This window comes from Canis aureus, chromosome 8 (genome assembly GCF_053574225.1).
Source record: "Canis aureus isolate CA01 chromosome 8, VMU_Caureus_v.1.0, whole genome shotgun sequence".
Taxonomy (NCBI): domain Eukaryota; kingdom Metazoa; phylum Chordata; class Mammalia; order Carnivora; family Canidae; genus Canis; species Canis aureus.
In genome coordinates this window covers 18,738,397-19,026,754 of record NC_135618.1, presented here as the reverse complement: position 1 = coordinate 19,026,754, position 288,358 = coordinate 18,738,397, and the positions used below count along the sequence as shown (strand labels likewise).

The following is a 288,358-nucleotide window of genomic DNA, read 5'->3' as shown; positions in this document are numbered from 1 at the left end:
TAAATTTGAGCCCATTCTCCCCATCAACTCTAGCCGATCCCTCCTTATTCTCCCATTCCATCCATCCCACCTTGTCTGGGACTTCATGGCCTCCATTACCTTCCTTCTCCTAACCTCTTCACTAACCTTGCCCTTTCCACTAGATCTTTTGCCTTGGCCTATGCAGATGTTCTCGATCCTGTTACTCCCTTTACCTATCACTCCTTTCCTTTAACTCCCAGAGAAATAGTCTACATAGCTGTTTTCATGTCCTCAACTGGATTCGCTTATCAGTTCATCACAGTTGAACTTTTGCCTCCACCTGCAGCCCCAATACAGCACCTCTCCAAGACCGCTACTGTAATGGAGCCAGATCTAGTGTCTCCTTTGCAGTCTCCATCTCGTCTGACCTTTCTTTAACATCTGACTCATAGAAGATTCCTTTTATCTCAGAATTTCTGAACCTTATTTTTGTGCCCCTCTCACAGTCTGCTGAAGCCTGTGGGCTACTCGGAATATTGTCCTCAAAGACATAAAATGAAATCACTGGAATAACAAAGGAAACCAATTTATTGAAATACAGCTATAAAGATGTTTTCATTTGTGACATAGTACTGTGTACTGCTTTTTTAAAGCATTACATGAGAAGTCACTGGATCTAGTAACAACCATAATTTCAAAGTAGTGATGTAATATTCGCAACACCTTAATGTAGCACAAAAGCATCTGTAATTCCTATCAATGAAATTCATAGGTACTATAAATACTACTATATTTACAAATTTAAAAATATTTATAGTAAGTTCTATTTGATTTAAAGCTCTACATTTCATATTTAGGTCTTTTTTTTTTTTTACTTTTTTTTTTTTTTTTAAGATTTTATTTCTTCATTCATGAGAGACACAGAGAGAGAGAGGCAGAGAGAGAAGGCTCCATGCAGGGAGCCCGATGTGGGACTCGATCCCGGGACTCCAGGATCACACCCTGGGCCAAAGGCAGGTGCCAAACCACTGAGCCACTCAGGGATCCCCAATATATTTAGGTCTTTAATTCATCTTGAGTTCAATTTTGTATTTGATGTGAAATAGAGATCCAAGTGTTTTAGAGATAAAGTTGGTGAGACAGGGACGCCTGGGTGGCTCAGTGGTTGAGTGCCTGCCTTTGGCCCAGGGAGTGATCCTGGAGACCTGGGATCCAGTCCTGCGTCGGGCTCCCTGCATGGAGCCTGCTTCTCTCTCTGCTTCTCTCTCTCTCTCTCTCTCTCTCTTTCTGTGTCTCTCATGAATAAATAAATAAAATCTTTTTTAAAAAATTTTTAATTAAAAAAAAATGTTAAAAAGTTGGTGAGACAGTGAGCCAGTGCTTCAATGTTGCTAACCACACTGTAGTCAACAATCTATCACCTCCCACCCAGTTTGTGATACTGTCATGTATCTGTGGATCTCCTGCCCTGTTTTTTGTTGTTGATCCTTTTTTCCATTGGTCTGTTCTTATGTGTGAACCACATGATTTATCATAAAATAGCTTTGTATATGTCTCTTTGTCATTCTTTTTCAAAAAATTTTTGTCATTCTTTTTCAAAAAAATTTTTTATCAGAATTCCATATATTTATAAATTAATAGATGGGGCGTTTGGTAGCTTTATAACGTCATCCCATCCATTAGCATGTATAATCGCTCCATACATTGTGATCTTCTTTTTTGTTCCTTAACAGAGTTTAATTTTTTCTCTCTAAAGGACCTATGTATTAATTCCTAGATACTTTATCGTTTTACTTGCAATTGTGAATAATATCTTCTTTTCCATCACATTTTCTAGTCAGTTATTATTGGTACAGAGGAGCACTTTTGATTTTTTTAAATTGATATTATATCCAATAACATTGCTGAACTCTCTTGTCAGTTCTTACATTTGACTACTAAAATGCTGCTAGATTTTCTCTGTTGACAATTATATAATCCACAAGTGGTGACTGGTAGGTCTTTTACCTTTCCATTTTTTTGCCTCATTTCTTTTCCTTATCTTATTCTATTGGTTAGAATCCCCAGTACAGTGTTAAATATTATAGTAATAAGAGACTTCTTGTATTGTCCTGAATTTTTAAAAAAATCATCTTTGTTAAGTATATTTGTTGAAGATTTCTGAAATGTGGTCTTTATTGTATCATATACACTTCTGTTGTCAGTTTTCTGGGACTTTAAGACTTTATTTATTTGAGATAGAGAGAAAGAGAGCAGGAACTGTGGGGAGAGGTGGGGCAGAGGGAGAAGCAGATGCCCTAGTGAGCAGGGAGCCTGACCCAGGGCTCAATCTCAGGACCCTGGGATCAGAACCTGAGCCAAAGGCAGATGCTTAACCAACTGAGCTACCCAGGTGCCTCTAAACATCTATTCTTTAAAACAGTCTCAGAAAACTGCAGGGGCCTGGGACTTTTTTTCTGGGGGAAAGATCTTTGACTATCATTTCCAATTCCTTAGTCGTCTTTGGCTTATTCAAATTTTCTATTTGACATTCTATATTCTGGAAAAGTTTGTTTAGTTTTTTCCTTGGTTTTTAACTTTTTGGTGAATATGGGTCATAATATTCTTTAACAGTTTTCTAGTATCTTTAGTTTCTGTAACAGCTTCACCTTTACACTCCGTATTTTGCAAACTTTATCCTTTTCTCTTTTATCACCTCATCTATAAAATGGAGATAATGGTACCTACCTCATAGAGTTCTTAAGAGGATAAAATGCATTAATAGGTATAAAAAGTTTATAACAACATGCAAGCATTAACAAGTTTAATAATACACTAAGCACTGTTAGCATTAGCTATTATTGTCTAGTTTATTGATATTTTCAGAGAACAAATTATTGGATTTATCGTCTCCAATTGGTGAAATTCTATTGTTTATTAAATTTGACCCTCAGTTTTGTGTTTTTTAAATTTTCTGTCCTTTTGATTATTTTTTCTTAGTGTATTTGACTTCTCTTTTTCCAACTTCCTGAGTTGAGTAGTTCATCTAATTGTATTTTCTCTTCCGTTCTATTATGGCTATACAGTTCTTTCAAATCCTGTCTTGGTTATGTCTGGTAAATTACACTATGTAGTCTTTTCATTGCCTTTCACTTCTATGTATTTTCTGAATTCCTTTGTGATTATCTCCTTCTCAATGGTTTTCTATTTTAAAAAAATGATTCCTTATTTTAGTGCATCTGACCAAAGAAGATGGTTTGAATGGTATTGATGATTTGAACTTTACTGAGACTTGTGTTTGGTATATAGTAAAGTTTTTAAATATCCTATCCTTGCTAAAAAATAATTCGTACTCTCTTGAGAGTTTACATGTGTATGTACATATTGTTTATATGTGTATGTACATATATTAGTTAAAGACTATCAATTATATTATTTATACCAGCTATTTGTTTTATTTTTTCACTGCTCAGACTATCAGTTCTTGAAAGGAATACATCAATATCTCCAATTATACTCCTTTTTTTTCTTTCTTCTTAAGATTTTATTTAAATTCAACTTAAGTAACAGTGTATTATTAGTTTCAGGAGTGGAATTTAGTGATTCATCACTTGCTTATAACTCCTAGTGCTCAATACATCAAATGCCCATCACCCAGTTACCCCATCCTCCCACCCCCCCAACAACCCTGTTTGTTCCTTATAGTTAAGAGTTTCTAATGTTTTGCCTCCCTCTCTATTTTTATATTTTATTTTTCCTTCCCTTCCCCATGTTCATCTGTTTTGTTTCTTAAATTGTCCAATTGTGATTTTTAATTAATCCATTTTTTCCCTCCATTGTTTGTCAATTCTTATCATTTCAATTTATTGTTCTTTTTACCAGTATACAATGCCCCTCTCTGACTCTAATGACATTTTTCACCTTAAATTCTATTCTTTAAATAGTGCTTTCGGGAGGCCTGGGTGGCTCAGGGGTTGAGCGTCTGCCTTTGGCGGGGGGAGTGATCCTGGAGTCCTGGGATGGAGTCCCGCATCCGGCTCCCTGCATGGAGCCTGCTACTCCTGCTGCCCGTGTCTCTGCCTCTCTCTCTCTGTGTGTGTCTCTCATGAATAAATAATAAATAAATAAATAAATAAATAAATAAATAAATAAATAAAGCTTTCACGGAGGTCTTTTAAAAATTCCAGCTTGTTGTATCTTGTTCCCTGTGAAGACCCTGACACACTAATCTAGAAATTTTATGTCAATCTTCCTTCTTTCTTAAAATTTACTTTATACTTTCTTTTTTTTAATATTTTATTTATTTTAGAGAGAGAAACAGCATGAGTGGGGGAGGGGTAGTGGGAGAAGGAGAAGCAGACTCCCCGCTGAGCAGGGAGCCTAGCTGACAGGGAGCTTGACATATGACTTGATCCCAGGACCCCAAGATCATGCATGACCTGAGCCAAATGCAGACGCTTAACCGGCTGAACCATTCAGGTGCCTACTCCTTCAATATTTTCTTATAGTAGTTCATGTTCCCCTACGGAGCCAACTTACTGGTCAGCACTGTGCACTTTAAAGAGAGGAGCTAAATAAAGCCCAAAACCCAACTCATTCCCTTCTGTGAGAATGGGAATGGGGAAACTCTTCCACTGCACAGTGTCTGGCATTAAAATGTAGGTTTGGCCACTTCCCACTGCTGTTTGTTGTATCAAAGAACCATGTTTCACAAGAACCTCCACCCTGGTCTTTCTTATTACCTAGACCCTGTGGTTTGGGTGGGTATAGAGCAATATAGAGATTTCTGGCTTTTGTTATCTGCTCTCATGCCTTGCCTGGCTCAAGTACAACTCTGATATTACTTCCCTACTCCTATCAGTAGCTGATCTAGTGATGCAATTTTCTTTTGATGATAAGGATGGTCATGACCTACTCAAGGCAATAAGGAGGAGGTAAAAAACTGGCACAACTGAAAAATTTTCCTCTGCCTCTTCCCTGTCAGTGGTTTACAATCTTCTTCTGCTCTGGGCCACCATTGCTTTCCTATTAAGGGGCTCAACTGCATTCTCTCTCCACAGAGATTCTCACAATTTTTATGTCATTCTCTCAGATCCAACAATCCTCTTCATGCTCTGTCACAGCTTCTATATTGAGTTCAGGAGAGGGAGAAATAGCTCATGTTACCTCACCACTACTTTCTCTTAATTATAAAGTATAACTCCCTTTTAAAAAGAGGAAGAGAACACATAACCATAGGATCCATATACCACATTATCCAGAGCCTCTGGCCTTACAGGGCAGTGTAATGGCTTCTCCTTTGAGAAGGAGATTTGCAGCTGAAGAGATTCCACTTCCACTTTATATAGAAAGCTGGAAAAAGCATCACTACTACCTGAAAAGAAAAATCCAGTAAAAGACAAAATCTTAACTTTTTTTAAACCTACTAAAGCTAAAAAAAAAAAAAAAAAAACCTACTAAAGCTAAAAATTACATGGCAACCAAGTAGTCTGAAATACAAGGAAAGACAGACCTTCCTAAGGAGATAAAAACACAAATGCTAGCTCACTTGTGGCAAAGCATAGGAGAAGAGAATCAAGGCACCATACCAGAATGTAAGTAGAATTCAACTAAAATTGTTAACAAATTGTTAAGCTGAGCATGCACTAGCATGAGTGTGTAGAATTACTTTTCTCTGCAGAAACAAAGAGTTCACACCATTCTTCTCCTCTGACATTAATCATGTGCATAAGACAGGTTAAGGGCAGGGCAGAAGGCCAGGAAAAGCTTCCTTCAGCGATGCAGGCTAGGAACACACACACACACACATACACACACCGGTACACAATTCTAAGCATATCATATTCCAATTGCTAAAGAGAGAGAGAGAGAGAGAAAATGTAAAAGGCTAGAGAAATATGCAGAAAAAAGACAAAATACACACTAAGGAAAAAAGATATGAGTTATAGCAGGCTGTTTGTTGTAAACTATATAATTAAGAAGACAAAATGGTGACATCTTTAAAATACTGAAAAGGAAAAAAGAAAAAAAGAACACAAAAAACAAAATGCCCTATATCCAGTGGAAAGATGTTTCTAACAAAAACTGAGACAATTCATTGGCAGCAGACATCCACTCTAAGAAATATTTTTTAAAGTTTTTCAGTAATAAGGAACGGGACATCAGAAACTTGAATCTATACAATGAAATTACATCTCCAGAGATTATTAAAATAAAGATAGGGCAGCCCGGGTGGCTCAGCAGTTTAGTGCCGCCTTCAGCTCAGGGCATGACCCTGGGGACCCAGGATTGAGTCCCACATCAGGCTCGCTGCGAGGAGCCTCCTTCTCCCTCTGCCTGTTTCTCTGCCTCTCTTTCTCTCTGTGTACACACGCTCATGAGTAAATAAATAAAATCTTTAAAAAAATAAAATAAAATAAAGATAAATGTAAAATATATTTTTCTCATTTTAATAGCACTAAAGATAACTGCCTAAATTTAAAATACTAATAATGAATTGAGGGTTCATAGCAAAGTATACATAAAAATAAACTATAGGACAATGCAGAAAAGACTGGAAGGAAAGAGGGACAGATTAGGAGTATGTTGTAAGGTTCTCATGCAATAGGTGAAACAGGATGAAACTATTTGAAGGTAGACTAATTAACTATGTACATTGTAAACACTTCGATGGCAAAAAAGAGATCTTTTAAAGAAGTATAAATAGTCTAACAATGAAGTCAAAGCGGAATTTTTTAAAAAATAATGCAAAAGCAGACAAAAAAAAAGAAGCAAAAATAATGGGACAAAAAAATCCACTAGCAAAATGATATGTATAATTTCAACCATATACATCGTTACATTAAATGTAAACTACATAAATACATCATTTTAAAAACAGAGATGACCAAACAGTATAAAAAAGCTGTCTACAGGAAACTCACTTTAAACCTAAAAATGCAAACAGGTTAGGGGCACCTGGATGGCTCAGTCAGTTGAGCATCCAGATCTTGATTTATACTCAGGTCATGATCTTGGGGTCCTGAGATTGAGGCCCAGTTGGTCTCCAAGCTCAAGAAGTCTGTTTGAAGATTCTCTTTCTCCCTTTTCCCCTCCCCCTGCTCATGGACACACCTGGGCTTCTCTCTCTAAAATAAATAAATAAGTATATTTATATATATAATATGTATTTATATATATCTATATATTTTAAATGCAAACAGATTAAAGGTATAGGATGAAACTATATATATATATCTTGCAAAACAATTATTAAAAGAAGGCTGGAGTAGCTATACTAAGACCAGACAGACTGCAAAACAAGAAATATTACAAGGAACAATGACATTACATGGTAATTCTAAATGTTGACATACCTAACAGCCAAGCTTTAAAACACATAAGGAAAAACTTATAGAGGTGAAAAGACAGATATATTCACAATTATAGATGGTGACTTCAATGCTACAGACTTTAATAATAATTTTAAAAAACAAAAAACAGAAACTCAGTAAGTATACAGGAGATCTGAACAATACTATTAACTAACATTACATAACTGACACCCAATACCAACAGAATACACATTCTTCTAAATGTACATAGATATTTATCAAGAAATATTCCAGGTTATAAGTTAAACCCCCTAAACTTAAAATAATTGGAATGACATGAAGTATGTTCACTGGCAGTGACAGAATTAAAGTAGAACTCCCAGCCAGAGATGTATCTAAAAAATTTCCCTAAATATTTAGAAATTAAATAATACACTTCCAAATAACCCACTGGTCAAAGCAAAAGTCAGAAGAGTAATTAGAAAATATTCTTAATGAAAATAAAAACACAACATAAGCAAAAGTTGTAAGATGTAGCTAACACAGTACATAAAGAGAAAGGTATGGCATTAAATGTTTTTTTTTACAAAAAAAAAAAAAATAGGTCTCAAGTCAATGATCTAAGTTTCCATCTAAGAAACAAGAAAAAGAAATGAAAATTAAACCCAAAGCAGGGCAGCCCCATGGCTCAGCGGTTTAGCGCCACCTTACAGCCCAGGGTGTGATCCTGGGGACATGGGATGGAGTCCGCATCGGGTTCCCTGCGTGGAGCCTACTTCTCCCTCTGCCTGTGTCTCTGCCTCTCTCTCTCTCTCCCTCTGTCTCTCATGAATAAATAAAATCTTAAAAAAAAAAAAAAAAAAAAACAAAGCAAACAGGAGAAAATAAATAATAAGGATAAGAGCAAGATCAATAAATGTGAAAAGAAGAAAAAGGGGCAAAAGCTAGTTATTTGAAAAGATCAGCAAAACTGGTAACACTCCAGCCAGGCCGATTCAGAAAAAATGAGAGAAGATGCATATTACGTGTATGAGAAATGAAAGTGGGGCTATCACTACAGATCATACAGTCAAAGGATAATAAGTGAGTATTATAGACAATCGTACAGCCATTTATTGGACAAAAAAAAAAAAAAAGATGAAATAGACAAGAGTCCTTAAAAGACACAAGCTACCAAAGCATACCCAAAAAGAAATAATTCAAATTTTCCTACATTTTTCAAAGAATAAGTTTGTAGTTTAAAACTTCCTACAAAGAAAATCACAGGCCCAGATGGGTTTATTGGCAAAAATTTCTAAAACTTACAACAAATCATTATCTTCCATAGACACAGAAGGATCTTCACTAAATATTTGCATATTAAATCCTGCGGTACAGGGACGCGGGGGCGGCTGAGTGGTTGAGCGTCTGCCCTCAGCTCAGGGCTTGATCCCAGGTCTCGGGATCAAATCCCGTGTCGGGCTCCCCGCATGGAGCCTGCTTCCCCTTCTGCCTGTGTCTCTGCCTCTTCTCTCTCTCTCTCTCTCTCTCTCCCATGAATAAATAAATCTTAAAAAAAAAAAATCCTGCAGCACATTTGTAAAATAAATATACCATCATGCCCAGTTTGTCCCAGGAAGGCAAGACTAGCTAAACATTGAAAAATCAATGCAATTCATCATTTCTAAAGACCAAAGAAGCAATTGTCGTCGTCATCTCCGTCGCAGCAGGAAAAAGTCCCATAAGACTCAGCCCCCAGTCGCCATAAGCGCCCGCAAACCAGAAGCCCGGGAGGAGCCCCTCCCCCCCTAAGGCGCCCGCAGAGCCCCGGGGCCCACGTGGTCGCAGGGTCCAAGGCTGTGTGGTCAGCAGGGCCCCGCCGTCGGGGATCCGGGGATCCGTGTCCTGCTCCCACGGCGCCGGACAGACCGACAGACCGTCCGGGGCCCCTGCTACCCCCACCCCCCACCCCAGGCCGGACCTCGGGAACCACCTCCTGGGCCCCCTCCGCCTCCGGGACCAGCCCCCGCCTGCCTGGCGCTGGGCTCCGAGGGGTGACCCCCCCCCGCCCCCAGACCGGCCAGCGGGACCCCCCGGGGGAGGCCGCCCCGCGCCCCCGCCCGCCCCAATCGCGGGGGTCCAGCCCCGGACGCTGCACCAGCCGCGGGGGACCTGGGGCCGAGCTGCCCCACCCCTCCGTCTGCCCCCCGGGGTCCCCCCCCCCCCACGCAGGGTCCCCCCTCCGCGGCTTCCTGCACAAGCTGGGTCCTCAGGGGACCCCCTGGCTCACCTGGCGGGCGGCCCGGGCTGGGCGGGGGGGGGGGGGGGGGTAGGCATCCCTTCCAAACGCCCATCCTCCAGCACCCTCAGGAGCCTCGGAGCCCACAGGCTTTGAGGGGCCCCTCTGGCACCCCCCTGACGGCAGGGCCTCGGGCTGAGGCTCTCCCTGCAGCCACCAGGCAGCTTTCTGACCACCCGGGAGCCTCTCCCAGGCCTGGACCAAGTGGAAACAATAAAGCTTTCACCAGCAAAAAAAAAAAAAAAAAATTATATACATATATTTTTTTTAAAGAATTAAACTAAGCCAGTATCATACACCAAATACAAAAATTAACCCAAAATGGATTAAAGACTGAACATAAAACCTGAATAAATAGAATCTTAAAAAAAAAAAAGTGATACACCAGGAATCATACAGTTGGAAAGGACGTAGGGAAATTGTAGTTTAACAATCTTAGGGAGATGGCTATTGAATTGTGTGCGTTTTGAAATATATTTTGGATATTGACCATTTGTGAGGTATATGATTAGCAAATATTTTCTCCCTTTCAGTAGGTTGCCTTTTCATTCTGTTGATGGTTTCCTTTGCTGCGCAGAAGCTTTTTAGTTTGATGTAGTCTCACTTGTTTATTTTTGCTTTCGGTGTCAAATCCACAAACTCACGGCCAAGCCTAACGTCAAAGAGCTTACTACCCAATTTTCTTCTAAGAGTTTTATGGGTTCACATCTACCATGATCTACCTCCACCTCTGCTAATTCAGAGGAAAAAAAAAAATTTGGAATTTTTTCCAAACTGGAATTTTTTCCCCCTTCGGGGGCCAGTTCCTTGCATTTGGAAACTTCTTTGCTTTGGGTGTTTAAAGATGAGGCTTCCTAACAACCTGATGGATTGCTCAAAGCCTCCCGCAAAAGCATTTTTTTTTAGTAATATTTGACTACTTTTCCTTTGTCAAAGGTATTTTTCTCTGGCTGGTCCCCGCCTTTCTCTCCAGCTGTCCTGGAGGGGAACCTCCAGGCGGCAATCATGGGGAGGATTGCAAATGATCCTGGACTAGTTCAGTCTCTCCCGTCTCCCCCAAGCTTGTTCCTGCCATCAGGGCAGCTGGCTGACCTGCCTCTGCCTTTTACCATTTCCAGGCCAGACTCGAGAAGGAGTCGTGTCTCCCTAACTGCCAGAGACACACCGTCTCCATGTGGTCCTTGTGAAGCCCTTCCTGGACTCAAGTTGAAGGCAGAAGGACCCTCCTTGCTCCTGGGGGGTGGAGGACTCACAGCAGGGCTCTTTCAAAAGATAGGGCGCTGTTGGCTCAGACATGTAAGTGTCTGCCTTCCACTTGGGTCATGATCCCAGGGTCTGGGGATTGAGCCCCAAGTAGGACTCCCTGCTCAGTGGGGAGCCTGTTTCTCCCCCTGCTTGTGCTCACTCTCTCTCTCTCTCTTTCTAAATTAAATTTATTTGACAGAGAGAGCGCACAAGCAGGGGGAGCAGGCTTCCTGCCAAGCAAGGAGCCTGATACGGGGCTTGATCCCAGGACCCCAGGATCATGACCCAAGCTAAAGGCAGATGCTCAACTGACTTTGATTACACTGTGTCCTTTAAAACTCCAGACCTTTTTCTTACTGCTTTCTCCCTTGGAATGTCCTTCCTCTTTCCTGTCTCATAAACTTCTTTATCCTGTCCTACTTCCCCCTCCCCCCCCTCCGCCACCCCTTCATGGAATTTCTCTCTATCCAGCTAGTTTATTGATTAGTTTATCAGAGCAGGGATCTGATCCCGAACCACCCAGGGGCCCCATTAAGAAATCTTTAAGACAAAAGAAATCCTCTTCACCAAATCTCTCCTCATTTCCACTCTCCTTCAACATCTACAGTGTGAGTGGGTTGTGTTGTTTCTTTTTTTTTTTTCAGAGTCAAGAAACTTATGAAAATTTGCATCTTTGGATGACACCTCAGTTTGAAATTTTGTATTTATTGCATCTTTGTGCCTTGATCAAAACTCCCAAGGTAATATTCTGTTACATTACTTTTGTTATCATTTTTATCGAAATAGAAAGCAACTATCATACAGTGGGGTAAGTGCTATAATACAAATATAAACAAAGTGCTACAGTAAAATAGAGGACAGATACAGTGAATTTTATTAGGATTGAAAGAAGTCAAACATGAAAAGCTTCACGGAAGCGATGACATAGAAGTTGAGCCTTCAAGGATCCACTTGTTCATTTAACAAATATTTATTGAGTTCCTATTATGTTCTAAACAGTACTCTGGGGTGGCTGGGATCTATCAGTGAACCAGACAAAGATCCCTGCTGCTCTCAATGTGTGTCTCTCATGGATAAATAAAATCTTAAAAAAAAAATTCCATATATGGCATCGGGGTAACAAGGCTCTGGTGCCTATTCTAGTAGCAACCTAAAGTGACCCAGTACCTATTCCAGGGCTGGCAGAGCGCTGGCCTCCACACGGGCCATCCAACGTACACAGGGCCCTCGGACGTGTAGCAGCGGAGCGCAGAGAGGCGAGCCCGGGGCTCTGCACGGTGCCCGGCAGACTGGCACCTGCAGGTCAGCAGCAGGACCCAGGGGTCAGGGAGCAGCGGTGACATCACCTGGTGGAAGACAGGGCAGCCAAGCACTAGAACAGAAACGAGAAGCTTCTGCGCTCCTGCTTCACAGTCGGGCCAGGTAAAATGACAGAGGTTGGAAAGTGCTAAGAGGGACAGCAGTAGTGAGATAGGTCAAGAACCTATGAGTCATATTTGTAAATGTGGCTTCCTCTCCCACCCTTATCCCAGGTCAACCTGACTTGAGGAAACCAGCTAACGGCAGCATCCGGGAGGTGGACGATGCTCACCACGGCTCTAACTGCAACGGTAACTATCTTAAAGAACGCTGCTGGGTTGGGCCTAATTTCTTTTCCTTAAATACAAACCGCGGTCTCCAGGATAGAGTTGGCCCTCAGGCTAAAAATTCCCCATTGCAAGCCCAACACCAAGCCTTCCGCGGAAATAGCATCAGACCATCAGCAGTGAAGAAGTTCTTAGCTCCTTTCTTTAAAAGAAGTTGATCTAGGGACACCTGGGTGGCTCAGCGGTTGAGCATCTGCCTTCGGTCCTGGGATCAAGTCCCGCATCGGGCTCCCTGTGAGGCCTGCTTCTCCTCCCTCTGCCTGTGTCTCTGGGTATCTCATAAATAAATAAAAAATCTTAAAAAAAAATAAAAGGAGTTGATATAATCAGCTTGGAGGCATGCTCCCCCAAAGTCAGGCTTCAGATCCACATGCTGCACCCAAAGACAGCAATTTTGGAATCAAATTACGTTCTCCAACTTTTAAAAAGGGGATATGGTTTCATTAACAAAAAATGATAGGAGTTTGAGGGTGGAAACAAGCTGGCTTCTGAAGTTACAGCCAGACGCCCCTTTGAAAAGTGGGACTCTGCTGCCCCCTGCCTTCTACTATAAAAGTTGCTTAGGATAAAATCGGAAATCCCTAAATCCTGGAAGGACGTCTTTGTGTCACACACACATACACAGGGGCACATGCACGTACACTGCACACACACTCCAAAACTTAAAGGCTCCAAAAGCATTCTCTGTCATCTCAGGCCCACTATTATCTAAACACTGGTCACCTAGGCACAGTGACAAACACAGTGAGGCCCTGCATGAATCTGCCCGACCGTGCTCATCCTAGAATTCTCTGACTCTAGCCAGCAATCACATCCATGCTAAAGGGGAATCACCAACTCTTACTACCCAAGCTTTACTCATTCCTGGATATCCCTCGATGGCTCCCAACTCAAAATGACCAAAACCAGACAGCATTTTCCGTCACAAACCAGCCAATACGAGGATTTCCTTCAGGGGGCACTACTATTTTTAATGGCCCTACTATTCTCCAGTCACTCAAGTCCAAAAAATCTTATTCCATCTTTGATTTCCCCCCTCAGAGGCCCCCCACATCAAATGAACTGCAGGTACTGCCCTCCCCTATTAACAGCTTTCAAACCCACGGCTCCTCTCCATTGTCACCCTGGGCTGGTGCTCATTGGGCCACGGCTATTTCTATCTGGAATGTCACACTAACCTAACTGCATACTCCAACTCATCCAGCTTTTCTTCACTCCGATGCATGTTAAAATTGCTGGCAGATTTGCCTTCCTGAAGTCCAGCTCTGCTCGTGTCGCTCTACCATTTCCCACTTGCCTCAGAATAAAAGCCAAACCCTTTACTCTGGCACCATCTGTACCACCTGCCACCAACTGCTTTTGCTACCATGTTCAAGTGCCTTACACTGGAGCCACATGGAAGCACTTGCTGTTCGCTCGAGACAACTGTGGTTTTCTTCCACCTTGCTCCTGATACTTCTTCCTTGACTGCTTTTCCTCCACCACCTCCACCATCCCCAGTTCTTTCCATCCACATTGTTAGCATCTCTCAAGTCCTAGATCAAATGCCACTTTTTCCACAAAGCTTTCCCTAATTCTTTCACCTGGAGCAAATCAAATCTTTGTCTGAAGTCCAATCATATTTCATCTGCTTCTCTCTTCAGTTCATAGGAGCAAATATTTATAGAGTTCCTCTTTTGTACAGGAACATACTAGTCTTGGCACCTCAGGGCAAACAGAAACTGATATGACCACACCCCGTGTGTCTTACAGTCTAACATTTACCACTTTACAAGTTGTGTTCTCTTTCTGTTCATCTTTTTTTTTAATTTATTTATTTATTCATGAGACACACACACACACACAGAGAGAGAGAGAGAGAGAGGCAGAGACACAGGCAGAGGGAGAAGCAGGCCCCATGCAGGGAGCCCGATGTGGGACTCGATCCCGGGTCTCCAGGATCACGCCCTGGGCTGAAGGCGGCGCTAAACCGCTGAGCCACCCAGGGATCCCTCTTTCTGTTCATCTTATTTTCCCTCCTATGCTGAAAATTTCCTAAGTACAGCCTCAATGTTTCAATGTTACATTTACTTTTTTTTTGTCTCTCTCACACATAGTATCTAACACAGTGCCTTGTCTGTGTTTGTTATTAACTTATTCAAATACTTAATAAAAGTATTAAATGTTCCTAGATGGCTGAATTTCAAGGTCATTACTTACTTCCCAAGTTCAAGAAATGGATTAACTCAAACTCTGAGAGTCTAACAACTTCTGTAGATTCCCTGATTTAAGAATTATTCATCATTTATACTGTACTCAGATCAGATTTAAGTCACAAGCTTTGGAATGAGAGAGAATTAGATATGGATTACAGCTCTGCTCTTTACGTGTTTAGCAATAAGAACTGGGGTGTGAGGGGCCGGGGGCATTACTTAATCACTCTGAGCCTCAGCTTCCTTATCTGAGGTTGAGTGAAAATTAAGTAATATAATAAAGGCAAGGCAACTAGCACAATTGCTGATATGTCAATGGTTGAAAAATTAAGGTTATTATTATTATTTATCACTAGTGCTTTCCCTTAAATCATAGCATATCAAAACCATTCCCCAGAGTTTGTTGGAGAACTGACTCAGCAGTCAACACTCTTCCTCCTTGCCATCTTCCACCACAGACAACTAGGGATGGCCAAGTGACCCAGTTCTGACCAAAGAGAGATACGCAGAAGCCTGCTGGAGAATTTCCAGGACAATACTCACTTTCCCAGTAACAGAGATAGATATGCCTGGGGACTGCCTGTCCCTCCTTCCTCTTCCTGCTGTAAATGTAGATACACTACTTGGAGCTGCAACAAAATCTTGAGATAAGGGAAAGGCCAAAAGAACCAATATGCTAACTTAGAGGACATTGAGCAGCTGAACGAATATCAGCAGTTATCTGATTCCAGAATCCTTGTTATATGAAAAAACTAAACCTATTTGTTTAAACCAACATAAATTAGTTTTTGCTACTTGCAGCCAAACACAGCTAAAACCTAGTCGACTTCCTAAAGCAATTTAGGATGTATGTAAGAGAATACTATAAAAGGCAAATTAATAATAGTTATATTCTGCAAAGAATCTTCAATGCATAAAATTCAAATAATTTATCAAAACTTTATATAGGAGGGGTTCTATCTTAAAGTCTAAAAGGGATTCAAATTAAGCTAAGTACCATCCTGAGACAAACTAATCTTGAGAGAAGAGCTTCCAAGAACCCATTAAGAAAACCTTTAATTGTCAAGGAAAATTTCTCTGATTATCATTCAGCTATGTCTCCTGCTCTAGTCTCTATTGGTTCTACCTAAATAGAGAACTGTGAGTGAAAATAGTAAGATCTGTATAATCATTTGGATTACCATTCAGCAAATATTCAATCCCCTTCACCTCCACTATAAATGGTAGATTTCCCTACCCTTTGACATTAGTCTTGGCCACATGTCTTGCTTCAGTTAATGATATGTTTGAAGACGTAACAAAACCAGAAGTTTAAAATATGCTAGCAAGATTGAGCTTTTTGAATCAGGTAGCCACTGATCCAAAGGAAATGAGAATATGAAACAGACCTGATCAGATCTGCAGCTTGACATCAAACCTAGCCAAGCCCAGCCAAGATCAGCCCAATCCCAGACAAAGTGCAGGCTCATGAGAAGAAACAAATTAATATATGTATATAGTTATATGCCACTATTTCAGAGTTTCAGACAGTATGTAGCATTAATATAAAAATGACCAAAAATATGTGTTTAATAAAACTCTCTAAGAAACAGGTGCACAAGTTTCCCTGCTTTGGATCTCTCTAAAAAGTAGTTATCAACCGGAAGCAATTTTACTCTTAGACAAACATTTGACAATGTCTAGAGACATTTTTGGTTGTCTTAAACTGGGGAGACTAGCATCTAGTGGGCAGAGGCCAGGGATGCTGCTAAACATCCTACAATTCACAGGATACCCCCACAACCATGACATATCCCATCCAAAATGCCAATGGTCAAAGTTAAGGAAACTTGTCCTAATACAATATGATACAAATAAGAATTAGACGTATTTTCCAAAGTTGTCACATACCTCTGCTTAGCCATATGTGGCTCATTCATTGCTTAACTACGTCAGTAAGTATTTACGAGTGCCCACCACCAACCACTCTTACGGGCCAAGTATCCACTGCTGAATTAAAAGAAAATATTCCTGTTTTCTGGGGGCTTACATTCTAATAAAAGAGACAAGTAAGTGATGAACAGATAAATACAATGATTTTAGATAGTGGTGGGTAGTGAGCAGGTAATGGGATGATTGCATGGGAAGTCAGGTCTGAGAAAGTTGCAGTTTAACATAGCTGAATGATGGAAGAGACTCGGTCATGCAGTGCTTTGGGGAAAAAACATTCTGGGCAGAGAAAGCAACAAACACAAAGCCCATGAGACAGAAGCCAATGTGCTGTATCAGAGGAGCAGAAAAAAGGCCGGTGTACTTGTGGCATAAGTGGCGTAAGTTAGGAGAAGAGGTCGAAAGACATTTGCAGGATCACATACGGTATTGCTGGCATGGTTTCAACTGTAGATTCAAATGAAGGTTTTAGAGATGTCATACACGGGGGGACTTCAGTGTCTGGCAGGGACTGTGCGCAGTGTGAGCAAATATTTGTGAACATATGTGGGACTGTTCTTGGTGCATATGGAAAGCTGGAATGGAGAGGGAGGGAACTTCACAGGGAAACTAAAAAGAATAAGTTAGTGAGCAGAGAGGAGTGAGAGCGGGAGAATCTGAACTATTTTTGTTACTATATCCCATCAGCCCCACAGACAGCTGAGGGACTCTAATCAAACTCAGGGATGCATTGGTAATTAGAGAAAGAAAGCTATTCAACACTTTTTTTGTTTTTTTTTCTATGCAACATCTTGTGCTTTCTTGGAATGCTGCCTCTCTAGGTTCCTGGCAGGCCTTTTGTTAGGAAGAGATCTACTGAAAAACAGCACTGCCTCCTCATTACTTCCGAATGATAATCCCACTACTGTCGACCCCAAATTTCCACCTCTGGTGTTCTAAGCATGGCAAAAGCTGTAAAAAAGCATTAGGCTGTCTGAAGCAGAAGGGAAAGCCTGAAAGTCTACAGGCCATGATTCTACTATGCCACGTTATCTAAAGGAGGTTTCTAGGAGATCCCTGGGTGGCCCAGCGGTTTAGTGCCTGCCTTTGGCCCTGGGGCGCGATCCTGGAGTCCCAGGATCAAGTCCCACATTGGGCTCCCAGCATGGAGCCAGCTTCTCCCTCCTCCTGTGTCTCTGCCTCTCTCTCTCTATGTCTATCATAAATAAATAAATCTTTAAAAAAAAAAAAAAAGGAGGTTTCTAGATCCTACATAATTTTGATTTACTTGGAAACCAGTGATGTCAGACGTGAATAAGTAGGCCATTCCCGGATCATAACTGTCTTTTAATCATCTGTAAGACTCCTAAGGAAAGGATTATGTCTGTTTTTTCATAACTGTGTCCTCAGCTCATAGCATTAGTGTCTGGCACATAGTAAGCACCCAATAAAATTAGGTGAATAATGATTCATGAATAAAGTCTCACAGGCTTATAACAATTAAGGAGATAACACAAAGCAAAATAAAATAGCTGCAAACATCTAACATCTATTTTTTTAAAGGTCTGTCATTTTATAGATATATACTTCCAAGATGAAAATAACTGTAACATCCATTCATCTATCCAGGTCAAAAGAACATCTACCATGTGCCATCCACTGTGCTAGAAGCTAGAGGTAGAAAACAAAAGAAAAAGATACAGACCTTTCTGGGAAGCAGAGACTTACAGCCTCTGGTGAAGAGAGGAAGAAAAGGTCAAGAAAGCTTGGGAATACTTCCTAGAACAGCTGAACCTAAAGTGGTTTTTTTTCTTTTTTTTTTTTTTTTTTTTTTTTTTTAAGTTTGAGTTTAAATAGAACAAACGTTTTTATTTTTTTATTATTATTTTTTTTAATTAATTAATTAATTAATTAATTAATTTATGATAGTCACAGAGAGAGAGAGAGAGGCAGAGACACAGGCAGAGGGAGAAGCAGGCTCCATGCACCGGGAGCCCGACGTGGGATTCGATCCCGGGTCTCCAGGATCGCGCCCTGGGCCAAAGGCAGGTGCCAAACCGCTGCGCCACCCAGGGATCCCCAGTGGTTTTTTTTCAATCCTAATATTATCAAGCAGATCATTTAGAGTTCAATTTCATATCTACCTGCTTTTACTGTATCTAGACCAATGAGGGGTTCTCAACTGGGAGAGATTTTGCCTCCCAGGGACATTTGCCTATGCACAGAAACATCTGAGAGAATTAGGAAGTGTCACGCAAATAAAAACATGAGTTGACCCTGAACAACATGGGGGGGGGGGGGCGGTTAAGGTTGCCAATCCTCTATGCAATTGGAAATCTATGTATAACTTTAGATTCCCCCAAAAGATAAATACAGTGGCCTATGGCTCGCCAGAAGGCTTGATGCTAACAGTCAATTAGCACATAATTTGTGATGTTATATAATCTATTCTCATCATAAGGAAGCCAGGAAAAAGAAAAATGTTAACAAAGTCATAGGAGTTACATTTACCATAGTGTACTGTATTTATACAAAAAAAAAAAAAAAATTTATAAGTAGACCTGCACCATTCAAACCTGTGTTGTTAAAAGGTCAACTGTTTAGCATTTATTTGAAGTTTTTCTAATGCAATTAATATGACAATAGGAATAACTTAATAGCTGATTCAACTGTAAGTCAATACAGTACAAACAGTCAATTAGGGGTGCCTGGGTGGCTCGGCTGGTTAAGCGGCTGCCTTCAGCTCTGACTGTGTTCCTGGGATCCTAGGATCAAGCCCATATCAGGCTCCCTCCTCAGGGGAGAGCCTGCTTCTCTCTCTCCTCCTTGCTCACATTCTATCTCTGTCTCTCTCTCAAGTAAATACTTTTCTGAAAAATCAATTAAATTCTTGTTATGACTATCCATAAAACACTTAAGTCTCGTGTACAAATGTTTATATTACTCAGTCATATTCTTAGCATTAAATATCAAATGCAACGTCTCAGGAACACACTGCCTCATTAGAATTCCAAAACTGAAGATAATGTCACAGTTACATAGAAATTTGGATTCTTTTCTAGTTTTTAGCTCTAGGATAGAAAAGGCTTAGCCCATTCCGTTCGAGTATAAAATTACAATCATGTGTTCAGCATCCTTTAGCTGGATACATTTGTTCCCTGTAGGAAGTTTATAACTTGTAAAAGGAGTTTTATGCAGAATACAAATTGGGAGTATTACATGACAACCTCTTGAGGACACTGAGTTGTGCAAACAACATCACTTTATCTGACGTAGTAGCTTTGGATTGGTCTATGTGTTCACCCTAGGGTTGTCTGGAATTATAGATCAGGGACATCACTGTCATACCCCAGCTGCTGCAGAAAGCTACTGGAAGAAAAGGAGATTTATGAGTATTTTGATTGTACTGAACCAAGAATACAGGAGCTATACAACAGGGAGCTTGGTGGCTCTAAATTGTAGGCATTATGCAAAAAGAAAATGCAGAGTTGGGTGTCAAGGGAGTCCTCCAGGAGCAATAGGACATCTTTGTAAAATCTCTAAAGAATAAATTTAACAGTTATTAAAGAACACCACCCTGTTGTTGCAGGCACTGAACTTTATATTACAAGAAGAGATACAAGGGATTTTCAGGAAAACATCTGTCATTTAACAGTGATAGTGACCTCAGCACTGACAAGCAATCCAAATCCCAGTTGAGGAGAGTTATTTACCTCTTTGTGGTGGCTGAGTTTGAAGCTCTAACATTAGTGGGTTATTTAATATACTGGTCTGTTGAGAACCTCTGACGCAGAAGGAAAAAATTGTTTGGAATAACTATGATTAATAAGTTCTTGTATATGAGACACTCATGAATTATTTCCCTTTCATTATATTAAATTACCAGGTTGTGATTTTGATAATTTTAACCAAAGGCCTGTGCAAACCTTACGGAGTAAATGTAACGTAATCTTTAAAACACATCATGAAAGATCAAGACTATGTTAAAATGAATGTGAAAAAAAAAAAAAAACCAAAAACCTGAATTACTGTATTTTTACCGAGAACTTACCAAGCCAGTACTTCCATTTCTCTTTTATCTTAAAAATAAACAAAAAATTTGCAGTGATTTAATTAACAGTAAAAAAAACACTAAAATTTAAATGTTGAGAGCCAACTAAGCATTCCAGGCGCTGCTACGTATTTAATTTTTGCAAAAATCTCCAAGGAAGGTAACATTACCTTCGTTTCCTAGATGAGAAAACGGAAGCTTTTTTCATTTAAATGTTTTTCCCAAGATGGACAGATGGACGGAAGTAGAAAATGATACAGTGAGGGGAGGGGGTGGGGAACAGCAGGGAAGGAAGATCTGTTGAATCCCAGGGCTAATAAGCCATGTTACACTATGCTGCCACAAGAAATGACGTTTTTATTTGTGTCAGACATATGAATACTAAAATCTATCACTTGAAAGGGAAAGCATTAATACTGTAAGCTGATCATGAGCTCCCCCTATGCTCCATGCCTATATATCCAATTGCTTACTTGATATCACCGTATCATGGCAATGCCAACTTAACATGCCCCCAAATTGATTTATCATCTTCTTCACCTACACCTTTTATTCCCGTATCTCCTACCTCAAGGAAAGGTGTCAACATCTACCCAGTTGCAAAGAAAAGTGGATTAGAAAGAAATACACAAAAACTGTTAATGGTGCTATTATCTAGGTGGTTGTATTCTAGATGTTTTTTTATTCCTTACATGTCTCTGTATTTTCCAGATTCTTTTTAAACATTTACATTATAAACATGACACATGATTATATCCTTATTATGTAAAAAAGAAAAACAGAAATAAGCAGTTTTTTAAAAAAAAAGTTTCACAATGCAATTTCCCTTTTCACATGTAAACACTATCGTTTCCAACTTTTCTTCTATGTAAATATATCACTTTTATTTTTGTGCATTTCTACACAAATATATAGTTTGGAATTTATACATATATAGTTCTTCCCAGTAAAACTCTAATACATACATTTTAACTCCTTTTTTCCTCTAAACAATATGTCTTGGAGATTTTTCCACCTCAAAACACACAGATCTTTCTCATTGTTTCCAATGGCTATAGAATATTGGGAGTATTGTTATGACTTTACATTTTAATCATTCCCTTGTTGCTGAGTATTTAGGTTCCCAGTTTCTCATTATTACAAATAATGCTACAAAGACCATTCTTTTATACTGTTTCAGCATTTCTTAGACACACTTTCCCCTGACATTTTTTCATCTCTCAGGCTGCGTCTTACAATTGATGGCATCTTACCACTATCAGCCAGGTGGTATTTGTCGTGTTTAAAAACCTTGACATCTTCTGGCAAAAGCAAAGCATTAGCCTCAATACATTTTAGATGAAGTGAAATCAATTATCTTTGTATTCATGCACATTTCAGGCATTTGTGATCTCAAGCAAATGAATAGCTATTTATTGGTGGGATGGCTGGATCAAATAGTATGTGCATTTTAAATTTGGCTAGTTCCAAATTGCCCTCCAAATAAGATGAAACAATTTACTCAGCCATCAACCATGCAGAAGGATTTTTTTCACCAAAAGTGGCTGTAAGTCTTTGAATGTTTATTAACATAATGGTTGATACATGGGAGTTCTTTATTGACTTACTCTTTGGTTTCTTGTACATATTGCAAATATTTTCTCCCCCTTTACTACTCCTTTCAACTTTTGTTTAGTCTTTCACCCTGCAGTCATTTCCTTTATGTACCATATTTGTCAATATTCTTCTCTACGTCTGCTGGAGCTCATATCTTACTGAGAAAAACCTGTGCCCCAAAATTGTAAGTTTCTTACATTTTAATACTTGTGTAGGGGTTTTTATCTTTAGCTCTTTAATCCACTTGAAATTTATTTTTGTTGGTAGTATGACATAGGTAGGCCTTTTCCCAGTGTGACTATTCGGTTTCTGAACCATTTATAGGCTACTTTAGCTTTTATCTCTGATTCAAAATTATACCTTTATCATATACTATATATTTACATAATATTGTTTCTTTAATGTTTCACTTACCTATTATCTACTTGTATTTGATATAGTGTTGTTTTGTTATACATTTCTAGTAAAAAACATATGCTAAATTTTCATTTTTTTAAATTTTGTTTTTATTTGCAGATGAACTTTTGAATCAGTTTAAATGGCATACTCTGCTAATAATACACTAATATCCATTTTCCCCTTTCCTCAAATAGAACCTCTGCTTTTTAGGTAGAAGGTTGTCCTATCAAGTACGTACAATTCCCACCCTGTTGGCAGGTGCATTCATACGGCTGTTATAAGCAACGGAAATAATGTACAAACACAGGTGCAATTTCTGGGACCTTTTCCTACTGTGAAGGTGTGTGACTCTCTTCTCTTCTTCCTCTCTGCTGATGAAAACAGAGACAGGATGAATGGAGATTAGGGGTTTTGAAGATGGCAGAACAACACAGAGGGAGCCTCAGTTTACCTAATCCCTGAAAAAGGGCACCAACACCCTTGCTTTGCTTACCTGAACTTTTATATGAAAGACTTCAACCTTAGGCCACTGTTACTTTTAACCTTCTCTTATAGACAACACTAAGTAACAAAATCCTATTCGAATAGTAACTCACTTATGTTCATTTGAGGATAATTAACATCTGGACATTAAATTTTTACAAAATGGAACATGGAAAGTTTACTCCTCATTCAGGCATTTTATACCCTTTATTAAAAGGTGTAGTTTTCTTCATATGGAACTTGCACCTTCTCCATAAAGTTTATACCTAAATAACAGATTTCTACTGCAAGTTAGATTTTTTTAAAATTACATTTCTAATTAGCCATAGTCTATAGAAAGCTATAGATTTTCATGTTAAACTGTTAAACAAAAGTACCTTTTATTATTTCTAATGGTTTCATTTTGTTTTGTTTTTGATAGACTGCACACAAAAGCATGCATGCCCAGGGTCCGGGGCCGGGGGCTGGCGGTAGCGGTGGGCAGCAGGAGAGGGAGAATCTTAAGCAGGCTCCACAACCAGTGCAAACCCTGAAGCAGAGCTCCACTTCACGACCGAGATCTGACCTGAGCTGAAATCAAGAGTCGGAGGCTTAACCAACGGAGTCACGCAGGTGCCCCCATCTCTAATAGTTTTTCAATTAATTATCTTGGATGCATGATCTCCACATCACACTGCCTGAAATAATGACTGTGTTCTCTCTCCTAATAGGTTTCTTCTCGTCATGTGATTGTACGTCCAACAGGCTTGTTCCTGTCTGAAATATGGATGTTTGCTGAAGGTTTCTGATAGACATCCTCAGCCAAGTTAAAAAGCTTTCTATTTCTAGCCTGGCAGGATTTAAATCTGGATGGAGTATTAAATTTTAGCAAATGTTTTTCCAGCATCTGTTGAGATTATGTGATTTTTTTATCTGCCTTTTTAAGTTACAGTAATAGATTTCCTAAAGTATTTGAAGTTACATTAATAGATTGTGCTTTATGCTTTGATAAACCCTACTCTTAGATTTAATTTGCTAATGTTTTTTCAAATACATTTGCTTCTAAGTGAGATGGATCTATAGTTATCTTTGATAGACATTATGAAATAAGGGTTCTGCTAGCCTGAGATCAAATTGAGAGGTATTTCAGATTTCTGTGTAATCTTGAAAGCTTAAATAAAATCGGAATTCTCCCTTAAATTCTCTAAAGTTGTTTCATTTTAAATGCAAGCATTACAAGGACCAGGTTTTCTTTTATAACTGGTTTATTAACTGATTGCAATCTACTTGTTAATTTCTAACTTACTGCATTGTGGTAACAGAACAGAGCCTGTATGTAATTTCTTCGTGGCCTGCTTCATGGTCATTTTTCATAGTATTTGAAAAAAAAATACTCTATTAAACTTTTTGAATTACATGGTTCAAAATCAGCGTCAATTTTGAACTCTTCAGCCAAAAATTTCTTAAGAGAGCTGTATTCAAATATTTAGCTAATTGCAAATTTGTTTTTCGTCAACAGTTTTTCATTATAATTTGATACCATGTTGTTGTAACATTGTTTTGACAATTATTTCTGAATCCTTCCATATTGATTTTCTAAAATATTTTTATTGTGCCCTTTTTCCTAAAACAAGTTTGACTCAAGATAGAATCCTAAATTCAAAATTTTCCCATGCACCTTTAAAAATAACAGCATCTTCTAGCATCCCAACGTACAGATGACAAATCTGAGACCAATGTGATTCTTTCTTAGTTTTTTTTTTTAATTTTTTTTTATTTTATTTATGATAGTTACAGAGAGAGAGAGAGAGAGAGAGAGAGGCAGAGACACAGGCAGAGGGAGAAGCAGGCTCCATGCACCGGGAGCCTGACGTGGGATTCGATCCCGGGTCTCCAGGATCGCGCCCTGGGCCAAAGGCAGGCGCCAAACCGCTGCGCCACCCAGGGATCCCCTAAATTAGTTCTCTTTAGAAATTCTAAAGTTGTTTTCATTACCCTAAGATTACAGAAATTTGTCATGATATATTTTAAGTGTCTCCTTTTTCATTATTTTTCCTCAGTACTTTAAATATGTGGTCAGTCTTTAATTTAAAAAAAAATATTTTCCTGTTACTTCTTTTACTCAATCTTTCTGTTCTCAACTCCTGGATCTCATACACACACACACACACACACATACATTCATTCATTCAAAAATATTTACTGAGCATTTATCCATGCACCTGACACTGTGATAGATGTAGGATATTCTCTATATATGGCTCCTAATCTCATGAAGTTTCATTTTAAAGGGATGGTGTTTGCCTGGATCTTCTGTCTCAACTTTTCTCATAATTTCCTTCTTCTGATCTTTTCTTCTATGATTCTGGTAGTATCCTTCAGCTTAAAATTTTGGCTCAGTAATTTGATTTTCAGACATGTTTATTCAAACTTGGCCTAAAACACATCTTTATTTTAGCAACTACTATTTTTTATTTCCAAGATATTTCCTTCTCATAGGTTTGCATTTTTCTATTTATTTTATAAGTTTTTTTTTATTTATTCATGAGAGACACAGAGAGAGAGACAGAGGCAGAGACACAGGCAGAGGAAGAAGCAGGCTCCATGCAGGGAGCCCGATGCGGGACTTGATCCTGGTACTCCAGGATCACGCCCTGGGCCAAAGGCAGGCATTAAACCACTGAGCCACCCAGGGATCCCCTGCATTTTTTTAAATTAGTGCAATAACCTCTAAAATTCTTTGAAGATTATAATATATAATACTGTATCTAAGGATTACATATAAAAATATTTATAATTATTGCTTATTATTACATATAATATTAAATTTACTTTAGCATTTGCTAAAATATTTTTAAGTTTAAAGTTGTTGTTTTACCTGTACTGTTGCTCTCTTCCTTAAATGTTTGTTGCTTCTATGTTGTCTGTTATTGGTAAATCAGAACATAGGGGTCAGCAAACTTTTTCTGTAAAGGTCCCATTACTATTTTAGGCTTTGGAGGCCACCATTAGGTATCTGTCATGTATCTTTTTGTTTTCTACAACCCTCTAAAAATGTAAAATCCATACAAAAACAGGCAGTGGGAGGCTTGCAGATGGTGGTTTGTAAAACTACTAGATTTTTCAGTATTGTTACCTGGTTTATTTTCTCAATTTGAGTGAAATTCTGTGGCAGATTTTTATTACAAGGAACCTGGATTTTAATTGTGTGAAGGAGGAGGGAGGAATAAGTTGGAAAAATGGACAGCCACTAGGTTTTACTGTTTACCCATTTTCTAACTATAAGGAATCAAAGCCCCTTATGGTATCCACAAACACCTAGGGCATTAGCACACTTTGATGGCTGCTATAAATATGCTCTGGAGTCTACTACTACAGACGTTTCACTCTAATTAGCAAACAGCAAGCTGTGGTATGGCTTCTGACTGGAGGAGTATCATGGACCAAGACTCCTAAACCAGGGACTAGCCTAACTACTCAGTCCTTCAATAACCTGGCTTACCATACTACAGCCACCCACTCTGACAGCTGACTCAAAAAATGGAGGTGTAGGCCACCTGGGTGGCTAAGTCGGTTAAGCATCCGACTCCTGATTTAAGCTCAGGTCATGATCTCAGGTTTGTGAAATCCAGCCCCATGTCAGGCTGCACACTGAGGATGGAACCTGTATCAGATTCCTTCTCTGCCTTCTCCCTTTGCCCACCACCCCTCCCCTCTTAAAAAAACAAAAACAAATAAATAAATAAAAATGGAGGTGCTTCCTTAACTTTCATCTCTATGTGGACTGAGGCTCTCCATTTCACCAAAATCTGGTTCCTTCTTTGGTATCTTCTAGAAATGCTTCACAGAAACTTTGGTGTCTTTCCAGTGTTGTATGAATCACTGCATGGTTTCTGTTATTTTAATAGAACTGTAGAAGGACTTGAATCCAATATGTCATTTTGATCTAGACCTCTCCCCAAATTCATAATTTATATTTATCTAATAACTAAGCTTCTTATACTTGGTCCCTTCTACACTCTTGGTCACCTAGGAGGCCATCTTATCACCAACAACTCTATCTCACCCCTACCTCAAACATAGTCTTTTAAAAAAAATTTTAAACAAAAACTAGTAAAATCAGGAGAAGGGGAAGGGAAATGCGGGAAGAGACTAGCATGACTGCTTCTGAAGAGGCCCAAATTGGTGGCAGCATGGACTGAATTTACCACACCCAAGGCCAGCCTTGCAGGCCCCCCTGATTTTGTCTGCATACCAAATAGAGAACCAGCTATCTGGGTAGGAACTATCAAATAAAGTCACACTGTTAATCTAAAATATAAACTGTAAAATAAATTAATTAATTAATTAAATAAAATATAAACTGTAACTATCACAAGGACTAAAACACTTCTGCCTGCATGACTACTCCATTTTCTGTCCATCAGAACTACCGTGGATTCCAAATTGTAATCAAGTTTGTCATTAATGCCTCTGAAATGTATGCTCAAAAATGGTGAAAGTGATAAATCTTATGCTTAGGTGTATTTTACACATACATAAAGTTTGTATTTACAGCAAGGACAATTTGGTAGGCAAAGTAAACGTCAAATAATGTAAGTCTGATAATAAGATAATCTGATACTATCTATGTCTAGTTAAAAACAACCTTACCAATAAAAACAGAATTATCAAATACATTTTGCCGTGCATTATCAATATTTGCCCTTGTAGTTCTTTTTTCTATATGTCCATGACTTTTGGTATACAAATTGCTGCATATATTTTATTTTCACCTCATTCTTAGAAAGCGTTAATGGCTTTTTAGATATGCTACATAATACTGTACTATTCTAAAATATAATAGTATATTATAAAATATTAAGATTTTAAAATGCAATTAAAATTAAATAATTATAAATACAAAATAAGTATATTTTATAATATGCTATAGCATAGTCATATAAAATATAAGAAATTTGTAACACAGATAGTTAAATCTTGGCAACTCTAAGGAACCATTCTGCCTCCTGAACCAGGGTCATAAATTCAAATGTTTACAGGCACAGGCAGTTAATATAAATATGTTAAGTCTGAGACACAAGGTTGGAGAAGCAGGAAAGGAACAAAACATACAGAACTACAGATGCCATACTAAAAGAATTTGGATGTTCACTGACATGTACAAAAAGCCAGTGAAGAATTTCAAGTAGAGAATGATACAACAGAGAGCTTGTTGTATGGGAAAACAGTTCTATTACTAGAACTTCAACTTGTAAGAATTACATAATCTAATGGGAGAAAAAGAACAAGAACAAAGTCCAATTTCCTGACTCCTCTAAAAATTTGCAACAGATCATTCCAGTGCTTTTGTAAGATATTATGAGAATTCCCGAAACCTGTGCCTGTTGACTAAAGGGCAGAAACTCCTGTTTTGATAGAGGAGTTACAGGCACTAGAAATCTGAGGACACTAGAAATGTTCTTGAAATGCAATCACTGAACACTACCATCAGAATGACTTGGGTATCTATTAAAATACATCACCCCCCAATCAATCAATCAATCAATATAGTAAGAAAATAAAATAAAATAAAGTAAAATAAAATAAAATAAAATAAATCATCCCCCCAAAATATGGTCTAGTAAATCTGGGATACAGGTGGTCCCAAATCCTTACTTTTACAAAAATTTAAGAGCTACTGCCCTTTGTTTCCTTAGAAAAACCTCTTCTGAAGAGTGAATAAAGGGAACAAAACCCATTCTCCTCTTAAAACTGATCTTGCGGGAGGCCTGGGTGGCTCAGTCGTTGAAGAGTCTGCCTTCGGCTCAGGGAATGATCCTGGAGTCCCAGGATTATGTCCCACATTGGACTCCCACAGGAAGCCTACTTCTCCCTCTGCCTATGTCGCTGCCTCTCTCTCGGTCTCTCATGAAAAAATAAATAAAATCCTAAAAAAAAAAAAACCCATAAAACAAAAAAGAGCTTCATTTAAAAACAGAAGGCCGCCATGGCTGGTGAGAAGAACAATAGGATATAAAGCAGGAACACTAAGCCAGTCCTGATTACCATGATAAGGAGTTTGGATTGTACAGATACAAAAAGCAGGAGATTAGTATTATCCAAATTATATTTTTAGAAGATTATACTTCTGTGTGGAAAACTGAATCTAACAGGGCAATACTAGAAACAAGATTAGTTAATGAACTATTTGGATAGTCCAGGAAAGAGATGATGGGGACTTGAAGTGGGATTGGTAGCAGCAGATGTGGAAGAGTGGGCAGATACATTTTAGAAATAGAAAACACAGGCTTTCCAATAGACTGGAGGTGGGACATAATAAAAAGGGAAGACCATATAGGTCAGATGCTGCTAGGCATCCAGCTTAAACAACTGTATGAGTTGTAAATAAATTTCTTTGATTATTATAACTACATGTTTAGCTCTTTAATAAACAAGTAATATTTGGATAACAGAAATTGAAAGATTATTAAAGATATCATAAACTCTTATCACAATAGTACTGAAAATATAAACTCTAAGGGTCACAAAAATTAATCTGTCTGCAAATTAAACTATAAACTATCTAATAGGATACATATAAATCTGAATTTCTGAAGTAAGTACAACAAAATATACTTTATTAATAATAATACCTCACAAGTAAGATAGTCTGAACAAAGGTTTTTACATGTTTCCCACAAAACCTACTACTTAGATGTTATTTATCTTTTATTCTAAAACATTTACAGGGCACCTGGCTGGCTCATTCAGTGAAGCATGTGACTTGATCTCGAGGTTTCGGAATTTGAGCCCCATGCTGGGTATAGATTACTTAAAATCTTTTAAAAATCAAATAAATAAATAAATAAATAAATAAATAAATAAATCATTTTCTTAGAAGTTGTTACACACATTCTTCTTATACAGGATTCTTTCTGAAAATTTTAAATCTTAAGTTACTAGGGCCACCCTTTTTTTTTTTTTTTTTTTAAAAAGACACCCTCCCTACTACAAAAAGAACCCACTAATTATAATCCAAATGGATCTGTTCTCCTTTTATCTTACCCTTACACAAATATTTTTAAGTAAAGGAGAAATTAAATAAAAAGTAAATAAATGAGAAGACCACTGATCAAGTCCTACTATCCTTAAAATTTTAACTCCTGAGCACAAAGGCTTTCTGAAGCCTATTTAAATATCAGACTCTTAGCTGGGATCCAAATTTCTCCAGTCTTCAACTAACCTTCTCTTACTTGGCTATAAATCCCTATAAGTGGATACAAAGGATTTAAAGCGTAAAGATAAACAAATCCAGCTCCCAACAATGAACCCATATTAGCCCCCCAAAATGCAGTTTTAAATGCTTTGTATGCAAAAAGAGAAATTACCTGTGAAATTCTACAAATGCCTATATGTTCATGCACTTAATGCTTTAAAATTACATAATATTCCCATATATTCATCCACTCAATACCTCAAAATTTTGAGAAGCTAACTTATTTCACTGCAAGTCCCCCTCTCAAAAGAAGCCAGAATAAAGATTCAAAGAAACAAGAGCACTACTTTTCAGTGACAGAGATGGTCATGTGAAAATAGACCATCTATCAATCTCATCTTCTTTTGCAGTGTATGTAAGCCTACAAACTACAAAAAGTTTAAAAAAAAAAAAAAAGAGAAATATTCGAGAGAGAAATATTTCTTTTTTAGAAAAGAGATCGTTTGCTTCTTGGTTCTTCAGCTAAAAACAGACACGACAAAAGAACTAACACAACTATAAAAATCATTTGTATCCAAATGTATTTTCAAGAAGATTTCAAGATCTGACACAGGCACAAAGAAAAGGAATTAAAACAAGTATAAACAAGTCAGTTGTAGACTGACCTCAACTTGAAATATGCTAAAAAATATTTTAGTAGTACTTTAAAAAAATGATTGAAGTAATTTTTTTTAATTCAACTCTTCTCATTTATGTGAGCTAAATTCCTACATTAAGGCAAAACCTCATTTTACTCATTTAATTAATGGTTTCATTTAAAATTGCTAATCCAGGGAAGGTTTTTGTAAAAATCGTTTTATTGCTACAAAGGGAAACATGGTCACAAAAAGCCTTTAAGCGTATCTTAACGCAAATTACTATTCAATGTCCAATGCCATAAAAAAATACACAGTCAGAGCACAAAATACTTGCCCAATTTATCTCTTCTAGGGTAAGTATTCAAAACATTAATGCACACTTGAATATATACTCCCAACAGCAGCATTTAAGTTCAAATGATTAAGTAGATATACTAACAATACACATCTGTTATCCTTAACACCAATAAAGTAATAAAAATTAAGCTTAAAAATCATACAAACAATTTATCTAATCTAAGTTTGGTAGCTATAAAAACTAAACTAAAATAGTCTTACCTTCATTTTATTAAACAAAATGGCAAACATTTAGAAATTATATAAAACAAATTTGAATGTGTGGAATGCATGCAACATGGGTGTTAATTCTCATATTTTAAACTATTAAAATTCTTACCCTTTTCCATATTAGGAGAGAAATTTAAAGCTTCTTTTAAATCTAACACCGTATATTTAATTTTCTTCAGGTTGGTCAACAGGGAAGTTAACAGGCTCTTCCTTTGCTTCTCCTTCCCCCACTGCCTCTCCTTCCCCCACTGCCTCTCCTTCCCCCACCGCCTCACCTTCCCCCACTGCCTCTCCTTCCCCCACTCCCTCTATGTCCCCTGCTTCCTCTGTGTCTCCCACTCCTTCTTCTCCTCCTCCTTCTCCCACTTCCTCTGCTTCCTCCACTTCTTCTGCTTCCTCTACTTCCCCCACTTCCTCCTCTTCTTCCTCCTCCTCCTCCTCTTCTTCAATAGGTTCATCAATTTTTTCTTCCTCTTCCTCATCTCCTTCTATTTGTTGATCTTGAGAATGATCTTGAATTTCAAAAGGATTCTCACCCTAAAAAGCATAAGGAAAAACAGCTTTTAAAATCAGGACATTAAAAAATAATAATTAATAAATAAATAAATAAAAGCAGGACATTCATCTTTGTTATCAGTGAACTTATTTGCTATGACATTAAAAATAAATACAGTTTGAAACTTTTTATTTTAACTTATGACAAATCCACTAAATATCTATTCAGTACTTATTTTCATATCACTATGGGTATATAAATTACTAAAAGCATTACTATACATTCCATAAACTGGAACAGTCAAAGGCCACATTTTCCTAACTGAATTTCTAAAATCATATGACAAAAGTAAATTTGTGAGTTTTAGTAGGAACAAAGTAAATAAAGCAAAGATTTCTGTTCTACTAAATTATGCCACGATTCAATCTACTACCTACTGTGGCAGGATCTCTATAAAACACTCAAATGAAAATCAGGTCTTTTTAAAAATTCAAATGAATGAAAATCAGGTACCTATTGGATACACCTTACTTTTTCTTTATGGTAAGTAGATAAATATTTAATTCACTATGGGCACCTGAGTGGCTCAGTCGGTTAAGCATCTGGCTTCAGTTCAGGTCATGATCTCAGGGTCCTGGGATCGAGCCCTGCACTGGGCTCCCTGCTCAGCAGGGAGTCTGCCTATCCCTCTCCAGCTCTGCCCCTACTCCTGTGGTCTCTCTCTCAAATAAATAAATAAAATATTTTTTAAAAATCTGTAATTTACTAACATTCACAGATACAACTTTATTAATTTTTATAAATACTTGAATTATGTGTCTGGATTGTCTCATAGGCCATATCAGAAGGCTATATTAATACAGTAAGAAATGAAGAGGCGATGAAGTTTATTAAACAGTAAAGTATAAGACTGGTATTCTAGGGCAGCCTGGTGGCTCAGCAGTTTAGCACTCCCTTCAGCCCAGGGCGGGATCCTGGAGACCCGGGATCCAGTCCTACATCAGGCTCCCTGCGTGGAGCCTGCCTCTCCCTCTACCTGTCTCTCTAATAAATAAATAAAATGTTTTTAAAAATAATTAAAAAAAAAAAAAGACTGGTACTCTACTTCAAGATCCATCAGGTAGGAAGCATAGGATGAACTGAAGTTGCAAGAGAAGAAATATTAGTGAGGGAGTTACTCTAATAATTCAGGAAAGTGTAAAAGATGTAGCAGCATATTAACAGAATATGTAAATTAAGATGGGGAAAGTGGAAGAAGCAAATATATACTTTATATAATTAGAATTTAAGATGTCTAAATGTCTAAGAGGCAGCTGTAAATTCACAATTCAAGAGAGTTCAAAGTAAGACATTTAAATTTGTGAATTGTTTGCACAGAGTGAATACTGAAGCCAGGGAAATAAGCAGAATAAAAGGGCCAAGGAAGTAAGAATAAAAGCGCTGATGAGAAAACCCACTGAAAATTCAATGCCTATACACAGGGACAAAAGTTAGAGAGAAAAAAAAAGTGCAGGAGGAAATTCAGGATAGTAAAATATTATCCAGCAAAACAAAGTTACAAGAATAAGTGACAGATTAACAGTGTCAAATAAAACAGGTAATACTAGAAAAGAACTGAAAAAGGTCACTAGAGTTGATAATTATTAAGGTTGAATGAGGGTACTTGAGGGATTTATTACACTATCCCTTTTATTTTTGTATGTTTAAAATAGTAAATAACAAAATGTTAAAAAAACGTATTTGAAAATTAAGTCACCAGTTATCTTAGAGCAGATCCAAAAGTAGATGTACATGAAATCGGACAGCAATGACTGCCCAAGAGTAAATCTTCATTATTGTTCTAAGCTCCCCAAAACCACAAGTCCACGTTCCACACTCTGAGACTCTAATTCAGTCAAGAATTAAGAGTTCTCGCTAAAAACCCAAGTTCCTGAATCAATTTCAGACTTTCTGAATGAAAATTTCCAGGAGAGAGATCTGCTGAACTGCATACTTAGGAAGCACTTCACGAGATATTAATCAGAAGTTTGGGAAACTCTTAATTCAGAAGGTCTTAAAGGGGGCCTAGGCAGCTTTTTGTTTGATTTCAGCTTCACAAGGAATTCTAATTACCCATCTCCAACTGACAACTACCAGGTTAAAGAATGGATAATATAGAGAAATTAGAGAGCGCAATGCAAGATAAACTACCTTTTAAAGTACAGTGATAAGAGAAAGGTAAGATGGGAAGGGGCAGAGTATGAAAGGTTAAGTCGTTTTTAGTTTAGGGACCTTATGATTATAAGCATGCCTGTTGCAGACGAATAAAATAAACAGGGAACAAGTAAGATGCCAGTAAGGAGAAAGAAAATTGATAAAACAAGAACATAGGGGAAGGGCAAAAAGGGGGTTATCTTTCTTCACAGATAACAATAAAGGTGAGACTAAGGTACATAAATCTAACGCAAAAAGGAGAAAACTTACAGTTCACATCTAATGGTCTCAATCTCCCTAAAGCAAAAGAAGTGGTAAGATCATGGGAAGTAAAGGGATAAGGATGAAATCTAGAGTGGAAAAGCTTTGAAACAATCACTGAAGGAAGCCCATTACATTGACTGGTAAGAAGCAAAATTACTGGGATCCCTGGGTGGCGCAGCGGTTTGGCGCCTGCCTTTGGCCCAGGGCGTGATCCTGGAGACCCGGGATCGAATCCCACATCGGGCTCCCGGTGCATGGAGCCTGCTTCTCCCTCTGCCTGTGTCTCTGCCTCTCTCTCTCTCTCTCCTGTGTGTGTGTGTGACTATCATGAATAAATAAATAAAATCTTTAAAAAAAAAAAAAAAAAAAGAAGCAAAATTACTGTGAACTGCAATGACCATCTAGAAAACACAGTACAGGCCCAATTCCATGACATTTGTAGCGAGACCGTTAATAAAGGCAACCATAGACACAGGCATAGTGCTGGGAACTGCTAAGTGGTAGAACAAGTACGTGAGGAATTTTAGAACAGCAGCACTGCTTTGTTATAAGGTCTGACCATGAATATCCAGGCAAGGGTGTGAAGGTAGAACAGGTGATACGATTGGAGAATGGGAGAAAGTGACAAACTGGTTATTTTCATAGGACAAAGATTAAAAAGATATTTTGTCAGAGAACTTAATGGTGAAAGAGTTTTAAATGAGGACCAGAGCTAACCATGGGCAGAGGATGTTCTGTGGAATAACAGGGAAGACAGCAGAGAGGAAAGGTGAACAAAGGGATACCAGTGAGTAATGGGACACCAGTGCTTCTTGAATTTTAACATTTAATATGTTTATGATTCAATTAGGATCTTGTTCAAATGAAACTGCATTTCTAATGAACCCCCAGGAGATGGCCAATATTGCTGGTCCGTGGATCACATTCATAGGGAAAAATTCTAGAAGAGTTCTCAGTTCAGGTACTTTCTCAACAATATTCCCATAAGCAGGACACTCTATGAAATGACTCAAGTGTAGCTTGAGAAGTCCCATTTGTATTCTTATCTCATTAAATATTACTTTCATACATCAAAAGAAACCATCATTAACTTCTCAAAAGTTTGTGATATATAGCAAGGATAAAAATTAAATTTTTTTCTAATTTAACAATGACGCTCTTACCTTTTTGATGCCATATCTCCCAAAAAACTGAATTTCAGTTAGGTCTGTAGTCACTATTTTTTTTTTTATTGCATTACTCTGTTATAATTTTTGCATTCACCTTTTAAAAACGGTATCAATAATGTAGTTAAAATGACAAATATGACATATTAGAAAATAGGACCCCTCAGGAATAAGCTGAAAGAACTGAGATTTATTTTAGCTTCTAAGTCACTTGGTTGACGTGTATGTTAATGGTCATTAAATATATATATCAGGCTTTTTCACTGAGCACCTGTTAATCACTACAATAGTCAAAATGAACAAAACTTCACTAATCCATAAAATCAAGATTTAGTTACAAATATAAATATCACATTTACAAATTTTCAACATAATGGCTGTCTTCACTGTAGGATGATTTTAAATGAGGTATTATCTTACAAAGACTCAAAAGCTAACCTCTAAAATAGTATTATTCAGGAACTTGACATATAAGTTCTTATTTGTAAAGTATATATAATATGTAAAGAATTTTATGTGAAGAAGGAATACCACAATAACATATAGTTAAAAATTCTAACAAGCAGTGTACCAGGTGTACCCAATTGTTCACATCTGCATTAACTAACATTTGGGGCAAACCTGCTGGCCTCCTGATTCTATGAGGGAGCTTTTTCTGAAGCAGCATATCTGACCTCCTGCTTCCCCTCCAACTTTTATCCAAGGAAGAAGAATAACTTATCCAATTAGTAACGCTTAGAAGAAGAAACTGGGCATGTACAACTTAGCCTTTCTGGGTCCCCTCTTTTGGGTCTTCCTAGCAACAGAAAAGGTACATTCTAGTCTACTGTAGGCCATGTGGTAAAGTAGAGGAAGCCTATTGCTGTCTACCTGAACCAGTAATAGAGGCTGGGGAGAGGTTAAGTTTATCTAACTTAGAAGTTTAATACAGAAGGTCCACAGTAAGTAACTACACACATAAGACATATCCCCTAAGTCGCCCTTTATTTAAAAATGAAGAATAAAGGTGACATTTTGAACTTCTATCAGACTCCTGCATATCTCTCAAATGATCCACAGTTGAGAGAGAGATAAGGGAGGAATGGCTTATTGTTTCCTCACCCAACAATTAGGAAAAAAGATATTTTATCTACATGCAAGGTATTAAGTAAAATTCTTCTTAATATTGCACTATATCTACACATCATAGTTACTATGTCACCATTTAATTATAAAGATACAAGGATATAACCTAAAAAGGTTTGCCCTAATATCTTACCTTAACAAAACGTTCATATCGCGCCTTCACTATTGGATTATTTAAAATGCTTGTAGCAGTCAAGACACTCTCTCTTTTTATTTGCTCCTTATAAGCCTATGAAAAATAGAATACACTGAGGTACATGAAAACTATTCCATGAAAACATTTCTATAATTAATATTGTATGTTCAAATTATTAGATTTAAATGATTTACTTTCTGGCAAATTAAGCTATAAAGCAACAATGGCTACTGTGACCACAATCTAAATCATCCATGGATTCAAAGAATAAAGATTCAATAAGCCAATCAGACTCATTAAAAAACAGTCACCAAATAAATGTCTAGACCTACTAGACAGTTGCTTTCTCTCTTTCCTACTCTACATGCACATCCCCCTGCCCTAACTATTCCAATTACTAATTTTCATGTTATCAAAAAAGAAAGAATAGGGGTATCTGGGTGGCTTAGTCAGTTAAGTGTCTGCCTTTGGCTCAGGTCCTGGTTTCAGGAGCCCCAGGATCAAGCCTCGCATCAGGCTCTCTGTTTGGTGAGGAGTCTGCTTCTCCCCCTGCCCGTGTCACTTGTGCTCTCTTGCTCTATCAAATAAGTAAATATTTTTTAAAAAGAAAGAAAGAGGGATCCCTGGGTGGCGCAGCGGTTTAGCGCCTGCCTTTGGCCCAGGGCACGATCCTGGAGACCCGGGATCGAATCCCACGTCAGGCTCCCGGTGCATGGAGCCTGCTTCTCCCTCTGCCTGTGTCTCTGCCTCTCTCTCTCTCACTGTGTGCCTATCATAAATAAATAAAAATTTAAAAAAAAAAAAAAAAAAAAAGAAAGAAAGAATAATTTTTCATGTTACTAGAGTAATTAGTCCTCCTTTGGACTGTATTTAGCACAAGACTATATTATACAAAGGAGGAATGGTAATAATATGGAATGCCTAGTTACCAAAAAGGTGTCAAGAGAATATCAAAAGAGAAAGGACAAACATTTATTTTATTTTTTTTAAGTTTTTACTTAAATTTTTTTTAAAGATTTTATTTATTTATTCAAGAGAGACACACAGCGAGAGGCAGAGACACAGGCAGAGGGAAAAGCAGGCTCCATGCAGGGAGCCCAATGTGGGACTTGATCCTGGAACTCTGGGATCACCCACAGAGCCAAAGGCAGATGCTCGACCGCTGAGCCACCCAGGGGTCCCAGGACAAACATTTTCTAAAGGAGATATGTGCTTAAAGTGGCTAACAATGTCTGAGTTAAATGAGGACCACATTCATACAAAACATAAATTTAAGACTCAGGTATGCTCTATTTAAAACTTAAGTCTTGGGATCCCTGGGTGGCGCAGCGGTTTGGCACCTGCCTTTGGCCCAGGGCGTGATCCTGGAGACCCGGGATCGAATCCCACATCCGGCTCCCGGTGCATGGAGCCTGCTTCTCCCTCTGCCTGTGTCTCTGCCTCTCTCTCTCTCTCTCTCTATCATAAATAAATAAAAATTAAAAAAAAAAAAAAAAAAAAAAAACTTAAGTCTTTAGAGGAGCCTGAGTGGCTCAGTCAGTTAGGTGGCTGACTCTTGATTTCGGCTCACGTTATGTTTTCAGGGTCCTGGGACTGAGCCCCAAGTGGGGCTCCACACTCAACTGAGAGTCTGCTTCAGGATTTTTTCGCTCCCTCAGCCCCTCCCCCTGCTCACTCACACATCCTCTCTCTAAAATAAATGAATAAATAAGTAAATCTTAAACATAAAACTTAATTCTTTGATAATTGAATTTTTAAATTTGCTTCTCAAACAAGCTAGTTTCCAACAATATAAACTAGCTTGTTTGAAATTGGACTTTATAAAATCAACCAACATAAAAGCAGAAATACACCAATCAAAAGAAAACAATACATTTTTCCAAGAATTTCTGAGTAAATTCTAATCAGAAACATAATGATTGATAGTAACTGATAATACTAGTTTATTTTTCCCAGCCATCAGGGGGATGGAGGCCACACATTTTTTTTTTAGATCTATAATACACACAGTCTCCCTCTCTCTCTCCTTCCCTCCCTAGAGGCCTCCCTCTTCTCATTTAAAACTGTTTTGTATCAACTTAAAAAAGAGGGTCAGTTCAAGGAGTACGATTTCCTGAAGCCTTACATTATATAAGCTTACACTAGTCAGGAACCACTTTAAGTGTTTTTCATACTTTAACTTAATCTTTAAACAGTCACGTAAGAGTAAAATGATTATCCACCCCGATTTTACAGATGACGAAACTTAGACAAAGAAAGGTTAATTCATTTGTTTACCACATGTTAAATAGTGAACCAGAATTCAAACCCACAAATTCTTGCTTCAGAGCCCAATCTTAACCACCATGCTTAACTACTATGCTATACTGCCTCTCTAGGTATCTTTACAGTTTTTTACACATGAGATTAAGAAAGCTGTATGCAAGCAAGTAACTATGAAACAATGGCCTTTAAAAGACAATAAAAGATTGATGAATAATTCAATGACTTCATTAAAATAGATCAAAACTTACCTGCTTTCCTTTGATATGATCAGGAGATTTTAAGTGCTGCTGCACTGAACCATGTAAAGCAGGGATATACACACTGCATGCACTGCAGTGAACAGTCTCTACTTTCATCATGTGATCATCTGCAGTAACACCTAACCAAAAAAGCCAGTTATTAATAAGAAAAGTAATGATTTACATATATTCTTATTTCTGACAAAACAAGTTGTTATTATTTTGTTTCCATGGTTATTTATAACCCCCTTCATCTAAAAAAAGGATCAAAGTATGTAGGTTATGTTGAGTTTTTCTACCACATCTCATAAATAGGCATATAAATATAGATTAAAAATATGGATAAGAAATAAAATTAAAAAGTATAATTATATTTTCTAATCATATTATCCAATCATGTTTTGAGGCCTAGAAGTCCATCTCCCAAATACATAATATAAAAGAAGATAAATGATGATTTTGTAGTAAAAAAGAGAATTTCCATGATAATAAATGTGGGTGGACAGGGATAGGGAAAAAGATGTCGAAATTGGATTCACAAGAAACAAAATATCACTGGTGATCAATATTTATTACTGGTGAAGGTATAAATATATGCAAGGGAAAGGTGAGAGAGAAAATGGCATTTTATGGGCATTTAATTCAGTATGGCTGGGGCACTGAGAATAAAGAAGAGACAAAAGAGAAAAAGAGCAGGGCCTACACCATGGAGATCTTTGCATACCAAACATAGGAATTTGAAATTTATCCTATAGAGGATGGGGAACCAGCTAAAATTCCTTTTTTTTCCCTTGAAGTAATATAATCATGCAGTAGAATTAGAGGTAAGAAAGACTGGGAGTGAGGAAACTAGTTAAGAAAATAATATAATTGCCAAGAGAACAGATAGAGATTTGAACGAATGCAATATTTAAAGAAGTAAAGAACAGACTTAAATGATATTTAAAGGACGCAACTGGGGATCCCTGGGTGGCTCAGTGGTTTAGCACCTGCCTTTGGCCCAGGGTGTGATCCTGGAGTCCCGGGATCGAGTCCCATATCGGGCTCCCGGCATGGAGCCTGCTTCTCCCTCCTCCTATGTCTCTGCCTCTCTCTTTCTCTCTCTCTCTCTATGTCTATCATAAATAAATAAATAAATCTTTAAAAAAAAATAAAGGACGCAACTGATAAGATACAATACTATAGATGTAGTAAAGTAAAATTACTTAGGACTAACTTTATACTTCTGGCTTTGATCTTGGGGGCCATCCTCCAAGGTTACTAAAAGATAGGTCTGTTGAGTTTTTGTTTTGTTTGCTTTATGGGATGGAGGATGTTCAAAGAGTCTTCAAATTTTTTTGATACACTGTTTCTGTAAGACTGTTAAAGAGAGAAGTCAATAGGCAGTTGGATGTTTGAGACTAGGGTTCAGAGGAGAGACCTGTGCTAAGGATATAAATGTATAGGTAATCAACATAGAGGTGTTAATTTAAGCTCTGCACATGAATCATGATGAATCATGAGGAAAGAATATAAAAGAGAAGATAATGGAAATAAGGACAGAATAGTCCTTAGTTCCAATACCAACTTCTGAAAGCCTTGTAGAGAAAGAGAAGCACAAATAAAACGTCAGAGAAATAAGGAACATTAGGACAGGGAGATACCATGGAACCTGGGGGAGAAAGCAGATTCACAAAGAATAGTGAAAAATGTTGCAGAAGATAATGATTCAGAAGAACCTACAGAAGCTGGTGTTGGGAATCTGATAGATCAGAGCAGTTTTAGTAGACCACTGGTAGCAGAAAGTGGTCTACTGTGGAGAAATAGTAATGGGTAGTAAATAAACAGATTGATGTGGACTATGCTTAAAGCAGCATGGTTGTTCAAGGAGAAAAGCAGGTTTTAGGGGAACTATTGTCTATTTTTCTTTTCTTTTCCTTTGTTCCTTTGGAGATTTTTTTTTAAGATGAAAGCATAGGCTTCAAAGACAAACTAAAAAAAAGGAGAGTTCACTATTAGAGCAAAAGTCCTTAGAGAGATGAAAAGGAATAAAACAGAGGACAGATGGAAGAATTCACTTCCATATAAAGGAAAAGCGGATTTTCCTTGCAAAACTGAAGTGAGAGACGTAACAGTAGACAGTGATAAACCTGCAAACATGGGAAAAGAAAGTCAAAGGAGTTCATCTCTAATAAGCAACTCACAGCTACCACATATGATTATGAACCTGATCACTCTAATGGGCATCATTTACACTGAAATAGGGTATAGTATGTAAAATATACATGTAAAATTCTAAAATAATTTGTTTAAATACTTACCTTCCATAACATCTTTTTCAATTAGTTTAACTACTTCTGTTTGATTATTTGTCTGTTGCTTACGAATAGATGTTTTCTTGAATTTATTCACCATACATTCCTATAAAACAAAATAGGGGGAAAACAGTTTTCAGTGAGCTCTCAGAATATGCTTAGCACCAAAGTCAGCCTATCGAAGATAACATCTGTTACATAAGAACTAATGTCTGTTCTGAAGGAGTGTACAATTCAGTTGAAACAGACTATCATGAAATATAAAGAAATTACTCAGACACTTATAAAAAGTATTTACTTTCAAAATGTATTTTATATCAACAATAGCCAAAGTATGGAAAGAGCCCAAATGTCCACTAACTGATACAATGGATAAAGATGTGTTGTATATGTGCAGTGGAATATTACTCAGCCATCAAAAAGAATGAAACTGTGCCATTTGCCATGATGTGGATGAAGCTAGAATGTATTATGGTAAGTGAAAAAAGCCAGAGAAAGACAAATACCATGGGATTCCTTTCACTCATATGACAAATTTAACTTGGAAACAAAACAGATGAACACAGAAAAAGGGTGAAAAAAGGAGCAAGGGAAACAAACCAAAGGAGACTCAACAACAGAGAACTAAGAATTGAAGGAGGTGGGTGGGGGAAGGGCTAGATGACTGATGGGTATTAAGGAGGGCACTTGTTATGACTGGGTGTTGTATATAAGTGATGAGTCACTGAATTCTACTCCCGAAACCAATACTGTACTGTATGTCAACTAACTAGAATTTAAATAAAAACCTTAAAAGAAAAAAAATGTATTTTAGGCATAAATAACAAGAGAAATCAAAGAGAGCTGGAATAGTTAAGAGGTCTTCTCAGGGCATTTGAGTACTTAAGTCCTAAATGACAAGTAGGAACCAGTTAAGGAATGAAATCACAGAAGAAAATATTCTGAGAGGCACACAATTCTGCAAGGATATGGAGGAATGAATGATCACTCTATTTCTAACCTTGTAACAATTCCATGCTTTTGCCCAAATTAACTGTGTGTACAATTAGCAGTCCAGCTCTAATCCTGTCCTTACACATCCCTGGCCCCAACTATCCTCCCCTTCTCCAAAACCCGTCTATACTCTCACTCCTGGCCCTTCAACTTAACTGTGCCATCTGTGGATATACAAAGTGTGTTCCCTTTTCAATTACTGTTAAGTTCACAGAGGGTGGCCGCTGTGTCTTTGGTCCCTGAACAGCATCTTTTTTCAAGTATTCAAGAAAAACTGTTGAACTGGTGACCACACGCTGATAATATAAAGGATAACAAATAGACACCCACTCTCTGGCTCTGAATTCATATTGCCACTTAACCGAAAGTCACTACACTACTCTGAGCACGATTTTTCAAAATAAAAAGGAGTTGTGATGAAACAATGAACGAAAGTACCCAGAATAGCACAAAGTACACAGTAGACTGTCACTGAATGATACCTGACCTACATCAATAAATAGCTGTTAAAAGAATTCTTTTCCTGACACCTCTGCTAGAAACCACTGTAAAAAATAAAATGTTCTCTCACATTACAAATCTAATATTTATTACAGAGGAATTAACATCTAATTCTGAGTTAATTTTTTTTAAAAAACTCTTTAGGTAAACAATAAACTAAAAAAAAATAATAATAATAAACTAAATCTTTAGAAACTTAAAATGGGAGACAGATGGGAAATTGAAAAAGTAAAAAATAAGATAAAGTGCTTCTCGCCTTAAAAACAGCTACTTAGAGCGTCTGGGTGGCTCAGGTGATTAAGTGTCTGCCTTTGGCTCAGGTCATGATACTGGAGTCCCAGGATCAAGTCCCAAATGAGGCTCCCTGAAGGAAGCCTGCTTTTCCCTCTGCCTCTCTCTGTGTGTCTCTCATGAATAAATAAATTACATCTTTAAAAAATAAATAAAATAAAAATAAAAACAGCTACTTACATGCAAAAACTCCATAACTACTTTATCAAATTTGGTTTGTTTCTGAATATGATCTAGTGTTTCTTGATGTGAAGGACTTTCCAGATGTAGTTCAATATCTTTTTCTTCAAATGTTCGGAATTTACAAAATGAACACGTAAATGCCATTCTACGAAGGAAAAAAAAAGTTTTTCTTTAAATATTGCTTTATTTACTTAGACTTCCTAAGACCATACCAATGAAACTAATTTTACCAGCATAAATGATTTCCTTTATTCCATTTTACGGTTGATCTAAATTTAGCTGAAGTCAGAAAAACCAGTATTTCTCTAAATACCTATTTGAACAACACTGTTACTATACCACTTTGCATTTCTGGCCCAACCTGGAGCTACTGGGTACAAATGATGGAATCAATGGATCTATTTAATCTAGTCCTAAACTATCCACTTCAAACCTAGACTAGTTGGAAAGCCAAACCAAACTTCAAAAAATATCAAGTCCCAAAGTTCCACTACTTACTTTATATTCTGTTCCACTCTCAAGCTTGCAATCCACTAAGGCAGTATCAACCAAGCCAAATGGAATATCAGACAACCATAATTCACTCCCTTAGAGCTGTTGGGTGAAAAAAAGCCTGCCCTCTAAGGACCACTTCAGGATGACTGATAAGCCTGAACTAGACAAATTTAGAAGCTCAGGAGCCACTCCACTATGAATTTCCCATTTCCTCCCATGAAGTGTTCCTGTCTAACATATTCTTGTTACTTCCTTTTCCTTGAATTATGACAACAGTTTCTTAACTGGTTTGTCTCCAGTCTCCATTTTCCAATTAATTAATTCTTTATACCACTATTATATTTATTTTCCTGGTTTAAATTATGGGACCTAGAGCCTACTGCTAGGGTTATATCCTCTTATGTGACATTGGTCAAAATTATTTAACTTCACTGGGTCTTAGCTCTCTTGTCTTATTGATATGAGAACCCTTACAGAAGTATTGTGAGGCTTAAAAAAATTAAAATATAGAAAGCCCTTAGAACAATCTCTGGCACATAGGAATAATTCGATAAATTACTGTCACTTCCTAAAGGAGGCAACAACACTTCACTGCTCAAAAGACTTCTTTGGCTTCACAGACTTCCACCTCAAAAAACAAAGCCAAAACACCTTAAATTGGCATTTAAGAAAGTTTTTAATCTCTCCTGTGTCCTTCTGGCTTTACCCATTAAATACTTTTAACAGTATCTGGCACACCGTATGTTTTCACTTTTTAAATTAGATTACATTTTCAACCCCCACTAGATTCATTTTCAATCTACACAGCTTGCCATTTCCTGAATATCAATGAAATGTCCGTTTCTTTGCTATGACCTCGAGCCATGTCCTCCATCTGGGCTGCCAAACAGCTCCTACGCAATCTTATCCTTCATGAATCAGTTCAAATACTGCCTCCATCCATGTCCCTGATTTTCCTGCACTCCTACACTACACTCCTGCACTCCTAGTGTTCTCTTGTAAGACACTTTGTACTTCTCTTTTGGCACTCTTCCCCACATACTGTTGTCTGTCTGTACTTCTCACACCTCTGTCCCCTTCCCCCCCAGATTCGCTTATTATACTGAAAGCATTCAATTATCCAAAAAGAACACATCATAAGAATAGTTATGTACTGTCAATCTCTTATCCTCCTAAATCAAAGCAAAACTGCTGATAAATTAAAATAATTTTAGACTATTTTACATGATTCTTCTCCTTAAATGACAATTTAATTGAACTGACATTCTTTGGTTTATATCATCAGATTTATATTTAAAGTTATGGAGGAAACAGCTACATGAAAGTTCAGTTCTTCCATTTTCTCCAAGTCCACATTTATTATATTAACATGGGTATATTCTATCCAAAGCTACAATTTTTAAAGGGGGAAGTATTCATAGGGTAAATACAAAAATTAATCTTATAATGTAAAATCATCTTCAGATTCCTACGCGCCTGAAAGAGTTCGTTTTAATTTGTTCCCACCCCTGTCAAAAGAAGGAATTCTACCCACAGTGGCAGAGAAAGATACCACAAAGACCAAAAATAGCTGCTTCTTAAAACTAGAACTTCTTTTCATAGGTTAATTCTTAAAAAGCTTAATCCTATTGTTTCTCAAGTCCCAACAAATTATGAGTAACAAATCAGAAAGAACATGGGAAAAAAGTTATTAAAGTTGGACACAAAGATTATGTAAGTACAACATTATACAAGAGGACCTTTGAACAACAAGAGTTTGCAAAGCACAGGTTCCCTGTATGCAGATTTTTTTACAGCACAGTTCTGTAAATGTATCTTCTCTTCCTTAGGATTTTCTTAATATTTTTTTTCTCTAGTTTACTTTATTGTAATAGAGTGTATAAAACTATAACATACTAAATATGCGTTAAATCTACGGTTTGTGTTATCAGTAAGGCTTCTAGTCAACAGGTGGCCATTAGCAGTTTTTTGGGAACCCAAAATTACACATGGATTCATGAATGTGTGGAGGGTTGGCACCCCTAACCCCCATGTTGTTTATGGGCCCCCTATAATAACGAGCTTGCTAAAATCAAAGACAGTCTAAGCAAACAAAAAAATCTGGGAATTAAGACGCAAGTGAATTTTCTTTTACTATATTTTACATAAATAAAATCAACATAATGTTTTACTACATTAAAACCAAATAGTGAGAATCCCTGGGTGGCTCAGCGGTTAAGCGCCTGCCTTCAGCTCAGGGCATGATCCTGGAGTCCCGGGATTGAGTCCCACATCAGGTTCTCTGCATGGAGCCTGCTTCTCTCTCTGCCTGTGTCTCTGCCTCTCTCTCGCTGTGGGTCTCATGAATAAATAAATAAAATCTTAAAAAAAAAAAAAAAAAAAACCACCACCAAGTAGTAACAAAGAATATCCTGTTTAAGACGAAAGAAAAGGGACAATTTAAAACGTATCTCCACAAAAAGGTCTGTAGATGTTGCTCTTAAAATGTTATCTTCAGAACTAACAAAGTTTTAAACATCTAGAAAATTCACTAATGTGTAATATTTCATTCCCCTCAGGCTACACAAAACAAATTAACTTTTAAAGAGCAAAACTAGGGCAGCCCGGGTAGTTCAGCGGTTTAGCGCTGCCTTCAGCCCAGGGCCTGATCCTGGAGACCCGGGATCGAGTCCGTCAGGCTCCCCGCATGGAGCCTGCTTCTCTCTGCCTGTGTTTCTGCCCCCTTCCCCAACCCCGCCCCGTGTCTCTAATAAATAAATAAAATCTAAAAAAAAAAAAAAAAAAAGCAGAACTACATTCTGAATAGAAAATACACTGAATTTACTTTTAAAATTTTATAATCTAGGGATCCCTGGGTGGCTCAGCAGTTTAGTGCCTGCCTTTGGCCCAGGACGCGATCCTGGAGTCCCGGGATCAAGCCCCGCGTCAGGCTCCCAGCATGGAGCCTGCTTATTCCTCTGCCTGTGTGTCTCTGCCTCTATCATTAATAAATAAAATATTTTTTAAAAAAAAGTAAAATAAAATAAATAAAATAAAATAAAATATAAAATAAAATAAAATAAAATAAAATAAAATAAAATAAAATAAAATAAAATAAAATAAAATAAAATAAAATTTTATAATCTTGGGACACCTGGGTGGCTCAGAGGTTGAGCCTCAGCCTTCAGCTCAGGCCTTGATCCTAGTTCAGGGATGGAGTCCTGCATTGGGCTCCCTGAGAGGAGCCTGTTTTTCCCTCTATGTCTCTGCCTCTGTGTGTCTCTCATAGATAAATAAAATCTTTTAAAAATAAAATAAAAATAAAATTTTATAATCTTTATTTTCCTAACATAAGTAGTAATTTCAGAGAAAGATGTTGAAAAATTTATCAATTTCTGCCCTTTAAAAAAGTTTTCTTTTAGACTTTTTCATGCATATTTTACATGTTGTATATGTAATTTTTTTCTATTTTGCCTGTTTTCTCCATGTTACTACAGGTTTTATAACCTTCATTTTCAAGAATGGCCTATGAACCCATAAAGGCAAGTGTCAAAACTTAAACATACTTGACTACTTATAATCGCTGGTATTTGTTTCATGTTTGGAGCTACTATAAATAATGCTATCATTGGCACCTCTTTAGATTAAACTGAAACACTTTTATATTATTTTCTTAGAACACAGACTATAAAAAAATTCAAGACATTTTAAAAAACTGCTAAATTGGGGGCATCTAGGTGGCTCAATCAGTTAAGCTTCCAACTCTTGATTTCAGCTCAGGTGAGGATCTCAGGGTCGTGACATCAAGCCCTGTGTTGCGCTCACTCCAAGTTGGGCATGGAGCCTGCTTAAGATTCTCTCTCTCTCCTTCTGCCCCTCCCTCTTTCCCTCTTAATAAATAACTAACCTACTAAACTGCTTCCCAGTAATTATAATCATATTATTTGGTTACTAGCAAAATTATAATAGTGCGCTTTGACTGTATCCTTGTTAGTAAATCAATATTGTTTTTCCCCTCACTAATAAAACACCATGCTATTATTTAAATTTCTAGTTTATCTTACAATGAGTTTCAACATTTTCCATAAAATTATTACATAGCTGTTGTTCCTTCAGCCAATCAACACTGGTTGGGGGATGCTGATGGCTCAGCGGTTGAGTGTCTGCCTTCAGCTCAGGTCCTGATCCCAAGATCCAGGATCCAGGATTGAGTCCCGCACCAGACTCCTTGCGGGGAGCCTGCTTCTCCTTCTGCCTGTGTCTCTGCCTCTCTCTCTCATGAATAAATAAAATCTTTAAAAATAAAAATAAAAAACACTAGTTGGGGGCACCTGGGGGGCCCAGACAACTAGGCATCCTGCTCTTGATTTCAGTTCAGCTCATGATCTCAGGGTTGTGAGACTGACTGAGTCCCACATCAGGCTTCTTGCTGAACACAGAGCCTGCTTAAGATTCTCTCTCCCTCTGCCTCTACCCCCACTCTCCCTCACCCTTTCCCTCGGAAAAAAAAAAAAAAAAAAATACTAATTGGATGACATTTATCTTAGACATTAATCATTTCTTATGTTTATGTTTTCCAAGTCCATTTGCTTTCAAGTTTTAAATTTTTATTTAAATTAATGTGGTCATTATTTCCTTTATAATTTACTCTGTAACTTTTAAGCCTAGAAAGAAAAGACTTCTGCAGCAATTATTTATAAATATTCTATTTTAGTTTCCTGTTATTTTCCATTGTATATGTTCTTTAATCCACCTGGATTCATCTTCACTGGTATAAGAAGATCTAAACTATTTTTCTTCTTATTGTTCAGCTGTTCAATTTTTTTTAAGTAGTTTTACTTCTGTTTCCAACCTCTTTTTTATTATATATTCTTACATATAATACATATGTTTACAAGTTAACAATTCTATCATACTAATAACCTTTTCCTAGGACCACATACAGCTTTCTAATGTTTCAATTATCTAGAAAAGTTAGTACACCTCCTCATGTACTCTTCTTTTACCTAACCTTTGGAATCAAGATTGATGACACCTGTTATATTTCTAATATTTAATTTTCCTATCCAAGAATATCACTGTCTCCCTGTACTCAAATCTCAAGAAGACTTTGTGGTTTCCTTCATGTTATGACATGTATTTCTTTTTAAGAATACCGTATTTTCAAGTATTTTTTATTTTTAGAATATCATTGAGTGGAACTCTTTTTTCTTATGTTTTCTAAATGGTGACTGCACATAAATACCAAAAATCTTTTATCAAACCTTTTCATTTGAACCTCATGAATTTTTTCACATTCCAGTTGATGTATCTGCACTTTCTAGGAAAATGTTTTTGTTTGTTTGTTTGTTTTGTTTTTTAGGAAAATGTTTTTTAATGAGACCAATTTTCAGACTCTACTAAATACAAACCTGTATCCATCTCCGTATTTCTCACTGTTTTTTTCTCTTCTGCGCCTTTGTTTCTCTCGTCGAGCCTCAATTCGTCGCTTTTCTTCTTCTTCATTTTTAGGATCAGTTTTTGCTAGAGTATCAGCAAAAGTCAAAACTAAAAATCACTTTTCCATTCTCCCTTTTAAGTTTCCACTTCATAAAGTATAGACATGCAAGGTTTACTTGGTGACTACAATCTAAATTGAACTCACCAGAGATTAACCAGTATTTCTGAAATTTCATTCATTTGAATACCATTATCATGAATTCAGTGCTTTCAGATATTTTCATGTTCATATGACAAACTACATAGTAATCACAATTGTAGAAGTCAGTCTGTGAATCACCTACTATAGTACTAATCAGTCATTAACAATAAAATTACCCAGAAATACTTTTTAAAAATGCACAAGCCCTGGGGCATATGGGTGGCTCAGTTGGTTAAGCCTCTGACTTTTGGTTTCAGCTCAGGTCAGGATCTCAGGGTTGTGAAATCGAGCCTGTGTCAGGCTCTGAGCTCAGGAAAGAGTCTGCTTGAGATTCGCCCCCCTTCCTCCCTGCTCCTCTTCCCACTTTTTTTTTACTTGTGCTCTCTCTCAAATAAATAAATAAATAGATCTTCAAAAAAAATGCACATACCCTTATCCACCTCTTCCCTAAATCCTTATTTAAGGTGGAATCAGAACATCTATCAGTTTTAAAAGGCTTCTCACATGACTCAGATTCAGAGTTTTGTCTTGAGTGTTGTATTTATCATTAGGAGGTATCGTTGAGGATACAGTATTGTCCCAGTACACAGAATCTCCTTTAGAGGACAAAGTTAAGTTATTTTTCATGGTTTCTGGTACCAGGATAAGGTGTGCTTCCTCTGGAAAATTAATCTTTTTGCTTTTGCACTAAATTTAATCTTTTGCTTTTAATTTTGTGGACATGACAACTCCAGAAATAGTCACATTTCCTTCTTTACATTGTTAAAAAAAAATCAAAAGCCAATCTGAAAATACAATTAAGAAACCATTTGTTAGTATCAACAAGACTAAAAGAAGTATAGAACTTATACTTCAAAAACTATAAAACATTGTTGAAAGAAGTTAAAGATCTAAATAAATGGAAAAACTAAATAAATGATGGTTCAGAGATCTGAAAACATTGTTAAGATGGTTATACTCCTCCCAAATTTATCTACAGATTTAGCACAATCCCGGTCAGAATTCTGACTTCTTCACAAAAAAATGACAAGTTGATTCTAAAGTTCACAGCGGGGGCAGTCTGGGTGGTTCAGTGGTTTAGCGCCGCCTTTGGCCTAGAGCATGATCCTGGAGTTCCGGGATCGAGTCCTACATCAAGCTACCTGCATGGAGCCTGCTCCTCTCTCTGCCTGTGTCTCTGCACCTCTCTCTCTCTCTGTCTTCTCATGAATGAATAAAATCTTAAAAAAAAAAAAAAAATCTATTTTAGAAAGAAAGAAAGAAAGAAAGAAAGAAAGAAGAAAGAAAGAAAGAAAGAAAGAAAGAAAGAAAGAAAGAAAGAAAGAAAGAAAGAAAGAAAGAAAAAGAAAGAAAGAAAGAAAGATCATTCACAGGGAATAGCAAGGGATCTAAAATAGTGGAAACAATCCTTTAAGGAGAAACAAAATAGAAAGACTCACACTATGACTTCAAAACTTGCTACAAAGCCATGGTAATCAAGACCTTGTGGTATTGGCACAAGGACAGATATATAGATATATAGATCAGAAGTGAGAAACCAGATATATAGATCAGAAGTGAGAAGCCAAAAATAAATTCGTGTAACTATGGTCAGCTGGTTTTTAGCAGGGATGCCAAAATTACTCTGTTGGCAGAGAACAGTCTTTTCAACAAATGGTACTGGGCAACCAGATAGCCACATGCAAAAGTGACAGTGCAAGACCTAAATGCAAAAACTGTAACTATAAAACTCTTAGAAGAAAATACAGGAGTGTATTTTCATGACTTTGGAATATGGCAAGGAATTCTTTAGAAAACCAAAAGAATTGAGCAACAGGGACACCTGGGTGGTTCAACGGTTGAGCATCTGCCTTTGGCTCAGGGTGTGATCCTGGATTCCCGGGACCAAGTCCCATATTGGGATCCTTGCATAGAGCCTGCTTCTCCTCCCTCTGCCTGTGTCTCTGCTTCTCTTTCTGTGTCTCTCATGAATAAATAAATAAATAATCTTAAAGGAAAAAAAAAAAGAACTGAGCAACAACAAAAAAAATAGACAAATTGAACTTTATCAAATTTAAAAACTTTTGTGCTTCAAAGGATACTATCAGAAGAGTAAAATGGCAACTCCAAGTAGGAGACAAAATTTACAAATATGAATACATCTGAAAAGTGACCTGTCTCTAGAATATATAAAGAACTTTGGCAACTCAATAAAAAGAAAGCCCAACTGAAAAGTGACCAAAGCATCTCAACAGGCATTTTTCCAAGAAAAATACATGAATAGCCAAAAGCAAATGAAAAAAAATGCCCTTCCATTAATCACCAGAGAGAAATGTAAATCAAGACCACAATAAGATGCCACTTTATACTACCTCCATGGCTAGAATCAAAAAGACTGGTTAGTCTTTAGTGAGGATACAGAGAAATTAGAAATCTCATACACTGTTGGTGGGAATGTAAAATGGTGCCAGCTCCTTTGGAACACATGCTGTTCCTCAAATGATTACACAATTACCGTATGACCCAACAATTCATTTCTTAGATATATCTAGGATATATGAAACGAAAACATGTGCTCACACAAAAACTTATACACAGATATTTACAGCAGCATTATTCATGGTAGCCAAAAGGTAGAAGTAACCCAATTACCCATCAATGAATGAATGGATAAAGAAAATGATATATCCATACAATGGAATTATTTCCAGCCATAAAATGGAATGAAGTACTGATACATGCTGTAACTTGGATGAATCTTGGAAGATTATGCTAACTGAAAGAAGCCTATCACAAAAGTCCACATTCTACATGACTTTTTTCATGTGAAAGTCTAGAATACAGAAATCAATAAAGGTAGAAAGTAAATTAGTGGTTGCTCTGGGCTATGGGGTATGAAGGGGATAATGCTTAAAGGGTACCCGGTCTCTGTGAGGTGATGAAAATGTTCTCAAATTGACATGGTGATATTTGCATATATCTGTGAATACACTAAAAACCAGTGAGTTACAGACTTTAAACGGGTGAATTGTAGGGTTTGCAAATCATAGCTCAGTAAAGTCTTTTTATAAAAAAAAGTTCAGAAGCAGATTACTGTTCCTTATCTATGTTGTTCTATTTTATTTTTTAACTTTATAATGTATTTCTATATGAAATCAAGTACATTTGACCAAATTAGATGAAGTCAAGGACCTACCTAAATAAAAGCTCAGGAAACCTCTTTTTCGGCACTCTTTATGAAAACATGTAGCAGTAAAACAACATACACCAAATATTTTGTCTATTTTTACTTGCACACTGAATTACTTATTATTTTTTTATATTTATTTTTGCCTTGATGACTGAAAAGTACTGTCTGTGTCTTTCCAGATAAGGTGAAGTGTGAGTCTTCCTATTTTATTTTTTTCTTTAGGATTGTTTCCACTATTTTGGATCTCTTGCAATTCCCTGTGAACTTTAGAATCAACTGGTCAATTTTTGCAAAGAAGGTAGAATTCTGATCTCTGAACCATTTATTTAGTTTTTCCATTTATTTGGATCATTAACTTCTTTCAACAATATTTTATAGTTTTTGAGGCATAAGTTCTACACTTCTTTTGTTAAATTTATTCCTCAGTATTTAGCCTTAATGCTAACACAAACGAAATGTTTTTAAAGATTTATTTATTTGAGAGAGAGAGAGAGAGAGAGCGCGCGCGCGCATGCGCACCAGCAGGGGAAAACGGAGAGGGAGAGAACCACGCTCCCTGCTGAGCAGGGAGTCCGATGCAGGGCTCAATCCCAGGAACCCTGAGCTAAGATCATGACCTGAGCCAAAGGCAAGACACTTAACTGACTAAGCCACCCAGGTGCCCCTTAATTTCATTTTCAGATTGGCTTTTGATTTTTTAACACTGTAAAGATGGAAACATAACTATCTCTAAGAGTTGTCATGCCCACAAAATTAAAAACAAATTAATTTTCCAGAAGAAATACACCTTTTCCTGGTACCAAAAACCATGAAAATATATGAATAGCCCCTTTGTCCCTTAAGGGGATTCTGTGTAATGGCACAATACTACATCCTCATCGATACCACCCAACAATAAATATAATACTCAAGACAAAACTTTGAATCAAAATCATGTGAAAAGCCTTTTAAAACAGATGTTCTGATTCTATCCTAAATAAGCATTTAGGGAAGAGGGGTGAACAAGGGAATGTACATTTTTAAAAAGGATCTCTGGGTAATTTCAATGTTCGTGATCAATTAGTAACTATACTAGGTGATTCACAGATCTAGTTTCTACAATTGTAATTACTATGCAGTTTGTCAAATGAACATGAGAAAATTATCTAAAAGCACTAAACTTTTTAAAAATTGGAAGTACCTTAAGCCACATCAGTTATGTTTTCTTACTTACTGGGTGATTTGCTGAGGCTCATCTTCTCCACAGGCTTTGTCAGCTTGGGTTTCTTGATAAAGGTTCCACCAGGCTTATTAAATGGTTGCATCATTTTTCTCTTTATTCCTCTTGCAGCAGCAACTGTCACATTGGTGGGTTTGTTTTGATAGTCAACAACAATTCCAGGTCTATGAATGCTTCCAAAATCACTCATATGCTGCAAATTTGTGAAATCAAGAAACATTAGCATAACATCCAAAGATAAAGTATGAATTCACACAAATTTTATGTGTTACCTATCTAATAATTTTCACCTGAAAATTCCCCAGAATGTAACTAAATTTTACATGTCCACTCTGAATAAACACATTGAAAGGCTTTGTAAAATTATTACATGAACCCAAATCCAGTGAATTAGTATTTTTATTTCCAGTAGAACAAATATGGATACTTCCTATTTTTTAAATTTTTACCATTCAAAATTACTTGAGATCATAAACAACATATGTGCCTGTCAGAATATTACCACTTGTACAACTCTCTGACAACTCCTCTTCAGAGTTCCTAATTGATGTTTTCCCATGAAAAGACCTTAAAAGACATCTTTATTTCACTAAAACCTGGCTTAATACTAAGATGCATAAAGAAGACCATATTTGAAGTCTGAAGTAAAAAAGATCCAGAAATCACTTAGGATTTCTCCCTGTTGAAAAAGGGAATGAGAAAGCGAGATGGAACATTAGTATGAAATAGGAGAGTTAAAGCATAACCATGCATCAACTTCCAGGACACACTTCAGATAAAGAATTACATCTGACGTTCCATTCACATTCTTACCTAGAGAAACATATTCTGACCCAGAAGCCCAAGAAGTGAAAGTTTACAGACGAAGAGTCATGCAACCAAACGACTCTTGTGTCCCTTCCTCTTCTCCTGTCATTAACAAAATCCACTACACCAAGAGGCCACATGTCCATAGAAATTTATTCTGCTAATCTTACTTTTAGAAGATAAAGATTGAGGAGTAATCTGAAGAGAAGGATCCAGTGGGAATTGTACAAGTGAAGATTAAAAAAGAAAGTCCTGTTGGTTCATCTACTTCATTAACAGGAGGAAAGAAAGAAAAGTCCATTCACACTTGAATGGTGAACACAAAGTACAGGAATGCCTGTTTTTCTATTGTGAAAACAAAATTAATGTTTGAAGTCTCATTAAGAAAAAAATCATTTGCCTAAAGTAATACAAAGCATGGAAAATGTTATGCATTTTTAAAATTTTCAAACTGGAATTGATTTTCAATTTCAAAAGCCAAAGCCTATTACCCCAACAATTTTCAATTAACCTACAGTCACTAATTATGGTGGAATAGCAACATATCAGTTGCTTACATTTGTGTATTATACTTAGGAATCCCTATCTAACCTAGGAGACTTGAATAGATTAGTGTTACCAGATAATTTATAGAATCACATTAGAAATATCTTCATTAATTATCCATTAAAGGTGCAATGCATTTTACATAAGTAAAGGGTAACTGTTATAAGTGCAAAATTTCTACACAAAAGTAACAAACTACACTCATGTACCAAAGGCTAATAAAAACGTGTGCCCTACTACATATTTTTTATCAGAAGTTCTTTCCTCTGCAAAGAGAGAATATTAAGAGTAACTGACTTAAAAAAAGAAACAAAAACCCCCAAAACCCCAAAAAACAACATTTCTTACATTAAAGCAAGAATACAATATCCTTCATAGACCAAACTACAAAACTCCACAATCTACATACACTTAACTAGGTAAAATTTCATGTCCACCAAGTTACCTAAGAACGTAAGTCATTATCTTTATACTATGTCCTGAAATAAAACACTTGAAGACTAGTATATTTACTCGTGTAAGCAATAATTTATAAACTATTACTTCCTAGGAAGGAGCCAGAGACATGTTTGTACAGGTAGGAACTTACTTCTCAATAGTAAAATCTTATGACACAAGGGAAAACAGAACACCCAGCAACAGGACATATATTAAGAGAGTGAGTTAGTAATTAAACTGACCACAAATCATTCTACAACCTATTAAACATATCAACTTCTTCACCATGTAAACATGGCTAAGCTACCCTCATCTATCCAGCTTTTAGTCCTTTGTGTTTAATGTGAAATATGGAGCTCTGAAGAAATTCTATGTGCTAGAGTTATAGCAGCAAAGTATAAACATTTTTTCATACATTGCACCTTTAACCTACTCAAAAACTCCAAAGGGTTCAGTTACCTTTTACAATAATCCAAGAACTGTCCCACCAGCAAAGTTGCTAGTGTTTACAAGGAAAAATGCAACTCCTTTTAACCCCTTTTAGACCAAAACCTAATATCCTCACCTTTTTAATAAAGGGAGATTTGGCAAAACTTACAATCATCTTACACTGCCACTTATTTTCTGAAGTGCTGGAAAAACTTTTACAGGCAACCTAAGAATTATGCTTATGATTCAGCTTTTGCTTTAAAATACACTGGGATGAACAGTGTTTATTCTAGATGAAAACCATGGTCTTGAAAGGGTTTAAAAGAGTGACTAGTGAAAAGAATCTGAAAAGATTCTGTTGTACTTACTCCTCGGCCTCGGCCTCTGCCTGTTGATGGTCCTCCAAAAGCATCATAGTTTCTGCTTCCAAACGTACTTTCAGGATAAGCAGGCGTTCCTCTCCCCCGAGAGCCTACAGGTGCAGGCTTCATATGGGGTGAAGAAAAACTGCTGTAGGAAGAGTAATTCTCTCTTCCTCTGTCCTCCATAAACCCAGGCCTCAATTTTGAACGGGAGTAAGGTGCTTCCCAGCTAGACCCGCCCTGGTTTCTACCTCCGAAAGAGTCAAGGCTATTCCGGTAGGAGCTCTCAAATCGACCACCATAACTACCTCCGAAGCGGCTTTGTTCGGGTTCATTAAAACCATAGCCAGATCTGTACAGATCTCGCCCACCCAGAGAAGACCTGGAGTCGTAAGACTCATAAGGTCCAAACCTGGAAAAGTTGCACAGTGAGGGAAAAAACAAAAGTAAGCTTACTAATGTTAGACAATTCAAAAGACAAATTATCAGATGACATTTATCAACTAAAATTCATTTATACCATACTGGTTTGCACAGTTCTACTTTTATTCACACCTGATTAGGGCTGGGCAGTTCAACATGAGACCAGATAGAAAGCTATCTGAGTCAGTTTTTAGATATGAATTGAGGTAAGTAAACCTTAGCTTAAAAATCTGCTTTATAGCAGCTTTTCTATTTTATTAAGATTTGTCTGTCAGTATTTAAGCCCAGCCCTAGTCTTGGAAAAAGTCATTTACTAAAGTTCACAAACTACTCAAACTTTCTTCGAATCCATCCCTAGTAATGGAAAATATCAAATATTTACAATATTTTGGCTTTCAATAGGGACACAAATTGAAGACTACACCAATATAAGCTATTTGTGACACAGAAGAGATCCTTTTGCACCCCTAATAATCTATATCACAAAACTGCTTCATTGTGTCTACAGCAGTCAAAATTTGGAGAATTATCTCTGGTTAAGAAAATTTTATATCCTGCCCAACTTTGGGTAAGGACAATAATCAATCCTCAGTTACTTTCCACTTGTAGACTAGCAAATCTAACAAATCTAGAAGAATAAGCACATAAAATAGAACATAAAGTAAAAGACCACCAACATATACCCTCTGCATATAAATTTTCAAGGCAGATGAGAAAGAATACATTTTATGTCTTCAATAATTTAAAAAATTATTTCCTGGCAGGAAATTATCACATAAAACTACTCTAAAAAAGGGGAGCACACAGTCTCCTCAAGGTTTTAATAGAGTCAACAGAAGACACAAATCATCTTACTTCTCACAAATCCAAAGCATGGATTACAAAAGTTGCTTGATATCTTACAACATAGTTTTATAAAGGCCCACAATTACACAGGAGATAAATGATAACATCTACATAGTTTATACACATCACATTTACAATGCAATAGGGCAATAACGGATATATTTAAACATTTAAATGTGTTACATTACTTCAATTATTTACAAACCACTAAATAGAATGTACTATTTACTTCTGAATTCTGGTAACCATATAAAAATTATTTCTCCTCCCAACTCTTTTTTAAAACATCTATCACATAAGCAAAATTGTTGTATCTTTTTATTTTCTTGATTTTCCTCTACTATAAACCATAATGGCACACTTGAAGCAGAAAGAAGGAATGTAAAGCATCTTTTGGTCCATCCTTAAGGAATCCGGTTCCTTCAACTTATGAAGAAGGAGGCTAGTTTCAAGTGTTTCCTAACTAGTTATATTTAGTAAAAATATCTGTGCCTCAAAAGGTACACCCCCTTTGCCTGAAATGTAGTTAAACCTAAGGTCTATACTTAACTAGTGTTGAGCTTTACACAGTATCAACAGTAAAATATAAAAACAATATAAACTCTAGTGCATTAAAATAAGTGAAGCTATAGTATTCAGAGCTTTGATACAATGCTCCTAACTAGAGCACAGTGTTTTTGGCATAAGGAGTATCTGCCAATAAATAACCTAGACATGAATTTAAAGAATGTTTTATTATTACAATAAGCTCTTACTACAACTTACTCTGAAATTAAAAGAATAACTATCTTAAATGTTTCTCAGAAACTGAATGTTGCTAGACTGGTTCATTTAAACCCATTCCAGTCAAAACCTGCTTTGCTGCTTTACAGAACACCCTCAATTAAAATAGATACTTTTAAAGCTCATAAAGAAAAAAACTTGACAAAGAATATTTCCAGTAACATTTTTTATCATTTGTTCAGAACATTCTGAATGATAAGGAATTAAAAATAAGTAAAATAAAGGGTTCACTACTGAAGATGGAAAATCTTACTCTATATTAATATGAAAATAGCTACTTGCAGTTTTCCTAAAATAATGTCTGCCAGTGACCCTGAGATAATTTTTATAACCATTAATTAACACCTTTATACATTTAAGGTGATTATTCAATACCAATATTGAAATTCAAGTATCATAACATGCCTAAGGAATACTTAAATTAAAATATCCAGAATCTTATAGTTATCTAATTATTTGGCCAAGTGATTAAGCAATTTACCTGCTACCCCCACCACCACCACTGTGATTGTCCATGCCATATGACTGGTTTAGGTAGGAGTCCATGGATCTTTGACCCCCATAGGATCCATGGCCATAGTCACGGTCCATCCCTATAAAGAGTTTAAAAAGAAAAAAATTAAATGTCGCTCACCTTTACTGGCACCCAAAAGAAGAATTTTTAGATAAATATCCTTGAATGTCAGACCTCCATATGATCCGGGGCCATAATCACGATCCATTCCTACAACAGAGTCAATAACAAAAGGTCAGTAAGATATACCATTCTTCTTGGGAATTTTGCATAAAACACAAGATACTCACACCAATTGTCTGAGATACTAATTCATCATTAACATTTAAGATAAACTCATACTAGACATGGAAGGAAAAAATTCACAGAGAATAATCTACTGAAAAAACAGATTTGCTAAGAAAATTTAATTGCCCAAAAAAACATTATCAACTTAAAAAAGTTCTATGTCAGAATTATTTTCAATTTAACCAATATTTATTTGACAGAGTACTACTTACAGGTTCTATATTAGAATTACATAGTATGTAATCAATAATAATTCCAATTCTCAAGAAAAGTCAGCATTGACTATTGTCAAAAAGAACAATTTTTGTTTTTAGTTTTTGCATCTAACTGCTCTCAAAATGTCAAAAACCCAGAGGCAGCCACATTTTCAACTCGCCTAATTTCAATTTGTTCATAGATTAACTGAAACAGACATTTTTAAAAAGTAAAATCATGGAGTGGGGGCCAATTTACGGTACTATGCCTTTAAGTAATAATGACAATAAACATTTAAATCCTCAAATACTAAGAATAAAAGGAATGAATGTGAACTCTAGCAATGCAAAATACTCAAAAAATTCTAGTACATTAAGGGTACTGAGTATATTTTATTAAACTGCAATTCCACATACATTCCAACCTCTAACATGAAAAATACAACAGAAGTAATAAAATGAATTTACAATTATAAAAATGAAAAAAATTTCAAATCTTTTAGAATGTGTCCTATAAAACTTTTCAAAATCCTTCATTACCACCCTCCCCAAATTTTATGTACTAATAAATACAATAGTATAGAGAGAGCAAATACCTTTATATTTTTTAAACACTAAATTACAATCACTTAAATATTTTTGGTCCTAACAACAATGACAATAATAATGACAACAGTAACAACTTCACAAAAATATGACTCAGAATCTTGCAACTTTAAAGCTGGAAGCAACCTAAAGGATAAAATTCAATTTAATCTTCTTATTTTATAGATTAGGAGCTAAAATCCAAAGGGATGAAATGATTTTCCCGAAGATCAATAAATATCCACCCCTCTAGCTTTAACGCTGTTGCTTCTATGGGAAACGTTTTCCTCTAATACTTCCAATATCTGCTCCCTGAAATATTCTCATCTTTTAAAAGTACATTTCAAATACTAACCCTTTCAATGATACTGTCTCAGTTGAGTATCATCTCTTTCTTCTAAATATCTACACGTCTGTTGCTCTTATATAGTGCTTATGATACACTGCCAAAAGTAACAGTACTTTTCCTGCCAACGATAAAATTTGAACTTTCAAGTAAAATTTAGAATTTTATAATGCTTGTATGTACCAATATGCATGAGAGCACAAAAAGTTTATCAATATACAAAAAGTATCAACGAGCTCTTTTATCTTGTATTTTTCAACCTAAGACTTCATATGGGGTGTATAATTTACATTTTACAGCACATCTCAGTTCTAATCATCCCCACTGCGAGTGCTCAACAGTCACATGTGGCTAGTGTACCATGTTCACAGTTCTAGACTAATAAAACAGGCAATTATTTCTCTTTAGAGTTGCTAACCTATGTTATCTCAGATAGAGGGCAATTTTGAAATTGAAATAAAATTTTCAAAATAAAAAGCCTTCTTCTAAGCTTAAGATAATCTTAAGGAGTGCCTCAGGTGGCTCAGTCCGTTAAGCATCCAAATTGCTTTCACCTCAAATCATGATCTTGGGTTCAGGATATTGAACCTCACCTTGGGCTCTGCACTCAGCACAGAGTCTGCCTGGGATTCAGTTTTCCTCTCCCTCTGCCTCTCCCCTTCCTTCATGTGTGCTCTCTCTCTCAATAAATAAATAGAATCTTTTTTAAAAATAAAAAATAATAATAATCTTAAGAGTTAGGTTCAGTTAGGTACACAAAGCAAAAAGTCTTGTATTTTGTTATTTCAGCTAGTTTCAACTTTGAGCTCGCAGAGATTGCCTTTGGATACTAAATCCTTTTGTTTTTTAGTCAGTTTATTTTTATTTCACTATGGAGTCATAAATTACTAATATTTATTGAACACTGTGGAGTACACAAAAATTAGGAGAAAGAACTGCCTTTACCTAGCAATGACTTTGGCTTATTGTTCACAGTACTGTTACTATTCAGTTAACTAAAAAGAAAAAAAGGGAAAGTCTTTATACTTTATAAAGTGTGATTAGAGGAATACAGATTCTGTAAGATGACCGCTTATATATAAACAATATTCTTCCAGGTCACCAAAAGAACTTAAAAATCACTTTAAAAAATAAAACTGTAGGGCAACCAGGGTGCTCAGTGGTTTGGCGCCGCCTTCAGCCCAGGGCGTGGTCCTGGAAACCCGGGATGGAAATCCCAAGTCAGGCTCCCTGCATGGAGCCTGCTTCTCCCTCTGCCTGAATCTCTGCCTCTCTCTCTCTCTAATAAATAAATAAAATCTTTAAAAATAAAAATAAAACTGTAAGAATATAACATTGTATCTTTACTATTAAGTGAAAGTAATTCACTCAAAAATAAAACTGACCTAATATTTTAAGACAAATCTATTCTATGTTTTGATCACTCTAATCATACAAATAAGCTCAACAAATGTTAAAACTCAGTTACAACTAAATCTTAAGGAAGGAGGTGAGGACTATAATAAAAACAACTGACTCAGGATCAAAATAATTAACGAGTTATGTGACACCAGGTCTTGAATGGGACTTTTCACCATTCCCACGCTACCAGCATCCTGCTACATGCCACCAGCATCTCTCACCTACATTACAGCAATAGCCTCCTAACTGGCTTTCCTGCTTCCACTTTAACCCCCTGTTTATTCTAAGAAAACAGCCAGAATAATTCTGTTAAAGTTTAAATCACGTTCAACGCTCAGTAACTTCTTACTTGCTTCCATCTTATTCAAAGTAAAAGCCAAAGCATTGTACTGAACAAGGAAAATTTTGCTCTAATTGGGGACATCTGACCACATCTGAAAGCACTTTTGGTTGTCACAACCAAAGGGCAAGTGCTGCTTACATCAAGTGCAAAGGCCAAGGATCCAGCTAAACAGTCTACAATGCGTAAGACATTCCCCACAACAGAGAATTATCTAGTCCAAAATGTCAATACTGCTGAGGTTGAGAAATCCTGCCCTATATAATCCACTTCTTAACTTCATCATCTACTATTCCCCCCCTTATCACTCCACTCCAGGTATACCAGGCCCCTTGCTGTTCCTAGAATACAGTTAAGTATGCAGCCATTTTGGCACCTGCTGCTCCATCTGCCAGGAATGCTCTTCCTCTGTATCTGCACTTCTCAATCCCTCCACTCTTTCAGGTCTTTATTTTCTATCATCTCTCAGATATAAACAAATTACCTTTAATTTTCAATGCCTCAGGCTACAACTCACCACTCTAACCTAGTCTTAAGACTATTCAGCAAAAATCACCTGCTCTAGTCAAAACATTCTTCTTAAGTCTAGGGGCTCCTGGGTGGCTCAGTTTGTTAAGTATCCAGGTCTTGATCTCAGGATCATGAGTTCAAGCCCCATATTGGGCTCCACGCTGGGCATGGAGCCTACGTAAAACAAAACAAAACATTCTTTTTTTTTTTTTTTAAAGATTTATTTATTTATTCATGAGAGACACACAGATAGAGAGGCAGAGACACAGGCAGAGGGAGAAGCAGGCTCCATGCAGGGAGCCCGATGTGGGACTTGATCCCGGGTCTCCAGAATCATGACCTGGGCTGAAGGCGGCGCTAAACCACTGAGCCACCCAGGCTGCCCAAAACAAAACATTCTTAAGTCTCTCTGAGGCACAATGTACTCAGCCCTACCTTTATTTCTGCTTTCCCTCTATCTGGAATACTCTCCCTTTTTTTGTCTGCAATTTACATAAAAAGAGTTACTATGAAGCAGGAAGGAAACATGGAAACACTAGAAACACAACTTTCTTCCCGAGAAATGGTGTGGAGGAAATCTGGAACTTGATATGCTTTCCAGGACCTTTTACTTCATCTTAGTCACGGGAAAATACAATGCTAACAATGAATTATAGTGTGGCTTCATTTGGTAACTACACATCTTTTACTTTCTACATCTTCTTAATAAGTCTTTCCCCAACACACACCTACCACCACCACCACCCCTCTCCTCCATTTTTCCCCTAAGCAATTATTACCATCTAACACACGATATGTTACTTTATTTTGTTTACCTTATATTTCATCCCACTAGACTGTATACTCTCCACAGAGGCAAGAATATTTATTCATTGCTATATTGCCAGCTCCTAGAATAGTATCTGATATATAGCATTCACTCAAGAAATATTTGTTAAATGAAGTCAAATTATATCTCTGAAATTAAAATCCTCATTTATAAAATGTAGATAACCTAGACCTCAAAGTATTGTCAATAATGCTCTTTAACCAACAGTGCATTCCAAAATCATTCAGAGTACTTTTTCATGACATGAACAACCAAAGACCACTTGTCTAAAAATTAAGATTCAAGAGGACCAGAGTATGAGAAACATTCTGAAAAAGCTCTCTAGGGGAATCTAACAATCTCAGTGTTGGAATTTAAATCAAGAGGAAAAAATGAAAGTGGTAACATTAGTAAAACATTAATCCCCAAAGGCGTATGTACCCCATGTTCACTACAATTTTATTTACAATACCTAAGATATGGAAACAACCTAAGTGCCCAGTGAAGGATGAACGGATAAAGAAGATGGGGTATACATATACAATGGAATAGGACTCAGCCATAAAAACAAATGGAATCCTGCCATTTGCAACAACATTGATGGACTTTGAGGGCATCATGCTAAGTAAAGCAGATTACAAAGAAAGACAAATACTGTATGATTTCATGTGCAATCTAAACAAAACAAAACAAAACAAAACCAAGCTCATTGATACAGAGAACAGATTGGTAGTTACTAGAGCGGAGGATAGAGGCGGGCAAAGGGAATCAAGAGATACAAACATCCAGTCATAAAAAAGTAAGTCATGGGGATATAATGTATACCATGATGACTACTGATGGTAATACCTACTGATGGTAATACCATACTGTATATTTGAAACTGCTAAAAGTAAATCTTATGGGGCACCTGGGTGACTCAGTTGGTTAAGTGTCTGCCTTCGGCTCAAGTCATGATTCCAGGGTCCTGGGATCAAGCCCTGCCATCAGGCTCCCTGCTCTGTGGAGAGCCTGCTTCTTCCCTCTCTTTCTGCTCTCCCCTACTTGTGCTTTCTCTATCACTTTCTCTGTCTCTCAAGTTAATAGACAAAATCTTAAAAAAAAAAAAAAAAAAAAAAAGAATTACTGTTTTCATTTCCCAAGTTTAGGGTCTTTAAAATCCTAATACCTAAATTTCTGAAGTGGCTATTTTAGCTAATTTTCCAGTTTTGTGTTGTTTTTTAAATTTTATTTTTAAATAATCTCTATACCAAATGTGGGGCTTGAATTTACAACTCTAAGAAGCAAGAGTCACATGCTCTATCAACTGAGCCAGCCAGGCACTCCTAACTTTCCAGATTTTAATCTACCTAAGTGTGGATACAAATCAAGCTTCCTCTGGTAATTTTATTATGTCACTCTCCTGTTCAAAACTGTATCCTTGGCACCTGAGTGGCTCAGGTGGTTAAGCGTCTGCCTTCAGCTGGTGGTGTGATCTCTGGGTAATGAGACGAAGCCCCGCATCCGGCTCCTGGCTTAGCATCCGGCTCTTGGATTAAGTGGGGAGTCTGCTTCTCCCTCTCCCTTTGCCTCTCCCCCTCCCTTTGCCTCTCCCGCAAAACTTGTGCTATCTCTCAAATGAATAAATACAATCTTTAAAAAAACAAACAAACAAGAAAATGGTTCAGGGAACCTGGCTGGCTCAGCCAGCAGAGCATGCAACTCTTGATCTTGGGGTTGTAGGTTCCAGCCCCAGGTTAGGTGTAGAGATTACTTAAAAATAAATAAAAGCTTAAAAAAAAAAACTATTCTTCAGCATTCAATATATACTGACTGCTTCCTATATTTTGAGCCTTTTTAGCTCGTATCAAGTACAAAGTTTCTCTAAATTCTTAGAGATGATACAAAGAAATTAACTGGATTGTAATCAGTTTTATAATGAAAGCACAGCTAGCTTTATTTAGTAGTATATTTGCTTCAGTTTTATTTTGTAAATATATTCTATACAACAGTTGAATTTTCCATTTCCCTGGCAATTAGGATATCTACTTCCACTCTGGGGTCTTTTTTTAACCTCACTGAATTGTTCCACGTATTTTTTTTATGTTATCATCCTGTCTGGCAGAGCCTTAACTTCAAAAACTGTCAAAATAAACAGCCAATTGTATTCTGCATGCCTCTTACGATTTTATCTACCTCGGTAGTCACAACTCTAAAGTCACGCGTAAATCAATAAATATTCAAGCTTCTTTATGTGCTTCCTCTAGACAGCTCTTTATATACTAACACATTTCAACACATTAAAGCAAATGACCTCAAAAACAAGGTCAAAATGCATTACATTAGAGGGAACATAAAACCAAGCCAATAATCCACTTAATCTACATTATTCAAAGCCTCTCATTCAGCAAAAATAACTCAGCTAGTTTCTTGTAACTCATCACTCAGAAGGTAGTCAAGCCCTAGAATAAATTAAATGAATCATAATTCAAATAAAACAAAGAGTCAAACTAATCTGAATAGCCCTAACCTTTTCTGATTCCAGATGCCTGGTTCAAATACATAATAGGACAATGTGAACATGCAACACAATGATTGAAACAAGGGAGAACTGGCTTTTTACATTATGGGCATGTAGAGAAGAACTGAAATGCATTCCCTTAACATACTTAAGAGCAAACGAAAAAGGATACTCACCATTAAAGCCCTGATAAGTATTTCTGCAAGCAGAGTGTGTGTAATCTATGAAGACACATTTAACAGAAAGAAATTAGTACATTATTAGCAAAAGCCTGAAATTACATACTCATCTATTCAAATCAAACACAATTTTTAAAATGCTATTAACTCAGTTATCTGCAAAAATGGGATATAAATAATTACAAATATTTCACATGGGAAAACATAGATCTCTTTCTCTTCATTATCTCCCCAAGAGGCAGGTTTATTATCCAAATTATGATAATGTAAAAATTAGCTTATAACACCTGATATATAATAACTACCAAGAGGAATCCAGTATTGATTTATTCAGGGTAACAAAGAGAATGTTGATAGATTATGTACCAAAAATTGCAAAACGGGCTGAGAACTGACTCTATGTAGCACATAATTTTTTCAGAGTTAATACAGTTCTTGTGCCTATTTGCTCTCTAAAGTTTTCAAGATCTTATTTGAGACTGCATATGCACATGCGTATATGTGTGCCTGTGCTGTATCTACCCAGGATGTGCCATCACCGAAATCCATATTGGCAATTTCCGTCAAAACTGACTTGGCAATTGTTAAATCCCTTAATTAATGTTACTAATAAATTAATAAAGGGCAGGAAGTGAGTACAGTGCTCACAGAATCCAGGTACACTACGCAGGATCAGACTCCGATATATTTTTAGTCAAATTCCACTCCCAAATATAGCAGTAAAGATGAAGAGGAAGCAAGAGAGAGGGGGAGTATTCTCTCACAGACACTGTTTATAATTTTTATTACTGACATTGTTTGGAATTTTAGGCTCATGGGGACAATAGAAAGCACACAAACCAAGTTTCATTTCTGTTTTTCAATTCTCTACAGAAAATGGATTCCCTGGGGAGGGGCGGGGGGAGGGGGGCCACTCCCATTGTTCCCTCCCCCCACCTCGGGAGCTTGCCCGGTGCCTTGGGTGTTGGTACTGTCAACAGACGTTAGCACGAAAACACAGTAATACATTCTTAAAGTTTCATTCCCCGCTTGGGCAGTTCGAATTCATGGTTTAAAGGTATTTATAGCAAAAGGAGTCAAAGTTCAACCAAAACAAACAAAAAATACCAGAGGGTGCTCCTCCTCGGCGCTGACCTTCCTACTATTCCGAAATGATTTTCAAGGATCCACAGAAGGGCTATCCTCCCAGTACCCCTTCCTACGCTTAGGGCTGGTCTAGCTTTAACTCTTTGTGGCATGAGACCCAATCACAGATCCAAAGATCATGTGGTCAGACTCACAGGCTGACATCACACTAGATAACGAGGGTTAAGTAAAACAGGGTTCGGGTCGGGTTTGGGGCTCACAACCAGCCCGTCAATCTGTTGCATCAGAAACGGCTGGTCGCTCAGGGTGAGGCCGGGCTTCACGGTGCAAACCCTCCCGTGCCCTCTCCCTGATCCTGTCCTTGTGGCCGCGCCTATTCTATCTTGACACCAATTGCCATAAAAGTTAGGCGAGGTAGGAAGGCAAAGGGGAGGCCCAAAATCCACTCTCCGTTGTGAGCCCGAGAACATGGTTTCAAGAACTGGCGTGAGAGACACGCCGAAAGGAACCGCTGAGAAAACCCGTGGGTTTAAACGGCCGGTCCCACGCCGTCACGGAACCTGAAGGGCGCGCGGCGCGGGCCCCGGCCCCGGCCCCTGCCCCGGCCCCGGCTGCCTGGGGCCCTGCCCACGCACAGTCCCGAGGGAAGCCGCCGCGGCTCCCAGGACGGCGCCCGCGCGGGGCCGACCTCCGGGTGGGCCGGGCGACCCCCGGGCCTCCGCTCTCCACAGACGGCGCCCAGCCCTGTCGCTCACCGACGCCCTTTAAACTCGCCGGAAGCGGAGGCGAGAGGACGGGGCTGGGACCGAGCCTCGGCCAATTCCACCCCGGGCGAGGATTTACGGCAACGGACGGGCCGGGTCGCCGCCCTGCGGGGGCGAGACCGCCGGAGGCCGGGCGGCGGAGGCCTCGCTCGGCCCTCGGCGCGACCCCGGCGAGTGCAGGCGCCGCGGCCGGGGCGGGTCCGGAGCGCGAGTCCGGGGCCCGAGGCCGTGGCGCCCCGGGCGCGCCCTTCCCCGCGGCGAGGCCGGCCCGGAGCTCCGGGGTCCTCGGCGGCCGCGGGCGCCGGGCAGGCGCGACAGGGCCCGCGGGTCCCCGCACAGGCCGATTCCGGGCCTGGGCCTGGGCCTGGGCCTGGGCCTGGGCCTGGGCCCGCGGCGGGCGGGCGGGCGGCCTCCGGGCCCGCAGAACAAAGCCCACACGGCCATCTTGAGACCGTAAACAGACCCCCGGGGCGGCCACCCCGCCTCCCTCCCGCCCGCCCGCCCGCCCGCCGCGGCGACCAGCCACAGGCTCCGCTTACCGTCCTCGAAGTCCATGGCGGAGGCTCGGGGCTCACGGGCTCGGCGGCGCTGGGCTGAGCTGTGGCCGGCGGCGAGCACCCGCGACCCGCGGCTCCTCACCACCAGTCCGCGCGACCGAGAGCGGCGCTACCGGCCCGGCAGCCGCAGGCCACAGAGAGGCTGGGGGGCGGGGCCGGCCGGCGCTGCCTCCGCCGCAGCGCGGCCCGCGATTGGCTGGCGCGGGCGGGGGGGCGGGCCGTCGGGGGGCGGGAAGCGGCTCCGCGGTGGCGCTCGCGGGTGCGGACCCGCCCGGAGCCGCCGAGGAGGAGGGAGGGAGGTGGGGACGGGAGCGCCGAGGAGCGCCCGGGGTCACGGGGACCGCGACCTGGCTGTTGCGGAAATTCTGGCCGCGGCCCGCCATGTTTGATCCTGGCAAGAGCGAAAGGATCGGGTCGGAACACCTTCCTCCTGCCCGAACTATTAAACCACGTGCCGACCTTTCGCTCTTTATTGGCTGGTGATGACGGTACCGAAAAGGGTCAAGCAGCCACGGACTTTCGGCCGCGGAGACGCGGGAGTCCCGGACGCTCTTCGCAACTGCGTGAGCCCAGGAGAACAGATTGCCGGATGGGAGATAATCATGGGAACGATCCAACACAAGCTATTAGCAATTTCTGAATTTTAGGGCGCCAAGTAAAACTGTTGTAAGAGTTCAAAGACTGGGAAGATTTGGGGCAGAAGTCAAAGTCATCCGGAACTTGGAGAACGACCATGCGCAGACACCAGCGCCTCCCGGCTTTGCGCTGTTGTCACTTTGGAAATAGTGGTGGGGAAGTGGGAGGAATTATTCACCCTCAGGGCAACGTGGAAAAAGACAACTGTTTGTTCATTGTGACCCTGGAGCAGCTTAACTCTAGGTTAAATTTTTTTTTTATTTTTTTATTTTTTTAGTAGAGCAAATAATGTCAACAATGAGTTGATCACAGGATGGGAAACCATGAATCAAAACCCTCTTCTCTTCTTTGGGGTCCGATCAGCTGCTGGAACCAGGTTCCCAGAAGGCAGCCTGTTGGAAATAGGACTGGAGGAAAAATCCCGGGATACACTCTGTGTATTACTGGAGCCCCAAATCTCGACAGGGCATTGTTTCTTCCTCCTCCTCCTCCACCCTGATTGATTCACCCAGTTCTCCGCCCTTGTTTTCTTCTTTCTTTTTTCCTGCTATACATGTTCTGTATTCACCTGAGCTGAACATGTTGAAAACCGAACTCATAATTCCCCTCCTCAAACCTGCTTATCCTCCTTTATTCTTTCATCTCTGTTAGTGGTGTCATAAGCAACCACCCACTAATCCTAGCCGGAAGCCTGCACAATTCATCTAGTTGAGACACAGGCCTCCCTCGTCCTCCCTCCCCAGTCCAGATGAAGTGCTTCATCTGCTTATTACCTCTTAACATTTCTTCAACTTGTTCCCTTCTCTCCATTCCTACTGCACCACCTGCAGTACCAGTACTACTCTCATTCTCTTTCTCCCAAACTATTGCCGTAGCTTCCTAAATAATTTCCCTGCCCTCTGGCCTTGACCTTCTCAGGGTTCTCAGGGCTGCAGTGCTCTGAACACCAATCTGCACATGTCCTCAAACATCTCTATTATGGATTAGGTCAAGGCCAAGCTCTACAACCTAGAGCACCTGCAGCAGGATCTGGCCACTGCCTGACCAGCCATCTTCCTACATTTCTCCCTCCTCCTCTCTCATACTCTCTTCCTTCTGGGGAGCAATTGTAAGTCACTTCGCAAAACATCCCTAGGCTTTTTCATGCCACTAAACTTTTACTTACACTTTTCTCTCTGCTTATTATACCACCCAGTTAACCCTACTCATTCTCAAAACGTAGTTCTTCCTATAAGAAATGTTCCAACATCCCATCCCTGCACCCTAGGCCAGTACTTCTCAAATATTAATGTGCATATGATTCACCCAGCAATCTCATTAAAACTCAGATTCACATTCAGTCAGTCTGGACTGGAGCCAGAGAGTCTGCATTTCTCACGCGTTTCCAGGAGCTGCTGCTGCTGGTGGTCAAACCATACTTGGAGTAGCAAGGCCCTGAGCTAACCTCTGTTATCGCACCATCTCCCTTGCATGAAATACTCTGGCTTTATGTCTACCCACATTAAAAGTCCTTTGATATTAGGACCAAGCCATCTTAGTACATCCTAAGCGCTGAGCCCATATGTTTATCAAGTCTAACTGAGTTTTCTTGATGTTTTTAACTACTTTTTTTTCTTGGTATCACGGCAAAGGAATGGTTTGTAACCTGTGGTATTTAGGCCTTGTTGTGAGTATAAAGAAATAAATAATTAGGTCACTATTTGTATTTTTGTGTTAGGTGCATGTGTGTGCATGCACATGCACACACACAACCATACACACACACAACCATACACACACACTCACTCTCTCTCCTTTCTCTCCTGAGAGAGAAGACTACCAGTCATAGAACTCCTAACTCCAGAAGAAATCTGGCCTCAGCACAAACTCATGGAGAGCCAGAAGACACAGATACCTACCTTCTCCCCTTCCTTCCTCTTTCCCAATTAGATGTTTCGTACAGAGATGGCAATAACTGAGTACCCCAGAAGACCTGAGACACCTTGCAATACCTGACAGTCTGTCAAATCATTCCTTAATTCCTGTATTGAACAAATACTCTTTGTGCCAAACATCATTTTCTTCCTTCACTGTTATCTCTTTCCTATTCCCCAGAAACTAATCAGACTCCTGGGCCTGTTCCCACTTGCTTAGGCTTAGATTTTTACCCTGAGGGGCCAGTGTTTTGTACAAAGTCTTAGGCCATTCCATCCTCATTTATTTCACAATAGGCAGCAGGTTATTCAATGCCAGACCAGCAAAGCCTATTGGAAAATAAGATAATTTTTTTTTTTTTTTTAAGTGCAGAGGTTAAAAGGCTAGATCGGCTGAGGCCAAGAGAAGCCTACAAGGAGAAGGAGGAAACGGGGTGGGGGTGTTACACCTAAGAGCTCATCCTGAGGGATAAGTCCAAGAAGCCCCACCATCTCCTTCCCCCAGAACCTGAGAAGAGCTGGATGAGAGGACTCTTGATGACCCAGGGGCCTCTGTTCCTCATCTCCTAATCCTCCCACACACATTGTTCTGCTTCAACAACACGGGACCAAGTGCTGTTCCCCAGACCAGCCATGCATTTTTCAGAAGTCCCTGTTCACCTCGTTCTTTCTGCTTCTATTGTGTTCCCTTTCCTCCTCTGCCATTCTTCAAGGTTCAATATTCATATTGCCTCTTTTTAAACCTCTCCCTAAACTCATAGTTAGAATCCTCTTCCCTCACTGAGTGAGGAAAAATTAGAGAGGAAGACAAACCACAAGAGACTCCTAACTCTGGGAAACAAAGGGCTGCAGAAGGGGAGGTGCGTGGGGGGATGGGGTAAGTGGGTGACGGGCACTAAGAAGGGCAGGATAAGCACTGGATATTATACTATATGTTGGCAAATTGAACTTAAAGAAAATATTTTTTTAAAAATTGGTAAGAAATTTTTAAAAAATTGGTAAGAAATTGAGAAAAATAAAAGCATTATGCTTAATTGTACTAAAAAAAAAAAAAAGAAGCCTTTTCCTTCTATGTCACCTTAAATACTGGTTAGCACAGTTAGATTCTTGTTGTAGTGAGTTAGTTATATCCTTGTCTATCTCTTCGTTTACACTCATTGAGTGTGAAGACCCTTCTTTGTACCCTTCTTAGATGGCCTGTAGGTAGCACATTGGCACTGGGTATTGAGGAGGAGGAGCAAAATTGCCACCGAAGAAAAGACCCAATCGACCGAAATTGAACACCCAGAGCTTCATCTGCACAAAACCACGGCATCCCGTGATTATTTTGGAGAGTAAGTGACAGTTAGGTTACAAAGGGGGAGTCCAGGGATCCCCGAGTGGCTCAGCGGTTTAGTGCCTGCCTTTGGATCCTGGGGTCCCAGGATCGAGTCCCATGTTGGGCTCCCGGCATGGAGCCTGCTTCTCCCTCTGCCTGTGTCTCTGCCTCTCTCTCTCTGTGTCTCTCAGGAATGAATAAATAAATAAAATCTAAAAAAAAAAAAAAAAAAAAGGAGGAGAGTCCTAACATCACAATGCTTTCCTAATTGGCTCCAAATAATTCTTCCTCCTCATGTTCTTTAGAGAATTCATAAATTCTTAGGGAGGTCAAGAACTAAAAATGACTATCTTAAAAGCAAAGCAGCCAAACTTAACATAAACAGCATAATTCCTACTGAGGGCTCTGAGCACTTATCAAAGGAGAGCTGGTTGCAGAACCATAGCAATTGAAATCTGCTGAAAACAGCTGGTGTTGACAGCTCCGAATGGATGTGTTTTATACATATGAGAAGATGTCTGTCTTGATTTTAATATACAACTTCAAAATGATGCAGGCGTCTCTACAAGCTAAAAGGCATTGCATTAAAATAATAATTAACTTTTATTAAGAACTATATATTAATAAATGTTCCAAAGCACTTTATATGTGTTGACTCATTTTATCTGCCTAAGAGGCCTATGATGTAGGTAGTACTGTCACCCCTACTTTACCGATAAGGAAACTGAGACCCAGAAAGGTAAAGTTCCTTGCCCAAGGTCACACCACTGAAAAAGAGAGTAGAGCCAAGATTCAGACCCAGGCAGCCTGGCTCCAGAGCCCCCATGTGCATCTCTATTTTTCTGAAGTGCCTACTCTGCTCTGCTGAACAGCTATTGTGGGCCAAGCTTTTCTTTTTTTTTTTTTAAGATTTTATTTATTTATTCATGATAGTCACACAGAGAGAGACAGAGAGGCAGAGACACAGGCAGAAGGAGAAGCAGGCTCCATGCACCGGGAGCCCGAGTGGGATTCGATCCCGGGTCTCCAGGATCGCGCCCTGGGCCAAAGGCAGGCACCAAACCGCTGTGCCACCCAGGGATACCGTGGGCCAAGCTTTTCGATGAACACTTTACATGTCTTATTTCTAATCTTTACAGTAAGATAGGTTATATTCTTTCCAAATGAGGAAAATTAGAGAGAAAATTAGGTTACTTGTCCAAGACTGCACAATGAACAATGACTGGTTCCATATTCACGACAAATATTATACAGTCGTGCATCGGTCTATTGCTGTACGGAGCCCACCTTGTAGGTCCAATATCGTCATCAAGGTCCTCAGGTTAAAAAAAAAATTTTGTCAATCCATAGATCATCTTGCAAAATTGTACATAATGCAGTCAAAGAGACAATGTAGCAAGAAAGTGATCATGAATGCTTTAGTTTCCCCACTTTGTCTTGTACTTTAGGTCTTTCTCAGACTCGAAAAACTCAGTTTCAAATGCATTTCCTTCCCAAAAAAGCAAAGTAAGATTCCAAAAGTGCTTTCAAGATGTAATAGTATGGGGCGCCTGGGTGGCTCAGTTGATTAAGCATCCGACTCTTGGTTTCGGCTCAGGTCATGACCTCAGGTTGTGAGAGGAGGCCCCACTTTGGGTTCTGCCCTGGGCATGGAGCCTGCTTCAGATTCTCTCTCTCCCCCTCTCTCTGGCCCTCCCCTTACCTCCCCTACCTGTCTCTCTTTCCCTCCCTCTATTGAAAAAAAGGCCTGCAAAATGTAATAGTTACCTTCCTTCCTCAGGTATGTATTACATAATGTATACAATTCTAGAAAATGAGGTTTAGGGATCCCTGGGTGGCGCAGCGGTTTAGCGCCTGCCTTTGGCCCAGGGCGCGATCCTGGAGACCTGGGATCGAATCCCACGTCAGGCTCCCGGTGCATGGAGCCTGCTTCTCCCTCTGCCTATGTCTCTGCCTCTCCCTCTCTCTCTATCATAAATAAATGAAAAAAAATTAAAAAAAAAGAAAATGAGGTTTATTCCCTTCTAGGGGCTCAACTAAACCTGTGAATTATTGCTACTCATTTTATCTTAATGTGCTCAGTCCATCATAAATTTTAATTTTCTAAGTAAATTGAGAGCAAGCTGTCTGTGACATCTGTCAACCACACTGATTGCCAGAATTGATTTGATAGATCTGCCCTGTTGGGAAGGTGTCCCGTTTCTTCCTGGCTCTGCTACATGTGTCTCTCTCAAAGCTGCATGCTTCATTGAAGAGGATGATTTTCCCAGAGAAAGGAGGACAATGATCTACATGGAGTCAAGTTCTCTTGTTGGACTATCCTGGACCCAGTAAGCAGGTTATCCCACCGGCTGTGACACTCCCACTAGATAAGGGGCCACTTGAAGGTGAAGCTCTCATCTTTGTGTCTCCAGCCTGCTAGCAGCATACCTGGCACACGGTAGACTCTAAAATGTTTATTGAATGAATAAGAAGGAAACAGACCCACAGTCAGCTCCTGTATTTAAAAAGCTTCACTTCTACCTTAGGGAAACAGATGTCAATAAAAATGCAAACAAAATTAAAACATGTATACATACCATCTAATCCTCTTCTTTGGAGTTCTCAGCCAACACGTATAGTTTACAAACAGAAAAAGGGCACAGTCCTAGGAGACCCAGTAGAGGGCACCACACACCAAATATAGTCAAGGTTTGACTCCAGAAAGGGGGCACGTGTCTTTCTAGTTCCAGCTGGTTTGAAGTGTTCTAAAGGGAAATGGAGTAGAGAATATTCCTGTGGGCCTCTTCTCTAAAAGCACCTGAATTACTATTTGGGGTCAATTGTGGCTATAAATTTCCCTGTTTGCCTCATTTCAGTAGATTTTGTTTCTAGAGATGATCTTTTAAAGCACAAAACAGTGGAAAATGCTTATTATAATGGTAAATTTGAAGAACAAAATACAAAACTGTATACGGAATCTGGTAACAGCAATGCCAATAATTTTTTAAGACAAAGCATAAAGATAAAATTGAAAGAAAAATCGTAAAGCATGAACAGTGATTCTTTTTGTGGTGACTTTTTACATACTCACAGGCATGCATAGTACTTTTTTAAAGACTTATTTATTTATTTGCGGGGGGGGGGGGCTCAGAGGGAGAGGAAGAAAGAGAGAATCCTAAGCAGAATCTGCACTGAGCACAGAGCCCAATGCGGAGCTTGATCTCACAACCCTGAGATCACGACCTGAGCCAAAATCAAGAGTCCAACACTTACCAACTGAGCCACCTGGGCACCCCTTTTCACACTTTTATAACATAAAATATGTATTTGATACAATACAAGATGTAACATGTATCAACAATTACTTCTCCTTAGCCAAGTGTTGTTTTTCATTTTCTTTATAGATATAATTATTGTTGGGGATAGGGAAGGAGCTTCTATTGGCCGTTTAAGTCGGTGGTTCTCAAGCCTGGCTCTACTCTAGAATCACCCAGGGCACTTTTAATAAGTGCCAGTATTTAGGCTTCACTTTGGAGATTCTTACTGAATGATAAACCTAAGACAGTTACCACTTTTGATTTTCCAGACACTTACAAGAGGTGCTATTAGAATACATTCTCTACTGTTTCAGTAACTTGTGTTTATTGAGCAGATGTCAAGTCTAGAAAAAGAACTTCAGAGATTGAATAACCACACATTAAGCGATCGATCCATGTGTGGGAAATGGTGTAACAACTACACCCTGAGTTGGGGCTGGTACACATACTTGTAGTCTCACAGCTCGGAAAGCTGGCGTGGATCCATTATTCCCTATAACTACCCTGCAGCCCTTGGGAGGTAATTAACTAATGACAGTGAAGGGCTTTTCAACTGAAACATGTTGTATAAACGCTAAACACAGGAAACACAGAGGATTTCCACCGACTGCCCATACTTTTCAGCCAGACACAGTTGATGCATCCTCCAGCCAATTCACCTTTGCAACTGAAATCTTCCTAATCCTTATTTCAAGGGAAACAAACATTTTTTTAAAATATATTTCCTACAAATCAAAGACCTAAGCTTACCCCTTTACTTTCTCAGAAGTGAGGTTTCTGCCTCAAAAAAAAAACCACGTGGTAGCACGATTTGTGTGAATGGTTGGTTGGTTTGGATCACCGAAGGTGGATTGTACACAAAATGGGTCATAATAGGTGGTCTAATATGAAGCCTGGCACCATCCACACAGCATCTTTGGTTTGTTTGTTGTTTGTTTTTTAAGGTTTTATTTATTTATTCATGAGAGACACAGAGAGAGAGAGAGGCAGAGACACAGGCAGAGGGAGAAGCAGGCTCCATGCAGGGAGCCTGATGTGGGACTCGATCCTTGGTCTCCAGGATCTCGCCCTGGGCTGAAGGCGGTGCTAAACCGCTGAGCCACCCAGGTGTCCCTCATCTTTGGTTTTAAAGCAAACAATTTTTAAAAAATAAAATAAAGCAAACAATTTGTGCACATGGTAGTAAATGCAATAGTATAAAAGAGCTTCCAATGAAAAACAACAGCCTTTCCTCTTGCTCAGCTCTGGTCCCCTCTGCAAAAACTCTGGTTTCATCTGGGCTGAGATCATTGGCATTTCCTTCCACTGCACTCTTAGTATCTCTCTTCCTAGATTACCAACTTTTTTTTTTTTTTAAGATTTTGTTTATTTATTCATGAAAGACACAGACAGAGAGAGGCAGAGACACAGGCAGAGGGAGAAGCAGGCTTCAGGCAGGGAGCCCGATGCAGGACTTGATCCTGAGACCGCGGATCACGCCCTGAGCCAGGGGCAGGCGCCCAACCGCTGAGCCACCCAGGTATCCCCTAGATTACCAACTTTAGTCAATATCGATTGATTCCACAGTTTGAAAATAAGCATGTATCTCATACTACCCTCCTCTTCCTAATGTTCAATAGCAATAATAGCTTTTTATTTTCTCTATTAGAACTATATGTTTATTTTTCAAATAAGGACTCAAATTTCTATTTTTTTAAATCGTTTTTATTAATATTTTATTTATTCATGAAAGACTAAATCGCTGAGGCACCCGGGGCTGCCCAAATTTCTATTTTTTAAATAGAGTATCCATGCATTTCCTTTTCTAGAAAAGGAAGATATTCCCCCTTCCCATTTTGGGGGGACCAATACCTTCCTCTCTTTTTTGTTCCACTTTTCCTCTGCCTTTCATTTTTGTCAGCACCACTTTACCACCAACAAACTGTTAATGTTTACATTCTGTACTGCAACCACAAAATATTCTTTTCTACTCTGTGTACAGGTTGACTTTAGAAGCTAAAAGCCTATATACTTTCTTCCAAAGTGTACAGTGTGAATGGGGGAGCGGGTAAGTTTACAATGGAGAAGCCTGGCAAACACTACCTCAGCCAGGTTATCAAGGTCAACAAGAGTGGTAAGTTGATAAGTCATGTTGATAGTAGGCTTCCTTGGTTTGATGTGACAAAATGGCATTTTACCTTTGCAATGTTCCCTGCAAAACCCATAACCCCGATCTAATCATAAGAAAAACATTAAACAAATCCCAAATGAGGGACATTCTACAAAATACCTGTCCAATACTCCTCAAACCTATCAAGGTCATCGGAGACAAGGAGAATCTAAAAAAACTCTTACAGCCTAAGGAGACAGGATAACTAAATGCAATTGGAATGGAAGACATTAGGGAAAAACTAAAGAAATCTGATAACATATGATAAAGTATTAACTAAAGTTAATGATAAGATATCAATATTCATTCATTAATTATAACAAATGGATAATACATAAGATGTTAATAATGGAGGAACTCTCTATCTTTACATTTTTCTGTAAATCTTTAACTCTTTTAAAATATAAAGTTTATCGGGACGCCTGGGTGGCTCAGCAGTTGAGCATCTGCCTTTGGCTCAGGGGGTGATCCTGGGGGTCCGGGATCGAGTCCCACATCAGGCTCCCTGCATGGAGCCTGCTGCTCCCTCAGCCTGTGTCTCTGACTCTTTCTGTGAGTCTCTCATGAATAAATAAATAACATCTTTAAATAAATAAAATATAAAGTTTATTAACATATAAAATAATGGAAACAAGCCAATATGCTACATATATTTTATGATCGATACGAACATTGTTCAATATTAATATGCTAGGATGACATTTCCCATGAACTCACTGTTATAATCCCTGGGTCTCTCAAATAAGGCTATTTCTAACATCAAGGTCAAATAGCTTGCCTCTTACACTCTGTTAATTGCTTATATTCATGCCTGACTGTAGTTCGCTTCATGTGTGGCCTCTGACTTTATTGTTCAGGATTTGCTTTTTCCCAAGTTTTCCAATTGCCACTTTATCTTGCATATTCTAGCCCATGGCACTTTCTGCCTCACCCAACCATAACGGTCCCCTTTCACTTTTTATCTTTCAGATATTTTTTTTAGATGTCTACTCTGTGGGCTTCTATCCCTTCTCCTCACACACTTTTTATTTTCATACTTGTTTATGTTTTTTCCAGTGGAGTCTTAGCAGGGAGGTAAGCACACATAGGCTCACTCTCCTGTCTTGAAAGAGAGGCTTTTTTTTTTTTGTTTAAGCTATTTAGAAAGAGACTTAACTGATTTTTTTTTTAAGATTTTATTTATCTATTCATGAGAGAGAGAGAGAGGCCGACTCCCCACAAAGCAGGGAGTCCCTTGCAGGACTCGATCCCAGGACCCTGGGATCATGACCCAAGCGGAAGGCAGATGCCCAACCGACTGAACCACCCAGGAGCCCCATTGAAAGAGAAGCTTACTTCGTCTTTTGTAGTTTCATCTGCAGTCCTGATGAAGAGTGAACTAGCTGAGATCGGGCTTGAAGAAAAGAAAGTAGCTTTTCCTCTGAGAAAACACCAAATGGATGACACTGGTGCTGTGGGAGGGCCCCGGAGGGCCCAGAGCCCCTGGGATGGGAGCAGCACCCTGGCTGGGGTCTCCCCCATGGTGGAGCCCTGGCAGAGGCAGGATGGAGAAGGAGGAGTGTATCCCCGTCACCCAGCTGGGCCGCCTGGTCAAGGAGGCGGGGATCAAGTCCCTGGAAGAGATCTGCCCCTTGCCCGCCATCAGGGAGCCTGAGATCACTGACCCTTCCCAGGGGGCATCCTTCCCGGATGAGGTTTCGAAGATGACGCAGCCCCTTACTGGCCAGCGATCGGGGTTCAAGGCGTCTGTTGCCGTTGGAGCTCACACTGGAGACGTCTGGGGGTAAGTGCTCCCAGGGCGTAGCCACCGCCCCCGGGGGGGCCACGAGCTCTCCATCATCCCCATGGAGCCAGGCGACCAAGGGCACAAGGTGGCCAAGCCCCGCTCTGTCCCAGACGAGGTGCCCCGGCCCTGTCCCCAGAGGGCCGGCCTGGCCCCGTGCCCAGCAGCTGCTGATGCCAGCCAGGCCTGACAACCGCACTCCTCGGCCAGGGGCTGCACTGCCGCCCTGGGCAACTTGGCCCAGGCCCGTTGCCACCATTCCCAAGACCCACAGCTCTCTCACCCCTGACCTCTGGAAAGACACGGTGATCACCAAGGAACTCACTGGCTGTCTTGTAGAAATCCACAGCAGAGTGTCCGTGCAGAGGCCCCGGGCGCCAGCTGTGCCATCACATAGTCTTATACAAGAAAAATAAAGTGGGGGCACCTGGGTGGCTCAGTCGGTTAAGCAGCTGCCTTCAGCTCTGGGCATGATCTCAGAGGCCTGGGATCAAGCCCCTCATCGGGCTCCCTGCTCAGTGGGGCGTCTGCTTTCTCCCTCTCCCCCTGTTTGTGCTCGCTCTCTCTCGCTCTCTCTCTCTCATAAATAAAATCTTAATGAAAAAGAAAGTGAATTAAATCCTGTTAAAAAGAAGGAAGGGAAAAAAAAAAAAAGAAGGAAAGGAAGGGAGGGAGAAAGGAAGGAAGAGAAGCATACAGAGTCATACTCTGGCCAATATGTAGTCCTTAAGGAGAGATAAATAGTGCATTGGCTCAATCACTGGCCTTCTTGCCACCAGATGTTCCCAGAAGCACATTGTTCTGACCAATCAATCCTCATACTTGTTTTTAAAGAAACACATGAGTGTAGAAAAGTGAGTTGTTTTTAAAGGAAGGTGCCCAGAGCTTCTAAAACAGACCCCTACGAAAAGCACATGCCTGTTTGCGTGGTCTTGGACAAAGGGAGTGCAACCTGTAACAAAGAATTACAGCAGAGAGTCCCAGTTGTCAGGCCTAAAGGGCATTGGAAGATCATCTAGCTGTAACCCAAACCTTTGACTTTTCAGATGAGGACAAGGGGGTATTTCTCCAAGGTCACTTAACAAGTGGAAGCCATAAGGCTAGAAAATGGGGAAGGTTAACTAGAGGAGCTTTCTGACACACGCCTCATGCTGAGTCTACTTGCTGTTTTCCACTCGCTTCTCTACAATTTCCACCCCTCCAACCACATCCTTTCAGAAACTCTAAAAAGAGGTATGGAGAGAAGGGCAGGATGGAGTAGGAGGATAAGAGGACGGCTGGAGCCGGGAAGGGGTCTGTACTGGTTTTTTTCCAGGGATCTATTTGCCCTGGCTGGGATCAGTGGACAAAATTACTAACTCCGAAGACTCCCCCTTCTTCCTTCGCTTCTTCTCTTGCTCCAAACCTGCCTGGGAGAGAGAGAATACAAATGGCATAGTTTGGCTCTAGTTGTTCTGACAAAATATGTGCCCTGGCCCTACAGATTCATGATGCTCTTACAGGAGGAAGTAGAGGTCCTATTTACATAGTATACTATTCTCCCCAAAGCTGTCTTATGATCTAAGCCTTTCCACTGATACAAATTGTTAAGGGAAGAAGGGTCATAATTTTGTGATGTTTCGCTCAGGAATTAATATAAGACCAAGGAATTTGTTCCCATGCCGTTTAATTCCTTGTTGTTTTTTTGCTTCAGGAAACTGAAGGGGAGAAAGAAAAATGTTCACTATACTTGGCTTCATTTAATTTTTAAAGCTGAAAGTAATGAAGATGTCCTACTGCATGTCCTGTCATTGTCTTCTGCAGCTCTACTCAGACATTTTCCCAGGATGACCAGTGGAGTACCGTGGAGGGTGTAACTGCAGAGCCTAAGGAAGCTCTATTAAATCAACACTCATGGTGCTAAAACACACACACACACACACACACACACACACACACACACACACACTCATGGTGCTAATGTCCTCCACCATCCTCTGAAGCCCATGGTGAAAATGCACCACTCCTTCCTAGCAGTCAGCTCTGCGATGCACGGAGACCTTACCTCTGCGTGTCTCTGCTAACTCTCATTAATTTTTCTGAAAATGCAGGACAGCTGTGACTCAGCAAAATTTCTTGACAACTTTTGTCTCCCTTAGCAAATTCCCTCTAGCCTTCCAGATTCTTGTCTTTTGAGCTATAAAGTTAGATGGTTCAATACCAGAATCTTGCCAGAAAGTTAGATGGTTCAATACCGAATCTTCTAATTTCTTACTTAAGAATATCAGCAAGTGTGAGCTTGAAAATGAAGTCTCTACATTGAAAAAATTCATTCTGAGGTTAAAATGAAATATTCGAAAATCTCAAAAAGGGTCCCCCTCAAAACCAATAAATGCTTAAATAAACATGATGAGACAGCCATATAAAAGCTATTTAAAAATAAAAATATATGGTTAGGATGAAATAGCTGGTTATTACAGCATGCTTGATGCTATTAATAGGGGTTAATTATTGGTATTAAAATATATTGGGGGATACGTTGGGAAATCATAATACAGATTGGATAGTAAATAACCTTAGAGCACAACAATTTAGTTACATTGCTAAGTTAATTGTATGATGGACATTTAATACATCTCTATTAATGCACCAAAGAAAACTCACAGAATGAGTAAAGGGTGGGTGGTGGTTAAAGCATACAGGCACAGGGGTGCCTCAGTGGCGTAGTCAGGTAAGCATCTTGTTGGTTTCAGCCTAGGTCCTGATCTCAGGGCTGTGAGATCAAGCCCCAAGTCTGGCTCCATGCTCAGCACTGAATCTGCTTAAGATTCTCTCTCCCTCTGCCCCTCCCACCCTTTCTAAAATAAATAAGTCTTAAAAAAAAAAAAAGAAGCATTTAGGCACATATATAGCTGGAGTTTGGATCCTAGCTCTCCATTCAGTTCAGTGAACTTGAAAAGTTTCTCGATCTATAAAGTAGAAATAACAATGATGACCAATTAATAGTGTCATTGTTACAAGAATTAAATGAAAGAATCCATTTAGCACACAGTGCCTGACAGTAGTAAGCACTCGATATATGCCTTCATTATTACTCTTGACAGATTTTTATAGATTATTTGTTTAGGGAAAAATTATTTTGGTATAAATGGTCAGCAGAGATCTGATGCTTTCCTTTCTCTCTACATTTCCCAATTAAATTACTTTAAAAGGGGTAAGGGGCTTACTTAAGATGACTTTCAGAGTCCTTGCATGAGGAAACATAACAAATGCTGTTATCCAGGGCAATAAGAAAAAAAAAGGTGTTTTGATTAATCCAGTACTCTAATTAATGTAAGTTTATAGTTTCTAAGGAATTGAAATATTGTATGCACTTGGTACAAAAACTGCACTAACCACTATTTAGTCTTATTCTTTTTTGTGGGTTTTTTTGACATTTAAGAAAATAATTCATGGACTTTATTAAAATTTAAATATATTGCTCTTTGGAAAACACCACTAAGAAAAGAAAAAGTCAAGCCACAGATTGGGAGAAAATATTTGCAATGCACACATCTGACAAAGAAGTCGTATCTAGAATATAAAGAATTCTTACAATAATAATAAGACAATAATAATAAGACAACCTGATTTTTATTTTTTTTTGTTTTTTTGTTTTTTTTGTTTTTTTTTTTTTGTTTTTTTTTGACAACCTGATTTTTAGAAGATGGGCCACATATTTCAACAAAGAATTCTTAACAATAATAATAAGGCAATAATAAGAAGACAACCTGATTTTTAGAAAATGGGCCACATATTTCAACAAATACCTCCTAAAATAAGATATACAAATGGCCAAAAGCTTATGAAAAGATGCTCCATACCATTTGTCACCAGGAAAATAGAAATTAATGTGATAATCATGTACTATTGTGCACCCCAAACAATGGCTCTAATTAGAAAGGCTAACAAGTTAAGTATTGAGAAAAACATAGAATAGCTGGTGTTTTGCCCCACTGCTGGGAGGAAGGTAAAGTGGTACCAACTGCTTTGGCAAACAGTTCGAAGTTTTCTTATAAAGTTCACACCCAACAGAAATAAAAATATGTCTACACAAAGACTTCTACACAAATGCTAACAGTACCTTTATTCATAATAGCCCCAAATTGGAAACAATCCACATTTTCATCAGTAGTTGAACAGATAAACAAATTGTGGTATACCCAGGCAGCGGGGTAGTACTTGACAGGACACAGAGACGAACTACTGACGCAGGCAACGCTGTGGATGAATTTCAAAAACATAATGTGAAGAGGAAGAAGCCAGACTCAAAAAAGCATATACTATTTAATTCTACTTACATGAAACTATAGAAAACATAAATTATAGTAACAGAAAGCAGGGACACCTGGGTGGCTCAGCAGTTGAGCGTCTGCCTTCGGCCCAGGGCCTGATCCTGGGGTCCCGGGATCGAGTCCCATGTCGGGCTCACTGCATGGAGCCTGCTTCTCCCTCTGCCTGTGTCTCTACCTCTCTGTCTCTCTGTTTCTCATGAATAAATAAATAAAATCTTTAAAAAATAAAAATAAATAAGAAATAATCAGAGGGGTAACTGGGTGGTGCAGTTAGTTAAGCACCTCTTTGTTTCCACTCAGGTCATGATCTCAGCATTGTGAAATTGGGCCCTCATCAGGCTCTATGTTTGGTGTGGAGTCTGCTTGAGATTCTCTCTCCCTCTCCCTCTACGCTTCCCATTCTTTCTCTCTTTCTCTCTCTCTCTCTCTCCAATAAATAAATAAACCTTAAAGAAAATAATAATAAGAGCACTGCTAAAATGTCATTGCAGAATTAGTTATAATAGCAAAGAATAGGAAGCAACCTAAGTATTCATTAACAGATATATAGTAAAATCAATTATGATGAATCTGTACTACTTAACGCTGTGCAACCATTAAAAAGGTTGAAAGAGCACCTAGGTGGCCCGGTGAGTTAAGGGTCGGACTCTTGATTTCAGCTCAGGTCAGATCTCAGGGTTGTGAGATTGAGCCCCACATCAGGCTCCACACTGGACATGAAGACTGCTTGGTATTCCCCTCCCTCCCCACTGTAAAAAAAAAAAAAAAAAAAAAAAATTGAAGTAGTTCTATATGTTTAACATACGTGTTTATGACATATAAAATAAAAAAGGTAGGTTACTCAATAGTATGCATTGTATGATCTCATTGGCATAAATATATCCTATATACATGTGTATGTTTATATGCATGAAAATTTCCAAGTGATTATACTAGTCTATTGAGTGTTTAACTGGGGGATTAACCATGAGGTGAAACATTTATAAGGGGGTTTCCACTTTCCCATTTTTCAATGTTGAATCTTTACAATAAGCCACTTTTAGATGCATAATCAGCAAAAACAATAGTGACATTTCCTTTGTGAAAAGTAAAAAGGCAGCTGGAGGTGGCCTTGAACCTTCCAGGCATCATTATGAACACCAATCATTTTGTCCTCTCCAAGTGAGGAAATGCTGAATAATGGGGATTTCTAACTAGATACCAATAAGCATAGATTTACTGTATGTTGGGAAGGGAAACACTGTTCCATTCTTCTGCCAAGCAGCTGAAGAAAGTGTGCCATTGATTCTATGGAAGGGAAACAATGATTATCAAACTTGGCAAGGTGGGAGGTTTCCATCTGAATTACTTGACCTATCTTTCCAAGAGAATCAGTCAATACCTTCTAGTCTGGGCAACAAACTGAGAGCATCTGCCTCTGCCATCCCTTTTGAAGATACTTTCGGTGGGTAAAACTAATAAAGATCAGGGCACTATACCACAGCTTTCTTTGCATATCCTTGGAATCTTCCTGAAGAAATGAGAATTTTGACAACCCTAACTGCTCAGACGAAATATCCAAGATTCCCCTTACATAACAGGCAACGTCAGGGCAATCCCAAGAAATACAGCTCAGTGCAGCATTGTTCTCGGAAGAGACTTTGAAAATACTCTCATCTACATGTGTCTTCTCAACTCTGCAATTAAATATTCACTTACTGCTTCCCATAGTTCCCCAAGTCTAGACACTATAATTATCATGACAATTTCTCCAATGTCCTAATTAACAGAGAACAGAAAGCCCTGGGAGAAGAAAACAAGGACCCCAGGACTTCGATTCAGCAGTCAGATCTGCCAATGCCAATGAGAGAATTAGCCAGATATAGAGGAGAATGATTCATCTCCTTCCTCACTTCCCTATCTCGCCTTGTTTGCCCTTCCTGAGTGCTTCTCAAAGGAACATATCAGAACTTTGCTTCTACTTTTCCTTCTCTCCTATTTAATCTTCCTGCCCTATGAGGTCCTATAGGCCTATCTCAGCCAGCAGAATTCAGTAGATAGTCTGCTGGACCCAGACATTCCAGCTTGCAGTGTGTTTTGGAGTGCTTTGTTTTCATGAATAAATTGAATTTTTCCTATATGCTTCAGTACATTTTTGTGTGACAACCTGAACGGGAGCAACCTGAGCCTACTCGAACAGAGCCTAGTTTCCAATCCAGGACAGGAGGTCTGCTAAAGAAGGATCTTGGCAGGCAGTCCTCTCTACCTTTCCTCCTGTGCCTGAAGGGATCCAGTGAGCTCAGCAAGTAAGTCACTGTACTTGGCAGGACCACACCCTCATTCAGCTACCTCAGTGGTGAATCAGGGAGTTCCAGGGGTGCCCAGATGCAGCTCTGCCCAAGGTCAGGGCCACTTTTCATACAAAGGGCTTGATACTTACTGGCATCTACAGGATGTTTGGTTATGAGCCAAAACTCCCCAGTTGTGTGGGCTCAACCTCCCAGCCCTTCTGGGGAACTCACACCCAATATCATATGACTTCTGCCTATGTCACCTCTCCCTTTTCAACTCTGATATTTTAATTTCCTGTTTGCTTTTCTCCTGGTATTTAAAGAAATTTGGAAAGTTTAGTGGTAGAGAGAGGACCATCAGGGGGTGCCTGGCTGGCTCAGTTGGTGGAGCGTGCAACTCTTAGTTCTCTGGGTTTTGGGTTAGAGCCCTATGTTGGGTGTAGAGATGACTTAAAAATAAAAAATAAAAAAAATTTTAAAAAAAGGAGGAGGACTGGGATGCCTGGGTGGCTCAGTGATTGGGTGCCTGCCTTCTCGGCTCAGGTCGCCCTCCCAGGATGGGGGATCGAGTCTCGCACCGGGCTCCCTCCATGGAGCCTGCTTCTCCCTCTGCCTGTGTCTCTGCCTCTCTCTCTCTCTCAGTCTGTGTCTCTCATGAGTAAATAAATAAAATCTTAAAAAAAAAAAAGGAGGAGGACCTTCAGTAAAGGAGAAGAGAGGCTCTGAAGAGACAGAAGAGGGTTCTCTATTCTCTGTCAATCATTTTACACACACACACACACACACACAAATGTGTGTGCATGAGCTTCCAAACACCCATACACCAAGCACCCAGAGTCTTGTGAGACCCTGAGGATCATGACTCTGGCCAGCTACCCCTGGAAACCCCTTAACTCAGGGTAGAAGGGCATTCCCGCCCCCTGCTCCCCCTGCCCCCCACACTCCCCACTCCTTACATGTTTCCTGTCACTGTTCTCTTTTTAGATGAACTATTAGTCTTTCTGAAAAGCCAAAATGGGTCACAAAGGCTTGAGGTTATCTCTTTCTGATAATAATATCATGAGCATAGTATTTAACAATTTACCAAGCCCTTTAACCTATGCGCTATCCTGTTCAAGCTTCACCACAATCCTGTGAAATGGGTTTAATTATTATCCCCTCTTTATAGAAAAGGAAATCTGAGTGCCAATCTGATCAAGCAAAGTAGGCACATGATGACACTGGGAGTTGGTCTAAATGCAAGTCCCAGAAGACTGTGTCGTCTGACCCTTACTTCTAGCATAAACTGCCCTGCCCACAGCCCCCCAGATCAGGAAAGTCAGGTGAGGCTGCTGTCTGTGCATCAGTGATCCCTGAGTGCACCAGTGGTGGGCACCTGGCCTGAAGAACCTGTCCATCAGCTGGCTAATGGCTCATGAAGAAACCTTGGGTAGAGAGCTCTACCAAAAGGGACAGTGTGATTAAGCAAAGCCATTTGGACCAGCTCTTTCTGGCCTTTGGATAGAAGAATTGACCCGTTACTACATAGAGAAAAACAGAGCTGACATATCTTAGATGAAAGGCAGAGAGATCACAAGAGGGAGAAGGTACATGCCATGGGAGAGAAAAGGGAACAGCCAGGCCCTCGTGCTGCCTTGACCCCTGATCAGCTTTCTGGTTTACTTTTGTATCTGTGACAAATCCTCTTTCCTGGATGGGCTCAATGTTTCTCTACTCCTTGTAACCAAGGGAGACTTTCCACTTCCCCCTTTGCAGTGTTCCTTGCCTGTGGTCCCAAAGCAGTGGCCCCTGCTAGGTACTCAAAAGGAGGAGCAGGGTGGGGTGGGGTGAATGGGTCTCTCAAACCCCACTGTGGGAGGTGGACAGTCTTGCTTCCAGATTTTCTGCTGCTGTCCTTTCCCTCTGCCCACAAGGCAATGATCTGGCCAAGTCAGTGAACACAGTTCACTGCAGTCTCTCCGGTTGGACTGAGGTTGTTGGTGAGGCAGACGACACACAGAACACATCACTGACTCCAGGTGGCCAGTCTGGTTCTTTGAAGATCAACTTTCCAAAGATCAAAACTTCTGAATCGGAGAAAGTCATCTATGATAAGGCAAACATGTAGTTTTGATTTACAACTCTGAGGCTGTGTTCCAAGGGGGAAAGATTCTTATAAACAAAAGGGCAAATTTTTTTTCAGTGAGAAAATTCTTTCGAAATTATACTGCAGAGCAATGTGATTGCCTTAGAAAATCTGTTTTGTAAATACCTCCCTGTAACCAAAAGATGTAATGTTTGGAGGAAGGGAGATGTCTGGAGGAATTTTCTACCTCAAGGAAAGACTTCCCTCAGGAGGTTATATTTCCACTCATCTTGATCTCACAAAGGGGAAGATAATCTGATAGATGACCCGAAACTCGTCTTTGTACTCTTGCCTTTTCTTTCCTCTTCAATTTTTCCTTTTCTACTTTTTTTCCTCAGCTATAACTCTTTTAAAGGTTCCCATGCATCATTTTTATTGTTTAGACTTTAGGGAGGAGCCACTCCCTGACTATTTTGTACCTGTTTTAACACGAAGCCCTAGACTATAAGTGCCCCAGGTGTTTCAATCAGGGCATTTCAAAAGGCAGCTGGCTCTGTAGTCCGCGGAGTCCAATTGTCTAAATGAATATGATTCAGCTTGAATTTGTGGTAATGCCTAGAACATCCCAACCAGGTATATCCTGACATGAGGCAGACTGTAGAAAATGCCTGCAATCCTTCAAAACTGAGGTAGAAATGTTCAAGCCCTACCTTTCGCTACCAGGGAGATAGGGCAATGGATGGATCCGTTAGGGATGTGTTTGGTAGCAAATAAGAACAACAGGGATGGGGAGAAACACCTAAAACACTCAAGAGGGGAAGATTCAGTAGCCTCTCAAACAGTTGAGTCAGGACATAAGCAGGGCCATGAGAGAACCAGCTCCTTTCTTTACAATTCAACATCCTTAGCCAGTGGCTTTCCTCCCTGTGGTCACAAGATGGCTGCTGCACTTTCAGTTCACACGTTTAGATTCAAGGCAAAGAACAAGAGAACAGGCATGAGTGGGGACAAAACAAGTGCCAGGTGAATCTATCCCTTTAAATAAGTTCTTCTCTGGACTCCTGGGTGGCTCAGTCGGTTAAGCATCTGACTCTTTTTCTTTTCTTTCCTTTTTCTTTTTTTTTTTTTTTTTTTAGCATCTGACTCTTGATCTCAGCTCAGGTCTTGATCTCAGGGCCGTGAGTTCAAGGCCTGCACTTAGCTCCATGCTGGGCCAGGAGCCAACTTTTAAAAGAAAAAAATTCTTCCCTTGGGGCACCTGGTGGGCTCAACCAGTAGAGCATGCGTGTGACTCTTGATTTTTAGGGTTGTAAGTTCAATCTCCCATGTTGGGGAGATTTTAAAAATAAAATCTTTTTTAAAAAGAAAAAATAATTGGGGTGCCTGGGTGGCTCAGCGGTTGAGCGTCTGCTTTCAGCTCAAGGCATGATCGTGGGTCCGAGGATGGAGTCCTGCATCAGGCTCCCTGCGTGAAGCCTGCTTCTCCCTCTATGTCTCTGCCTCTTCCTCTCTCTGTCTCTCATAAAGAAATAAAATAAAAGTCTTTAAAAGAAAAGAGAATTTAAAAGTTCTTCTGGAAAGCATACCCAGTAATTTCTGCTTATTAATCAGAACTGGGCCACATGACCCACCATTTCAGCAAGGGAATCTGGGTAAATAAATCTTTCTGTTTCCTGGCTTGCATAGCAGAGGGCAAAAGGAAAAAGGCTTTTGGTAAGCCAAGCCCCTGTGTCTGCCACGGAAGGAATGGTAGAGGAAAGGAAGTGCCCTAAGGTCACTCACTGAGATGGGAATTTCCTAGGCTTTTGCCCACCAACGTGAATGTCTCTTTCAAGACAAGACTTTGAAAAGATTTTCTGCTTAGTGCCCAGCGTTCTGTCAGAATGACTTGTGCATGGCCAGGCCGAGAAAAGATGCCTTCTCAGGAAGTCTATGGTTCGGCACCTGGGTGGCTCAGTGGTTGAGCATCTGCCTTTGGCTCAGGTCATAATTCTGGGGTCCTGGGATGGAGTCCCACATCAGGTTCCCCACAGAGAGCCTGCTTCTCCCTCTGCCTGTGTCTCTGCCTCTCTCTCTCTCTCTCTCTGTGTGTGTGTGTGTGTGTGTGTGTATGTCTCATGAATAAATAAATAAAAATCTTAAAAAAAAAAAAAGAGAGGGCGAGAAAGAAAGAAAGTCTGTGGGCAAGAAAGGTACTATCTGAAATGGAGATGGTCTGGCTGAAGAAAGTTTTGCACACTTCTGCTTGGCTAACTGCTACCTGATTCTTCAAGTTCTCGCAAGAAGAGCAATTCCTCCAGAAGGCCTATCTCAACTTTTTTTTTCCTATCTTAATTTCTTATGCTGGATGATATGGTGTTGCTAAATGCCCCCCAGATAATTTTAAAGTCATCTCTCGGGCAGCCTGGGTGGCTCAGTGGTTTAGCACCACCTTCAGTCCAAGGCCTGATCCTGGAGAACCGGGATTGAGTCCCACGTCGGGCTCCCTGCATGAAGCCTGCTTCTCCCTCTGCCTGTGTCTCTGCCTCTCTCTCTCTCTCTCTCATTTGTAAGCCTTGTTTGATGCCTTCTTTTCCCACTAGCCACGAAAGTTCTAAGAGGACAGAGTCCATATCTGTCATGTTCACTGATACTTCCCAAGCACTTAGCACATCTGGCATATAATAGATGCTTGGTAAATTTTTATTATATGGAATTAAACTGATCTGGCTCTCCTACTAATATGTTGTGCTCTTCTGTAAGTGGTCACATTTATAACAATATAGTTATTTGTGTGATTATTTTTCTAGGATTTTATTTTTGTCATATATATATAGAGAGAGTGTGTGTGTGCGCGCACAAGCAGGGACAGGGGCAGAAGGAGAGGGAGAAGCAGACTCCCCACTGAGCAAGGAGCCCAATGTAGGGCTCTATTTCAGGACCCTGGGATCATGACCTAAGCTGAAGGCAGACACTTAACTGATTGAGCCACCCAGGTGCCCAATGATTTTTTTTTTAAGTAAACTCTTCCCCTAATGTGGGGCTTGAACTCACGATCCTGAGATCAAGAGTCACATGCTCTACCAATTGGGCTAGCCAGCCACCCTATGTGATTATTTGTTTCAAATCTGTTTGCCCACTAACCTTTTAGTCCTATGAGAACAAGGGACAAGTCAGTTTGATTCATTGATGTATCTCCAGCATCTTTCATATTATCTAGAATACAAGTACAGATATATATGTTCCATGAATACTTGTTAAATGAATGAATGAATGATTACTTCAGCTTCCTAATGTGTAATAATAACTACTCATAAGTTACCACGATGATTAAGTACCTGGCATGTATAGAACCCAAAAATATTACTTCCTTTCCTCTTCACGGTGAACCCGTAGACTGAATTTCCAGGGGTTTGCTGTAAGGGTGTAAAAAGGAGAAGAGGGAATTCCAGAAACTTATATGGGATTTGGCCCCAGAAACCTTAATCTGCAAAAGGTCTGTGACAGGCGGAAGAGGGTATATAAGTCGGCTAGGGCTCTCTACCACAGACTGCATATCTTAAAGAGAGAAATTTATTTCCTTATAGTTCTATAGGCTAGAAGTCCAAGATCAAGGAGTCAGCGGCACTGGCTCCTTTGGAGTCTTCTCTCCTTGGCTTGTAGAGAGCCATCCTGTCCCTGTGTCTTCACATGGTCTTCTCTGTGCGCATGTATATATCCTAACCTCTTCTTATAAGGAAAAAGAACCCATCACATTGCATTAGGATCCATCCCAATGATGTCATTTAACCTCAACTACCACTCCAAGGACCCTATCTATAAATATAATCACATTCTGAGGTGCTAAGGGTTAGGGCTTCAACATATGAATTTAAGGAGGACACAATTCAGCCCATACCAGAGATCAATGGAAAATCTACTACTACTCTTCTCTCAATTCTGGAAACATCTCGTACAAAGTCCTCCAGTGGAGGTAAATATGTTTTGTTTTGTTTTGTTTTGTTTTAAGATTTTATTCATTTTATTCATGAGAGACACAGAGAGAGAGGCAGAGACACAGGCAGAAGCAGGCTCCCCGTGTCAGGAGCCCACTGCGGGACTCGATCCCGGAACCTGGGGACCATGCCCCGAGCCGAAGGCAGACACTCAACCACTGAACCTTCACCCAGGTGTCCTGTAATAAGTTTTAAAATGCAGGAAACCTTAACCTTAATACGAATTGCTTCACGAAGTGCAATGCTTTCTGACTAGCCACGTGCAATCAGTGACACAGGTGAGAGAGGAGGTGCAAGAATGAGAAAGAAGTAATTTCACTCACAAGTTGCTACTGGGAGGGGCAGAGGTCTGTAGGCCAAGGGATAATGATAAATAAAATTTATGAGACATCTACTATGTAATAGAGAGCAAGTATGCTAAGAATGAGCGACATTAGTCAATTTCTTCTATTTATTCCTAATATTAACTCAGTGCAGCAGGTATATTGTCACTATCCTCATTTTACAGTGAAGGAAGCGTAGACACGGAATGATTAGGTCAGAGCAGGAGTCCGAATCAAAGTTCATCTGAGGCCAGAGCCCCCACTGCTACTGTCTGGGGACAGTTGTCAACATAAGGACATAGCTCAAGGATAAGAGGACCAAAAGAGGTAAGAGGGCAGCAAAAACAAACGTCTTCTGCTCTATGATTTTTCCAAGAATAAAAATTATAATTGCGTGCCTGAATTTGGATGCGTGTGCTGGAGGCAGCCGTACTAGGAATATAAATGTCAAATGCCCTGGGATTTCCCCTCCCAGCCCACCACACTAGCTCAGTTTTGGAGGTGCGATTCTTGTCTATGCAGGAAGGGCTGGACCCAGCCCCGGGTATTCCCCTTTCCGGACAGCCTGTGGAAACATATCCTGTTCTTAAACTCCTCCGTGACTCAGGGCTTTCTCTAGGGCATGGTTCTCCACCCCACCAGATCTAATATTCCTTTCTTACAGCGAGTCTTTTCTAACACTTGTTTTGCCATCATGGAATTAAATTATTAGATAATATAACCCAACCACATATAATTTCAGAAAAAAAAATAACACTATAGGGTGACCAACAGTCCTGGTTTACTTAGAACTAGAGAAATTTCTGGGACACTGGATTTTCAGCACTAACTCTTAATTATAATATGTAAGAGAAATAAAGTAGCTGAAAATAAATTAACATGCATTAGAAGCCTTTGCTTGGGCCATGTAGTCAGTTGCTTACACTTACTTAGAATGAGTTAAGAAATTAAATAAGAAAATGTTTTTTATGCATCTCTAACAGAAAAGTTGGATTTTCATTCTGAGAAGGGCTTAATTTTAATTTAATTGCAAGAAGTGTCAGATCTCCTGTGTTACGGATTTGCACATGACAGTACAAATGCAGCCTGATGCAGTTGTATCATTCTGGTGACTCAAATCCCATGAACAGTATTTCCTTAGATATTGCAATTTTCTGAAATACTGAGCATTTCTTGATAAAGTTCCAAATAAAATAAGTAGGATTTTCCCTTCGTTTAGTTGGTGATTGAATTCCTTTTTTTTTTTTTTTTTTTTTTTTTTTTTGGTGATTGAATTCCTAAATGCTTCTCCCACACTAATCAGTTCTCCAACACCACCTGGTTATCCTGCACTTCAATTTCATTTTAAGACTAACTGAAGTTAGCACAGACCTCCCAAGCTAAGGACTCAGTCCCACAATATTGCTCCCCCACATAGAGACAAAGAGAGTAGTAGGTACCCAGATCATCCATACTTCTGCCTGAGTTGGCTACAAATCAAGGGTTCACCAGGAAATCCTCCTTAAGTTAGACCATTTTCCAGAACAGCTCACAGAACTCAGAGAAACATTTACTTATGTCTACTAGTTTATTTTATAATTAAGGATATGATACAGTGCATCGATGAAGAACCAGATGAAGAGATGGGAAGGGGCGTGCTCTCAGGGCATACCCCTCTACACAGCACCTCCATGTGTTCACCAGCCTGGAAGCTCTCTGAACCCTGTACTTGTGGGGTTTTTATGTAGGCTTTATCGCATAGGCATGACCAATCAGCAACTCAATCTTTAGGCCCTCTCCCCTTCCCAGAAGACAGGGAATGTAGCTGAAAGTTCCAAGCTTCTAACATATGTCACCATCCTAAAGCTACCTGGGAACCCACCAAGAGTCCCACCTCATTAGAACAAAACACACTTCTATCATCTAAGAAATCCCAAGCAATTTGGGAGTTCTGTGTGAGAAACCAAGGTCAAAGACCAAATATTAAAGATGTTCCTAGTGTTTTTACCACTTAGAAAATTATAACGGTTTTAGGACCTCTGTGCAAGGAGGGGTTTGAAACATACGTACATACATACATATATTTCTATTATTTCACAGCTTGTATGTGTGTGCACATGGAATTAGATTATAAACAGGTCTTTCACCTACGTGAAACTTGATCTTGTGTTACATTTGAGAATCATGTGTGATGAGGGACATTTCTTTGTTGTGTGGGACATCTTATGCATTGAAACATGTCTCTCCTCCTGGGCCCTGCCAACTAAATACTAGTAGAGCTCAGTCATAAATTTCCAAATAGCCCCAACTGAGATCAACTTCTCTAGGGTGCCATTAGAGGTGAGGGAACCCCAAGTTGTAAGAGAACCAATGATCTACCTGTAGACTGGAGATAACAGCTACCTTGTGGGGATTGTAATTAAAATGAGATACTACATGGAAGTGCACTCCACAAAGCCTGGTCCATAGTAACCAGTCATTGAATGGTAATCATCCCAACTTTATTCTATTTCTTAAACATCCCAAACCTACTCCAGTCTGAGAGCCTTAGAATTTCTACTCCCTCTGCCTGGAATGCTCTTTCCCAGTCTGGCTCCTAATCATTTACATCTTAGCTCAGAAGTTCCCTTATCAGAGAACCTTTCGTAGCTATCTATCTAAAGTAACAAACTTCATGCCTTCTTATACCCTACCACATGACCTTGTTTATTTCATTCGCAGCCATGGTCATGGTCTGAAATGACCAGATTCACTTGTCTACTTGTGTATTGTCTCTTTTTTCCCCAGGGCCTTGTCTGTGTCACTCACTGGTCTGTCACCAGCCTCTAGAGGAGGGCCAGGCCCAGAATAAGGCCCCCCATAAACACTGACTGAGCAACTAGTATGATTCTTAAACCAACACAGATGTGGCTTCAACCTAAAACTCATCTAGTTGAATAGATCTTAGAACTAGAGGGCCGCCCATGAGCTCTCCCAGTCTAGCCTCTGGCCTCTCCCCTTGCTGCAGATAAGGCAGGGGAAGGAGAACCCTTCCTAGCATGGACAAGTTAAGACCCGACCACAACAAATCAGCTGAGCCTAAGAGATGGGGTAAAAGACTGCTCACATACTTAGCCTCAAATATCCAGGAACATTATGTCTTTTCATCCGCCAGAGGGATCAGAACAACTAATTTAGGAAGAAGTGCAATAAAAGTAGAACTGGAGCCAAGGGCGAAGAAGGTGGTTACCTAGTCCTTGGCAGTACAAAGAACTGTAAAGAAGACTGCCAGGGAAATGCAGAGGGCAGAAATGCCCATCTGGAGGACCAATCAAGTACCCAAACTTGTCTTAACGCCAGAAGCTATTGGACAGTTTGTTTGTCTACCATGGACTTTGAGAAGCCCCTAGAGAACTCAAATTTATGAATACATATATACTGGCACTTTCTATATGCAAATCAAAGGATGGAAATTAAATGATGATTTCCGGCTGATCTTGTTCCTGGATTTTTCTCTGAGGAGATTGGAGGGCCCTGTTTTTCAGTGATGTTTGGATCTCTGGATGTTTGCAGACTCTGGGTTACCAAAGGGCTACTACTCAAGAGAAAAGTCCATTTGGAGAAAAGTCCAATCAAACAGGTTGCAGAGTGTCTTAATCCTCCCCAAGTCTACATCCTGCCAAGGATGTAGATGCAGGGAATATCACTGCGGAAAGAGCAAGAGGTCTGGAATCAGGTGGACGCAGGTTTGCAATGCACTCCCCAATGATTATTAACGAAGACCTTAGATAATTTACATAACTTGCCTATGCTTCAGTTTCTCACTTTTATTTATTTTTAAAGATTTTATTTATTTATTCATGACAGAGAGAGAGAGAGAGAGAGAAGAGGCAGAAGGAGAAGCAGGGTCCCTGCAGGGAGCCCGATGCGGGACTCTATCCCAGGACCCCGGGATCATGACCTGAGCCAAAGGCAGATGCTCAACCTCTGAGCCACCCAGGTGCCCTGTTTACCACTTTTAAAATAAAGTTGGTGATACTTCTGCTACAGGGTTCATATACGGACTAAGTAAAACTGCAATGTATATGAAATGTTTTGCACACCTTTTGGGGGCTGCATGCCGCATTTATTTCCTCGCCCTTAAGTGGGAGAGTGACAATTACCTCAAAATGGGGGAACACGATGAAGGTTCCTGTAGAAGATAGCAAAGCAGAGACAAGAAGGAGGACATAACAGTGACTAACACAGGAAGAGGTCACAGCTGAGTTATCAAGTAGGCTAAAATTACCTTGGTTCATAACCAGTAATCGGGGGCCCCCAGTACAGCCCAGTGAGTCTGCTTGGCTTTTACACTCAGGAAACCTTCTTGCCCCAGCTCTGCTGCTGCCTGTGAGCAGGCTCCTTACAGGTAACGTGGTGTTAAGAATACCTGGCTCATTGTGAGATACTATACTGAGATATAGGATGGAAGGCACCTGGCTCCCAGCGAGACTCATACTCTTCCTAGCCCTCCTTAACTGGTGGAGAGCTGCTGAGCCAGCGTCTGAACAGGAAGGGCCAATGAATGTGAATTTCACTTATTTAGTAGCATTTCAGCCAAGATAGGCCAGATTACGCTGTGGTTGCAAGTAACCCTAGAATTTCAGTGACTTAAAATGAAGATTTCTTTCTTTTTTTTTTTTTTAAGCAGGCTCCACACCCAACACGGGGCTTGAACTCATGACCCTGAGATCAAGAGTCACATGTTCTATGGACTGAGCCAGCCCAGGCACCCTGAAGATTTATGTCTTCCTCCCCCTATTTTCTAGCATGGTCAGGGAGTCGCCCTATTCTCCACACCATTGTCATCCTTGCTCCAGGCCCCAGGCTCACAAAGCAGCCACTTTCTGGAACATTGCTGGTTCCCATGACAAGAAAAAGATAAGACGGTGAAGCATCCTGACTTTCAAAGTTTCCACTCACATTTCAGCGGCCAAAGCCAGGCACATGGTGATACCTTCAAGTGGGTGGGAAAGTACAACCCACCATATGTCAGGAAGGAAAGACAACAAGAATATTTGTGAACAGCCTTAATGACTACTGTAGTTAAGGAGCAAAGACTTCAGAACGATTTAATTATCTCTTTTCCCAGAGAAAGACTTGCCATGAATTAGCTTGTTGAGAATTGGCATGGAACCAAGGATATGTTTTTCTTTTCTTGATGAAAATAAATTATTGGCAAATAATCTTGCTGGGTTATTGCACTTTTTGCAATATTTTTGGTTGCTATGCCCACTGCTGGGTCTAACTACACAGAGGTAATTTCTGTAGACTTTTTTATTGTATTGAGAAGATCGCCTTTTCATCACCGATGGGTCTCTGCCTCTCTCCCACGTAATAAAGGTGTACCTCCTTTATATTCTTTCCAATCACATTTTTTAAAACGATTTTATTTATTTATTTATTTGACAGAGCAAGAGAAGGAGAGAGCGCAAGTAGGGGGAGCAGCAGAGTCCCCGCTGAGCAGGGGGTCCAATGCAGGGCTCCATCTCAGTATCCTGAGATCATGACCCGAGCTGAGGGCAGACACTTAACTGACTGAGCCACCCAGGCGGCCCCCCAATCACATTTTGAAACCCCAAATTTCGTACAGCATCAAAAGCACTGAATACTCTCTTAGAAACCATGGATTTGAAATGGCCTATGCTTGTATGTGCATTTCACACTCAGAGTTGGTTCTCTTGTGACCCAGAAGTGTGGGAAAATACTGCTTCCTTCCCACTCTATGACATGCAAGTGTTTCTCAGATCCTTCTTCTCTAGGAAGACTTCCTAAAACACAGGAGGTGTTCTGGTTCCCTATTGCTGCGTAACAAATGACCCCAATACTTAGTGGTGTAAAAGAACAATAAACATTCAAATTTCCCACAATTTTTGTGAGCCATAAATTCTGAAGCAGCATAGCTGGAAGTCTTGAATCGAGGTCCTCCAGGGAGTTGCAGTTAAGATGTTAGCCAGGGTTGCAGCCATCTGAAGACCTGTCCGAGGTTAAAGGACCGCCTCCAAGACACAGCCAAAGATTCACTTCCAAGACTCACTCATACGGATGCAAAATTGGTGTTGCTGTTGACAGGAGGTCTCCATTCTGCCCTATGCGTGGCCTCTCCACAAAGCTGTTTGGGGTCCTTTCCCCTGAGTAAGTGAGCCAAGAGAGGCAAAGACAGAAGCTGCAATATTTATCATGACTGAAACTCAAAGGCACGCACTGTCACTCCACGGTGTCCCAGTACGCATACACGGAGGGCATTATCAGGGTATGATCACCGGGAGGCAAGGATCATTGGAGGCTGTCTCAGAGGCCAGCTATCTCAGGAAGTAACGCAAGAATTCTTTCAGTTCCCTTGAAATCCACTCCAAATATAAAAAGAAAAATTACAAGGTAAGTTCTATGAAGGCAAAGCCTTTTTTTTTGTTTGTTTGTTTTTCTCACTTACCCCCTTGGAACACAACCTAATAGATTCTCAGTAAATGTTAGTGTAATGAATGGATAAGATGAAAAATCAGGAAAATTCTTTTTAAAGTCTCAGTAAAACATCGTAAGTACTATATATATATATATATATATATATATATATATATATATATATACATTTTTAGTTTTGAATGCAGCAGACAAATGCCTGGGGTATGTGATACACAATGCCTTATCACAATGTAGACACCAAATAAACACTGAGAAAATAAGACCCCCTAAGTACATTCCAAGTTGGTCCAAACTCATCAACTTTTAGAAGCATGATTTCATCAGGAAGGCAGTGGAGCACAGGTAATAGACTCGGGGTTATTATCAGAAGTCAGATGAAAACCAGGATCTCAGTCTCCCTACGTACAACAGTAGAGGTTTGGGTAAATGATATCAAAACCACTTCTTGCATGAACATTCTGACATTCTTTGACCTCAATTTGAATTTCACCATACATATAAAACTAGGCCTATGAGAAATTATTTCTGATCAAATTTATTGATTAGATAGCTCTTCCACATGTGCTTGGCTTGCAACTAAAATGTGTACATAGGTCTGGGTTTGATTAAGGTCTATTAATCTTCAGTGGGGTAAATTATTACGTCTCTTTGTATAAAAATTCCAGAAGATTCCTGGGAAAGAATTTAATAGAAGTGAGAGTTTGGTTCAAAAACAATTTCTTAAAAATTGGAAGGAAAAGGTTATTTTAGAATCATGGGGACGCCTGGGTAGCTCAGCGGTTGAGCATCTGCCTTTGGCCCAGGGCATGATCCCAGGATCCCGGGATCGAGTCCCACATCCGGCTCCCTGCATAGAGCCTGCTTCTCTCTGCCTCTGTCTCTGCCTCTCTTGTGTCTCTCATGAATAAATAAATAAAATATTTTTTTAAAAGAATCAGCCCCATGTCTACTAAGCAATTACCTAATTTCATAGCATGTATTCATCCCCGACCGAACCTAAGAGATGGGCTGATATTAAAATAGACACATTAACAACTGCAGCTGGTTTTTCACGTATCACCTAAAGCTGAAAACAGTACTCCAGGAGCGGTCTGACCACAAAGGAACAGAATGCATTCCTCTACCTGGGGCTTTAGAAGGCTGGAATTTTATTTGGGGGGGGTGTGCATTTTGTCACCTCTTGATTCATAGTGAGTTGACAATAATCAAAACTGCACCTAATGTTGTAGTCACCACGTCTTCGCCTGAACCTTGTATTAAACATCCTCTTGTTAGAGTCGTCCCATCGTTCTTAGTCCAGGTGTCCTTAGTTCCTGCTTTGTGCCACTCCTGCTTGGCAGGGTTTGAGTTAACATCCCCAGGCTCCTCCCTTCTCCTGCCTCCTGTGTGGTTGGTCTCCTGCCGGACCCACGATGGCCATGGGAGCCCCATGGCAGAGTTCACACGAGGCAGCCTCCGCAGAGCAGGGTGGACGGCAGAGAGTGGATCTAGAAGAACAAGGGCAAGACATTCAGCACATGTGACCTTTTCTGGGTCCTTAATGAAAAGGTAGACCACCCAGGACCGTGAAGGGAAATCTTTTGCACAGCGCTAGAAATTTTTCATATGATAGTGATCTATTAATCTGAAATACACAGTCTGTATGGGATATATAACCAGGAATATTCTTTTCTTTTGTGTATTTTTTAAAAAGATTTTATTTATTTATTCATAAGAGACAGAGAGAGGCAGAGACACAGGCAGAGGGAGAAGCAGCCTCCATGCAGGGAGCCCGGCGGGGGACTCGATCCCGGTACCCCAGGATGATGCCCCGAGCCAAAGGCAGACGCTCAACCGCTGAGCCATCCAGGCATCCCATTGGTGTATTTTTTTTAATTTTTGTTTTTTAAGTAGGCTCCACACCCAACATGGGGCTTGAACTCACGAGGCCAAGATCGAGTTGCAAGCTCCACCCACTGAGCCGGCAGGTGCCCCTAACAAGGAATATTCTTAACATACTAATGCGGCCTTCTCCTAGTACTAGCGCTTTTTTTTTCAGTTTTATTAAGATATGATTCACACATAGAAGTCACCAATTTAGTGTATAGATCAGTGGATTTTGGTATATTCAGTTATGCGACCATCACAACAATCAGTTTTAGAACATTTTCATCTCCCCATAAGAAACTCCATATTCATCATCATTCATCCTTCATTCCTCCTCAAACAGACCCAACCCCTGGCAACCACTAATCTATTTTCTTTCTCTATAGATCTGCCTATTCTGCACATTTCACATAAATAGAGCTCTACAAAATATGGTCTTTTCGTATTCGGCTTCCTTCACTAAGCATACTGTTTTCAAGGCTCATCCATGTTGCAGTATTTATCAGTGTTTCATTTCTTTTTATTGCAAAATGATAGCTATGAACGTCCACGTGCAGGTGTCTGTGCGGACATACATTTTCATTCCTCTTGGGTATGTGCCTAGATGTAGGAATGCTCTACTCATATGGGTCATATGGTAACTCTATGTTTAACTTTTTCAGAAACTGCCAGAATGCTTTCCAAACTGGCTGCACCATTTTACGTTTCTACAAGCAGCCTGTGGTGTTTCCATTTCTTAATATCCTTGCCAACACTTACTATTTGTCATTTTCATGATAGCCATCCTAGTGTGTGCATAGTATCTCCTTGTAGTTGTAGTTTGCATTTCTCTGGTTGCTAAAGACACCAAGCACCCTTATGTGCTTATCTGTTGTCGGCATATCCTCTTTAAAGAAAGGTCCCTTTGGGGCACCTGGCTGGCTCAATTGGAGGAGCATGACTTTTGATCTTGGGGTCATGAGTTCGAGCCCCGTGTTGGGTGTAGAGATTAGTTAAATACCTAAAACTTTAAAAAAAGAAGAAGAAATGTCCATTCAGTCTGCTGCCCATTCTTAAAAATTAGGCTATATGATTTTTGTCATCAAATTATAAGGGTTGTTTACAGATTTTAGATATATATACCTCTTATGATATGTATGTTTGCAAAACTTTTCTCCCATGATGTGAGGTGTCATTTCAGTTTGTTGATGGTGTCCTTTGAAGCATAAAGTTTTTAACTTTGATGACGTCCAATTTCACTATTTTTTCTTTTGTGGAGTGTGCTTTTGGACTTATATTCTAGTCCTGTTTTGAAAGTACTTTTTCTTAGCTTCCTGTTCAGGTTTAGAAAAATAGTTCTGATTTCCCTTTCCTGCTCTGAGTAACTTAGAATAGTAGAAGCTAATATTTACTAAGCACTTACTATGTGCCAGGTTTTAGCTACGAGTTCAGACAGCTTGGGTAACCAGCCCAGGGCCCCAGGGCTAGTAGGGATTCATCCAGTCTGATTCCGGAGCCCATACATCACTGTCCTACTGGACATATCTTCCTCATCTTGACATTTGTTTCATTTTTGCAGGAGGAAAACAGGGTATCTGCTGTTGGTGTTGGACAAGTTACACTGTCCATGTTCTTTGTTCCCTTCCCTTCCCTGGGGTGAGTCCTCCACCCCACCCTTTCTAGGACTGCCAGAACTTACAAAGTCTCCAACACACACATACACTTGTCCAAAAAGGCAAAACAACACCCTCGTTCATGACACAGGATACCAAGGCCCCAATGCCACAACCAAAGCTGCCTGGACCGACCCTAGTGATACTGAGTCTTCTTTGGTTGTGACAGTGTCTAGGGACTGACATCCAGGTGCAGCTCTGACCCTTCCTGCAAGTGAATTCCGCTCTGGGGTTACCTTGGAACTCACACTGAAATGCCCTCAAATTTAATACAGCTCAACTGTCCATTCAATCAAGTCTAATCACGCAGAGCAATAAATGACAGAAGCAAGGCAGAGGAGCTCTCATTTTTTCCTCTCACTTTGGTGATATTGAGGTTTAGACTTCCACTTTAGGTTTTCTAAATAAATGAGGTGAGAACTATGTAATAGGAGGCCACAGGCTTCTTCCCCTACACCCTGCCCTCTTTCCCCTTGTAATCTATTGCCCATGGGAGCCATTTGAAATTTCTTCAGAATGTCTCTCAGAACTCAGCCTTCCTCTCCTACTTCATCTTTCTTGCCACTGCGTCTGTTCAGGTCCTTCTGGTCTCTTAGGTGAACTAACTGGACGCATTTCACAGTCTCCTCTTCAATCTAATGGAGTTGAAATAAATTCTCTCTTCATGTTGTCTTCCTCCGTAGATTATGAAATCTTTAAGGTCAGAAACCAAAGAGAATTAATTTCCCCAGAACTAAGCTGAGACTCTGCCATCTAAAGGCATTGAATCAGCATTTACAGAAGGAATACTCAGTGCCGAAACGTGCCCAGCACCTGGAGTCACCATGAGATGTGTGAACTAGCTGTTTCAGAAACCCCTTCCTACCCTGCTATGAAGTGCATGGACTTTGCTAACATTGAGGGGGGCGGGCAGATATCAAGCCAAAGTAGGCGTCTTGTCTCACATAATTCTTTGCAGGGGTCATCTGTTGACTTGGAAACTCCCCTTTATCCTAGTTGTGGGGGAAAGCCTGGACTGTGTCCCTCTGAGACCCACCTCTACCCAGGCCCACCAAGTGCTCAGGAAGTCGGTCATGTTTCCTAAACACATCCACACCCAGTATCCTGAGCCTAAACACCCCCTGAACACCGACGAAGGAGCCCCAAAGAAGCCAGGTGAGCGTTTCGAAGTCACTCTAGTAGGAGAACAGTAGTGATACCCGCTGGGTTACCTGCTCGCTCTGACCCCGTGGGAGCCGTGGAGGTGAGCAGACAGGACCAGGGCTCCCCTCAGGCCTCAGGGGCTACACAGCGATGCTGCATCGCTCTCCACTGGTGCCCAAGCCTCCGTGGTCCTCCTCACATCCTCTCTCTAAGCTTCCCAGGTAACACCTCCCACCCCTTTGCCACAGAAAACTGCGCCATTCCTCACAAGACAAAGTGGTCCCAGGGGCTGCTCTCTCTCTCTCTCTCTCTCTCGCTCTCTCTTTGGCTGCTGTCTCTTCAGTGCAAAATTAATGCCTTGGGGTTCAGCTGGATGTTGAGGAGAGACTCCTCTGCCCAGCCTGCCGCTAGCTCCACGCAGGACGGGGCTGGGCCTGGCGCCCAACACAGGGCGAACCTTCCAGGCCTCTCCCTCTCAGGCGGTGAAGGCTGCAGGCCGCAGCAAGTGTCATCCTGATTCACCCAAGGACGACTGTCTCTCCAGGGTCCCTATTACTCATCTTCCAAAGATAATGCAGGCCCGTAACAGAGGAGCCAAATATTTTTCAACCATTAACATGTTTTTCACCTGGCCCTATGATGGAAGCTTTGGCATTAGCGGGCTAAAGTCCTGTTTGTTTCCTTCCTGGATTTATTTCATTACAAAGGCCCCTTGTTAGTTGAGGATGTTTGTTTACTTCCTATTATAGAATTTCTTGATCCCCAAATCTCTCCCCAGATGGAACCGGGGGCGGGGAGGATCTCTGTTTATCCTGCCACAGCCGTAAATAAAAACTTAAAAGTTCGCCTGTAGAAGTAGCAAGATAATCGCAAAGGGAATGTTTGTGGGTTCAGGGCCTGGATCTATAAAGCATCCTTAAGAAACTGACATCTTCAATTTCAAAGGAAATTGTGAGATTCCTAACCAACATGTGTCTTTTTGCCTAGGGGCTAGACTCTCAACTTGTCCCCCTCCATTTCCAGCTCACTATCTGCAAGATGAAAGGAACCAATCTAAGATTTCTAGAAGATTCTTGGAATTCAATGTAATTCAATTAACAGTAACATCTACTGAGTATCTGCTATGTGCGGCATTGGGTGGTAAAAATGCAATTTTGTGCCATTCAGGTAGAAAGTCCCATGGTTTCTATTACCTGCTTTGAGAAATTGTGCTGGAACAAAGGTTGACACAAAAAAGTATTATTTCTTTTGCCTTGTCAACCTAGCAGCAAAGGAAGAAAACATTTTTCCAAAATGATTTATCCTAAAAACCCTGAGCCCTACAGGGGATTCTCATGGGATAGGTCCCTGGGGTTTATGGAAAAGCATTCCAAACTCCTGCTCTTTCCTTCAGTAGCGACTTCACTTAACCTTGACAGTGACAAAGAAACTTCTTCAAGGAAAAATAACTTTAAAAGGAAAAAAAGAAAGATATGAACAATAATTCAATCTTAACCATTCTTCCAGCAGGAAATATGAGTATATTAATGGTATCAGAAAAATATGTTAAAAGAAGCTCAACTGGAAAAAGAAAACATAACTTTTTCTTAAATTCTTTCAAATGACAGAAATTATTCATGGGAATACAAAAGGGAGCAATCTCTGAGGGTAAAACATGCTATTTTACTGGTGGGTCTTTAGAAATACCCTAACTTTCCATCCATCCCAGTTCTAAGAAATCAACTTCCATTTGAAAAGTCCAGGCTTAGGCAAAAGAATCTATTTAACTTACATTATAATACAAAACATTGTTTGCCAGAGAACTTCCATCACTTGTCTGGGTAGCTGCTGCTTCTCTCCCTCTTTTTTTTGATAATACATTACCGAATGATTCTAAATTCTCAGATGCAAGACTATACTCTCAAGCATCATTTCTACAGTTTGTTACTAGAGAAGTGTCCTAAACAGGTAGAGCGCTGGAAACGGTGAGGAAGAGAGGCAGTGTTCTCTCCTGAGAGTGAAACTGGCTCTTCATGTTGCTTCTGCAACTATTTTGTCACTGATGATCTTTCTTTTCTTCCTTTGTGAGAGGGAGGAGAGAGTGGCTTTGTGAGAGAGAGAGCCTCCTGAGGGGCTAAGGAAGGAAAGAAAGAAGAGAGAGAGGAAGGAAAGAAGGAAGGAAAGAGAGAAGGAGGGGGGAAGAAAAAAGAAAGAGGGAGAGAGAAGGAGGGAGGGAGGGAGGGAAGGAGAGAGGAAGGGAGGAAGGAAGGGATAAAGGAAGAAAGGAAGAAAGAAAGAGGATAGAAGGAAGGAAGGAAAAAAGAAAGGAAGAAGGAAAGAGGATAGGAGGAAGGAAGGAAGGAGGAAAGGAGGAAGGAAGGAAAGAGGGAGGGAGGGAGAGAGGAAGGGAGGAAGGAATTCTCAGATGCATTTGCCCTTCCATCTTGATTCCAATGTCCGATGTCAGATTCTAAATGAAATTTGCACCAGTAAACATGCACATGGAGGCTTTAGAAGTAAGAGTCATTCTAGATAATTTTCCCTTTTCTATTTATGAAAATTCAAGTTTTGGTGTTTTTGTTTTTGCTTTGGTTTTACATCTTGGGACACGGTGTCACCTGCTACTTACTGATCAAAACATAAATTCAGTTGTCATCCTTAATTCCCTTTCCCACCTCCCTTATGTCTGAACCACATACTTGTCCTGTTGGCTCTGCCACTGGATCACCATCCGAGCTGTCTGTTGCTCCTGATGTCCGTTGCTGCTGTCCTGGTCCAAGCCACCAACATCTCACACAAGGAGTACCACTCTGGTTTCCTAAAACCTCTTCTCCTTCCACTCTTCCTCCCCTAAAATTCATTACTCCCATAGTTGTCAGGTTGATCTTCAAGAGCTTAAATCTGATCATATTACTTGATGTGGGACACAAAGGCAGAAGAAAAATTAAGCTTCCTTACTACCTACAGCCCATTGACAAGTCCTTGAAACAGGCAGGGTGCCATCCCTCTAAGGATTCAGTTGCCTCAATGTTGAAACTTTGCTAAGGGCAAAAGGTAATCTTAGCCCAACCCCCAGAATCCTACTTTAACAAATAAAAATTCCTTTGGAGGGATGCCTGGGTGGCTCAGTGGTTGAGTGCCTGCCTTTGGCCCAGGGAGTGATCCTGCAGTCAAGTCCCACATTGGGCTCCCTGCTTCGAGCCTGCTTTTCTCTCTGCTTGTGTCTCTGCCTTTCTGTGTCTATCATAAATAAATAAATTTTTAAAAATCTTAAAAAAAAAAACTACTTTGGAAACTTCCTTTATCTCTGCCCTCCAAGATACATGTTGGCAACCATCCACAAGCATATGACCGACCCACTGATACACATCCTAAGGGTTTCATGACTAAGGGTTTATTGGATAGTAATAAATGACCTTTCCCTTACTAGCTAACCTCCTCAAGGTCCTGGAAACCTTGCTTCCAAAATCCCTCAAAAACATGCTATCCCTAACCTCCTCCCAACTTGAAAGTCTATAATGAACCCCTTCTCATTACCTCACTGCAGCTCTTTCTGTCCATAGGTCCCATCCCCAGGCTTTAATAAAACCACCTTTTTGCATCAAAGGTGTCTCAAGAAATCTTTCTTGGCCATCAGCTGCAAACCCTAACGTCTTTCCTATATCATTACTCTTCGCCCCCTTGACATCTTCCATGTCTTCCATCACACTAAAATAAAATGGAACCTTCTGGCCTAGAAGGCCCTGTACTCTTTGACCTACTGCTTTGACCTTCTTGCATATTCCTCACCCCTTACTCATCACTCCCTGCCTCTATTAAACAGTATTTCTCTAACCCAAACATCAAACTTTTTCTCACCTCAGCACCTCTCAATTGTTGTTTCTCTTTCTAGTGTCTCTTTAGATTCTTCCTATTGTCCTTTCTACCCTACGAGGACTCCATGGAATAGCACCATAGGGATCACTGGGAACCTTATAAGAGATGTAGAATCTCAGACACAATCCTCACCTACTAAATTATAATCTGCACTTGTACGAGATCACCACTAGATGCATAGGCAAATTATAGTTTGAGATCTAGTTTAGGTCTCAATGCAATTGTTATCTTCTCTGAAAGGCTTAGCTGACCCTCAAGCCAAATTAGCTTCCTAAATCACTCTCTTTTACATGTATTTGTATTTTTTTTTGGCAGTTAACTCTATTTTATTAAAGATTTATTTATTTATTTTAGAGAGAGAGTGGGGCAGGGAGGAGCAGAGGGACAGGGAGAAAGAACCCCAATCAGACTCCCTGCTGAGCACAGAACCCAATGTGGTCAGATCCCATGACACTGAGATCATTACCTGAGCCAAAGCCGATTCAGACTCTTAACTGACTAAGCCACCCCAGCGCCCTAGCAGTTACCTTTTGATGAAAATATCTTATTTATTAGCTAATATCTTTATTGGTTTTTCCCCCACTAGAGTGTAAGCTCTGTGAAAGCAGGGGCCATGTTAATGTTGTCCACTACTCTTTTCCCACCTAGCCTATCTCATCAATACCTTTCGGATAGATAAATGAATATTCAAATACAATTTTAATCTTAATGATCAAAGAGATGGTGAAACAGAACAAGTTTTTGATTTGTGTTTAGCCGTTTTTTTCTGACATAATTATCAGCTAGAAAAATTTTCAATTGAATCAATTGTTTTGATACAAACCACTTGCAGTACCCTAATGGAATTAAAGGAAGGAAGAAGGAAAGCGGCAGGAAGGAAGGAGAGAAGGATGGCTGGCCTTGGAAGATGACATGGTAGTAAATGAAATGGATTGCAAAGGACTACAGCAGATAGCACCACAAAGGTAAGTAAGAGAAAATCATGGCAGGCTCTCCAACGTGATATAAATTATGCTATTATTACTATTTCTCGACTTCTAGAGCTTGTAGAACATTGAAAATGAAAGCTTTATATTTCCTATTGTGCTGCCAGGACTATATCACCAATTAGTAGCAATAAAGAAGGAAAAAGTATGTTAACAACATGGTATAAAGAAAAAACTCAGTCCCATGTTTCTCCTTTCTTCTCATATCACCACATGACTACCATGCTCATGATGCCTTTGATACCAGATGTGCAGGGGGTTAGGTTTTTTTTTTCCCTCTCACATCATGCAATTCTGTGACACCAGCTGGGTGTCCCACAAATTAACTCAATTCTGACATTTACTTGGAGATGGCATCAGATCAGGTGAAGGGCTCAGTCCCATGAGTCTGAGCTCCCATTTCAATGCCAGTTTTAAGTAGTAGGTCACCAGGTTACCCACAACTTCTGTTTGATGTGGCTAAAATCAGAGGTTCCCATGACCTCCACCCCCATTGATTTGATTATTTGCTAGAACAGCTTACAGAACTCAAGGAAATACATACTTTTACCAGTTTATTAAAAGACCTGATAAAGGATACACATGAACAGCCAGATGAAGATATACATAAGGATAAGGTTGGAGAGGGTACTAAGGCTTCATCCTGCCAATAGGTGAAGTGTTCACCAATGTAAAAGCTTCCCAAAGCCCATACTATTGAGACTTTATGGAGACTTCCTCATGATCAGTTGTTAACTCCATTTCTATTGAGAGTCAAATTGGATAATTAAACATCAGGGATTTGTGCCTTGCAAACAGTAGGCAATCAATACCTATGTACTGAATGAATTAAGAAAAGAATGGTTCCTTTTCCTGATCTCTTTCAGGATGGATAACTCTGTAAACAAACTTAACACTCTCCTGGCCAAAGATGGAGAACAATGGAGAGCACGGTTGGAAGGGTATGCTTACAGCTCCTCAAGGAAACCATCCCTCTCCCTGCTGTGAAGAGCAAGGAGCAAGGAAGGCCTGGTTTAAGAATACAACGAGCATATAATGTTTGTCCTTCTCCGACTGACTTACTTCACTCAGCATAATACCCTCCAGTTCCATCCACGTTGAAGCAAATGGTGGGTGTTTGTCGTTTCTAATGGTTGAGTAATATTCCATTGTATACATAGACCACAGCTTCTTTATCCACTCATCTTTCCTTGGACACCGAGGCTCCTTCCACAGTTTGGCTATTGTGGACATTGCTGCTATAAACATCGGGGTGCAGGTGTCCCGGCGTTTCACTGCATCTGTATCTTTGGGGTAAATCCCCAATAGTGCAATTGCTGGGTCGTAGGGCAGGTCTATTTTTAACTCTTTGAGGAACCTCCATTCATTTGGGGAATATAAATAATAGTGAAAGGGAATATAGGGAAAGGGAGAAGAAATGTGTGGGAAATATCAGAAAGGGAGACAGAACGTAAAGACTGCTAACTCTGGGAAACGAACTAGGGGTGGTAGAAGGGGAGGAGGGCGGGGGGGTGGGAGTGAATGGGTGACGGGCACTGGGGGTTATTCTGTATGTTAGTAAATTGAACACCAATAAAAAATTAAAAAAAAAAAAGATAAAAGATCTAACATAAAGCCAAATCTGATCCCTGCTGATGATGGAAAGCTTACTCTAATGAAGCAAGTATGATTTGGAAATAAATGACCTTGTTGCTTTTTTTTGGAGTGACATAGTTTGGTGATGAACCGCTATTCTGGTTTTTTTTTTTTTTTAATCTGTAAAATGAAGATATTATGATTTACCAAATGTAGTTCTTGGAAGAATAAAGTGTGATTGTAGAGGACTGGCAATGACACCTGGCACATAGTCCCAAAACTAAATAAATAATGACTTTTAATGTTTGGTGACAGATGGTAGTCACACTTGGGATAAGCATAGCATAACGTATAAACTTCTTGAATTTTTATATTGTACACCTGAATGTGATGTAACGTTGTGTGTCAACTGTAGTCAATAAAAAATAGTAACTTCCATAAAAAAAAAAAAAAAAAAAAGAATACAACGAGCAGCCAAGCAGCCCAGGTGGCTCAGTGGTTTAGCGGAGCCTTCAGCCCAGGGTGTGATTCTGGGGTCCTGGGATTGAGTCCCGCATCGGGCTCCCTGCACGGAGCCTGCTTCTCCCTCTGCCTGTGTCTCTGCCTCTCTCTCTCTCTCTCTGTGTCTCTCATGAATGAATAAATAAAATCTTAAAAAAAAAAAAAGAGCATGTACCTCTTCATCTTGTGGTTGTAAGTTCAGGCCCCATATTGAGTATAGAGGTTACTTAAAAACAAAGTCTTAGGGATGCCTGGGTGGCTCAGTGGTTGGGTGGCTGCCTTTGGCTCAGGTTGTGATCCCCGGATCCGGGATTGAGTCCTGCGTCAGGCTACCTGGGGGGAGCCTGCTTCTCCCTCTGCCTGTGTCTCTGCCTCTCCTCTCAATCTGTGTCTCTCATGAATAAATAAATAAATCTTTAAAAAACAAAAACAAAAACAAAAGTCTTAAAAAAAAAAGAATGTAAGAAATGTACAGTCATACCATACCTGGTTTAATGCTCTGCTATTGCCTTCTGAGATTTTTAATAATTTTATCTTTTTTTTTTGAAGATTTTATTTATTTGTTCATAAGAGACACAGAGAGCGGGCGGCGGGGGGGGGGAGGGCAGAGACATAGGCAGAGGGAGAAGCAGGCTCCCCGCAAGGAGCCGGATGTGGGACTCGATCCTGGACCCCAGAATCATGCCCTGAGCCGAAAGCAGATGCTCAACAGCTGAGCCACATAGGCGTCCCAATAATTTTATCTTTGAACTTGGATCTTACACATTGGTGGGACCAGGGAGCATGTGTGTGAGTAGAGGAGATAGGTATGAGTGTGTACTCTTCCTTGCTGTTCCATTTGCATGTGACATTCTTGATGTCCCATGAGCACAGAATTACCACGGATTCCCATGATGCCTGAGAGTTCAGTAATACTCAAGGCAAGGACAAGGTGAGTGAGCTCTGTCTATAACAGAGGGGGCTGTGCACTCAGAGTCCTGAGAAGACTTACTTTCCAGTTAAACCAGAACTTGATTTGAATGCAGAAAGAAAGAAATGGGACTCTAAATGTAAATAATGTTATTTAATAAATGACTAAAGAATCCTATCATATCCTTTCTTATTAATGTTACTTCCCTGTATTAACCAACTACATATGTAAAATATGATAACATAGAAAGGGAAAGATGAAAACCCAAAGTTCCTCCTCTTTTCAAGTCCTTTCTTACTCATCAGTAAACCAAAGGTAGAGTGTTGATAGAATGTATATGTATCATCTGTTGAAATGAAAAGAGACGAGTTAGTTTTGTCTGGCACTTCTACTGTTCTGGTAAGAACCAAAGCTGCGTGCATGTCTGAACTACGAAATACAAATTGTGTAATTTCACTCTTCTGCATATAAGTTTAATAATATTCTTATATTGGTATTTAAAATGTACAGTGAAGGGAGTGGGCTAAATGGGTGAAGGGGAGTGGGAGATGTAGGCTTCAAGTTATGGAATGAATAAGTCACAGGGATGAGAGGTACAGCGTAGGGAAGGCAGTCAGTGGTATTATAGTAGTGTTGTATGGGGCCAGGTGGCAACTACACTAGTGGTGGGCATAGTGTGACATATAGAGTTGTCAAGCCACTATATTGTACATTTGAAACTAAGCTAGACTTCAACTTTAAAAAAAGGACACTGCATAATGTAAAGATGGTAAATTTTATGATAATCCAAAATCGTGATTTTTCCTTAGAATGACATTAAGTAGCAAATTAGAAACAGCATCACAAGGCAAGAGAAAGAAGAAGGCAGAAAGAAGAAAACTTCCTCTTTTAAAAATTACTGTTTTTACTTTAACTTTTAACTTGCTTCCAGCTACAGTAGCAAACTATCTCTCGAAGGACTTTCTTAAAGAAGATGAGCCTTCCTCTGTACCCCCTAAAAGCACCACAAAATATCTTGAACGTACAGAGTTGAGGACTTTCTCCATCTGGTGTGATTTCCCCTTGATGTGAAGATGTACTCATTAACCAACCCTTCTCTGGATGGAATAGCAGCTTACAGCTTGAAAGGTGATTGTTTTCTGTACCCTATAGGCTAAACCAAGGTTTGTCCAGACCAGAACAACCTGGCAACCACTGGTGAGATACGCAGATTTAAAGTTTAACTTTACACAAACAGTGCAGTGCAATCCAGGGCAAGGTCCACAGAGATAGGTCTGGCCACCCTTACCTTTTGGTGTCTTGATGGCTCTGGGTCACTGAGATCTTTAGGTTTTGGCCTCCATAGGGAGATTTCAAAGAGATAATGCTTCTTTTGGCCTGTAGACCTCACAGTCTGTAGCCAACTGGGTAACCAAAACTATTTCCCCTACAGAGCTCCTCAAGTGCAAAGCCTTGGGGAGGGAAAACATGAGGCAGAGGGTTCATTTCTTAATTGCACCCAAAAGGTTGCATGATGGCTGGTGGAAAGCCAGGCATGGGAAGTCAGAAGCTCTCTTCTTATCCACCATGTGACGTTGGGCAAGCCACTCTCCATCGCCTAGGCCTCTCTCCCCCCATCTATAAAGTAGGAACGATGATACTTACACTCCTTCTTCATGAGGCTGTGGTGAAAAGTAAAATTAAATGTTTGTATGGGAAAGTGCTTTTTAACAGTAGAAGTGTGTCCACAGTTCTAAAGCTGTTAAAGATGAAGGGTGTGGAAAACATTTTCAAATTAATGTTTTCAGTGACTTAACAAATGCTTATTAAGCAACCTCCATTAGTCAGTTTCCATTCTAAGGTGATAGGGATACAGCAGTGAATAAAAAGAGGCAAATCTCTCTCTTTGTGTCAGATTTGTCATTTGTTCACCAGGGATAATGACTATGAAAAAAAGTAAGAGTGGAGTGGCAACTTCTCATTGGATCATGCGGCAGGCTGCGACAGTCATGGCACCTAACCAATCACACAGTTACGTGTCTACCTCCTCATGCAATGGGCCATGCTGTCCCTGACTTGTTCATCAGGAACCCAGGCCCTGAGGAGCCCTGAAGCTTCCATTCTTGACCTCAGTCCAACATTCATGCTGAACTAGATTCTAAAACAATGAGATTTCCCTGAAGAGAGAGGCCCTGGAACAGCAGCAGTGAGGTTCCATCAGGCAGGTAAGGCAATGGCACACCCTTGGGTTCAGTCAGATGATTGCAGCTGTTAGAACCCCAGTGAACCCAGATGACCCACAGAATTATGAGAAATAATAAATCTGTGCTTTTAAGCAGAGGCCAGAGAAGGCCTCTCTGATAAGGCGATGTGTAAACGAGAGCAGAAGCAGGAAGTTGCTCTAGATTGAGGTTTGTGTTGTCCCCAAGTCATATAGTGAAGCCGTATCCCCCACTGTAGCTGTGTTTGCAGATGAGGCCTCTCAGGAAGTCACCGAGGCTAAATGAGGTGGTGAGCACGCACCAAGGAAAGGCTATGTGAGGACAGGGCAAGAAGGCGGTTGTCTGCAAGCCAGGAAGAGAGTTCTCACTAGAAACCAAATCGGCTAGAACTTTGATCTTACACTTAAATCCTCCAGAGCGGTGAGAAAATACATTTCTGTTGTTTAAGTCACCCAGGCTATGGTATTTTGTTATGGCAGCCCAAACTGACTAAGACAGAAGCCACGCAGATATCTGGGGCAGAACATTCCAGCAGAAGCGACAGCTGGCATAAAGGTGCTGAAGTGCAGGCAAGCTGAATGCTGTACTGCTGGAACATGGGAAATAGGGCCAGAACTGGGGGCCCTGGGCGTGGAGAAAGAAGGGGTGTGCAAATCAGTAGGCTGTGGAAGGACTTCGTCTTTTACTTGAAGTTAGAAGGAAAGGCTGCAGAGTTTGGAGGGATGGAGTGATATGTTTTCAAAGGACATGCACTTCTGTAATATTTGACTTTTATGTAACAATGAACATGTGCTCCTTTTGTAATCAGAAAAAAATGACACCAGAACATTTAGAGGACTACATAAGAATGAGCTAACAAGTACAAGCTGTGTCCTTTAAGGCCAACATGTGGGTACAGAGGAAAGCAGGGGGAGGCAGAGAGGAATAAAAGGATGGGGGGTGTGCATTGAAGGTGATGAGGAGTGTCAGTCTCACCAGACCACTGGCCAGGGATTCTTGTCCTGTTCTCTGACTGTTCTCTCACTGGGGATTGCACCTCCGTGGAATGGTTTTGGGCAAAAGACAGGGAGCAGAGGGTAGGGCAAGAACAGAGAATAAAGCATAGACTGAACTCGTTCTTGATAGAAATCAAGTACATCTGATTTACCCCAGCACTTACCCGATGCCCAGCTCCTAAAGGGTAAGAGCTCGATTATTTCTTGAAGAAATGAATGCACTGATCCGAGTAGTTATTCTGCGCCCACTCTTCCATTCTTACCTCTCTTCTTTGTTAGTACAAGCGAATTCTAAAGGTGATCTTTAAATCGGAGTGGGTGTGGTGGTGGATGGATCATCAACATAATAAAATTAAGGATTAAGCCCTGCATACCTCATGATCTGTTTATTAGTTTTAAAAATGTAACAGATTGAGGTGAACCTTCAAGTAAGGTTGAGATCTCACAGGTTCTCAGATAACCCTTTACATCTCATCATCGTTTTATCTAAGTGTGGACTGGGACTGCAGAGTTAGAAGTGCAATGGAAAGACTGTAGGAGTTGTGTTATCTTGCAAGACCTCCATTCACTCCCCCTCCCGCTTCTTTGGCTGGCAGAGGGATGAATAGACAAAGATGCTCAATGCAAGCCTGGACACAGAATACTTTCTAAATGAGCATTCTGTTTAAAACGAAAATGTGCTTTGCTATAAGCAACAGATGAATTTCCTAAACATTATGTAAAACCCACTTCTTTTTCTGAGTTCCAGAGGAGCTAACTGCTGAACAGAAGGAAATATTTTTTGTGTTTTATGAATGATCACCCCCTTAGTCATCTGTTCTGTAAATTTGGCATTTCATGGATCAGGTATTTTATTTTATTAAAGATTTTATTTATTTATTTGTGAGAGATACAGAGAGAGAGGCAGAGACATGGGCAGAAAGGGAGAAGCAGGATCCCCGCAAGGAGCCCCATGCAAGACTTGATCCCATGACCTCGGGATCACGACCTGGCAAACACTCCATCACTGAGCCACCCAGGCACCCTCAAGGATCAGGTATTTTAAAAAGTCTTTGAAGGAAGCAACAACCAATTATGTCTGAGTGTAGAGATAATTTTTTATCTTCTTGAATAGATTAGAAAACTTTGAACATGTTCAGCCCCAATGACCAGCCTTAGTGCAAGTTTCAAGTTAATGAAAAAGAAACACAAAATCCTTATCAGCCCAGTGAAGGGTGGGTACCAGAAAATGCCATTCCAAAATATGCCACTTTGGCATAAGGATTATTCTGAGCTGAAGGAAATTGAGAAGACACAGATTTTTAAAAACCCCCAAACTCTGCCCACCCCTATCTAAAAGTAGAATTTATATTTGCAAAGGTGCCCTGTCTCTTCCCTCTACTAGGAAGGACAGAAGTTAATCACTGGAAACACTCTAGACCCTTATCAGTTCAGAGACAGCACCAGAGAAATCTACAAAACAATCTTCCTAAAACTACACCTTATCTACCATTCATTTCCCCAAATATTTGTCTTCCCACAATTTGCCACCCCTAGAAGCTCAAAGTCCTTTTGTTTCCTTGACACTTCACTAAAAATGTATTGTTCTGTTAAAATGCTATACAAACAACAAAATAAAGAGACAACCTACTACATGGGAAATGACGTTTGCAAATGACATATCTGATAAAGGGGTTAATATCCAAAATATATAAAGAACTTATATAACTCAAGAAACCCAAATAATATAATTAAAAAGTGGGCAGAAGACATGAGCAGACATTTCTCCAAAGACAACACACAGATGGCCATTAGACAAATGAAAAGATACTCTATATCACTCATCATCAGGGAAATGCAAATCAAAACCACAATGAGATATTACCTGTCAGAATGGCTAAAATCCAAAACTCAAGAAATAATAAGTACTGGAGAGGATGTGGGGGGCAAAGGAACCCCTGTGCACTGTTGATGGGAATGCAAACTGGTACAGCCACTGTGAAAAACAGTATGGAGTTTTCTCAAAAAATTAGAAATAGAGTTATATGACCCAGTAATTCCACTACTGGGTATTCACCCAAAGAATATGAAAACACAAATTTGAAAAGATATATACACCCCTATTTGTACCGCAGCATTATTTACAATGGCCAAATTATGGAAGCGACTCAAGTGTTCATCAGTGGATGAATGGAAAAGAAGATGTGGTACATATACAATGGAATATTATCCATAAAAAAGAATGAAATCTTGGCATTTGCAACAACATGGTTGGACCTAGAGGGTATAATGCTGAGTGAAATAAGTCAGTCAGAGAAAGATAAGTACCATGTGATTTCAGCCTTATGTGGAATTTGAGACAAAACAAATGAACAAAAGAGATAAACAAAGGGGCAGCTGGCTGGCTTATTTGGTAGAACATGTGACTCTTGATCTCGGGGGCATGAGTTCAAGCCCTACATTGGGTATATATAGCTTACTTAAAAAAAGAGAGATAGGGTGCCTGGGTGGCTCCATTGGTTGAACATCTGACTCTTGGCTTCAGCTCAGGTCGTGAACTCAGGTTCATGGGATTGAGACCAAGTTGGTTCCTTGCTCAGCAGGGAGTGTGCGTGAGATTCTTCCCTTCTCCCTCTGCTCCTTTCCCCTTCTCTCTCTCTCTCTCTCTCTCTCTCTCGCTCTAAAATAAATAAATAAATCTATAAAAGAGAGAGAGAGAGAGACAAATAAACAACAACAAGACCAGACTAAAATACAGAGAACAAACCAGTGGTTACCAGATGGGAGGTATGTGGGGGAATGGGTGAAAGAGATGAAGGGCGTTAAAAGTACACATATCATGATGGGCACTGAGTCATGTATGGAATTGTTGAATCACTATATTGTACACCTGAAACTAATCTAACACTGTATGTTAGTTACATAGGAATTAAAAAAAAATACTATACCAACCTAATTCTATCTATCCTTTTGAGTTACTCATCTCTGGGTGCTCCTGTGTATATGCATGGTGCACTTGTTAATAAACATTTGTTTAATTCCCTCTTGTTAATGTCTTTTGTTTGTCTAATTTATCAAGGCCAGTTCAACAAACCTAAGATGGATAGAGAGAAAACATTTTTTTGTCCTCCCTTTATCAGCAACCCGTTCCTTATTCTTTATGCAACTAAAATAGTCAACATTCCTTATTGAGGACCCAATAAATTAGCCCAAGATACAGTTCCTTGCAGCTATTCTTCAGAAATCTGTCTTCAGGCCTTTGGCCAGATGGGTCATTGGGTCTGACCCAAGTTTAGAGAACTACTTAGAAACATTCATAACCAACCAAAGAGGGTTCCTAATAATACATAGTCTGGTTACTCTGATTTGCTGAGCAAAATAAACAAGTTAATGAACGTATGAAAAGCTGCTTGTGAGACATTAAGTCCCCAATGACTTGCCTTTGCTGACTTTTGAAAAGAGAGAAAGGCACAATCCGTTCCTACTTGGGCAGTGTCCATTTTCTCAGTTCTAGCATAACACTACGTTTGAAAAGCTTTATTTATAATATATAAAATTATTTATATATTTAAAATAAAAAAATGTATTTTTTGCTTATGAACATATCCTCCAAATATTTTAGAAACTTTATTCATGAAAACCATTAAAATGTATTTAGCATTCAGTGTGACAGATATTGTCCTAAGTGCCTCATATGTGTTAACTCACTGAATCCACACAATGACATGAGGTAAATACCACCATTAACCCCATTTCACAGATGAGAAAGCAAAAACACACCCATGTTAAGTAACTTGACTTCAAGACAGTTCCAGTAGCTGGAGCCTTTGCCACCACACTCTGTAGCTTCTCAGTCCCAGTGACAAAGAGCGGGTGGTGAACTGTTGGCAGAAGGCTCTATTTATAAACAGGGAATTAAGTCTGAGGCCAAGAATTAATCTAATTTCATACAATTAGGAAAGCAACTAAGTTCTAGCAACTCAGAACTCAGGATCTGTAGTTAACTGACCACCTCTTGCCATCTTCCCAAAAGCAAACTGCACGGGTCCTGATTCACTGCAAGTGAGCACACGTGTTATTTACCGTGTCTTTAGCTCTGGCTGGTGGAAGAATTGAGGCCATACTTAGCATGTGTCATTGAGCTAATTTTATTCTGTAAATAATAGAATAACTGTTTACAATATTTTAAAACCTCCCCACCTTTTTCCAGGCCTCCTCTGAGCTCCTTCTTACTGCTCCGTCTGCATACTTTCTTGGTCACCACTGACTCTAATTTTAGTCCTGGTGAATGAGAAGTTTCTTCTGCTTATATTGCCTGCACATTAATTGTCCTATCCTTTTGTTTTTGTCTTTGTTTTTTTTTTTAGTTGTCCTATCCTGTAAAAGCTCTACTCACTTTGACAAGGGGTCAAAGATCCAGAACACACATGTGTTTTTCAAATGACAATTCATGTTTTGGGTTAAAATATACTCCAGGCAAACCGAGCTCACTTTAAGATATTCTAAGTTCTAAGATATTAGAACAAATTACAATGGATAAGGAACAATTATAAAGGGTAAGACAGGCCAAGGGGCGGGGGGGGGGGGGGGGGAGGGGGGGTACCCTAACAGTCTGGGGGCTTTGAAATGTAAATCTAAAGGGGGCGGGCTACAGGGCTACCAGCAGGGGTGGGAATGTTAGTTTCCTCAACTTCATACATTCTTTCTTTCTTCTAAGCAGTTTCTTCCAGTAAAACTGGTTCTTTTTCCCCAGGGACCACAAATATCTGATTCTTGTCCTAGCCCAGATGGTGGAGTACAGTGACCGTCAACAGAAGAAGAAAAGAGATCCAGTAAAAATAAAGGTCAGGAGCTGCAGGCGCCGGGTGCCGCCTGGGTTGGTAACAGCTTGCGAATCTGTCTGAAATGCCAGGCTGGAAAGAAAAGTCACATCTGCCCGGAGGCCCCAGCAAATGTTACAGGGTTTTCCAGCACCCACCTTTCTGGACCTGTTGAATGTCACTCTTCACCGCGTTGACTCTGCCTCAAATAGTTAAGGCCGAGCTTTCTCACTTCTGAATAAATGACCGTGAGTAAGGACGGTCGTGCCTTGAACATGAGTGGAGGCGACTAATTACATTACCTGCTGGATGGGCCTCGCAGGACTGGCAGCCCCACAGAGGAAACAAGTCGGAACGCTGAGGACAGATGCTGAGACACATCAAAAACCTCTATTACTAAAGAATGAAGGAAAACCTTAGCTTGGGGGCAGATTTACATAACAGATGTCAACGCAGCTTTCACAACCTCTTTCTGATTTGCTGACGGAGCAGCAGAGCAGCAGACGTGTGCGTGTGGTTGGGTGGGAGAGTGCGGCCCGCGGGCAGGCCAGCCCCAGCCCCAGCCCCAGCCCCAGCCCCAGCCCCAGCCCCAGCCCCAGCCCGTCGCTGCTGTCTGCTGTTTAGACGTGGAACCAGGGACAGGGGAGCTGATCTGAGTCTGTTGTTCACCTCTTCAAGGGGGCTGATGCCTTTCTCTTTGGTGTCTGGTGAGGATCGAATGAGAGGAGGTGTGCATCTTCTCTGATTGAACGGGGCCCTGATCTCCTGCTGCCTGGGCCCGGGGCGGATAGTCTAACCTTACAGTTTCCTCATCTGTCAAATGGGGATGATTCGCATCTCCCCAGGTTTGCTGTGACAAGTCAGAGTAAGTTAAGTGTCCAGTAAGCTAAGGGCCCAAGCGGCGATTGCTACTTAACATTGTCCAACCCACGTCCCAGGGTCTTCTTCCACCTTCAGAAATGGAAACCTGAAACAGGTAATCCCCTAAACAATAGCAGTTACTTAGAACTGAGGGGTGGAAGGTGTCCTCTTCAATAGGCATCGGCCACTTCTCAGGCAGGAATGAAAATACTGACCTCGCCAAAACTTTCTGCCTCGCATGATGATAAATTAATAGCAAACTGTGTTTGCTCACCGTTTATCTCCAGGGAGCTCTGGGCACTGTGTTGACATAATCTTCACAACATCCTGGCGAAGAGATGATGAGTGATTTAATCACCATCTTCAAGAAAATGAAGGATGCAGCATTGTCCTCTGGATGGTGACCAGCTGTTTCCACCACAGCCAAAGCCAGATAAAGAGCCAGCAGGCCTAAGTCGTAGGAAAGATCTGGGTTAAACCCTTGGAGATACACCTCGAAGAGGTTTCCAGCCAGGAAAGTACTGAATTATGTGGCTGCTACTCTGAATTAGTTTCCCAGCGGTAAATTGAAGACACAGATTTCTTTACAGTATACACAAAGCCTGCCTTAACACCTGGGTGATCCCTTTGGGCGGGTCTTCCCCTCAAACGACTCCAGCCAATTTCCATGCCAGGCTGTTTGGCAGTTTCCCAGGGACATTCTGGAAAGGCTCAAATGAGCGGGTTATCCCACGGTTGAGTGAGCTTTGAGCAGCTAACCCAGACCAGGCCTGAAGGTGAAACAACACAATGGGTTGTTTAGACACCTGGGCTTGTGGAAGGGTGTCTATGGCCTGAGTATGTCATGAGAGCAGTTAAAGGACGTGCCAAAGCCTCAGACTCCTGAGGGAATGCTATGTATCCCCACTGCCTCTTCAAGCAGTCCACCAAAGTGGGACTATCCTGCTGCCTTCCTACGGCTGCCGCGGGAGTCAAAGGGAGGCATGGAAGTTGGTAGAAGCCACAAGCACCAGCAAAACCCCAGTTCCTCCCAAATGAGAGCCCAGGGGGAGGCAGCACCCGATGGTGGTAGAAACACCAGTCACCAGCACCGTCCTCTTTCCAGCTCCTGACGAGGACTTGTTCTTGATAGAAGTGCTCTTTAGGACAAGACTTCTCAAGTTGTAGCGTGCCTATACATCCCCTGGATATAATTTTGTTAAAATAGAGATCTTGATTCCATTGGTCTGGGTAAGAGTCTGAGCTTCTGCATTTCTCAGAGGCTCCCTGCACAGCAGTTTGAGCAGCAAAATCTTTAGGACTTGCATGTATAAGAACCCCCTAAGAACCGGGGGCGGGTGTTACACCTCCTTTATGTAACCCGTTCTTTGGAGGTGTCAGGGGCCCAGTCTTCTGTCCTGCTGCAGGGCCATACCTGCTTTGTTGCCCTGGGTCTGCAGTCTACACTGGACTCACTTCTATAACCTGCCATTTCATCATCAGTGGTGAGGAAAGGGCAGGCCTGCCCCTCCCTTTAAGGGCCCAATCCAGAAATTGCACATTCCCCTTCCATTCTGATCCTTCTGGTTAGAATTCAGTCACATGGCCACATCTAGCCCCAAGTAAAGTTGGCACATGTTTTATTTTATGCATATTTTATGCTCTGTTCTCAGGTATGCACTGAAAAATCCATACCAAGGAAGGAGAGAACACATAGTAGGGGACGCTGACAGTCTCTGTCACAATTGGGGATACAAAGTGACACTGGAATGGTATTGAGTACTTACTCTCTGACAGGCACAGTGCCTTAAATGAATTCCCTCATCCAATCTTCACACACACACAAAATCACTGGTAAGTACTATTATTGTTCCCATTTACAGATAAAGAAACTGAGGCTTGGGGAGGTTAAGCAGCTTACTATGGTCAGGATTCAAATTCAGGCACTGTCACTCCAGGACCTGGAATCTTAGGAATAGGGAAAGGACTGATTATAGAAACAGCAGCTGGGGCCAGGCCGTTTCAACCCTCAGAGGTCCCCCAGCAGTGGGAGGAGGGTGGGTCATGAGTCTATGAGATGAAACCCTGCAGGACTGACTACACAAAAAATCTTGTGCATTCCATGAGAAAGACGATGCTTACCTGGGACAATTTATATGTTGTATCTCCAGAGGCGGAAGGTTGAAGATGTTCTCCTTCCGAGTTTTGAGACTTGTGAACCAAGGAGTTTATTATTCCTCTGGTGTTGGAGGTATGGCTGTCATCTCAGGCTATACCAGTCTTGAAAGGCAGTGGTCTGTGGCTCTGCTGTCCATCTCCCCACCCCCACCCCCCAGGGGTAGACAGTACTCTGAATACCTGGTGCATTGGTCGGAGAGCCACAGCTGGCCAGGACCAGATGGGACCACTTCTTGTGTCAGTCACAAGTTAGAGGACATTTGAAAACTGTTTTCCAAAGTTCTCCCCCCTCCTTCTTCTTTTCGTGAAAAGGGCTTTTTGTTAGTACAGCCTTTGTTTGGGGATTCAGTTGATAAAGGGACCATTTTATTGGAATGAATTACTGACGCAAGTGCTGCCAGAAATCCTAGCAAGAGGCCAGCACTCTGGCTTTTATTCAGCAAGGTGAATGGAAACAGCTACTGGGCGTTGGTATCAAGGGCACTTTGGAGTTCAGTGCCATCAGCAACTTGGAGTTTAGAGGAGGCAGTCAGAGAAAGTGCTAGCAATAAAATATAAGACTTTTTTTCCCTTATATATTTTTATATAATGTCAAATGGGCAGGAACTGTTGGCCAGGACTTCTATAGAATGAACTCTTTCTACCTATTATTAACTTGCTAAATCTCCACTACAAAGACTGGGGTCTCTGTAACAATTTCAGCTCATTCTTCTGAATTCCGGAAAAAGTCACTTTTCTCTGTTAAGCCAAATGACAGCTGGGGGAGAGAAAGTCAAACAGCCAAAAGTAAACCTCAGGTTTTGTGGGACTCACATAGACATGGAACATTTAAAGGTTCTTTAAAGTGATTCTCTTCAGATGGTGCTCAAAGGACTTTGCTAAAAGATATGAAAATACTAGCAAGCCGAAACTCATACATTCTAACTTGTTTTTCTCCCATGTCTGGGGTGTGCGGTGCCAACAAAAATTTGTGAAGACACATGGACTGACAGTGTTATTTCTCCATAATCTCATCTGCTGTTTTGTTGAGACTCCAAGACCCAGTATATTTGAAGTTTGCTAGATGAATCAGCATTTCTTGTGAAACCTCTTTTAAAATATTGTTATTTGCAAACAGTGGCAAGGAATGAGGCACTTAAATCAATTGACCATGAACTCTTCAGAGTTCAAGGAAATCATTAAGGGCTGATAAAGTCAATAGAAGTTTGGGTAAGAGAAAAGGTATCCCTTGATGTTGTTTGAAGGCATGTAACACCAATCAGTTCTAAGTGACTGAACCCCAAGTATTGATTAGAAAACAGGTGCCCACGGGCAGGTGCCAGCTGTCAAGCTTGGGAGTGTCACACAGACTGGGTCCTACAGATCTCCCTGAAAAGCAAGATGAACAGCGGGGGGTCCTGCCATTTACACCTTTCAAAGACAACATGCACTTGTTTTAAGAAAGGAAGACACGTTTCCTAGTCTGTAAAGCAAGGATTGTTAAGATCTGGCCTGTTTATCTCACAAGCAAGACAATGAAACACCCTTCTAAAAACGCTGTACCCACATCTGGTGGTGGCATTACTATGCAAGGAGAACAGTGCCCTATGTGGCTGGCGGGAAGGAAACATAGAGGAATGTTTACAGGTGCAAAACTTCTCTGAAGCTCCTCTTTAACTGTGCCCCCTCCCAGCCATCATTCATTCACAGATTCTACACGCCTTCTAGATTACAACTGTAATTCATCATTTGTATAATTTGCATTACTAATATTCTCTCCCCCACTTTGCCAATAGTTCTTGCCCATTTGTCACTTTTTATAAAGGAAAAAGTCTTACTAGCACCTTCCCTGACTGTCTCTCCTAAACTCCAAGTCACCCAGTAACTAAACTCAAAGTTGCTGATGGCAGTGCGCTCTGATAGCAGTAAAGCTCCAGGAGCCAGAGATTTTGGCTCATTCCAACAGCGAATTCCCAGTTCCCTGGACTGGCCAGTCACATAGTAGGTGCATAATCAATACTAGTGAAGACATCAGTGAATGCTGAAGACAAATGGAAGGTGCATACATAGTCAATTTGCTTATATATCCCAAATTTGCCCTTGACCTCTGATTTTCTGAACTTGAGATTTTATAAACTAGTCTTTCAGGAGGGAAGAGAGTGGCTGGGATGCTGTAGCTGGGGTCAGTTTTTAATTCAGCCAGAGAGGTCAAAGCTTTATTAGTGATATCACTTCTCAGAGTATTTATAAACTCTACAGCCAGGGAAGATTCACCACCACTTGCTACAGGCCAGTACCCTGAAACCAGCTTTGAGAGGAAAAGCAAGGATGTGAGTCCATCTTTTCACATTCTCTGCGAAAATCCTACAAGTCATGCTAAGGAGTGACAAGAGAATGTCCAATGTCTTTTTTTTTTTTTAAGTTTATTTATTTTGTTTTTGTAATCTCTACACTCAACATGGGGCTTAAGTTCACAATCGACATCAAGAGCTGCACGCTCTTCTGAGTCAGCCAGGTGCCCCTCCAGCGTCTTATTAGATGAGTCCAGTCTCATACAGAGAGGACAGTACTTTGTCATCCGGAGTGGCGAACAGTCCTCTTCTCTTGAAAAAAACACATCTGCAGAAAGGCTAAGAAACACCTGCTGACCAATACCTAAACAGGTGGCAGGGAACCTCTTTGTTTTCTGAGCTGGATTTGGACATTTTGTAGGTTAGAGAAGGAAAACCATCATCTAAAAAGTATATTCCACCAGAATTTCCCTGGACATGATCCCTCCTAGCCACAGGAAACACAGGAAATATAGCCCATCGCTAAAACGAATAAAGTCAGGTTTCCAATTTGATGAACCACAAGTCCTATTTTTTCCCCACAACACTGAAAAGGGCAAGAAATTAATAATAATTGCTTTGATTTTGGGTTATCTTTTGAATGTTGATATATCAAAAAGCATTAATCACTAAGCCACTGAAAATTTTGTCTTGCGGGGCACCTGGGTTGTTGTAAATTGGTCAAGTGTCTGACTCTTGGTTTCAGCTCAGATCGCGATCTCAGTCATGAGACTGAGCCCCACATCGGGCTCTATGCTCAGCACAGAGTCTGCTTGGGATTCTTTCCCTCTTTCTCTGTCCCTCCTGCTGTGCTTGTGCATGCATGCTCACTCTCTCTCTCAAATGAATAAGTTAATTGAAAAAAAATTTTGCCTTGGTTATAATTTAAAAAAAACATTTATTTACTGGCAATCTTATAGTACTGATAGAAAAATGTGTCTCGGAATAACTCCAGACTATGGAAAAACAGCTATTAGTAAGGGAGGGATGTTTTCTTTTTTTTCAAAAATGAACAAATAACCTCCCCTCCTCTCACCACCTACACAGCTTTACTGTGTTCCAGGCCTTCAAAAGTGTAAAATCGATAAAATAGGGTTCTCAGAAGTAGTAGCCCTAGCCCAATGTCACAAGAAGTGCTTATTAAAACAGGAAGAAAATCAGTATTTCAGCAAACCCAAATTTAACAGGTTGGGACCTGACATGTCTTTATGTGGTCTGAGGTAAAGCGCTATTGCACCATAATCGGCAAAGTAAATCAAGACACCTCCAAAAAGGTGGTATAGTAAGAAAAATGTCAATTTAATCATTTACTTTAGCAAGCAAGCAATTTGTAAACATTCAGTAGCGGCAGCATCCAAGTTACAAACAATTTAAAAAGAAACCGAGATTAGTGATTATGATCGTTCCTTCCCTTTCCCCAAAGGAAAAAAAAAAAAAAAGAAAGAAAAGAAAAGAAAAGAAAAGAAAAGAAAAGAAAAGAAAAGAAAAGAAAAGAAAAGAAAAAAGACTTGGAAATGAACGACTGAAAACACTACAAACATGGAACATTCAGGTACGTCTTCTATCAGCCTTCTATGCGTCCTCTCTGTGTTTTATTTTTAAAGATGTATCTACTCCTAAAATGCATTATCTTGCAATAACTGGTACGTGAGTGTCTGCCATCTAGGAAGTTCGGTCTGCACGCGGATGTGCACGCAATCGTCTCCGTTTAAATCCCATTCGCGAAGGGGATATTGAGGTCTTGATTCAATGCTTCTTTGACTTCTAGTGGCAGGGTGTCAAAAAGGTGATCTTCCACAACAAGCCCGCTTTTCTTGAGCAGGCGACACTGGCCCAGCTGGGCTGGCAGGCGGTCCAAGCAGTTCCCCTTCAGCTCCAGCTGAGTGAGCTGGGACAGCTGACCGATCTTCTCGGACAGGAAGGTGATGCAGTTTTGCCCCAGATTTAAAGTCCTCAACTTCACGCATTTGAACAACTGTTTTGGCAGAAGGTCCACTTTGTTCCCAGTGATATGCAAATGCTGTAGGTTCTGAAGCAACCCTATTTCTATCGGAATCACTGAAATGTTGTTGTAGCTGACATCTAAGCATCTGAGTTTCTGTAAACTGAACACTGCCACCGGTAAGGATTCGAGCTTATTGTTAGAGAAATAAAGCGACTCCAAGTTTTTGACATGGGTAATGGAGGGAGGAATGGTGGCGATTTTATTATGCCATAATTTTAAACACGTCAGTCGTTTTAAATGCTGGAAACTGATGATCTCCTCGATGGTGCGTATGTTATTTGATTTTAAATCCAGTTCCTGCAGATTTGAGAGGCTGAAAATGGCATGGGGGATTCTCTCCAGCTCACAGTTCTGAAGTTCGAGCTCGGCGACATTCATCATTTTCTTAAGGCTGTTCAGTACCAAGAGTTTAGTGCCGTCATTATGAATGACTAACTTTGTAAGATGTGGGGCCACATCTGTAATGTTGGAGGGAACTTTGGTCAAGTTACTCTTCACGTGGAGAATCTTAAGGTGCCGCAACTCTCGGAGAGACTCGAGTCCAATCATCTTATTGTTTTCAGAGTTCAAGTTGCCTATCAAGTACAACTCTCGAAGGTTTTTGAGCAAATACACCCAGGCAGGGATTTCAGCCACGTCGGTGAACTTCACATAAAGGCATCTCAAGTGATCTCGGAGGAAGCTAAAAGCAGTCTGTTCAACTTTTGCAGGGCAGTGGCAGAGGTGGAGCTCTTGGAGGTTGGTCATCTGAGAGATCTTAGCGGGAATTTTAGCTTCTGGAATCAGTTCAAGTTTTAGGACATCCAGGTCTGTGAGGTCGAAGACGGCGTCGGGCACACCCGACAGCATGAACAGATGGAGCTCCTGCTTGTCCTGGGCGTTGCGGGACACGTGCTGCCGAAGTTTTTCAAATGTCCACTCATGGTTCAGACTAATTTCCCTAAGTTTATTTTCACTAACTTCTGACAAGAACACACCGAAGCGCTTCGAATACAGCTGATCATATTGGTCCACCATGTGTAGGAGGAACGCAAAATCGTTCTTGACATCTGGAATGTCACTGAAACTGCTCTCTTCTCTGACTTTTTCGAAAGAATATTCCTTCAAAGGTATCCTGAATAACCAGAAGAGAGTGTAGAGGCAGATAAAACCATAAACGCAAATAATGGATATGTAACTGATAAGCAGCTTTTTCAGCATGTAAGCCATGTTGTGGGTGCACTCAAATACCTCATAACCGGTCAGGTGCTCCACTTTGGGCTTGCAGACGTGTTCAAAGCTGATTGCGTTGACAAAGTTTGCAGTATAGCAGAGGATAAAAATGAATTTGGCTGTTTTGATAAATGTTTGGACCACATAGAGTTTGTAGATCAAGTCACTGTCTTCCACATGAGCACGGAACTTCCTTACTTTCTCAAACAGGGCTTTGGCCTGTTCCCCATCTTTTTTATCTAGGATGGTCATGCTGGGGACTTCGATCACAGGCTTCTCGGCTGAAAATTTGAAGCCCGTTTTGTTGATCATTGGGGTACTGGCACTGGGGCTCCCTTCATCGCTGCTGGTAGACACATGCTTTGGTAGAGTCTGGGCACCTGTTATTCTCTGCTTGTTTTCCTCCGAGTCTTCACATGCTGTCTCGGACAACGCTTTAGTAGTCCAAGGAGATTCAAAGCACTTTCCTAATATTGAAACAAAATGTTCTACTTTTGAGCATGTTTTGGGATATTTGAACCAAAAGTTGCTACTGACCATGAGAATAATAGTATGTATAAGAGCAAGGTATGGAAAGTACTTAGAATACCACGGAAGGGCCAGATGGTAACACATCTGATTAATAAATACATATTGCTGAAAATCCAAGTTTGTCTTTCGGCCTGTTGGATCTTTCTTCTCTTTCTTTGTCTCCTGATTTGGAACTGTCGAATCTGTGTGAGGATATGTGGCTCTGAGAGGTATGTCAGGTGTCACAGCAGATGCGCCGAAGGAAATGTCACTTGTCGTCCGCCCATCTCGGTCTTGGTCAGTGGCTGCTTCCATCTTGGGGATACTGGTGGTAACGTCGGCATTTCCCGGTGGTGTGTGTGCCTTTGAATTTACAGGAGATGGCAATACTGGCAAGCAGACCACCTGATCTTTGGTAAGTTGCATGGTTCCTGCAAAGATGGCTACCATCAACATAACGACAGCCAGGTAATCCATAAACACGTCCCACCATGGTTTCAGGATTCGGTAAGTTGGTTGAATGTCATTAAGTGAAGCAACTTCCGCAAGGGTAAACATTCCTGGAGAACAAGAAAACAAAAGAACATCATTACAAAGATGCAAGCGAAAAACATTAAATGAAAAAAAATTCTTTACTTGCTCCAAACTAAAATGTTCTCCTCCACATCCTAGCTTTTTATCCACGATAGGTGTGGTAAAAAATAAAATAAAAGGAACACATATGAGAAAAATGGTGCTTTGTCATAGGAGCTTTTCTCTCCTTGCCCAAGAAAAGAGAGAAAAAAAAAAAAACAAAAAACGGTGGGAAATAAAAGATGCCTTGCAGGTGAGACATAAGGGCAGTTTGCTGATGGCCTACAAGGGTTAGAGGAGAAAAGTTTGAGAGCTGTTTTATTTATTTTTTATTTTTATTTTTTGAGATCTGTTTTAGAGGTAGAATTGAAAGACTTGTACTTCCTGGACCTTGAACAAGATGGTATTTGCTGTGGACTGGACTTGTTTAAAGTGAAGACTGGAGTTTTAGGGAGAGAAGTGAGATGATTTCTGTTTTGTACAAGCCAAAATGGAAACGTCTGTATATACTAATTAAACTTTCGATAAGCCTTGTGTACCAGACTCTGGTTTACCCCTTACCAATGGTATGATTCTCCAAGCCTTCCTGTTTCCCATCTATATAATGGGGATGATTACTTCTGAGGGTTACTGGAAAGCCTCAATTAAGCACTGATTATAAAGCTCTTAGCACACCTTCTGGCCATAAGTATTTGTTACCTCGTTACATTATCACTCTGGTGGAAATGTGCCATGGACAGCAAAATTAGAGTTTAGAGTTTATTTTTTTAAGGTCTAAAAATTTTATTTATTCATGAGAGACATAGGCACAGGGAGAAGCAAGCTCTATATGGGAAGCTCAATGTGGGACTTGATCCCAGAATCCCAGGATCACGACCTGAGCCGAAGGCAGATGCTCCACCACTGAGCCACCCTGGTGCCCCTAAGGGTCTAGAGTTTAAGAGGACCCTTAGTATACATACTTGGGATTTATCGGTTATATATAGCTGAAAGTCTGGCCTTGGATGTAGTATCTGTGGAACAGCATGTGGTATGAAAAGAGGGCCAGAGACACAGGAGGGACAATCAGTGACACAAGATGAAATAGGTCAGGGCAAGACCTTTGACCTCTACCAAAGCAGGAGACCCCAGCAACGAAGGGAATTCCAGTACCAGGACACCCGAGAATGTTGTCACCATTCACTGACAGTTGGCAGCATTTTAGTCCTGAAACTATTCCTACAAAGAATAAAAGTACCAAGGACAATCATTCTGGAAGAAACCAAGAAAAACACAATGTTTATAGGGCAAGTAATTGGAATGGGCTTCTGTAATCACATATGTGAAATAAATGTTTATCGTCTTGAATTCAGAAGTTTCAACTTCTTGAAAAGTAACATTATCATAGCCTACTTTCTTGGAATGCTCCCAGGTTCCAATATTCATATATAAAATGATGTATTTCTTTGAAAAGCTAGTGAAAATAACAGATAAAAGTCAGGCAAATACCTAATGTTCTGGGAATACATTATTGTTTAAAATAAAGGAAAGAAGATAGATTTTTATCTAATTATGGAATGCTGTGTTGAGAGGGATTCTGAGGCTGACTCCCGTTTCAGCAGGAAAGTGTTACATGACTAGTTACTAGTGTCTCCCTTGGATGACAAAACAGAGTGGTCGTATCAGTATTTTTGACTCTGCTTGCTCTGTTTTACACCACGTCTTATTTCTTCTGAAACTCTCCATATACACCTATAAAATATAATTCTATTCAATTATAATAGCAATTCTCATATCTGTAGTTTGGTTTTTTTTTTTTAATGTGAAATATCTTTTATGTAACTAGGTAAATGTAAGCCCAAGAACTCCAAATGCATCTCACTTATTCCGTTGTACTTATATTTTGTGAAAAATCTCTAGAAATCACATTTCTAGACTTCTGGGCTTAAGTATGAAATGCCTGGCACCCAGTCTTTATTTAAAAATGACCAAGGGAGTGGGAGACAACATTCCCACTGGAATCCCTTTATTCTGAGCTCTTGTATCTCACTGTGTGTTTGGTTTTATGAGTGGTCAGGAATTTAAGCAGGAAGGAAGGCTATTGGAATGCACAGTGGGCCCAACTAAATAAGAAATAGTTCAACCACACGTCATGTGAGCTCTTTGGTCCCTATATAGAATGCACAAGACACAGCACTGAGCCACAGGTTACAGAGTGACTCTTATTTCACATATAGAGATTGCAGAACACACCTCACAGGTTTCTTCCCGGCAAAGAACTCCATATGGTCACACTCAAGGACCATGGTCTTGTCTTAAAGGGCCATCGGTATAAATAATAGAAAAAAACCCAGGATTGTTTGCACATAATACTTCTTTCTAATAAGATTTTTCTTTACTCTTGTCACACTGTGGTGGAACCAACTGATTACTTGTCTGATCCCACATGAGATTTTTTTTTTTTCCCCACACTAGATTTTAAATTCAATGGGGCCAGGGACCATGTCCTTCCTCCTTATTCCCATATGACCAATGCCTGATGCACATAGCAGGTGCTTGATCAAGGAAAGACTATGTGGCTCTTGATCATCATCTTCAGCACGCTCCTCCTCCTCCTCCAAATTCCTCAAGAACACTGAACCACTCTCTACATATGGTATTGGGCAGACGAGCATTTTATTAAGCTTAAATGCCACCACACTACAACTTCAAGGAGTTCAAGAATAAAAACTCTAAGACAGGCTTCTGCATAAAAGTAAACAGCTAAAGGATCACAGAGCAAAGAAACCATGGGATCCTTGTAAAAGGATTCTGTAGCTGTTAAAACTTCATCTGTGGTTTTAAAGCACCTTGGACTCAGGACAGGCTTTGATTCCAGGAGAGAAGAGGAGGTCGATCACTCTTCCAAGGGAGGGGGAAAAAAGTCAAAAGGTGGGGACAGAGAACACAGCGTGAGAGGACTCTAACTTCACAATGACCCTTCACTAGCTCAGCCCCCACATCCCAGCATGGGTGACAACATCTGAGCAACAGAGACCAGCCTGCAAGGTGGGCTATATACTCTGTCGCTGTCTGCCAAGGGTTCTGTGCCCCTGCCATCTCCTCCAGCTCACTTCCCTTGTTCTTTCTGGTGAACTCCTACTTACTCCTCAAGAACCAGCTCAAGTATGACCTCTTTGCCCAAACTCCTATTGTATGGCCTAATAATCTGTAATAATCTCGTATTTGTCTCTTCATCTAGTATAAAGCTCCTTTTGGGCAGAGACTATGCGTTATTGTTCACCTTTGATCCACAGTGACCTACTCTCTCCTTTCTAACGAACAGGGAAGGCATTTAGTGATGATGACGATGATGATGATGGAAGCTATTTTGTGTCGCCTTCCTTCCTCATGGAAAGCACTGCAACAGAACCTTTACATCTTGGGGCACCTGGGTGGCTTAGTAGTTGGGCGTCTGCCTTTGGCTCAGGTCATGATCCCGGGGTCCTGGGATTGAGTCCTATATCAGGCTCCCCACAGGGGGCCTGCTTCTCCCTCTGCCTGTGTCTCTGCCTCTCTCTCTCTGTGTCTCTCATGAATAAATAAAATCTTAAACACAACACCTTTATATCTGGTATAATCTGCTTTTGTGCAAGATGCATTCCTGAAAATGAATATATGAAAGTTTGGAGTTTCAAGTTTTGGGGACTGAGGGAACAGTTCTATTTCCAAATTGCTGCACAATATTATAAAATCCACCAGAATTTTGAAAATTAAAAAGACAGATAATACCAAGTGCTGGTAAGGATGTGGAGCAATCGAAACTCTTAAACATTGCTGGTAGGAGTAAAATGGTAAAACCATATTGGGAAACTTTTGAGTTAATATCTACTAACCTGAACATGTGTATATTCTATGACCCAGCAATTCCATCGGTACCCATGAGAAACATATATTCTTTTTAAAGAAGATTTTATTTATTTATTCATGAAAGACACACAGAGAGAGGCAGAGGGAGAAGCAGGTTCCATGCTGGGAGCCCGATGTGGGACTCGATCCTGGGACTCCAGGATCACACCCTGAGCTGAAGGCATTTGCTTAACCACTGAGCCACCCAGGCGTTCCGAGAAATATATATTCTTATCAAAAGACATGTACAAGGATGTTCACAGTGGCACTATTTGCAATCACCCTAAACTGGAAGCTAGCACCACTAGAATGAAAAAACGCAACGTGGTATATTCACAAAGTGGAGTATCAGGCATCAATGGGAATGAATACTCTGGTTACATGGGTCTGCTCACTTTATAAAATATGATCTGTACTCTTAGGCTGTGTGCCTTTTTGGGTATATGTTTTTAACTTCAATAGATGGTTTCAGAAAGAAATGATAAAAGCACACACACCTGCCCTATGAATGTGCAGCGTCAGCAGACTGAGGTTTCGCCTTCCCACAGCCCAAGGCAATGCACAGTCTGGCTGGGGTCAGAGGCCAGGGAAGCCCATACTTTCTTCTGGCAGCCTCCCCTTGCTGACTCTCTTCCCCGGCCTGAGAGGAGGGCCCCAGTCTCCCAGGAGTACAAAGAGGTATGAATATACCACGCGCAAAAGCTCTGGCTGGGAATAGCTGAGTGTGCACAGATGGAACGCCAGTGAACACTGTCCAAATTCCATCTAACCCTCACAACATTACTCTAATCTGCCACAGTGTTGTTATTTTCCCGTGACAGATAAAGAAAGAGGCTTGCAGGAGTTGTGGAAATCAAATAATTAGTGGTGGAATCTGGATTGAAAAATATCATCAAAGGCCAAACCACATGTTCCTTCTAGCAGACTACACTGCCTCTCTCCTTTACTTCTCATGTTTGCAGTGCTTTGCAGTTTGCAAGCTACTTTTTTTTTTTTTAAAGGATTTTATTTATTTGAGAGTGAGTGAGTGAGGGAGAGAAATGAGTAGGGAAGGGGGCAGGGTGAGAAACAGCACGGGCTGGATCCCAGGGCTCCAGGATCGTGGCCTGAGCCAAAGGCAGACAGACGCTTATCTGACTGAGCCACCTAGACACCCTGCAAGCTACTTTCCTATAAAATACCTCAGCTGATTTTCATAGTGACCCAGTGACTGAGGCACTGCTACTGCCTACCAGTATGCAGAAACCTGAAGCACAAAAAGCGTAAATGACCTCCCTGGGCTAATAAATGACATGGCTAACAGAATCTTTCATCTCCACATCTCATTCTCTATCACGCGGTCTTCCAATGGCGGTGTTGTTGGCCAAGGTTGGCTGCTGAAGGGGGAACTTCTGACCATTGTCCTTGGCTTTGAAGAGACAGAGGAATGAAATTATGTAAGCATCACCTTCCCTCCAGTGATCTTTCATGACATGTGCTCTGAATTCAAGAAAACCGTGAGTCAGGCACCATGGAGGGAATGCGGAAATGGTGTTAACTTAGTCCTTGCCCTCCAGAACTTCCCAGTCTACTGGGGATGACAAGCAGTAAGTGTGCTATTACAACACGGTAAGAAAACTGCCCTGACCAGGTTCATTCAAAATACGGGAGGCACAGGACAGGACAATCGTCTGCATCTGATAACCGGGAGGACTCCACAGAGAGGTGGTTTGTAGGCTGAGATCAGAAGGAGACAGACAGTCATGGGGTGGTGGGGAAGGTAGGAAATACAATTTTGACAGAAGAAATACCAAGTGCAGAGGCATGCAGACATGGGAGAAATTAGATGTTAGAGATACTACAAATAATTCTAATGTTATCCCATTCTTAGTCTAGAATGCTCCTATACAGATAGCACATTTCATAGGTCACAAGATGGAAACAAACCAAGGCATGGATGGTTTAAATGTAGTCTTAAAGAAGTGTCTGGGCCATAAGGCAGGAAACCAGTACTTTCCTGCCATGTCAGCCACTGACTAGCTCTTATCTCAAACACATGATGTCAATAAATGTGCCTATTATCCTATTTTACCCATCAAAAACTGAGTAAAAACTTTCTACCTCCCAGGAAGTGTTTTAACCATTAACTGAGGAAATAGAAGTTGCTTTTCACATATACAAGTACATACAAAGTATATTAAATACATATTCATACTCATGTAAAGTACATGATGATTCTCAAGTAACTTTCTAATGTGAAAGTCAAGGCAATGAGAGAGACCAGTACCTAACTTCCATAGCTTAAGGTTTGATCAGGACTCAGAATAGATACACAAGGTTATCAGTGGATTTCTTTAATCTGAGGAAGGTACATTTAGTCAGTATTAATTTCTTACATTCTTTGGGTTCTCCTTTACAATTTGTCTATTGCAAAGGATTTAAAGAATTACATTATGAGGATGAGGATTTCACATTCCAAGGCTTCTTTGTTTATGGTACATATGAAAATCAGCTTAACATTCTCTATAAGCACACACTTCTCATGGAAATTGAGAAAGTTTTTTGAACTAGAACTGAAAGAGGGAAATTGATAGACTTTGGTGAACAATAATGCATCAGAAAAGAACAGATACATGTAAACACATATATCCATACACCTGGGCATAAATGCACACACATGCCACACCCAAACAGACATGAAAAATTCATATGATTAAAGAAAATAAATGCTTCATATGTAAAATGAGAGAGGAGGAATGTTTCAATTTTTCAATTTTTTCAAACAGAGCTCTGAATTACTGGTATTATAGAAGTATTAACTATTAATTTATTAATTAATTAAAGTTATTAATTAATAAGTATTATGTGTTTTAATTATGCAAGATATTCTAGCTAATATAATTCTATATACAAATACAACTCACTTGGTGTTACTCCTTCTTAAAAGATTATATGTAATTTTCTTCATTTTTTTTAAGATGGGGGAGGGGCAGAGGGAGAGGGGAAGAGGATTTTAAGTAGGCTCCATGGCCAGCCCAGAGCCTGAAGTGCAGCTTGATCTCACCACCCCGAGATCATGACCTTAACTGAAATCAAGAGTTGGATGCTCAACTGATTGAGTTGCCCAGGTTCCCTAAAATTTTCTTTTAAAGATAGTATTCTATTTTTAGTAATAGAATTTTATTTCTGATTTTTCAGTCAGTAGAGCATGGGACTCTTGATCTCATGGTTGAGCCCCGTGTTGGGTGTAAGTTTGAGCCCCATGTTGGGTGTAAGGATTGCTTAAAAATAAAACCTTAAAAAAATAATAATTTTCTTTTAATATTACTTTGGTTTAAATACCTCAAAAATAACTGAAAAAAACCATTTAGGAACTTATCCCTTGATTTTACAAAACATTTGGCCATATAAAACCTACTAAAATCAGATTTCACTGACTGGGCAAAATCCATCCATTTTACTAACCCCCAAAGCTTTTTTTTTTCTTTTCTTTTCTTTTTTTTTTATTTTTTTATTTTTTTTAAGTAGAGAGAGGTGCAGAGAGAATCTTAAGCAGGCTCCATGCCCAACATAGGGCTTGATCTCACAATCCTGAGATTATGGCTGAAATCAAGGGTCGGATGTTTAACTGACTGAGCCACCCAGGCACCCCTCCAAAAGCTTTCAATAAATCCTTTTAACACCTGAAAGAAGAGGACATAAGAAAATTCAGAACTTGTGAGCTGTAAAAACAACTTTACACAAAGCGTATTTTAGTACCTATTTGGAGTTTATCTCTAGAGTACCGCTAATCACAGAGAAAAATCTACCTCAAAGCTAAAAAATAGAACTCTCAATACATTTTAGAAGATCTGAGGCAAAATATCTCAGGAATTAACAAAAATGTTTTTCATACATCATTATGTATTTTCTTGACTTGTCTTTTAGCTCTTAATTCTAAAAGTCAAGGCCCATGTTTGAAAGCTAGAAAATGAGATCTTATCCATAGAACAAAAGGACCTCTAAATCAATGGCTTCCACATTTCATTTCATACTACATCAGAGTTTCTTTTACAAATTATCACTAGCATTGCCTTGGCCAGGAACTCAGGCCAACAGAGTTTCACAGACCCTTGGGTACCTACAGGCCTGGTTTAGGATACCCTCTATGAGAAACTACATTTCCTTCAACAAGTATTTACAGAGTATCTATGTGCTAGATACAGGTGCTGGGGATAAAGAGGAAAATAACAGTAAGATAAATGAGTAGCTGGCCTTATTGAGAAAGCAGCCTAGAGGAAGCACAGATGGAGAAAGAGGTAGGGCGATGGTCTGATTGGCCCCGAAAAAGAGCTGACAGCTAATGGGCCTTAATTAAAGGCTCCAGAGAAAGACATCCCACGCTCCGAAAGGCATGTTTGGTCAAATCCTTCTAATCTTAACTTCACCCAGTTTGCCAGGCAGCCAGTGGGATTTCTAAGGGGAGTTCTGTTTGTGTTTCTAAATTCTTCCCACCTATAAGACAGACGTCTTAGACCAAAACTGACCATTTTCTTTTTAAGTTTACTGACCTCTAATACTGCTTCTCCAGAGGATGAATGGTACATGTCTGAGACTGGAGAAAGGAAATTGAACCAGAATGGAGCTCCCTGACCCCCGGAGCACCTCTCTCCCAGCAAGTGTTGCCTTCGGGGCAGAAAGCCCTCCTCATCACAAACCCATGGGTATCTGCTCTGAAAACAGACAGCTGGGAGCCTACTGGCCCTTATACCTGATTTGGCTCAGATTGCTAGAAAGCCCCTGAGTACCCTGCCGGCTGCTGATTTTACTAGCTGTGAGAAAACTTCTCAAAGTCAGGAAAAGATACTCAGGTATTAATACACTCTACCTTGGACATGTAGTTAATGTTAAAAAGGCTACTTGGCAGTTCGTTAGGACACCCCCCAATCAGGACTAGAAACGAGTGTAGAGTTAGACAATGGTTGCTCAGGACCCTGGCTGAACTGCAAGTTCCGTCTGTCCGCCTCCTTTTCTCCCCCTACCTGGGTTTGAATTCCTAACCTAAAGGAACAGGGTTTCTTTTATCTGCATGCCCTGTGTCCCCAGGGCATGACATAGGGAAAAAAAAAAAAAAAAAAAAAAACCTTAATAAAGGTCTGTACCAGAATGAATCCTGGTGACCAATACCAGCATTCTAGGAGCGGGCGAAGGCACTGAACCTGTGAGCCACTTACTGTCGCTGTTAATTACAGTGACGTCTAAGAGCACCATCGATCATGCCAAAGTCAAAATGATCAGCCCTGACAGGAACTCTTCAATGTCCAGATGGACACTACCATACAACTCTTTTTAACCGGGTATTCTGAAGGTAATTCATCTGGATAGACCACCTGCATGCAGTTAGGCTTTGAAGTAAACATTCTGCAGGAAGACAGAGGTAAGTTGGGCACACCCTCCCCAGGAGATAAGAGCCCAAGGGCTGATTCTTGATGGCGGACAGGTGATAAGTCAAGGGACCTCTGAGACAGAGGTGAAAGAGCACCATTTTAGCACACGGCCGGGTGGTACAAAAAGGCCAAGCAGGAAGGAGCTCCAGAGAGGCAGACTCCCGGAGACGAGGAAGCTGCCAGAAGCTCAGTCTTTCCCTCTCCTTGTCCTCATGGGGTTTTCCGCCCTTCTGCACACGTTCTGGATGCAGATGTTCTGACCGTATCTAACTGTGTGTGCACAGTTTGCTGGAGTCAGTAACCACTATCGAAGTGCTGAGTAAGGACCCAGCACGTGGGAAGGGCTCGTGAAAGCTGCTGTTGTTACTCCCTGTGTTGTATAAGGCATTTTATATAAAGAGCCCCATAAAAATTCTTTACTACTAGGTACTAAGAGAAGTTTGCCTTTCATGACATACGGATATAAGAACAATGGAATCTGTGTGTTCTCCACTTAGCTGTGGCTTCCAGGAAATTCAGCTCAATTTTATAAAGGCATTGTAAGCATTAACCCTTAGCCTGAATCTTTGTTTACTTACTCCCTCATCCTTCCATCCATGAAATAGATCTGGGTACTCAAGTGTTAACGTGATGCAAATTCCTGGAGAAACTCTGGTGAGCAAATTCAGACATACCTCCTTTCTCACAGAGTGCAGTCTAGGAGAGAGAACTATTCATATCTGAAGATATAAAATGGTCAATCGAGAAGAGGACCACGCAGAGGCAGACTGACTTTGCAGGGAGAGAGGAGTAAGCCTTGGGACCCCTCACTTCCACAGGCCCCTTTCAAGGCCCGGTGCCTACTTTTATATTTCTAATTTTGTGCTTTTTTCCTTAAAGAGAGCTCCCCAGTGTCAGGATTCCAGATCTTGATGTTCCTCTGTATGCCATTGTGAAGGCAGATGATGAGGCTTTTCCTCCAGCTGGCAAGATCAGGGAAGTCATGACTGGGGCAAGGTGTAGAGAAAGAGTGAGGAGGGGCTGGGCCAGAAGGTCCAAAGGCTTCATGTTGAGAGGGACAATGAGGACAGAGCATCTGAGGAACTGAAGGTTCTGTAGCCCGGAGCTCAGGGAGAGAAAGTGTGCGGTGTGAGGGGATGAGGTCCTATAAACCATGTAGAAGATTCTGACGTCCTACAGAGACACCATACTTTGGACATGTCTCTGTAGCAGGGAGCCACTGATGTGTTTTGGGCTTGAGAGGGGAGGCGTGTGAAAATCGGGGTTGTATCTCCTTTCCAAGATCTCTGCGGGCCAGGTGGACAGGCTAGTGAGGGAAGAGGTGAGATTAGGAGAGGAGCTACTGGTTACTCAGGGGAAGGTGAAGACTGCTCTAAGTGCAGAAGAGAGGGAGCCAGGAACATGGAGGATTTAGGAGCTAACAGGTCCAAGAACTAACAACAGGACTTCATGGTCCGGATGAGGAAGGCAAAGGAGAGAAAGGTGTCAAGGGATGACCCCTAGACTTCCTTTAATTCTCTACCTCATTGTTCCATACCCTTGTACTTTTACATCCATTTACAGGATTTTACTCTAACTAAATCTTTATTCCTAAGCCCTTCAAATCCTTTTTTCTCCCCCCTCACATATCTTCCAGAATCCTTTATTCCTTTTTTTCCTCTAGATCCTTTTTAAAAGTAAGCAGATTATATATAATAAGGAAAAAGAAATATAAGCCCTCACGTGTTAGGGCATAAAATCTATAATCTTAGATAGTTTGAAAAACATTACTTTAGAGGCACCTGGGTGGTTCAGTCTGTTAAGGGTCTGCCTTTGGCTCAGGTCATGATCTCAGGGTCCTGAGATTGAGTCCTGCATTAGGATGGATCCCTGCTCAGCAGGGAGCCTGCTTCTCCCTCTGCTCCCTAACTCCACCACCCTGCCCCCACTCAAGCGCTCTCTCCCGCCCTCGCTTTCTCTCTCAATTAAATAAATAATATCTTAAAAACCAACACTGTAAGAATCCTACATACAGTCAAAGCTTGTGACTTTTCATGCTAATAAAAACTGGTTTCTTCAATAAACTTAAAATGGACACTAGTAAAAAACCAAATACATACCTTCATTAGCTCTTTCAAGGGAGACATGGAAAGGCAGCATAGTTTTATTCTTTCCTATGTTTTCTTTAGGTCAATACTCAAATGAGTTTGTATTTTATAAGTATACAATAGCTGAGGAGTGGGGTGACAGTGAGATGGGGCAAAGATATCGGGTAACAGTATAAGAACACCATGAAATACTTTAAACTTATACAAAAATAATTTAAAATTGGCCTAATTTATGTATAAATAATCTAGAGTCTCCTTTTACTGAACTAATAATTTAAAACAATTTCAATTCTTACTAGTTGGTAGCATAATGGATAAAAATGTGGCTAAGGAGTTAGCCTGCCTGAGTTTTCATCCCATCTCGACCTCTTACCACTTCATCTATAAAATGAACACACAATTAATGTCTCCTATCACTAGCTGTGTCAACTTGGGCCTTCATTTTCCTTATCAGTGAGGTGGGGATAAAATACCACTGTGACAAGATACACAAGACGTCCAGGATAATGCTGAACACATAGTAGGTATGCTCACTGAATGTTCCCACACCAACCACTCTCCAAAATGGGCTCTAGATGTCCAGAAAAAATTAAGGAAGGTGACAGCCTTTAAAGAAAACCCTGGAGAATGTGAGGGGGAGAAAACAATGAAGAAAAAAGAGAACAGAAACAATAACAATAAGATAAAGAGGGGACTTCTGACAATAAGGCGTAAATCAAATATTGCAAAGATTAAAAACAATCAAAACTCCTAAAAATCATTAATGACATTTGACAAAATAATCTCTATAATTCATCACTGACATTAGAAACCATTATACATTAGAAACCATCTTAGTTAGGTTTAATACAAAATTCTCCCAAAGGGTCAGCCTTCTAAAGTAATATAAAGCCTTATTTTAGAATTAGTGATAAAAAAAAAAGAATTAGTGATAAACAGGTAAACTTGGCTGAATATCACTTTTGTCCTATTTCAAGGGATCTGATAAAAGAAATGTTTTATTCACATTCAATTTACTTAATCTTGTTTCTCGTTCTTAACATCTATTTGTGTAGCTCTTGTGAAAATTACGTATCATCTCGAGAAAAGTAGGTCTGATAGGACCTTTAACTGGAAACCCTTTACTAGCTAAGGTGTGCATGGAATTAATGGTATTTTCCCTTTTACCAAATTATGATGAATTAGTGGAGTTTTAATAGAGAGCTACAATCATGATGATATAATTTATAAAATTTCCCCTAGAATTAGTGGAGCTGTAAAACTGAATCACAATAGAATAGCCTACAGTTTGTAAAAGCTCCTGAACCTTTTTGTATGGGGAAGGCACAATGACTTACCTGTATATACATGGTTACCTCACATATAAATAAGCGTAATTTCTAATTCAGTATGGTGCTTATTTTAAATGAGCTGCTTCTTTGACGATTACGTGAAGATCTTCGACTTAAAAAAATTGGGGGTACTGGGGCACCTGGGTGGCTCAGTCAGTTAAGCATCTGCCTTCGGCTCAGGTCACGATCCTGGAGTCCAGGAATTGAGCCCTACATTTGGCTCTGTGCTCAGCAGGGAGCCTGCTTCTCCTTCTCTCTCAGCCCCTCCCTACTTAATGCTCTTTCCCTCTCTCACTTTTTCTCAAATAAATAAAATCTTTAAAAAAAATTGGGGGTCTTTACTTTCTGATAAAGCATGACATCTATTCAACCCTGAAAAAATGGCTTAAGATAACATTTTTGAAAAAAAAAAGTGTTAACATATGCAAGTGTCAATGTATTTATTTAAGCATCTGCTATTTTAATTGTAGAGATCCTTAGCGGTGTTCCTCAATCCATTTCATGTCATAGTCCACAGAAAAAAAAGGACATTTTTACAAGCCCTAGGGTAAACACAAGAGGGTGAACACAATCAGGCCCTGGGCTTTAGGCTCCACCCAAATGAACTGATAATTCAGCCATCTGGTACCCATTCCTGGCACAGATTGAGAATTCCAGACTAAAGTATAAGATATTGGATGTAAATGAAGGTCTAAAATCTTCTAAGTGATAGAATCTATCCATCTGAAGTGTGATAATTTTTGGGAGTGATTAAATGTTATTTTCCTTTCTTCCTCATGAGACAGCCAAAACCCAGTAAAAACAGATCATTATAACCAAGAAACAATTTGCTCATTTGTGTCCTACATACAACACATTAGAACTATAATAATAATGATGTGTACTGCCTTAATGGACCAGTATCATTAGGTAGATGCTGCTAATGCTAAAATGGAGGGTGGCTGTTCAATCATCCATTGATTCATTGTCAAGTGCCATATACTGTGGTAAAGTATTAAGGATCTGTAGTTGAAGATAACTTACTGGTCCATCATGGACTTCAGGAAACCTTTACTGTCATGAAGCCATCAGGCTCACATCATTATACATTATCAACAATTATTTGGTTTACGTAATATGATAGTGCTGAGAGTATCTATATAATAGAGAAAGATAGAAACAGTTCTTGTCCTCCTACGGCTTAAGGATCTGCCCATGCTTACTTTGTTTACGTACTCTGGAAAAGATGAAGCATGAACCACTACCATCATTCTGCCCAGAATTATTTAAACAGTCCTAACACATCCTAATCTAAAGTGACAACAAAGTAAGTATATGACCATTAAGAAGTCTGTGATAGTCAAGACTAGTATTATGCAATAAAAGTGAAAATACAGTTCACCCTCTGAACTAGGAAGCTTTTTTTTTTTTTTAAAGATTTTATTTATTTATTCATGAGAGACAGAGAGAGAGGGGGTGGGGCAGAAACATAGGCAGAGGGAAACGCAGGCTCCATGCAGTGAGCCCGATATGGGACTCGATCCCAGGACTCCAGGATCATGCCCTGGGCCAAAGGCAGGCACCAAACCGCTGAGCCACCCAGGGAGCCCTGAACTAGAAAGCTTTTGAGAGTGACAAATGGTAAACAAAAGGGGATGCCAGGATAAGGTATAACTGGAACTCTCTCATGGAAACCAGGGGTTGTTGTCACCCTTACAGGCCACATGAGCTAGAAACATTTGAGGCCGTTATGCAAGGCTGATGTATAAACACAAGCCTAGATTTTTTTTTTTTTTAGGCAAATAATCTGTAGACACATCCTATCTTAAATATTTCACTCTATAGCAGTTGATTCAAAGTAGCTGGTATCTCAAGACAGTATTTACTACCTTATGGATGACGACTGACCTCTTATCATGGTAGGATGTTGCACGTTACAATTATTTTCTAGTAAGAAACCTAAAATTTTTAAAAAGATGAAAGAGACATAAACCATTTAAACAGCATTCCCCTACCCACCAAGATATGTGCAGAAAACAATATTTGTACTGCACAAAATGGAACACCACAGAAGCTGCTGGAGTGCCCTGCAACGTGGGCTGAGAGCATCTGTATTTTGGCAAACATGTATGCAATTCTGTTATGTGTGTCACACCATAGCAGCTGAAAAACTGACCCAAATTATGCAACACATCGACGGATGCTGTCTGTTTACACATCTGAGACTAAAGAATACAAAAGGGCAGGATGAGTGATAATTTCCCTTAGAAGGAGAATATATCAACATCACCTTTCAGAAAATGCTCTGAAGATGGAGGTGAAATGCTACCAATAGTGGTAGCAAATGTGAAAATCTAAGTGCTGAGACAAAAAGTCTGGAGGGAGATTATGTGCTCTATATGCTCCTGTGTCTTGTCACCAAACTTTTACCATAAAGCATTAGTTGAGAATGAGAGCTACAAACTGCTCTTTCCATGTATATGCCCTCAACCCTGGATGACACACTTTTTTGGATGGGGAAGGAAATAAAGTCTAGGTGTTGAATCCTATGAACTACATACGGCAATTGCTCAATCTTCCAGGGTAGGTTCAGATGGGTTAAAAAAAAAATCACCAATTTTCTCCCAGTTTGAGATCCTTTTCCTCCCCAGTTTGACTTTTAATCAACATCATTCTCCCTTTCTACTTTTTTGGTAACAGACACCTGCTACTGTCACCGTTCAGTTGAGCTGGATGTACTGTTGCCCAGAGAGAAGTCCTATTTCCTAGCCTTACTTGCAACCAGGTATGGCCATGTAACTGAGCTGGTTGTGAGAGGCTGTGAGAGGTGATTGCTCACTTCCTGGTAAGTTCCATAATGACAAGCCTACCTGCTCTGGCCTCCCTTTTTCCTTTCTCCTGCTAGCTGGCAAACGGGGAAGCGGGCACAGCCTCAGAAGGCACAACAGAGCAGTCCTGCCAAGCGCATGCTGCTCACATCTGGACTGCTGTATGAGAAGGAAATGCCTTTTAAGCCATTCTGTTTGGAGTCTCTGTTACAGCAGTTTAGCTGGTACCCAAATTAATAAAATTTTGAACTATTCAAAAACGCCTCTTAAATACAAGGATCCAGAAATAGATTTGGATTGACTCATTTGTGGGTACTTCTATGTGGTTTCCCAGAACACAAAAGAGTGGAGGCTTTTCCAAGAGTAGGGCTCAGGGAGAGCATGACATTGTCATATCCAAGTTAGCAAAAGGGCAATAAGGAACCCCTGAAGGGTCTGAACGGGGAGGCGGGCAATGGGATCAGCGCTCCAATTTAGAAAGAATCCTCTCCAGAGTGTGGAAGTTGGACTGGAGGCAGGAAAGACTGGAGGAGGGCAAGTTTGCATGAAAGTTGTACTAGTCAAGGTGACTTCCAGGTAAATTTAGTTTTTCAGCTTGAATAGCCTAGGACCTGTGTGTAATACATTTAAGTAGCGATTACCAGGAGTCACTTGACCTAAATCTCAGGGGAAGGATCCAGGACAGAATTACTCATTTGTGACTAATCAGTATATGGAAGATGAGAGTACATAAGGAGAAAAAGGTCAAAGAATCCTGGGGATCTCTACCATTTAGGGAACAAATGGGAGAAAAGGAACAGGGGGTCAGAGAAAGAGGAGAACTGTGCTCTGGAAGCCGAAGGGGGAAAGTCAAGGAGGTTAGGGAGTAAAGAGTGACTGCTCGGTCTGGCAGCTGAGGGTCACTGGAGACCTCAGCCCAAGCACTGTCCATTAAGAAGTCTGGCTCACTGAGGGTGAGGAGTCAGTGGGAAAGAGAATGTTTGCTTCTCGAATGTTGGCTGGGGAGAAAAACAAAAGGCTGAGACAGCAAAAAGGGGAAGGAAGTTAGATGGAAGGGTTTACTTTTTAGGATGGGAAAGGAGCTGGGAGTTAGAAGTTAAAAAGAACAGGGTGAGAAGGTACAGAGGTGTTTTTTATACGGCTGTCTGTTATTTGGAACATCGAGTTAAAACAGATGCAGTAAACACATTTCTACAAGGAACTCAGTTCAAGTATGCAGCACGCTGTTATGACTAAATGCAAGTATCAAGATTAAAGAGTTCATAACTCCACAGAAATACTTAAACAGAGTTTGGACATATATTGTTTGCTTTTCTCTTCAGTTAAGTCGGTAAACATTAACCTTGCTATCTGACATATTACTTATCCAGTTGTAAAACTTTAAAAGAGGCCTTTCTGGGGAAAGTTGAAAAAGAGAAAACAAAAAAAAAAAGGTGACTTGCAAAAAAAAAAAAAAAAATTCCACAAATCCTATAACGTTGAAAAGAAAACCCAGCACATGGACATATGAGGGAGTAGCTCTCTGTAAGTTCAAGTAATCTAAACAGTGTCAGGCACTCTCACCCACTGACACCCCCTGGTAAGGTCAAGCATTAAGAGAACTCAAGTCAGGTTACACTGAAAGGAAGAAGGTGGTTAAAGAAATATTTATTATTCCTAAGGAGAGTGGTAGTGACCTAAAGCAGCTTGATTTACTTCTTGTTTCGTTGGCTGCAGTATGGAGAGGAAGATGGGGTGAGGAGGAGGAGGTGGTGTGTGCAGCTGTGGGGGGCGAGTGACACGCTTGGTTGGGAGCCACCGTCACAGAACGTGGACACCGCTGTGTATACACAAGAGGCGGGAAGAAAACTGCCCCTGATAAGGAATCAACACACACTTGAGCCCAAGAAATTGTCACATCCCCCGCTCTGAGCAGAGGCATTACTGTTCTAGTTTTATGGAGAAAAAAACTGAGGTTTAGAAATTTTGTGATGACCAAGATCACGCCGCTGAATTCCAGTAGACTTGGATTCAAACCCAGATCTGACTGACTCCTACCAAGCCCATACCTGCCCCCATGAGCTTTTATTAAATTGGAAATTAGCTCCAACTCAATTAAAAATTTCCCCCCAGGGGCGCCTGGGTGCCTCAGCGGTTGAGCATCTGCCTCCGGTGCTGGGGTCCTGGGATCAAGTCCCACGTTGGGTTCTCCGCAGGGAGCCTGCTTCTCCCTCTATGTCTCTTCCTCTCTCTGTGTCTCTCATGAATAAATAAAATCTTTAAAAAAAATTTCCCCCCAAATTTATGCATTATTAGAATGGATGCCTAAGTAAAGGAGACACAACCCTGGTGTTCAAAGGCTGCCTCAGGACACAAGGAGCAAAGTCTAAAAAGTGAAATGACAATTTACAACCTGACGGCCATTTAATCACAGGATTACCTCGTGTCTTTATCATCATGTCAGCTTTTAACAGCACCTGCATGGATTTCAACTAATCTGATCCTTACAAACTGCTAGGAGACAAAGAAATAGTGTCAGATTCATTTTCTAGCCAAGAAACTGCTGCAACGAGGCAGTGGCCAGCTGAGATTGGAAGGGGAGAGCTCTGTAACCGTCAGCAGCATACTCACCAGGACAGGCTCCGACAGGTGTGACAGTCTCACAATTTTACAGATCTTCAGAAGGAGTGGTTAACAGACAAAATATTCTCTGGAAACCCTTCTTGAGATGTAGCCTATGAAGCTTTCCCTTTTCTCCTGAATTCATTTACTAAAACTGTAACTGTACTTCTTAAAGAGTACATAACTCCCAATAACTCACTTGGGCCAGCCAGTTCTTGTTGCAAAATACGTACTGATTACCCAGTGTGAACAGAGTACTGCTGTAGCTATGACCGTAGGAATACTACAGGAAGGTTACGGGACTCCATCAGATCTAACCTGCTTACTCAGGGAGAGACTGCATTTACTATATTCTTATAATTCTATTTCGCCAAATAAATTGCCTCTGGTGCTTCTGGAAAGATGCACCATTGGTGCATCCCTATAACATTCTCAGACTCTTAAACTGGACAATGAAAAACACTGGTATTAGAGAAAATATTTCTACCTATTGCTTTTTTAAAAAAAGATTTTGTTTATTTGAGAGAGAGTGTGTGTGTGAGAGTGAGAAAGCACAAGCAGGGGGAGCAGCAGAGGGAAAGGGAGAAGCAGGCTCCCCGCTGAGCAGAGAGCCCTGTGTGGTGCTTGATCCCAGAACCCTGCGATCATGACCTGAGCCAAAGGCAGCCGCTTAACCAACTGAGCCACCCAGGCGCCCCCTACCTATTACTTTTAATTCAAAGATAACACAAACCCAGCAAGTGACATCCGAATAATCTATACCTAAGGGCTACTTTCCATAAACTACGGCACCTGAGGAGGTAGTGTGTTTCTTAAATAACGTGGGTTTTTATTCACCAATAACACAGTCACAGGCAGAAGAAAAACCAGACTTGAGTTGCACAAACATAACTGAGACATGTAATACCACTGATACAAATTACAGACCTCCTCCAAATCAGAGACCATCCTCCATCTCAGCTTCCCGCCCAATAAAATCTGCCTTAATTGATTTTCTTTCTGTTGTTGCTGTTGAAAAATAGAGAGTGAGCCAGCCCAGGCAGCATCACGGGAATTTCACTCACACACACACACACACACACACACACACAGACACCCCTGGCAGCAACATGAGAATTTCACACACTCACAGATACACGCATACACACCAGGCAGCATCATGGGAATTTCACACACACACACACACACACACACACACAGACACCCCTGGCAGCAACATGGGAATTTCATACACTCACAGACACACCCATACACACCAGGCAGCATCATGGGAATTTCACACACACACACATACACACACAGACACCCCTAGCAGCAACATGGGAATTTCACACACTCACAGACACACACACACACACACACCAGGCAGCATCATGGGAATTTCACATACTTACACCCACCCACACACACACCAAGCAGCAACATGGGAATTTCACACACTCACACACATACCAGGCAGCATCATGGGAATTTCACACACACACACACACACACACACACACCAGGCAGCATCATGGGAATTTCACATACTTACACCCACCCACACACACACCAAGCAGCAACATGGGAATTTCACACACTCACACACATACCAGGCAGCATCATGGGAATTTCACACACACACACACACACACACACACACACCAGGCAGCATCATGGGAATTTCACATACACATCAGGCAGCAACATGGGAATTTCACACACACACAGACACACACATACACACACATATACTAGGCAGCATCATGGGAATTTCACATACACACACATACACACACACACCAGGCAGGAACATGGGAATTTCACACCCACACACCCACACACACACCAGGCAGCAACATGGGAATTTCACACACTCACAGACACACACACACACACACACATGAGGCAGCATCATGGGAATTTCACACACACACACACACACACACACACCAGGCAGCATCATGGGAATTTCACACACTCACAGACACACACATACACATACACACACACAAAGCAGCAACATGGGAATTTCACACACACACAGACACACACCAGGCAGCAATATGAGAATTTCAAACACACACACATACATACCCATTAAAGCCCAAGTGACTACATCTAGTTTTTAAGGAAATACTAGTAACAAGGAACAGGTTGAGGGTATTTTCCACTGGTTTAAAAATAAAGCATTCTACCCTTTAAAAAAATAAATCTTAGAATTATAGAAACAGGAAGCAGCAGCTGGATTTATCATCCTTCATTTCCTCTGAGAGTCCTGGTAAGGAACTCCCCATCGAGACAAAAGCCATGGAGGGCCAGCCTCCTCCTGCCGGGACCCACAGCCACATGCTGCTGCCCTATCAGAACTCTGGCTGGTCACTTCAAAATCAAACTGCTCACTTTATCTTTGGAAGCTTTCCATGCCCAGGACCTACATCTTGACAAAATAAAAAATCTGACTAGACCTGGAACACACACAGGTAAGGGCCCCCGTCCTGGGAAAGCCCAGCTCCCACCTCCCCCGCAGGTCTCTCTCCAAGGGCTCCCTCCCTGAAGGACCCCGCAGCCTAGTTCTGGTGGCTGGTGTCGGAAAGAGCAGGAGAGCTGGGCTCCGCTTCCTTCAGCCACTTTAGTGACTGTAGCTGACGTCCTGCACTTCTCTCAGGTTCAGTTCTCTCATCTGTGCAATGGCAACAAGACATCCTTTCGCATGGCTGTAATGGGCAGTCAATGAGATGATGAACGCCAAAGTACCTTGCAAATCACACATTAAGTCATAACACCCAGAGTAATAGCGACATATATCTTTGCAGAAGGGGTTTTACCAGTTCCGAAGCTTTCACAAATATTATCTTTTCGTTTGATCCTCAAAATGATCTAGCAGTTTAGGTGGTGGCGGCGGCGGCAGCATCAACACCAACACTATTATTAGTACTGTTTTATAAATGAGCTCGTCTAGAAGAGCATAATAGGAAAACTGTGTCTTAACTCCTTAGCAGCATCCAAGTCATTTGAAAACATTTCTGGCAGTACATGAGAGATAAGTACCAGGCTGGGAGTTATGAAAGCTGTTCACATTTCAGGTCTGCTACTCTGGGCAAGTCCCTTAACCTCTCCAGGCAACATGATTCATCCATCTGTCACCAGGCTGGTGGGAGACAAAAATAAAATTAGACCTGGTTCCAGCTCTTGAAGAACTCACTTGGAGGCAAGGGTGGGGGATGGAAACAAGTGACATATAAACAGATTAATTGCAAAATGGTATTTACTTAAAATATGGAGTTGAACAAAGTGCCTTTGGGATCACAAAGCAGGAAATGACTAACTTTGGGGGACTCATGGAAGAATTCCTCTCATTTGTAAACTGGGAAAAGAAGGAAATCAGACTCTGCATTTATCAATGTCTCTTTTGGGGCTGAAGCTCTCAGAAAACTAAGGCTTAGCAAGATCATTGGCAATGTCAATTCTCAGCATGAGGTCTCTTATACACCTGTGCAGCCAACACTTATTTATTTATTTATTTATTAAAGATTTTATTTATTTATAAGAGACATACAGAGAGAGAGGCAGAGACATAGGCAGAGGGAGAAGCAGGCTCCACGCAGGGAGCCCGACATGGGACTCAATCCTGGGACCCCAGGATCATACCCTGAGCCAAAGGCAAATGCTCAACCACTGAGCCACCCAGGCATCCCCCAACACATCATTTAAAAAGTAATGTAGGCATCTTATGTGCTAGAAAAGTGTACTTTAGAAATCTCTGAGCAATACGATTCTTCAGAATATTACTCAAATACAAATCATACTTGAAGTCTGTGTAAGTCTGTGGGAACTGGGCCTATAGTTAACCCTATTTGTACTAATTATGAGACTTAGACCCTAGAGCCAGATTATCTGGGTTAAACTCTTGATTAGTTACCAGCTGTGTAACTAGCGAAGTTATTTAGTCTCTTTGTGCTTCAGATTCCTCATCTATGAAACGGCAGTGGTGTGGGGCGGGGTAGTGGCAGTGGTTATAGTAATACTACCACCTACCTCCTAGGGTTGTTGTGAAGATTAAAATTACTATATATTTCTAAAATTCCACTTGAGTGAGATTACATAACTGTCTTTCTCTGATAAACTTATTTCACTTAGCATAATATTCTCTAGTTCCATTCATGTTGTTGCAAATGGCAAGATTTCATTCCTTTTGATAAATAGAATTCGTGTGTGTATATATATGTATATATATACACCACATCTTAACAGAGGATCATAGAGAAAGCAAAGAAAAAAAATTTAAAAAGACAAAATCAGAAAGTGAGAGAAATCTTAAGAAACTCTTAATCATAGGAAACAAACTGGGGGTTGCTGGAGAGGAGAGAAGTAGGGGGACAGGGAAACTGGGTGATGAACATTAAGGAGGGCACGTGATATAATGAGCATGGGATATTACATACAACTGATGAATCACTGACCTTTACACCTCTGAAACATATAACATATAATATATTGTATGTTAACTGAAATTAATTTTTTTTAAAAACTAGAAAAACAGGGGATCCCTGGTAGCTCAGCAGTTTAGCATCTGCCTTCAGCCCAGGGTGTGATCCTGGAGTCCTGGGATCAAGTCCCACATCAAGATCCCTGCATGGAGCCTCCTTCTCCCTCTGCCTGTGTCTCTGCCTCTTTTTCTCTCTGTCTCTCATGAATAAATAAATAAAATCTTTAAAAAAAAATAAAAATAAAAACTAGAAAAACAAAAGTACTATATACACATACTTAGAGCAGTTCTTGCACACGATAAAGGCTGAGTTAGCTACTGTCAGGACATATGCAAAAGTATAATAACTGGCATTTTTGGACTGCTCTTCTACAGATACTCTCTTAAGCCTGAAAGTTTCCAATTTAGTCTCAATCCACAAATTTCATTTTCCAGAAATTTATGGAAAGTTCAATTAATCAATAATGAAATATTGGTTATCTGCTTCAGAAATACATTCCCCTCAAATCCTGCTTAAGCATGATTTTAAAACCCTATTTCCAGTCGCAGATATGAAACTAACAGAGGCAATACAGGTTTATGGTGACAGAAATGATTGCGCTTCAGAAAACTGTACACCTTTAAAGCAACTACGTGGGAGTTTTGAATGATGTTTTGGAATTATGGAAAAGAAGAAAATGAAAGAGGAAGGATGCCTATATTCCCACAAAATTTTTTTTTCTACTTAGTTTTATATTTAAGACATCATTTATAGTACCTTTAAAACATAAACATTCAAAGCAAGATTAAATACGCAAATTTAGCCACCCACTGAAAAATATAAGCATTTAAATAACAACTTTTTTTTCATTTTTCTCTCTGAATTCACACAGAATTTCAAGAAATTACTTGGACTGGTAACAGTATTTTATCATTATTATATAGTAACCATCTGCTGGAACGGATTGTATGCAGATAAAATTAAACCTCTATAAATCAAACTGTCATGTTTTAATTGGCAGCATTAGCAACACTCACCAAACCAGAAGATTCTGCATTTAATATTTAATATATAAAACATCATTATCCCATTGGCTCTCAACCAACATCAATACTTACTGACTCTTGGGACCTGTGGTTTTCATCTTAGTCAATAATGCTTAGGTTCAGGCCTCAAAATTAATCATTAAAACCTGCTGTTACAAAAAAAAGTCACTAGAACCCCAAAAGAATAAAGACAGAGGCAGGATATTTATCATACTGTTATGTTCTGGGAAAGAATAGGATACTTTTTCTCAATACAAAACAGATTTGTTTTGTGACTCTATTTAATGCATTATAATATATCCATAGGAAAAGCAGCAAAATACTTCAAGCTATAATTTACTCAGATTCAAGTATGTGTTAGGCACATTTGAGGAGGGGTTTTATGAAGACTACTTAATTCATACAGCTTCTTGAGGCAAACTGAGGAAAATTATTTCCCTAATTTTATAGGTGGGAAAAAAAAAGCTAAGAAATGTTAGGTAACATTCTGTAAAGTCACAGAACTAAAAACTGATAAACCAGAGGGTGCCTGGGTGCCTCAGTCAGTTGGGCATTTGACTCTTGATTTCAGCTCAGGTCATGATCTTAGGGTCATGAGATGAAGTCCCATGGTGGGCTCAGTGCTCAGCACAGTCTCCTTGAGATTCTCTTCTCTCCCTACCTCTGACCCTCTTCCCTACCACCCCTCATTCTTAAATAAAGAAAGAAAATCTTAAAACAAAAAAGCTGATAGACAAGGAAGCAAAACTAAACCTAAATACACAAGCACACACACTTTTTTGTAGGTTGTCCAGGTAATCATTTTAGAGACATATAAGGAAGGCATTCAAATGTTTCTTAATGAGGGTACTAAGTGAATCTACTTAATTCTACTAATCAAGAATTACAAATGATATAAAATGAATTTAAAAATGCTCTGTGGACATATGGTCAAAAAGTTAGGAATAAACCTTACAGGAACAGAAATTTTATGTACACCAATTAGGTCAAAAGGCTGCTTTCTCAATTAACCAATTTTTATAATCAGAATTAATTGAAAACAAAAAATACAGTGAAATCTTAATAATTTTATAGAAAAGGTTTAAGATAGCATTCAACATTCAAATAATTCAGTGCCCTTTATTCAGTTTCACTTATGTACCAGGAGTATGCTCAGAAAATAGATGAATAAAATTCGTTCATCCTTTCTTTTATCTGCCTAATTAATTATACTGTGTGACATTCTATTATGTTTGGTGCAATGATTTACAATTCCTAGATTACTTCAGGGCCACACACTATTCCAACTAGCAAGTTTCCAGACTGCCCTGCCTTTTACTGTTTTGTAATAAAATATTAAAATAATGTAACTAATTTATGTACCAGGACCTGAGGCTCATACAAAAGAGAGTTTAACAGTTAATCAATCCTTCTAAGATAGCTTCACGATAAAGGTGACTCTAACATACCCAGTTGTTCTAGGAGAAACGATACTCAGAGTTGATCCCATTTTCCCCAAACAGTCAATTCTTTGGGTGCCCCAAGTTCTATTTCTGGAAGCAACAGGAAAGTTCTCGTAGGATTCTAGTTCTGGCACGGAATAGCTTTTGGATCCTAGCCTTAGGTTCTCTATCTGCAAAACAGTAACACTGTATTAGATTGGCTCTTCCTTCTTGACATAAAAATTTAAGACTCAGTTCACATTGGGACATCTGGGTGGATCAGCAGTTTAGTGCCTGCCTTTGGCCCAGGGCATGATCCTGGAGTCCCAGGATCAAGTCCCACATCAGGCTCCCGGCATGGGGCCTGCTTCTCCCTCTGCCTGTGTCTCTGCCCCTGCTCTGTCTCTCATGAATAAAAAAAAAAAGAAAAAAATTCAGTTTACACTTAAAATCCAAAGTCAAATATATCCTTCCACAAAAGCCATCTGCCTCCCATCTTCACCCCAAGGCAGTCAGCTGCTCAGATTAGCTGAGTCCCCACACTACTTGGTTCACTGTTCATTAGGGTAATCATTAAGATATAAGCGTTTGTTTACGCAACAGAGTGTTAGTTATTCCAGAGCAGAAACTATGCCTTATTGATCTTTGTATATTTGTCATATGACAGATTCTAATTGCTTGGTATACAAAAAGTATGCAACAGATATTTTAAAAAATAAATTATTCGAGCCACCCTATCGAGCAAGCATTCATTTGGTACCTCTCTGGGATCTAGACCACATTCTGGAGATGAATCAAAGTTCCCACCCATAAAGTACTTGGAATTTAGAAACAGGGCAATTGGGATCCCTGGGTGGCTCAGCGATTTAGTGCCTGCCTTCGGCCCAGGGCGTGATCCTGGAGTCTGGGGATTGAGTCCCACAACAGGCTTCTGCATGGAGCCTGCTTTTCCCTCTGCCTGTGTCTCTGCCTCTCTTTCTCTGTGTCTCTCATGAATAAATAAATAAAATCTTAAAAAAAAAAAAAAAAAAGGAAACGGCAATCGTGTGATGACGAATAATAATATGAGTTTAGTACACTTTAAGTCATAAGTTTGAGTTCTGTAGAAAAAAACATGCCCCTGGAGTTTAAAATATCTAAGATCCTTTGCTGTTTTAACATTTAATGACCAATCCTGCAGAGCCCTACCATTTCCCCCTCCCCCACACCTCTATATAATGGGCATGAATCTATGTCATGCTCACTTTTAACGATTCAATTGTTCAGGAGAAAAAGTGATCTTAAAAGAGTAGAGACTCATTCAAAGCTGGAAAAGACTTAGACAGTTGAAAATAAGCAGAAGAAAAAAAGTTTAGGAAAGAGTAATAAAAATTTTTAGTGGGATGGTGTAAATTGAAGCAAAGGTTACCTCAGGCCAGGGCACGGAAAAGAAAAGAAGTAAAAATATATGTTTTTTGGCCTCGGAGTGTTTAGCTTTCAAGTTCCAAAACAAAATTTCATGTAGCACTTGTCAGTTCTCTGGTATTTATTTTTCTTGTTCATGCACATCCCTGCCACTTAGCAATAAAATGAAGTGAAGGCCGCTGGCATTGGTGTGTAGAAGCATGGGAGAACACAGGAAGCCCAGCACCTGAAGGATGGCCAAGAAGCCCTTCGGGACCCTTTGCTGGCAACTCACAATAGCCTCTCTGCACGAATAAATGCTGACAGGTTTGCATGGAGGAGACTGAGTGACCCATTCTTTTGCATTTTTTTTTTCTAAAGCAACACCAGAATCAAGATGAATTGGGGTATACATTACAAACCCAGATTCCTGGGCTCCACCAAGACCTATCCCTTTCTACATAAGCTTCCCCTCCTCATCTGTGAAAGAGCCTCTGACAGGCTAAAATACAGTAAGTAAAGCAAAGTAAATGCAGCTTGGGGACTCTTGCCAGCAAGGCTGAGCTGAGATGACTCAGCAGGTTAGAGCTGTGACCCTTTACTTCTGGACTCATTATTCTGGTTCTTATCCAGTGGCTACTACAAATGCACAGGCACGGATTGGTCTTACTCCAGAGCCCATATGAGAACAACATGGAGTGGTAACAAAGCTTGGCACGACACAGGGGGAGGTTTTCCTGAAGAAAGCCAGCCTCGGGTCCTGGTTGATAACCAGCTCTCAAAGTTTGGCTGAGAACACATTAACAAAAAGGTCATGGTCTACCATAAATTCTACAAAATTCTATTCTTTAAAAACACACAGAAGTTGGGGAAAGTAGAAAAGAGAAGGTGGGTGAGAGGTGGGATTATGGGGTTCTATCAGTGAAGTGCTACAAACCAATTTCCAAAGCTATGAAATTAATGGTGCTAATAAAAATAAAAATAGTAGAATTCCTTTCAAGGCCTACTTTTTTTCTACTCTTCAACAGCTGCAATGCACTTGCTTCTATGTGAGCTGAGTGTTGCCAAACAAGGTACTCTGTATCCTGCTTAATCACCTCTGGGCTAAGGTATATGCACCACCAGATGTATGTAAGGCAATACTGTTTGGCTCCTTAGGAAAAGGAATTAGTCCTTTCGTTATTTTTTTCGTCAAATAAGAATTATTTTTTTTAAAGCCTAAAAGTGGTGCTTGAAAGCAGCTTCGGATATAGGAAGGCATCAGAAGTAAAAAGGCGTGGGGGCCAGTTAAAACACCTCCTCAGTAGGCCACATAAAATGTGCTCCTACTCCAAATTTAAAGCTTTAGCTAAAGGGTGAAGAAGCACAAAGAAGAGCAATCTCAAGTTCAATCACACGGACAGATGTCTTATCTCCCTTCCTCATCAAATGTCCCTGGTGAGCAGGGCCAGGTCTGATCTACCCTTGGAGAGGCCACAGCAGGTGTCATAAGAGGACTTTTATTTGCTCTCCTCATGTTATCACCTGGACAAAATTCCCCACAATAACAGATCTAGCCTCTTCTCTTTCTTCTTCTTCTTTCTTCCCTTTGGGATCTGCCTGCCTATAGAGATGATGCATTCTGGACTCCTGCTGGCTGGTAGGAGGCTATACCTCCTGGCTGCCAGCTTCCGCTGTCCTGCTATGCCGGGGAAAGAGTGGGTAGTTTATCTAAATCAAGGATGAAATTTCAGAAGGCCCACTTGGCTGCAGACCCAAAGCCACATTCTCCAAAAAGTATTTTCAGTAATAAAGATGGGATCTTGCTGTCCATCAGCCTGACTCCTTTATCTTTCTCAAGAGCTTTTTAATCTGGGCAAGGGAGGAGGGGTTATTTCTGGGCCCCCCCTCAAACCTCAAGAGTAGGTAGGTCACCTTGCTTTGTCTATTGCATAGTTTCTAGCAACTATTTATTGCAGATATATGTATAAAATTGTGGTGAGAAGGAAATGAAAAGCATCTATCTGGTCTTATTTGTTCATGGGTGGCTCTGTGACCATATCCCTCCCCACCAGTTTCTTGGGGAGGTAGACCCAAACATGGTACCAATTTTTTTGTGAAATCTTAGAGGGAAACAATTCGTCTAAAATATATTCAAAAGAGAAACAGCTCTATCAAAAATATTATTGATGACTTAGCACATGGGAATAGGTTTCTGACCTATGAGGAGCATGAACCACCTGCACACTTTTCTTCCGAGTATTTTGCAAGCCAAATGACAAAGGTGAAAACTTAACCTTTGGCATAATTTCTAGAATCGTAACAAGCAAAGATACTATATAGCTAACAAAGTGATTTAACACATCTCATTTTTCAAATTTATCTCCACAACTACCCTGTAAAATAAGTGTTATTATCAATCTCCAACTAAGGGAGAAAACTGTGCTTGAGTGGTTCACCTCTCTGCCTAAGACTACTCAGCCAATTAATAGTGGTGGCACTGAGACTCAAACCCAAGTCTTCTGATGGTTGTAAAAGCCCAGTGCTTTCTGTGAAGTCATGATGCTGGAACTGGGATGCTAAGGTGTCTATGCCCTCGCCTGCAGTTTTCCAGAGACCTGGGCAGCAGAAGCCAAAAGTAACCTGGAGCCAACAGAAGAGAAGCTAGCTCACTGAGGTCAAATTCCCCTGACCTTCTGTATTCCTTCTCAGTCCTTTTAAGGAAGAAAAGTGAGAGAACTCATTTCATTTTATTTCCTTCCTTCCCTTCCCTAGCCCTGATCCACAAAGACACAGCCCAGGAACCAGATCAGTGGGAAGCTGATATCTCTAAAAACAGTTTCACATCTGTTAAATTATAGGATGCTCCATTAACTCCAAAGAGAAGCCGAGGGTCCAACTTCCTTGAATTCCCCAGTGGTCAGATGGTCATTACAGCTGTGATGAAAACCGCAGCTGAGCCTGGGGACTCTTGGAGGAGCCAAGCTAAGGGTGAGATGCTTTTGGATTCGAAGGAAGCATGGGAGGAAGATAAGAGAGCTCTTCCAGAATGCTCCAAAAGACACTTCTCTCTTCTGTTTTCATCCTGTCCCCTCACTTTAATTCTCAAGACCCCGCCTTCTCTGGTTTGTCCTTAAAAAAACAGCCACAGGCTTGAGTCCTGAGAAGGGGGAAACTGGGTGGTCTCAAGCTAAACTGGAAATTCCAGGATGATCATTACTCTTAGGGTCAGAAATAATGAGTAACTGGAGCCTCCCGAGCCACTAAATAAATGACTAGTGGTTGTTAGATACCAGAGTTCCTAAGATGATCTTAATAGTACACTTATGTTTTGGAAGACATCAGTGCAGAGGCAACTATGAAATTTCTGGGCTCAATCTGAGGCATCAAATTAGTCTTCAGAACTCCATTCAAGGGAAGAAGCAGATTGAAAGGTTCATAAAGTAAGAAACTGCTTTTGATGAGTCATGGTTATCACCACTATTACAAATATCAGCAAACACACCCAAAAGTCAGTAGTGCTAAAGAAGCAGAAGAAACAATGTGTTTAACTTTTAGAAGGAAACCCTCTTTTTTAAAGTAAAAAGTCAACCAACACCACCAGAATGGTGAAAAGACACATTTCAGTGTGTGTGACTATGCTTGCTTGAAGAGGAAGAGGTAAGATACCTAATACCAGCCTTTCTGGCTAATCCTGCCATTTCCCTCAGCGGTGAGAACGGTGTCACCTGAGTGGAAATTACACTTGGTAATGTGATACTGTGGAGCTCATTGAAAAGGCATCCCTATCAGACAATTTTATTTTGATCAAATACCGGGCAAAAAAAAAACAAAAAACAAAAAACACGAGGAGGAGAATGAAGAAAGGTGGCACTACAGAGAAAAGATACTATCTAATATATTTAAGAGGAAGCATTTTCTTGTCAACAATTTAAAACACCTTCAACTTGCCAGAAAGAAAACTCAGAATCAGTTCTTCCTCTCTTCAAACACAAGGCGCTACCACTTACCCCATGCTGTTTCCAGCCCACCAGACCTCCCCAGCCCCTCTTCCTTGGGACGCATGATACAGTGTCATGGTTAAGAGCAGGGATCAGAAAATCCCACCACTGGCTTAAGAATTCTGGCTCTGCCATTCGTTAGCAGTTTGATCTTCAGGCTGCTTACTTCACGTTTCTGTCCCTCCCTTTCCTCATCAGTAAGATGGAAAAAACAGCACTCATCTGAGGTTGGGCTGAGGCTAGGAACCTGTACGTGTGGCACCCAGCACATCATGAGCACTCCATACATCTTACTTTGATGATGATGGTAATGATGGCGACAAGGACAATGAGGACATGCACTTAACTAGACTGTGGTGAAAACAAGGACCGGGGGACCATGTAAGCCCCCCAGGCAACCACATGGAGAGTCTGCTAGAAAAAAAAAAAAGGCCCTCGTAGTCTGTGGTCCCAGGGCACTCCACTGGACTCTTCTTTTCAGTGGCTCCAGTGGCTTATCAGAAGGGGCAGGCTCAAAGGACCAAAGCCAGGGCAGGAGAGATACCGAGGAACAGGGACAGAGTGCGTGAGTCTGGAAGAAACTAGTTTGGGGCAGCTTGGAGAAGGGGTAGCAGCCAACAGTTCACAATCATGGGATTTAGAACTTAGAAAGAAAGTAACAGGCTAGTCAGATATGCACATTTTGTTAATATGACAAAACCCTCCACCACCTTCCCTCAAGGTCCCCGCGGCAGGGAGCATCTCCCAGAAACGGCTCTGCCTCTAAGCTCCTATAGCACTCCTTCACATTTTTATGGCTACTTTTTGCATGTAATCGTTCTGGAGAATAACGACTGTCTCAATCTGACTGTAAATTCTGGAAGGAGGACTGTAAATTCTGGAAGAACTGGCTCATACTCTTGCATCTCTCTTCCTGGCCTAGCTCTGTCCCAAGGCCTAACCCCCACCATGGACATTTTCAACTGGAAAGTACACAGTCCAATGGGAGGCTTTGGTGAGCCAGTGCTATAGAGATACATGTTATGATATTAAAATAAGTGCACACGTGGCTAGTGCAGACAAAAGGGCACGGAGCAAAACAGCACGCTTGCCTTTACGTCTTGGAGGCTTTCGTGAAAAGGCTGAGTCCCAGAAGTTGAGAGGTAGGAGATTAAGTCTTTAGTGACCCTTTTCTTAAAAAAAAATTGTATAAAATTTAGGGGATCCCTGGGTGGCTCAGTGGTTTAGCGTCTGCCTTTGGCCCAGGGCACGATCCTAGAGTCCCGGGATCGAGTACCACGATCTGATAGTCAGACTATCAGACTGCAATTTGAAATAACTTAACTAGGTTTTATCAAAAAGAAAGGAACTTAAGTAGCAGCCGTGATCTCCATGGATCTCAAGGTGGCAAAGGAAGGAAAACAGTGTTAGGACATTTCAGGCTGTCAGTTTATTCCTCCACACATGCTTGTGTCTGATTCAGCAGTAACCAAATGTATCTGGGGCTCAGTTAATTCTGGGGATCCCTGGGTGGCTCAGCGATTTGGCGCCACCTTCGGCCCAGGGCATGATCCTGGAGACCCGGGATGGAGTCCCATGTCAGGCTCCCTGCATGGAGCCTGCTTCTCCCTCTGCCTGTCTTTACCTCTCTCTCTCTCTCTCTCTCTCTATGTCTATCATGAATAAATAAATACAATCTTTAAAAAATAAAAAAATAAAAAATTGTATAAAATTTAAATTTTATGACCATGTTTGCACTTTTTTTACATTAAGCACAATGGAAATTTGCATATTCATTTTTGTCCCCAAAGGAATAATGTCTGAATAATCAAAATACTAAAAAGATTATAGAGTTCCCCCAAATAGAATTTATTTATTTTTTTAAAAAGATTTTATTTATTCATTCATGAGAGACAGAGAGAGAGGCAGAAACACAGGCAGAGGGAGAAGCAGGCTCCTCACAGGGAACCTGATGTGGTTCTGGATCCTGGAACTCCAGGGTCACGCCCTGAGCCAAAGGCAGACACTCAACTGCTGAGCCACCCAGGTGTCATCTCCCCTCCCCCAAATAGAATTTAAATGACAAACCATAAAATAATAAGGAAGTCCAGCAAAAGTCCACTCTTCCCCCATGATGGCCACTTTGATTTTTTTTAAAGCAGTGAATACCAAAATTCTTTTAAAGACATTTTCTAATGGTGTCTTTGCTTTGCAGGTGCCCTAAATGCATGTTTCACCTGCCTACCTGGCAATCTAGCCCTACTTGGGCACCAAAGGATCCCTCCAGACATTGAAAGCCAGGCATGAAAGAACAGAGTAGGGCAAGGGCAAGTAGGTGGAGAAGAACGAGACGACAGCTGGAAATCAGGCAACGATGCAGTTAGAGTGAGGTTTGTGACTTCGATTCCTGCCAGCTTCGATCTAGAGAGAACTGCAGAGAATGTCTTCCTTTTATGGGAAAGAAGTTATAACCCATCGATGACAACTTATTCAAGGCCAAAGCTGCCAGTGTGAGGCAGAGTGAGAGCTGGAATCTGGGTCTCCTGCTGCCTCCTGGGAGCCCTCCTCACTTACACATCCCCTCTTCTGTACACTCATAGGGCACAGAGCATCAGGGCTCAGACAGGCAGCTCAGAACCTGAGGAGCCATGAAAAAGCCCATAGTCTCCCCCTTCCTCAACACCACACATGGTCAGAGTCAACAGAAGAGGCAAGAGAGATTAGGCCCCTGGTTGTCACATTTTTTTGATGAGACCATCTGCCCTTCTGCTAGGATTCGCTGGACTAGAAATGCATAGGCACAATCTGTTTCCTGGCCAGGAGGAAGTCTGGCTGTGTCAGGCCTAGGCTTGACAACTGACGGCATGGAAGCACACAGCACAGGAATTATGCACCATTTACACTCCCAGGGCCCCTGCTGCCTCCGCTGGTCATTGCAGAAGAAATGAAATCACTGCAGGATACACGGCTTTGTGGTTTCCTGATTCCTGGGGGAGTACAACTGGGAAGGGTACAGGATGAGGACAGGACACGTGAACCAAACGAGGCGGCTGCTTTAAGAACAGTCTTGAAAGGGATACTGTTGTGGTTTTGCCGGCTATAAAAACTGAGGCAGACACAGAAAATTGCTGTGAGGCTCAAGTGATGCTCCTGCTAAGTGCTCTGCATGGCTTGTGGACCAGCACTCGGCTTAATTACAATTCAGACCCCCTGAGCTATCAAAGCTTTCTTTATAAAAGTCCGCCTCCTTCCTCTGAGAGAGACTTTCTGTAAGTACCACGATGCTTCAATGACCACCTCAAGCATTCAACAAATATATGACACCTGACCCAGGCAAAGTGGTCTTTTTAATCTTGGGGTTTTGATGATATACATGAATCACGGAGCCTCATTCCCGTACCATCTCCCAAATACCTACACAAAATCGGACAAATGGAGAGGAAAATAGATGACTATGTATTAAGCGTTTTTTCTTCTTTTGAACCCTCTCAAAGCACTCTACTTAATAAAAAGGTCATTTCTCCCAAGGGAAAGCATGTGAGACCTGAAATAAAACACTTATAAGCATTAGCATCACAACATCCCCCTTCATGGTCCCAATGCCTCTGCCACTCTGTTCCCTCTGCTGGGAATATCCAGCTTTCTCGGACTCACCCTGACTTCCCCTTTGTTGCCCATCAGTACCTGTGAGAAGCCTTCCCCGAAATCTCTTTGCCGGTAACCTACTCCTTCTGATCCTTCTTTAAGGCTCTCAAGAGTATCCTGTGCATTTTGGCATCTCCACACCCTTTTACAATTACCTGGCTTTGAATCTATCTTCTTTACTGAGCTGTATGATTCTCCAGGGCAGGGATCATTACTTATTCATGTCTGTTTCCCCAAGGATGAGTAACAGCACCTGGCACACAGTAAGAGTGCAACACATGCACCGTTGTAAGGCATCACACACATCCTCTAACTGGATTCTTAAAGTGACACTTAGGCAGGAATTGTTAGTCTCATTTTACAAAGAAACTGAGGTTCAGAAGGGTTTTATAGGCTCCCCCAGGCCACCAGTTCTGGCACCTTCTGGCTCCAGGCTAGATTTTCACTGGACCACATTACAATCAGTTAACTATACAAGCTCTATATGAAAGATAAAAAGAGAAAGCACTGATCTTCTGATGTAGGCATATATGCAGTGACCCGTACCTCTGGAAAAGAGACACAGAACTTTCAAATGTGGATAAAATCATTGTTCTGAAAGCAGGAACACTGACCAGATCTGGATATGGAATTCACACTTATTCTTTTCTCAAGGTCTTTTCTATCCTTGAACTCTGCAGAAATGTCTGGTGGATGTGAGTTAGAGACAAACAAAAGCTCATCTGATTGAAAGAAAGGTCATGAGACGAGCCATCTCTGGTTAAACCACCAAGGGTGCCTCGGACATCTTGAAAGAGCCGGACTTAGGACCACAGCAGCAGCAGCGGCTGCCAAACTAGAAGTCACTAAGATGGGGCTGAGTCACCAACAGGGCTCAGAGAAACAACTCAGAGAAAAAACAATAGGTAGGAGCTGTGGCTGTTGGCAGGACGGGGCTAGTTTGGGTCTTTGACCCTCCATAACCTTCTTAAGTGCACTTGAACCTCTCCTCAGCTGAAGAAAGCAGTTTTTAGCACAGCTATGTCCTAGAATAATGTGATGGAGCCTCTAAAGTTTGGTCATTGGGGGGGGCCCAATTGCAGAAGTGCTAAGCTGGCCCTGGGTGTGTAGCCCTCATATCATATTTTATTTTATTATTTTATTTTTTTTCTCATATCATATTTCAAACACCAGAAGTGTTTAAAAGCTCCTCTGCAGGGGGGCCTGGGTGTACAGTTGGTTGAGCATCTGACTCTTGGTTTTGGCTCAGGTCACGATCTCAGGGTGGTGAGATCGAGTCCCGTGTTGGGCTCTACATTCAGCACAGAGTCAGCTTAAAGCTCCTCTTCCTCTATCCCTCTCCGCCATGTTCTGTCTCTAAAAACAAATACATAAATCTTTAAAATAAATAAATTTTAAAAAAGCTCCTCTGCAATTCTAGTGCACAGGCAAAGTGAAGATGACAAGCACAACCAATGTCTTCGGGGCCCTTCCTTTTTCATGTATCCATCAAAGTTTAAAACACTGAAGTGAACAGCTAGCTGCTCAGCACACTCTGGGGGTACTGAAACCATTTTTGCATTACTTAAAATCAACTTTCCTAGAGATGGAAGCAGAACATTCTTCTACTATATCCTTGACTGGGAAATTTTCCAGCTTCTTCTACTCAAATATTTTCAATGACAGGCAACTTGCTACCTTAAAAGGTCGTTTGGAATTATATGCTTTACAACAGTTGAATGTTACAGTATATAAATTACAGATCTTCCTCAATTTATGATAGGGTTATGTCCCAATAAGTCCTCTGTGAGTTGAAAATATTGTAAGCTGAAAATGCATTTTAATAGTGGTGCCTGGGTGACTCAGTTAGGTGTCCAGTTCTTGATTTTTGGCTCAGGTCATGATCTTGGGGTCATGAAATTGAGCCCCACATTGGGCTCTGCACTGGGAGTGGAGCCTGCTTGGGATTCTCTCTCCCTCTTTCCCTCCCCTCCTCTAAAAAATAAGTAAATAAATTCAATGTTTTTAAGAATTCATTTAATATACCTAACCTACCAAAAACATCACATCTTAGCCTAGCCTACCTTAATCATGTTCAGAACACTTAAATTAGCCTATATCTGAGCAAAATCATCTAACACAAAGCCTAGCTTATTATAATAAAGCTGAATATCCCATGTAATTTATTCAATACTGTACTGAAAGTGAATGCTGTATGGTTATAGCATGATTGTCAGTGTATCAGAATTCTAGACCTTTGTGATCCTGTGGCTGATGGGGAGCTGGGGCCCCTGCCCAGCATCGTAAGAGACTACTGTACTATTGTTAGCCTTGGAAAAGATGTAAATTCACAATTTGAAACTTGTTTTCTACTGAATGTGTGTCATTTTTGCACCATTGTAAAATCAAAAAATTATAAGTTGAACCATTGTAAGTCGGGGGTTGTCTGTGTATCTCACTAAAACTATGTGTGTGCGTGCATGTGTAAGTGGTCTATAGCAAATGATCTCAATTTCTTGATCCATAGCAAGTGAGAGTATTTCCTTTCTATGATTTATGAGGACTGGAAAGCACCTAATATCTGGAACACTGTAAGATGTTCAATGAATAATGCTTCTCTTTTTCTCCCCTTAAAGGCGGAATGCAAGTTTTCTTCCAAAGCCCTCTTTCAGGGTAAACTTCAATGATTTTTAGAATCCACAGATACTTAATGACGCCTCATCAGACTGTGGTTTTTTCCATTCCTCACCATTTCATTTCTCCTGCGCTGAAATCCTTAGATTTTGTTCTGGTTTTGGTTTCTTTAAGTAAGCCCTATGCCCAAGGTGTTATTTGAACCCATGACCCCAAGATCAAAAGTTGCATGCTCTACTGACTGAGCCAGCCAGGCACCCCTGAAATCCTAAGATCTGACAAATGTTTGTGGTGGCATCACTTCCAGAGTATCAGTGGATTTTGGTACACTGGCATACCATCAGTTAGTTAGTTGCCTATGGGCACTATACCTTATATGCAGGTTCAGCAACATTTAGGAGATAATGGGTTATCTTTATTTACTTCCTCAGGAGATAAGTATAGGGATTAGGTGGGCATTCCTTTCTATAGGTATCCCTAATTCCTCCACTGTTAACTACTGTGCCAGGTGAGGTGGACTCCAATTACACCATGACAATGTTGTCTTCGTGTAAGCCTCCAGGACCAGACACATACCATGCTGCACCTCACCCTATCTGCCCATCTCTGATGCTGTCACATCTGCCCAACCCTTTCTGATCTATGATTCTGGTTTGGTAGCACAACACTACAGACACCAAAGATATATGGCTAAAACAGGTTCAAATCATGGCACTCTCCCTCAAAGCAAGTCATGTGACTTTGGGCAAGCTGTGTAGCTCTGAATTATCAGCAAACTCTTCTGAAAATGGAAACATAGCACCCTCCTATGGGGTTACTATGAAAATTAAGTGATACGTTATAATAAAACACACAGCCCAATGCCTAGTATTTAATAGGTATCCAAAAAGTAGAAGAGTAATTATTATCATCAGCACTATGGTATAGCAATTTCCCATTTTTACACTGGACTCTGTCCTAAATGCTAATTTATTTGGCTAGGGCCTTGACCTCTCTGCTTAGTCCCTGCCATCTCTGTCCTCCAGGAGAGAGAAAACCTGGTCCCCACACAGGAACTTCCCCCACCCTCCACTCTTCTTCATAGCTCCACTCCCCACAAACCCCAGAGTGTGGACTTGGCAGCTTATCAGCACCCGCCAGTGTATAAATTGAGCAGGGAGTCAGGAGACCTGGACCCTAGGTCCTGCTCAGCTACTAGCTATGTGACCTTGGGCCAGCAACACAGACTTCTTGGATCTCTGTTTCCTCTTCTGTAAGATAATGGCACTAGACAACATGGTCTCCAAGGCCTCTTCCTGACCCAAAGTTTTATGATCCCCTCCTCCCCATACCCCTCCCTCTGGGCCTCTTCCTAGCTATCCTTTATCACTCCCAATTCACCCATCTGCCTTCTCACCCACCAAAGGAAAGACTTCAAGTAATGACCCTCTCAACACATTCTGACTTCTGCCCAAACCCCAGAAACACATTATTAGTGGCAAAGAATATATAACAACAAGCCACTTAAGAGATATATTTCTGGAGGCTAGTCTGCAAACTAAAACTCATGTATCATATTATGTTTATTAGAGAATGTATTCATAAACTACACTGATATTTTTTTATTTTTATTTTTTAAAATATTTTATTTATTTATTCATGATAGTCACACAGAGAGAGACAGAGAGGCAGAGACACAGGCAGAGGGAGAAGCAGGCTCCATGCAGGGAGCCCGACGTGGGATTCGATCCCGGGTCTCCAGGATCGCGCCCCGGGCCAAAGGCAGGTGCCAAACCGCTGCGCCACCCAGGGATCCCAAACTACACTGATATTATATTAAGATTATAATCTCTACTAATGATTCCAACAACTGCCTGTTAAAAGAAAATGTAATATATATACTATGTAAAATGTTTCATAAACATTTTCTGGAATAGCTTTCTTTTCCTGGTGTTTCCTATGGAAACATTGCCTGCTCTGCTCCCCAGAGCTGGAGATGATACCGTGCAGTGAGAAACTCAGAGACAAGTTTATCCTGGTCTCAAAAATTATACACAGATGTAAACTGCTTTAAGAAAATATGATCACTAAGATCACAGAAAAATTTAGAAATTATTATTCTTTTCTTTTTAAAGAGCTCTTTTAGGGCTGGGTGACTCGGTCAGTTAAGTGTCCAACTATTTTTTTTTTTAATTTTTATTTATTTATGATAGTCAGAGAGAGAGAGAGAGAGAGAGAGAGGCAGAGACACAGGCAGAGGGAGAAGCAGGCTCCATGCACCGGGAGCCCGACGTGGGATTCGATCCCGGGTCTCCAGGATCGCGCCCTGGGCCAAAGGCAGGCGCCAAACCGCTGCGCCACCCAGGGATCCCAAGTGTCCAACTATTTTTTTTAAAGATCTTATTTATTTATTCATGAGAGACACAGAGAGAGAGAGAGGCAGAGACACAGGCAGAGGGAGAAGCAGGCTCCATGCAGGGAGCCCGAGGTGGGACTCAATCCTAGGTATCCAAGATCATGCCCTGGACCGAAGGCAGTGATAAACCACTGAGCCACTGGGGCTGCCCAGCGTCCAACTCTTTTTTTTAACTTATGATTTTACGTATTTGAATGAGAGAGAACAGTAGCTGGGAGTGATGACAGGGAAGAGGCAGAGGGAGAGGGAGGGGGAGGGAGAAGCAGACTCCCCTCTGATCAGGAAGCCCCCAACACAGAGCTCAATCCCAGGACCCCAAGATCATGACCTGATCCGAAGGCAGATGCTTAACCGACTGAACCACCCAGGCACCCCAAATATCTCACTCTTGGTTTCAGCTCAGGTCATGATCTTAGGGTCTTGAGATGGAGTCCCGGGTCAGGCTCCCCGCTCCGCTCTAATTCTGCTTGAGATCCTCTCTCCCTCTCCCTTTGCCTATCCTGCTTGCTCCAGTGTGCTCTCTCTCTCAAATATATTTAATAAGTAAGTAAGTAAGTAAGTAAGTAAGTAAATAAATAAATAAATAAAATCTTTTTTTAAAAAAGAGCTCTTTTAGGGTCACCTGGGTGGCGGTATAGTCGGTTAAGTGCCCAACTCTTGGTTTCAGCTCAGGTCGTGATCTCAGGCTCATGAGACTGAGCCCCAAGACAGGTTCTGTGCTCAGCATGGAGTCCTCTTAAGACTCTCTCTCCTTCTGCCCCTCCCCTTGTGCACTTTCTTTCTCAAATAAACAAATAAATCTTTACAGATTATTTCTCAAATAAACAAATAAATCTTTACAGAGAAATAAAGAGCTCTCTTAAGACATCTAAAAATAAATTCACTTTCAAAAGTTCAAGGCCTCAACAACTTTTCAGAAGCTCAATTGCTGTATAAAATGGAATAGATCATGTATGAATAGAAATGTGTAGAAACAAAGACATTTTAAGTAATTTTAAAAGTTATAAAAGTTAAACCTGTTCACATATAAAATCAGAAACTAAAAGAAAAAGAAACTAAAGATAAGCCAGAAAAATGAACAGATACATCTTTATATATATATATATATATATATATATATATATATATATATATGAGTTTTTCAAGCCAACATATATATTACCTAGAAGATACATACAAAAAATTCACTACACGCATATTTATATACAGTTTCTGAGCTTGCTAAGGGCTAACTTCTGTTGCCTTTGGAATTTAAGCAGACATTTGGGATAAAATTACCTATCTGAATTTCTATAAGCTGTTTGCTTGTTTACAACAACAGCTTGAAAAAATATTCCAAGTCTGCCAAGTTTGTAAATACACAGAGATTTAAAACTTTTGTCAAATAAGAGAAACAAATGAATTTAAATGCCATCTGACAGATGTTTACAATTTATTCTATGAATACAGAAGGCTTATCTTTATGCAGAATTAATGTAAAAGTCCTGTATATGCTCCTAGTATACTCAGTTACATATTTAGGAATATATAATAATTCTGCTTCTCTCTCTCTTTTTTTTTTTGCTTCTCTCTCCTTTTTAAAGATTTTATTTATTTATTCATGAGAGACACAGAGAGAGGCAGAGACACAGGCAGAGGGAGAAGCAGGCTCCATACAGGGAGCCTGATGTGGGACTCGATATTGGGACTCAAGGATCACGCCCTGTGCCAAAGGCAGGCACTAAACTGCTGAGCCACCCAGACATCCCAATAATTCTGCTTCTCAAAAATGTTCACTGTTACCACATATGTTGTTATTAATTTTTCAGCATACCTATCTGTCCTCAGACAAGCAAGTACAAGATTAGTCAATACTGTTCACTGCAGCTACTGAAACAGCAGCCTGTTTGCTGAGTGATGGGTGGGCAGGGTGGCGGACATATCTGGCTCCCGGGGATAACAATGAAAGCACATAAGTATGTTGCAGGGAATACAGCTTTTTCCTCTTTTAAATGCATGGTGCTTTCTGAACTTGACAGAACTTTCCATAACTTGTAAGCCAAGAGCTTTCTCACTTATACAGGATAGCCTGTATCCTGAAGGAAGGAAGGAGATGACTTTTTAAATGGTTATTTATCTTGCCTTTATGAAAATATACTTAACGTTATTCATATCCAAATAAGGGTAAGTATAAATTATTTTTATATACTTCAGCTTACCTAATATTGTGCTGCTATACATGAATTTTGTTAGCATTATAAATAAAATAAAAATAAGCAAGTAGTGAACAAGAGCCTGAGATGTTCTCCTATGCCAACCTATGAAGAAGCCTTGAATGCACAGGGTGAACAAGGCTCTCTGTCCTGTTCCTATCCAGTTCCACATTTAGATCGGTGATACCCCTGCAGAAAAAGTTTTGATGGCACAAAGCTTAAGAAGACAGCAAAAGAGAATTAGCAATGAAAACACCTCAACAGGTTGAAAGAGGGGCCAAAACAAAACAGGTTATAGTTAGCAGGAATCAAGTCAAATCATTCAATTCAAAAATTTTCAAGAGCACAAATCAGGTTAAAGAACCATCTAGGGGATCCCTGGGCGGCACAGCGGCTTAGCGCCTGCCTTTGGCCCAGGGCGCGATCCTGGAGACCCGAGATCGAATCCCACGTCAGGCTCCCAGTACATGGAGCCTGCTTCTCCCTCTGCCTGGGTCTCTGCCTCTCTCTCTCTTTCTGTGTGACTATCATAAAAAAAAAAAAAAAAAAAAAAAAAAAAAGAACCATCTAAACAGTTACCACATTTATGAGAAAGGCTTTGATGTTTTCATAGATTGGGAGCTTAACAGGAGACAAAGAGGAGACTGGCCACGAAACAAACATTACCAGATGGACAATGACCGGGACAGGGGGGAGGTGGCCCCACTCATCTCTGTGCTTGTCAGATCATGCCCACTGTTCTCTGTTCAGTTCAGTTCTGGGCATCAAAGTCCAAATGTGACACAGCTATGAGATGAACCAGGGTTGTGAAGGGTCAGAAAGATGAACTTGAAAGTACTTCGTGAGTACTACAATTTGTACAAGGTATTATAAAGTGTGCTAGGACCTGAGGGTGATAAAGAATGAAAATGAGAACGAAGAAAATAACTAGCTTATGTTATCCCAAGCGTTGCTCAAAGCACTTTCTAGGTGTTAATTCACTTAACCAGACAACTGACTTTGCTTCTTGGTGATCTTCCAATGGGTTCCCCATTTCTGCCTAAGTGAACAACCCCTATATCAACACATGGTATTTAATCACTTAATCTTCCATATTTGAAACCATGTTTCCTCCCATTTTTCTTTGTTAAAAATAACATTTAAATTAGCACCAAACTGATTTCCCCCCATCATCACCTGACTTTTTAAAAGTGACTTTTTGGTTATAAAGCAAATAACAGAGCAAAGAAGATTTGGGGAACACAGACACAGAGAGAGAAGTAAAAGAAAAACAAATTAGATGATTTTCCGACCATTGTTAGCATTGTGGAGTTCCCCTCCACTTTCTGCTGTGAATACGTTTGTGGTTTTCATTTTACATTGAAGTTATCATACTGCTTATGCATATTTGTATTTGACCTGGCTAACCTGACAAGCATTTTTCCCTTTTACTAAACAGGCTGTTACTGTCAATTTATGGGCTGTGAATATACCATATGTTTGGAGATACAATCCAAAGAAAATGTTTCCTCATTCGCCCCCACTTTAAATTGCTCATTACGAGGGCTTTAAGGTTTCTGAGAAGATGTCCTTGCCCGTGCAAATAAACGCTAATAGAAAAAGAGAAGTAGTCTCTTAATTGCTTTAGAGATTTAATGAAATTTAATGAGTACTTACTGGATAAGGAGAAATTTTACTGAGTGAGCTGGACTACAAGAGTCACTAGATCCTTTTTCTACTACTTAAACCTCTAAGAAAAATCTTGAGTAGAAAAGAAAGTCCTAAATGTAACTGCTATCTCTTAGGCAGTTACAAATCACTAACTCTTGAGGCTCTTGAGAACGAGAGCCTCCCCGTCCGTCCTAAGGCAGTCTCTCCTGCTTCTAAATGAATTCGCAGAAAGAGAAATCAGGCTATTGAAGTTCCTACTAACCTGCCACAGATGAGGTGCTATACACTTTAGAAAACGGAGAGAGAACTTCAAAGACTGATGAAATTCATCATGGATGAGGTATGACAGGGAACAGATTCTCTCATTAATATCCCTCTCTCTTCCCTCACCTCTTCTTACGGAGATAAAGGAACAGAAGGAAAATGCAATCAGTCTATATTCCAAAAAATATCTGGTTACACCTAAAGAAAAATAATGGAAAGGAGTCTGGGGAGTGAACTTAAATGTCTTTTTGAATATTCTGCTTCCCACAGCTTGAGATCTGAAGCCATAATTTGAGGTGCTGAGATTCCTGGCACTCTTCCTATGAAGGGCTCCACACACACGGTCTTCACTAATGCCTAAGTGTGATGTGCTTATTCCATCTAAGTAAAAGGTTAAGAAATGGCAGTAAATCTAGCAATAGTAAAATAAAGGTTCTCTGGGAGGTTTAGAAAAATGTTTCTTCGTGCCATAAACAGGACACTTATTATTGCCTCCTTGCTCTTTCCAAATCCCCTAATTCAAAAACATCTTCCTCTGGGTGGTTTAATACTCTGGTACTACCTTACTAGGATGTACTGATGCCATTACGAAGGTAATATATCCCAACACTGTCGAAAAACTAATTATCAAGGCAGAAATAAAATGGAAAGCAAAGGGCTATGTGTCAAGATATTAAGCTCCTCATCATTTTTTAGAAGAAAGATGTATTTCTGGGTCCTCATGTTTCTTTCGTGACTAATGATACATGCATATTTTAAAATATAAGCAGTGCTGCATGTGCATTTTGGGCCCAAGGAACAGCATAAGCAAAGGCACCGAAGTAGGACTGAGGTCATCATATGCCCAAAGTTAAGATGCCTACGTGACTGGAACTCAAAACTGTACCGAGTCATAGGAAATGAAGTTAAAGGGTTAAGGTTTAGCTAGATTCCAGAGGACACTAAAATCCAGGAGAGTTTGGTTTTAGTTTGTAGGGCAACAGAGAGACCATGCAAATTAATAAAAACATGGAACAGAGCTTTGGAAAGTAGAGTCACACCATGAAACATGAGATAGAAGGTAGCTGTGATGCAGGGGGTATTAGAGACGCAAAAGCCTGGCTGGGGGGTTGCTGCCATTGTGCAGGTGGAGAGAAGGTCCAATCTGGTATCCGTGGGACTGAGAAAGAAAGAGCAGATGTGTGGTCTCAACAGACAAAACCCAGGTGGGAAGTGTGATAGTGCGGCCATGAGGAACAGAGGTGAGGACAGTTCAGTGGTGCCAGGATCTAATAGCAGGCCACCAAGTCAGGCATCCTGGTAAGGCGTCATCAGCCGCTGTGCACTTCTCAGTTCAGGCCACGCCCGACAAGTTCTGTGAACCCTGTTTCTTTCTACTGTCATGCCAACTCTGAGAGGAATTACCACTACACTTTCCAACGAGGAAGTTTGGACTTAAAGACACTGAGTGCCTTGCTGAAAGCTGCTGGCTGGAAGAGCTGGGATTTGGACCCCTAACTCTGTGGGTGTTTTTCACTCCATTGCTTCCCCCTTGTGAAGGTTTTGAGAAACCCAAGTAGCCTGCCCATCACAAGTCCTTACCCAACTGATCATAGTCTCCTATGCACCCAACAGCTAGATTTATTTTGCTTTCACTGGTTTACAGTATAACATCACGTATATGATTTCTGATATTTGGTTATGAATATATATGGCACTTGGGAGCTCTAAATTGACGAACAGATGTTAGGTATTATTTTTATTATTATGTGGGTGTTTTCCTTCAGTGACTAATGTCAGGAAATAGAAAGGGCTCCATTACACACAGAGTCTATCTCGTCCACAGCCCACCCTAAAGATGAACTTATTAAGGCTTACTGTGAGGTCATTTCCCTTTATACCAAGATACACAGAACAAATGAAGAATCTGTATTCACGTGCTTCGGGTTCTTACAGAAAGGCCCATCTGCAATTTTAGGTACAGGCTGTAGCACGACCAGATGCTGTTCAAACAACATGCCCTACTTTCTTTGGTGATGACAAAGAGGAAAAAAGGTGAATGTGAAACACCCTGAACTGGCTGGTTTATTTTCCTATAAACTTTACCTACAAAATATTAGTAATGAGTAAGCAAGATATGGATCAAAGTAGCCACATTGTGCCAGGTTTAGATGCCTCCCCACACCATCCCCCCCGCTGGGTGCTGGCAGAGGGTGGCTGGCTGAGCTTTCAGAAAGCATCCTGCTTTTCTCAAGTCCCTTATGTCTCCACTGACAGATTCATAGGCTGTTAGTGCTGAACAGCATCTGAAGAGTTCTGACAAAGAAGGTCATTAAGGCCCTGAGAGATGAATGTACCACATTCTGCATTTTCTGCCCAATTGTCAATATCCCAATTACACCACCTGAACAACGTGTTAGAGGCTAGGGAACATAGAAGGGATGTGGAATTAGCCTCTTCTGGCTTCCTTTCTTGTCCCCCTGTCCAATAGAAACCCTCTGGTTAGCCATTTTTTGAGTGGCCTCAGAAGCTCAAGAATCTGCAGCCTAGGCCAGCTCCTCTAAAAGCTTCTCTCTCAAAAAAAAATAAATAAATAAAAATAAATAAAAAAAATAAAAGTATCTCTCTCCAGGGAGGGGAGAGGGGTGGTGTCCTGCACTGGGCCCTCCAAAGGCATGCTGCTCATCTCACCCTCTCTTAGCACCTCAGAGTGACCTTGAAACTTAGGAAAAACCCCTTTTTCCACTAGGCCCTTCTCAGCCTCCACTCATGCCTGGGTCTCCCCACCCCCACTCTAAAAAAATACAACCCCATTTTGATCCTGCAACCCCTCCAATTTACCTATCAAACTGCCACCAGTGGCGGTTTCTGAGAGTCCCCTCTGGAGCAACCTTTTCAAAACTCAGTGACCTACTAAATAAAGTCTAAACGCACTTGACTGGCCGTCGGTATCCCACCATTACTGGCCCCTGGCCTTTCTCTTCTCTCCACATTTTCCCATATGCCCTGTGCTCATCACCAAACAGAACCCCTGTTGTTTCCTGGGCTTCATGAGTGGCTCATGCCATTTCTGATATTTGGACTATGCCTTGGGGCACCTCCTCTCTTTTCATGTGGAACTGCCACCTATTTTCTCAGGCCCGGCTCAAATGTCACTCCTTCTGAAAGAATGGCTCTCTATTACAACAACAAGTTAATTTCTGTCTTGCAAAGCATACTTATTGATTCATTAATTCAACCAACACTTATTAAGTACTTGAGCACCAGGTACATTGCTGGGAATAAAAGACACTTAGAATCAGAAATACAAATTATCAAACAGCCGTATGTGCTTCTGGGGGGGTACTATGGCTTCGCTTCTTCCCATGAGACCGTATGCTCCCTGATGATGGGGAATGAATCCTCTTCTTCAGTATCTCCCATAGCACCTAATACCATGTGTGGACTCACACAACTCTCAAGCTCTCTCAATTACGGAATGTAAATGTATCGCAACTTATGTGCTTATCCTTGAGCAGACCGACATTAATTTTTTTACATTCCCAACAGCCACTCCAATGGATGCCATGTAGTAGTCTCTTGGTAATTCAGGAATGAATGAAGAGAAGGAAGGAGGCAAGAAGCAAACCACCATGACAACAGGAATGCCTGCCTTGTTCACATTTGTGTCCCTGGGGCCCTCTACAGGGCTTGGAACATATGAAAAATAACAAACACTTAGCAAATAACCATAGCCTCTGTCCATCAAGAACGTGTCTCTCAACCATCAGGTTTCTAGTCTCCTCTCCCAGCACACAGCCAAAGGAAGCTCCTAGGCAAGCTTCTAACAAGCATCAGAAGTCCTCATCCAATTCCTACGGGAGTGAGGTCTTAGCTTCACTTTCCCTGCAGCTGCTCTGTTGGGCAGAGCTTTAGCACCTGACCCTCCCAAGACATCAACTAGGCAGAGGTGTGGATGAACCACCTCCAGAATAAGGCCCAGGAGAAGCTCAAAGAAAGGCATAAAGTGAGCAGCGCCAACTCCATCTCTTAGTTCAGGGCCAGGGGTACCCCCTCAGCATGGCCTTGCCACTCTGGGCCAATGCTTCTACATTCCGTTATCAATTTGGAAATGAAAAGCAGAAGCTAAAAATAAATTTCAGTGAAACTGTTGAAGGTTAATGGGATGGAAACCACAAAGAATTCCTGCCTGAGGGCAAGGCCCGCGGTTCTGGGAGATAGCACATAATCAGCACCACGCTGGCCAGAGCTCTGTAACCTCTCCTGGGCCTCTTCTCAGAACTGCTCTCGATGTGTGGCCTGGACCACACAACTCAGCACCCGGTTTGCCTCTACCTCATGTGGCTTCAAATTCTTTCTTAAGATGGAAGTATAGGTGCAATTTCATGTATATAAATCTTACTTACTGGACAGAATGTCTGCAAGGGAAAAAATGGTCTGGGGTCTAAATACAACTTGCTGCTGTTTAGCTAAGAAAAAAAAAAAAAACATGTAGTCAGCATTTATAAATTGAGAGATCGTATATTAAAAACCTGACTCTATTTTTAAAACCAGAGGCTCTAGTAGCCTGGGATCCCCATACGACAAGAACAACTACAGCTGAGCCGTCCCCTTTCAGAAGGACCATGTGTCTGCCAGTTTACACAAGCCCCTAACCATTCCTTGTTTTTTTTGACATTCTTAGCTGCCTGACCTGGTGAATACCTGAGCTTGGAAACCACATTTATCAAGTCAACTCAAGTGAAAGCCTGAATACTACTCCTGACTTCACTCTTTTTCTCACTCTTATATTTAATCAACAGAAAGTTCTACTCATATTTTAAACATTTCTGAAACCCTTAATTTTCCAGTTCACTCCCTCTTGCATTCACGCTAATAATCTGTTAATCCCACTGGGACCAAAGTCCATGGATCCTGTAGGTTTTCACGGTCACTCAGCCTCCTGTCTTTCTACATGCCTACTATTATAAATCCTGTCTTCCACCTCAGCTCCCCCTGCCTCTCTCCTTCATCCTAGTGAACTGGCAACCCATAGTGTTCCAAATTCAACTCTCTGCTTGCTCGGCACCTGTACCTGGGTTGCTGAATGTGGCTGTGGGGAAACACATTATCATGCTGACCGACGAGATCTATTTTAAATTCATGACCACTGATCTCCAGAGGGTCCAGTGTAGACTCAGCAACCCAACTGTCTTTCCCTACTCCGTGATTCTTCCTCTCTCCTAAGTGACTATTTCACACATTTCTCCTTTCTTTAGAAATCTCCTCCCTGCCCGCAGCTGCAAACCCCTGTGCTCCGAGTTTCACTGAGAAAACAGAAGCAACGGAAGGAGAATTTCTACACACTCCCATTTCCATCTTTACCAACCTTCCTGCATGTAGACCCATGCTCCACCTTCCTCCTTTCTGTTCCTATGGATGAATGGTCTGCCCAGCTAAAGTAACTCCTGCTCTCGTATTCTAGATGCCAGCTTCTGATTTCCACACCATTCATTATTCCTCCAGCAACTCCCTCTCTCTTAGGTCACCAATTGTCCCTTCACCACTGGGATGGACCTGTGGGCAAAGTGCAGGTTGCAATTATCCCCAATTTAAAAACTGCCCCCTTCACCTCATCTCCTCCTTTGGGTTCTTTTACCTCTCCACTCCCCTTTAAAGGGAAATTCCTCAAGAGATGTCTACAGCTCATTCCCATTCTCTTTATTTTTTGTTGTTTTTTAAAAAGATTTTATTTTTAAGTAATCTTGATACCCAATGTAGGCTCTGAACTTACAACCCTGAGATCAAGAGTCACATGCTCCAGTGACTGAGCCAGTCAGGTGTTCCTTTTGCCATTTACTTGAAAAGTCACGAGACCAGGCTTTCATCCCTTCCACTCCATCAGAACACTCCACACCAGCGACCCAAGCTCCTTGCTGATCCTTGGACATGCCAAGCATTCTTCTGCTTGGAACCTTTGCTCAGGCTGGCATTCTGCTTGACACACTCTCCCCTGATATAGCTCCACGTGGCTCCTGCCATCCCCTTCCCCAGGCTTTCCTGACCACCGTCCTCTCACACACACATCTTGACAGTGCCTAGCCCCCAATCCTGGGTTTTATTTTTCTCCATTGTCCTTATTGCTGTGACCTATTGTAAATTTACATGGTTCTTATCCATCTCTCTCCTCTCCCACTGGCTTTCTCATTATTAAGTTCTGAATAAGATAAGTGTGTGGGGTTTTTGTTCTTCGATCACAGAATACCCCTTGGGTTATTACTTAAAGTATATGATTTGCACTCTCTAGCAGTTTACTTTCTGCGAGAAGACACATCAGATGGGAGACTGGGAAGGCTGCTAGGAAGAACTTTAGGTGTGTCATTCAGACCGAGTCAATACTTGCGATTCAGTGCAAGTCTTCAGGTATCCTGATATGATGGACTACACAAACTTGCTACTTACTAAGTCACATGAAAATATGTACTGAGCATAAAACTACTCAGACTCTTGTCAACAATGTCTTCAATGTTATTTCTTTTGTCCCCCAAGGTTATTTCTTAATCATTCAAATACTGAAGTCCCTTGGTGGACACAGACACAAAACTTCTTTTTACCAAATCGCTCAACGCTGCGATCAATGTAATATATTCAAACTACTGTTTGGTTACAATGGTGCCATCATTTCTTCACCTATCGTGCAGGGAGGCGATAAGTAAAACAAGTCCTGTGTTTTGAAGAAAATGATTCCAACAAATGATTCTGCTGTCATTTTTAACATTAGAAAAAGGAGAATAGCCATTTTGGAAACCTTGCCTAAAGAAATATGCCAAAACTTGGGGAAAAAGTATATCAGCATTACAGGTTATGGTATTTTGCATGACAGTGAAGTACTTGATCTTTCCCTCACAGTAAAATGATGGTATGCCACTAAATGGAATATTATATAGTCATATAAGAGTGATAGCTAAATATTAATATGAAAAAATATAGTCTCTCAATTGTTTTGTATACTACAACTTTAACTACATTTTTAGAGACATGGAATGGAAAGAAGTCGAGATGTTCATAATAATAATTATGTGCAGGCACTTTTTTCTTTTCTCTGTCAAAAGTTATCATATTGCTTTTATAATTTAAATGTGTGACTAAATTTTAAACTTAAGAAAATACAGACAACTCTGACACACACATATTAACATGAAAAGGCTCAACTGCACGTTATTTTGTGAACTGTCAGGTCTTGAGACTTGAGTTCACATCCTGTTCCAAGTCCCCACACACTCCTAACTTCCTCTTTCAATAGTTTCAGTCAATCTTCTCTACATGGTATATGGTTTTAAGTCCCAAGTAGTTTTAATTTCTATAAAAATGTAAAAATATATACAGAAAAAATATATACTGAAGATACAGACACCTTAAAATGTAAACTCTTTCAACAGACTGAATTACATACAAATAACAATCAATATCACTCTGCATGTGAAGAGTCCAAAGAACAACTATTTCTTTTACTGACTCTGTTTTTAACTATAAAACAATGATGTACTCATTTTGTAGGTGCAAAGACTGAGAGACGGAGTATTCATTGTATCACTAAAAATCCCACAGTGTATCTAGAATTTTATACAAAAAATTGGAACAATTTTGTTAAGCTAACTTAAATTCAACCACTTATTTAGCAAAATTTACACATTGCTAATGTAAGATGCCCAGAGCTATATAGAAGTGTAGAAATATGTAGTTTTAATCCTCAAGGAGCTTATGGTCTGGAAGTAGTGGTAAGATGTGTACAGCTGTGACTATCACTAGGTGACTCAAATGGGATGTGACTCAATCTTATTTACCTGTGTGTCTTCACCATTGGGCAGAGTTTGTGACACACATCAGATGCTCAATAAATGTTGGTTGAGTAGATAAGTGAATGAAAAATGTTACAAAATATAAAAAGCAATGAAGAAAAGAGAAATTAGTTTGGATTAAGGGATAAGAAATATAAATGGAGCTGGAAATGAGAAGAGGCCAAAGACAGGCAGGCGAGAAAGAGAGATTAATGTTGGAATAGTTGAAACCAGTAGGTAAGAACCTGTTCTTCATTCTGTGGGAGATGAAATGCCACTGCAGATCTCTGAACAGGGCAATAAAGTGACATATGTTATACTTGAAAAAAATTACTCTGACAGTCCACATTTAGGAGAGCAAGTGTGGAAATTGGTTCAGAGACTCTTGTAACAGTCCGTGTAAGACGAAATAAGGTGCTAAGTCCAAGAGGTTGAAAGGGAATAGAAAGGAAATATATTTAGGGTTTCTGGCTGACTGGTCAAGAGCTGCTGTTTTAAAATCCCATTTTATGATTTCGATTCAATTGATATTTTACTAAGTCCTTCAAAGATATGTATGTATGACACCAAGTCTGGACCTGTCATATACTCATGGAACAGTATTATTGCCCCTCATATTATGGATGGAGAGACAAAGTCTCTGCAGCACTCAGAAAGTGGTAGAGGAAAAAAGAAAAAAAAAATCAGGCCCAGGACTTCTGGGTATTCTTTCTGGTCATGACAAATGTTCAACTTAATGAGATTTCTCTGTATTACAGTCTAGAACTGCAATCTAAAGCTCATCATTCCAATGCCAATATATTTTTTGCAGGAGGCAGTTTGTTTGTGATAGCCCTAGAAGTGACTCTGGAAAGTCAACTTTTTCATTTGGATTACATAATTTGCCTCCAATATACCTTTCCTCTGTCTTATCCAGTTTTCTGTCTCCCCAAACCCTGCACATTCAGCCACACCAGACTCTCAACATTCCTTTCTTCACATATCCTCACCACATTCTCTTTTACACAACCCATTTTCTGATCTGTACAATGAAGGTAACAGTGCCAAACCTCACAGACACACGAAGCACATGTAAAAAAAATTTCACATATAGTAGATACCAAAATAAATGTGAATTATTATACCTGTCCCTCCAACCTTATTTGTGTTTTCAAGTTCAGTCTACATCGACTCTTTGACTTGTTCCAGGAACAATTAAATGGCTCCTTCTTTGCTCTTTCTGCAATTTGATATTAAAATTTTTTTATAGTTTCCTTTAGGTTCTGGCTAAAAAGCACAAGTCTAGTTCTCCAATTAGAACACCAAGGCACTATTGCATTTATAGTTTTATCCTCTGTGAGGCTGGCACAGTGTGAAGGGTACAGTAGGTCCCAAATAAGTAATTGCTGAAATCATCCATGTATACTTTAATTAGTAAATTGCTAATTAATCTTAAAATGAATTTGCAGGCCAAATGATTATACAACACACATCATTAGAACAAATGTATCTACTAGAGCGTCACATTAATAAGTTAGTCTCACAATTCAGCTAAAAAAATAATTCCTTCTACACAACACTTTAAGGTAACATCACAGATATAATTGGAAAATATTTATTTGTGTTATAGTATCTCTGACGGGTACAATATCACAGCAAACAATATCATCTCGTCCAGCTTGCTATCCATTCCCACATCCCTCACAGAATGGTCTGACTCCCCACATCCAAGGTCTATTAATGGCAGATCACTGGCCAGCTCTGATGCTTAACAAATGTTTCCTTATACTGAGCTTAGGTCAGTCTTCTCATAACTTCTACTCATTAATTCTAGCTCTGCAATTTACATTAATAAGGTTTCTCCCCCAAGGAAATTTATAATTGAAGCTACAGTCCTCTAAACAAGCTGCCTCCCCTGTCTACAGTTCAAACAAAAAAGAGAGGGGAAATACTGAATTTATAGCAGGAGAAAATTTTTTATTGCATACTCTCTTTCAACCTGAAGTGATACAAATGGTGTCAATAGGCTGTAGAGAAATGTGTCAGAAGAGCAGTAGATAAAGTCCAACCAGCAAATGTGGTGGGTTGATACGGAGCAAGGAGGTGCAGAGAAGTGCACCTAAAAACAGAGCCTGCAAGTCAAACAGCCCTGCCTGCTTGGGCAGCCTCATCCCTTGTGGGTCACATCACATCAGAGACTCAGATACTTCCATATCCTCCCTCCCTAAGATGACTAAAGTTTCAGGCCACACATGATTCCAAGTGAGAAGATATGAACAGTTGACTATTTTCTCATTTTTATTTTGTGCAAAATGACACCTTGAAAACTTATAGCAGGTTCAACGTATCTTTCATACATTCAAACACAATCTAGAATTTGAAAACCGAAAACAAACAGGACACCATGGCCTAAACAAAGGATGGGATCACCACCTGCACAATGAAACAGTGCAGGTCATCTGGGCCAGGTTTTCTCCTTGTATTATTTGCTTATCGAGGAGTGCTGCAACACAGTCTTACAGATCAAAAAGGTAGCCTTGGAGAGTAACCGTTGAGCACATAATATCTGCTGAACACTGTTGTTCCAGCCTTGGGAACAGATCTAAGGGCTGAAAAGTACTGTTATATCATCATTATCTCAGAAAGCCTAAAAGTAGATTTTCAAGAGGCCACCTTCATTGGCTTTTGGAAAGTCTTCAAAAGTAGTATTGTTTAGCCATGGCAAGTATATACACTGGGTTATTAGTAGGTAATACTGAAGATGAGAAAGTTATCAAATTGTCAATTTTAAAAACCCCATAGTGATTTTATTCTGAATTTTTTTTTCACTTCTGGATTTGTACTACTGCTATCATTTACACAAACAATTGCCAACTATCCCCTCCCTATATGCTCCTTATGGCCCTGCGCATGGTTCTATCATAGGGAAACCATCAAACTTACTTCATGTTAGAAGAGCCTTACATGTTTCCAGATAAAATAGAAACATACTTCCTTTCAAATATTATGAGGATTTCTTCAGCTTAGGAATAAGCACTGATACTAAGAAATGTTCTGTTTCTAGTTAAATATGCCTAGTTTATTTGTGAAGAGTGAGAGTCTCTACAAAATAATCTGGCCAATTATCAGTGTTGATTGACAGTGACCCACCAATAAAACTCAGACAACAACCTTACCACATATGTCACATGCTGGACCCACCCAGGTTAACTGTAACGAACCTACACAGAAGGACAGGAAGTATATCTGGTCTCAAAATCAGAAACACAATACATTAGCCAGATTAGTGTACAAATTACCCTGGAATTCAGAATCCACTTTCCTTTAAGGAAAAAAAAAAAGGAGGGGAGATATAGAAGGATTATATTCCTAAACTAGGCCATAAAAAACTTATGAAATAATGATAAAGGGCAGCAAAAATCTATAAAGTGTTTATAATGTTTAAGCGCTCAAACTTCATAGCAATCTTATTAGGTAGGTACTATTACTATCTCTTTTACAAGATGAGAAAATTGATGCAGAGAGAAGCCAAGTAACTTGACCAAGGTCAAAAAGCTGGTAATGGTAGAGATGGATCCTGATATAACTTGCTTGCTTATTTGAGAGACAGAGAGAGCAAGCACGAGCAGAAGGAGAAGAGGAAAAAGCAGGTTTCCCACAGAACACGGGGCCCGACACGGGGCTCGATTCCAGGATCCTGAGATCACAAGGTGTACTGAAGGCCAATACTTCACCCACTGAGCCATCCAGGTACCTCTAAACTTAAATTAATTTTCAAAGCTGAATTAAAACTAGATAAAACTTTCAGTTACTCGGTCACATTACTCACTCTTCAAGTGTTCAATACCCAAACTGCAAGTATCACTAGCTAGCAGAGTGAGGAGAGCAGAGAGAAATATTTCTACCTTTACAGAAAGTTCTATCGGATAGCTCAGCTGCCTAAATTCTTCTGTAAAGGGCCAAATAGTAAATATTTTCGGTTTTGCAGTCCATATGGTTTTTGGAGCAATTACTCGACTCTGCCATTGTAGCACTGCAGCCACAGACAATACATAAAGAATGAATGTGGCTGTGTTCCAAACACACAGCAGCTGTCCCCACAGGCCACGGTTTCCTATGCCTTATTCTAGATGACTGTGGAGTTTGCCCTTAAGGTTTGAGCTCCCACCATCCTGCAACTTCTCTTAGCTAACAGAGAAAAAAATTACAGTAGGATACAGGATCCCCTGCACTCTGTGGAGAGGAACTTGGGTCATAGACCTCTCTCTTTATTTCATCTTTTTCCCCTCACAAGGGCAAGGGCACATCTTCTGACCCAGTAGCTCTTTTTTTTTTTTTTTTTTCTTTTTAAAGATTTTATTTATTTATTTGAGAGAGAGAGAGAGACAGAGCAGAGCATGAGCTTGGGGTAGGGGGAAGGGCACAGAAAGAGAGAGAGGGAGAAGCAGACTCTCCACTGACCTGGAGTGGGTCAGGTTCCCAGGGAGCCCGATGCAGGACAGGATCCCAGGCTGCCACTTAACCAACTGAGCCACCCAGATGCCCCTGCCCTGGTAGCTCTTAAGCCTAAATTGCAGATGTGGGGACCCCATGTGCAAAGACAGACTTAGTGGGGCTGAGGTGGAGCTCAGGGAGGTGCATGTCAAATGAGGCCCACGGTGGTGTTACTCCTGGTTTTCTGTGCACCACAGCATAAGGCATGCTGCCAGCCTTTTAAACACAAGGTGGGAGAAGAGACGGGAGAGTTAGGTGGAAAGTTCACCTCTAGAAGGTGTAATCCCCAAACTGTGTAGAAAAGCCAGCACTTATCCCTGGCAGTCCCAGCAAAGTCCAAGCGTCGACTGAGGAGAGGAGGCAACAAACGAGGTGCCAAATGGGCTGGCAGGAAAGAGCTTGGGTGGAAGGAAGCCTGCTTAGAGTGGAGTCAGCCTGGCAGGGGTGGTGGGAGACAAAGAATCTTTCCCAAAGTAGTGCTTTAGTGTGGACATGTTCCCCCACATGTGGAGTCCCATGCTGTCTGCTGTTCTTGGAGCCCCGCAGCACAAAGAATCTTCAAGAGTCTCCCTGTCTCTACGTTATTTCTTTTTCTTTATAAATGGATTCATTCATGGGGCACCTGGGTGGATCAGTGGTTGAGCTTCTGCCTTCAGCTCAGGTTGTGACCTTGGGGTTTTGGGATCTAGTCCCGTATCAGGCTCCCCACAGGGAGCCTGCTTTTCCCTCTGCTTATGTCTCTGCCTCTCTCTCTCTCTCTGTCTCTCACGAATAAATAAATAAAAACTTGAAAAAAATAAAATAAATGGGTCCATTCATTATTAGCTGTGACCTTGTACAAGTCCTTCAATAGCTTAGTGCCTCGGTTTCCTCCTAAAATGAAACCAAGAATCTAGAGGGTCTTGTGAAAATCAAATCAATGAGTATGTGCAATGGGCTTAGAACACTGGCTCAGAGTAAGTGCTGTAGAGGCGTTTGTTAAATAAAAAATGCCATTTAACATTTTATAATCACCTCCCACCCGTCAGGTACAGTGTTAGATGCAAAGATACAGAAATAAAGAGAATTTCAAAAGAGATGGAAAGTGAAACACTGTTGGATATGCTATGTGTGTAAATAAGGGAGTGCTGTGAGAACACAAAGGATACAATTCAGGAGATGTGTTGCATTGCAATGTGCATATAAACGCTACTGCACTGTGCACTGAAAAATGGTTAAGAAGCTAGGTTTTATGGTATATATATATTTTTTACCACAATAAAAAAAATCACAAGTGAAAAGGAGAGGCAGGGCGTGAGGAGAAAGGGGAAGAAAAGTTGATGGGGATGATAATTTGGGATTGGACAGAAGCAAGAGGGATGGAATGGAAGAACCAGTTCTAATAGGGAAGCCTAGGTTCCCAGATAGGCTGGGGATGGAGCTCAGAAGTGCCACATGGGAAGGACAGGAGTTAGGCTAGTTGTCGGAGATGGTGGTTAGTTTGTTCATTATCAAATCTCCAGCAATTATAAAAAATCAAAATACAAAAAACTCTAATAGGGATCCCTGGGTGGCTCAGTGGTTTAGCGCCTGCCTTTGGCCCAGGGCGCGATCCTGGAGTCCCAGGATCGAGTCGCGCGTCGGGCTCCCGGCATGGAGCCTGCTTCTCCCTCCTCCTGTGTCTCTGCCTCTCTCTCTCTCTCTATGTCTATCATAAATAAATAAATATTTAAAAAAAAAACTCTAATAAATCCTGGATATTATTTATGGGGACTTAATATTATCAATCAGAAAAATGGGAGGCTTTTTTTTTTTTTAAAGGAAATTCACTATTTGACTCATGTTATAAACTGGTCGTTTTGCTTCCCTGATATGATGTTTCATGAAGACTCTTTAGTAAGGACTTTCATTGTAGATTTATGTGGTTGGTGTTTTGTGATATGTGATATTATCTTCCTAGATAAGGATTTGTCATCTTATTGAAAAAAAATTGTATCGCTACTCTAAAAAACAAATACATAAGAGTGCCCAGGTGGCTCAGTCAGTTAAGTGTCTGCCTCTGGCTCAGTTCATGATCCCAGGGTTCTGGGATAGAGCCTCGGGTCAAGCTCCCTGCTCAGTGGGGAGTCTACTTCTCCCTCTCCCTTTGCCTCCCCCTTACCCTTGTGCTCAGTCTCTCTCTCTCTTAAATAAGTAAATAAAATCTTTTTTAAAAAGTATCAAAAAAACAACAAAAATCCAAATGGAGAGTGTATTATAGCCCAGGAGACCCTGGGTGGGGGATCCATTCATCTCCCTGCATCCTCCTCTGAACTGTCTCCTCTGCTCTGCCTCCACTGTTCACCTTCAGCCACACAGCTGCCAGAAGGCTTCTGTACTTAACGTTTCCTCTGCCTGGAACATTTGTTCTCCTAATACCCTATCTGGCATGTACCTTTACTTCCTTCAGATCTCTCCTCATGTCTACTTCTCCCATTGCTCCGTCTCCTATCCTGCTTGATTTTTCTTATTAGCACTTATTATAGGATAGATAATACTTATCAGCCCCATCCACCTCATGATCTCCTTGAGGATAAGGTCTTTGTTATGTTCACTACTGTATTTCTAACTTCTAAAACAGTGCCTGGTGTATAATAAATGATCAAAAACTATTTCTGACATGAAATTAAGTGTAGATGAAGAACATTTAACAAACCCTTATTATATTATGGTATTTTATAAAGGCCGGGTAGTCAAATATTTTGGAGCCTCTCATTTTTAATCACATGCATATTTTAGATTTTACTTATTTAAGAGAGACAGAGATAGTGAGAGAGAGCACAAACAGGAGAAGAGGGACAAGCAGGCTCCCCACTGAGCAGGGAGCCTGACGCAGGGCTCAATCCCAGGACCCGGAGATCATGACCTGACCTGAAGCCAGATGCTTAACCGACTGAGCCACCTAGGTGCCCCTCATGTGCATTTTTTAAAGCTTATACTTTAGTAAACCCTCCCATGTTAAACAAAAAAACACACACACAAAAAATCAAACAGCGAGATCTAATTATCAAAAGGACATTTGTGTTTTGAGCAAGTCTAAAGATTCTACTTGGCTATTTATCATATAAAGCAACATTGTTTATAGCTTCACTCAGGTCTCTTGTTTATCCTTAAAATGCTCTTGAGGGGTAAGGATGGGATAGGCATTTGTCCCCACTTAATAATGAGAAAATAGTCCAAAGAAGTTTCCTTGTTCACACACACCCAGATCAGCAACAAAAGTGGAAACATGGACACCCTTCTCACAAGTTTACTGAATCATTTGGACCAAGTGATTCCAATTCCACTTTTAAGATATTCCTATTACAGAAACTGCCGAAAAGACAGTCACGACAGTCTTAGAACTGAGAATTAAATGGATATATGAATAAACATTCTCACTAACCAATTCATTCAGCCTCCACTTCCACAAGTCAAATTAAACATCTATAATTCAGATTATTACATACTTTGTCACTACTAGATTCCACTGGTATTCCCATGTCAACATATACTGAGTGGAGAGGAAGGAGGGGTCCACTGAAAAATGGCAACATGTGACCCCAAACCATACTGAATTTTTTTAAGGAGATAAAGTCATTGCAGTATAACAATGATCCTCATTACTCCTGAAATAATGAGAAACATCCAAGTATAATATCTCCCATCAAAAAAATGGTTTCATAGTTGAAGGAACAATGAAGGAAAACAGATTCATCACTTAGGGGTCATGGAGTCCAACTCTATCTTGTTACAGTTGAGAAATCTGAGACCCAAATAAGCTAAAAGATTTGTCAAAAGCCACACAATTAATTTTTACAAGAGCCAAAGCTAAAACCCTGGTCTCCTGCCTCCCAATTCAAAGTTCTACATGTACAAACTTGATAATCCACATAAACTGGGATCTTCTCCTCCTAGTTTTTTCCTTTGTTTTTGGTTTTGTGTAGAGGAAAATTAGTCATTAAACAAAGTACCACAGACTTTTTGATCGTTAAATACCCCATAAATATTTGAGTGAACTGAACCGAATCTGGATATGACGTATCCCCATAAGAAGCAGAATGCTTAATACTTAAGACTATCCCATTTGTGATTTTTGGTTTCCATAGTGATACATAACATTTACTGCTACATGTGGTCTGGCTTACATCTATGAACAAGCATTTCCTGATGAATGGCAACTCCCACAAGATATAATTTCCCAAATATCTTAGACAGCTGATGAAGAAAAAGCATTCCCCATAGAAAAGATTAATATCCTATTAGGTCATTCAGCACTGAAAGGCACTGTTTGCTATGAAATTGCTGATACTCTGCCCTTATAAATCTGCTTTAGGCAAATGATGGTAGATATTTGGGCTTCATTAACCAACTTAACAGACAGGATTAAAAATTTAGGATTATAAGAAACATACCGTATATAATTTTGATTCAATGGTCTAAATCAAGAAAACTTCCAATCCCACACAATGACAAGGTTTTATTTCATATTTTAATTCTTCAATGATTAGTGTTAGCTTTACAGATGGTTCTATTGTATATGATAGTGAGTTTCCTTCTCTACTGTATCTAGTGTATTTGCACCATAACATAATGCAGTCACTTTATTCAGGACATAAGCATGGAGCAATGTCCAACGGAGAAGCCATGGAAAAGAGCCATGAGCTTCAATAACCGCCTAGTCCTTCTCTGCCTCCAGCTGCTTGCTGTGGGGTGGGGGTAGGGTAGTTCAGTGTTTCTGTAACAACTATACTTGTTGAAAATGTTCAAGGTTAGGACACTGAAAATAGAAGAGGAACCTAAGAAGGGTATATATGAAATGATATATTTAGAAATACATATATTATTTTTTTCTCCTAGCATCCTCTTCCCAGAAAGCTGTAACACAGAAACTGGTTTTGATCTCTTTCCTATTTTGCAACTTTGTATTGACAGCTTTGAGGGGTTATTCAGTTAGAGGGAAGGGGTCAAATATTTTTCCTAAAGGACAGGTTGAGTTAGTATCTTGATGTTCCCTGGATCTCTATCTCTCCCCTGTATGATTACAGAAGACCGTACACATTGTTTCTAAGAACATTTCAACAAAATTGCCTCTAGTGAGAACAAGACAACTGTTCACAGTCTGGACAGAATAAGTAAATCATTTGTACTAGAAGCCTGGCTGTAATATGGCTTTAAAAACCCATCTTTATTCATCTTAGGTCACAAAAACTATTCCTACCTAAAACTCCCAAGATTCTATCCCAATTTTGACTCCAACTAATCCTCTTAACTTGTAGAGATTAAGCAAAATACTGTTAAGAGTTAAACATCATTCCTGCAAGTTTTGAACAAATATCACAAGCACTTATTATATACGTGGCACCAGGCAGGAGGTAGAACGGGCCATGCCACATGGTTCCACACATTCACCTAAGAGAGGAAGGGCTAAGCTGAGGAAGGGAACAAAAACACACCAACTCTGACCTCAGGGAAACACAGTTGTATTAAGTAAGCAGATAGAATCCATAGCACAGTTAAAATAGTGAAATACGGATAGTGCTTGGTTTCTCCAAAGGACAGCATAGAGCTACCCTTCAACATCAATAGGATAGATTTTTCACAATTTCTATCCTTAATGGGAATTCTCTTGGAGATGTGGAATGAAGAAAACAGAAGCTGGGGAAAGCAGAACAAGCTGTTAATGTCTTTGTACAGAATATGATTGGGTTGGTTCATGTCTGCTTGCTCTGTTACAAACAGCCAAAGTCCTGGTCACTATAATAGAAGAACTCCCATCAAGAGTGAGGAAAGAAAGCATCAACAACTGACTGACTGCCTCCGCTCTACCCCACCCACCCCTCCACTGGGCAGTGTCAGGCTTCGTGTCTTGGCAATGAGTGGTTTGGCCTGGAATAGATATGCAACATCCCTGAAAGCTGTTAGAACACTCTATGTTCTACTTCCAGATAATAAGGGCTGTCTCTATCACGCAACCTGACAGTTCATTTCAATGAGCGCTTACCATGAAAGCACCATATAGTTAGCTTGAAGCTAGTTTCCATGACTGGATAATTTACATTTAAACTATAATACTTGCCTCAACAAACAAACAAACAAACAAACAAACAAACAAACTATAGTACTTGTCCCAAAAGAACCTGCATTTAAGTTGGAGATAAATATATTCTCAGGAAAGCCATATTCCTAATTCTAAATTTGAAATTCTGTAAAATATTGCCAGGTAGTGAGGAAGAAATAATTAAAGGACTTAGCTATACATATCAGGTTAAGAGAAATATAATGGCTCCAAAGCCAAATGACAATAAAAGCCACAGGTGCCCAAAAGGAAAATTGGAAAATACAAGGTAGCATTTGAGAGCAAACTATCAAAAATAAAGACAATAAAATAAAAGTACACACAGACAAAACCACCTCACAAGATTTTCAATGGAGTTTTACTACGGAAAAGAGTCACTGAAGGTATTGGAATAAATCTGTCTACCATTTGTACCAAACCAAACCAGGTACTATAGGTCACCTACATTCCAACATTCTCCAACTGCAAATCACCAGGATGTTTTATAATGAAGTTGACTGACATAAATCATTAACTCTTGAGATGATACTTAAGGTATCTTGTTAATATTCCTGTAAGCAGCAGAAACAAACAAGTGTTAATATAAAAAAAAAGAATGGAACTCTACTGCTATTAGACACCTAAGGGTAATTATGCCCTATGTAAATTAATGTAAATGCAAAAGTCTAAGAACTCTAAGCTTTGAATTCTGTTCAAATATATTTTAGGTGTAAGAGTAAACATAGTTCTTAGGAGGGGTAAGAGGATATCTCTTGAATATTTGAGCCCTCAGAGACCGTTATGTACAGGTACTTAGAAAAAAGGTACTTCTGTATGTTTTTAATTAATCATTAATGAGGCTTGAAATACCAATTTAACCTCAGGTAATCATCTACTCACTTTCCTTAACAAAGTACAAACCAGAAACTATGTTACACTGTATTACCCATGAGATTATGACATTTAAGCCTAGATATGCATAAGATAACTTGGCCCTGTAAACATAAGACAGCTGCAAGAAAAGGCCAAAGGTACTCATCATGCTAACTGCTAGGGGTCTGTACCTTCTAGCAGTGGCAAATGAACTTTTCTTCACTAGCATTTTATCTGTAAACAACTTACATAACTTTGCAACCTTGAGGCATGAATGAAACAACACAGGAAGTAACTTCATCATCCACCACTTCAATGCTGTATTACTAAGTATCTCATCTCTGAAACAGATTTTGAAGTAGAATTAGTAAAGCTCAATTCCATGTACAAATGGAAGGTGTGGAGTGTCCTATGGAAATGTTTAAATGTAATTCTTCCCAGAAGAAAAAAATGCTGAGAATACTACTTGTTTACTTCTAAATTATCAAACCGGACCAACGTTCACCAAGCTGAACTGGGAGGGGTACCCAGTCCTAGGTGGTCAGGCTGGGCACTGCGGGTCAGAGCGGTCTGCTGCTCTTCAACTAGAGCTCAGTCTTGAGAGAAATCTTTTTTTTTTTTTTTTTTTTTAAAGATTTAACATTTTATTTATTTGACAGAAAGGCAGAGAGCACAAACAGGGAGTGGGAGAGGAGAAGCAGGCTCCCTGCTTGGGGATGCTGCGGGACTCAATCCCAACCTGGGCTGAAGGCAGATACTTAACTGACTGAGCCACCCAGGTGACACAGTCTTGAGGAATCTTACAGCCAAGGATGGGTCAGATGCTGGGAGCTACAACTGTGAAAGTACCTGCACGAGAGATTGGATTCCTTTGGGGAGCAGCAGAATGCAAAATCTCTCTTATCTCCTGACAAAACAGTATTTGTTGAGTTTCTATACTAAATGCTCCTACTTAAGAGAAATTTTTGAAAAAGGTAGGAAAACTGTAAAGTATTAACAGTTCAAACTCTTTTCTTTCCTTATTCAACTACCTGAGGCCAACAGAAACTTCAGTGTTCATCAATTTTCTAGAAAAAACAAAAAAGGCAAGCAAACACAATTTAACTTCTTTTATCTTCTAATTGAGTTGACTAAAGCAGCCAAGCTCAAGAGAGCCACTAAGGTTCTCAGTCCCTCAGGGCAGAGCCTTGAACCTAACTCTACCACTGGCTCTGGTATCCTTCATCCCACCTCTTCCCCAATCCTACAACTCTCCATCAATATAGCACCTTTCCCACGTCCCCTCAGCTAGAATTGTTGAAACTGTCTTCAAGTTAACTCTCTTATCCAGAAAGCTGCTAAGTCCTAATGGTTTCAGTTTAGAAATCATTCACCCTGGCCTTCTCTTCTCCACTGCCTAAGTCTAGGCTTTAACTTCAACTGGACCCTCTGCCCCCCATCTCTACCTACTGCAGCCTATTTTCTCTAGAAGAGAAAAAGGAAATCTAATTACAACTTTCCCCTGCTGGTTCTGGGATCAAGTCCAATCTTCGCAGGTGTGTAGAAAACTGAAATGACTACTTCAGGTGCGCACTGTAGCCACACACCCTGTGAGGTTCCTGCCATGCTCAACTGTACCTGCAGTGAGTAGGCCAAGAGAACAATGACAAAATCTCCATCAAAATAATACTCTGGCAATATTTATTCAAAGTTCTTGTTCTACATCTTTCCCCAACTCCTGTTGCAAAGACTCAGAGGGGTAACGGAGGACTTTTCTTGTACTGAGTAGAGTGACTGAGAGCGTTGGTTGGAAGCCTGAAATCCTCCTGGCCTGCCTCTTGATAGCTGGTGTGATCCTGGGCAAGTTACTTAAGCCTGCTGAGCCTAAACTTCCTTTTCTGTAATATGGGAATAAGAGGACCAACTTTACTTCAAGCGCTGTGTCAATTAAGTGACACAGTAAGTGTGTGCTGCTTAGCAGAGCACCTCGCATACAGTTAGAGTTCCCCAACTAGCTACACAACCATGGGAGTTTTATATGGGGAGGAATAAAGTGAGGTATAGTTACGTACATAAACCTCACTGGCATCACAGAATTCACAAATACTCTTCAAACACGTGGCGTGTGCAGTAGTTGTGGGTGAAATGAGGCACGTATTTTTTAAGCAATCTGTGTGATCTAAGGAGGTCAGTCAGCTTTTAAGAACTTAATCTAGAGATGTTTTATTTTGCAACCTCTTTTTATTTTTTAATTTATTTTACTTTTTAATTTAAATTCAACTAGCTAACATATAATACATCATTAGTTTCAGAGACAGAGTTCAGTAATTCATCAGTTGCATACAGCACCCCAGTGCTCATCACATCACGTGCCATCCTTAATGCCCATCAGTTACCCCATCCCCCCACCTCCTTCTCCAGCAACCCTCAGTTTCCTTTCCCATAGTTTAGAGTCTATCATGGTTTGTCTTCCTCTCTGATTTCTTCCCATTCAGTTATCCCTCCCTTCCCTGTCGTCTTCTGCACTATTTCTTATATTCCTCACAGGAGTGAAACCATATGATAATTGTCTTTCTCTGAATGACTTATTTCACTCAGCATAATATGCTTCAGTTCTATCCACGTTGATGTAACTGGTAAGATTTCATCCTTTCTGATGGCTGAGTAATATTCCACTGTATACATATACCACATCTTCTTTATCCATTCATCTGTCAATGGACATCTGGGCTCTTTCCATAGTTGGGCTATTGTGGACATTATTGCTATAAATATCAGAGTTGCAGCCCCCTTTTAAATGATGTAAAGTTCCCTGCAAGGGGTTGTTTCTAATTCCTACATTTTATGATTCTAAACTCTTTTGATTTGTCTGCTCCATTACATCTTCTTCAAAACCAAGAATAAATACTTTGTGCCAGATACCAAACAAGACTTGGGAGATATAAAGATAGCTTTTATATTTTCTCACCGTTTGAAGGCCATTCTTTGGCTTACTTATGATGGTAGTTTAGTACCTTGAAAAGAAAACTCTTACATTTGTGCCCATCTTCCACCTTCTTTTGCTTCCTTTACTTATCATAGGCAAGGATTCCATTTAACATGTTCCTGAAGAGGAGAAACTGCTCAACTGCTTCCACTTAAATTCTAACCTACCAATAGTCCTTAGAGTGAGGACAGTAATTTTCTCTCAATCTTCCAATCCAAGAAGTCACAGGGTCATAATGTGGGTCATAATTTCTATCTTTTGAGAATTCCCGAAGGGTATATTTGTTAAGTGTATTAGAATTCCTAAGGGCCTAGGAAATCTTCATTTTAAGGAAAAAAAACCCTAAATTAAATACATGAAAAGATGCTCTACATCATTAGTCACTAGAGAAATGTAAAATACAATGGTACACCATTTCAGCCCTACTAAGATGGCTACAATCAGAAAGGCAGGTAATGACAAGTGTTGGTCAGAATGGGGCAAAACTGAAACCATTATACACTGCTGGTGGGAATGCAAAATGATGCAACTGCTTCTTAAAGTCTGGCAGTTCCTTGATATGTTAAACATAGAATAATGTATGGCCTACCAATTCCATTCCTAAGTATATAACCAAGAAAAATTAAAATATATACCCCCACAAAAATGTGTACACGAATGCTCACAGCAACATTATATACAACAGCCCATTAGTGGCAAACAATCCAAATGTCTGACAAGCAATAAAAATGGATAAATAAAATTTGGTACATCTAGTGCAGTTTTATAAGAGTTTTGCAAAAGTTCAGAACTTTTGCAAAAGTTCTGAAAAATCTGCTTACCACAATCTGAACATAATACAACTGAATAGACGCTTAACAATATTTTTTGGCGTATCTATACAACAGAATACTATTGGACAATAAAAAATGAAATACTGACAACATGGATGAACCTTGAAAACATTATGCTCAGGGAAAGAAGCTAGTCACAAAGGTCACATACTGTATGATTCTATTTATATTAAATGTTCAGAACAGGCAAATTTACAGAAAGTAGATTTGTGGTTGCCAGGGGCTAGTGGGGTTAGGGAAAATGGAGGATGCCTTGAAATGCGTACAGAATTTTAGGGTTTTGTTTTTTTTTTAAGTTTTATTTATTTAAAAAAAAAAAAAAAGTTTTATTTATTTAAATAATCTCTACACCCAATGTGGACCTTGAACTCATAACCCTGAGATCAAGAGTCACATGCTTTCCAACTGAGCCAGCCAGGAACTCCCCAGAGTTTCTTTTCAAGCAATGAAATATTATAGAATTGATTGTCATGATAGTTGCCTAATTCTGTGAAAATACTAAATGCCACTGGATTGTATACTTTAAATGGGTCAATTGTACGGTATGTGAACTTTATCTAAAGATGTCAAAAATATGTAAGCAAAAAGAAGAAAAAAAAAACTAAGTGACTTGCTAGGTCCTTAGGCTAAAGCCATGACATTTTGTTTAGAGGTATGCAACAGTAACATTTGTACCAATTTTTTCCTTTCAATGTTAAGTATAAGGATCTGATATAATTGAAGTCTTTGTGGCTTCTCTAGTTGCTCTGCTGCATTCTTACTACACTCCCTCTTCAAGAAGTGTTCCTGAGTGACAGGGCTGCAGGGGGTTCTCTGGGTAACCATATACTACCAAGATACAACAACAGAGAGCCTACAGCCCTTAATAAGACAAGAAAACAAGGCTTTATAAGATGTAGGAAACTCGACAGGTAGAGAACCAAGGGAATGACCCACATGAGCCACAGCACCTTTGGAAACACAATGATATGGCACAATGACATGTCTGTGTAGGGTCTGCATTCAGTCTGCTATGAGTGCTATAAGCAAGTGTTCTCAAATGGGGCTCTAAGGAGCTCTAGAGGACCAGAGACACATTCAAGAGTCTCTGACCTCTCTAAAATAATCTTTCAATTTTGTTTTCATTTCACTGTTAATCTAAAAGAAACTGATATAAATACACATTGGACCATATGAATGATCCCCTTACCAACACAATGCCCACGTTTGCATTCATGACTGCAGTGGCTTCTAGTGATCCTCATCACTAACAGTACTTATAATACGCTGGCAAGCACATAGGGCAATGACAAAGGTCAATATAAGACACTTATTGAATAAGACTTTGATTTCATGACACCATGAAATAAACAGTATTGTACTATATTAATTGCTATAGGCTAATAAGGACAGAAGTAGACCTGATACATAATTGATGTAGTCACACTAAGTGAAGACCAAGTGATTTTAACACATTCATAACACCTTCATAATGGCATGAAAGTACTGTAGAACAAAGGTTTTGTTTCAATAATTCAAAATTTTGCTTTAGTAATTCAAAAATTACTAAGGGGAGGCAATTATCAGAAAAAGAGTTATGTTCAAGTTGTTTTCAAAATAGTGTGAATGAGTCATTTCTATTATCTATTGACTTCCTTTGGCAGTCTGACGCTTGGCCACATGCTAAAACTTAAAAAATTTTCCACATCTACAAGAACTAAAACTGACAAACATATCCATGTTCCTGGTTTTAGTAATAGTTGAATTAGGTATATGTTTGATGTTGATTTCAGTAGTTCTAGGAGGCTAACCTTATCTTTAATGACAGGAATTTATAGCACTAGCCAGAAAATTAGAAATCATTAAAATCATCAAAATTGTAATTCACGGGCTGCTCACTGACATATGTGGCGTGTTAACATCTTATGGTTCTGAGATAGTCAGCAAGGCCTTCAAATCCATAATGTGCTTCTGAATAACATATTTACTACAAACAAGTATTTTCTGCATTAACTATTATCAAAATCAAGAGATTTATGTGCATTAAGTAAATATTAGGACCCAAGACAACAATTTCATTATCTTAAAAAAAATCAGTATAAGGTGTCTAGGTGACTCAATCGGTTAAGCATCCAACTCTTGATTTGACTCAGGCCCACTGATCTCAGGGTTATGAGACTGAACTCTGCATCAGGCTCCATGCTCAGCTGGAAAATGTACTTAAGATTCTCCCCCTTTGCCCCTCTCCCCTAACCCACCTGCACACACGCTCTCTCTCTCAAAAAAAAAAAAAAAAAAATCAATATAAATGATTTAGTTTCAGCAAAAGAACACTCATCATATGAATATTTTTTATTTAAATTTTAATGGTTTTAAAATATTGTTTGTACTTTTTGGTGATTTTTCAAGTGTTTCAATTGTTGCCCAAGAACTATTAGCATAAGGAGCACATATTTTATTTCATGTTTGTACATACAAATAAGCAAAGCTAATTTAAGTCAATAAAAGGAGTTTACTAAAAACTCCCTTAAAGAAAAGAAATTCATGCATGGCTGTGGGACAAGCAATACTGCAAATAGTAACACAGGAGTCATTTGGAACATGTTCATTTCATTCAAAGAACATGTGAGACCCTACTGGGTACAAGGCACTAGGATATGGAGGGAAACAAGATTTGACATATCTATGCCCACACAGAGCCTGGAATCGATTAGAAAAGATAAGTAAATGCAATAAGCAAAATGTTGGGAAGATATGCGTTACTACAGAAACAAACATCGGGGGGGACCTAATTTAGTTTAGGGGGTAAAAAGGGCTTCTCGAAGGCTATAACATTTAAGGTAAGGCAAAAGGAAGAAACAGAAGTTAGACAAAAGTGAAGCAGCAGAGGAGGAAGAGTGTTTCAGGAATCAGATACACCCTGCAGGCTCGTTTTCATGAAAGTGTAGCAGATTTGAAGAACAGAAGTTCTCTGAGGCTGTAAATGGAGTGATCTGGAGTGCAGTTGGGGATGAGGTAAGGCAACAGCTATAGACTGCAGACTTCCTTATGCAAGGTCTTAAAGTCTTCTTAGGGAGTCTGGTTTTTAACTTCTTATGAAGAAGTTCTGAGTTCTCAGTGACTAAGAAGTCACTGGAAGGTTTTATGCAAGTCACTGACATATTGTGTTCAGTTTTGTAAAAGCCTGTAAGACTTCAGTGAGTAGAGAGCACTGGAGGTCAGAGGCAGGAAGAGGAGCTGGAGGTAGCTTCCTGGCAAGACTTGATGGTAGACCCACTGGAGTTGTGTACTGGAGCAGTATATTGGAGTTTCAAGGGATATCAGATAAAGTTTAAGAATTTAAATTAAGATAGAATTGGTACTACTTGGCAAATCATCACAAGTGGAAGTTAAATGAGAGGACATACAAAGAAAAATGGCCAAATGGTAACTGGTGGACAGTGATGTCTTTCCAAGATGGAGGAAGAATTGCAAATCCTTGTGTTGAGGACCACCTGCATTCAAAGACGGCTTTGTACAAGCTGTTTGAAAAAAAAAACATTTTGTTTTTCTTGCAATTTCATACCTCTAAATCTATTATGAATAGTTTTTCTTTTTTTTAAACAAAAATACTACTGACTTGCATAATCACTCACACCCAGGGGCGGCAATATTCAAAACAACTCTGTGTTCTTTTTAGAAAGTCTTGGTTCAAAGACAAAAATCAGAGAACAGACAAATCTTTTGATCCTTACTACTGACATGGTGCTTCAGTGCAAACCCAAGCACTACTTAAGACTTTTCTTTGATGGGACAAAGGGCAACAGCTCAACATAGGCACTTAGGTTTAAGAGGCTCACTCTACACTTCATGTGATAGAAAGGAGGATTTAAATATCAAAAGAACTGGGAACTCAAGTTCAAGTGACCAATGCACCTAGCAGAATTTAACCCAGCGTTAAACCTCTCCATGCAAATTCACAATTTTCTAGGAATAAACAACCCTGGGAAAATTTTCCCATGACCCACCTCCTCATGAACATTTTTAATATTTCAAAAATGTTTAAAAACCGGAACAAAGCAATTTTGAAATCTCAAAGGGTCACAGCAACTGGAATTCGTTTAAGAATGCATTATACATGAAAGACGCCAAGGCTCCATAAACAGGGCATCTTCTTCACACCGAAGCACAAGAAAACAAAGGAAGAACTAAACTAACACAGACCGCAGAAAATATCACATGAAAGGAAATCATGTCTGGCCTAGCCTGCAACAGAAAAATCTCAAATAAACAGGCTTGGGTTTTGTGAGCTTCCTAAAAGCTAAAAGCAACACGTAGAAAAAGGAGAATCACAACCATTTTGAACATCTTGAAAGTGAAAGACAGTAGAATTTCAGTAATATTCCAAGTTATTAGGATTACTAAGGAAACAAACAGAAGCAGAGGATCCAGGGCCACCCACCCTGCCTGGTTGTGCATAGCGCAGCCCATTACCCACTCACTGCACTGCATAATCTACCTTCTGGGTCTCTCTCTACCTCTTCCTCCAGGAGCCAGAGACGGGAAGACTACAGCTGACCCTTGAAAAACAAGGGTTTGAACTTTGCAGAGTCCACTTGCACCCAAATTGTTTTCAATAAATGCAGTACAGTATTGTAAATATACTTTTTCTTCTTTATATTATTAACATTTTCTTTTCTCTAGCTTACTTTATTCTAAGAACATAGTATACAATACATATAACACACATAATACCCTAACCAACTTTATGTTATGGGTAAGGCTTCCAGTCAAGAACAGGCCATTAGCAACTGAATTGTGGGGGAGTCAACAGTGCCCCTAACCTCCATGTTACTCAAAGGTCTAATGTATTTACATGGTTATTTATTTATTTAGGCTCCACACCCAGCATGAATCCCAATGTGGGCCTTGAGCTCATGATTCTGAGATCAAGACCTGAGCTGAAATCAAGTGCTGGATGTTTAACTAGCTTAGCCACTTAGACTAATCGTAGCAATGGGTAATCATTTATTTTATTTAACCAACATTTGTATTGTACTTGCTGTGTGCCAGACACTGTTCTAAATGCTTCACAAATAAGAATCCATACTTAATCCTCATAACAACTGTATGAGAGAGGCAGTATGATGGGATTCCTGTTTTACGTGCAGAGAATCAAGGCACAGAAAGGTGATAAAGCTTGCTAAAAGTCAAACTGCTAGTAATTGGTACAGCTGAGATTTGAACCCACTCTTCATCATCTGACTATGGAGCTACAAAGGTTGTTTTAATGTCTCCTATATTTTCATATTGTCTTTAAATGAGAATTTATTATTTTCATAATAAGGAAAAGCTAAAAGATCACTTCTGCTTTGAAACAGAAAACAAACAAACAAAAAAACCCAAAAACAAGACCTCAAATACCTCTTCTATGAAATCATAGACACAAACACCCCATCTGCTGGAAGTCAGTGGGTTAAGCCAGATGATCTTCTTTGAATTATCTGCCATAGATCTTCAATTCCATGGGGTTCCCCCATTATAAAAACAGCAACAGGAGCAGAAAATGTGGAGAAGGAGATGTTATCTGGAAAACTGACCTGGGATCTAGTTCCACTTACAAGCTGTATAAACCTAGAACAAGTGGCTTAAGACCTAGAAGCCCCAGTTTTCTGATCCCACAAATGGCTACAGCTATACCTGTCTCCTAGAACTAACTCACAAAACAACTTAAAAACACAAAAGTGAAAAAAAAAAAAAAAACACAAAAGTGCCTACTATAGAGTAAGAGGTTAAAAAACTATTCAACAGAGGAGGACCAAACTGTTTAAATATTTAAGATTATTCCTGGGTCAGAGTAATTGAACCCACCAAAGATCTCATAAAATAACCAAACATGGACAAAAGAAAGAATTTAAATAACAACACAGAAAGCTTTTCATCCATGCCTTAGTTAGCAATTAGCAACAGCGCCAACAGGATGGAGATCACCTCTGGGCCACAGAGAAATGACTCCGAGGTCTAAAGCATCATGGTGCTGCACTGGAGTCTAAGAAAATAACTACAATGTTAGTAGCCGTGTCTCCCTGATTTGCCTTTTTATAATATGAAGAGCTATGTTTCGAGGAACAAGTTACTCCACCTGATTCCCCATTTTACTATTTATACAAGAAAATCATTGAATTTAGTGGTCCCAAAGATTCCCTCTAGCTCTAAAAGTCTGTATTTCTTTAATGATATAAACCTGATGTCTCTTAGTCATGAAGTCTGTACTGATGAGATTCTATCACATCTAAGTGATACCATTCTATCAACCAAGTGATACCATTCTATCAACCAAGTAGGTCTTCAAATAGCTTGTACTGAATAAATTTTTTATGTTGCCCATTTAGTATCTACAGAGATTCTCCAAAGTTATGTTGAATGTTCTCTCTTAAAATAATGCTTCTGGCCCTTCTGGACCCAATATTATTCTTCTCTGTCAAATACAACATCTACGATCAGGAGCTTGGCTCAAAAAAAAAAAAATAAGAATAAAAATAAAAACTTAAAGAGAAGAGAAACTAAATGTTACCAACACAGATTTCTACATCCATAAGCCTTTATATAGGGTAAGAGTGTTCCCTCTCCATACCCAAATGTCCTTTAGTGCTTTCGTGACCATCAATGATGACACAGAAAGCAATATAGTAAAAGTTCATGGGAAAGCTAAAGCAGCAATGAATCTTGGCTTTATCAATGGTTTAAGGACCCCTGGGCACCACTGGTAGAGAGGTGGGTAAGAAAAGAAAAAATAATTAAAAGCTCAGAAAGAATGAGTGGGAGGACAGAAAAGGAAGACCAGAGGGAAATGAAAAGGGAAACAGAGTAAAAAGCTACAGAGAATCATGTTCAGTTGGAAGGAATAACTATACCAAGGGCTTTACATACAATTAAATTCACATGATAAGCCTCCCATCATTTTATCCCTATTTTAAAAGGAGCAAACTGAGGTTTAGAAAATAGAACTTAAGAGTGAATGGTACGTATGCACGTTATGACCTCAGAGAGCTCACTCTGTGACAAGGGGAGATGTTGGGCTCTCTGCACCTTTGACTGAAGACAGCCTCTCCAAGGTGCCCTCAGCACTGAGACCCTGGACATCACAGGGCAGTTCGGTCCAGCTCTGCAGAGCTCTGAAGATTTCTTCCTCCTGTGAAGCCAAAGTCTGTCTCTCTGCAACTTCCACCTGCTGCCTTTATTCCAAGAGATTAACACCCTTTTAGCCACAAGGTTTCCTGTCAAAGCCTCCATTAATAACTCAAAGGGGAATGGAAAATGTAAGAAAATTTTCAAGGAAAATCTCCAAAAATCCTACAAATTAAAAAGAAAAAAAAGAAAGACTTGTAAGGTAAGAGTTAAGAACCTTGGAATTTGTACTTACTACAGAAAAGGCTGAAATTGGGTCTGTCTGATTAGGTACTTCAGAGAGGATGATGTACATCTATTTCTATTAAGAAAGGAATCAGAGTTGCCTTAAGTTTTAGTGTAAAAGATTTCATTTAAAATATTACTGACTTGAGATCAGAGAGTGCAGAGATTTTTATTTCTTCTCGAAAAGCTTAAATTGTACATTGCCTTTACCCTGGAATGGTTCAGATAAAAGTCTGCCTTCAGTAAGAGATTTGTAAGCTTTCTTTCCCAGTACTAATGAAAGCTTCCTTAAAAATGAAAAGCTCATCTAATGTGTAACCTTCAACTTAAACTACTTGGCTTTTAAAAGTTCCATCCGTAAAGTGGGAATACTACTTGGTAAATTGGATTTTAGGCCTGTTGTAAAAATGTTGCCTTTTGCTCTCACCGTTATAGCCCTCTAAAATATATGAATTACTCATCTAGAATTAAACACTAAAAAAGCAGGGAAACTTACTTTAACAAATATATACAATACTTCATAAGTTTGGTAACTCATATGTACCTACATAACAGATATTAGTTTGGCAATTATAGAAATATTATTTTAATATTCAGTATTTTTACCAGGTGTTGCCAAAATCATTTTTCAATTTTTGAATTTTCACTTCACTGTTTGTAACCACCTCCTGAAGGCACAAAATGGGAGTCAGCCTCTTTGTCAAAGCACTGCTCTAATATCCAAATCTCATACTGGGCATTTGTGGCAGCGCTGATCACAAGCTCACACTTCTTTCAAAGAGCAAGTGATTAGGAAACACACAGAGGAACCATCATGGAAAAAGTGGGTGATAGGCAGACCAAAATTCATGCCTACTGATTTTTTTTCTAAGAGGACTTATTAAAGCATTATGGTTTACATTTAGAAAAGCAAAGATAACCTATTATACTATCAGTTCTTTTAGGGTGAAAGCTCAGGGTTGCAGATAATCCTCTTTCCCCCTATTTAAAATAATGAGAGGATTATTTCTTTCTTCCATTCACAGTTCTTACCCCCAAACCATTCTACACTTAAGTAATTTTCACAGCTATACCTGAGGAGCAAAAAGGCAGACAGGATATTACAACATGGATGTTGACAAGTTAAAAACCGAAGGGACTAATGGCAGCTCAGGTCAAAGGGACCAAAGCCAATACAGGTAATGCTTAGATAAATGGGTAACACAGTAACAACCCCTAGAATTCTCATCATTGTTTCTCCACTAACATTTCCATGTATCAAGTCTCTCATTCAAAAGTGAGTTTAAAAAAGAACCAATTATTTACCCTTACTCCTGCACCTAGTGAAGAGTTTACTAATATGGTTTATACTGCAAATATAAAAATTCATTTCAAGCCTATCTTAATAAGCATCAGAAATCAGAACTTGATCTCTGATGTCTCTACTTCTTACAAAATATCTAACATCAAAATAATACAGAGAAAATGTATTAAATTCTACCCATAATCCCTTAACTAGCAACATTTGTATGTTTGTATTCCCTTCAAAATTGGTATTTATGTCAACACAGTCGCAATAATTAATGTTGTGAATGAATTCCTTTTTACGCTTATTTCATAATTTTTCTAATTGTTTTTGTATATGTCAAAATGTTTAATTCTATTAGCTTTAAACAGAATATGAAGATTAATTCATTTCTTACCTTAAATGAAATTTCCTAGCTCTAATAATAAGGAATATAAAAATGGAGACCTACAATTTTAACCTGGAAATAGAGATAACACTGGTTTGCTTTCTAAAGATGCTCTTCTTTCAGGAGACACAAAAAAGCTTCATTGGTCTTTGCTTACTTGAATGCAGTGATTAAGCAGCAAAAGATAATGATCCCAGTTTTACAGGCTGACAAACTATGGTATTCATAAAATTTCTGACTTTCTTGAAAACACCTGGCAGGTTAGTTGGTACTAAAACCATTTTTTAAAGAAAATCTACATTTTATCTGTTTGCATTGAGCTATGAAACTTTTTTAAACCTTAACCTGGGTTTGGTTTATATGCAAACTCAAAGTTAGAGGATATAATCAACATTATAATAACAATAATGGTGATTTTCTCTAAAACTGCATGAAGGGGAGGTTTTGGATATAAGGACAGTAATGACCCTGCATCACTTACGAGTTCTTCACCTACTACCAAATGTACCAGCTCTAAAGCTCTTGCCCCCACCCCGCCCAAGATGACAGCAGGTTTCATACCAGCACATCAAAAAACTATTACAAGTTTTATAGGGAAAGCTATACTTTAAACTACTTTTCAAGTGTTCTTACTCTGCTCATTATTTTTTGAGAGACAGTAAAGAGCCATAAGGACCTTCCATGCAGAGGAAAACTTAATTATACAGAAACAGAGGGAGCTGGTTAACTCTGTGTAAGTGAAAACCTTTTTTATGTCAAACCACATAGTGGATGGATCCTAAGTCATTTGGAGGGTTCATTCTCACTGTGTAGGCAGACAAGGTGTAGGACAGGAGCTGACAACCTTCCCAGTGCAAGGTAAGAAACGGCCAACCCCTTTTCCTTTTTTACTCCCAATGCAGTAATGGGAATTGTGGGGCGTGGTAGTTCTCTCAAACTGGAAGACAAGAGAGGTGTAAACTGTAGAACCATAGGAGATTTTCAGCTTGTTTTGCTATGATTTGACCTTTCCTTTCTCTTTGAAATGAAAAGAGCCTTGTTATTTCTGATTATAAAAGCAATACCTGCTTGCCATTAAAAGAATCAGATAATACAGACAACTGGAGAAATGAAAGTAAAGACTGTCTATAATCTTTCCACCCAGAGATTAACTACTCAATGTCTTAATACATATCCTTCCAAAATTATTTCCACTCCATATGCACACAACCATGTTATTGCTTTTTTTTTTCTTCAGAAAGTAAAATCAATTGTAAACTCTAGGGTAACCACTAAAAAAAATTCTGCAAAAAGTTTAAAAGATATGCTTAGAGAGGAGATAGAACAGAATCCTATAAAATGTTCACTTAAAAACCATAGAAGAAGGGGTGCCTGGCTGGCTCAGTCAGTTGAGTGACTTACTCTTGACTTTGGCTCAGGTCATGATCTCAGGGTCCTGAGACTAAGCCCTACATCAGGCTCTGTGCTCAACATGGAGTCTGAGGATTCTCTCCCTTGCTCTCTGCCCCACCTTGCCCTGTGAATGCAAGGGCACACACATGCTCTCTCTCTCCCAGAAAGAAATCTTAAAAAAAAAAAAAAAAAAAAAAAAAAAAACACCACAGAAGGAAGAGAAGAAGGGGCACCTGAGTGACTCAGTTCAACGTCCACCTTCAGCTCAGGTCATGATCCCAGGATTGTGGGATCGAGCCCCATGTTGGGCTCCCTGCTCAGCAGGAGCCTGCTTCTCCCTTTCTTCCATGCTTGTGCTCTCTCTCTCTCTCTTTCTTTCTCTCTCAAATAAATAAATAAAATCTTTTAAAAAGGGGGTGGGGAGAAACAAATAGAAAATAGTTACAAACATAGTAGATACTAAGGTGACTATATCAATAATTACTTCAAATGGGACTCGTGTCAATACACCAATTAAAAGATACAGCTTAACAGATTAGATTTTAAAAAAGAGATCCAAATACACATGGTCATTAAAGATAAAACAAAACAAAACAAATATACATGGTCTATGAGAGACCCACTGTAAACATAGACTTAGGTTAAAAACAAAGTAAGAAAGAAACTGAGATCAAAGCTGTATGGTGCTCTGAGATGTTTTCTACCTTGTTTTGAAGATAAGCACAGAAAAAAAAAACTGATTGGGACACCTGGGTGGCTCAGTAGTTGAGCGTCTGCCTTTGACTCAGGGCATGATCCCAGAATCCTAGGATCGAGTCTTACATCTGGTTCCCCACAGGGAGCCTGCTTCTCCCTCTGCCTATGTCTCTGCCCCTCACTCTGTGTCTCTCACGAATAAATAAGTAAAATCTTAAAACAAAACAAAACAAAACTCAATCTATTGAGAAATTCTGTAAAGTTCTCAATATATATATAATTTCCCTAATACATATAAACGATGCCCAATATTTCAAAATGTTGACTTATTTATACTATTTGAGGAATACAGAATTGCATATTATTTGAACTCACAAATTAATGATCACTGAACACTTAAGGCCCACATTTCTCCCTAATCTTGCTTATATCTCACAAACAAAAATCTGCTGACCATAACACAGCTGATTTCCTTTCTTTAAGATGAGCTCTCACTTCTTGTTTCTAGATGTAGAGAAATATTAATAAATGTTTTTATTCCTATCCAAGGATGTGTGTGTATGATATATAGTGACTGTAGCAGATTCCTTTTTCCATGTAGTTCAATGACCAACATGAGCTGTTAAACTTTTCTTACTAGCAAAGTTATGAAATAATTCACTGATCTGGAATATTTCAGTTGAAATGCTATATGTTGGTCTTCATCTAGTCTTCCTGAATTGAATATCCAAAAAAGGCATCTTGATCCTTGCATGTCTAGCATGCCCATACTAATCAAATACATCTTGGAAGTGGAACCTCCTAGATGTATTAGCGGTTAGACCATGACGATTTCACATATGCTAAATGCGTGTTTGTGGATTTCACATACATACCCCAGCTCCTCATGTTAAAAGTGAAAAAAGCATTCGATTTGATTTTCCGAGGTCGGAAAAAAATGACTGAAACTTTTCCCATTGTGTGATGATCCTGGAATCTTTGATCTCTACTACTCTAAGTTCACAGTCAGGCTACTTAGTTTATTTTGAGAAAGCAAATCCTTCCTGTTGTTTCTCAGGAAATGGAAGAACACATTTATAGACTATGTTTTAACTTCACATTTAAATGGCTTTAATTTTTTTTTAACTATGTTTCACTTTGAAGAATATTTAATTATATGGAGAAGTTTAGGCTTTCGGAGAGAAACTAGAGCAGTGGGGTGGAGAGAGAATACTATTCTCAGACTTAAGCTAAAAGGGTGAATTAAAAAAAAAAAAAAAAAAAGGTCTCACGCAAACTGTTACACCCTGTTTTCTTCCTGTGAAGAATTTTCCAAGCATTAAGTTGTGTAAGAGCTTAATGAGGAAAAAAGGAAATGCCCAAGTTTCTCTCAAATATATAACAGCACAGAGAAAGATGAAGGGTTTACTTTTCTAAAAGGGTGTCCTATTACCTGTTTAGGCTCATTAAATTATTAACAATAATCTCTAGAGCCACTCACCTGATCTGGATTCATTTTTTTAATGCCAGCCACACCTCTGGGGCTTTAAGAGGACATCCACGTTCTCAACAGGAGGCACAGACAGTTTAAATGGCTTTGAAAAGTAAACCTTCCGGAGGAAGAACATACCCTACTGGGCCTTAAATGATGAAATGCTCCAAACTGTTTCTGGCTGCTCGACCAGCAAAGAAATCGAGGTGTAGGGAAGGAGATGGAAAGGAGAAAAGCCTTTTGACGTAAGATGCTAGAAATGATGCTTAGCCTTCCTCCAACTGTTGAATTCTCTTCTACAATGCGACGTATCTGAGGAGGAGGGAGCCGTAAACCCAGTGGAAACAAAACGCAGTCCTACAAGGGAAAGGAATGGCTCGGATGACAGATGCCAAGCGCACCGCCCTCGAGACGGCCTGGGAGTCTCGGGGAGCCTTGGCGCGCCCACGGCGAACCCACCCCGTCAGCGCCCCGCACGCCCCGCACGCCCCGCCACAGCCTGCTCCGGCTCCCCTTTTCCGACGTGCTACCAGGTGCAGTCTGGCAGCGGCCGCTGGCGCGCTCGTGACAGCTGGCCTGGCCTCGTGCTGTCGCCTCCCCAGAGGCGCTGGGTGAGCTGCCATCAGCGCAGCCCATGAACGGTCAGTGGCAGGAAGGCCGCGACTGTCCCTCCCGGGTCCGCTCACTGAGCTCTACTAGTGAGCAAGCCTCGCGGCCGCTCCGAGCACACAGGACACTCGAGGACCGAAAGGGGAGGACCGTGGGGCCCCGTGAGATCAGCTGATCCCCAAGGCCCTCTCCCCTTAATGGAGAACTCGGACCAGGACTGGCCTCCGCTGACGTCCAATCTCGTCCAATCTCTTCACTCCTCCTCCCTTCCCGGCATCTTTAAGTGTCCTGAAATCACCATCCAAACCTGACATTTCAGGCGAGGCCTTTGTGTTTTATTTCAAAAGGCCGTTCAGGATATCCCTTGTTCTCTGTCACCAGGGAAAGCTCCCACCATCAGCACCGACTGGCGGCCGACAAAGCCCCGAATGGGCCCTCGATGATCCCCAACCACGATGCGTCCTGCCTCAATCAGTGAGTCCCTTCTCCAAGTCTGCGGTTACTAACTCTCAACGGTCTCCCCAAGGCCCCTTCACTCCCAGCGGATTCCAAAGGCTCCTTCTTTACTGAGAAAACCCAAGCCTTCAGGAATGAACTTCCTCCCTTCCTTCTCCGCCCGCACACTCCTCTACAGGCACCCACACCTTCTCTTCCTCTCCTGCCCCAAAGGAATCAATGTCCCTGTTCCCTCTCAAGATACCTCCTTTGACCGTGCTTGCACTCCAGATCTTGACCAGAACTGTTTTGGGGTTTTTTTTTGTTTTTGTTTTTTCCTGGAGCCTTCCTGCATCAATTATCCTCTCTCCTACCTTTAGTCACTCCCTCTCCACTATTCTCAAACAAGATACAACTCCGAGACATGCCTGCACACCCAAAAATATTCCTTCGTGGACAGACGTGGACATATACACACTCCAATTGGTGCTCCCGTTCTCAACACCTACTCTTTGCTCACCTGCGACCATGCAGACTTAGATTTAAGAACTCTTCTGACTACTGAATACCAACTACAGGCTCCCACTCCCAATCTCTGCTCTACCTGACCTTCCTGTGGCCTCTGACAGACCCGAGAGCTTTTCCCTATTTACCACCTAGGTGGCTTTGCTTACCGGGGCTTTAGAGAGCTTATCTGTAAAAGCCAAATAACAATAATTGCTTCAGGGGATATTGCCCAAAGGACTGTATGACAATATATTGAAACAAAACAAAAACCCTAGTGATCAACAGTCCCACTAGTTTTGTTTGTATCTTTTCCTGATCCTTCTTTCTCCTCTAGTCTGCTGGGTCTTTGGTCACTGGGGCCATCCGTGGGTGGTCTCAGCTACATTCATGGCAACAACCAGCCATTCCAGTCACTCCTCAAAACACATCTTCGACCCTGACTTCTCCCTGGGGGCAAGGCCTCTCAAGATCAACTCAGTGTCCCAGGGGCACCCCAACTTAAGTTTACACTGATCTCATTGCTCTCTCTCCAAAAGGCTCCTCTCATATTTTCCATTCTGACTAATGTCACCTTCAGACAGTGAATCTTCCAGAAACATCAAGAGTCCTCTTTCCTATGTCTTCTTCTTCCCCTCCCACTTCCCATTCAGTCAGTAACCAATTCTCTCTCCTAAATGAGTCTCAAACCCATTTTCTCTTTTCCTCCCCCACCATTGTCACCATACTTTGAGTCCTCACTTTCTATCTGGATCGTTTTAATAGCCACCAGACTTCTCCCTGCTTCCTTTCCATATACCTTAAGACCATGGTTTAAACATTTATTTCACCTCTGGTGATTTCACAATGCTATCAGGAAAAAAACCCACACTTCCAGAAATAGCAGGTGTGGCCCTAGACATGGCTGGATCAAGAACCTAGACTAAGATGCAGCGCCCCTTCCTCCCTCTGCACCACGACCTCTCTGCACCAGTCACTCACACCCTGTTCCTCATGCACTGAGCTCTTCTGGGCTCTGAACCTGGGCTCTTTTTTCTGTTTTTTTCTCTCCTGCTCAGCCTAGTAAATAATCCCATCTCTCTAATAATCACCAAAATCACCTCCTTCATGAATTCTTTCCTCATGGACAAGAAAGAACAAATCACTGCCTCCTTTACATCTCACTCTCTATTATTATTTATCACAACATGTTGCTGTAGAGTGCCTCACATTCTAAGTCTCAGTTAATGATTTATGTGTCTATCTTCTGAGGTCAGGCACTGTGTCATATTCACAGTGTATCTTCAGAACTTAGCACAATGACTGGTACACAACAGGTAGGAGGAAGAGAGATAAGGGAACTAAGAGTTAGTAGTTTGGAGCCCAGCAAATGTCTGTCGAATGGATGAAGTAGCTTTGCTGTCAATTATATTAGAATAACTGAGTAAGAGAGGAGGCTGGTAAGACAGGTGGATCTGACAGCTGGTGAGGTGAGCATAAAGGAACCTGAATGAGAAATGGAAAATGTCAGCACTGATGAAGACCTCTCCTGAGTATATAAGTTCAATCAGGTCAGTAGCTGGGGTTGTTATAATCGAACTTAGGTGAATACCTAATAAATCCTGTTTAAAGCATACTGGGAGAACAACTCTAACAGCCCAAGGACATGGTCTTAGCTGTCTAAACAGGTTTTAGACTTTAAACATTCTACATTATACTTTTATTGGACTTTGTGGAAGCTTACTAAATTTCAGTAGTTAGACTGCAACCCTCCCCTACATACATAAAACACCTTAAGATCTCCGGATGAAAGAAAATTAAAATATAGCCTATCATCCATACAATGCTACAACTAATGGCCATGGGGAGCATCTTTGGTCCAGACAACCATGTCATGCAATATCTATTTTGAGACCACAGTTTGTCCCCCACAGTAATTTCAAATTTATTTATAATAATAAGCCATGTTATATACAACATGGTTTCCTGCCATTTTATCAACTATGGAAAAAAGACACTATTATTTTGCGTAGGCATACAAATGCCTGTTTATCGAACCAAGTGATCCAGCATTCAGGGTGGAATGAGACCAAGTGAACTGAGAAGAGAGTGGAGAGAAGTGAACTTGGAGAATTGGAGAAAACCAAGCCAAAATTGGCCATGTTTTCCCAATAATAAAGAGACATCTATAATTAACAGGCTTTCAAGGCTGTTCAGCCATGTGTTACAGCATCACAACTCATAAAACATTCATTCAAAAGCCATACCAGGAACGCACATCCTAGCTCTATAAGCACATGCAGAGCACTGAATAGAGAGAAGCCTTTGAAGTGAGATACCCCCCTGCCCTACAGAGATGACCAAGTGTGGAGGGAGCCATATTGCTAAAAATGAAGAAATAAAGAAAACTGAGAAGGAAATGTAATACTAGAGATGTTAAAATTAAAATATGTTATTACATAAATACAGAATGTTCCTAGTGAAGTAAACACATTTCTAGAAAATGTTTGCAGGTGTAAAGAGCTAACGAACATGCAAGTAACAGCAAGAAATCTACCTAACACAATCTATTTTTAAACTTTCAAATTTATATTAATCTTGGCAATAAGATCAAGTTATATAAATGCATATGTATCAAGACATATTTCAAAGCCATAGTACTTTATTTTTCTTAAAGATATTATTTATTTGAGAGAGAGAAAGAGAGCGTGTGAGCAAGGGCAGGATAGAAGGAAAGGGAGAAGCCCACTCCCAGCTGAGCAAGGAGCCTGACATGGGGGCTCCATCTCAGGACCTCGAGATCACAACCTGAGCCAAAGGCAGATGCTTAATTGACTGAGCCATCCAGGCACCCCTAAAGCCACAGTAATTTAAAAAGTGTATTAATGACCCAGGAGCACACAAATAAGCCACCTAAACAAACAAGAGTTCTCAGAAAGAGATCTATATAAATGTATACTTACATACTAGAAGTAGAGAAAGAGGATTATTTCATAAATAGTATTGGTGAAACTGGCCAACAATATGACCAGTTTTTTTTAAATTTTTTTAAAGATTTTATTTATTTATTCATAGAGACACAGAGAGAGAGAGGCAGAGACACAGGCAGAGGGAGAAGCAGGCTCCATGCAGAGAGCCCGATGTGGGACTCGATCCAGGGTCTCCAGGATCATGCCCTGGGCTGCAGGCGGCGCTAAACCGCTGCACCACCAGGGCTGCCCATGAACAGTTTTTTAAAAGTAAAAATGCGTTTCTACCTCATAGCTTCAATTCCAAATAAAACGCAAGAGTAAAGCTATAAAATTAATAAAGTGAGGAAAGACTAAACTCTAAGCCTAGAATAGGGAAGGATTCCTGAAGTAACTCAATGCACAGACCACAATAATATCAAAAACCAATGGGATTCACCTACATTAAAATTAAAAATTATATTGTTGATGAAAGTCACCACAGTTAGTAGGCAAGTGACATATTGGGAGAAAGTGTTCACAATACCTAAAGCTAAGAAGGGTTTAGTTTCTAGAATATACAGAAATGTCAGAAGAACGCTTTCAAGGAACTTCTGGCCAGAAAGAGGGAAGAGACCCGATTCACAGAAAAGGGAAACTGAATTAAGTAAATTGAAGAGATGCTCAACCTCACTTGTCATCATAAAAAGGCAAAATTAAACTATGAAGTACAAGTAACATCCATCAGATTGGCAAAAATCAGGAAATTTGTTAAGAAAAAAAGAAATCATCATGCAGTACTAGTGGAGATACTGTTCACTAAGACAACAACCTGTAGAGCTCCTAGGAAAATCAGTACACTTAGAACCTAAGATCCAGCAATGCTGCTTATGGGCAATATTGCCTCAAGAAACTATCACCAACAGATTCAATATATCTAGGCTCCTTAGGGGGAAAAAAAGCATACATATTACATGAAAGCCAAAAATATTTATAAAATGTTTTTTATAAAATTTCTAAAAATGTTGACTCATACCATGATGTCCCTCTCCCCCCCCCCTTTTTAAGATTTTATTTATTTATTCATGAGAGACACAGAGAGAGGCAGAGACACAGGCAGAGGGAGAAGCAGACTCCATACAGGGGGCCTGACGTGGAATTCGATCCCGAGACTCCAAGATCACGCCCTGGGCTGAAGGCAGGCACTAAACCGCTGGGCCACCCCGGGATCCCCTATGTCCCTCTTTCCTAACACATATTCTCTATGGGTATAACTTAACCCTTACTGAAAAGATAAAGTGAAAGGTAAGACTAAACAGAGTTCTATCATTTCTTTTCCCCAGTGAGGTTAAGGACAGACAAAAAAGCAGATATACAGGAGGGAGTGTTTGAGCATGGGGAATCAAAAACAGTCCAGGCCTTAGCTAGTTTCTGTACACTGGATAAGTTACAATCTCTGCCCACCTCAGTTTCTTCACTTATAAAACAGGGATGTTACTCACCCTGCACAACACTGGGAGGATTAGAGATAATCCAAGTAAAGTGTCTGACTCACATGAGGTGTTCAATAAATAGGAAGTGACTTTTTCTTTCTTTCTTTCTTTTTTTTTTTTTTTTTTTTAAGAGTAACCCTGGAACCCTTGGGTGGCTCAGGGGTTGAGTGTCTGCCTTTGGCTTGGGTCGTGATCCCAGGGTCCTGGGATCGAGTTCCTCATCAGGCTCCCTACAGGGAGCCTGCTTCTACCTCTGCTTAAGTCTCTGCCCCTCTCTCTGTGTGTCTCTCATGAATAAATAAATAAAATCTTAAAAAAAAAAAAAAAAAAAAACCATGCACTAACCCTAAGAGATTTTGGTGCTCAGCCTCCCCTGTCTTAAACAGAATACCAAAACTACCAAAACTATAGCAACAGGCATGGAAACCAAAGAGGCTGATTCAATAAGAATTTATAGGACTTTTTTTCCCACTACAGAATAGAGATAAATAATATATCTTTCTACATACTTATCAAAAATGGTAAAGGTTACGGTTGGGAGGAAGCTTCTTTTAGCTTCTGGGAAATGAATATAAGGCTGCTGCTGGGTGTACTTAAGATAGTGGTGATTATGCAACTGGTGTCAAGAGTCCTGACTCAACAAACATTAAGGAAGGGGCATTCATAGAAGTAATGTAGGCAAAATGTTCTTAGAAGACTTGCAGTTATCTGCAATGGAGTAATTCTAAGACCTCAAAGCAGACAATGGAAAACAATTAACCTTGAAACAAAATCAGATCCAAAGTCAGGACGTTACACATCATCTATTTAATGGACACCAAAGGGGAAAAATCTCTACCTGTGAATCTTGATAATCTGATGGTGAGCGTACTATACATTTAAATTACCACCTCAGCATTTCCAGCCTGGAACAGTTGTTTACTTCAGCCCTGATTTCCAAACCTACGGACTTCAGGGTCCTGGCGGAAGTGAGCATATATACTACTACTTTATAGAAACAGGAAGATGCTGTTATAATAATGTGGTCATTATTTACAATATGTACTCAGTTGAATGATATTAAATAGTACCTGTGTCACAAAATATTAGCAATCATCAGAAACAAGAAGTAAAACTCTAAGCATGTCAAAGTCTTTGAAATCTTTAAGTATTAATAAAAGCTTCCCAATTTTTGTAAGGGTTGAGAAATGCTGCTCTAAAGGTTACAATTTTCAATAAAAGACAATTTTTATTTTATACTAGACATGAAAAAAAAAATGAATGAAAATCCTAACACATTTATCTCCACCCCTAGTCCTCTCTTGGTCATAAACTTTTCCTTGGCATTTAACATCAAAGCATGTTATGCTTTAATTCCTATTCACAAGCCACTGTAACTGTCCCAAACAGAAATGGCTGTGCATGGTGTATTAAGAAAACATACATACTTCATTCCTCACTTATAAAACAAAAATCACTCACTTTATCTCTTTCCTCCCCCATCTTCTCCCCTTCTCCTGATACTCTGACACAATTCTAAGGAGGAGAAGTTATAGATCATGACAGATATTCCAACTGTTGCAGAGAAAATAAATCCTTTATCCAGCATTTCCCAGTGAAAATATATTCCCCATTTTAATTTATATTCTCAATGCAACATAAGATATTAGCTAAAGAGAGGCTTAACTTTAAGCATTGCAAAGATAAGAAAAATAAACTTACTTCCATCAAGGGAATATTACAAAAATACTTAATCTATAAGGTGTATATGGGTTTTCCGATTTCTTTCTATAACATGACCTTTTCTTTCTTTCTTTTTTTAAAGTAATCTCTATGCCCAACATGGAACTCGAATTCACAACCCTGAGATCATGCCCTACCCAATGAGCCAGCCTGGTGCCTCTGTAATATGACCTTGTTAGTGGGTATCCCGAACTGGAATAGGGAAGCTGGAGGGCTATTATGGTGGTGGTATGGTATGTATGGTAGTGGGCTCTACAGAGTCACACACATCATTTTTTAATATATTATTTCTTTCCTGGGACATAAAGTGTTCTAGGGGTGAACCAGAAGTACTACCTTTTTTATTCTAAAAAGATACAATATGCCAATCTGACCCTTCAAAAAGATACTGTTCACTAACACCTGATACAAGGTATCTATAAATTAAAATATGTCATTGGAATTTTGGCAGCGGAAAATAAATCACACTGATGCAAACACAGCTAAATCTAGTCACTAATACAGAGGAAGTGTAAATTACAAATGTGGAGGAGGGGGTGGAAATCACCACAAAGAAACCTCTGACCTCTAGGTGGAGAGAGTGGGAAAAGATGGGAAGATGTAGTAGCCTCAAGTCAGTGTTAGCTCTCTTGGAATGGCAAAAGACCCCTGAATCAGCACTGCCATCTCTTCCTCAGGTTGCAACTTTTCAGATTACAGAAGAGCCAAGGACTGCAAATCAAAAGACTGTTGAAGTCCGAGCATCTTCATTTACCAATATGACCACTGACAAGTCACATTTCATAAGCCTCAGTTTCTTCTCTCCATAAAATGGAATAAATGAGTTCTATTTCACCAGACTATTAAAGGGAATAACAAATTATAAATGAGATCTAGCAAATGTGCTCTGTAAACAGAAAATGCGGATCCTAAGATCAGTTATCATTATTCCTGGGTTATTACTTAATAATTATGAAATTCGGCCAGGGTGGGAATAAATCCTGTTTCTATACAGGGTACACATTTGGAGAGTCACAAAGGCTGCTGAAGCAGAATGACTGATGCTGAAGTAAGTCCTCAAGTAAATTAATGAACCAGGGTGCCAAGGGTATACTCCGGTATAAAAAGGGAGGCAAAGTACTATGGTTATACAGGTCTTTCAAGAGTCTCTCTCACTGACAAATTGTGTTCACTTTTAATCTTGTCATATGTTTGGCAAGAGAAGAGGCATAAACACAGACGTATCACAATGAAATTCAAATTTAAGAAGTCCACGTCCATCTATCTAGAAAAAGAGGAAATTAATTGCTCAGTTCTTATAGTGTATCTTGGCTATTTACTGCTAACACAATTATGGCAATTATCGATATTATCGCAATGCTTAAAGCAGCTGCCTTTTAAAAGAGACTAAGTTCTGAAGGACTATTGGAATAATGGGATCACGGAATTCAAACCACTACTGATGGAGGGGGGCGGGGAAGAGAGGGAGAGGGCAGTACAAATTCATTAGGCTATCTGACTACAAAAGATTTTCCTTTCAAAGCAAAATTAGGTAGGAAATATATTTTATTACAAAAAGCAAAAAAAAAAAAAAAAAAAAAAAAAAAAACCAAAAAAGCACACGTTAGAATCACGTAGCCTGCATCTGACATCATAAATTTAAATCTACAACGGATCCCGCTTCGGGATGAGGCCTGGCCACCCAGTAAGGTGAGGGAGCTAACCGCACAGGGTGGCTGCATTCCGCATATTCCCTCTGCGGAAAGGGACCCTTCCTCGCAGCATCCCGCTTTCCCCCCCCCCCATTTGTTCGCATCCCTTCTTCCAAAATAAAAGAGCAAGAGGAGCTTTCACACTGTTCAAACACTGCATTTGAGGCCAGTCTTCCCCTGGAGCTGATTCTTCTCAACCGTCCAACCTCCCTTGGTGACCCTCCACCAGACGGGAGTTTCACCAGGTGGATAAATATAGGCAGAGAAACAAGGCCAGGCTTTCATTAGGGGAGAAGTCCATCTGACTTGGGCTGCGGAGACCGGAGCTGCCGGGGAAACCAAGCCGCACGGGCCGCGCCTCACACCCGTCGGGTCCCCAGCAGTGTCCTCCCCACCTGGGAGCCGGAGCGGCCCAGATGCCCGCGCACGCGAACGCGAACGCGAACGGTCTACCCGGGGACTCCGGGAAAAGTCACTCTGCGCTTTGCTCTGATGGGAAACGGAATATGATGAATAAAGATGTCTGGCTCCTACCTTTAATACACCTCCTGTCTGAGCACGGCCCGGCTGAGAAGCCGCAACCGGAGCTCCAACAAGCCAGACACCAGACTAAACACCTCGGCACCGGCTGCCCTTTCCAGCGCGCCGCGGCATCACTAATTCCCTTAATTCCCTCCGTTCCTGGAAGTCTGGTTCCCCCCTCATCGCCCCCTCCCTCCAAAAAAAAAAAAAAAAAAAAAAGAATTAGAAGAAGCAGCCAACAGAGTGGGGCTGTGCTGCAGGGGTGCAATTTCCGAGCCCGGGCACCGAGACTGTCGCTCCCCTTCCCCTCTGTCTCCCCCTGGGTCCCCACTTGCAGGCACCACTTTTCCTTCCGCGGAGGAGGAGGAGGGGGAGGGGGGAGGAGGCGGCGGCGGCGGCGGGGAGGGCGGCGAGGGCAGCCGGGAGCTCGGGGAGGGCTCCCCGGCTGCACGAGCGAGGGGGGCAGGTCCCGGCGGCCGCCCCCTCCCCTCCCCTCCCCTGCTCCCCTCCCCTCCCCACCCCTGCGGAGACCCCTGCGCGGGGCTGGACGGCTGGCTGCGCGGCACCCCCGGCCCCCCGGGCACCCCCGGCCCGCATGCTCGCGGGCGGACCCCACGCACCTGGACCCGGCGGCCACCCTGCTCCCTCAGGGCGCTCTCCGGGGACTCGGCTTCAGCAGGGAGGGGCGCTCCGCAGGCAGGACCCGGCGGCGGCGGCGGCGGGGACCTCACTCCTCCATCCCGGGACCGGCGGCACGTTACAGGCGGCCGTGCACTTCCTGTTTGAAGGCACAGGGGAGAGAAAGCGAGAGACCCGAGGTCGGCGGAGTGCAGGGCGCAGCCCCGGCAGCGAGCACGGGGGGCTCCGGGTTGCATAACTCCGGCCGCCCCCGCCCCCGCCCGCCGCCCCAGCAGCCCCCCCCCCCCCCCCCCCCCCCCCCGCGGAGGCCTCGCAGCCCTTCCGTTTCCAGCCCCGCCGCGCCCTCCCCTCCCGACTGTACCGAGTCGAGGGACCGCGCGCTTCCTCCCCGACTCGGCCTCGTGTCGTCCTTTCCTCTCCTCCCCGCCCCCGCCCGGGAACAGAATCGCCGCGGGGAAGGTGTGAAGACGGGGACCGAGCCTTTCCAGGGGAGTGGAGGCTGGATTTATGCAAAATTGTAGAGTGAACAGCCACATCCCAGCACATCCACTCCGCTCGGCAACTGGAGGCGCCCGGGATGGGAGATCACTCGTGTGGTGCCGGCTGCCTCCGAGGAAGGAAGCGCGCACGCAGCCGCCTGCCCTGGGTGCTGGGGGGGGGGGGGGGGGGCCTCTACTACGAGCAACCCCATCCGCACAGTCCCCAACACTGCATATCCCAGCTCCACGCAGATGATAACGGCATAGTGTATTGTCTCAGAAAACAAGTTCTTTCTTTGTGCTTATGAAATCACAGAGCGGTTCGGGAATCCGGAGTTTGGGTTCCCTCATTAGCCTCCCACTTAAGGTGAACTTCAGGGTAGGGTAGCGTTTAAGAGACAGTAGACAGATGGCTTAGGAATCTGCCATATGCAGAGCGCGCCAGCTCCAGGAGTTCCTATGTGTGTGCAGTGCCGGGTTTCTGGGCTTCCAGGTGTGGACGGCTTCACCTGTACCCTGCCTGCCCTTGCACACGAATCTCTCTCTCTCTCTCTCTCTCTCTCTCTCTCTCTCTCTCTCTCTCGGATCACAGGGCACCTACAGGGCGGTCTGAGATAAACAGCTCTTTTTGTCATCAAGCTGATGGCTTAAATAACAGTTATTCGTGTGTCAAAACTCAGCATGCAGAGTAAGATAATTATGCTCCATGAAAAACCGAATTTGGACGAAAGTAGAAATTAATCAACGGACGTTAAGCTCCTACTCTGCGCTAGACGGCATCTCATTCTAATCTGCTCTTAGTTTTAACATTTCCCAATAGATCTACAAATGTCCTATTCTCATATTCCCCACTGAGGAAACAAGGTCAGAGAAGTTAAGTAACTGTCCTGATGTCTCAGCTAGAAAGTGGTCAAATGGAGAGTTGAATAACAGGTCTTTCCTAAGTATAAAATCTGGGCCATTTCCTCTACACTCTGCTAATTCTCAAAACAATAGTGAATCCTGGGAGAAAAATCAAGCCCAGCGACCATCTGTGATCCATTTCTTCATCTCTAAATGATCCTGCAATTTCCATGCTGTAACCGGGTTGAACTAGCCAGGGTCCTTACCCACCTCAGTAATATGTACCTTGATTACCCGAGCAGAGGACACCATGCTCTTTCCTACTATCTACTACTGGCTCTTTCAGCCTTTTCAGAATTACTCAGTGGCAAAAGTTCAAAAGGTTCTAGGATAGCCTCTCTTATGCCAAGGTACAAAGTCTGAGCAAGTTTAGAACCTAATCGGCTGACTAATATTTGTTCCCTGAATTCTTTTTCACTAACTGGGATTTTTTTTTTTTTTTTAAAGAGGGCAAACAAAACAAAACAACACATACACACATGACCTCAACTTTTAGTAAAACTGTCGAAATTCTCTTATTTTCTATTTCCTTCTGCTTCAGCCCTTAGCTCACACTCACCTGTCAGTAGCATGCTATTAGCCTCCTGACAAGCCAAGAAGCAAAGCACATGCAAAAAGATGATTGAGAACCTTGGCAATGCAAGACCCCAGAGGCTTGCTGAAGTGAGTGCTTTCATCCTGTGTCCAGATGAACTGCGTCTCACTTGCCCTTTGCCTACCCACTCACTGAGGAGCACACCGTGGAGCTGTAGATTGTGCAGGTGAATGGCAAGGGCAGTCCAAGTGCAGCAGCAGGGTGGGGGTGGGGTGTGGGGCAGAGATATAGTCCCAATCATCGGGCACGCTCAGTGTAATGAGGGCTTATTGCTGAAATCTTCCTGAGGGCTCTCAGCATCCTTTTAGGGTCCAGCTCTGCATCGGCTGCCACCTTTACCTTCTCACAGTCCCTTGCTTCCCTGGACTTGTCTGTCAACTCTTCATCTCTTTTCACAGACTTAATGTTTTTTCTCAAAGCACTGCCATCCCCCCCCCCCCCACACACACACACACACAAAGTACATGGTGGGAGGGAAGCAGAAAGGAAGGCATGTAGCTCAAAACTTCTCTCACTTCTCTCTCATCTAAACAGCCCTGTCAATAATTACCATGTTTTTGAGGATGCAATTCTGTTTTAAAATACGTTTTGGAAAAAATTAATTAATTAATTAATTAATTAAAATACATTTTGGTATCCCTGTCTTCATTTCTGTTACTCATTATAACTCCAAGAGCCTAGACGGAAAACCTCTGAAGAAAAAAGAAACTCTTAAGAAAAACCAAAGGAAATATGCTTAAATTAACCTGCATGGATCCCAAAGTATACAGTTTGGATAATACATACGACATTCCTACAGGCAGGTTTCCTAATAGCTACAAGGTCTAAGTATCATATTACACTTTCAGCTGTACTTTTCATCATTTAGCTATTTTCCTACACCTTCTGTGTTTCATAGAGAGGTGTTTCTACCTTACAACTACTGAGGTAAAAAAAAAATTAGGGGACGCCTGGGTAGTTCAGTGGTTGAGCGTCTGCCTTTGACTCAGGGCCTGATCCCGAGGTTCCAGATCGAGTCCCACATTGGGCTCCTGCAGACAGCCTGCTTCTCCCTCTGCCTATGTCTCTGCCTCTTTCTGTCTTTGTATCTCATGAATAAATAAATAAAATATTTTTAAAAAATTAAAATCACAACCTCCTAGGAAGAGAAAAATATGCTCCCTAGCAGGTATAAATCATACCACAAGAGATACAACTGATTTTAGAAGAATACTGAAAGTTCATTTTCAAAAGTCTCCACTTCTGGGGCACCTGGTTTGTGTTGGTCAGTGGGTTGAGCATCTTCCTTTTTGGCTCAGGATATGATCCTGGAATCCTGGGATCGAGTCCCACATCAGGCTCCCCACAAGGAGCGTGCTTCTCCCTCTAAGTTTCTGCCTCTCTCTCTCTGTGTCTCTCATGAATAAATACATAGAAATACATAGAAAGAAGAAAAAGAAAGAAAGGAAGCCTCCACTCCCTAAGTTCAGCAGTCTGTGGATGAAGATGGCAATACTGTAAAAGCCATTTTGGAGGCTCCAAATTAAGTGACAAGAGATAGCTTGTCTGAGGACTAACAGGTGTGGAGGAGGAGACGATATACCCATTATCTTAAATGATGCCGCTTATCTTTCTTCATCTTAAAAAAGAAAAAGACCCTACTTCGGTGGTTAAAAATGTTTGCCACAGATTTCTTTGTATGAGAATTCTTGGTCATTATTACAGCTGGATTTTACAAACAAGAAAACGAAAATTGACAAGCCGTCTGGCTTACCTAAGAGATTTGCCTCTCTGCCCTAGCAGCCTTTACATCAGTGTCCTTGTCTGTCTGCACTTCCAGGAGGCACATGCAACAGGCTTTTCTGTAAAGGAGGTCTCTGGCACTCACACTCACCTCCTAGCCTCTGCAAAACCTGGGCCATGGCTTTCAAGGAAGATGTTCTCGGAGCCAACTGGCTGGCTTGATTGGCATTTACCCACAGTGGTTATTAGCCATTTTCAAGAAGCCAGAATGTCATTTCCCATGGCAAAATAACAGCAGAGGGGTGCAAATCATTTTTTAAAAATTGGCCAGCAAGACAGTGTAGGGTCCCTTCTGGGCACAGAGTTTCCTGGCTTTGAACAAGCTGAGAAGGAAAGCACTGCTTAGAGCACTCCACAGCATGACTTAGAAGACCCAGCTATAGGGCAGAAACACAGGGTCAGGGTGATTAACAGGCCTGAGCTGGTATATCTCAAGACTTAGTGCCTCAGTTTCCCCAGCTTCTAATCACACATATGAAGCCACCTGCGCTGCACAGAATTAGTGACTTTACCTGGGACGCTCACATGCCTTGCCCCCCTGTTTGCAGAACTGCTTTTTCAGGGAAGAGTCATTATCACTGTGTGAGAAGAAGCAGTGCAGCTCACAGATGTTAAGTCATTTTCTCAAAGCAGCAGGTAATGGAGCTAACCTCACCCTGGGTCTGTCCTTCCTCCTTTTAATTGAAGAGAAATGAGTGGGTGCATTTGGGCTATGGATTTATTGTTCTGTGCTATGCAACTTTTACTCAGAAGAATCTTATTTTTCAAACACAACTCACGATGTTCTCTCAGCTGCATCATGTCACTTCATCACCTTGCCAAATTTCTGTAAAGTATAAATTATAAACATGTATTTTGCAATAGGCCAACTGATTTTAAACCCTAGCAATGGAAGTCCATACATATTTAGCATACATATATGCTCTGGGGCTGCAGCTGAGTATTATTTTATAAAATAATAGATACGACAGATCCACTGTGATGATCAAAATCTCATTATACTTTTTCCAAGTTTCCCCTCTCACTCTTGAGTTAGTATGCAAGTATGTAAGTAAAGTGGGCCACAGTGGCTGATGTACAGCGATTTAAAAAAGCATAAATATGAAAGAATAGCAAAAACCTACAAAAGTTTGACTAATGCAAAAAAAAAAAAAAAAGTTTGACTAATGCAAATACCTGTACACAATTTAAGAGTATTCAAAATGTTCCTGGCACAAACTGTTAGCAATAGACAGCCTTGGATTATTTACTGACTGTTGATCGTTATGTGTATTGTGTAGACTAAACACTGCCCTGTAAGACATTTTTCTTTGGAAGGCATGTTTTGTCTATTTACCTTCTGTAGTGGGTATTTCTGCTTCCTTATTAAAAAAATACTTAGGGGTGCCTGGCTGGCTCAGTCAGGAGAGCATGAGATTCTTGATCCTGGGGTTCTAAGTTTGAGCCCCATGTTGGGTATTTATAGATCACTTAAAAATAAAATCTTAAGAAAAAAATAATTCTCTTTGGGCATCCATCCACTTAAAAAATAATTAGAAATCTGACAACTTAGGGATCCCTGGGTGGCGCAGCAGTTTGGCGCCTGCCTTTGGCCCAGGGCGCGATCCTGGAGATCCAGGATCGAATCCCACGTCAGGCTCCCAGTGCATGGAGCCTGCTTCTCCCTCTGCCTGTGTCTCTGCCTCTCTCTCTCACTGTGTGCCTATCAGGAATAAATAAAAAATTAAAAAAAAAAAAAAAAAAAAGAAATCTGACAACTTAAAAGGATTGGCTCCAACGAGTCAAATAAATATAATGTTCACAACCAAGAAAATAATGTTCTTAAAAAGGATTTTAAAAATATATAAATGTCTGTACATATCTGATGGAAGCAAAATATGGGAGTTAATAAGGAGTTAAAAGTCACATACATCACTATCTATTAAATATATCAATTCCCAGTGATCTATTATAATAGAATCTTAAAGAAAAGGGGCAATTTGTGAATAGTTTATAGAGGCAAAATGAGATATTTCTTTTTCCTTTCCTTTCCTTGTAATGGAACGGTTAAGGTGAACAGCTTAAAAGAGAAACAAAATGCCTAGAAAATCCAGAAACATTATTATAAACTTTTGAAAAGATTATCCACCAAGGTTTAAACTAAATCTAGCTAAACAAATTCTAACCACTTTACTTGTCCTGACTCAATTATTCCTGACAACAACCCTATGAGGTAGAAATTAGGACTACCTCTGCATTACAGATCAGGAAACAGACACAGAGATACTAATTTGTCCAAAGTAACACCGTTAGCAACTACTGGAACTTGGGCAGCCTGGCTGGCCACAGAGTCTACCTTCCACCAACACGTTTTACCACCAGTAAGGCACAATTAGATTGGGCTTGCTTTTTCCAGTGTGAAAGTTCATGGGGGAATGGTCCCAAGGGCGTGGCACAATGAGCATGGCAGATGAAAGGCTCAGAGTTTTTCCTTTTTGCAGCAAAAATGGTTGTCAGGGGTAAGAGATATATACAGCCTGCTACATGTTGCTGAAAAAAAGGATACTGGAAAGAAAGGAAAAGATATTCGCAGACTGGAAAAGCCAGGAAGAAGAACTGCTTCCCGGCCTTGAGTGGAATTCTGGATTGCAAGGCTCCAGGATTGCCTGGCTACAGCACAACTGAGTTAGCAAGGGAAGGGAATGCAAGGAACCCCATGTACTTTGATCTTCCTGAAGCATTCGATACAGTGTCCCATGAAATCAGGATCACTAAATCAACTGAAACTTATGTGGCAACAAGAACCACACAGGAGTTAAGCAGACCAGAAAGAAAAACACTGGGTATCTCTACTAGTATGATGAAGCAAAGACCCACAAGGAACAGTGTTCAAAAGTAACTTAGAAATTACTCACGCTGTATAACATTAATTTGGGAGGTGGAAAAGGGCAAATGAGGGCAAGCTGATCAAATCCGTTAAATTAACAGAGAGGTGAAGAAAAACAAATTCAGTTTCATTTTCGTGCTCCTTTAATTTTCCGGGAGGGGCTAGGGCATCCAATGGAGGTGGACTAACCACCACCAGACCTGAAAAGCCAAGACTGAGCTAAGTAAGCAACGGTAAATTGGATATGTTTAAAAATTTTGCACCTTAGGTCTGAACTTCAGAAAGCATGATCCCATTATTCTACACACCATCAGTAAAGTTCCATGAGAAATAATATTCATTTTGACAAGAAGACTTTGTTAGCAAAATTCAAAGAAACAAAGGGGCTCAAAGGCTGAATTTGGAGGTCTGATGAAAAAGTCAGTGGTGTATGTATAATCTGGCCCCACTACAAATATGCCACATAGGCAGAAGGTCATGAGAATGGTTTGCAAACACAAGGCAGGATAAAGAACAGTGGAGAAGGAAGAGAGAAGAGAGCTAAAACTTGGACTAACATTATTTTTTTAAGCATAAATTATAATTTCTAATTTCTTTAATGTTGAGAAATCACTTCTCCCTTGGTACAACTGTTTGCCTTCCCAGCAGAAATTATACTTTAAATGTCAGTAGTTGATTTAGAACTCAAGAAATGGGAGTAAGAGAGGTCTGTAACATTTTGAAAAAGTGGCTTAAGTTCAGGCTTGGTCCCAGGAAATGCACAAGTGAGCAGCATTTCATTCAACTCCTAAGAGAGTAAACTGAACTGGAAGTGCTGAAACCACCCTGCCCCAGGCAGTGGACTCCAGAACTCATGCTCTGAGAGACTGTCGATGAACAGTCACCAAGGAAATCCTACATATTCCATTTCCTTCAAATAAAGAAAAAAAAGGCAAGTTTAACACAAAGGCATAAAGTTAAGAGCCATATTACTACATTTTAGACCATGTTCTGAAATTGTCATTTAATATTTATAGAACATATAGACAGATCTTCCTCAAGTATTGATTATTGGCCCCATCCCATGGTTTAAAAATTATCCACACAGGGCCTGGGTGGCTCAGTCGGTTACGCATATGCCTTCGGCTCGGGTCACAATCCCAGGGTGCTGGGATTGGGGTCACGCATCAGGCTCCCGGCTCTATGGATGGGCAGCCTGCTTCTCCCTCTCCCTCTGCCTGCCACTCCCCTTGCTTGTACATTCTCTCTCTCTCTCTCTCTAGTAAATAAAATCCTTATAAAAAATAAAAAACTAAAAACTAAAAAAAATAAAAATAGAAATTAGCGACATCATGACAAACCCACAATTAGGCTCTGCCCAGACCACTGTACCCAATGTCCTAATGCCCACAGGACCTGTTCCTTGATCTGACTGCATTCAGAAGCACCTGTAGGACCTTTTCAACACAATCATCCAGGCCAGGCCCCACCCTAGATCCATACCATCACAATCACTGCTGGGGGTGAGGGTGTTCATCAGTCCATTTAGGGAACTCCCAGGGGACCCTCAGGTGCAGCCTGACTGGGAACCTCTGCTGCAGATATTCTGATACTCTCTTCACTCCACCACCGGAATTGCTGAAGTCAGAGATCAGAGCAAATAACGTCTCTTCTCATGAACCTTTAGTGGAATAATCCTCCAAGACAATGGAATGAAGTCCAAGTTCCCTAGCAGGACACTCTAGTGTAATTGTCCCAAACTGCTTCTTCCCACATCTCCCTCACAATCTGCACAGCACCAATCCCCAAACACATTATGTATTTCTTTTACGTCTCCACACTTTGCTGCCCCAAAGTCCCCTCGGTCTTCCTCCCTTTCTCTACCAGACACCATCTTTCACATCCTTTAAAGGCTCTGTTCAAACTACTTTTCTGAAATAGTTTTGTGTGACATCTTCGCTGACCTTTCCAATCAAAAATCAGTCTCTCCTTCCTCTGAGCAAATGTCCAAAAAATGTAGCTCATATACGAGTTACCATACACTGCGTGAATTATCCTGAACTGTTCACATGCCAGTCTTCCCCGTGAAAGCAAGGGCATATGTAACTCATGTTTTACAGATCCAGGTTCAAAGTGTAGTTCTTCCAAGGTACTGACTAGAGTTGCAATCCTTGGTAGGTTATTTAAACATACTGAGCCTCAATTTTGTGATCTCTGAAATGGGATAGCAACAAATGATACCCACCTTCCTGACTGAAATGAAGATAAAGCATGAAAAATGTTTGGCTCAATACGGACCACCTAAAAATTCACCAAGATGACAGCTTATTATTTTTATTATTAATTTTTGTTTCCTCTGCTACTAGACTGGACTGCAAGACATGGTGCTCAAAAAGCATTTGCTTTCACTCAAAAAGAAAAAAAAATAAGCACTGGCTCTCAAACGAATAAGCAGTGATTTCTTAATGCCCTTTCTCCTTACCCAATTTTGTTCTGTTATGAAGGGTATTTCATAATATTTCTATTGATAAGTCATCTCTTACTCCCTTTTCTTTCCTTCAAACATCATTGTACAAGATTCTAACGAACAAGCCCTGTCAGTGTCCCTCCTACCCCAGCTTGACTTTTCGCTTTGAACTACAGTAACTGCCTGCAGCCACAGTGTCGCTGCCCAGAGAATCGCCTGCTTCACTCGGACAACAAACAGCACTTTGTAGGCAGACTGGAGGCGAGCCCAAGTAGGAGGGGGGAAAGCCAAGGAAGAGGAGCTTGGGCCAGAAACGGAGCTGACACCCACACGATCGTCCATACTATGACACAGGTAGGGAGCGAACAGGAAAGGAAAGAAGTTCAAATCAACACAAACCTTCCCAAGTGCTCCCAAGCCTCCACCCCACCGCTCACGATTCACAAAGGACACGTTGGTCCCCTTACTGCCTAATACACATGGCTCCTGTTGTTGACAAATGACTGTCCAGTGTAATAGCACCTGATCTTCACCAAACCAGGCGTGGTGCTGTTACTATCCTCTCCATCATTCCCATGGGGATGAAACCCAATGAACTCCACCGTGAAGTTAAATCCAAGGTCGCACAGTCAGTAGAAGGGCCAACACCATCTCAAGTAGTCCTCAAGCTCCAGATCCATGGTCCTCCCCTGCCTTATATGAAGTGTGAAAAACAGTTTTCAGAATGTTCTCAGAAGCACTCCAAAGACACTAGTTGTAAAGGTAAAGGTAAAATAAAATACTTTTTGTGCTCTTAAAAACAATTCTGGTGCCAAGAGTGAGGGCTGTCACAGCAGCAAGGCCCAGTGGCAGCCCTGAGGATGATCTGGGCAGGATGCTAGCACGCTGTTCCAGGAAGATCTGCAGCTTTCTGTTTCTAGATGGAAACTGTTTCCTGACGACTCTGTTCATTTGGTTTGGGGAGGAGTGATTGAGGATGGAACAACATTTTCACTCTCTTTTCAAATCCGATCTTGGGCCTGAGTTTAAAGCCAAGGTAATGTGAGAAGCAAAAGAGTTTCTCTCTCTTTTTTTATTAAGATTTTATTTATTTATTCATGAGAAACACACACACAGAGAGAGAGAGAGAGAGAGAGAGGCAGAGACATAGAGGGAGAAGCAGGCTCCCTACAGGGAGCCCTATACGGGACTCAATCCCAGGACCTTGGGATGACACCCTGAGCCGAAGGAAGATGCTCAACCCTGAGCTACCCAGGTGCCCCAGCAAAAGAGTTTCTCAAGCAAATCTGTGAAAGAATGCAAGAGGCAATAATGCAGTCCTCAAAAGCACGGATCCTAAAGCCACCAGGGCCTGGGTTCTCATCACTGCTCTGTCACTGCCAGTGCCTGGCCCCGAGTCCCTCGACTGCTCGCAGTCATGGGGAGGTGCAGCCAGTGTCCTGGGCTACATGGGGGCAGCGGGAAGGGGGCGCGTTGTGAGGAGCAAATGAGCTCCTCCATGCAAAGGGCCCCAAACAGTGCCGGTCGCATGTGAGTACTACATAAATGTTTCCTAGTATTATTTCCAGGATAGAATCGGTCTCTAAGATTGTGTTCTTTTTAAAGTGTATTTTATACGAAGGTTCAAGGAGACTTCTTGTACAATTTGCTAATCCCCCAAACCAGCACAAAGAGTATTTATAAATTTCACTTCCTGATAGAATCTTCCAGGATTTCCATCTGTGAACTAGAGACCCTGGAAGAACAAACTGTGGAATCTGAAGAATTCTTCCCAGCAATAGTGCAAGGAAACCTGCACCCATTCTCTCAATACTACAGACTGGCTTCCATAATGAGAAGAAAAAAAAAAAAAAAAAAAGACCTTCATTGCATTAAACTAACTAATGCAGGGTGGAAGGTGGGGGTACTTTTTTAAATGCGTTTTTTATTCTGAAGGCAACCAAAGCACTAAAAATCTAAAGTCAGGCCAGCTGAGAAGGACACGGTTCAGCTCACACAGGGATGACAGTCCTAGGGACTGGAATAAAACCTGCTGATGAATCAAAAGATTTCTTTCCCAGAAAATGCTGAAATTCCAGGAACAATGTGCGATACTTGGGATATTAAGAGAACAATGCTCTTAAAGATCCACTGTCCAGCCAGGAGTCCAGGCTGGGCTCAGCTGGAGATTGCTCGGTCCCACCTCTCCTGGGGCAGAGCATCTCCCAGGGAGAGGATGGCAGGCTCTGCTAGGGAGCTGGGATGGGCAGATGCTGTCGCCTGCCGCTGCCTTCACCCAAAGGGGCTGGGGGGGGGAGGGCTGCTCCAAGTGGAGCGAGCAGCCAGCCTCCCTGGCGGGGTGCAGAGGCACGGGGAGCTGGGGGCTGCTGGCGACCCCCTTGGCCACGCTGCCCTTTGCCCTCCAACAGCGCCAGCTCTCCCGGCTTCCTCAGCCGCTGCCAGGGCTCCTGCTCCGGCCCCAGCCTCTCCCGTCCTTCCCACTCCAACTCTCCTGCGAAGCCACAACACAGGCCACACGCTGGGAGGGGCAAGGTCCTGGCACTCCGCCCGCCCACGGAGATGCCACGCTGCTCCTAAATGTTTATGGGCTCACAGTTTTCCCTTTCTCGTGTAAGGACTCTTCTCTAGGATTCCCAAATCGATTTTAAGATCTAAAAAAATGCTCCTCTTCCCCTATCCTGGGGATGGGGGGTGGGGGTAGATGATCTCTTTCTTCACCTCCAAATGGCCTTACCCCTCATTCTCTACCCCTGGGCCACCTGCCCCCCCTCTACCCCTAGACCCGTGTCATCTTCACCTGGCTGCTTTATTCACAAACTACATAGTCCTCCCTGAATCACTACTCCTCAAGCAAGACAACCCTTCAAATGCATTCACTCCAGATACAACATAACAAATTTAAAGGGCAGAAACTTATCATCATGGGGCTTTGAGGGTTTTGTTGTTGTTGATTTTCTGCTTTGGGGTGGGGGGCACAAAACAATGAAATCGAGTTTTGGGTTGTTTCCCACTTCATCTCATTTGTCAAAGTGTATCGTACTTTTGTTCTGTTTATCCGGCCACTAAGGCCATCTATCTCTAAGGGCCTAGGCATGCAGGCTGTATCCAGCCCACAAAGCCATTTTGTTTGGTCTACAGGAAGTGCTTATTTAAAATGTTGAGTTAGCCAATCTTTTAAAATCAGGAGATTTTAAAGTAATAATCCAGATTTCTGGCTTACAGTGAAAAATCAGAAGATCTGGCAAGACTTGCCCACATTCCCATATGGCAACAATTGGCTGCTGAACAGATCAAGCTAAACAGCCCCTTTCGACAGACCCGCATTTTCTGGTTCAGCCCAGATCCATCCCACTCCCTCCTGATCACCCCACCCTGAGGCTAAGGACCTGCTGCCACAAATCATCTTCCGGGAGGCTGGCTTCAGGCAGCGTTTGACATTTGCTTGAGACCCCAAGGCAGAGTGGGCCTCCAACTTTATCACTCACTCCCTCTAGTTCCTGCAAAAGCTACAATTACAGACTTTCGGTTTTGTACACAATTTGTCGCCTACAAATAATTTATAAGAGTTAAGAGAAAAGGAAAATGTATGATAATAGAAAGATACCTGAAAAGAACCAGGTTAAAGAGAGAGAAAAGTGTCCCTCCCTCTGCCTTTCCCTCCCTCTCTGTATGCATGTGCATGGGATGGGGGTGCCTCCGCGAAAGCTGTTAACACTGTAGACCATCTCCTAAATTATCCTCTGTTATTGGCTGCATGTTAGTATGAAAAATAAAACCATTAAAGTAGAAATTCTAGCAGAATGAATTCACTCAAATGATCAACCTTGAGGGGAATAAATCTACAAATAGAGTATAAATAGGTGATCCAGATACACGGATATCGATTGACTCACTGTTTATTTACAGGATACGGATAGGATTATTTATTGCATATGTTTGCTTATAGCATTTATTCAGCAAGCACCTGGATGTTACACCATACAAACCTGAGCTACATCTGTGTGTATTTGTGTGTGGCAGTCACTGTAAGGTCACCTCTCCTGAGGAGGAGGGTGCTTAATGTATACTACTACAAGTGGCACTCCATCGCCAACAGACAAGTCACCAAAACAAGTGATTTTAAAATATCCTCTCAAATATAGGACAAACTTACACTCCAGTGGTGTTATTTTGGATGGTATTTTCTAAAACTCTGTGCGCTGGCAAGAACACTGGCCTGGAAGCCAGAAGACCCAGGTGCCATGACCAGCTCTCCTCTTCACAGCTTGTGTTTCCGCAGTTCAGATCTGATCCTTGAACGAGGAGCATGACCCAGACAAGCTGTAAGGTCCCTTTACACCTCAAAACTCCATTCTCTTTTTTGGTTTTTTTTTTTTTTTTTTGGCAAGAATATTAATAGGCATTATAAAATGAATACAAAGAAATACAAGAGAAATGAGAACAGTGGATAAGAGAATGGTTTTGAAATAACAAGAGTAGTTTCAAATTCTACCTCCACCACCCGTTTTTTTTGTTTTGTTTTTGTTTTTTTGTTTTGTTTTGTTTTGTTTTGCATATCACATAACCTCTCAAGCCTCATGACCTCATCTGCAAGGTGGGAGTAGCTAAAAAATTAGCTATGTCTGATAATAAATAAATTGATTTTAAAAGCCTATTCAGTAGGGTAGCATCACAGAGACGATTCTCCAAAGAATTTTGATTTTCTAATACTTCTTAGAACTGAGCTTGGAACAATCAGTGATGAGAATTTTGACTGATGGTACTTCATATAAATTGTGACGGGCATGAATCTGTCCTGTCTCCCTTGCATGAGATCTGGAAAGGCAGCTCTCTGGGGATCAATGTCCTTCTGAGAGAAGGGCTGTCTTGCACTTCCTTTCTTCTCCCTGCTTTGTAGAATTCATTGCAGTGATGGTGATCTGTTGACGCTGAGATTTAGCAATGGAATTTATGGGTTGCTGGGGAAGTGAAGCCTTCTCTGGCAATGTTCCTAACTATTACCAGTAAGCAGAAGAGGAAAGTAAAAAGGGTTTTAAGAAATGTTCATAATGGAATCTAACATTGACATTTGTGAACCTTCCCCAGCAGCAGGTGTCCACAGGAGGATACGGACATCTTGAAAACCTCAGAGCAGTAGTAATACCCAGACTTGATGTCAAACTAGTACAATTTGAAAGGAAGAGTGTCATAAAACTGTCAGGGCTTAGGTGACCAAGAAATGACCCGAAAAACCAAACCAGTACCATCCTTCACGAGATTAAAAAAAAAAAAAAAAAAAAAAAAAAATGAACACCTCAAAATAGAAAGAACTCAAGATTTTTTTTTAAAAAAAGACCTTTTAAACTGAATAAACTCAGCATTAAAAATCAAAACCAAAAACCTTGCTGCACTGCCTGCCTTCTTTTCTTTCCCCTGAGGCTGGACCCACTATCACCACGGACCCCCTCTGGAAAACAACTGCTCAGGAATGGACTTCCAGTTGGCCCCATCATGCCATCCAGCCCACGACCCAACACCTCATGGAGGCACCAGGGGCCATACTGTGAACCATCCAGTGTCTTGGTCATCACCTTCCAAGGATACAGATGTATCCTTAAAGCCCCTTGTTTGTCTTAGTAACGAATTGTGAGCCTGTCAGCCAGGAATGTTTCAAAACCTTTTGAGAGTATCCAGCCTTCGTGTACTGCCATGTAAGATAGAGTTCCCAGTCTCGGCTGTACATATGGAATCACTTGGGGCTGGGGAGGGCTCTTTTCAAAATGAAACTCCACTCCCAGAGATTTTGATTCAATACATAGGGCTCAAGTAACTTTCAAATATTCCCCAGACTGACTCAGATGATATCCAGGGTTGAGAAAAGCTGGTGCCATGTATTTTTGCCTTCATCCTGAATTTATGTATTGCAAAGCTTTAAGGTATACCTCTTCAGGCATTCCTGCAGGGGACAAACGTGGATGGAGGGCCTGCCCTAGAGGCGGCACTGGACAATCAGCAGAGAACAAGACAGATACCTCCCTGCCCTCACCGCACTAACAGAGTACTGGAGCAGGAGACAAGGAAGCTGGCAACTGAAGTACCACATTGAGGCCTCCTGGGATTAGGTGAACATTCCAGGTTCCTCTTTCCTTATCCTAGGGGTTTCACAGGCTTCAATAACATCTTCTCCCAGTCTTCTTTCCAGATACTAAAAATCCCAGTATTTTTTATCAGAAAAACAGATGGGCAAGGCCCTGTCCTGGTGGAGCTTCCATTCTAGCAGGAATGTCTACATCTCCTAGGTACCGTCACATTGGTTGTTCCCGCTCCAGTGCCTTTCCTAAAGCCAAGTGCCCAAGCTTTGAACAAAGCACAGTGGAAACTCAAATAAAACTGTCTTCTGTTTTGTTTCTAAAATCTTTTTTTTCCCAAAATCTTTTTGATGGAGCTTAGCATTTCCTGTCTTTTTTAATCTCCACGAGCAAGCTGGGACAACACTGTGAAAGTGTTTTCGAAGTCTTTTCCTGGGTTTTGCCACCAAAACATTATCTGACCTCACAGTGCCCACAGAGAAACTCACCTGCAAATCTTCTGATGACTCACATACCCTAATACGGTTTCCCTGGAGTAAATCCCCACTGGTTAGTTATTTCATAATTCAGAAGAGCTTGCTGTCAACTGTAAACCTAGAAATTCCACTGTGTGCTCCTTCTTTTGGATCAATTATGTAAATAAGGCCTGAGGGACCCACTGTTTACACACCTCCAAGCAGAGGAGAAATCTTTTTATCCTTAGCCTTTATTTGTGGTCTTTAAGGCAGGTAAATTCTAGTGCCTGCTATGTCACTTCACGGGTAAGCTATAGCTGGTCACAGCACCACCTGGGCCTCGATTTTCTCATCTCTAAAATTCGAGTGTTGATACCTTCCATCTATAAAATTCTACATTTCTACTCAATTGGCACATCACATCCCTAATTCCAAGGGGACTTCAAGTTTGATATAGCCCTTGAAAGTACAAAAGGACAGTATCTAAGGGTTTTCAAATATTTTCCCTCTAAAGAAATCTCCTACACCTTCACAAAACATCCCTTCTTCTCTCCGGAATATCCCTCATCTCCGAGGACAGGAACAGGGTTCCCATGTGGACCAGAACGGAAGGGAGAGCAAACAGACTGACCATCTGGACAGACAACATACCAGCAGGGGATCGGGGCACAAGGGACATTCATTACAAACAGGCTGCACACATTTGCTATGAGATCTGGAATTTTGTTCTAGCACTCTCAACGACTTTGAATGGCCACCACTCCAAACCAAGTAATTTATTTAAATCTAGTTTGTTGGATAGATCTAGAACATTTAGAGAACTGCCTGCTTCAAAAGACATCTGAGCATGGTGATTTCCTGATGTCATTTCAGAGATGACTTGTGAAATCTGGTAAGTATGAAGTTACACTGATGACAGGCTAAACCCCAGTTCTGGGGAAAAGGCCTGTTTCTAAGCTCCAATCCTCTCTCCTTCCCCAAATGTAAAGCTGTCACTAATGAAATATTTGGAGTCTACTAATAAAAAGAAAAGGAAAAAAGGCTTAGCCTGAGTGGGAACCAAGTTCATACGTGTTTTTTCAGTATCAGTTATTCTATTTACTTCTTTACAAATTTCAAAAGCAACTCTGATCTGGCAAGCTTCAGATTTGCACAGAACATTAGAAATTCTCTTCCAGATGTCTGAACAGAATTACAACGACCCCAGAGGATGGAGTACAGATTTCAGAAGCTTGCAACAGACTCAAATAATTTCAAAAGGGCATTTCAGGTGCAAACATTTGCAAAAACTAAATGCAACGTAGTCTGACCACAAACACAGATTTCTCAGAAGCCCCTAAATTAAAGGTCAATCAACCCCTGGAATTCACCTTCATCACTCAGCACCCCAGCTCTGGAATAGGACTAACAGCACCAAACCACTGAGTTGCATGTAGTATTAATACAAGTGGCTGCAAAGCTTTTGGTAAAGTCATCCTGTACTCATCTCTCATAGGATTGGAAGACAGAAGCAAGATTTTAAAATCTAAAAAATACTGGGATGCCTGGGTGGCTCAGTGGTTGAGCATCTCAGGTCCTAGGTCGAGTCCCACATCGGGCTTCCCACGAGGAGCCTGCTTCTCCCTCTATCTCTCTGTGTCTCTCATGAATAAACAAATAAAATCCTTTAAAAAAAAAAACCCTAAAAAACCTGTAGACTGGACCAAAATAAATAGGATAGTCTGAAGAGGGACAAAAACAAACAACTTCCATTCATTTTCTCTCTCTTTTTCACACACACACACACACACACACACACACACATCTGCCAGATGAATATAAGGATGCAGCAGCTCATACAACAAATATCTAGATGTTCTGACTGTTTAACTGGACGGAACCTATACATAAATCTTTGCTAGCTAGGCACTGCTTTTTTTTTTTAAGGCAGTTTTGTAAGTTTAATTCACAGTAAATAGAGGCTTATGCCTTGGTTTCAGGAAACAGGTGTCCTACTGTACTCTTTGTTGGACAGAACACATTTCAATCATCATATTCAATTCCAGACACTGTTACTCTCCATGAGAGATGCTGACAAACTAAAAACATCTAGAAACCATGTCCCACGCAGGATTATGAAAAGAAGTGGACTCTTTTGCACTGAGAAGAGGGGAGGGAGACACCATACTGTCTTTGCAAATGCAAAGGGCCGTCCTGTGAATGTGGGAAGTTCTAGAGGAACAGAATCAATGAACAACGTTGCCAGGAGGCAGTCTTGAGCACTAATAATAATCATACACCTAGTCCAAAGATACAATGGCATGTCTTCCTAAGTACAGAGTTCCCTGCTCCCGGGGGTGTTTAAATAGAGGCTGTCTAGCAAGTCTAAGAATTTACTAAATAAGTTAGACGAGGATCTCTCTAAAATTCCAATTTTGATTCTGTGATTCCCCATCTACCTAATATTATACTGCCTGCTAGCTCATCTGCCATGATCTCTCAAAAATGCCCTTTCCTTCTGATTAGGTTTTGCCCAGATCCTCATCACTTCAGGCCTGAGCAGAGCAGAAGTCTCCTACCTAGATTGGCTTCCCAACCTTGAATCCCTCCTCACACTTCAAGAACCACCTCCTTCAAGGCCTATTTGGAGATGTGACTTCACTTCATAGTGACCTTTATGTTTACTGTCTAGAGCAGGGTTTCTCCAGCCTGGCACTACTGACATTTTTGCCAGGATAATCCTTTGTTGTGGGGGCTGTCCGGGGCATTGCAGGATGGATGTTCGGCAGGATCCCTGGTCTCTATCCACTACATGTCCGTAGCACCTGCGTCCCAGCTATGCCCCCCCCCAAAAAAAATAAATAATAATAATAATAATATCTCCAGACATTGCCAAATGTTTGCTGGGAGGCAAAATTACCCCTTGTTGAGAGCTGCTCTTCTTGAGGCAAATGATTAACGCCGCTGACCTGTGGTTCAAGTTTTCCACTAACTAGATTCCCCCTACCTTCATCCGTCATGTTCTCTGCTCGGCCAGGCAAATCTATTTACTATCTTTGACTAGTGACAAAGCTCACTGCTTCCCCTAATACATGCCCCTTCCCTTTTTCCCAAAGCACACAACATTCTCATCTGGCTCCAAAATCCCTTTCCATTTCAGTATTCTTTGACCTTCTAGAAAAATAGAACCCTTTGCTTTTGGTGGTGTCTTCACCTATACTGTCTTACATGCCCTCTATTTGTACAAGAATCCTCTCCTTCCTCGTTAAGGATCCACAGCACCCACTCTGGTTCTCTGCCTGCTGTTAGCACTCAATAAATAACTGATTGGTGTTTCTTAAAATGTCAAACATCAGCTCCAATTGCACGTGAAAAATACATGAAATCCGTTACCAACTACCACTTCAAGAACATATGTGATCATGAGTACGTAGTTTCAACAAAACTTTGACTTCATACACAGTGCCAATCTATCTACACTACTGGAATTGAACCAAGTCTAACTTCCATGTCATACAGCTACCAAAACAATTTAGCTAATGGGACCAGACACACACATCAAGATTTTGTCAAATTAATCAAAAAAGCTCAGCACAATATAAAAGGTAAGAAGAAAAGGCCAAGTTTTGACCAAGTTTTTAAAAATTCTGTAAGCCTCAGCAAGGAGGAAAAGATGCAGATATGGAACCAAAATCCATATGGTTCACCTGCTGCATCGTACACCACTCAACATGGGAATGGAAGAGACTGGGCGACTGAGTCATTGAAGGACAGTCTCCTCTTCCACCTGCTAATGTTCTAATCAACAAGTACAGTCACACACCCTCAATAAAAACGAGACAAATCTAAGATAAAATGTTCATATATATAAGTAAGCCATTCCAATTCAAGATTTGGAATTTTTTTTTTTTTTAGCTCCATGGATTACCTAATCATTTTATGGGAGGCTCCCTACATAACCCACAGAGATCAAGCACTCCAGATCAACTTTGCCGGATCCCTATTTTAACTCATTTCAGGATCTTTCCTCTTGCGTTTGCATTTTAACAGGGCTTTAGTCACCTGTTGTGGAAGACAGGGGAAGAGACAACGCGATCCCTTCCCTAGCTGACGGTAGGGGTTTGGTCAGTATTTGTGGACAGTAAAAAGAAACGTTGTCTCATAAGACCTCATTTACCTGGTTATGATGCAGGATTCTTCCCACAGGTCTGTAAAAAGCAGAGGTCCCAGAGGCTTTGGTGGGGAAGGTCTGAATCACTGTCATTCTTGGCACCTGGAAGTACCGGTGGTCTATGAGGTAAATAGCCCTCACCATTACCTGCAGACAGGAATTCCTTGTCCAGCCAGACACCCACCGGGGTCCAGCACAGAACACAAAATAGGTGCTCAAAAAACACCGCCAGAATGGAACTGAATTATCAAAGCTAAGGAAAGTTTCCAGAAGTCCCCTCTCCCTTTACTCCTGTGTCTTTTAAAATCTGTCCTCATAGCTTTCTTTGCTCAACGAGCAATATTTTTCAAAGTCTGGGAAGAGGACAGGAGGAAATCTGCAAAGCCAAGGGAGCCCTGTCGGAGCTCAGGTGGGCCCCACAGGTGGCTAGGACTCGCCGGTGTCTGGTGTCCATCTTTCCGCCGACCTCGAGTGCTCGCTCCCTCTCACCTTCGCGTTTGTGCTTTCCTGATGCCCTACGACCCCCACCTTTTGCCACACGCCCCCCCCCCGCTGCGCCCCGGATGGGGCCGCAAATCCCCACGTCCTCCTCTACAGCGGGGACCTACCTCACCACCCTCGAACCTGCAGCAGCTCTTCTTCACTGCGGCTGGCTTTTTAAGAAACACCAAACAAAACAAAACAAAAACAGCCCCCCTGAGACCAGAACTCTAATTTCTTTATCCCTAAAGGATACCCCAAATTAGGGGGCACGTTCGGAGGAAGGCCTCTCCCAAGCCTCCGATAAGCAGCATCGCCCCCAGGGAAGCCCCGGCAGGAGAGGAGCGGCGCGGAGTCCCGTCCCCGAGTGCCCACGCCTGCCAGCAAGCTGGAAGCGGATTATTCCGGTACCCAACCCGGAGACGGCCCGCGGCGGGCAGGGTGCACCTGCGGGCCCGGCTCCCTCCCGCCCGCGCGGGGGCGGGGCGCGGCCCCACTCCCCGCCCCACCGCCCGGCGCGGGAAGCGGGCGGCGGGAGGCGTCTCTGCAGAAGTTAAAGGGCGCACCTTCCGGGCCGCGGGCCAGCGGGGCCGGGCGCCGCGCACCCCCGCCGCAGGCCCCCGCGGAGCCGGCCCGCCCCCGCCCCCGCCCCCGCCGCCCGCGCCGCACGATGCTCGCGGCCGGAGCCCCCCCCGCCCCTCGCGCCGAGCCCCGGGCCGCAGCCTCCGCTCGGGATGGGGGCGCGCCTCGGCCGCGGGCGGCCCCCCCCCGCGCGGCGCCCCGACCCCGGCCCCGGGGGGCGCGCACCCACCTGGGGGCGCAGCCGGGCAGCGGGGCCGCCGAGCCGCGGCTTAGGCCGAGGCGGGGGGCGGCGGCATCACCTGCGGCGGGCGGCGGCTGCACCGGGACGCGCCGGGGGGCGCGCGGCGCCCTGGGCCCTGCTCCCGAGGCCCCGCCCGCGGCTGCCACCTCGAAGCGCGGCGGAGGAGCCGGGGCACCCCGGGCGGCGGCAGCGGCAGCGGCGGCGGCGGCGACGGGAGCAGCAGCACATGACTCTGTAACGGGGGGAATTAGACAAAGCGTAACATGGACTCCGGGCCCGTGCAGGCGCTGCAGCCCCGGGACCAACCGCAGCCAGCGAGCGCCGCGACTGGCTCGGCCGCAGCCAATGGGGCGGGCCCGGGCCTGCATGTGACGGCGGCCGCTTTCCCCGCCGCCCGGCCGCGCCCGCCGCGGGCCCGGCTCCCCGACGGGGCTGCGCGGCCGGGGAGGGGGGGGCCGGGGGGCCGGGGGCCCGGCAGGTGCGCGCCGAGGCGGGGCCGCGCGTCCCCGGAGCGCACCTGCCCGGCGCCCCCGGAGCTCGGCGCGCAGCCGTCGCCCTGCCCGGGGCCGTCCTTCCCACCGAAACTCCGACATCCGCGCTGAAGGAGAAATTCCGTGAAGGGGGGCGGGGGTGGGGGCAAGGGGGACCCGCGGCCAAAGTCGTGTGAGCGCTCGGACTCGGGGCACGCACAACTTTCTCCTGCACCAATAGCTTCCCAGCCCCGTTTGTTCCGTCCCTGCTCTGAGAAACGCAGCGGGGAGGCAGCTCGTGTTTTTTTATGTGTTTTTTTTTTTTTTAAGATTTTATTTATTTATTCATGAGACGCAGAGAGACAGAGAGAGAGGCAGAGACACAGGCAGAGGGAGAAGCAGGCTCCATGCGGGGAGCCCGACGTGGGATTCGATCCCGGGTCTCCAGGATCGCGCCCTGGGCTGAAAGCAAGTGCCAAACCCCTGAGCCACCCAGGGATCCCCGCAGCCCGTGTTGTAATCCGAGTCTACTCGTTGTTGCCACAACTGTCCTGTGTCCGCAGCAGGTGGATGAAAGGTGGCCCTCTGCTAAGAGGGGTTTTCTTTTTTTTTTTTTTTTAAGATTATATTTATTCATGAGACACAGAGAGAGAGGCAGAGACACAGGCAGAGGGAGAAGCAGGCTCCATGCCGGAGCCCGATGCGGGACTCGATCCCGGGTCTCCAGGATCACGCCCTGGGCTGAAGGCGGCGCTAAACCGCTGAGCCACCCGGGCTGCCCTAAGAGGTGTTTTCCAACCTGATAGTTGTCCCTCTTGTTTTTGTTGTAAGATCGAAATGTATTTCCCGTCTTTCTCGCGGGTGGGGAGAAGCCGGGATAAAGAAGGAAAGCCTGGAGGGACGTTTAGAATTGTTGGCTTATAATCAAACAAACGGTTCCAGCCCCCCAATACTTCAATATCTCCTTTTATCCAAATCCACCCTTTTCTGTGAACAACGGGGAGTCTCATCTCTATCAGGATCTCTCTGTGTCAGTGAACATTCAATCAACATTTACTCAGTGTTCAAATGTTCTCTGTTAAACATGCTGCACAAAATGTGACAGCCGCTCAAGAAACTGTGTGCCCAGATACAGCAAGGCCTTAGAAAAGAAGGGTTTTCAGGGGTTTCAGGAAAGGCTTCAGAGAGAAGAGGATGATAGAACTGACCCCTGGCAGAGTGAGCCCTTGTTGCTCAGGTACTGGAAGTGAAGAACAGCCCTGGCAGGGAGGAGTATGAACACAGGTTCAGAACTCACTCAAGGAACCATTCTAGACTAGTTACAACATGACTCTAGATTTTGAGCCCTTCTGACCTCTTGCTTTTCTCACTTACCTTGCCCTGTCCCTCACATGCCAGCAGCATCTCCTCTTCTACACACCCAGCCAAGAAGGAGGTGTGTGGGCACCGGCTGTGTGGCAAGTGATTTAATCACAGTACCAGATTTGCTCATCTGGGAGGTTAGAGCAGGTTTAAAACTGTTAACATCTAGTGGTGTAATATTTTGATTGAAAACACCCCACTATTATAACTAATCTGGAACATTTTACTGTTTGTAAAAACACTCTGTTCCGTGTTTTGATCTTCCCTGGACTTTAAACTATGATTCTAGATCTGAGACAAATATGATTTCAAGATTGGTATGACTTGAGGGAAAAAAGTAAAAACAGAAAACAGTCAAATGTGGAGAAACAGGTATCCACATGGACTATACATGTGAGTACAAATTGAGTAAATCCCTTTGGAAGACAGTTTGGCAATTTTGGAAACTTTTGGAAAAAAGCACAGACTTGTGTTCTTTTTAACCAGGTAATTCCACGTCTAGGAGTTTATACCTCAGGCTTATAAATGCAAATATTAATGTATTTCTGAAGAATCTACACATGTATAAAGACATATACAGGTATGTTTACTGCAGCATTGTTTGTAATAACGAAGACATGTAAGGTGTCCAAGTCTCATCAGAATCCCAGTAGGAAGTTCTTCAAGCACTGCTAGATCTGTAGAAGGAAACTGTAAGTGGCCACTAATAAAAATAAGATAAATCTATTTGTACATAGAAGAATGTCCAAAATCTGTAAGTGAAAAAAAGCCAACTGCAGAACGATTTAGGTAGCAGGATCCCATCTTTATTTGCATCTATTTGTCTCAAAACATACAAGTTATTACACATATGCTTAGAGGAAATCTAGAAGTATCCATAACAAGCAATTAACAGGGGTTATCTCTGGATGTGGGATCACTATTGCCATTCACTTTCTGTTACAAAGTTGTGTACGTTTGCATTGTTTTCATGTTGAGCACATACTGCCTTGATAACAAGAAAAATAAAACATTTTTAAAGGTGAAATTGGTAAGAGCTCTACTAACGACAAATAATGAAAGATCACTTTGATGGTCCAGGATATCAAAAGTTGTCAAAGGTTGTAAAAAGTTTCCTTATGCCCTAAGGAAAACAGATAGAAAGGAGGCACAGTAGAGGACAATAACTGATTTGACACTGGATTCAAAATTAAGGAATGTGACAGAAAGGGAATCTGAGGCTACTCCAGATATGTCTAAACGAATAAGGCTTCAAGGACGTTGTGTTCAACAAAACCTTACAGAGCACTTGCTATCCTTTGCTGAGTTGGTATGGTCAGGAATCAGCAACTATTCCAGCACATGGTAAATCTGTATCACACTAATAATAACAACCAGTGCAGTGCTGATGACAGGCCAGGCACTGCTCTAAGTACCTTACATATGTTCCCTTTGAGTCCTCACAGCAACCCTAGGAGATAGATACTATTCCTATCCTCATTTTTTAAGACTGGAGACAGAGGCCTGAAGGGGTTATGTAATTAGCTCAAGTTCACACAGCCTGTAAGTGGCTCTAGAGGTAAGTAAGCACTTAAAATACTATCTAAAAAGACCCTTTAAGATAAAGGCCAATATATGTGCATCTCCTTTTAGCAAGTCTTGTAATTCTAGGTTGATTTGTGTTCACCTAAACTATAGCACTTGGCATGCCCTGAGGCGCTGAGTAATAGTGAATGAATGAATGAATAATCGACTTTCCTATAGAGAAGAATCTGAGCTCCTTGGAGGAGCGATTTTGCATTGTTCCTTTTTTTATCACCTGCTAGAGTGCCCAACATGTGGTAAGCAACATGAATTTCAATAATCTGTAAACATGTTTTTGAAATGTTGTGCGGAAATCAAGCTTTATAAATTGATCCCAAGTACACTGAGCCAGCCTATGAATAATATCATGATGAATTCCTTGTTAGAGTGAAGAATAGCCTGGGGGAACAGGGCTAAGTCTGGATACACCTGCATAACCATACATAAATAAACACAGACTGTATTTGCTTGGTAAGTGGCAGTCATGCTGAAGAGCTGAAGGGCTACAAAATTTTAAGTTATTTGAGCCTCTTTGTCTCTCATCTCTCAGTTTCTGAAATGAGGAGAATGATACATATCTCAAGCTATCGTGAGGCCAAGGACTGACATATGGGAAGGGCTTAGCTAAGTGCCTAGAACATAGGCATTGCTCAGTAATGTTACCTATTATAAGTGTGTCCATGTAGCATAAATGTGACCTGATTTTTTTTAAGATTTATTTATTTTAGAGAGAGAATGGCAACAGGGAGAGGGGCAGAGGGAGAGGGAAAAGCAGACTCCAAGCTGAGCATGGAGTTGGATGCCGGCAGATTCCAGGACCCTGAAATCATGACCTGAGTTGAAATCAAGAATCAGACACTTAACTGACTGAGCCACCCAGGCATCCCCTGCTTTCCTAATCTATTGTGAACCTATAAACTCTATAGGAGTTCACGTCCTGGGAGTTCACGTCCATTTCATGCTTGAATTTGTAGAGTAGGGACTCAGTCAAAGTAAATGGAAACCCAATGGTCTCCTCTTTCTTCTCCCGTCCTACCTTCCCACTTTCCTCTTCACTGCACTTCTTAGACTTATTTAAACTCTCAGCCTGGGAGGTAGAAAGCAAATTGTCATCTTTCTTCACAGCTGAGAAGATTGAAATGCTGGAGATTAGATTAGAAATGAGCAAGCAGGTGGAGGGAAGAGAACAGTGTGGGGGAAATGGAACTGGGCGGGTATGCGGGGTAACTCTCCATGAGTATTGACGTAACACGAGGTCCAAAGAGGAAGGGAAATTGCCAGACTGCTATAATTAGAAATGATATGGTGAAATTGAAACTAGAAAAACTAAGGGTACATGTCATAACCACAAGGAGGAGAAGTGGGCCTCTTCCTTCAAAATGGATAAATAGAGTGAAAAACTTAGGCTTGTCTATCTAGGCAAGCCAGGGCTCCTTACTCGGTACCCCTGGACTGTGGTTTCTTCACTGGGGAGAATGAAAAACAACAAAACATTAAAAGGGGCACCTACGTGGCTCAGTCAGTTAAGCATATGCCTTCGGCTAGGGTCATGATCCCAGGGTCCTGGGGTCAAGCCCTGCATCAGGCTCCTTGCTCGCGAAGAGCCTGCTTCTCCCTTTCCCTTGGCCTGCCACTCCCCCTGCTTGTGCCTTCTTTCTCCCTCTGTCAAATAAATAAGTAAAATCTTTAAAAAAAAATTTAAAAACACCAAATTTAACCATGTAAGGATCTGTGCCCATATCCTCTGCCTTCCTGCCTGCCACCACTAGGGATGGACTATCCATGTTCTTATTGAAAGCCAGTTTCTTCACTCTTGCACCCAATCTCATCCAATCTCAAATGACCATTGCAGCAAGTGTCCCTTGTCTCCCATCTCATTAATTCCCCCCTCTCTGCTGGATGACTACATCAACCTTTTTAAAAATGTGATTATTTTCTCCACCTTAAGGAATGTCTCCTAGCCCTGCCTTCCCCATTCCATTTCTCTTCTCTCCTTTGCATCTAAATGTCTCACAAGAATTGTTTATGCTCATTGTTTCCAATTCCTTTCTTCCCATTTTTTCTTCAACTCCCATCTATTTGGGGTTTCACTCTCAATGCATCACCAAAACTGATCTTGCCAAGGTAACTGACAACTTCCACTTAGCTAAATACAGCACTGAATCCTTAACTGACCTCTCAGCAGTATTAGACGTCACGGACTGCTCCCTCCTCTTTGGTAAACTACCTTGTCTGGTCTTCTGAGACACCACACTCACTCCCTTCAAGGAGCTCATCCACTCAGATGACTTTGAATTCCCTTTCTATGCCAACCACCCCACATTTATAACCCCAGCATATTTCTCTCTCCTGAGTCCAATTTGCATTTGTAACTGCCTTTTTGGCTTTTCCACTTAGACTTCTAACAGATATCTCAAACTTAACAAGTTCCAAAACAAACTCCTGACATCCCCCCCAAATCCTATGCAATCCACACGGCTTTTTCCCTCTCAGTAAATGGCAACTCTGTCCTTCCAGTTGCTTGGGCTAAAAGCCTTGAAGTCAGGGCACCTGGGTGACTTAGTCGGTTGAGCACCCCACTCTTGATTTCTGCTCAGGTCATGATCTCAGGGTCGTAGGATCTAGCCCCATGTCAGGTTCTGCACTCAGCTTAGAGTCTGCTTGTCCCTCTCTCTGTTCTCCTCCCCCAGCTCATGCTTACTTTCTCTCTCTCTCTCTCTCTCTAAAAAAATAAATAAAATCTTAAAAAAGAAATCCTTGGAATCAGTCATCCTTGACTCTTCTGTCTTTCTCTCATAACTTATATTGAAACTGTCAGGAAATGCTGTTGGGCCTACCTTCTAAACATATATCTCGTCACACCTTAGCTCTCTCCACCTTCTCTCCCCTGGATTAACTCATTAGCCACTTAACTAGTCCATATGCTCCCACTCCTGCCCCATCCCTCGCCACAGGTGATTCTTAACAGCAGCCAAAGTGAACTTTTTAACATGTAAGACAAATTAGCTCCTACCTTTGCCCAAACCCTGTGCCCAGCTCCCTTTTTTACTCAGAGTAAAGACATGTGACTCACAAGGTTCTTGCCTGATCTGCATCCCTCCCTCCCAATGTCACATACTCAGGGAAGTAGACCCCGACAGCCTCATCTAAAATTGGAACTCTGGGTGGCTCAGTGGTTGAGCATCTGCCTTCTGCTCATGTCGTGGTCCCGGGGTACTGGGATCAAGTCCCACAGCGGGCTCTCAGGAGGGAGCCTGCTTCTCCCTCTGCCTATGTCTCTGTCTGTCTCTCATAAATAAATAAATAAAATCTTAAAAAACAAACTAGAACTCCATGCTTACCCATTCCTCTTACCTTGCCTTATTATTTTCCACCAGCACTTGTTATTTACTTATCATATATATTTTTTGTTTAGTATCTCTCTCCCCTGCTAGAATATAAGCCCTGTAAAGACAGGAAATTTTTATCTGTCTTGATTACTCATGTATTCCATGCATTTGGAATAGTGTCCAGCACATAGCAGGCAGTCAATAATTATGGGGTTTTTAAAAGATTTTATTTCTTTATTTGGCAGAGAGAGAGAGAGAGCACAAGCAGGGGGAGCAGCAGAGGGAGAGGGAGAAGCAGGCTCCCCACTGAGCAGGGAGCCCGATTTGGGGCTCGATCCCAGGACCCTGAGATCATGACCTGAGGGCTGATGCTTAACCCACTGAGCCATACAGGCACCCCTTAAATCATACTCTTATTAAAGAAAATAAGCCATGTAACACAGCAGTGAAAAGAATGAAGTTAGAACAGATTAAACACTCACTCTCCCGTAACATATTACTTACATTAAAACTGTCTTGCTGCGCAGTAAAGTTGCTGTGTACTCTTGCTGCAAGAAAAAGTTCAAATAAAATGAGGGAACATAGATGGGACATAAAATAGCAAGTGGGACTCTTAATTATAGCTTTGCCAATTGAAAGTTGAAATGACACAAAAATCCCGAGAAAAAGCACCATGAAAAGGAATTGTGCAATACTTTAAAACGAAACAAAATAAAACCCAGCCCCCAAAGCAAACTGATTTGTGGAGCCATGTGAAAAGAGGAAGGAAGAGTAATTGCAGTTTCCAAATGGTGAGTTGACTGTTTAAAAATCCACACGGAACTCACTCTGTCAGGATGTCTCTGGAAAGCTCTCTCCTGTGGGAAGGGGAGATGAGCACACAGCCAGAAACCTTAAATGTCAAGCTGAGGCCGAGCAGTGCCTGCGCTGAAGAGAGGCCTGCAGAGCCCAGGGAGACAAGCCAGCCTGTGGGGTCTTCTTCCTTCTGGGGGAAATCCTAGCATTCTGGGATTAAGAGTGGTATTGTCTGGGCACTGCCTGGAACCTCGTCTGACAGCTCTTCAAAACAGTGTGGCCCAGAGACAATCTGAAAATTAAGTTTAGACTCAGTGGTCTAAGTAGTTATGTCACTATGTCAGCATTGTCCTAACGCGAGCTGCTCCTCGGACGCTGCAGACAGAAGAAGGAGACAACAGAGCCATCTCCTGTTCCTGGTCGTCTCGAAGTCGGGGGCTTTTGCCAGGGCCAGACATGGGGAGCTCGGGCCAGGAGTCTAGATTTATATCTAAATCTGAAGGCATGAGACTGGGTGACCTCCAAGTCTCAGATGCTGTGACAGCCCCCAAAAGTTTATCTCCAGTGTACTAATGCACAGTTTCTCTTGCCACTGTCCTCATCACTGTTTGCCTCCTCTCCCCAAATCTCTACTCTTTTCTCCCTTTCTACATGAGTTTTGTGAGTTAACTATGTGAGTCTCTCTCCTCTTTCTGCGTGATATACCCAAAGCCTACAGATGTGTTGTAACCACATAGTGTTTTCTTAAAATCTTTTTAATTAGAGATGCCTGGGTGGCTCAGTGGTTGAGCATCTGCCTTTGGCTCAGGTCGTGATGCCAGAGGCCTGGGATCGAGTCCCACGTCAGGCTTTCCGCGTGGATCCCGCTTCTCCCTCTGCCTATGTCTTCACCTCTCTCTCATGAATAAATAAAATCTCAAAAAAATTTTAACTAGTTGCCAATATTTAATAATCAGGAAATGTCACAAGAATGCCCATATTTCTAGTGTTTTGAACAACCAGAACACCTGGCAAACCTGGAGCAATGCCTGTGCACCAAATCCTGTGAGGGCTGGGAGGCTGCAGCCACCTTTCAGTGGCCTGTCATGCTGCAGGGCATGAGGGTTCTGAGGCAGGGAGGGGCGATTACCCTTTGTCAGTTTGTGTACACTATTGTTTTTTCTATAACAGAGAAAGACCTCTTTCTACCATGTCTCAATGTTTCCTACAAATGTGTTTTGCTATCTGGTGGCTCTAGGCGTTTGGGACTGTGGTCCATGGTTTATATTATCAGGCTGTCCTCCCTGGTTTTCAAGCAAAAAAACATCTAAATAGAATTCAAAATGAAGGGGTGGAATGCCGTAAGCCCCAAACAACCCAAGACTTTATATACGTAATATAATTATCAGGTAGTTAGGACTGAGGACTGATTTCTTCTAACCAGGATTTTGAGAGTTATACTTTTTAAATCATTATAAATATTTTTCATAGACATTTAGTCCTCAAGCAATTCTGCTAGATATGTATCATTAAAAAAAAAAAAAGATATGTATCATTACCTCCACTTTTACAAATGCAAAAACTGAGGCACAGAGAAGGGAAAGAATTTGCCCATGGCCACCAAGCTAATCAATGCCTGACCCAGGAACCAAGCCCAAATTCGTGCATGTGTGTTTGTGTTTTAAAGAATTTATTTTTGAGTATTCTCTATGCCCAACATGGGGCTCCAACTCATGACCCTGAGATCCAGAGTCACATGCTCTACTGACTGAGCCAGCCAAGTGCCCCTCTATGTGATTTGTTTGGTTGTTTGTTTAAAAGATTGTATTTATTTATTCATGACAGAGAGAGAGAGAGAGTGACAAAGGCAGAGGGAGAAGCAGGCTCTGTGCAGGGAGCCGGACGTGGGGCTGGATCCCAGGTCTCCAGGATCATACCCTGGGCTGAAGATGGCACTAAACCATTGGGCCACCAGGGCTGCCCTATGTGATTTGTTTTAATGAATGGGTTGCAAGTGGAAGTGACATGTGCCACTTCTGGACAGAATCTTCAAGCGGTTGTGTGTGATTTGCATGTTCTCCTTCTGCTACTCTGGAGATGGTGAAAGCTCATGTTGAGATGAAACCTCTATCATCTGAGTGATTATAATGGGCTGAGAACCCCTGCCAGCCCACTTTGGTCATGTGGATGAGAAATAAATGTTTGTTAAGTTACTGAAATTTGGAGGTTGGTTGTTACCACCATAAAACCTGCCCTATCCTTTCTTTTCTTTTTTTTTAAATTATGATTTTTTAATTTAAATTTAATTTGCCAACATGTAGTATAACACCCAGTGCATCAGGTGCCCTCCTTAATGCCCATCCAGTTACCCCATCCCCCCACCCACTTCCCCTTCTGCAACCCTTTGTTTGTTTCCCAGAGTCAGGAGTCTCTTGTAGTTTGTCTTCCTCTCTGATTTCTTCCCATTTAGTTTTCCCTCCCTTCCTCTATGGTTCTCTGTGCTGTTTCTTATATTCCACACATGAGTGAAGCCATATGATTATTATCTTTCTCCGATTGATTTATTTTATTCAGCATGATACCCTCCAGTTCCATCCACATTGATGTAAATGGTAGATGCTCATCCTTTCTGATCCAAGCCCAAACTTTTGAAGCCAAGTTCAGTGCTTTTTATGGCATATCATAGCTGTTGCATATCATCCGTGAAAGTCAATGTGCTGTGATTCTAAGAAGTCTTTAGAATGTTCTCTGCCATCAACTCCATAACATATTTCAATGCCTTATAACCCAGCTAGTTAGGAGAAATCTTGGAACCATCTTTGACTCATACCCCTGCAGTGCCTACCCCTCACCAGGTAAATGGTCCTGTCTATTCTTCCTTTAAAACAACTATTCTACTCAAACATTTGTCTCTGTTCCGTTGCATACAATCTTCATCCCAAATCCATTGGTTCACTCTTGGAGTAATGTAACTGCCCGATTGAGGCTTTCACACAGCACTTTGTTTCCACTCCAGTCTGTATTAATATGCAAAGTAAATGGCTTTGTCATAGAGCTCCCTGCTTGTCTCAGAAACTTGCGGTGGTTTTCTAAATAATTAGCTATAAACTACTGGATCTGAAGTTCAAGGTCCATCCTTCTCTTAGTTGCCATATTGTTCTCACTTCCTTTGTACTTTACTCCTCTGTAGGAGAATTATACTTTTCTACCCAATAACTCAGACTGGGCCACATGACTTGCTTTGACTAATGGAATGTGAGTCAAAGTGACATGTGCCACTTCTGAGAAAGAGTTTTCAGAGTCACTGTGGGCTCTCATGGTTTCTTTTCTCCCCTCCTCCTTGAAAATGGCAAGGTGCCAGATTAGAGCTGCTCCTTCAGTTTCAACCTTGGAATAAAGAAAGTGTGGAAACAGGGTTACAACCAGCATGGGGGCTGATCCTAGAGCAATGGGGACTTACAGGAGGAGACAGTCAAATCTCCTGTTCATAGGAGGTAACATCTAACACGAGCAAGAAATCAAACTTTGCTGAGGATTTGATGCTCTTTGTCATGGGGTAACCTGGAGAGAGCTCACTGGCACAGCCTCCACAAGCAGTCTGTTTCCTTGACTCCACATAACATGTTCCTTTTTCTGTTTTAAAAGATTCTATTTATTTATTTGTGAGAAATGCACAGAGAGGGGCAGACGCATAGGCAGAGGGAGAAGCAGGCTCCCTGCAGGGATCCTGATGCAGCACTCCATCCCAGGACCCCAGGATCTTGACCTGAGCCAAAGGCAGACATTCAACCACTGAGCCACCCAGGTGCCTCCATGCTCCTTTTTCAGGGCTCTGTGCTGGGGCATATGCTGTCCCTAGCTTTTCTAGTCCTTCTGAGTTAGAGCCACTTCACTTGGACCTATCATTTTGCTTGGTATCAACTTAATCCCCAAAGTTGTACTCAGTCAGAGATTCCTGGCTCAGCCTGCATTTTCTAGGGGATGGCAACAGTAAACCTAGAAATTTGTAGATCATCTATTCATTCACACAAAAGAATGTTCATACAACCTGATCCTTAATACTAAGCAGTTGATGCACTAATCAAATAGTGTTTCCTTAAATGTCCAACCACTCAGGATTACATACGGGTTTGCAAGCTTCAAAATCTATAACTCCTTTCTTCGAGGGTTATAAATAAAGTAAGCAGTGATTTGCTCAGAGTTAGATGATTTCTGTGACTTCTTAAACTCTAGCTGCTACCTTGGTGGCTCTTTTGAGCACTGTGGTATCTTTAATTTAGATGGCACATTTGGCCGTGGCACTGGTTCAGCCCCAGGATGAGAGCACCAGAAGACTGATCCAAAGGTCCCCATCTCATGAAGATGCTGTTTTCTTCAGTCCCATTTCTTGCTGTTCTCATTACCTGCCAACGTTTCCTATTCACCCTTCTGCAATCTTTAAGGCCCGCCTTTCTCAGGAAGTCTCTCACTTTTCAGGATCCCAGGAGAGGTGGTAGGAAAGTGCCCAGTGAAAGTGGAATATAGCCCTGCAGGGGCCCAGCTAAACCCCAAGGCAACTGTCTAATGAGTTCCTTGGACGAGTCTGCACCAAAGAGGGAAGGGGACACTCAGAAGTCTCCAGAGGCAAATTAGGATCAGAAGCCGGGGCAGGAAGAATTGGGGATCGGGGAGGCAACATTGCATGAAGCTGTAGACAGCAAGCAAAATCATTGGCCAGAAAAGGAGACAAGAATGGGGAGAGCCAGTGTGCATGGATGAGGCTTAGCAGTCAGGACATCAAGGCTACAAACACGGGGCTTGGAGCAGAACATTTCTTTGTGTGGAGCCTAGAGGGGGTGGTGGGGTGAAGCAGCCCGTCTTTCAGGATCTTTCATAACTGCTTTGTTCCTCAGAGATATTTCTCTGGTGCCAAGGAAAGGGGGAAACCCTTTAGGTCTGCCTGGCTCCTGAGCAGGGGTTCTGAGGTCATGCCAGGAAAGGTGCCTGCTGGCTGTCAGTGTGAGCAAGGGTAACCAGGCAGGAAAGAAGTCTCAGGCTAGGAGTTGGTTGGCCACAGGCTCCGGGTCTGAGGAGCAGAGACTTTAAGGGCAAAAGCAGGAAGGGGTGTGAGGGATTTGGGGAGATGAGAAAGGCAAAGCAGAGCATTGTTCAGAGAGTAGGCAAAGCAGAGCAAGGTGCAAAGTGGGGTCAGGAACACCCCAGAAAAGAGATCCCATAGCTACTTGACTTTTAAACATTGGTTTGGGGCAATTCGTGTGTGTGTGTGCATGTGTGTGTCTTGGTGGGGACGATAAAACTCATAGGGCCAAGCTCTGATACCTACCGCCTGCTACTCTGAACCACTAACTGTCTCACCTGCTGTTTTGTGCTCCCCTGCCGTTTCATGCATGTTTCTTTTGACTCTCCTGACCAGGACCTAAACTCTGACTTATGTTTCTTCACTCTCTCCCCCCCTTGCATAGGGATGAGCTGATTGATGGCTATGAATTTATGAATGAATACCTATCACCAACCCTTTCTATTATTTGTTCCCCCTGCCATTGCCATGCATGCACGCATTCAACAAGAATTCATTTCTATACATTACACGTAATAACAACACTTACTGAGTACTTAGGAACTGTGAGCCAGACATTCTGCTGGGTGCTGAAGCACATATTATCAGTTGTAAGGCCCAGTCCCAGTCCTTGAAGAGCTCACAGTCTGGTGGGGAGGGACAGAGATGCACATACGAAGATGATCCTCTGCCAGATGTATCAGGGGAGGCTTCAAGGAAGAGGTGATCATTTTGCTGGGTTCCAGAGGATGAATAAGGGTTCACCTAGTAGGGCAGGGAAAGCCCCACAGACAGAGGAAAGAATATGAGCACAGACATGGAGCTTGGTTCCCCACTTGCATCCTATCCTTGTAATCATAGAAGAAGGAACAGGCCTCTTCTACCCTAAATTCAATGAGTCCTTGAATGAGGATAAATACCCAATCTCTGTTTATACTGTGTATAAAGCAAGAGCATTGCTTTCTTCTTTTGCCCTGCTAGCAAGTACGCAAGACCTCAGCCAATTGTTTTTTAAGATGGGGCTTTGCTGAGCTTTAAATTTTTCATTGAGAGTCTAACCGTGAGAATCTTTGCCTTTATCATTATGAGCACTAGACTTGAGTGTCAACTCAAAAGACCTCCTCTTCTCATCTTGTCTGCTTTTGATTAATTAATTGAAGTTGTATACATCATGAATAAATACTTCACATTCATTCTGACTGCAAATAGCTTCTTCTTTTATAATAACAAATTTTTAAAAGATTCTTAGTATTTACCAATTTCCACTTTACTTCCCAGCATCCTAAAAATCTTTTCATTTAGCCAACATGGTCCAACAGCATTCTATGCGGCTCTGAGTGAGCATTATTATCTTCTGAGTTACCATAGAATGCTTGCAATAACATGGATTCTAAAGAATGGTGCATTATAACACCAACACAACTCAGAGAGAGTGGGCTATTTACTCGGGAGGAAGTTTTCCCTCCGATGAAGTCTAAGTATCACCCTCTCTCATTCGCAGGCCTTAGACACACCAGCAGCAGTTACAAAGACTGCATTTATGTGCCTCTCACTGTGTGCAGAAACTTCGGGCCACAGAGAGCGTTTATGGGTGTCCCTGCAGTGAAGCATGGCCACACCCCAATGAGGAATGCACGTGCTGTGCCTGGGAAGGTCAGCAGCAGACTTTGGCACAACCCCACGGCTGGGTGTGAGCATCAGAGGGATTGAGGCTGGACTTTCACCCCTGGAAAGGCATCCGTGATGCTTTACCTTAAAAGTCCAGAAGGTCAGTGGCCGTGTCCTGACTGCTCTGACCCTGCTGCGGGCAGTCCTGTAATTGGTGACTTGGACTTCTTGCCATGCAGAACAGCTGAGAACATTTCCTGAAATCAACTTTGACCCAGGAGGCTTCTGGGCTTTGGGTGGATGGATGGCAGAGATGTTTATTGCCGTAATTTCTTATGCCCTGCAAGAATACTTTAGCCATTTTGTTGTTTGTCTTGTTGTTGTTAGGGTGGTGGCCCTAGCATTGGTGGGGGGTGTGTGCGTGTGTGTGTGCATGTGTTAGTTTTACGTGATAACGAACAGAAGTCTGAACTGTCACTCTTTCTCCCACTTGCTTCACATCCACAGCGCTGCCAGCTGGGTAGAGGCACAGAAGGTGAGAGGTGCAGAAAGCTGCTGGGGCAGCCAGGACTTCGCATCTCAAGGAACTCTTCCCTCCTGCCACTCCGCCCTCTGCAGCCCTGAGTTCTTCTGAACTTCTCACCTATATCTCTACCTTCTAAGTTCACGATGAACCCCTGGTTTGGCAAGTTTGTGATGTGGTGCGGAGGCTGCTGTCCAAAAATAAACTATTGTATTGAGGAGGGAAAGGCTGGTTTTAAGAGGCGTGCTAGCCAGCCAAGGCGTTCAGCAGCACTTACTGGTTAACGTCTGCAAAGTTTCTTTTTCTACAAAAAAGCTAAATGGGGCTCATTAAGCTCCTCTGGTGTAATTTTATTTTATTTTTTTCTTAAAAGAAAAGACAAGTTAAAAATAGCCTAAGCACAAGTCTTGGAGACAATGAAAGCTTTGGTTGTTAGGAAGAACTGGTGATGAGGTCCAGGGAGTGTTTTAGCAACTGAAATTCAAAGCCCTGCAGGAGGGATGGGACTCCAGCAGGAGGGGATGACTGGGGGCCTCCGTGAGAAAAAGGCAGTTGTGGGCCCGCAGAGCCCCTGTTCCAGAACGGACTCATGCTCAAGGTCAACATGATCTTGCCTTTTTTTTTTTTTTCTTCTGATTTTGCTTTCATCAAGCACCTATGTTAACATGTAACATATAAGCTACCAAATGGTCATAACATAAACTTCTTGGTCTTCTTGGGATGTCAGGGTCCTGGTACAATTTCACAAGGCATTTGGGGACCGAAGAACCTGAAGGAATGCTCTACTTTGAGGCGGCAGCTCTTTGAAGCAGGCAGCTGTCCTGACTCATCAGGGGATGATAAGGCCTTGCCTGCTGTGTGCCGGGAGAAGAGAAGACAAGACAAACAGGAAGCAGGGTTTTATCCTCTGGTCCCTCACCAACCAGCCCTTTGCTGAGAGCTAAACCAGGAGGATTCTGGAAGCAGCAAATTACATTCTGACATCTCCCTCCTCAGGTCTTCAAGTTGGCAAAAGGAAAAGCAAGCCATGGAGCTGGAAATTAGTCATCAATGAGCAGCCTGTAGTCTGGCAGCTCCAACAGGGGCCTGTGCCACCTGGGGAGGTGTCGCTTCTAGACTCTGTGTACATAGATCTGTGTGTCCCGGGCCTTCTGGACTCCAGCACGCTGAGCCAGTTCTCCCCAGCCCTGGTGCCCAGCACACCAGCTCCCCATGACTTAGGGCCTATTCACCTGTACCAATGTTAATTTGGATCCATTAACACATGAACTTTTCTTGCTCTCCCTGCCTCCCGGAGGGAGGAGTGAAGTGGGAGTGGGAAAGAATGACTCATCCAGTGGGAGGGAGGGAAGATCTCCAGCCTCTTCCAAGGTTATGTCCCTGCTAATTCCCACTCCCAATGGGCCACATGCACAACACAGAGGGTTGACTTAGAAGATCTTGAAAGTGTTGTCCAGCGGTGATTTCTGGGGCTGGGGCTCTATCCCCTGTCCTCCCTGCATGAGAGCAATGAAGAGGCAGTGTATAGATTTGGGGGTAGATTTGAGACAGAGATTAAAGCAGAGACATCTACTTGGAAGACATGTGGTAAGGGGATGTGTGCACTGAATGGGGACCCCAACTGGGCAACCTGTGAGGTCTTTGTAGCCCTGAGGTGCTCTAGCTCCCCAGGTGTGAGGTCTGTGGTGATGGCTCTTGAGTCTGGGAAGCACAGTGCAGGAGATGTTGCAGAAGCACTGGTGGCTAGTGGACTACTTTCCAGCCTCTGGCTTGGGTCACAAGCCCAGGAATCCCGCCCTCCTCCCTATCTCCTGAACCATCCTCATAGTGACTCACCTCAATAGCAGTAATTCTGTGGGCCCCACTTCTTGAGTACAATAAAAATATTATAAACCATTCATTGAAGGTTTATTACCTGCCAGGCACCATGCATTATCTCGTTTATTCATCAGCTAGTCCCAGGTTCAAATCCTGACTGTGCCATTTGTTATCAGATATCACATTAGGCAAATTACGTAAACTCTCTGAGCCAGTTTCCTCAAGTAGTAAAATGTGAATGCTAAAAGCACTTACACTGGATAGCTGAGATGATCAAGTAAATTAATGCATGGAAAGGGCTTAGCAGAGTGGCTGGCACAGTGCTCAATCGTATTAACCATTGCTATTACACGCCAGGAGTGTTAGTATTATCATCAGACCTATTTCACACACGTGGCCGAGGGTCCCTGCAGCTCCAGGGTTCCAGCCTGGGTTCATGGGACTTTGAAGCCTGGCTTTTTCCCATTCTGCTGCATTGCTCTTTCAGATTTCTCTTACATTATGTGGCAATTATAAGACTCAGTCATTTGAACTCTCCTGAGAGTGGAATAATGTCATCTCTTATTTCTTATTAATAGTTAAACCCACTGGCATATAGATCACAAAATGGTTTCACTTTAAATATCATATCCACAAATTCAAGGGCTGTGGCTTATACGTTTTTGCTTCCCCAGTGTCTAACAGTGCCTGTCACATCAAAGGCATCACTACATACGTATTGAGTTGAACCGACTTGCATCCACAGGAAAAATGAGGTGGGTGAAGTAACTAGGTCTTCACAGCTCCCCTTGGTCATCTCCTAGATGTCCCACTTGACCCCAAAGGTCATTGTCCCCATATGTCCTAGCCCATTGTGAGTTAAGATACTTTAAAAAATTTCTTCTCTCATTTTACTCATTCTTCTCAGTTTGTTCATTCACTTGTTCTACAAATAATCATAAATGCTTATTCTAGGGCAGCCCAGGTGGCTCAGAGGTTTAGCGCTGCCTGCAGCCCAGGGCCTGATCTTGGAGACCCGGGATCAGGTCCCACGTTGGGCTCCCTGCAGGAGCCTGCTTCTCCCTCTGCCTGTGTCTCTGCCTCTCTCTCTCTCTCTCTCTCTGTTTCTCATGAATAAATAAATAAAATCTTAAAAAAATGCTTATTCTACAAATAAGTATTTGTCTACTATGCATCAGGCTCTGCGCTAGATGCTAAAAGATGATCATGAACCAGAAAACCAAGTTCCCACTTTCACAAAAGGATACGTCAAGTATTCAGTAGGTAAGGTTGGCCTAAGTCACTAAGAAAATACAGAATGACCCATGCAGGAGACAGAAAGGTGTGTGTACCACATGCCATGCTCTGGTGGGAGAGGTGCGGGGTGCCATGGGAACACACAGTAGGAGTGCCTCCGGGATTCAGGCAACAAGATCACTTGGAGCAGCCTAAACTGAGTCCCAAAGGGGAGTAGGAACTACACAGGTAAGGGATACAGGAAGGAGGTTTAGGCAGAGAGAAGCACTGGGAAACTGGTAACCCAATAGGAACCTAATGGGTATGAAGTGGGGGGAATGGAACTTTTGTTCTTGAAAAACAAAATCTATAGAAAGGAGGTAAGCTGAGAAAATGTCTAAAGTAAGAGCAATAAATGGCAAATTGCATCAGATGATGTGATATGAGTGTGAATAGCTTCGGAGAAATACAGCAAGAAGTATTTTGTACAAATGAAGTTCATGAACTACCTACATCAGAGTCAGCCAGGATGCTTGTTAAATATGCAAGGACACTATCTCCAACCTCGAGTATCATAATGTTTGGAAAGAGGGCTTGGGCATCTGCAAGGTCACCAAGCACCCTGGGTGACTAATGCTTGTTAAGGTTTGAGAACCACTGTGAATCAGTATTTACTTGGCACCCATTATGCCTCAATAGACCCCAACAGTCAGGGTCAGAGAGAAATGCCCTAAGGCCCAGAGGTCACAGCCATGCAGACCCTGTGGCACGAAGACAAGGTGGTCTCAGAGTTAGATGAAGAAAAACAAGGATGTTTCTGGTAGGTGAGATTGGGATAATCACTAGGGAGTCCAAAAAGATGTGTGCATGGAACAGCAAAAATACTGGACTGGCTGGAGTAGAAGGGCAAGGCTGTGCAATAACAAAGTTTTAGCTGAAAAAATTCTAAAAAGGTCTGCAAAAGAAAGGCATTTAATTAGACAATAGGACATTGCATTGTCTTCCAGAAAAAGCCCCAGCACAGCAGAAATACCATTGGAAGGACAGTTAATTAGGAAGATACTTCGGCCATTGGAGATCTGACATTGCTATGTCTGTGACTGAACACCTTGCTTAATTTCACTGGACCTCAATTTCCTTTTTTAAATTTATTTTTAATTTATTTTTAAAGATTTTATTTATTTATTCATGAGAGACAGAGAGAGAGAGAGACAGAGACAGAGACACAGGCAGAGGGAGAAGCAGGCTTCATGCAGGTAGCCTGACACAGGACTCGATCCTGGGTTCCCAGGATCAGGCTCTGGGCCAAAGGCGGTGCTAAACCACTGAGCTACCCGGGCTGCTCCCTCAATTTCTTCATCTATAAAGTGGAGCTCATAAAACCTACTTTGCAGGGTTGTAAGGATTGAATGGTATATATGCGAATAATCAATCCTATCCAGGGCCACATCTACATTAAAACAATAACAAAAGCTAAAACCAAACATGAAGACACAGACACAAAGACACACACATAAATTTTCTTCACCCGTCGGTGGCTTGTGAGGTCTGGCCCCGTGAGAACTGTTGCACTTGTTTACTGTTTATTTCCCTTCTTTTTTTGCCTCTGTCTCTTGCTGCTCAGGTGGCTTCCCAGGAGTCTGGGTAGCCAGCCTTCGCATAGGGCACCCTCTAGTGCTGGATGCTATAATGACTCCATCAGTCTTGGAATTGGGGATGGAGTTTTCTGATCTTAGAAGAAACTGTCCTTGAGAGCTAATAAGCCTGAATAAAAAAATGAGATTTTTAGCAGGAGGTTACCCATTGTCATCAAGAGCAAATTACTCTGTAGTCTATTGCCATCATATCAATGACCTTAATGATTTTCTTCCCTAAACAAAATCTTTTAGGAAATACTTTGGGATTGAGGATAGAACCAGACGCAAAATTTTGCCATCCTGAGGCTTCCTCTTCTGTGCTTCCAAAGCAACTGAAGAAATGTTTCCTTTAAAAAAAAAAGAAAGAAAGAAAGAAAAAAAGTAAGAAAAGAAATGTTTCCTTTAAATATATATATATATATTTTATTATTGATTGCCTCACTTCAGTTCCTTTTGAAAGTACAGAAATAGGGATGCCTGGGTGGCTCCATGGTTGAGCATCTGCCTTTGGCTCAGGTCATGATCCTGGGGGTCCTGGGTTTGAGTCCCCATTGGGCTCCCTGCAAGGAGCCTGCTTCTCCCTCTGCCTGTGTCTCTGCATGTCTCTCATGAATAAATAAAAAATAAATTGGGAATATCAGCAGTCTGGTTTTGGGTGCCAAGTCTGTGGTTGGCTAATTGGGTGAGCTTGGCTAAGTAACACTCCATCTCTGGATCTTAGTTTCTGCAAATGTAAAATGAGAGCTGAAGTTTCTATGGTCACTCAGGTCTCTTCTAGCATGTGGCTCTTTGCCTAAATCAAGAGGCTGTGAAAAAGCACATATCACTCTGGAGAGGGGTCAGAAGACCTGCATTCTTATTCCTGTCCCAGTATTTACCACTTCTGGGAACGTGGCCAAACATTTAACCTGTCTGGACCTTAGTTTCCTCATCTAAAAAATGGGAGAAAGACCTGGTCTGCCTTATTTACAGTTCTTATAAGACCCTCTAAAAAAGAGTTGTTCACAAAACACGTTGAATACTATAAAATGCAATAGGAAATGCAAGTTTCTAAAATAAGAATCCCTTTCTAGTCATCTCCTTGTAAACAATGTATGGCAGTTAAAGACTTTAAAGACATTTAAAGACTTCAAGAACAAACACATCTGAGTTTTAAACCTACCCATCGGCAGCTCCTCTAACTTTAGGTAAATCTCAGCCTCAATTTTATAAACTACAAAGGAAGAGAGATCAATATTGTTGTGGTACTTATACAAGAAATATGTGAAAGGGCAGAGTCTTTCCTCTGCTCTGCTGCCCCTCGTCTCTAAAAACAACAGCACCACGCTCATGGCAGGGATTTTGCACTCAATAGTTCCGAGGTCCCCAGACCAACAGCAAACTGTGACAAACCACGTGGAGCCTCTCACTTGAACAGATTGGATTTATCACAAACTTACCAAGTCAAGAATTCCAGATGAAGCGTTTCATCCCTTACCTGCAGACCATGAAAAATATGGGGGTGGAGCCCATCACCCTCATAAACTGCATATAGTTACCAGAATAAAAAGTACAAAAAAGTCCGTATTGGGGAAAAGATATGATAAAGATGCTTGGATGGGAAAAAGCACATACTCCTCAAGTTCACAAGAACATCCCTTCGGTGAATGCAAAACTGCAAGTGGTTAAACACTTGGAAAGAATCAAACCCCCCTCAAGTCACCACCAGGGCCTCCAACGGAGGAGAACTCATCTAATGTGCGCCTCAGGAGCACGGGGGAGTCAGTAGTGAGGGGACATCGAAACCCTGTAGGTTAGGAAAGCAGCTAAGGTCTAAGGCCAGAGCAGTTTTGTAATAAAAAATGTAAATCTTTTTTATTAAAAAGTAGTGAGGAAGTGTTCTCATTGAAATGGGTTTTAAATACTAGTCTTTTTTACTGGAAAAAAAGGAAAAAAATAAGAAATACAGAAAAGGGCTGACCGTAGTACCTGGCACAAAATAAGAACTCACTAAATGTACACTCTTCTCTTTCTCTAATCAAGTTCATTATAGCCTTTAATGGGTAAAAAAGCTAAGAAAGGAAAGGTAAGGTACTGGGTGGCTCAGCTGGTTTAGCATCTGCCTTTAGCTCAGGTCATGATCCCGGGGCCCTAGGGTCGAGTGCTATGTTGGGCTCCCTCCTCAGTGCGGAGTCTGCTTCTCCCTCTCCCTCTGCTGTTCCCCCTGCATGTGCTCTCTCTCTGTCATATAAATAAACAAAATCTTTAAAAAAAGAAAAGTTAAATGATTTTTCGTAAGCAATCAAGACTTTATTCTCAGACCCTTACAGGGAATTCTTTTTGGCTCTGCCATGTGGCATACATCTTCAATTCCAGGAGCGTGTTAACAGGAAAATCATCGGAAGGCCTCGGATTGTGTAGGAATGACAGGATAAGGTCCATGCCTGGTTTAATTTTTTTTTAAATCTTTATTTATTTATGATAGTCACACACAGAGAGAGAGAGAGAGGCAGAGAGGCAGAGACACAGGCAGAGAGAGAAGCAGGCTCCATGCACCGGGAGCCTGATGTGGGATTCGATCCCGGGTCTCCAGGATCACGCCCTGGGCCAAAGGCAGGCGCTAAACCGCTGCGCCACCCAGGGATCCCCCATGCCTGGTTTAGAAATGATTCCGGGGATCCCTGGGTAGCTCAACGGTTTAGCCCCACCTTTGGCCCAGGGCGTGACCCTGGGGACACGGGTTCGAGTCTCGTGTTGGGCACCCTGGATGGAGCCTGCTTCTCCCTCTGCCTGTGTCTCCGCCTCTCTTTCTCCCTGTGTTTCCCATGAATAAATAAATAAAATCTTAAAAAAAAAAAGAAAAGAAAGAAAGAAAAGAAACAATTCTGATAATCTCCTTGAATGGCCAACTCGGAAAGACAGTATCCTGATTCATTTTAGGAGGCCAGGGATACATAAACAGGATGACTATACCGAATGCCCTCAATCTCTTGATTCTCTGGGCTTTGAGTTCTTGACCCAGCTGGACCATGCTGCTCCCAGAGCTGGCCCAGCCCGCCTGGAATAGGCTCATACGTTCTGCGTGCTGAAAGGCCAAACATGAGGACAGACACTCCTTCTCACTGGGTCCTTGACCCAGATTCTGGTCACCATATTGTGTTCTGCCAAAAATAAAAACAAAGACAAAACCGGAGGCCCAATTTAAGGCCATAAGCCCACAGTCAGAGCAAAAAGCTGAGGGCTCTGGTAGGTACTTCCGGGGCCCCGTTGTGACGCTGGAGGTAGGCTTGCTGTCTTCAATTTCCCCCACCATCCCTCCCAGCATGGGTAAAGAAGGTTCGCATAAACAACTGAGGAAAATCCCCACGAGAGCTAGCTGGCCTTATCTGCCAACAGTAGTTGGAGGACCGAGGGGAGTGGTACGCACCATATCCACGAGGCCCCTTCATGTCAGCATTATTTGGCCTGGATTTTATTATTTATTTATTTATTTATTTTTTTTAAAGATTTTATTTATTTATTCATGAGGGACACAGAGAGAAGGAGAGGCAGAGAGACACAGGCAGAGGGAGAAGCAGGCTCCACGCAGGGAGCCCGATGTGGGACTCGATCCCGGGTCTCCAGGATCAGGCCCTGGGCCGAAGGCGGCGCTAAACCGCTGAGCCACCCGGGCTGCCCTGGCCTGGATTTTAAAAACAGTGTCTATTTTCAGGCTGTGTGACTGAAAGGGGACAGCCCAGGTTGCACAACACAACTGATGAGAGAGCCTCTGTGCCTCCCTCCCTCTTCCTTCTTAGCCCAGATGTCCTGAGGACAGGGGAGTCCGGTGAGGCGGGTGGTGGGGGGCGCGTGGGCAGACAGGTATGAGCGCCTGGGAGAGGCCCACGGTGCAGTGAGCTGGCTCGTTCCTCCCACATTTCCCTTGTTTTAAAAATCAAGCCTCCTGCCAGGGATATATTTAGCATGATGTGCCTCCATCTTCGAAGCAGAGGGCCCAGATGGTGGGTTTTACAGCCGCATGGCTATGAAGTTGATATCTGGGGGCTGAGTGAGCAGCCAAGCAATGGCTAAGTTTTCCTGCATGCTCTCCCTCCACAAAGGAAACCAGGGCTTCTTTGCACATCGCCCCAGATAGGTGGGCATGTGTGCTTTCACGCTTGGTTTACAGTATCCCATGAGATGTGTTGGCCAAGGATGGAGAAAGGAGATGGTCACTGACAAGGCCTTCATTCTGCGTTTCAAACTCCCTTGCACATATAATTAGGAAATCAAACAGATTATGGTAATTCAAGGCCCACTAAAGTCTTCTATCTACGAAATCGGGAAGACCCCACTTTTGTGAAACAGCCCATCTTTTCTGCAGAGGCTGACTGAGGTTCGAGAATTTAGATTAAAATCCCACCCAATTCACTTACTTCTTACCTCTGTGATTTGGGGCAAATCCTCAAGGCCTGTGACTAGAGAAAGTATAGCCTATGTTTCTTATTGGCCTGAAAGGGTGATTATGAGAGTAAAAATTAAAATGTGATAAGGTTTCTGCAAAGGCTCTGGAAACTAGAAGGGATATTTCGGAGTGCCTGCCTGGCCCCTGGTTCATCGCCAGCAAATATTTGTGGAATTGGCTGCTGGAGGGAGATATGTGGGATGTCAGGCATGAAGCAAGCAAAACTGATGAAGAGATATTTTGGGCTTTATCTTTGCTTGCTCTCTTCAATTATTTAGTCTGTCCAGACATGAAACTGGCTTCGATTCCCCTCAGCCACACTCTCTGCACCAAATAGCCATCCACACAGGGTACACAGTAGACCAGATTCTCTAATATCATCATGGCAGTCTGGGCCCATCCACCTGTGAGGGACCATGTCCCAAAAGCTTATTTGTAATTCCTCCTAACATTTATTTCCATACTTTTGGAGGCCAGTGTAACAGCCCCCTGCAAACCTAAAAGAAAAAGAAAGGGAATATCCAGATACATGTAATAACTTCATGGTGTCCCTTCTAGGCTATAGTTGGATTAAGTTTGCCATAATCTAGAATGAAACTTTAATGTGCGCAGAACCACCGAGGGAGCTTGTCAAGTGTGAATCGGATCCAGATGGTCTGGATGCAGAGTAGGGTCTGACATGCAGCTCTCAGGGGAGCTGCTGCTGCTGCTGGTCCTCAGAGCACACTTGGAACGGCAAGGCTGTACCCCATCACCTCTGCGTCACATCCCTTTTGTCGCCCTGTGATTTCACCCCCAACAAATTTGGTGCTCCCTCTCCTCCAGCTGTTTCCACTCAGGCCCTCTTTCCCAAGCCCTTCCATAGATCCATCTGGATCATCCATCTTCTCAACTCTTGGTCACACCCACAGAACCCTGTTTCTCTGAGGCTCCAGTGGATTCCTGGCTGTTCTTTCTTACTCACTGATGACCACCCTCACAGCCCCTCTCTCTGTCTCAAGTCCTGTCATCATCCTGGATGTGTTCACAATTCCTGGATGGTCCCTACCGCCAGCTTTCCTGGTTTTCCATCTCTAATTTACTTAATCACTTAATCCAGAGATCACTTCCTATGACATATTTTTTTAAAGGTTTTATTTATTTATTCATAAGAGACACACAGAGAAAGAGCCAGAGACATAGGCAGAGGGAGAAGCAGGCTCCCTGCAGGGAGCCTGATGTGGGACGCGATCCCAGGACCTCGGGATCATGCCCTGAGCCAAAGGCAGACACTCAACCACTGAGCCACCCAGGTGCCCCCCCAGTGACCATGTTCTTGACCTGGAAGTCAAACTACCCTGTCTCTCATAAGAGTATTTCAGAAAGGCCATAGTGACCATAAATTCCTAGGCTTCCTCCTCCTTTATTCTTCACCTCTCCTTTTGCTGAGGCTGTGAATTTTCCAGATTCCCTGCAGCCTGGGCCCTGTCTCTGCTCTCCCTCACCTCCTCCCCACCTCCTTTTTTTTTTTTTTTTTTTTTTTTTTTTAATTTTAAAGTTGTTAAAGACAGCAAGAGAGCATGAGCAGTAGTGGAGAGAGGCAGAGGGAGAAGCAAGCTCCCCATTGAGCAGGGAGCCTGACTCAGGGCTCGATCTCAGGACTCTGGGATCATGACCTGAGTCAGAGGCAGACGCCCAACAGACCAAACCACCCAGGCAGGCGACCTCCTCCCTCCTTAGGTCTGACCCCTGCCAAATGCACCTCCATACCACACAACTCTCTTTCAGAATGTAATTGAAAGGAAAGGAATTAAAGAGCCAGTCATAAAGCAAACGTAGTTTCTTCCCATGATTGCCCTTATAGATCACCCTGAGCGGGGAGCTTCCCTCAGCTGAGACCCCTGGCCACCCCCACAGCGTACTGCTCCCTCGCAGATCAGGAAAAGTGCTCCGGTCACTTCAGGTCTCAGGACGGTCTCAGGTTAGTAATTAGCCCTGCCCAGGCCCAAGGAATACTAAGAACGGAATCAATCAGACGGAATCAGCACGAGAGGGGGACGTGGGCAGCTTCTTCTCTCTTCATGATGCCAGGGCCGCCTCCCTCTTCCAGGTGCAATCTCTGGCCCCTCCAGGATTGGGGGGTGGGGGCAGGAGACAGGAGGGGGCCAGAAAGGTTCTACTGACTAGGTGGTGAGGAGCAGTGGCTGGTGCTCTCAGGGCTGGCCAAGTGTTCCCAGTGGGTTCCTGGTCACAGGGCTACTCTGAGACTGCAGACACCCAGGGCCTGGGGAGTTGGAGCTGCACTTTAGCTCCATGATCTCCTCACGGACTGGCCACTTGAGGCCCCCCCTTAACTCTGTTCTTGGGGGTTGAGCCCTGTCTCAAGGGATACCTTCAGTAATGGCCTTTTGGGGCAAAGTCCCTTTGCGGAGGTTCCAGGTCAATATGCAGCAAACCCTCCGTGTCTGCGCTTCTGTTTCACTGGTAAACACGTACCTTTGACCTGCTGTCAGCGGAGGGAACTTGCTTCCTGAACTGCAGCCTCTCCGTGGTTGCCACAGGCAGCTTTAGTCACACTCCTGCCCTTTAGATTTCCTAGGCAAGGGGCAGACGCCAGTCCAAGTCCCACCTCCAGGGACACATGTCAACTGCTCCAGAAGACCTGCCACCCTCTTGCACACTGTGGGGCCTTGGGGTGAACCCCACACCATCCACCCACCTAACCCTCCTCCTGCAGGTCCTGGCCTCATGCTCAGACTCCCCAGCCTCTTTCACAGGCCGGGGCTGGGTAGCCAGCTGGGTTCTCAAAACCAGTCCGCAGCCCCGTCCTTTGCGCGTCCGGCCTGGCCCAGTAGCCTGCCCGTCTGGAATCCGGGAGCACCTGCGGCCTACTGTCTTGTCAGGAGCAGGGTCCACAAAGTCTGCGTTAATACACCGTGACGGCAGCTCTTCTTGGGGTAGCAATGCCACATTCGTTCTGTAATTCACATTTCCTGCCCTTCTAAAAGATCATCTGCACAAAGTCTGAGTGCACGTCCATGGCATACAACACCTGCCACAGCCTAGTGGTTCTGGGATGGAGCCTATCAAAGGGCTTTTCTGCAACCCTGATTTCTTGAGCCTCAGCCTGCCCAACTCTCCACACCAAAGGTCTGCCTGGGTTTACTCTCAGTGTCGCCTTTCCTCACTTTTTGCTGGGAAGAAAGTACTTCCTCAGTACTGGCTTCCCCAGGAGCCCAGGCAGGCGGTACTTGGCAGCTAAGCAGAGGCTGATGGTCCAGGCTACACCTGCCACAGCCTGGGCACTGCCATCATCTGGCTGCTTCCCAGGCTCATGACCACTGTTCTCTCTTCTTTGTGTCTCCTCCTGGGTCTTGAATCAGTTTTACACAATCGAGGCAGGCTTTCTACCAGAAGGACCCCACCCAAGCTTGGTGCATCCACTGACGCCCGGGCCTCAGGCAAGGGGCCCATCTCCTAGGGCAATGAAGTCTCACAAACCAGGGGGCAGGATTTAATCTCTCAGTTCTGGAATCTAGAAGGCAAACATCAAAGTGTCAGCAGGCACATGCTCCCCCTCCTAGACTTTGGTGGCTGCTGGTGGCCTTGGGCATTCCGTGGCTCCACCTCAATCTCTCAAACTGGCCTCAGCCATCATATGACCTCCTTCTCTGTGTACACCCCTGTGTCTTCGCATGGCCTTCTTTTCAGTACACTAGCCATTGGCTTTAGGGCACATTCTGTTCTGATGTGGTGTCATCGTAACTCATTAAATCCGCAAAGACTGTATTTCCAAAGAAGGTCATATTCTCAGGTCCTGGTGGATGTGGATTTTGTGGACACTATCCCACCAAGCACAGGGGGTACTGGAGGAGTAGGGGCAACCTGATGAGGTAGGAAATGTTATCCTCAGATGAAACGATCATAAAGGGTCTTTCCTCCCTCAACAACCTCACCTTTCTTCCAACATGGATCTAGGTAATATTTATCTTCATTTTGGTTTGCTTTATCTTAGCAGACAAATACTCCATGAGGAAAAGAAAATGTATTTGTGACCAGTAGGAGACCCAGTGGCTTCATCCACACTGAAGACTGAATCATCATCTGAACAGGTCCCAGCCATACTCCGTGTGACACTCAGGTCTCCAAAGGCCAGCCCAGGACTCTCTGTGACTGTGGCCTTATGTATATATATATATAGAAGGAGTGTTTGGGACACCAAAACATCATTTTTGACACAGAATGAAAACATAGCTCTTACTCCCTAAGCTCCTTTGGTGTTAGAAACAATATCTGCTTCATTCAAGTTCTTTTGCGATTTGACATAGTAGAGGGTGACATCCCTGTCATCCAGCTCCCCGAGTCTACCATTCTGACCTCCCCCTGCCCCAACTGTCCATAAAGGCCCCAGTCTAGGAAATGAAGGAACAGCGGAGGCTGAGTTCCTACCTGCGCTTTCAAGCTTGGGGTGGGGGTGAGGGAGAAGTGGAGGGAACGGTGGGGACCATGGGCAGTAGCTGTGAAAGTTCGAGTGTAAGAGCCTCAAGGGCAGGGACTGGGCCTATCCTCTTCATGCGGTCTAGGGCCTTGTCTGGCATGTGTGGACACTCAGGCCATATCTGGGGAGTGAAGGATCGGTCCCTGGGATGCTGGTTGTCAGTTCAGCCTATTTCTCTGTGATGATGATCTTCCCTAGGTCCTGGATTTTGTGAAATAGTTCTTAATCAAAATATGTCCTGGGATTTGGGATTTAGAAATTCTGGTGAGTATTTCAAGAAGGAGCATGAATGGTTCAGATGTTCTCTAAGCTCCTATATGGAAGTACCCCCCGCCCCAAGGAAAGCAATGTGGCAGGGCCTCGCCTGAGGCCCCACCAGGAAAGCCTCAGCCTTAGCCAGCAGGAGGGACTCTGGGGACATTCAGAAATTAGTCTCTATAGGACACAGTGTATGGCTGGATGTGAATTAGGGAGTGGGAGGAGTCCAGGATTATCATAATTTCCATATTTTCAATAATTCCAATTATTTCCATAATTTCCATAAACTGGCCAACATATTAGTTCCAATGCACTGGGTACATGATCAATGAAAGACTTGCCTTCTAGATTTATGAATTCAGTTTACCTGAACATCAGGAGGAATTTAAATGTGAATCAATTGTGTAACTTGACATCAACTTGCCTCTTTTATCTGGGGTCTAGGGTAATATTTGGTAAGATCACCTATCCCTACCCTCACCCCCAGAAATCACATTTTCAAAGTTAATTAAGAAGAGACCTGTTTATAGGCATTATCACCTCTAATCCTACAGAAAACTGGGCAGCATCAGCTAACCCTTCCATGTATTTAGCCTAACCACCGGGGGAGGCGGGCCGACATTGCTACCATGCTCTAGCACCACCAGACCCCGAAGGAGGTCACATACCAAACATATCCAGTGTCATCTCACAGTTTCCGTGGTCAGCAATTGAATGAGACTTGGTGGTTCTTCTGCAGATTCTCTTAAAAGGCAAACGTGATGTCTTCTGGGGCTGCAGTTATCTGGAGATCTAACTGAGGCTGGAAGGTCTACTTCCCTGCTCAGTGACTCACTCGCCACTGACTGCAAGCCTCAGTTTATTCCCACATGGGCTTCTCTACAGGGCTGCTTGAGTCTCCTGATGAAATGGCACCTGGCCTCCCCCAGAGCAAGTGATGAGAGAGAGAGAGAGAGAGAAAATCAACAATGCTCTTAAGACCTAGCCTCAGGCGGTGCCTGGGTGGCCTAATTGGCTAAGCATCCGACTCTTGGTTTCAGCTCAGGTCCTGCTCCCAGGGCTGTAAGATGGAGCTCCTCTTTGGACTGTGTGTTCAGTACAGAGTCTGCTTGAGATTCTCTCTCTCCCTCTGCCCCTCCTACCCCCCCCCACATGTGCTCCTTCTCTAAAATAAATAAATATCTTAAAAAAAAAAAAAAAAAAAAAAGAAGAGGACCTAACCTCAGAGGTCACCCACCATTGCTTCTGTTGTGTTCTGTTGGGAGGGAATTACAGAAGGGTGTAAATACTAGGGAGCTACCACCACAGAGTTTAGTTTTCTGTTGTGACCTGTTAGTTATAGTATCATTATTTAGAAATACAAATGAAATACCATTCTTTCTTATTTTCCAGGGCATAATTTTTATTTTCCATATGCTTCCAGCCTGCAGCCTTTCATCTGTGTAGAGTATGTTATTTTTGTTAGGTTTAGACTAAATTTCTGCAGCAAAAGACCTCAAACTATAGTAGCTTAGACAAGAGAGAAATCTCCACCCAGAGGAGGGTAGGGCAATGCAGGGTGGCCTTGCCCTTCCAGGGCATCCGGGGACTTGGGTCTTTCTAGTTATGCATTTGTCCTTAAGGCACTGACTTTATCTGCAGGGTTAAAGCTGGCTGACAAGTGCAAAAGAGAGTGGGGATAGGATGTGGAGAGGTAAAAGCATCCCATACCAGAATGTGACCTGGCCTGCATGCATCAATTCTTATCCCATTGCTTATGTTCAGTTGCCCAAAGTCACATGGCCATGCCTACCTGCAAGAGAGGTTGGGAAATGTCATCTCCATCTGGCTGCCCATGTGCTCAGCTCCAACTGTTAGAACAAAAGAAGAGGAGAATGAATGATGGGAGATAGTTATTGTTCTCTGTCACCTAAATTTATAGACAGCAAATAAGTAGAGGCTGCACGATGTGCCTCTACCACTAACTAGTTAGGAGATCAGATTGAAGGCCCTTATATCCTCTCTAGACCTCAGTTTTCAGTGTCTATAAAATGAGCACAGGGGACTCAATCAGGGATTTCCACATACAGGCTTATATTAAGAGGGGGCTTTGGTGCCATTACAAGGAATTGTAGAAAATGTTTGTGAATCAAGCACTTTCTGTCAGTGGAAGAAATAATACTACTGGTCTTTATGTTTACTAATTTTCAAATGTAGTTGCTGTAGTAATGATTAAAATGTAATATTTAAAATTTTACTATGTTTGTAGTTAATGCTATCTCATTGGGTACTCTTCTTCCTTAAATATCTAGAATCACAATCGCTATCATATGGAAGATTGGGACCTTTCTTAATATTAAAAAAGAAGCTTTGTATTTGAGTTCCTGGTACATAATAGATGTCCAGTAAATATTTGTTCATTGGATTACGTAGAATGCAAGGGCACCACTGAGATGAGCCTTTTCGTCTCCGCCAACTCTAGAATTTTAAGAATTCTTTAACTCTGAGGCAATTTTCCAATTTGAGTTTTACTGTAACCAATCACTTCTACATAATTAAAACCAGCCCTAGTCCACTGCATCAGTTCCCAAATACTGGGAGACTTTTCCGTTTCACATACATATAATAGCACTGCTTACTTAGTATTCACATCTTCCAAATCCCTTCCTGGAAATAAGCTTCCCCTGTTGTAAAAATGAAGTAGGTGGAACTTACACGCCACCCTTTGAACGGTCTGCGTTACAAATTCATTCAGAAACATGGATTATCTCTGCTTGTCAGGGAGACAGTAGGAGATAATCCTCGGTAGGTGGTGGTGGTGAGGATTTCCAAGCCTCTCTGCAAAAGCCCCAACATTTATTATTTTATGCTGTTTAATATTATTAAATTCTAAAATCAAGAATGTAAAGTGTTGGCTCGGAGGCTAAGGAAGCTCTCAGTATTCCGTCATCAAGCTCTGAGGTCAATCCCAGGAGAAGTGATGTTTGTATGTTGATGTATGTATGTCCTGTTCCAATCTAATATGCACGGATAGTCTTGGGTCATGCTTTCTGCAGTGTGGGGCACTAGAGGTGGAGCTTAAAAAGAAGCTTCTATCTTCGGGGATGGTTTTCTTCTGGAGGGAAAAGGGAGAAGAGAGTCTTGGCTACTTCATTTCATTCTCCTTTCTTCTTTGCCATTTGTCTGAGTGAGTCAGCAGGGCAGAGCTGAGTTTCGCAGAGGGCTGGGGCTGACTGTCCAGAGTAGCTCTTCCCTGGGCACTCTTATGCATGTGGGCTCACACGTTCTCCTTTTCTTGGCTCCCATTCCTGATTTTCACTACATGGATCTTGCTGTACCATCAAGCATGGTCAGGAGAGGGCTGTGTTCCGGGGCTGCCTACCTAGGAGGGTCAAGTAAGCTGTGTGACTGGTTTAATTTCCAAGTCCCAGGCCACTTTACTTGGCTCCGCCTTGCCTGCTGGGAGAGTATAGTGGCATTTGAGGCCAAAGCCTGGGTTTCAAAGTTCTCCTTGGCTCTACACAGCCTTCCACATATATGTGGCTTCCGAAGGGTTAGGGACAAGCAGAGGGTTAGGGGCCGAAGGGCTCTGCTCTTCTCTGCAGGTTATCTATCTTTCTGCTTTCAATAATATATCATAAGTTAACAGAAGGATTTTCTATAGAGCATATGGAAAATGCACGTTAATTCAGACTGCCCTGTGTTGGAGTTTAGAATACAAGACATTGTTTTGAAATGTAACAAACTACAAATTTAAGGTTAAAAGGCTGGGGGGTGCCTGGCTGGCTTAGTCAGTGGAGCATGTGACTCTTGACCTTGGGGTTATGGGTTTGAGCCCCACTTTGGGGATAAAGATTACTTAAAAATGAATAAATAAATAAATTTAGAAGGCTAGGGTTTGAATCCCACTAACACTGGGATATTGGCTAAGATACGTAGCCTCTGGTTTCTTGGAAGTGTGTGTGTTATAGTACCCATTGTACCAGAGAGTTAGGAGTAAGTGAGCTCAATGTATACCTTATACAAATAGCAGATGCAGTGGCAAAAACGTTTTGAATTTGATAGTTCAAACAGGTTTTACTGATTTAAGTGTTTGAGATGATTTCTTTAGAGCATTTCAAAGACTTGTTAAATTCATAGCATTCTTTTATTTTCAAAGCAAGGGATTAAAAACTTACGTTCCTCAATATGCCGTCTATTTTAGGAACCAACAATTACTTCTTATATATTCAAAGACTTGTATGGTTATGACATACAACTACTTTAAATTGTGGTTTTTGTCATTTAATTAGTCTCATTTAGTTTATTTGAACATGTTGATGCTATTATGTGTATTTTACCTAAGAGAATAAAATACCTCACAAGAAATATTTTACACATTTTGTGCTTTCATTCCACAAATATATATCAGTTATTTTGACCTAGGTTTTCTCTATTATTCTAATCGAGGGAGATTTTGTTTCGCAGAGTCAGCTTAGTATGCAGTCAAATTTTTTGAGAAATTTGAAATTTTATTTTGTTCTTGCAATAATGCAATGACAATATTATAGGCAAAATTAGCCATTTTATCATGGCTCTTGGATGGTAAATGTAAGTTTTTAAAAAGAGTTATATATACACAAGGAAAGCTCTAGTAATCATGAAGTGTGATGTCGTGAGCTTCTGGTGTTTTGTTTTGTTTTGTTTGTTTTAGTAGCAGTCAACATAATCCCTCCCTCAAACTGGGAAACAGAGAAGAACAAGCATGAATGTTTGAACTTGGAGAAGGATGATGGTGGCCCTTTGTACTACTCTATTTTTTTCAAAAGGCTGCACCAGGGGCGCCTGGGTGGCTTAGTCAGTTGAGCATCGGCTCAGGTCATGATCCCAGGGTCCTGGGATCGAGCCCCACTTTGGGATCCCTGCTATGTGAGGAGCCTGCTTCTCCCACACTCCCTGCTTTTGCTCTCTCTTTGCCAAATAAATAAATAAATAAATAAATAAATAAATAAAATCTTAAAAAAAACAAAAACTAGTCCTAGCTTTCTATTGTTCAGTCCCCAACTTATAGAGTATTCTTGACTTCTCTCAGTAGCAAATCCTGCTGGATCTAACTTCAAAATATATTCAGGACCTAATTTCTTTGCATCACATTCACTGCTATCATTTGGTTGCGGCCACCATCATCTCTGCAGTTGTTACTGGTGCCCATCTCACCCACATGTCCTCTTTGGGACCAGTATACTCCTCCTCCACCTGCTGGGACTACTGGTTGTTGAAGGCAACCCTCATGGGGTATGTCCCTCATCGGGACTGCCTTGGTTGAAGAGAACTACCTTGTTCAAAACTTACATGCTTTCCCAAGGGGAAAGACTGGCTGATGCAAGTATACAAAGACCTGGCAACTTTGCCCAAATGGTCTCCATGCTTTGTACTTAACTCTCTGCAGTCCTTCTCAACAAAGTAGACACAGCTATATTAAAACTGAAATTAGGGGCACCTGGGTGGCTTAGTCGGCTAAAGATCTGCCTTCAGCTCAGGTCATCATCCCAGAGTCCTGGGATGGAGCCCCACATCAGGCTCCCTACTCAGTGGAGAGTCTGCTTCTCCCTCTGCCTCTCTCTCCCAACTCATACTCACTCCCTCTCTCTTTCAAATAAATTAAAAAAATATTTTTTAAAAAATATAAATTAGATCAAGAACTCCATAGCTATTTCCCCCCACTGAATAAAGGTTAAATTCCTGAGTGACCGAAAGGCCCTTTCATCATCTGCTTAACCACCCTGTCAATACTTCCTCTGCCTCCTATGTCTCTACCCTTTGTTCATTCTACTCCAACCACACTAACATCCTTGCTGTCCTTGAACATGCCAGACAAACTCCTATCCCAGAACTTTTTTATTGACTCTTTCCTCTGTCCATAGGCTGCCTTTTTGCTGAGGTCCCTGCCCACTTTATTTAAAATAGCAATTGCCACTCATCCTGCTCTGGTACTTGCCCTTCTTACTTGCATTCTTTTCTCTCTGGGCCTGTGACTTTCTAACATACTATATAACTTACTTACTTTGTTATTTTTTTCTCCTATTAGACTATACCACCTGAAACTATGTATTTGGTTTGGGACTGTGCCTGGCAATAGTGGTCACTCAATAAATACTTGCTGAATGAATAAATGAATAAATGCCTTTATAAAGAAATGTGTTTAGAATAGTGTCTGGCATATCATAAATGCTCAGTAAGCGTTAGCTACTGTTTTTGCCAGTGGAGAAGGGGTCATGAGATTCCTAGAGTTTCAAAAGCTAGTTCAACAGCATTTGATCCTATGATCCTACAGCAAGAGGAAGACGAATAATACCACACAGTGGTGAGAATCTTAGTTCCCTTGCTTTTACGGGTGTGCGCCAACCCCAGGGATGAGTTGAACTCCCTTTACGATAGACTTAAAAGCCTAAGTCTCAGTTTGTCACACAGATCCTGGAAGTGATCAAGGACATGAAAGGAGGATGGGGACTGGACCTCTGGAACCATAATTTGGGTGCAAGGGACAGAAGTCAGAAGTCTGATCTGGCTCCAGGTGAGAGGCCTGATCCATCCTAGAGCCTCTTTAGGAAATGGTGAAAGTCCAGCACTTATACTGAGACAGAGTGGCTGGCGGTGGTTTATACTGATTTTAAACTCCTCATTTATTGGAATGACTGTTTAGATCGGCTCCCTAGTAAGAGAGAGCTCAGAGTTCTAGCTCATATGCTTGATCATGAGCCCTATCCTTTCCTGAACTGAGAGTGCTGTTGGCCCTGGGTCCTGGCCAAAGGTGAGATTCTTCCGGTAGGTTGTGGGGAAAGAGGCTCAGAAATGCACTTTAAAATGAGAGAAGTCTAACTGTGCAAATGTGTAAGATATTCTGATTCCTGGGGAAATACACACTCATTTAAAAAAATATCTATTTTACTCAATAACAATATAGATTTGTAGTTGACCACAGAAGAGCAACAGTCAATTCTGACATCTGTTGGTTTGTATGAGCACTTGGAGGAAACAGCTCTGGTATGTGGGAGGTACTTGAAATCATTCAGTCCTGGACTCCAAAAAATATAGAATGCCCAAACTATCAGGAACAAGAGGTGGTCAGTCTTATTTTAAAGATATTTTGAAAAAAAAAAAAAAAATAAAGATATTTTGAGATAGGCACTCTAGCTTTTGCTGCTGTGCAATCCAAAAATCAGACAATTCATTGGAATGTCATCATAGCATCTAAGTTCAGTTTGCTTTTAATCCCTATTAATGATGTCAGCACCTGGAGTGCCTGGGTGGCTCAGTGGTTGAGCATCTGCCTTCGACTCAGGTCATGATCCCAGGGTCCTGGAATCGAGCCCCACCTCGGTCCCTCTCTCTCTACGCCTCCCCTCCACTACCCCTTCTCATGCTGTCTATCTCTCTCAAATATATAATAAAATCTCTAAAAAAAAAAAAAAAAAAAAGATGTCAGCACCTGATAAGATTCTTTATTACTACCCTAGAAATTACATACTCGAATATTATGAAGTAACTCCTATGATTTTTCCCCCTATATAAGGTTAATCTCTAATTATTTACTACTTCTTTTTAAGGAGATATGTTGGGAGACCTTTTCTGAAATTTGTGTGGTACCTAACTCCTATCAAAGTACCCCAGGACTTCCATGCCTATTGCCATAGTATTTGCTTAATACAAGTTGAATTCCTACTTACTTTATAATTTAACCCATCAGAAAAATTCCAAATAATCATTGAAAAAATATGATATAGCCAATAATATGCACATGGAGGATCCTTTTAGCACTTGAGTACTATACATCTTTCTGTATCAGGCTTCTATTAATGCATTCTAGTATCTTGAAAACTTTTGAAATAACACGCATTGATAAACGTGCTTTTTTAGTCTTGTCTCAGGACCCAAGATGGATCAAATCAAATATGCAAGCTCATACCTCTATCTTTACTGTATGGATTTCATCTTGGTTTTGGAGAGCCATTTTATAAATCTAATTTTGAATAATAGCCTAATATTCTCAGGATAATCCTGTCCAGTGTTCTTCGATTATCCCACTTGCCATTCAAACTTTACATTCAAGGCTTCAACATAGCCCCATTCCCTTGACATGGACTGATGACTGATATTTCCAGCTATCTAGGCCCCCACATAAAGGATTTTTAAAATTTAATTTCTTCAAACATCAGGTATTACAGGGTTTCCACATCTTCACATACTTTGCTGAGAGAAAAAGTCAATGAACAAATTGCAGCCTCGCACTATCACTTCATGCTTTCTCAGTTTCCCAGCTGAGCCTATGTTAACATGACACATGCTTGAACTTACACTTGGGTTTAAAACAAAATCTACTTTATTGCTCATTATCCTCTTGAATCGTGTTTCTTGGTATCTAAAGTATCTTAGCAACATCTTTGAGCAGCAACCAAGTGCATAGTTTCCAAATATTACAGCATTCAAAGAATCCTACTTGGTGGCTTGCTGATTTTTTCCAAGGAACCTATTTTTATATCTTAGGACTAGAACAGGAGTCTAGAAGCTAATGACTTATTGCACTTCTATGAAGTCTTCAAGGAAACCCTTCGTCTCACAAGCACATTTCCAAGACTCCAAGACAGTTGTAAGGAGCTTCTATTTGCTGCTGCTGCTCTATCAGCCGTTGTTTTTAAGCTTCCCAAAGAAGGCAGACCACGTCAGACAGGAAACACACCAAGATCACTTACTAACATGAACACCAGGATTCTCACTATTAGCCAGAGATTTGATTTTTTTAAATCGAAGGATAACATGTAACAGTAAGGTGCACAAATCTTGCATAAACTTGGTGAATTATACACACATATGCACCCAGGCAGGCACTGCCTAGATCAAGATATAAATTATTTCTAATTATCTCAGATTTTCTTTTCTCCTTTGTGCTTCTTCCCAGTTAATATCTAACTCTAGGTAACCATGAAACTGATTTCTATCATCATAGATTGGCTTTTCATTTGTTCTTTTTTTTTTAAGATTTTATTTATTTATTTGAGAGATTGAGAATGAATGAGCATGAGCTGCTGAGGGACTGGGGAGGGCAGAGGGAGATAGAGAAACAGACTCTCCACTAAGAGGGACCCCAACCCAGAACCTTGAAATTACCACCTGAGCCGAAGGCAGATGCTTAACTGACTGAGCCACCCAGGTGCCCTTTTTGTTTGTTTGTTTTTAATAAAGATTTTACTTTTAAGTAATCTCTACACCCAACATGGGGCTCAAACCCACAACCCTGAGATCAAGAGTTCCCTGCTTTACCCACTAAGCCTGCCAGATGTTCCCGTCATAGATTGGTTGTGTCTGTTCTCTTATTTTTTTTTTAAGATTTTATTTATTTGCTCGTGAGAGGCACAGAGAAAGAAAGAGAGAAACAGAGAGAGAGAGAGGCAGAGACACAGGCAGAGGGAGAAGCAGGTTCCATGCAGGGAGCCTGATGTGGGTGGGACTCGATCCGAAGTCTGCAGGATCATGTCCTGGGTTGAAGGCGGCGCTAAACCGCTGAACCATTGGGGCTGCCTGAGTTCTCTTAACTTCATGATAAATGGAACCATACGGTGTACACACTTTTATGTCTGGCCTCTTTCTCTTTGGTATGTCATTGAGATTCATCCATGTTTGTACCTGTAGTAAGACTGCATTCTTTTTTTTTATCACTATGTCTTCTTCCACTGATCAGTGTTCCACAGTTTGTTTATTCATTCTACTACTAATGGACATTTGAATTATTTATAATTTTAAACTATTGTGAATAAAGCTACTTAGGTATTTTCACATAAAATATTGCTAAAGGCAAAAGAACACCTTGCTACAGGCAAATTTGCTATTTGGACAATCCTTTATATGATGACAGACACAGAGGAGTAAACCAAATCAAGAAGCCTATGATGCTTTTTGTTTCAAATAGAATCTGTGGGTCATCCAGGTTGACATAAATTGTAAGAACATAGGCAACAACAACAAAAAAATAGATAATTTGGACTTAATAAACTTCATGAATAATTCTGGATCAAATGGTATTATCAAGAAAGCAAAGAATAGGGCACCTGGGTGGCTTAGTGGTTGAGCGTCTGCCTTCAGCTTAGGGCATGATCCCAGAGTCCTGGGATCAAGTCCCACATCGGGCTCCTTGCATGGAGCCTGCTTCTCCCCCTGCCTATGTCTTGGCCTCTCTCTCTGTGTCTCTTATGAATACATAAATAAAATCTTAAAAAAAAAAAAAGAAAGCCGAAATATAACTTACTGTATGGAGGAAAATATTTGCAAATTAATCTGATAGGGGATTAATACCCAGAATATATAAGAACACCTAAAACTCAACAACAAAAACTCAAGGGCAAAAATAAATAACTCAGTCAAAAAAATAAATGAAGCACTTTAATAGATATTTCTCCAAAGAAGAAACGCAAAGGCCCTTAAGCCCATTAAAAGATGAGCAGCATCATTAGTAATTAGGGTGATGAAAATCAAAATCACACTTAGATACCACTTCACAACTACTAGGATGGCTATAATCTTGCTAAAAAGAAAGAGTAGAAAATAAGTGTTGATGAGGATATGGAGAAATCGGAGCCCGAGGGCAGTGCTGGTGGGAATATAAAATGGTGCAGCTGCTGTGGCAAACGCTTTGGCAGTTTCTTAAAAGGTTGAGTGTAGAACTATTGCGTGATCCATCAGTTTCACTCCTGGCTATATACCAGGATATATACCTGGCTTTATACTTGCACAGATATTTGCACACCAATGTTCACAGTGGCATTATTGACAAAAGCTAAAGATGGAAGCAGCCTAAGTGTCCACCAACAGATGAATGGCTAAAAAAACTGTGATATAATCCACACAACGGAATATTATTCAGCCAAAAAAAAAAGCAATCATATTTTGGCATATACTACAAAATGGATGAACCTTAAAAACATTATGCTTCGTGAAATAAGCCAGACATAGAAGGACGTCTATTGTGTGACACCACTTATGAGTTACAAAGAATAGACCAATTCATAGAGGCAGAAAGTATAATAGAGATTACCAGGTGCTGGTGGGGGGAGGCAGAAAGGGGAAGTTATTGTTTAATGAGTAGAGAGCTTTATGGGGGGGAGAGGATGAAAAATTCTATAGATAATGCTGATTACTTTAGCAACACTGTGAATAACTTTGGTAACACTGAACTATATGTTTACAAATGACAACAATATATTTTGTATATTTTATCCAAATAAAAAATTAACTGTAGGTATAACACGGTAGTTCTTTGGGGTTTACTCATTCAACACACGCTAATTAAATACTTACAGAAAGCGAGGGCACTTATAAAAACAAAGATGAATCAAACATTGTATTAGTTTTTTTATTGCTCTGGTAACAAATTACCATAAATTTAGTAGCTTAAAGCAACACAAATGAATTACCTTATAGTTCTGTAGATTAGAAGTTCAAAATGCATCTCGCTGGGGTAAAAGCAAGGTATGGCAGGGCTGCTGAGTTCCTTCTTTTCCAGCTTTTGTGGGCTGCCCACATTCTTTGGCTCCTGGCCATCTTCCATCTGGAAAGGCAAGCGGTTACAACTCTCTAGACTTGCTCCCCTTGTAACATCTCCTCCTCCAATGCTGACTGCCCTGCCTTCTCCTTTTCACTTCTGAGGAGCCTTGTGATTACATTTGGTTCACCTGCAGGATCCAGGATAATCTTCTCATCTCTACATCTGATTGGCACCTCAGTTCCATCTGCAGTTTAGCTCCCCTGTTCTGTGTGGCCTATCGCAGTCACAGGTTCCAAGGATTAGGGCATTTTCATCTTTGAGGAGTCATTGCTCTACTTACCATGCATATCTTCCTAACTTCAAAGATAGGTAGGAGAGAAACAACAGCAAAAAAAAACAAATTATGAATGGTGCTGCTGAAGTATTCTAAGCTCAGGGTATGATTATTGCAGCTGAGAGAATCAACAATCTCAGAGACTAAAGAAACCAGTCAAAAAATATATACACGATGCCCTCTACAGTGAGAACTCTGGGATTCTCAATGTTTCGTAGTATAAGCGAGTTCCATTCCATATCTCACCATCAGGCAGGATCACACCCAAAAAAGCAGCTGATCAGTCAATGGTAGAGAGTAATCCACGGTGGGTGCCCAGGGGCATGATTCCAGGGGGTCAGTTGGGGACAGGACAGCTATGTTGTTGCTGCTTGACAAGCAAGGCTGCCAGGTTCATTAAGTCCCTGTAGGATGTACAGGTGAACCATAGTACCTGCTAGCAAACCGGAAGCCCACAGAAATGTGCATTCTAACATTAGCATCAAAAGTGAATGTGAAAGCCCAAGAAACAGCAGCTGGCCCTGAAATTCTCTTACACATGGTGTGGCCACAATTTGAGTTGCTTATTAGTGTTTGCATTTACACTGCATTACCCAAGAAATGACCTCACCAGCATTTTTATACAAATGGGGGGCTAATAAAAAGCAGCAAGCCCTACTGTACTTTCTGATGTAAAAATTTTGAATGACATCTTTGAACACTTAGGAGCATCAAAATGCACTTCAGCTGGGGAACACTGCCCTCCAGGTGTGCGAGTGATGTGTGTATTCAACACACTGCAGCACGGAACACTCGTACTAAGTATCCAGCACATCCGGCAGTGGCCACTACCTATCCCTCCCCCAAAAGTGCGATCTGGTTTCCACCAAGTTTATCGTTGAGTAATGAATCCACTGGAGACATAATACGGGTTCAAGAAATGTTTAATAAATAGAGGAAATATGGGCAGCCCGGGTGGCTCAGCAGTTCAGCGCTGCCTTCAGCCCAGGGCCTGATCCTGGAGACCCGGGATCGAGTCCCACATCGGGCTCCCTGTGGAGCCTGCTTGTGCCTCTGCCTCTCTCTCTCTCTCTCTGTCTTTCATGATTAAATAAAATCTTAAAAAAAAAATAAATGGAGGAAATAGGAATAAACATATGACTTCGGGTCCCTAAAATTCTTCTATAAATTTTAAGATTTTTAAGTCATCTCTACACCCAGTGTGCTGCTCAAACTCAAACCCAGAGACCAAGACTTGCATGTTCTACTGACTGAGCCAGCCAGGTGCCCCAGGTACCTAAAATTCTTTTTTTTTTTTTTTAATTTATTTTATTTTATTTTATTTATTTATGATAGTCACAGAGAGAGAGAGAGAGGCAGAGACACAGGCAGAGGGAGAAGCAGGCTCCATGCACCAGGAGCCTGATGTGGGATTCGATCCCGGGTCTCCAGGATCGTGCCCTGGGCCAAAGGCAGGCGCCAAACCACTGCGCCACCCAGGGATCCCCGGTACCTAAAATTCTTAACACAGGCTTAGGTTGTGGTTCTGAGGGATCATACCTCTCTGATCACATGCATTTCCCTGCAATGATCTCATTGTCTACACACATCCTTGCTTACCCAATTTAACAGGTTTGTTTTCAGTCTATGTATGTGAACTCTAAAAAAATGTATTTAAGGATATTAGAAAAAATGTATTTAAATGTCTAATAAAATGAGAAATAGTCTTTTCTTTTTCAAAGATTATATTTATTTACTTACTTATGGGGGGAGTGTGAGAACACATGGAGGAAGGGCAGAGTGGGAGGAAGAGAGAGAGAGACTCTCTTAAGCAGACTCCTTGCAGGAGCTCAGAGCTCAAATCCGGGCTCTATCTCATGACACGGAGATCAGGACCTGAGCTGAAATCACTGTCGATTGATTGCTCAACCAACTGAGCCACCCAGGCACGGGAAGAAATATCTTCATTAGAATTTTTGCCTTACTTAAAGGAAAAAGTTGTTGGATCCCTGCTTGTGTTCTGTCTCCAAGGACACATCCAAACCACCAGATGCCATTGCCTGCTGCGAGCCCAGGGGTTTGTGCTCCTTTCTCTCTACTTGGCAGCATCAAAAAACTAACCTCTTTGAGCTGTGTGGGTCAGGGTCTGCAAGGCCCAAAGTGTTTTACTCTTTAGCCTGAGAGAATGTCTGCGAGATTTGATTGTGGGTCTCTAGACTAGTGAAAGTGGCCACTCCAGACCCACAATCCCCTTAGAAATGGAATGTATTCAAGGGTATGTGAAGCCCTTAAGAAACTAGGTGACCCTATCTTTGTTTAGGCCTTGCATAACCTTTCCTCATTCTTTTTTTTTTTTTTTTTTACCTTTTCTCATTCTCTCTCTTTTTTCCCTTCTATCTCCTTCCCTTTCTTCCTTCCTCCTTTTTCTCCCCTCCCCTTCCTTCCTTCCTTCCTTCCTTCCTTCCTTCCTTCCTTCCAGCCTACCACATATTAATTTAGCGAGTATTACTGAGCATCTGCAGTGTGTGAGGTGCTGAGGACTCAGCCAGGGCCAGGACTAAGCAGTCCTTGCTTTCACGGAATTTCCATACTAATGAGAGGGTGACGTAATGAACAAAGGAACAAATTGATTAATGAAATGTCCTCAAATTCTAAGTCTCACGAAACCAGTAAATTGGGTTCTGTGAAAGAGAATATCACGGGGAAGTATGGTATTTTATAAGTGCTGAAATCCATGTGACCAGCAACTGTCTGCTTGTATGTGGACTAGTCTTTGGGGGGCAGCTGGAGAGGAGAAAGCTTGGATGGGTCTTTCTAATCAAGGGAGGGAAAAGAAAACTTGACACGCCGGGGTAACTTATCTTGCGAGGAACTCAGTGGGTAAGGGACATTCATCTTGTTTGTCCTAGCATGGCCAGCGCACAGCACCATGCTGGCGTAAAGAAAATGCTCCTGAAGTAATAGTGATAGAAAAGTCAACTGACCCTGCAAAACATACATTTATGGAATCAGGTTTTTTTTTTCTTTCTTTTTTTTGTCCTAGGTAAAAAAAAAAAAAAAAAAAAAAATCCAGCAGTCTTGAGTGATATACAGATACCTTTCCACCCATGACTGACTTTGATGGCTCAGGGCAGGACCTCCTGGGAAGGCACTCAGTAAGCAATGGCAATGGGTTCAGGGATACAAGGAAAATTTTCTTCATGGCCTCTTAAGGGAGGTCAAAGTGCAGGAGGACACCCCTTGGAAGTATCAAGACATTGGTGCTGACCAGGTATTTGGGAGAGGATTCTCTCTTGGGGCCAGATTGCTGCTTACAAGAAGAAAATGAGCACTCTCTGCCTACCCCGGAAAGGGTCATTAGGAAAACACAATGCTCCATTATAGCCTTGACCCTCTAGTAATTTATTTGATTGTGCACACATCCGTTTCTGACTCCAACAGAGCATAAGCTTCTCTTGTGGCAGCTTTACAAATCTGATGGGAAGAAAGGTCTAAATCTTGTCTTGAAGCTGCATTTTCATCAGCTTATGTTTTGAGAATACAGGCTTAGATCCACGAGGATGGCATTTGCACTCTTTTCATAAGATTTCACACTTTTCATATACATATCATCATCATCCTGATGTTAATGGGATGGTTTGGGGGTGGCTGCTGAAGATTATGGTCAGGCCAAATCCCCCCACGCCTCCTCCTTTCCAAAGGCCCCTCCCCCTGGCCTCTCTCTTATTGATTTTTTTAAAGATTTATTTATTTGAAAGAGACAGAGAGGGAGGGAAAGAGAGAGAGAGAGAGAGAGAGAGAGAGAGCCGGCCCAAGTTGTGGAAGGGGAGCAGGGAGAGGAAGGATCTCAAGCCGACTTCTGACTGAGCCCAGAGCCCCATTGAAGGGCTGGATCCCATGCCCCTAAGATCATGACCTGAGCCGAAGTCAAGAGTCACATGCTTAACCAACTGAGCCACCCAGACACCCCATCTTTCTTGTTGATTTGTTTAATCGCTGATGTCCAGCACATAGTGAGTAATGATGGTATTGAGCATAAAAGACACCAAAAATGAAGGAATAGAAAAAGAGACCATAGAATACAAGTGTCAATCTAATCTTCCAACACCTGAATTTTGAACATGTTTTCCAACATTAATTATTTTTAGCCTTTCCAGTGGGATATAGAATAAGGGGCAACAGGATAATCATACTCAATGGAAAAAATTAGTTTTAAAACCTTCCCAGACAAGGTGTCCTGGAGACCACAGAGGAGGGAGTGCAGCGGGCTATTGTCTTAGAGCAATTCACGTAAAGGTGTGAATGGCAAGGATATTCTCCAAGCTGGGTGCAGGTCAGACCTCTGTAACTGCTGCCCCATCCGCTCTCTCCTAACCAAACCGCTTTGACCCCCAAAGCCTCCAAACCTTCTGTCAGGCCAGGTGCAAGAGGCAGAGACTAAAGAGCCCCTAGAGATAAAAGGCTGTCATGAAAGCCCCATAAGCTTTTCTTCCCCAGGATATAGCATTAGAGAAGCCATCTGAGCTAAAACGATTATCGCTGGGCTGCTGCCAACAGAGAATATCCTATTCCCAGCTTAATAAAAAAATAAAAGAAGATGTAAGTTGAATCCAAATGAAATATAATTCTATTTCCTTTTTATCCAAGTGATTTCAGTGGACAAAGGATAGGAGCTCTGCTGAGAGCAAATTAAATGAGTCCTCTGATGCATCACAGTGGCTTTTAGGGCAATGAGGCCAGAGGGAGGTAAAGCCCTCCCCCCCCCCCCCCCCACCGCAAGGCATATCTCAGAATAAAAAGAGAGGGAGCTGAGGGAGAATTAAAGCTCTACCCTACTGGTATCCCCTCTCCCCACAGGGGCGTGTTCATCCCCTGGAAAATCACTGCTGTAAGCAGTGGGGAGTTACAGAAGGCTCTGAGTAGGGGAGTGGCAAGACCGAAAGTAGCATTTAGGAAGCTAAACTTGTCAAGTCTCATTCAGTATTTGTTGAATGAGTGATTGAGATTAAGAACAATGGGATGCCCAGGTGGCTCAGTGGTTTAGCGTCTGCCTTTGGCTCAGGGCGTGATCTTGGGGTCCGGGGATCCAGTCTTACATCAGGCTCCCTGCATGGAGCCTGCTTCTCCCTCTGCCTGTGTCTCTGCCTCTCTCTCTCTGTGTCTCTCATGAATAAATAAAATCTTAAAAAAAAAAAAAAAGAGATTAAGAACAAGACAGACACAGGGGTTTGGCCACTTCTGTATATGGATTTCAGTAAAGCTCTCTGAAGAAAGGATTAGAAAATGATGTTCAATCAATGCCACAACTATAGCTTTAGGTTATTTATTGCTTCCTATTTATTGCTCGCTATTTCCTTATTCTTAAGTTAATGTAGCAAAAGTTAATGTAGTTTTGACTTGTAGAAAGTGATAAAACAGCTTTTACTTTTGTTCTTACAGATCCTGTGAAGTTTATCTGCTATGGTCATCGTTCCCTGCCCTGGATAAATGTGATTCACTCGTAGGCAATATATAGCCGGTCCTGTCAGCATTGAAGTCACAAACACCGTCTAATGCACCCATTAGAATACCCAGCCCTGGTGGAGCACCCGGGTGGCTCAGTCGGTGGAGAACCAGACTCATGATTTCAGCTCAGGTCATGAGATCGAGCCCTGCATCCAGCTTCCCATCCAGCGTGGAGTCTGCTTGAGATTCCCTCTCTCTGTCAAATAAAAGATAAATCTAAAAAAAAAAAAAAAAAAAAGAAAAGAAAAGAAAAGAAAGAAAAGAATACCCAGCCCTGGAAATAATTAAGACTCTGAATTTTATTTACTGTCAAGTTTCCATTTGTCATTTGTCAAACAACACCACTGGTGGCTGGTGGCCCACATTCTCCCTTTGTTTCTCTTTTTTTGGCCCTCTTCCTTCCTTGGGCTCCCCCCTACGGCTGGAACACACACAGAGAAAGGAAAGACAGAAGCAGGAACCAGTGTTACTTCTGTTTTATCTGCCATTGCTTGGCTTTGTGCTGAGCAGGCTTCTGTTCACAGTTGAGATTCTCAGTTTCTTAAGCACCCCGGTGGGGGGCCCCCCTGCTGGGTTCTCTGGAGATGTGTTGATGCCCCTTCCTTGGCTGGCTGCCCCCCACCTTTTCTGCAGACCCACTCACTCTTGGAACCCCACTGCCTCCCGTGGATGGTCTTCTAGGCAGGCCCTAAGACAGCCTGGGGAGGGCAGGTCCTTGACCTTGTACACCCTTGCGTCCTGCTACAGGAGGAGATGGGGTAATTTTCCAGGTGAAGCAGTCACTTGCCTTGACTCCACCACCCCCACACAGCTAACCAGCCTCTCTCCCGCCCTGCATGTTTTCCGGGGCAGCTCGTCATTCCTCAAACTCCAGGCTACACACATCAGCCCCTCAAAGAGGTGGTGTTGAAGGTCCCCCAGGGCTTGAGGGGGGCGGGGTTTAGGCATCCCATCTCTTATTTCCTCATGGGAGGGGAGGACTTGAAGTTCTCTTCATGAATTTCCCCCAAGAAATCCTTCCCAACAGAATCCTCCCTCCTGCTTCTTACTCTCCGAAAACTTTTCATTTTTTATTTTTTATACTTTTTAAAAAGATTTTATTTATTTATTCATGAGAGACACACACAGAGAGGCAGAGACACAGAGAAGCAGAGGGAGAGAGGGAGAAGCAGATTCTCTGCAGGGAGCCTGATGCGGAACTCGATCCTAGGACCCCAGGATCAGGCCATGAGTTGAAGGCAGATGCTCAACTGATGAGCTGCCCAGGTGCCCCTCCAGAAACTTTTTATATTCTTGAAGTACAAAAGAAGTCCCTGGATAAATGTCCTGAATTTTTGAAGGTATAACTCAGATTTTTTTTTTTTTCTTTTTGAGATTCCTCTTACAGCACTCTGTCTCATATAATACTTTGGTAAGTGAGAGCTATAATATCAGTCCCTCTGGAGAAATAGAAGAGAGTGCTCTATTTAACATCAGGTTACATTCACTTAAATTCTATGTAGGGTGTCCCATAAAGTAAGTTCGATTTTTCTCATTTAATATTCTTGCCCTTTCAAAGCTTGAAAAGTCCCCAAATTGGTAAATGATGTTTGCAATCTTTACTGATCAAAGCTGTTACTTGGCCAGCAGCACTAGCTCTGGGTTGAGTACATTTCACACTTCAAGGGGACACTCTTTAAGGAAGTAAGTGCAAAATTAGGAATACAAAACTGGCCATAAAAATAAATATTTACTTAGAATGAGAAAAAATTATAACAAATCACAAGCTTTAATGATGCTGGCTGTACCACAAACACCAAAAATCCAGAAAAATTACATAGTGCGTTTATGAATAAATGGTCTTTAACACATATCTCTGTACTTTCTTTTGAATTTTGATATGATCAAAATTTCTGAATGAATATAAAAGATTATATTGAATTAAGGCATACAAAGGAATAATTAAAACACATTAAAAAAAAATCCCTACAGCCTGCTTCTCCCTCTGCCCATCTCTGCTTCTCTCTCTGTGTCTCTCAGAATAAATAAAATCTAAAACCCTCCCCCCAAAACCCAAAACATTGCATTAGCTACTCGATTATGTAATCACACTATTCTTTTTTTTTTAATGATTTATCTATTTCAGTGATAGAGAGCATGGATAAAAAATTGCCCATTAATTTTGAGCAAAACTCAAAATCATTATACATGTTTATAAACAAAGCAACATATATAATATTAAGAATAATGTGATTACATGGGGCACCTGGGTGGCAGAGTTGGTTGTCATCTGACTCTTGGTTTTGGCTCAGGTCATAATCTCGGGGTGGTGGAATTGAGCCCCACATTAGGCTAAACGCTGAGCACAGACTGTGCTTGTGATCCTCTCTCTCCTTCTCCCTTTGCCATAAAATTACCCATAAAATTATGGGTACTTTTTTATCCCATTATGTTTAAAACTGCTATTCAGGATGGGACCCAAGATATTGGATTTAACCTTTTTTAAAAAATTAATTTTAATTTTTAAAAATAGTTTCCATGCCCAGTGCAGGGCTTGAACTCCTGATCCTGAGATCAAGAGTCAGATGCTCTACTGTTTGAGCCAGCCGAGTACCCCTAATATATTGGATTTTTAAAATAAACAAATAAACAAACATAGTTACCATAGAACTGGGGTTGCTTTGTGCCTCCCAAGCACAAGAATTCTGATAAGTTCTATTTTGTGTGACTTACATAAAAGAATATTGTGGGCTTGTTACTGCATACGGTGCTTACTCAGTATGTTCCTGGCAGGACAGAATTTTTGTTTTGACCGGGCATGTATGAGAATTAAATCCTCTGCTTATAATTGTACATATCTTAAGATTGGCAGAATTTTTCACAGACTAGCTT

The 288,358-nt window shown here is 41.4% G+C and overlaps 2 protein-coding genes, 1 long non-coding RNA gene, 1 other non-coding gene and 1 pseudogene across 16 annotated transcripts; 2 read left to right on the top strand and 3 right to left on the bottom strand.

The window, feature by feature from the left end:
- Positions 1-31,067: 31,067 nt before the first annotated feature.
- ZNF326 (zinc finger protein 326) lies at positions 31,068-68,930 on the bottom strand. 4 transcript variants are annotated; one of them, XM_077905357.1, is made up of 12 exons: positions 68,771-68,930; positions 66,379-66,423; positions 59,405-59,440; positions 59,198-59,309; positions 56,671-57,076; positions 54,077-54,275; positions 49,465-49,576; positions 43,577-43,724; positions 41,618-41,717; positions 39,327-39,457; positions 36,811-36,906; positions 31,068-31,970 (listed from the first exon to the last, which is right to left on the bottom strand). In XM_077905357.1, the coding sequence occupies exons 1-12, from the start codon at positions 68,784-68,786 to the stop codon at positions 31,599-31,601; spliced, it is 1,773 nt and encodes a 590-aa protein (XP_077761483.1). In that variant the 5' UTR covers positions 68,787-68,930; the 3' UTR covers positions 31,068-31,598. The 4 variants fall into 4 exon arrangements, with proteins under 4 accessions (XP_077761483.1, XP_077761484.1, XP_077761486.1 ...); XM_077905358.1 differs by having other exon boundaries at positions 56,671-56,812; XM_077905360.1 differs by lacking the exons at positions 56,671-57,076; positions 59,198-59,309 and having other exon boundaries at positions 59,351-59,440; positions 68,771-68,858.
- Positions 68,931-100,379: 31,449 nt separating this feature from the next.
- On the bottom strand, positions 100,380-122,258 carry LOC144318425 (uncharacterized). Its single transcript, XR_013384320.1, has 2 exons — positions 120,870-122,258; positions 100,380-100,738 (listed from the first exon to the last, which is right to left on the bottom strand). It is a non-coding gene; the product is annotated as an uncharacterized LOC144318425 (long non-coding RNA).
- LOC144319845 (small nucleolar RNA U3) lies at positions 105,801-106,005 on the top strand. Its single transcript, XR_013385553.1, has one exon. It is a non-coding gene; the product is annotated as a small nucleolar RNA U3 (small nucleolar RNA).
- A 4,081-nt stretch (positions 122,259-126,339) lies between the features above and the next one.
- LRRC8D (leucine rich repeat containing 8 VRAC subunit D) lies at positions 126,340-239,786 on the bottom strand. 10 transcript variants are annotated; one of them, XM_077905346.1, is made up of 4 exons: positions 238,968-239,288; positions 238,366-238,461; positions 218,597-218,754; positions 126,340-129,348 (listed from the first exon to the last, which is right to left on the bottom strand). In XM_077905346.1, exon 4 carries the CDS (start codon positions 129,344-129,346, stop codon positions 126,770-126,772), a length of 2,577 nt encoding a protein of 858 aa, XP_077761472.1. In that variant the 5' UTR covers positions 129,347-129,348; positions 218,597-218,754; positions 238,366-238,461; positions 238,968-239,288; the 3' UTR covers positions 126,340-126,769. The 10 variants fall into 10 exon arrangements, with proteins under 10 accessions (XP_077761472.1, XP_077761473.1, XP_077761477.1 ...); XM_077905347.1 differs by having other exon boundaries at positions 238,366-238,598; positions 239,096-239,288; XM_077905351.1 differs by lacking the exons at positions 238,366-238,461; positions 238,968-239,288 and adding an exon at positions 239,651-239,786.
- Positions 239,787-260,346: 20,560 nt separating this feature from the next.
- Positions 260,347-266,402, top strand: LOC144318232 (large ribosomal subunit protein uL30m pseudogene; annotated as a pseudogene).
- The last annotated feature ends 21,956 nt before the right edge of the window (positions 266,403-288,358 follow it).

Coding starts and splice junctions, on each gene's coding strand:
- ZNF326 (XM_077905357.1), bottom strand. Junction 43,725..49,464: donor AAATACGGAGATGGATACAG/GTTTGTATTTAG, acceptor TTTCCTTCGTAG/AATGGCATTTACGTGTTCAT. Junction 36,907..39,326: donor ATCATATCAAAGGAAAGCAG/GTAAGTTTTGAT, acceptor TATTTTTCATAG/GCTTATAAGGAGCAAATAAA.
- LRRC8D (XM_077905351.1), bottom strand. CDS start 129,346: ATGTTTACCCTTGCGGAAGTTGCTTCACTTAATGACATTCAACCAACT.